Source organism: Clarias gariepinus, chromosome 2, assembly GCF_024256425.1.
Source record: "Clarias gariepinus isolate MV-2021 ecotype Netherlands chromosome 2, CGAR_prim_01v2, whole genome shotgun sequence".
NCBI lineage: Eukaryota > Metazoa > Chordata > Actinopteri > Siluriformes > Clariidae > Clarias > Clarias gariepinus.
This window is the reverse complement of record NC_071101.1, coordinates 15,448,702-15,737,059: the sequence shown is the minus strand read 5'-3', so window position 1 is coordinate 15,737,059 and position 288,358 is coordinate 15,448,702. Positions and strand designations below refer to the sequence as shown.

The following is a 288,358-nucleotide window of genomic DNA, read 5'->3' as shown; positions in this document are numbered from 1 at the left end:
CCTTAAGTTAGATGTTTTCATGCTTAAATGATTCATAGGTCATAGTGTGGCTTGTCCAAAAAACAAAAAAACAGTCCACTGAAATTGCCCCAGTACAGGTACAGATTGGACTGAAACCTGCCAAAAAATGAGAGGCAAAGACTACATTAAAAAAATACTAGAACATCTGGCTCTTTGGAAACAGTAAGGATGACTTAAGTTTTTGCACGGTATACAGTAAGCTCATTTATAAATTGTCCATACTTCTGCTGCAAGAACAGCCTTATATATTATATATAGACGCTCACAAATGATATCCACATGTGTGCAAAGTATTTCATATGTAACAATATAGCTTTTCTATGTGTGGTTAGGATCTGTTATATTATAATACTATATAGCACTGTACTAATTTGATATCTATGTATAGACTATTAGCCTATAAAGGAAAAATGGGTTTTTATCAGTCAAAATGTTTTCTGTATTTTATTTTCATGAAACATTGTTGCAGTTTACAGAAAAACAAAATAATATTGGCTTGACCTGTCTGCATTTTTTTTTTCAGTTCATTTAGTTTCAATAAAAAAATGTTCTGCCTTGTGTGTGTGTGTGTGTGTGTGTGTGAATACAAACTAAAGAAATAGGGAATGAAAAAAAGCATTTCCTATTTTTGCCCTTTTTCCATTTTTGTTTTAGGGTTAAAGAAGACAATTATTTTTCCTGGCTTGTTGCGCAACTCTGCAATTCCCTGGTGGGGCGTGTCTCAGCAGTAGCTCATTTACATAGACACTGAAATGGTGCATTTGGAAAAGGAGTAATCCACAGAGAGTTTAAGGTATAAAATAATGTATTATTTTAAGGGTATTTCATGTGGGCCGATCACACACACATTTTGTCTGAACTCTATGTCAGTTAGTTAAAGAAACTATTATAGAACATTATATAACTTTATATAACATTACATAACAAATATTTCTTTGATTTATATAATTTTTTTAAGATTGGACAACATTTTGTAATGTCAATTTTTTTTTTATTTAGCCACTTTCATAAAATATGAAGAATTTTATTCCCTGCATGAATATTAAAGTAGCTTTTGAACAGTTAACAAGAGGAAACATGGATCATAAAGTGATAGCACAATTAGACTCTCTTTCACTCAGGTAATCAGGTTTGACTTTATTGTTTATTCCTTTCTGCTAGTCTTTTGGTAGCTTTAGTCTTCTAACAGGCACTGTCAGAATTATATTATATTATATGATATTATATTATATTATATTATATTATATTATATTATATTATATTATAATGTGTATGATTTGCATTATATATAAATCCTTGATATATAGAGACATCCTTATACAGTAGTTACTACAGGTCTCCTACACTCTTCCCTCTGACCAAAGCTCAGTCAAAGTTTAATTCATCCTCTAAAGTCATTACTATCTATTCACGCAGTGTGTGAATGAGATTTCAAAGACACAGTCAGACAGCAGGATAATAAGACAGCTAAGTGCTGAATGTGAGAATCATTCTCAAAATTAAGAACACTCCCACACCGTCATTACTGCTTAATCCTGTATTCAGGGTGGCAGGGAGCCTGGAGCCTTTCCCAGAAGTCTTAGGGCATGAGCCAGGGTACACCCTGGACAGGGTGCCAATCCCTTGCAGGGCACATAGACATACACACACTATGGGCAATTTGAGAACACCAATGAACCTAACCTACATGTCTTAGGTGGGAGACTGTGGGAGGAAACCAGGGTACCCTGAGGAAACCCACCAAGCACGGACAGAACATGCAAACTCCCTGCACACAGAGACGGGAATCGAACCCAGACCCTGGAGGTGCAAGGCGACCGTGCTAACCTCTACACTACTGTGCCGCGATGTTAAGAACAAATGTACATAATTAATATCAATCAGCCTTAACATTAAAACCCCTGAAAGGTGAAGTGAATAACATTGATTATCTCGTTACACTGGGACTTGTAAAGGAGTGAGATTAATTGGGCAAGCAGTAAACAGTCAGTATACAAAGCCTACAAAAATGGTTTACTTGAAGGAATCTGAGCTACTTAGGGAAATTGTTGCTAGAAAGTGATTCAAGGAAGGACAACGAGTGAACCAGTGACAGGGTCATGTGCACCCGTCCACAATAATGAATGTAGGGAGCAAATTCTTGTCCATCTGGTCCGAATTCATAGAAAACATAATGTAGCACACATTGTTAAAAATGTTAATTCTGGCTATGATAGAAAGGTATCAGAACTCACAGTGCATTACACTATGATAATATGCCAGGTGTACTTCCTTTGACCACTGTTGGTACAGTAGGTACTAACCACTGCATACTGGGAACATTCACATACATGTGGTTTTAAAGATGTTCTGGCCCAGTTTACACACTCACCTTTTAATAAATTACACACTTTAATATTTATTCAAAGTTGCTCAGATCCTTACGCCTATACAGTGGAACCTTGGATTACGACCATAATTCGGTCTGGAAGTGGGCTCGTATTCCAAAACCCAAGTTTTCTCATAAGAAATAATGAAAACTCCAAATATTTGTTCCACAACCCAAAGAAAAAAATACATAAAAATAATTAACACAAAATATAAAGTAAAAATAAAAACAAATTAACTTGCTCTTTACCTTTAAAAAAAAGTAAAAATAAATTCCGAAAGATAAGTGTTTCCGTTTATGCGTGCAGGCGCTGTGTGTGTGTGTGTGTGTGTGTGTGTGTGTGTGTGTGAACCTAAAATAAGAGGAGACTCTTACTTTCAGTCCCTCCCATCTCCCCCTTCTCATCTTAAACAGTGAACCTTTCTCCTGACATAAATGGAAAGACTGTTTTATCGGAAAAAAATAGCAAGGAACATCGCTAATGACACACGTGTGAACGCATACTAATGGAATTACTGCTGTAAAGTAAAATAAACGAACAAATGGACTGCACTTTACCTTTGAAAAGAATCGCGATAGAGTAGTATTTCCGTGTAGAGCTGTGTGTGTTTGTGTGTTTGGGTGTGTGTGAGGCAGGGGTGCTTCGCACACAAAAACACACACTAAAAGCAAGAGAGAGAGTGTGTGAACCGGCATGGGGGCCAAATTACGTGCACGCACACACTTAACAACAGAAAGGGAATGGATTTTTAACCTTTTAATGAGACTTTCTTTTGCTTTACACACATGCACACGTTTGTTATAAAAACAGTACATGCGCACTGTACACACACGCTTACGAACACAAAATAAAAATATGTTTTACACACACATGGTCACAGTGTTATAGTAAACAGTACACGCGTGCACGGATGTTGATTATACCAGTGAGAGACGCACAATTCCGCTGCACAAGAGAGAGAGAAAACATTGGCTCAGTTGTGATCACGTGACGCTCGGCGTCAAAACAAGAAGTGCATACGTGATACATGATACTCGGTACTCCTAAAGCAAGATTGGCTCGTTTTTTTTTATCAAAATGTATTTAAAATCTTTGCTCGTCTTACGAAACTCTTGCAAACCGCGTTACGTACGATCAGAGGTTTCACTGTATACGGTATATTTGGGATAAATATTAAGTTATTTATCACATATACCTAACAGCACAGATAAAAGATTTTTTTACATATTACAGTTAGAAAGTTGGAGTTGAAGCACAAGGACAGAAAGGATAGAGAACCCCTGGAGCAGATAGGTTTAAGGGCCTTGCTTAAGGGCTTAACAATGGCAATTTGGCAGTGCTGGGGATTGAACCCCACCTACCAATCAGTATCCCAGAGCCTTAACCGATTGAGCCCCCACTGTCGCCTTACAGTGTGGTTAAATGGTCCGAAAGCACTAGTAAATAATGCCTATATCATGCATTACTTCTAACCAAACATTATAATTTCTTTTAGAAATTACACACTCATATTTTGTTGTATCTTAATTGATTATGGCACATTTATTTCAGTTGGGAGTCTAAATCCCATTGATCTCAAGATCTTGTATCAATGACGAGAGTCAACCCACTCTGTAAAGTCTTCTCCAGCACATCTCAAATACTTTTGTGAGGTTAAGCTTAGGATACTGTGTTGGCCGAGTCATGAAAATGATTCCTCATGCTCTAAGAACCACTCTTTCACAATTTGAGTCCTGTAATATGCTTGTGCCATCAAGAATGAAAAACTCCATAGATGTGATAAGCTGGTCATTCAGTAGTTTCAGGTCATCAGCTGACTTCAATTTATTGCCACACAACATTGCTGAGCCTCGACCTGACCACCTGAAGTATCCCCAGATCATAACACGGTTGTACAGATGTGATATCTTTTGATTTTTGTGATATTTTTATGATGTAATTTTCCCAAGTCTTTAAAGTAAATTGATCATGGCCAGTCATGACTTTTCTTATGCAAATGGGTCTCATTTCAGGTTTATATAATAATAATGCGTCAGACAGTTTTTAACACATTTACATTTAAACAGTTTTAGTAATCTCTTTCACTGTTTTCTTGGCATGATCCAGGCCAATAATTTAACCCTTCTGACATTTAAGAAATGAGATTTACTTGTTTCCCTTCTTTAACAAAATGTAAAAAGTGTTAAAAAAAAACAAAAAAAAAAACAATTAGCCTCTTTGACACAGTCAGTGTCACGGATCGCCAAACTCCACCCTCAATCTCCGTTCCCAATCACCCGAGTTCTGAGCACAGACCTGATTAACATTACCACCACACCTTAAATACACCTCACTTCCCAGCTCCTTCATCCCCACAGTTAAGACTTTCTGGTTTTCCTATCTTCAGTGATTTCAGTATACCACTATCTGTCAATAAACCACCTGTTCGGGTTCTGTTTAACACGATCATTGGCTGAGTCTGTGTCCCCGTAACAGTCAGACTCTTTGATGGCATCTCACACTCTGTTTAGAACAGATATAATATCCTCATGAGGTGTGTTCTTTTACATCTATAACATGAAGCTTCTCATATTTGTTTTGTATAAGCAATTAACCCCTGTGGAGTTGCACAGTAGAAGAAAAACAAGCCTGCGCTTAGTGTCAAAACCATGACAACAGTAGCCGTGGGAATGGGGTCAAAGGGCCCCTGGGAACACTGTAGCTGCTAACAGGCTAACAAGGGGATTACAAAATGATGAGTTATTTTTGTTTATACACCAAACAGAGAAAGAGAGAGAGAAAGCAGCACTTTACATTAAACTTAAACAATTTATAACAGTCAGCTCTGTTTGTTCAAAAAGCTAATGGTTTTGTAAAAGCAGCCTGAGCAAATCACAATCCTCTCTGTGTAACCATGAGGGAAACACACTGGCCTTTCTACGTTATAAAGGAAAGGCTCAGGCAATAAGCAAGTTTAATTCAATTCAGCTTTATTTATATAGTGCTTTTAACAATTGTTATTGGTGCCAAGCAGCTTTACAGAATCCAAAAGCTATTGAAATGAGCTCAAAATATGTGAGGATATTTTATTCTAAGTTATAATTATCAGACTGTCACTAATAAGTAAGCCAAGGGTGATGGTGGGAAGGAAAGACTACCTGGGATGACAATAGGAAAAAACCTTAAGAGGAACTAGACTCAACAGGGAAACCTTCGTTAACGGATAGCAGTGATTGATTTTGCAGTCATACTGTATACCATGAGGTTAATATGGAGTCTAGTTATGTTATTAGAGGCTCTGGTGAAAAAACTGTTAGTAGGAATTTTAGTCCTGAACCGCAGTCACAAGTCACCAGAGAACAACTACCTGCATCAGCTGAACCATTCCTGGTTACCACACACATCCCAAGCAGACCACACGGGAACTCCATGCGGCGAGAAAAGAACAAAAAAGAACAGTTAGGTATGCTAACAGTCCCATAATGTACAGTATGAGGTAAATGTATATAATATATAATGTATAGAGTGTAATCAGGGACTCCAGCACGGCTAACTATGACACCTTAACTAAAAGGGAGAGGCAGAAGGAAAAACAGCTATAAGGGCTCACAGGGGAGTAAAGCAACCGGTCGCTCCCTTAGCCAACATGAGTGATCAGTGAGAGTGTGGAAGACCATAACACTCTACAGTACGTCAATGAGTCGCCCAAATCTGCTCATTGACCAAATTTATCTATTCACAAAAGGATTGGCTAAATAAATAAGTTTTTCTAACCGTGTCACTTCCACCATATGGCAGCTCTTCTCTGATTGCTTCCAGTCATCCAGTGCGTGTGAAGGAATGGCTCCCTCCCCTGTGCTGTTGTCATGGTGACCGAAGGTGACAAAAAGGTTGATGGATGGCATTCACATTTGCTACATTCACAAAACCACACACAGCATGGCATTGTAGGTACACACATGGACGTTTGTGTGTGTGTGTGTGTGTGTGTGTGTGTGGTTGAAACACTATCTTAACACCTTATCAATACAGGACAAACTTTAACCAACATAGAAAACCACAGTGCTGCCACAATCTGAAGTTAAAACAGTAAATAAATGAAAATCAGAATGATCACATGTTTTCGTTACCTGTTCCCCTGTGTGTGTGCTATTACTGTTTAAATGATACAGTTTGAAAAAGGTTCATCTACAAGCACTTTTTGTTCTGTTTCAGAAGCTCAGAGATTGACTTGGTTGAGGGTGACGGGTTGGTTCACACAGGCTGAAAACAAGGAGGTAGATTCAGAGTTACAAAGCCAACTTACTGTATACTGTATGTAAGCACCGTCAGCAGCTTCCGTCCCACTGATCGACTCTACTTACACAGTGTGTTAACATACATAATAAGCAGGTTAGAGTTCATAGCAACCACATTTAAGTATTAGGTGTATTTAAGCAATATTACAAGAGAGGGAGTGCTATATTTCTATAAAGTGATGTAGTCAAACGCATCTCAGCTGTGCTAGACCTTGAGTGCAATATTGCTTTTATTCAACAGTTCTGCACACAACATTTACTGTATTATCAACAGATTATAATTTTTTTTTTTTTTTTTATGTAAGCATTCATATTGCTCGACCCACACATATCCTGCTTGGACTGGTGAAACTAACAGACTGCGACTGGCAGAGGGGCTAGTGCATAAATAAGTCTGTAAACATGTCCATAGGTACTGTAGGTGTATTTACATTTCACAGTGTGTATTTTAAACTTCAGGCGATGTAAAGAAAAAAGATGCTTGTAAGAAAAAAAAAACCTCTTTATAAATGCTATGGCATAAGTGAGGACAAAAAACCAACTTGTATTTGCAAATGTTTCACAACATGAAGCATTACATAGAAAGAATAAAAAGTACAACATCCTTCTATCCATCCATCCATCTATCCATTATCTAAACATGCTAATTCTGGGTTGTCTATAGCAGGAGACTTAAGGACACAAGAGACAGGGTACAATACGAATGGGAAGTAATCCCATCACAGGGCACAAACACACACACACAATCACACACACAGTCATACACTATGTACAATGTGGAAACGGCAATCAGTCTAAAACATATGTCTTTGTATGAGCTGTGAATGGTCCGTGCGTGTTTAAGTTAAACCTTTATTTACATTTAGGCATTTGGCAGACGCTCTTATCCCGAGCACCTTCCTTTTTTTTTTTTTTTTTTATTTCATTACACATCTGAGCAGTTGAGGGTTAAGGGCCTTGCTCAAGGGCCCAACAGTGGCAACTTGGTGGTTGTGGGGTTTGAACCTGGGATCTTCCGAACCATAGTCCAATGCCTTAACCACTGAGCTACCCCTGGCCTATTTGTCACATATACATTACAACACAGTGAAATTCCTTCTTCGCATATCCCAGCGTAACTGGGGTCAGAGCGCAGGGTCAGCCATGATACAGCGCCCCTGGAGCAAATAGGGTTAAGGGCCTTGCTCAAGGGCCCAACAGCGGCAACCTGGTGGACCTGGGGATCAAACCGCCGATCTTCCAATCAGTAACGCAGTGCCTTAGCCCTCTGAGCCACACATGTATGTGCACGTGTGTGTGTGCTTGTACGTGTATGTGCACGTGTTTGTTTGTGTGTGTGTGTGTGTGGGTGTGGGTGTGTGTGCGTGTATGTTTGTATGGGTGTGTTTGTACATGTATGTGCGTGTGTGTGTGTGTGTGTGTGTGTGTGTGTGTGTGTGTTTGTGTGTGTGCAAAGCTGACTGTTTTTGTGAGTTGGAAAGCAGAACAATAATCCCGGCCCTTTAAATATTTAACATGCAGCGAGATCGCTGGGCCCAGAGGGAGGGCGAAATCATTTTCCTCTGTCAAACATCTACACTGCAGAAGAACGAGAGAGACTAAGAGAGAAGAAAGAAGAGATAAACAGAAGAAGAATGAAGATAGTAACATCTTTTGTGCAAACTTGAGTCGCTCATCCCTTCTACTACGGTTATTTTTATGGACACTGATAAGTAACTATAAAGAGGGGAAAAAATGTGTATTGTGTTGTTCTTAAATAATAAATATAATACTGCGAATGTTCGCAAAGAAGGGATAAAACACAATGTGATGTCATACAGTAGTAAAAAAAACACACTCATAGGAGGGAAGTCTGCGCACAAGTGCAAATTTTACATACAGTCCACATATAGTAAACTACAGAGTGGACACACTTTCCATGATTCTCATTATAGCATTGACTCGATTTGCAGATTAGAGTGTAGAAAACGGCAAAGCAAAGCAGTAAAATGTCTTCCTCTTAATGAATTAACCCATAATCACCACCTACACACACCGCAGCACATACAGTATCTCACACGTTCCCTTCTTTTCTTTTTTTTCCTGTTCTTTTCTGTTTCACTCTTCATTCTGCAGTGTGTGCCTACAGAAATGAAAAGAGCAGTGTGTGGTGAGTGCACACACCAATTATACACACCTAGAGCAAGTGTCTCTTCAGTTTAGTGGGTTCTCCTCAACAAGGCAGATTTTCACAAAAAAAAGAAAGAAAAAAACGTTACCGGATCGAAGCCAGATTGCCGAATTTATAGAAAACAGCTCACTTGGGGCAATAAGAGGCCCTTTGCTGTTGTTCCACACTAACACACACACACACACACACACACACACACACACACACACACACACACACACACACAGAAGACTACTATAAAATGCTTTAATAATCAAAGGGGCTCTCTATGAGCTAAGAGGCCTGTGGGCTGTTAATTGCTCCACTACGTTCCTTCATGCACTTCAGTATTCAACAGTTCTACATCTTTAGTACTCCCACTGACCTGAAGCTTTCTTTATTTCCACAATTACGTTTGATTTTAAACTTTAAAGGGTTGATCTTAAAATAATGTCCAGATCTGACCATCAGTGAAGATTTTTGAAACCTGAAACTATTAGGATGCAACGCCATTCCACAATCTACAGTGCTGTCCAAACGTCTTTCTTGTATTTTAATGTAGTATTGAGAAATAATTTTCCAGTCCGTCTAAAGGACGTTTTGCCTCTCATTTTCAGTCCAGTTTCAGGGTGATGCTGAATGCTGAGGAGTTGGAACAGATGAGAGGGGAAATGAGGTTGCTGCTAAGGTTGTTGCATAAGCCCCTTATACACAAAAAATACAAATACATATTTTAACATATGTTCATAACATACACCTAGGAAATACATGTGCAGTGCACATAAAAATACATACACATTTTATGCACGTGTTAAAATTGGCCTAAACATCTGCAGACAGAAATCACACAGACATGAGTTCATGATCAGGATCACTGTTAATTATTCTGATGGATGTTGTCAATTCAGTGCACACATGTGATCGGTTAAGTGATGCTTTTGTCCTATTCAGACACTCATGCACAAGGTGTGACAGAGATATAAGAAAGAAGACGAGATTGAAGTTGTAACTTATTCAGCTGAGAGGAAATTCAGGGCAACAGACAGGCAGATGAAAAGACAGAGGATGACATGAACAATATTGTACAGTATATTTGTAAATAGTTTGAAATAGGTTGTTTGCAATCATGTGATTATTTTGACGCCTGGAATTCCTCTAAATGAATAAGGGGGATTCCACTAGCTGTCAATCAATCTGACATTCTCCTGTCTTTTGTGTTAACATAGATTAAAGTGAAATAGTGGTTTTGGTTAAAGTTGTTTTTAAAATCTATGCATACAGATGTGGTATTGGGTACAGACAACAACAAAACAAAGAAGAAGAAAAAACAATAATCATATAAGTTATTTAAGCCATATAGAGTACATTATGTTAAAAAGTGGTCTCTGAACACACATGAGCATTATCTGATTCAACAGAAAGTAGAGGAAGGTTTTTGTTGGCTCTTTTCAGTCAACACACACACACACACACACACACACACACACACACACACACACACACACATGCAAACATAGACACACCTTATGACCAACTACCTGTAGTGCTTCATAAAAGCTCCTTGTGGATGATCTGTTTAATCTATTTGAGCAACCGTAAACACACAAACAACTGTCATTTTAAGAGCTTGTAGTAGTGCCTCCTATGTAGGAAATCACTTCTTGATCTTCAGAAGCAGTTTGCAGCATGCAACACAGGTGAAGTGACATCATCTTCAAAACATTTATAGACATTGTCCCATAGTGTGTAAGCTGTTTTGTATACTGTATATATGAAATATTTTAACTATTGATAAAAATGTATGTAAATATATCTAATGTAAAATGGAATTAAGGGAGCACATTAACACACACACACACACACACACATAAATATATATATATATACATACATACATACATACATAAATCTTTTACATGCATTTTTATCAAAAGTAAAAATATATATATTTTTTAAACATGTCAGAAAATCTATATTGTGGTCCTGGAAAAGACACTACTGCCTTCCGGAGGGTCAAACGATTGGCCTATATCAAGCAAAGAAAAAAAATAAGAATTATTTTTCCGAAGTTACTGGATTTGGGTTAAGAACTACTCAAGGCATTATTAAAGCCTGAAAAAAAATCTGTCAAAATTGTGAAAGAAATGTCGTTGGAAAAAATCATGAACGAGTATGATTGGCGAACACTTGAACATTTGAAGTCGCATTATATAAAACAATTTACAGTAGAAATCACGACTAGTAGTAACATTTCCACAAGACTAGTGTAATGAGAACTTGGAACCATCAGGTTGGGGATTAACCAGGGGTCTGGCCAGAGTAATATTAGATTAGATTAGATTAGATTAGATTAGATTAGATTAGATGTGTTAGTACCTGTCATTGATGGTTACAAAGTTTGTAGAAAAAGTAAAAAAAAAAAATGGCGTTCCACATCACTGCATTAATTTGCACTATGGTTTCACAACATATGAGACAAACTGGTTTTAAACTTCATGCAGTAGAAAACAATAATTCTTGAAGATTCAGTTTTCAAAAGTAGTATACCTTTTTTTGGAGTAAGCCATTCTGTGTCGCAAGTTTTTTTATGTTTGTTGAGGATTTGGTCGCTTTGTAGGGGCATTACGGTCATTTCTGTGTGTTCAGCATTCTGTGTATTACGATAAGCTGAAGCGTTGATTGACTCTGTTGAGTGACGAGTATAGCCGCGCCCACTTTAAGGGAAAAGTGACTGTATTTGTCCAAAAAAGCAATGGCTGCTGTAAGGTAATCTGTTTTTTTTTTGTTTCATTAGACAGTTTTGAGTAATGTTGTGACAAAACCACTGGGCAGACATTCAGAGATATAGACACACATACGGACATGCAGTACAGACATATGTACATACAGACACAGGACTTAAAGACACAGTACAGATACTGTATATGGACATACGGAAATACAGATATAAAGTCATACAGTACAGACATATGGACATAAAGACATACGGACATAAGGACACAGTACAGATACTGTATATGGGCATACAGACATATGGACATAGACACATACAGTGCAGACATAAAGACATACAGACGTACAGATACTGTATATGGACATACGGACATACAGACATAAAGACATACAGTGCAGACAGACATACAGTACAGACAGAACAGTTTCTGAGATTGTTATGGGTCCTCCAATGTATAAAAAAACATAAAAATATCATTGAAAGATTTCTCACCAATGTACAACCCAAGCATTTCTTTTATTCATATAGATTAGATTAGATTAGATTAGATTAGATTAAATTAGATTAGACTGACCTTTATTGCCATTGTGCAAATACATGTCCAAAGCCAAATGCAGTTAGCATCCAAACAGAAATGCAAATTAACGATAACTTCATTTACAATAAATGTACAATATAACAAACAGGAATAAAGCTGGGATGTTGATGTAAACAGGTGCCTGCATGAACAGATAGATATCGTATGTACAGGATGTGCAGTAAGTATGATTAATAAAAATAAGCAGAACGTACAGTATATATGGCAAATATAGGTCTGTGCAAGCAATGATTGTGCAGTGGTGAAGACATGAAAAGTGGATAACATGCTAAACAGAATATAGATATTTTTATATTTGACAGTAAAAAGGATGTCTGTATAGTACATAATAAATTATGGATAAAATATGCAGTAATGCAAATAACACATTAGGATAAGGCAGTGCAGTATACATAGCAGTACAGTAGTGAAGTGATTATTGAACTGTGACCAGCTGTTAAACATGAAAAAAGCCTTGGGGTAAAAGCTATTTTTCTGTCTGTTTTTGCACCTGTTTTGCAGCTGTAGGTTTATGAGGGTAAACCATAAGGACTATTAGATTGCAGTTCAACTATTGTTAAATATTTTTTAAATACAACATGAAAACGTCATCAGACTTAATAGATTGCTAAACCTACATTTTTCCAAAAACATTGTTTATTCTTCAACAAGATGGGGTGGGGGTGGGGGGAAGACAAAAAATTTTTGACTCCTTGGATTTTGAAAAGCTCCTTGTGTGCTTTAAATGATCTGCCTTGCTTCGCCTGAGCCGTAAATTTTTTCTAGCCACAAATGAGTTTATGCTTGTCTTGTTCAGCGGGTCAATATTTAAATCAATATACTTCCTTCCAACAAACGAGATCATCAGAGCATCATTGCTTAAATCAGCAAATTTGTGTCATTTGCAATTTTTTTTCAATTGTATATCAATGGCCAGTGTTTTCATCGGTCCATCAGTCATGAATTGTGTAAATTATATTCACAATTGAGTGTGAGCGTGCTAAACCTGATCCATGGCTTTTGAGTCAATTCTTTTAATGATCAAGATTTCCTCCTGTCTTTAATAAATCAGTGAATTGTTTGATCCGGGCCAAGATACACATCAGTTTTCCTCATTTAGAGGGTCAGTGGAGTCAGCGAGCCACATCTGGAATATTTTTAAGCACATACAATGTTGAAGCTTGTGTTTTTTCAATGTGAAAAAAATTATTCATTTATAAAGAGACATACAGACACGGAAAAATAACACAAAATCACAAAACAGTCATTTTTCCCATGGCAGCATGGCAATCATTCAGTAGTAATTATGTATTTATTAGGATAAGGGTAATTTATAGAAAAACATTAGGAATGTAATTTTCCCAAATTATAATTAAAACATTTAAATGTTAAATATTTATACATAAAAACTTTTGCCTTTGGATACTTAAATAATAATTAATATGGACTGGATAGTGTTCAAAATATGGTATTTGTTTTGACAGCACTAAATCCCACTCTAACCTTGTTATATTATTTTGTTTTAATATCTTACAATAAACCACTGAAATTTATACTGGTAAACCCAAAATTTCTAATGACACTGATTTTTTTTTTATCAAAGAGTTATAATAATGGACCAGGTGTAAATATAACACTGTATGCAAGGTGTGGGAATTGCTTTCACCCAACATTACACTAAACCAAGCTTTAGCACCCATGCGATGACCATGCTGTTCTTTTATCAGTGTGGGAGGAAAATGGCTGTCATTAGCCTGAAAAGCTCAACATTGTCACACCATTGGCATCCAATCGATAATGCAGAGGGAGACACAGTCATTATAAACAAGCCGGGCAATCACCACTAACATTCAGCACGGAGGAATCAATAACTGTAATCTCCACCAGCAGTGTTGCTCAGAGTGAACACTGTCATTCCAGTGAGATCGCGATCTACACAGCTTCAGAGAATAAAGGCCAATCAATGGGTGATTATTACAGCTGAAGCCTTATGATTTAAGCACCAGGTGCAAGCTAGTGTGGCTTAATGATACATTTAAAACAAGGACAAATGAAAAGTAATGAATTATTTAAGTCGAGTTTACAAAAAAATTCTCTGCTGCAAATCATTCATTTCAAATGCAGCTATGTTTTAATAATTTATCATATAGAGAACAAAAACTGCACATGCACAGCGACATCTGCATACAGAGCAGTTATCAATCATTCATAACAATTGCTTGTTTATCATAAACAATTTTTGTTACAGTGCATCAATAGGTGAGCCTGAAGCAACACCTTACTGGATCTTAGGGGGGGGCAGGGAGTAACAATCTGTCCAAACAAACAGATTGTTTCCTCTTAGGCCATAGAGCAGTTCTAAATAAACCATATCTCATGTTAAAGGCTCCAAGGCAAATAACTGTCCACTGTGCATAAATCTGGCATAAAGCAAAAGGTCAAAGCAGCAGTGGATATTAAATAGACTCAATAATCACACTAGTTAGCACAGAACTTGAAGTTCATCATGCTATTTCAAATAATCAGACCACACACTGTACTATACATATAACCATAAGTAATGGCTTACACTCTGTTCCCTGCTGATTAGGCAGGGGATGTGATCCATTCATGTGAATTTGGTAAAATCAATCAGTCGCATACAGAAATTATGAAACTTTGCCATTCCAACCTCCCTCCATTTCACTCCAACAACCTGTCTCTCTCCTGAGAAAACAGCACAGCTGCTTACTGAATTATTAAAGTTATTACAAACCTACAAACACACACTCATTCACACACAAACAGTATATACACACAGTACACTCATAGACAGACATATAACTATCCCTATATCTGACGCCTTAGGTATCAGGAAATATGATGACCAATACAATCTGGCATGGTTATAGAACTAATAAATGAAAGAAAGGGGGAGCAAGCAAGAGTAAGAGAGGAGAAGAGGATAAAGGCAAGAAAAAAGATTAAGAAAGCAAAATGTCTTTGTATTTTACATGTACAGGGTGGGTTAAAATTACATTTTTAACAGCTACAGTATAGAACTTGTAGTATCACTGTATTCATAAAAACAGTCTCCTAATAGAGTATAGTAAAAAAAAAATAGATAAAAAAGTGTGCAAATAGCAAGTAAAATTAAATATTGTGCAAATATTGCAAAGAGCAGTTCAGGTAGGTAGGTATGAACAATTGAGAGATGGTTGTAGATCAGGGTGATTGTGCATGTGTGTGTTTATCAGTTCAGGCCTGATGTTATTTAGTTCGTATTAAGTGGTGTGTGTGTGTGTTTGTGTGTGTGTGTTTGTGTGTGTGTGTGTGTGTGTGTATGTGTTTATCAGTCCAGTCCCTTTGTGTTGAGGACGCGGATGTGAGTCTGGATATGAGTGCCCGAATGCTATGGTACAGAGTGAGTGTAAGGGGAGTGTCCGGTCAGCCACATGGCTGGTGGCTTTGCGGATGCAGCGCGTGGTGTAGATGTGTTTGATAGAGGGGAGAGAGAACCCGATGATCTTCTCAGCTGTCCTCACTATCCCATGTAGGGTCTTGCGTGCTGATATGTCACAAATCAGGATGCTCTCGATAGTTCCTCTATAGAAGGTGGTAAGGATAGGTGGCAGAAGCTGGGCCTTTCTTAGCCTTCTCAGGAAGAAAAAAACGTTGTTGGGCTTTCTTGTGCAAAGAGCTGGTGTTGAGGGACTAGGTGAGGTTCTCCTCCAGGTGGACACCCAAGAATTTTGTGCTCTTGACACAGAAGAGCTGTCGATGCTGAGCAGCGAGTTATCGCTCCGTGTCCTCCTGAAGTCAACAACCATCTAATTTGTCCTATCGACGTTCATAGACAGGTTGTTGTCTTTACACCAGTCTGTTAGCCTCTGCACCTCTCTGTACACTGACTCGTCATTCTTGCTGATGAGACCTACCACGGTCGTGCCATCAGCAAACTTGATGATATGATTGGAGCTGTGTGTCACTACACAATCATGAGTCAGCAGCGTGAACATCAGGGGACTGAGCACACAGCCCTGGGGGGCCCCAGTGCTTAGTGTGGTGGTGCTGGAGGCATAATTCTAGATCCGCACTCCTGGGGTCTCTAGGTCAAAAAGTCCAGGATCCAGTTACCGAGGGAGGTGTTCAGGCCCAATAGGCATACAGTAAAAGAGAGGAATGCAACACTATGCCCAGAAGAAGTAAAAAGTTATCATGCAAAGCTAAAGACCACAGGCTTAGTAAATGATGCAAGAAGAAGTTGCTGGTGCTTACATTGGCTGGTGCTTACATAGAAATCCATTCCCTTCCTTCCATTTTCCTATGTACTTAAGTACATGTCCAATTTATTTCAATTTTTTTATTTCATTAGAAATATGGACTTTATTATCAATTTTAATGCGTAGTTACTTTTCAACCACCCCATACTGTATATAAGTCAACATGGGTATGTATGTATATATGTATGTATGTATGTATGTATGTATGTATATATGTATGTATGTATGTATGTTTCATATAGGCTCTTCCATGCTTTGAGGGATCTGGACTAAACTTTCGCACACATATTTGTCATCCCCATGTTCAAAATACTCCGCTACTACTTAGAAAGACAGCAGAAACATAATTAGGTTTTTTTAGTACATTTACTCTCACTCATCTCACTCATCTTCTATACCGTTTTATCCTGAGGATGCAATTATAAAAATATAAAGCCAATTTAGTAACTTCCAGTGGCATAGTGTCTTATATGCATACAAGAACTGACCATTAAAACATAGTTAGTAACTTGTCCTCAGACACTGATACTGTATATATCGTCAAAGAGAACAAGCTTGATTTAATCTGAAAATATGTTGACAATGCAAGAACTGCAATTAACTGAAGCAGCCACTGATCCCCCTGGCGGGACTCTACAGTATTTTAACCAGATTATTAGAACATTCGTTCACTGTGTCATCGCAGGGGATCACGTTTCGCGCACAGATCGGGGCAGGGACCCATCACAGGCTGTTTGAAAGGGCTACTACTGTAATGAGAAGCTGTGTCCAAACATTGAGTGGTATTGTATATACAGTATGTGCCAATTTATACAGTACTGAAATTAAAATATTAAAACACTTTTACCTTGTTGTCATCTGTGAGTTTATTTTCTCCTGAAAGAAACTAACATACATACTATTAGCATGTTGGTTTACCATGGCATGCTTAATGTAAACATTTTAAGATTGTGTGCACCGCCTCGCTGTAGACGGTGTTCATATTACTCACGCAGATTCGCAAAAACATATCCTTGAACAAAGGTTGTTACAAACACCTTCAAAAGGAGACAATTCTCATGTAATGTTGACAGAACAGCGAAATTTCGTAACAATAGACAGCTTAACTGAGTTACTTGGTGCTGTTTTTATTACATTTCTCTCTGAATTGTTCTGCCACCTTTTTCAAACTCGCTCTTTATTCACAACCACCTCCATATGAATGGAAATAATACTCAACTATGAATACTTTTTCCTCCACGAGAGACCCATTTCCAACAACAACTGCACAACACAACTTCCTTTTCACTACTGGGAACATGTGCGGTTGGAGCTTTGCCTCATTGACAAACGCACTTCTTGTTGCACAAGTTTCAGTACTGTATATTTTGGTGTACACAGTATACACACACACACATTCTATATTTGCATTTGGTGTAGAGGTACATGCAATGCATCAGCCTCATGTTAGCAATTTCTGTCTTTGATTGCATGTAGAGATTGCTGCGTTTTTTATTAAGATGCTTTGTGTGTGTTTACAATATTTAGTCAAATCAAGCTGAAAAGTGTATGACACTGCAACAAGCCATAGTAAGCTGGGGTTTGGCTTTAGCACAGACTGACAGCAGAACAGAGCTTTCAGTCCAGAGCTTTGGAGCTTGGCTTTGTGTTTAACCGCATAGAATCCACATTGCTCTAAGCACAGCGCCTGAGGAAGGGAAAACATAAAACATGGCTCACTGCTCTGAAACTCTCTCTCTCTCCCTCCCTCTCTCAATAATGTTTTTATGAAGTAGTTATTAAATCGACAAAAATATTCATTGTATTAAGTCAATCAGAAAAATAAATAAAGGGAATTATTAAAACGGGGATTACCCACTTTGTCTCTTATGCACTGTTTAGCTTGTGGTTGGTGAAAAATCGTCTCATTTGTTGACTTTTAATTTCACAAAGAACATTAACATATGTAGATGATAAGTGTGTGTTTTGTCCTTCCTGAACTCCAACTCGTTAATGCTCATTTGATTTACGATGTGGGAAATCCACTCTAGAGAGAGGTTACAATTTCATGTTGTAACCTCGAAGATTTTCATATTTTATGTTATGACAGTCTATTAAGAGCAAGCACCGTTTTTATTACACATCAAATTTAATTGCAAAAACATCTCTCTCTTTTATATGCCTTCTCTACGAGGTATGATGCCTTTGATTCGCTTAGGGAACTCAACAATGCAGGGAAGCATCTCATTAAACTCACCATGTAAAAAATCCAGCTAAGAGTAAACACAAACACACGTGTGGTTAAAATAAGAGGCTTTAGAGAGTGGACACCCCACTAGTTCTTTCTGAAGTTGCTTTCACTGTTAAATGTACCATTACCATAACAAATCTCCCATGCTGCTTTGCAGAGCAGAAATGTCAACTCATTATCAGAGTCTTTTCAGATGCCTCAGTGCCCTGATAGAACAAATCCAATATCCTCCTCTGTCCACACACACAAAAACACACACACTCATAAATTGTATATTGCATTGCCTAAACATTTACTGTGACCTTCACTTACAGTAAATACTCTATAACAGTTGGCCACTAGGCATGCATTACATATTTATACACACATTACAGTTGGTCTAAGTTTATGTTATTTGTAGCCTGTATGTTTTTTTTTATTATTATATAATTTTATTTTTTTGAATATTTTTTTTTTTGAATTATTGAGATTTAGATTTAGATTAAATCAGTTTAGTTTGGGGCATCAAGTCAACATGGCTGGCTAATATTTAAACAAACTCATAAAAAAGTAAATAATGTCAATTCCATAAACAATTAATTATCAGAACTAAAGTAAACAAAAAAAAGATCCCCAGATCAGACAAACCTAAAATGTAAGATGCACCAAACATCATGCCATTTAACACGTATAAGATTTCTGTTGTTTTTTGGCATTCAATAAATGGTTCCAATATTTTTGCAATGTTTTATAAATCATCTCTTTCATAAAAAGGTTCACTGCACATACAGTAAAGCCAAAACAGTACCAGATATACATATAAATCACTGAATGTCCTCTCAATGGTAGGCATACTTAGCACCTAACCTTTCTCTAACACATAACGTCTGTAATGAATTGCTAAAAGAAGGTAAATACTGTACAAATGTTAGGTATAAATGTATAAAACAGTCAGTAATTGTAGTCCATTATAACTTTGCTCAAGATGAAAAATATTAAAATATGTCCATAAGCTTCAGAGCCAGGCTTCATTATTCTAATTAGTGACCTGCCCGGGTGAAAGATGAAGAAAATGAACCAGCTTTAGTTTTAAAAGGCTGTTTCAGTGAGACTAATGGCTTTACTCTCTGTGCTAGCATTGCCTTAATGAAATACCTCCAGTCAGGAGTACTCAGGCAACAAGTAACACTCTAGCAGTAACTAACAAGCAACCAGTCACTCCTGTCACTTGTAGTTGACTGGTTGCTTGTAGTTTGTCTGTTGAAATTGCAATCACAAGTCGGTATGTGCAGTCTAGCTGTTTTAGTTCTATGGCAGTAAATCATTTGATATTTACTGTATAAATATAGTTATATATGAAATATATGTGTTTCAATAAACATGTTAAATACAGTACTTTAAGGTTTTAACTAACTTGATTGGCAGATGAGCAAAACAAGTTACAAACACTCTCCTGAAGCTCAAGTGATCCCTGAGATGTATTTCCGAGCTTTATTAATGTGATTCCTCAGTAAGCAATCACACTCTAGTTCCTTGGTTTTGTCTTAACTTTTCTTCCACCTATTTTTGGCCCTGCTTCTCCTACTAATGCTTTTGCCATGTTTACACCACTCCAACTCTTAAATGTTCATTCATATCCTGCATGGTGCTGGTGTAAAAATGGTTCCAATACCCTTGCTCTTCTTTCAGTCGGGCCTTCACCAATCGTGACATCACTCGCTCTGCCAGACACCCATTACTTGGCTAATACCCTGGCTGCTGATAGCAATTTTGAACATTTCTGATGAGTAAAAGAACTTTTCACAGACCATTTAAAACTGTATTCTTCAGATGGATGCAACTACAGCATCATCTGCAGCTGTTCAATTATATATAATTGATATTATATATAACAGCTGCAGATGATGCTGTAGTTGCATATATATATAAGCAATTTCCCTCTGGGATTAATAAAGTTATTTAAATCTTGATATATATATATATATATATATATATATATATATATATATATATATAAAACAGCTGCAGATAATACTGTAGTTGCATCCATCTGAAGAATACAGTTTTAAATAGTCTGTGAAAAGTTCTTTTTAGCTGTCTCCTGCTACACGAATGATCTTATCCTAGTCTTAGATACCATCAAGGTAAAAAGTTTTTCAGCATCGAGCTGCCTGCTTTACATCTGGCCTCCCAGGAACTCCTATAATGGTCCAAACATGTGGAAATAGCTTGGCATGAGGTGATAACTATAGGCGGGTGTAGCAAAAACTCCCAGCCGAGTTCCTGCACTGTTTGTGAAACAAATTGTGAAATTGTGTGTTTTCAGTTTCCACAGACAGATGTATCTCTTCTGCGAGTTGGCAACAAGTTATCCATAGATTTTCAAGGATCAAGCATGCTACTCACTAAAGCCCAATCCCAATTCTATTTATTACCCCTTCCCCGACCCCTCGCCCCTTCCCCTTGTCCCTTGAAACAAAGTGGAAAGGGGAAGGGTTAAAATATTTCCCCTTAGAAATGGGACACCACTACAACACTGTTATACGTCATCATACGTATTCGTTCATTTACATGTACACATACAGTATGGCCGTAAGCAAAACAAACAATGCGTTATCAAATGCTCGGCAAACTGCCGTGCTACTGAACTTTCATATTTGTTTGTAGCATGCAGTAAAGTGTATATGACATAAAAATATATTTTTGTAATATCGTGCAATCGGTGCTATCCGCTAGCAAACTTTAGCGATTTTTTTTGCATAACCATAAGCACAAACACAAGACTAAAGGTAATATACATATAATGAAAACTTGTCATAAAAATCCTTATTAATGGCAAACATTAGTTACATATATGGGTCTGCTTGCTCGAGTGAGCAGCCATCTTAAAAATTTTGCTTAGCCCTTCGTTTGAAGTGAGGTCCCGAAAAATCTTCCTTTGGAGGGCTATCTGGCCCTTCCCCTTACCCCTACCCCTCCAACCAAAAGAAAAAATAAGACACCCCTACCCCTTCACGTGAACGTGCCAAACTGAGGGGTAGGGCTAAGTGTAGGGGTAAGGGGTAGAATTGGGATTGGGTTCATATCTTCACAGAAACGACTGCTGTAGGCTGCGAGCCACCTAGGCTGGGATAATCATTCACGGACATACTACTGCCTTCTGTAAAACATTTACTCCATTCAAACATTTTACTGTGGCATAATATTATCACAAGGATTTCAATTAAACTTGTGTATATAACATAATAAGGTAAAACCATTATTGCTTTAGTTAAAAAGTAAAGAGGAGCGAGCTGTCCTAGCTGGTCTTGTAATTGTATAATTTTGTCAGTAGTTAGTGTCAGCTTTGAGTTTCTTCCTAATGATTTCAAACTGTCTTTCCCAACACTGACTCAACAAACACAGCATGGATGTACTACCAAGTACCCAGACATTTTATTTGAAATAGGAAAAGCTGTGAGAGTAGTAATCCACCACATTTTATTTAAAGTATTATTGTTGTTGAATTACAACATGAAGTTTATTAGGATCACAATGGCCAGAGCTTAATATACTGTATTAAGCTCTGGACATTGTGACTCCATGCTCACACACACACAGCCCTTGAGAGTCTACAACTGATTGCTTTATAGCTGATGTTCAGGGTGTGTTGTGATCAAAGTATATGCTTTTTTTAGTGGATGTTACTTTTATTATCTATTAGTGTTCTACAAAAATCACTCTCTCACCACTCACACACAACACACACTCACATTCTTATGCAGTTTGCTTTGATAAAAATTGATTTCACTCTGTCTTACTGAAGTCTGCCGCTGAGGTGCCTGTGGCAAACAACACCCACTGCTGACATCCCATAATGATCACACAAGAAAAGCTGCCAATCATCCAACACTCATCCACTCCCACTGAGCATCAAACCAACTGGAGAACTGAATGAATGTGTTTGAGAGAGTGGAAAAGAGAGATGGGGGGACGGGGGGGAGAAAAAGAGAGAAAGAGAGAGAGAGAGAGAGAGAAAGATTTACATCTTAGAAATTCTGAAGCATGGGCAAAAACAATATACGCCCATAATTTACATATAAATCACAAATCCATAATCTACGTCATGTAGTCAAAATAAATCCATCTGTCTGTCAGATTAGATGACAATCTCTGGTGCAGAAGCCTTTGTTAGGCACAGCTCACATCCCAGTAAAGGATGCTCTTTCATTCGTATTCTTTCCATTTTCCATCCTCCACATATTCACAACACACGGCTGTGACATATGATGGGAGAGAAAGATAGAGTGAAAAAAAAACATTAAAGTAATGGAGAACATATTCGGCACACAGTCATCTTTCTCACCTTATTAATAACTCACCGCCAGTTAATAAGGAGCTTCATTATAAAAAGGATGTGTGTACAAAGCAGCATGTTACACTCTATCTGAGTGAAATCCCACATCAATTAGTAAATGCAAATACTCTGTGAATAAGTACACACACCAGGACCTTGCAAATGTAAGGTTCTATCTGAAGAGATATTGAGGTGTTGACCTTCAATATAGTAAAAGCAAAGTTTTATATATACATATTTATTTTATTTTTTTAATAATTTAATAATTTTTTTTATTAATGAGTAGTGTTATATTTTCAGTGCTTTGTAAAGAACACACTAAGAAGTCCTTTAAAACCTTTGATGCATAATAGTCAATTGTCTTGGATACTGCAAGTCAGTGCAATTTGTGAAGGCCTTTCAGCAATTTTATGTTTCTTCAGCAAGGTGTTTTTTTTTTTTAGAAATCTAAATATATGTTTACTGCAAATCTCTAAAAGGGAGAAACCTTAAGAGGAACCTGACTCCAAGGAGAATCGTTCTTGTACTTCATGATACCAGATAGTGGGATTGTTATTATACATATCATTGTATTCTACACAGAGGTGGGTATAGTAGGCCAAAAATGTACTCAAGTAAGAGTAGCTGTACTTCGAAATAATATTAGTACAGTAAGAGTAGAAAAGTATTAGGTGAAAAGATTACATATACACTCACCTAAAGGATTATTAGGAACACCTGTTCCATTTCTCATTAATGCAATTATCTAATTAACCAATTACATGGCAGTTGCTTCAGTGCATTTAGGGGTGTGGTCCTGATCAAGACAATCTCCTGAACTCCAAACTGAATGTCAGAATGGGAAAGAAACGTGATTGAGTATTGAGTCTGAGTATTTCACAATCTGCTCAGTTACTGGGATTTTCACGCACAACCATTTCTAGGGTTTACAAAGAATGGTGTGAAAAGGGAAAATCATCCAGTATGCGGCAGTCCTGTGGGCGAAAATGCCTTGTTGATGCTAGAGGTCAGAGGAGAATGGGCCGACTGATTCAAGCTGATAGATGAGCAACTTTGACTGAAATAACCACTCGTTACAAGCGAGGTATGCAGCAAAGCATTTGTGAAGCCACAACACGCACAACCTTGAGGCGGATGGGCTACAACAGCAGAAGACCCCACCGTATACCACTCATCTCCACTACAAATAGGAAAAAGGGGCTACAATTTGCACAAGCTCACCAAAATTGAACAGTTGAAGACTGGGAAATTGTTGCCTGGTCTGATGAGTCTCGATTTCTGTTGAGACATTCAAATGGTAGAGTCAGAATTTGGCGTAAACAGAATGTGAACATGGATCCATGAATGTCCATCCCTTTATGACCACCATGTACCCATCTTCTGATGGCTACTTCCATCAGGATAATGCACCATGTCACAAAGCTCGAATCATTTCAAATTGGTTTCTTGAACATGACAATGAGTTTACTGTACTAAAATGGCCCTCACAGTCACCAGATCTCAAACCAATAGAGCATCTTTGGGATGTGGTGGAACAGGAGCTTCGTGCCCTGGATGTGCATCCCACAAATCTCCATCAAATGCAAGATGCTATCCTATTAATATTGGCCAACATTTCTAAAGTATGTTTTCAGCACCTTGTTAAATCAATGCCATGTACAAATAATGCAGTTCTGAAGACGAAAGGGGGTCAAACACCTATTAGTATGGTGTTTCTAATAATCCTTTAGGTGAGTGTATATTTATATATGTCAACATTGCAACATTCAGTGAAACAGCTAAACTTACCTTGACATGTTTCCTCAGGTTAAAAGTCATGTTTTGATATGCTGAAGTGTTTGTCTGTTTTGGCAAATAGAGAAGACACCGCAGTATGAAGCTCTTCTTTCGTAAGCAAAACATGCTTTGTATACTGTATATTGCCAGGGATGCCAGCTGAATATTTTTTTTCCGCTAGTTTGAGTGTGGTCATGAAAAGACATGTGGTTATTGTTACTGTAGCTGATTGGTCAAACAGAGTCATGTGATTATTGTTGCTGCATCTTGCTTGGTAAAACAGTCATGCGGGAGATCTACTTTATGGGCGGCATGTGTAGAATAAATTATTAGAAACGAGTAATGAGTCAAGTGTTTCTGTAGCGGAGTAGGAGTAACGTTTCTTTTTCACAAATATACTCAAATAAAAGTAAAAAGTATTGTGTAGTAAAACATTAGCATAAAAATTACTCAAGTAAATGTAACGGAGTCAATGTAACTCGTTACTACCCACCACTGATTCTACAACTGTATACAATAAACCAGACATCACTACATGGTGGACTAGACCTGAACATCCAATACTAATAAGAATTTACTTGTGCCAAAAAAGGAATATCTTTTTGTAGAAGATGTTAAAAAAACTGATTTAATGGTGCTAATGCCAATCACCAAACTGGTACTATAGTAGAAACCTGACTATTATAGTAATCTATGTTTCTAACATAGTGCCAGTTTGGTGACTGGCATTAGCATTGATCATTTAGTAAAACACAATGACTCTGATATATTTTTTTAGTATCTAATTGTATAATTGTAGCATAGTGGGGAAAATTCATTCTGCTCTTTCAAGTAATGCAATCTCATGGCAGCAATGTACCTTAAAATATTGATTATTTTCAAGATCCAAGATTCAAAGAACTATTAATCCCAGAGGGAATTGCCTAGTCTTGATTACAGTTGCTTTCTGTTTTTTTTTTAAAATGAGTAATAAAAGAGTAATAAATTAGATAAGGCGGAGTAAAAATGTTGAATTAAATTAAATTCGGGAGGGGAAAATCCTACTTAAAAACAGTAAAAGAAAAAATTGCATATTGTACTAATAGTAAGGCACAGCACTTGAGTCATGACTGAATTCACATATATTGCAAAGATAGGCTATGTATTATTTTAGTAATTTGTAATAACTGTGTCTTTACTAAGAATTGCATATTATTTTTCATAATGTAGATGATGGCAAGAAATGGCATAAGGTCATAAGGACATAAAAAAGACTTAGTTCTTCTTAAAAAATGTTATTTAAATATCACATTCTTCTTGGCATGTAGTGATCTGCTGAGTATGATGTAATAAAATGTCTTCTTGCCCTTAGGCGTAATTTCTAAGTTGCTAAGTAGAATTTTAAAAATGCCTTGGTGCCTCTGCAATTTGTAGAACATTTACTGCAGTGCCCTTTTTGGACATACACTTTATATCCTGTATCTTGATTATATCTTTATTTTAACAATTTGAAAATGTCATTTAAAAAGTGAATTTCACAACTTTCTCAATATTTTTGACTACCACTGTAGATGTGTAACAGGATTTACTATGTACATTCACCATAACAAAAAGTACAGTATAATCTGTGCAAACATTATAGTTATTCCAAATATAAATACAAGGCTTTGCTGCATCCTCTGAAGTCCAGTGATCAGTTGAGGGCAGAGACATTTTTACAAATTCATTTTAAATGAAAACACACAATCGTAGTTACACTCAGAAATCTGTTTGTGTGTTATTTTGATCACTTACTGCGTGTGTGTGTGTGAAAGGGGTTAGCATTGCCTTCATGGTGTTGCCCTAGATAAATGGATTGCTCTAGGTCACATTGCCCAGCTTATTAAAGGTCAAGAGGCTTTAACAAGGCAATTGCAGGTCCACAAAGCTCTCAGTATCATCAGCATAGTGGTATTTGAGGACAGCTGAATGGCAGCCAACATTTTCTGAGTTGTTCTGTGACAAATACAGCAAATGAGGCTAAGGCAAAATGGCAGGCCTGTCTGCAAATACTGACTCATACAAGCTTGTAGCCAGCAATGTGTATAGGCACACTGACACAGTGAAATCTTACATCAACTTTTGTGCAGACAACCCTAATCTAAGAATCAAATATCATTAAGACAAATAGTGATTTAAAGCTAAACTAAGACAACTGGGTTCCTTGGGGGGAAAAACAACATACGCAGGTAGAAACAAGACCCTACAGTATATAATCAGGCAAGCATTATATGGACAAGAGACATTAGACAGCATCATGAAACAAAGCTGCTCTAGCATAAGAAGACTACTAGGAGTGCTAAAAATCAGGATATCCTCTCACACAATAAAGGTACAATCAGACAAGCGATTAGTGCTCAGCTGATAGCAATAGCAACCCTTTACAGCATGTTAGACAAAAATGATACACTGCCTAGCCACTTATAAGTCACACATACTAACATTTGGTTTGATTTAATAGAGCATTCTTTCGCAATATGAGTCCTGGAATAGGCGATATGCAACCTGGTTAGGTATATTCGGGTCAGCAGCTGACTATATTTTATTGCCACATGATGTTACTGAGACTTGACCAGCCCGAATAAAACAAGCCCAGATCATATCAGTACCTCCAGGGGCTTGTTCAGTGCCCACTATGAATGACTGATGTATCGTTTCATGCTTTTCCCTTTGCCTTCGCTCTCTAATATTATCAATCTAGACTAATCAAACCACATGACCTTTTCCACTTAGCTACCTGAAGTATTGTTTTCCAATTAGTCTCACTAGGACGTGATCCTTAAGTGGCTGTTTAGTCCCAATCATGTGAATTCTCATTAAATTCTGCAAGTGGAAATGCTCTTACAGTACTTTCACTTTTAAACATAGCTGATATTGATTTCTACTGTCCATTTTTAAATGATGCAATTCCCTCAACTATTTAATTAATCACTGATGCCATCGCAGAGTTTATTTATTTCAATTACATTTCTTCCACAAAGCTGATGGTTCTCTCACAACTTTCAGGTCATACAGAAATTAAAGCAGAAATAAGTTCAGTATATTTCGTCACTGTGGAAAACTCTTAAAATACCTTATACAGAGGGTGGAGGCAAATCTGCTAAAATGGCCAAATCAAACCCTTTACATTGAACTACTTAACATTATGGTCTAATAGATACTACACTTCATATTTAATATGGAAGCATCTAACAGGATCACAGCTTCGGGTATCCAAAATACAGGTATTCGGGTGTAAGTTACTTTGTGATAGTTTGCCATGAGTTTGGCACAATTTGTATTGGAGTGGTAGGCAATTACAACTTAATCATACTGTGCATCATTCTATTTCATATATAATGCATCACCAATTTGTGGGTGATTTAAGGCCTGTAAGTTAAAAATTACCAAGAATCATTAAGAATTTAAATTTAAGAAAATTCACCATGCTGTAGCAAAAAAAGGGAGGAAATGAGAAACGCCTTTTTTATGCTTGTGGTAGCATCATACTCTGGGGTTGCTTTTCGACAAGTGGAAATATAAATCTTGTTGTTGCCATCCAGGGTAACAGGGATGGAGCTTAATACAAGAAAATTCATCAGGAGAACCTGTAATATCAGCAAGGAATCTTTGTGTCTCAAAAACCTACATTTTAACAGTGTTAACAGAGCAAACCCATAAAGCAGAAATAAAAGCTTTGTAATAATACGTATGTTTTATAAAAAGACTACTGGAAAGTATGATACAGTGAAATCTGCAAGTGATTTTTTTTTACAGAGACAAATTAAATTAATGTAACCGTACCTGGTGAATAAAACTGGATAACAGACAGTTTTTCCTAAAGCTTTTAATGACACATCTAAGGCAGAAAGTGCAGGCACGTATCATAACTCAGACAGAGTGTGGCATTAAAGTGATTCACTCAATCTGTCCACTTTTCACTATAATCACAGTCAGTCATAGATAAGTAACTTCATCTTGTTAGTCACGGTATCTACACAGGACCATTATTGTGTTGCACTGACTAATTACCCCCTTTACACACTCTGAAAAGAGGAAGAAAAAAATCGCAGACAATGCAGAATAATTGCACCAATTATACTGAAGTTGCCCATCCATTACACTGCCTTTTTGTGAGTGTGGAAAAGGTGAGATTATAAGAGATAAGAGAATGGACCTCATTCTCTATAACAAAAAAAAAAGCACAACATATGATTCCTTTTTCATCAAGTTGAATGTCATCGCAAGTAACCTTGCACTGTATCTCAGCCGATGTGAAAAACATAATTACATAATAACTTTAGTGTTTACCACTTGGTTCATTTACAGCTGAAACAAAATGCGCAGACTTTTGTTCTGGTAAGCATTCTGTTTGAAGCATACAAACATTCAAACAAACAATTAGAGAAAAGTAACAAAAATTTTCGTATCATTATTTTAAACATGAGCAGTGTTTGTTGAGTTATCTGGGAATTTGCACATCAGCTTCTGCTTCAAACTAAAAAAAAGCGATTAGCCAACTACAGGGGACATGAGGATCAACTCTGGAATCACTTTTTAATTCTTGTCTGACAGCTTTGCAGGTTACACAACAATTGTTCAAAGTATATTAGTAGACTACCAAGTACTCCACCGATCAGCTTCGCATTGCTCTTCTCGTATCGTTGCTATCCGGGCAGGCAGCTGAGTGGGCCGCGGCAGTTCTTGAATCAGACACCGACACCGCCCATTCCTACAATGAATTCACCCGTCAGCTTAGACTCACTTTTGAACACCCTGCGGGAAGGGGGAGACCAACACCAAGCTCTACCACCTGCGGCAGGGAGGATCGTCTGTGAGCCGCGGGAAAGGTGGAGACCGACACCAAGCTCTACCACCTGTGGCAGGGAGGATCGTCTGTGAGCTGCGGGAAAGGTGGAGACCGACACCAAGCTCTACCACCTGCGGCAGGGAGGATCGTCCATGAGCCGCTACATCGCCGAATTCCGCACCCTCGCGGTACAGACATCCAGGGGAGACGCTGTGCTCCAGACATCCTACTACAAAGGACTGGCATCATGCATCAAGGACGAACCCGCCACACTGGTGGGGCTTATCCAGCTCGCCCTCCGCATCGACCAAAGTCTCCTCTCTCGTTCGAAGCCAGCCCCGAGGACCCTGCCGCCTGCTCCTACCTACACCCACCCGTCACCTCGACCACCGATCACGCCATCACTGTACATGTCGGATCTCCACCTCCTGCTGTGGTAAACACTGGATCCGGGGAACCCATGCAACTAGGGCGTGCCTCCCTGACCGTGGCCAAACGAGAACGCCGGTTTCGAGAGGGTTTGTGTGCCTACTGTCCGGCGGCCCACCACCGGGCGATCTGCCCACTACTCCCGGAAAACACACAGCCTCGGTGAGCAGGAGAAGAGACTCACCTGGCACCATCCACCTCTCCACTGCTACCAACGCCACCACCTCCACCATATTGTTCTGATATGTCGTTGTCGCACTGTCACTTTGTTGTTGCTCGTTTGCACATTTGCACGTGCACTTTATGTTGTCTGTTGTCTGTAAAACCTGTAGATAGTCTTCCTTAGTTAGTTAGTTTTAGTTAGTTTTTGTTAATTTATGTTGTAATTTATTTTAGGACTATCTGTCTTGTCTCTGCTAGCCAGCTAACTAGGCCTCTTAGTTAGCTAGTTTAGCTTCTCTGTTAATTTATGTTGTAAGTTTATGTTGCATGTAGCACCTTGGTCCTGGAGGAACGTTGTTTCGTTTCACTGTGTACTAACTGTATATGGTTGAAGTGACAATAAAGCCTACTTAAACTTCAACTTAAACCTCCCATCTCACGGTTCAGGTAACCCTCCAATTTGGCCACAAACGGGTCCGAAGTGTCGCGTTCATCGATTCTGGTGCAGCGGGTAACTTCATTGACTCCACCCATGCCAAAGAAATAGGGGTGAAGATCGAGGCGTTATCACAGCCAATTCACATCACCTCCGTCGACCCCTTTCGTCCAGCCCCATCACTTACCAGACCCAACTTCTCACCTTTACCATCGACCAACACCAGAAACAGCTGCAGTTTTACCTCACCCCCATCGCATTGCCTCCTGTAATACTCGGCTATCCCTGGCTGCTACAGCACGACCCTCTCATTTCATGGGCACAAAACCGGATCCTCCAGTGGGGGCCGACCTGCACCGAACTTTGCCTACGGGCACAGGCTGGGACGTGTTCCAAGGAGTCCGAGGCCCCCGACGTCGACACCGATGCCATTCCACCGGGTTCGAGACCTGGCTGAAGTCTTCTGCAAGAGAAAAGCCACCCACCTACCACCTCATCGCTCATACGACCTGGCAATAGAACTTCAACCGGGCTCTGTTCCCCCCCGCGGCCACCTCTATTCCCTGTCGGCCGTTGAGACACAAGCCATAGAGGAGTATGTCACCAACGCCTTGCGCCATGGCACCATCCGGCCCTCCTCCTCACCAGCGGCTGCAAGGTTTTTCTTTGTAAAGAAGAAAGGGGGTGAACATCGCCCGTGTGTCGACTATCGGGGGCTAAACAAGATCACTATAAAAAAACGACACCCACTGCCACTCACCAACTCAGCCCTGGACGCCCTCTCTGGTGCCACTGTCTTCACGAAGTTGGACCTCCGGAGCGCCTACAACTTGATGCGTATCAGAGAAAGCGATGAGTGAAAGACGGCATTCATCACACCCACCAGACACTACGAGAGCCTAGTCATACCCTTTGATCTCTGCAACGCACCCTCGGCCTTCCAACAGTTTATCAACAATGTCCTCAGAGACATGCTGGGCCGATGGGTGTTCGTCTACCTAGACGACATCCTCATACAACATCAATGAACACATCCAACACGTTCGGGCTGTTCTCAAGAGATTGCTCGTTTACCAACTGTACTGCAAGCTGGAAAAATGTGCTTTCCATAAGCACTTCACCACGTTCCTGGGTTTTGTCATCTCGCCCCAGGGTGTGGCCATGGACCCACAGAAGCTCGAAGCTGTGCGTCACTGGACCCTACCCAGGACCCTCAAACAGCTTCAACGGTTTCTTGGGTTTGCGAATTTTTATCGTCGCTTTATCCGGGGCTACAGTACAGTTGCAGCACCATTAACCGCATTGACCAGGCCCTCACCTCACCTGTTTCAACTCACACCCGCCGCCATCTCCTCTTTCCAAGAATTGTGTCATTGTTTCACCACCGCTCCTATCCTTCTTCACCCAGACGCCAACAAACCTTTCGTTGTGGAGGTGGATGCGTTGGATGATGGCGCCGGCGCCGTTCTCTCCCAAAGAGGTCCAGACCAAAAACTACACCCTTGTGATTTCTTCTCCAAGAAATTTAATCCCACTCAGCAGCAATACGGGGTAGGGGACCGCGAACTGCTGGGCATAAAGTGGGCCTTGGCGGAATGGCATCACTGGCTCCAGGGCGCCAGTGAGCCGTTCAACGTCTGGACCGACCACCAGAACCTCATCACCATCAGGAACTTAAAGCAGCTCAATCCACGACAGGCACGGTGGGCTCTATTTTTCAAACAATACGACTTCCATCTGTTGTACCGCCCGCGGTCCAAGAATACCAAGGCCGAGGCAGCACGATGAAGATCTCCCGTGGGTGGATCCCGTGCCTGTCATCTCCTCCTCCCAGATCATTGCACCCCTTCAGTGGAACTTGGAGACAAGGGTCCGCCAGGCACAGACTGCGGAGGCCGGACCGGCAGGTGTGCCACCTGGACAACTCTACGTGCCCCAGCAGGTGAGATTGGACGTCCTCCAACGGGGTCACTCTTCGCCCGTCGCTGGACATCAGGGGACCCGGAGAACCCTATCATTCATCGAACGGGCGTTTTGGTGGCCCTCTATTAGAAAGTACGCCACAGAGTTCGTTCAGGCGTGCACGGTGTGCGCCAGAGTCAAAGACAGAAATCAACCATCTCCTGGAGAGATCCAGCCACTTCCCGTTCCTCGACGGCCCTGGACGCACATCGTCCTGCATTTCATCACAGGCCTACCGGTTTCCGACGGGAAAAACACCATTCTCACCATCGTTGACCAGTGCTCCAAGGCGGTGCACCTAGTGGCCCTCACTGGACTCCCATCAGCCAAAACCACAGCTTAGCTGATACTGGAACACGTAGTCCGCCTGCATGGGTTCCCCAAAGACATCATCTCGGACAGGGGGCCACAGTTCACCGCCAAGTTCTGGCAGGCCTTCTGACGTCTGATCAATTACACCAGTAGTCTGTCATCTGGTTACCATCCCCAGACTAATGGTCAGACGGAACTGACCAACCAACAACTGGAGTGCTACCTAAGGTGTTTTGTTGCTGATCACCAGCGCTCCTGGAATCAAGCCAACCTCTCTATCCAGAATGCCAACAACCACTACATCACTCAACACCGCCGTCGACACCCTCCGGGACGTTTGTACAAAGTAGGTGACAAGGTATGGCTATCTACAAAGAACCTACATCTGCACACGGAATCCCGAAAACTTTCACCCCGCTTCATCGGACCATACCGCATCACTCTAAGAATAAACCCTGTCACCTACTGGCTCCAGCTGCCTTTGGCGCTCCGGATTCACCCCGTATTCCACACATCCCAAATCAAACCCTTCATCACCTCTCCAATGGTTAAACCCACCCCCCCTGCTCCTCCTCCCCGCATTATCGACGGTGGTCCCGCCTACACCGTGCGTCGGATCCTCGATTCATGAGGATTCATCGAGGACGGTCTTGCATTCCAGCCCAGTTCATTCTCGACCCCGAACCTATTCGAGACTACCGTCGTCAGGTATCCGCCACCCCAGGACCGTCAGGAGCCGGTCCTGGACAGGGGGGTACTGTCATGCACACTTAATCCACGACGGGCACTAGGACCCGGAAGTAGTGAGGTCGCGAACCAGGAAGTATAAGAGGAGTAAACAAACCACAGCACAACGCTCAGCCATTGAGTTCGCCGTTGTCGCCTCAGATGCGTTTACCAATTCGTGAGTACTCACTTTGTGGTTTTGCTTTCGTATTGAGTGTGTGTTTATAGGACGCAGGTTAGATTGTGTCTTTCCCTTACTCCCCAATCGTGAGAGTCCTTAGACTGAACAGCATGATTATCCTGCCTATTTGTGTCACTCCGCGTTTTACCACTTACGCTACACTGGGCTAACCGCTAAAGCTACGTCTTCTGATCTCCTCGGGTTAGTTCCTGACAAAAAGCTTAGGAGCAGGATTCAAATTGTTTTAACATGGTGTGGATAGGAAAAGAAATGGAGTAGGAGTTAATATGAAAGAGGAGTTTGTAAGGAATTTTCTAGAGGTTGAAGAGAGTATCAGATAGGGTGATGAGTCTGAAGCTGGAAATTAAAAGGGTGATGTTCAATGTTGTAAGTGGTTATGCCCCACAGGTAGGATGTGAGTGAGAAGAGAAGGAGAACTTCTGGAGTGAGTTAGATGAAGTGATGCAGAGCATCCCCAGAGGTAAGAGAGTGGTGATTGGTGCAGACTTCAATGAACATGCTGGGGAAGGGAACAGAGGTGATGATCAGTGACAGATCAGTGACTGCAAAGTGTTGGTAGGGGAGAGTGTAGCCAGACAACACAGAATGGTGGCATGCAAAATAACCCTGGTGGTGAGGAGGGTGAAGAGGACAAAGGCAGAGCAAAGGACAAAGTGGTGGAAGCTAAAAAAGAAAGAATGTTGTGTAGTCTTCAGGGAGAAGTTGAGACAGGCTATGGGTGGTCAGGAGATGCTTTCAGTTGACTGGACAACTACAGCCAATGTGATCAGGGAAACAGGTAGGAGGGTACTTGGTGTATCATCAGGTGAGGGGAAAGTGGACAAGGAGACTTGGTGGTGGAATGAGAAAGTCCAGGAGTGTATACAGGGAAAAAGGCTAGCTAAGAAGAAGTGGGACACTGAGAGGACTGAAGTGAGTATACAGGAGTAAAGGGAGATACAGCGTAAGGTGAAGTTAAAGGTGGCAACAGCCAAACAAAGAGCATATGAGGACTTGTATGCTAGGCTGGACAGTAAGCAGGAAGAGGTGGATCTGTACAGGTTGGCTAGGCAGAGACATAGAGATGGGAAGGATGTGCAGCAGGTTAGAGTGATTAAAGATAGAGATGAAAATTTACTGACAAATGCCAGGAGGGTGATGGGAAGATCGAAGGAGTACTTTGAGGAGTTGATGAATGAGGAAAACGAAAGAGAACAAAGAGAAGAAGAGGGGACTGTTGTGGAACAGGGAGTAACAAATATTAGTAAAAGTGAGGTGAGAAGGGCGATAAAGAGGATGAAGAGCAGAAAGGCTGTTGGTCCTGATGACATACCTGTGGAGGTATGATAATGCTTAGGAGAGGTGGCAGTAGAGTTTCTGACTAGTTTGTTTAACAAGATCTTGGAGAGTGAGAGGATCCCAAAGGAATGGAGGAGAAGTGTATTGCCGATTTTTAAGAACAAGGGAGATGCGCAGAGCTGTGGCAATTACAGAGGTACAGTATAAAGCTAATGAGCCATACAATGAAGCTGTGGGAAAGAGTAGTGGAAGCTAGGTTAAGGGCAGAGGTGGGCATTTGTGAGCAGCAATATGGTTTCATACCTAGAAAGAGTACAACAGATGCAGTATTTGCTTTGAGGATGCTGGTGGAGAAGTACAGAGAAGGTAATAAAGAGTTGCAATGTGTCTTTGTAGATTTAGAGAAAGCGTATGACATGGTGCCGAGAGAGGAGCTGTGGCATTGTATGAGGAAGTCCGGAGTGTCAGAGAAGTATGTTAGAGTGGTGCAGGACATGTATGAGAGCTGTAAGACAGTGGTAAGATGTGCTGTAGGTGTGACAGAAGAGTTTAAGGTGGAGGTGGGTCTGCATCAAGAATCGGCTCTGAGCCCCTTTTTGTTTGCCTGGTGATGGACAGGATGACAGATGAGGTAAGACAGAAGTCTCCATACACTATGATGTTTGCAGATGACATTTTGCTTTGTAGTGACAGCAGGGAACAGGTGGAGAAAAATTTGGAGAGGTGGAGGTACGCTCTGGAAAGCAGGGGAATGAAGTTTAGCCGCAGCAAAACGGAATACATGTGTGTAAATGAAATAGGGACCCAAGAGGAACGGTGAGGCTACAGGGAGCAGAGCTAAAGAAGGTGCAGGATTTTAAGTACTTAGGGTCAACGGTCCAGAGCAACAGAGAGTGTTTGAAGGAGGTAAAGAGGCGGGTACAGGCAGGTTGGAATGGGTGGAGAAAAGTGTCAGGTGTGTTGCGCGATAAAAGAGTATCAGCGAGAATGAAAGGAAAGATGACAGTACTGAGACCAGCAATTCTCTACGGCTTAGAGACAGTGGCGCTAAAAAAAAGACAGGAGGCAGAGTTGGAGGTAGCAGACTTGAAGATGTTGAGGTTCTCTTTGGGAGTGACAAGGATGGATAGGATCAAGAATGAGTTCATTAGAGTGACAACTTATGTTAGATGTTTTGGAGATTAAGTCAGAGAGGCCAAACTTAGGTGGTTTGGACATGTTCAGAGGAGAATCAAATTAAAAATCAAATATCAAATTAAAAAATTAAAAATAAAATATCCTTCGTATAAGTAAAGAGCGGTATTGTCATACCATCAGTGTCCCTGAGATGACCAGCAGCCGATGCGCTTCCCTGTCTCACGTGTTACTGACTGCAGTCTCTTACACACAAGTTTTTATACACAGACCATATACTGTTACATCATAGTTACATCATAGTAGAGACTGTGAGATGGCGATTCTCAGTTACAGATGGTGCTTGTATGTTGGGTCTGTACCTTTGCTCTATTAGTGACTGTGAGATGATGCATACTGTGATGTCATACTCTGATCGTGTCACAGTTGTTACTTGTCGAACGACTTCAGCTCCAGTGCTTTACAGTGTTTAAGAGCATAATAACAAGTCTGAATACTTACTGTATGTTCTGTTAAATCTTCAAACTGTATAAAAAAAATTTTTACAAAAAAACCCTAACAGTTAAGAGAGTGCTCCTTTAATTAAACAGCGCTGTTAAATAATTTAATACGATTGGTCTAAATTCTATTACAGAATTTGGCCTCAAGAAATACATATTTCTTGCACATATTTATTTTCTTTTTGTTTTTGTGGCCATAACACTGATTAAAACTATGTGTAATTGATGATATGGTGGTGTGTTCTCTAAGGAGATTTATGGAAGGAGTCTCCAGTGTCAGCACTGATTAACAATCACATAGGGTTAGTTTTTTCCCTCTTTTTTCTCTCTCTCTCTTTTTTAAGATATAAACACCCCTGTTACTCAAAGGAAACATTATAGCAAATATTCTTGTAATATACAGTATATTGTAATATCTATTGTATTTTTTTACTATAAAACATTCATTCATGCATCAGCCAACCACATGTTCATCAGTTGGCCCTTACGTTTTATATCAGTACACTTATCACATGACAATAGAAGAGATGTAACTGAGTGTCAGATTTTGATTAAAAACAGGGCGGCTATTTGTCAGGTTTTGCTTAAAATATGAAAGTTTAAAGCTTCCATAATAAGGTTACATATTGTTTAAACCTGATGTTATAGACCACTTTGTGTGTCAGAGAAAAATGATTTGCTAAAATGCACAAAAGTCTGAAAATGGTGTTTATTGCATTGCTGTCAATCTGTTTAAATTAAGTTTAAAGTTTCATTAAGTAGCATTCAGATTAACAGTTGTAAAACATTATTTCATGAATCAGATAAAACAGAATTTTTGTGTAACAAAGCAGGAAAAGTTTCTGTGATGTACAAAAAGCCCTGCGATGTAGATGATTATGTTTTTACAATTCATCTGCTGGTTCCTTCTTTTACACATACCTAACAAATTATAAAGAGATAACTTACTGCAAACCTCTTCTGTTTCCAGACATGCACGCCCCCCACCCCCCCCCCCCCCCGCACGCTTCTTTCTCTCGCTCCTCTCTCTCTCTCTCTCTCTCTCTCTCTCTCTCTCTTACTGTAAGCTGCTTGACAAAAGCTGCCTGAATGATGTCAACTCGTTTCACACACCACTTATTACTGATGAAGCTCTACCCATACAGAATGACTCCCACACACTATCTTCTCTTTTTTCTCACCCTTTCACCACAGTGTCTATCAATAAAGCATGAGCATATGTGTGAGATGACTTGACATTGGACAGGCGAGAAATCTCCTCACGTCTAAACCTCTGTCAGATCCATGGAGAAGAGGTAAGTTTTTGAAAGCTGATTATCCAGACCATAAACTCTTCATATTTCATTTCCAATCCACTTAGCCCTTTCTCTTCAGAGTGAGAATAAAATTGCCCAGTGTGTGTTGATGAATCTCTGGAATTGTGTGTGGTTGGACAGCAGAGAAGGAAATCAGCCCAAGAGCACGTCTCTGCAGACCAGCGCCTCTATCAGTGGACACATCAGCCTTGTGCCTCCGGCAGGAATGATGGAACAAACTGCCTGCTTTATGGCGACCACAGTTATTAGATTGTTGTGATGTCCTGCATTTCAGAAAGCAATGATAGAACAGAAAAAGAAAATAACAGGACAGCGAGCGGTAGGTGACATGGTGGTATTTACAATGACTTATTTGTCAATGACAAAAATGCCAATTAAATGGAGTTAAAATATGAAAAGTCTGTATTTTTTCATTGGGTTTGAATAGTGTGCAATACACAGAGCTTAATGACTGATATATCGAGATATCTAGATTTCAAATCAGCATTGGTCTGTGTCCACTGGCCAGCTCTATGGAAGATGTTTGTGCAGAAAATCATTCCCCCTCTCCAGCTGTCTACAGATGCAAAAGAACTCATCCATAGAATTCATCATTCAAATCAGAATCCATCAAAGAGATGCCCCCCCAATCCCCCCTCCCTCCTGCTCTTTGATATTGTGATCATGTGAAAGGGATTTCCCGGCAGTATGGGTTCTTAATGAATTTAACATTTGTTTTGACAACAGTGGCATATTTGTAGATTCTGGTGCCACTGATATTCTCCACCACTACAGTAAAATATTTATTGAAATGCTCATGTGGTATAAAAATGTACACAGAAAAGGCTGTTCATAGTTTATTGATTAACCTTCAACTCAACCGTGTTTCAATTCAACAGGTCAATGAATTCCAATATTTGGTATTCCTGGTTCAGGAGGGAAAAAAAGCAACATCCTCTGCTGAAATCCACATTAGAAATATTCAAACAAACTAACATTTGTATCGCCCAAGTGGTGCCACTGGATAAAGGCAAACATCTCTCTCAAGATCAAATCCAACACTTGATTGGAAACATAGACACTTCTCAAGCCTGACCTCAACAGACTCAAGGTCTTTTAAATAAGATGACTATGCCAGCTATTGGGTGCCTTTTTTAAGGCTGCATCTTAAATTAAACCATTTTAGGAAGACCAGCCAACAATTGAACATGAAGTTCATATCAAGGGTTGACCTCATTTACTGACTTTGGTCTTGGTAACATCCTTCTCATCTATCTCTCGGCTTTTTGCTGTTCCATCATAAATTCTACTAAGGAATCTGCAATGCTGCTTTGGCCTGTTTCATATTTTAAAATACTGACAGATTATATTGTATTGTAAGTAACAGGCACATTCCTATTACAATTTATCAAGGTGTCCCACAGGGTGGTGTACTGGGTCCACCTGTATTCATTACCTATACTAATAATAATGGGTTGTTTACTCATAAGTAGTATTTCTTTTGAAATATTACTTTTATGATTTTGGGAAGATTAATAGCTGACTAAAATTTAGTAGGTAATAGAATTTTGACACATTCCTGACAAAAATGTTTACAGACATAAACATTACATAACAAACATGTTAGAGCATGTGTTTTAGTCCTGACAAACTCTCAGTCTTTATGAACCAAGAGAGCAAAAATTTGCCATGCTCTAAAGGTCCCGGGGATGGCATACTGCTTTCCACTGTCAATCACAGTGACACTGGTTTCTGAAAGTTTATGTATATGTAAAAATAAATGGATCGAATAACTAAAACCTTTTCCCTGAGGGTTTTATGGGTGGGATTTAAAAGGGTTGAAGTGACCAAACAAAGTAGGAGAGGGGGAAACTTTGAATGGCAGCAGATTGTCAACTGGAACTGATTTAAAAAGAGAAGGGGTCTGTTCTACAGGACTAATGCTACAGTAGTAGAGTTTAAGGATGTTCTTACACCAGCTGTATAATTCTCTAAATGTTTAAATAACCAAAGAACACATAACGTATCTTGCAGCAATTTGACATCATATTACCAGTAGCTTCATCCACTATTGTCTATAATTACAATATCTAGCAGTTTAGTCAAGATGCAAAACTCCCAGAAAGAAAAAAAGAAAGAAAGAAAATTTACTGAGCTAAATGTTTTGGCCCCACCAAAGAATTTTGTTTTAAAAAATCCATTTCAAGTTTATATAATGCTCCTAAATTGTTTATATACCACTTTGATTGATTAATTAATTAATTTGCTTGTTCTTTCATTGTTTTGTTTTTTTCATTTATTTGTATTTCTTTATTCCTTTTTACTGTATTATGTGTGTTCTTTTTATAGAATGAGCAACATATGTAAAATTGCACTGGATTCAGGATTTTTTATTTTTTGCTAAAAAGCTTGATCACATGCAATTTACTGAAGCGCGCACACAAACACAAATACACATTATACATTGCTACTGTATTCATGTGTGATCATACAGTATAAAACATTATTTACACTTAAAGATCAGAAAAACATACAAGAATATAGTATGTACTGTATAGTATGAATATAGTATGAATACAGCATGAACATAGTATGTTTGTACATGTATACATATTTGTGGGGGGCGGTGGGGTGTATTGTTTTTTTTCATCGATAGTAAGTAAAAGAGAAGGATAGGGGAATGAGAATGGTTGCTTGAAAATAAATATGTTGCAGGGAAATATTCAACGTTGTTTTTGTGAAGACAGACTTAACAGAAAATATTATTGTTGTATTAAGACAATGATTAGCAACTACTGTATGCAGTATAACATATATGAGCATTCACGAATTTCTTTTGATAGGTTGCTACCAGAAACCGCTACCATGCATATATATTTGGCCAGGTCCCAGTTAAGTCTGATTTATGCTTCTGCATCAAGTCTATGGCAAAGATCTCACAGAGGTACCATGTAACCACATAACCTACGCCATAGCCTACATCATAGCTTGATGTGCACTTTCCCAGTAATGTAACTATACACTTCTGTGAAACAGACCTAGATATTTTAGACTTGAGAGTCACCAATAAACAGATAAGCTTTTGCAAAGAAATGAAAGGATGTTAAAGATATATAAGCATGTAACATATAGTAACGAAAAGTGTAGAGTTTTTTTCTTTGATCACATTTAGCATTTGTTATGAGATCCTGGACCCCAAGTATACTTAACTCTATTCCAAGTTACTGCAATAAAGTTAACTGAAAAGTGCAAGCAGCTATCAGGAGAGCAGACAGTTGTTCACTAACCACAGACATTTGACCCAGTGTACTTTAACAGCCATACGTGTCCATCAGTGCTCATTTAATAAACCCCCGGTGGACACTGAAGTTGAAGGGCCTCCCAAGCTTAGTTGACTCATCAAATTTATAAGTGACCTATCATCAAATTCTTTATTAGAGGTTTCGGCTGCAGCAATTTTATATCCTTCAGTTTGACTTTCAGCAACCCATTAAAAATAAAAAAGGGAAATTATTCAGCCCAACCCTGTAGCCAAATTATTAGAAATAGGATTTTAAAGAGCAATAATGTAAGGAAAGTTGGGATAATTATGTTTTTTGCCTTTTTTTATCCCGAGATCCTAATCTAATAAGCTGCTTACAGGTTTTTTTCAATACTTAATGTAATAATAAATGCTGATATTTTTAATCAGTGAAAAACTAATGGAAAATTGCTTATTATTGGTGTATTGTTGGAAAAACAGTAAACGTTGTCTAGGATTGCACCATACTATCCTTGCACTCTTAAGAGCATGCTGCATTAGGTTTAATAACTTATTTGTGCAATACTAGCCTTTGAGAGACAGCAGTGCAATGAGAAAAACCAAAAAAGCCAGAGGACTAGGGAGAGATATAAATTGACAGGCAGAAACTAGCTAGAACCACAAAGACAGACATTGAAACAGAAAGATGAAGTCCAGGAGACAGACATAGAAAAAAAGAGGCAGGACAAGGAGACAGAAAAAGAAAAAGGATGGGATAGAGATTACAATGGAGTAAAGCATTATAAGAACAGTGATGCTCAAGCAGATGCTCTGGGTTGCTGGTCCAAGGTTTAGGGGTTAAAGTCTCACCATTGCTGGGTTGCCACTGTTGGGCCACTTTATCTTTGTTCTTATATGTCCATAAAACACCCCCGATCCCTAAAGGTCAGTGAATGAAATCTTAGAGTGTGCCTTTTGTATAGTTACTATATACTAATGTGCTTTTTTACCATCTGTCGCTCATTCTCTTTGTTTTACCCAGAACATGCTTATTACCTTTGTATACTAGTAACAGGCGCTATGCTACCTGACATAATGCAAATGACTTTTTCCTTTAATTCATTAAAAAAATATCCTTTTTTAGACTGGGCTGTTTTTTTTTTTTTTTTTTTGCTGTAGTATTTGGAATCACCTGATTGACCTACAAATCACAGCTTTGTGGATGATTTGGGTCAAAAACATAAAAGCATAAAAAGAACTCCATCACACGGGGCAGTGCAGCATGTGCAAGTAAAACAACAAAACCTGATTTGCACTAACGAGCCTTTTCCTCATAATAAAGAGGGAGAATCTTATTAGTGCTTCATTCTGTGTACAGGGTCGTGGGGGCCTGAAGTCTGGGTGCCAATCCATCGCAGGGCACACACACACACATACACAAACACACACATACACACACCAACACTTATTCACACACTTTGGGAGATTTGGGAATGCCAATTAATCTAATTTGCATGTCTTTTGACTGTGGGAGATAACCATTGTACCCGGAGGAAACCCACCAAGCATAAGAAGTTACCTGCCATAATCGAAAATGAAATAAAAATCAGGATTGACCAAAGAATTAATAGTTGTGTCCATACTTTTGACTGGTTGTGTACATCCAAACAAAATGGCATGAAATAGATATTAATGCTATCATGAACACTATTCCTTCAATCTGCTTAAAATCATTCCAAATTAGAGATTCCAGCTTAACTGTTTATGTGAACACTGATCCAAAAAGGTGGGTATTTACATGCACAATGGATTTCATCACAGTCTAAAGTTTTTGACATGTGCAAAGTGGTTCTGTTTTTAATCTGCCAGAAATATATATATATAAAAAAAGTATTTGTCTCCAACTTTGTGGTTAGGTTAGGCTTCCCATCCTTTCCAATAAATTCTACCTCATACATCATGATTGGCTACAGGAATTCAGTCTCATCTATGACTGGTTAGATGCTTTATTACATGTGACATGGTGAGCCAATCAGTGCTCCTTCCACAGCCAGAAACCGAGTGGATGAAACTAAAAACAGATGGGAGAGAGTTGTTCTCACTGAGTTTACATAACAGAAACAGAAGCAAAACTTCCCTCCTGGAAACACATCAAGTCACCTAATGTTCCCAACATATGCAGAAAAAATATTTTTATTCTGACAAGAGAGAAATGATCAGATCATGTGTTTATAAGAACAGATTATCAAAGGTTCATCCCACCCATCTCATTCCATTTAAAAATAATTCTGAATGAGCTAGATCCTGTCAGATTGTTCCAATTAAGGTATTTAGATGATGCATTTTATTCTGATTGAGCTGTTTATTTGTGGTTGATTATTAGTGGAATATTAGTGCCCATGTTAACACACCTAGTGATGCAAAGTATTTACATTAGTTACCATCACAACACTGAACACTACACCATCACTCACATGTGCATGCATGTGAGAGAAAACAAAGAGAAAAAAAACGTCTACATGTTCTTGGTTTCAGAGTGGAGACAACCTGACAGGAGACATCAAGAGAGACAGAGAGAGGCAACAGATTTTGCCCAATGAGAGGAAGGCAGTTTAGCTTTGAAGACAAACAAACAATAAAGCTGAACAACAGAGAAAAAGTTGTTCCCTCTCTGAAGCATCAGAGAGGGAAAAAGACATCGACATATAGAGAGACAGAGAAAGGAGCCAAAATAAGAGACAGACAGGCAGAGGCCAAGGCAGATGGAGTTAAAGAAATGGGAATGTGATGTCAAACAAAGAGACAGACAGAGAGCGAGAGAGACAGCAGACCAAGAGGTGAAGAGAAAGACCTGAGAGATTCCAAGAAATTTTCATCAGCAGTGAGTAAGATACTGTATTTCCTCTCACACATCAGGTCTCAAGTACATAAGTAAGCACTTAAACACTCAGGGGGGAGTTTGTTGAAATTGAGTTTATTCACTAGTATGTTTTCAGTTCCTTCAGATAGCAGGAGCCATGGCTAGTGTTCACATAGCCAAGTGTACTTTATCAGTTGACTCACTTATCCTATAAGGGTCAGGGGAGGCCTGGGGCATATCCCAGGGCACTTGAGGCACAGGGGAGGGTTGACACTGGATGGGGTGCCAATTCACTCACACTACAGGGAATGTGGAAATGCCAATTAGCCTACCCTGAATGTTTTTGGTGAGAAGAAACCCGCCAAGCACAGTGAGAACATGCAAAGTGCAAGCACACAGACCCAAAAGAGGAACTGAACCCTTGACACTGGTGTTGCAAATCCACAATGCAAACCCTCAACTCTAGAGGTGCGAACCCACAATACTGAATATGTCACCATTATCATATTAGTCTTAATTTAGCTAGTTAAAGCTTAGAAAGCGGTACCTTAAAGACATATTAGATAGTCCAGCGGCATCACTGGAATGCAGCATGAATTGTTTTTGAGTATGTCATACAGCATTGGGACTGAACTGATAAACACAGTGTGCAAACACACTGATCAACAACCATCTATCGATTGTACATGCCAACCTGTAATTTTTCTTTTGCACAGTATTTATTACTTGTTATTTTAAAATTAAACTATTTTCTATCTTGCTATACAGTACAAGAAAATGTTTACTGTTTACACATTTGCATGTGTACTTTATAGTGTCTTTTTTAGTATAGGACCTAGATAGTTTTTTGGTCAATTTATAATATTAATTTGTTTTGTCCTAGCTAGTCATCTAATTAGTAGCACCTTGGTCCTGGAGGAATGTTGTTTCGTTTCACTGTTGGTTTAAATTACAATAAAAGCCTACTTGACTTGACTTGACTTGACTTGACTTGACTTGACATGATGTTCATGCTAAAAAAATGAATGTATTTCTTTTACTGTAACCCATGTAACATTTGGCTTAGAGTGGATTAGTCTTTAGCACTTGCACCTTCAGGGTCCAGGTTCAATTCCCACCACAGGGTCTGTGTGCATGGAGTTCGCATGTTCTCCCTGTGCTTGGGTTTTTTTTCTCCCACGGTTTAAAGACATTACGATTAGACTAAATGGCGTTCCCAAATTGTAATTGCCTGTAGTGTGAGAATGTTGAATGGGGATCTTACCACAGGTGTAAAATGGGAATAAATACACCACTGGCCTTCACAGTTCCTAGTTGGACTACAGAGGTTCCCAGATGGATGGATGAAACACCTGGGTTACATGAGACCTTTCTTCCTTTTCTTCTTCTTCTTCTTGGAGTTTACTGGCGGTTGGTATTCACTATGTTGCATTACTGCCACCTTTTGGTCTTGGTCTCATCTCATCTCAGCATTGCCATTTTCATTTCAGTTAAAATCCTCTTTTCTAGTCCAGTCACCCATAAGAAACCCATTGAATACGTTCTTTTCTGTTCTTTTTTTTTTTTCATTTTCTAAAATAAAATGTACCCAAACTTTCCAAATTCCCATTGCTCCTTACTAAAACTGACTCATTGTTTCTAATCTACAATGCAAAGTTCTTCTCTCTACTATTATTTGTGACTACATGTATGACTAGACAGTAACTGTACAACCAGACTTGGTAAAGTTGATGTGTTTCTGCCTTATAAATGACCATTACTGTGGGAATCCCCAGCCCCTGAGCCGCTGTGGGTTCTTCTGTTAGACTTCCCCAGCAGCCTTGATGTGCGACAAGAAAACAACTGTTACAATGCAACAGGCCAGGAGACCCATGGGAGGGAATACTATTGCCTAGGCTTGTCTGATGTTAGTCTAGGTGGTGTTACAAGTTTTTTTAAACCCCTTAAGAAGTCTTAAACCAACCACACAAATTGCACTGATAACACACAAACCTTGAAGCAGTACGATCTAATTCAATAAAAAGAATCAGTTTAAATAAATGATTCATCTGTGAGTTATTACAAAAAGTAAGTTGTGTGCAGATGCTGTAGAACTCAGAGGCTGTAGGATTTGATTTCTCTACTGTTAGGAAAATAGTTAAAAGTGATAGAAACTTAGACGAATGCTAGACTAACTCTGTTTCAGTCTCTCGCTTTTTCTCTACGTCTCTCTCCGCATTGCCTTGTTTGACAGGGTCAAACTGGGGTCAGCGTGGGTTGTGTGCTGCTGAGCAAAGGGAATGTGACGGCACTTGATTTTGCTTGCCTAACGCACTGAAATGATGAAATAGGAAAGGAAGAATCATCATGTGTAAACACACACATACACACATACCATAAGCAGGAGCATGGATCACACAGGTGGCTTGCCTTTCTTACTGAAGTGAATGTGGACAGATAGGACACCAGGTCCGAATATTTGGAGAAAAATGACCCTGTCAGCAATGTGCATGTTTTTTTTTCCTTTTCAGGGAATAAAATGATGCTAAAAAGACTTGCAAACAGATTAGGTATTACAGAATATGACCAGCTAAAATAAAAACATCCACTATTCATCCACTAACGCGCAACTGATTTCTTCTTTGAGACTTTGTAGAGAACTCACACTTACAGATACATCTGAAGTCAGCTCTACAGCATACGAAAGGTAAAACAGCAGCGTAGTTAAAGAGAAATCTGTGATTTTTATGTGTGTGTGTATTTGTGTGAGAGAGTATTTAACAACTGACAGAGTATTAATAGAGGTACAGCCAAAAGCCAAAAGATAGAGCAGCAAAACTTCAGCAAATTAGAGGGGTAAGAAAAAAAATCAAAGACTGATGCTGTGAATGGGATGAAGACATGCAGGGAGGAGACGAGAGGGCATGGAGGGTGTGTAAGGTCCTGACACTACGCTGGAGTTTAAGGACCCTTCATGGTGTTTCACTAACACGCCTCAAGGAAAGAACACAATAAAACACCAAAACAGGGAGCCAAATGTCACAGACCTTTCCTCACTGCTCATCTGCTTCTCTGGTCTCTCTCTCTCTCTCTCTCTCTCTCTCTCTCTCTCTCTCTCCCTTACTCTCGTCTCTCAGTTCCTCATTAACCAGCGTGCAAGTACAAGATGCCCAGAGGACACAACACACATACAGTAAACACAAACACACAGGGTAAAAAGAAGAACAAAACAAAGGTGAGTCACTAACAGTACACACTTCCTAATTATCAGGTGCACACATAGGTTCCTGCTGCAGCCAACACACACACACACACACACACACTTTTCTTCATTCCAGCCACTTGAAGCTTACTGTGACCAGTTACCCAGAATGCCTCATTGCTCTGATTAATAAAAGCCTTTACACACTGTTTAGTGCTCACACACAGCATATTTAACTATGTTTAAATTCATAATTATATTTAAAGCTTTAATTTCCCCAAATCTCCTGGTCCTGCTCATAACCTGAGTAATAAAGACTGAATTATTGACACAGATCTTCAACCACAGTAAACTCTTTTTTGGCTTTTCCCATGAAGATATTGGCACCCTCAAATCAGCACAGGTTTTACACCAGATGCCCTTCCTGACATAACCTTGGGCTTGGCGGTATGGGGTGGGGCAACCCACCAAAGGCAGGGCTCAAACCCAGATCCTCAGATCAACAAACCTAGGAGTTTAGCCACCTGAGCCACCACTGACCCAGATCCTTATCCCAAAACTCTAGATCATCAAATACATGCATTAATCAGTATACAGTAATAGTTACTTCTTGTTAACTATTTAGGTATACAGTGGTGTGAAAAAGTGTTCGCCCCCTTACTGATTTTATATATATATATATATATATATATATATATATATATATATATATATATATATATATATATATATATATTATAATACTATAATATATTATACTGTACGGTATATCAGATTTTTTTTTGGTATTCATTCTGTGGATGTTAGTGACATGAGGTCGTGAGCACTTATTGAAAACAGCTCTGTGCTCGCCTCTCAGACCAACGCACACCTAAAAGCTGTTAAAAGTACCATTAGTCGCAGCTCAGTGATTTTGCTATAGTATAGGCACTGGATTCACACCATGTGCTGGTCAGCATGTACACTAATGACTCTCTGAAGAGCCTTCCACACCATGAGAACTGTTTTAAAGCAGATCATTCAAGAGTGAATATTTACATAAAGGAACAGAATCCTTGTACAAAGCGGAATCACGTAAGTCAGAGGGGTGTTTAAAGAAACTATTCAGTTGTGTGTGGAATAAATAGGTAAGGACTGGGGATTTGGTTGTGTGAGAGAGATTTGTGCGAGGGTGGTGCATTTATTCATCCAAATGCAGCTTGTGTAAAGTCTAAAATCCAACATGTCTCCCTGGTGCAGCTGTGTGGAGCTTGTTACGTTCCAGAGGATTTCTCACCATCCAAGCTCTGCTCCGTATGTACACAATCTGATTACACAACAGCAGCATGCTGGCTTAAGACAAGGCCAAGTGTCTGTGTGTGTCTGTGTGTGTCTGTGTGTGTCTGTTTGCAGTCAGATTTGTTAAATCAGAATAGGTGGTGCTTGTGGTTGTTGATGTCGGCTAACACCTCCAAGTTCCTCAGGAATGCAGTGAGAGGTAACAGCATCACGCATAGAGGTAAACAGAAGACACAGACGTCTGACGGAGAACAAAGGAGCGTTTGGACACGAGGACAGAATGGAGTGTGCACACATACCAACGAAGATGCCTTTGTGCTAATATGGGTTGAGAAAGATTGTGTCTGGAATGTGTGCTGCATAGAGAGTGTGGCACTACAGAAATGCGTGCTTTTAGTGCAAATTCAAAAATTGTCTTCAGCAAAAATGAAAAAAGCAAACAAAATTGAAAAAAAATTACAAAATGATTGTGGGTTTTTTTTTCTTTCTTTTGTTTGTCTTTATATGTGGCAGGAAAATTGGGCAAAAAATCCGACAATATAAACTGAGCTGAAGGCAGTTTATGTCATCTGACAGAGTTATAACAGAGATGTCAGGGATAGTTAGGTGTGAATATTACAGCCGAGAGGATCCTAAATATCTTCTCAAAAGGAAAAGTTACAAAATGAACAAAGATGCTGTTGAAAGGGAAAAGAAAGGCAGAGGAGTTCAGTTTAACTGATCCGCTTCATGCTCAGAATTGCATACTTTTGTTCCTGAAATAGCAAAAGCATTATCAGAAACATTATATGATGGTCGCAACCCACTTCCCTGATATGTACTATGCCTGGGTATGATTACCTCCTCCCCGTTCTCTCCCGGCCTGTTTTTATTTATTAATATAGTTCGCACCCGAGTACAATAGTGTACTAGTGAAAGTCTCTGATACAGCAGGTGGTAGGACACACCTAAGTGCTTGTGAGACTCCATTAAACACAAACAGAAAAAGAGTACAATAAAGTCAACCTTTATGCTATGCCTGATACTACTGATATGTTTGATAAATTTCTACAGCGCCCGTCTCGCCTGCCTTCCTTCCTTCCTTCCTTTCTTATCGACTATGGCTATGGAGTTCAGAGGATGAAATTGGCATTTGCTGGACACAAACAGCTATCTGAAGGGACAGACTGCATTGATAATGTTGCATAAACAGAAGTCCATTTACGTTTTTATGTATGTTGAGAATAACTTCTATTATGTTTTCTGAATTGATAGGATTTGAAATAACCCTGTTTGCAGTAGTGAGATTACAGTGGTCACAGTCTACTGGCTGCATTGATCAGTTCTCAGTGTCTCGGTGTAGTCCAATGGTACATAGACCACAGTATTTTTGACTGTACCATAGTACCATTGTATCATGGGACATATTTTTGCTACAATGGTACATGTACTATAGTATGGTACATCGTTCTGTGGTATTATGGAACACGTACAGTACCAGGATACTGTCAAAAACATGTTATACAAATTCATGTACTATTTATATACTTACAGTACATCGACAATGCCATTTTAAAGGTTACTACACAACACTTTGGTGGCCATTGTAGTACTTATTGTGTAAAAAAGTGGGTACCAAAGTTCAACAGGTGTCTAACATAGTACAGTACTGATTGCACTATACCATACCTGTGGTATGTAGATACCTGCTGATGATAACCAATAAGTATCATTTTTAATAGTACAGCATATTATAAAATATTATCATTATGGTACATAAACATGTATAGCATATTTTTGATAGTATCCTGGTACATGTTCCGTAGTACCACACTACAATATGTTTTAAAAACATGTACTGTCCTATAGTACATGTACCATTGTAGCAAACTATTGCAGCCATCCATCCATTTAGGGATCTTGGTAGTCCAACCAGGTACTGTGGAGGCCAATAGTAACCATTGTATTTATTTCCATTTGTACAACTCTAGTAGGACCTTCAGTAAACATTCACACTCATTCACTCATCATCTATACCGCTTTATCCTGTATTCAGGCACAAGGGGGACAGAGTGCCAATCCATCACACATTCACACAATACGGCTAATTTAGAAGAGCCAGTTAGCCTTGGACTGTGGGTGGAAACTGGAGTACCCGGGGGAAACCCACCAAGCCCGTGGAGAAGATGCAAACTATGCACGCGGACTCGATGTGGGAATTGAACCCCGGACCTGAAGTTGCAAGGCGACAGTGCTAACCAACGTGGTACATATAACGTATATTGTAAACTTGGTATATAAACATATACAGTAAGCAGACCACCACCACATGATTTCACATGTCATCTTCTTCTCAGTTTGGTCAATTTCCACCCATCAGTCATCTCTCGTCTAGCACATCACCTACCAACCAGCGATAACGAAAGCTAAAATGATCGCGATCAGCATAGCACATCTTTCTGATCCACGTCATGTTGTGTCACACTTCACCGTTTTCACATCCATGATCTCACAGATATCCACAACTGTCTAGTGTTAGTGTGATTGACAGTGTAGAATGAGTATGGCATCCTTCCAGCACAGAGAGCACAGCCATTTCTGCTCTTTTGGCCCTCAGTCACGGATGGATCTGAACTTGTGGTCTCTTGATAATAGGGCAAATGTTTTCCCGTTGTGTTGCTCAAGAGCCTCTAGTGTTTTTTTGTTTCTGTTCGTTACTACTGGGTTTTGACTTCTTACTTCTACCCTTCATTTTCATTTTGATTGCCCTGTGTTGCTTTGTGTGCCTGACATTCGACCTCCGCCTCTTTTTGACCACAAGCTCATACTCAGTGCACTCAACAGAACAGTGTGTGCTCTTTTTCTCTTGCTGCTGCCTAGTACAGAACAGGCTGTACTGTAAATTATAAATGCTGAGTAAAAAAGCGAATTCAGATGCAGCATCTGAGTCTAGAGAGATTTGTGTTTTATTTTTATTTACATATTAAATTGAGCCCATGTTAACCCATTACATCTGGTCATGAGCTAAAGCTGTGATTCATGTGTCTCGGTGTGTTGAATCAGGCACAGATTTTTTCTTTTTTTTTTTACTGCAGGAGCTGATCTTTCAGCATCTCTCGCTTTCTCTCTCTCTCTCTCTCTCACACACACACACACACACATGCATGTCTAGAAAGACATGTCTCAATGCTGGCAAAGAGCAAAGAACAATTACAATCATAACACACATAAGAGATTCAGTACTGTAATAGCGAGTGTGTCACTAAGGCAGTCCTGTTCAAAATCTCTGTGGGATTTTGACACCAATGCTGTTTTGGTTGCTCATTAAAAGAGAAATTCACTAATCTAGTCTGCGTCTTCACTTCTTAAAGCTTGACATAAGTCATCATAGCACTAGTAGTAATAAACCGGACCATAATAATGTTTTTTTGTGGAAAAGCTGTCTGTACCTGATGGCACTTACTGAGGCATGGAAAGAAATAAGGCAGAGCCATGGCTGAGCATATCATTAATTTTGAAAAAAAATAAAATCTCCAGACTCACATTCATTATGACAGACACAATATGAAAATAGAGTGTGAGTGAGGTTTGAAAAACTGGGATAGCAAGTCCCACTGGGTTTCTGTGGCTGACGATGATTTGAAGAAGGGTTGTGAGTGAAAATGATTCCCCAGCCCTATTCTGAAGAATGGATGCAGTATTTAACAACTCTGCTGGGCCCAGTTTATTAAAATAATGGACAGGTTGAGAGGTTCCTGAAGTAGCTATTTAACAAACTTCCCTTCTCTTTTTAACCTTGTGCTATTTACTTCGAAAGTGATATCTTTAAATCTTAAATTCAAAATCCAAAATATGCATTCATTCTTGGAGTCTTTCCCACATTAGTTACCTCCTCTCCAAAATCAATGGGTTTGTTTCAATTAATGCCATTTACTGCCTATGATATTAAAAAGAAAAGTCTGATAAAGCCGCAAATACAGTAGGACTGAACTTGGTGTAACACTGAGTCAGTCATCATTCTGGAAAGCTTGTGACATCATATAAGAAAACCAAACGCATGCTACCGAGCAATGATTCCTATGCAGCGGCTCAGAAATCCATACCAAAATTCTAATGGCTAAATAATAACAAAAGGAACATAACATTTTATCCCTTAAGTTGGTGAAGAACTGCATTTGGTAACTTATCTTAAACATTATTTGTAGAAAATAAATATTTGTGTATTTTTGCACAGTGTTATGTTCTGTGCATACAACCCGAATTGCAGGAAAAGTAGATACGTTTTTTAAATGTGAATAAAATGAAAACAAAAAGATCTTTACTTCTGAGAGATTTTGCCTCTCTAAGACCCCCTCTCCCCCCTTTTATAACTAATCATTTTACAAAGCTTTCATTCTATTCACATTATAAAACGTCCCATCTTGTAAGTTGGGAAAAAGTACTACCCTAGATGGACAAGGAACCATGAATGGTAACTTTAATGACCTTGTTTGCAATGTAAAATTTACAACAGTGAAAAAAATTTAACATCACAAAGGTAAATTATATATTTTTTAAATATTGGAATTTTTTTTTTTACTTTTAAGTGCCCTATAAAGGGTTAAAACAAGATAAGAATAAGGTAGCCTTGATTGATCAGATTTGTTAATCTGATTGATGTGCTATGTTTCTTTCTCTTTTTGTCTTACTATTTTTTATTTGTTTCGTTATTTGTTTGGGCCTTTCACCATCTTAGCAGTTTGCTTTTATGTCAGTTTTAAATATTATTTGTTTTTTTGCTTATGTAAGTTATGTACATAAATCGGTTGGGACAAATAAAGAAGACATACACCAGCCATATGAATTATCAGTTATAACTTCAAAACCATTAACATTAAAACCACCTACTGTATTGTAGGTTTTAATTCCCTCTCGTGCCACCAGGGTAGCTCTGGCCTCTTATGGCATGGCTCCACAATGCCTCTGGGGTGTGTTATGGTGTCTGTTATTGGCACGTTAGTAGGGGATCCTTAGGGTGCTGTTGGTTGCAAGGTGGGGCCTCCATGGATTGGACTTGTTTATCCAGTACATCCTATGAGATGTTAACTTGGGATCTAGGTAGTTTGGAGGCTGGGTTAGTGGCCTTGGGCTCTATGGGGCACTGAGTGTTCCGACACCATTTTGTCATGGTCAGTTTTGACAGTTTTTGGCAGTTGGTTTCTGCACTGGCTTTTCTGTGGGATCAAACTGAAGAGACAGGCCTTTATAAATGGACATAGATGAGCCTTGGGTGCCAATCACCCTGTCACCAGTTTACTGGTATTTAATTTATAAACAATTCACCTGTGGTCATGTAAATGTTATGGCTGATCGGTGTATAATTAAGGATAAAACATTCCAGTACAATTAGAATTTATTATTTTCGTTATTGTACAAATACAACTAGATTAAGTACCCAGTTTCCCTTCTTCAGTTAATGCACCTACAGTACATTCAGATTAAGAGATAAAGCTTCACCGTAGTGAAGACCCACCAACCAATCAAGCAACCCCATATGATAATTACTTAACCTGATATGTGATCCTGCAGACAGGCTGAACTCTAAAGCTTACTCTCATGTCATTCTACATCATATCCTTTCGACTCGCTTGGTTTGCCTAAAGACCTACATGCATAATTAGCCTGACTTGAACAGAATTGGCCTGATGAATCATAAGCTACGCTCCACCAAACATGTCTTTCACTTAAGAGGGCATAGCAGAAAAGGAAGTGGGAGAAAACTAAACCCTTTCCCCACGGGAAGGGTGAAACCCATCCTCTTATATTATTAGTTATGTTTTTGTCTGGTGGACTGCAATGATCTTCAGAAACTCTGCTCTATTTTTCCTATTCTAATTAATGATGTGTAATATTTCATTTATTAGAGCATTTTTTTTATTCAACAATAGGTTGTGCTAAATCAACATTACTAGCGACAGGCTTTTTCAACACAATATAATTATTTGCGTCATTGGCTTTTCTGTGAAAATGATTTCCAGCCACAATTGTGTGGAATGTCACAGATGAGAAATGATGCACCTGAAAAGGAGGAACGAGCACATGGTGCTGTGGTGTCCCCTAGTGGATGAGCAGCAAACTACAAATGGGCATTGGTTGTAGACCAAAAGGTAAATATTCATTATGTATCTATGAGTGTTACGTAAAGGATGTACAGTATGTAGAACCCTATCAATATCACATACAACCATCTTTGGGAATCTAAGAAATCCCTAATTGTCTGAGGAACGCTTGAGGAAGAATTTGAAATAGAGCATGGAGAGTGCCTTTGAGAGAGGAGATAACATTTACAAAAATATTAATTTTAGCATTTTTCCCCCCTTAATTAAATACAAGGTCAAAAATAGAGGCATCCTTATGAATTAGATTCAGAGCAATCTTGTTCTCTACTTAAATTTCTTGACTAGTTCAGGGGTCGCCAATCCTGTTACTCTAGAGCCGCAGCCTTGTTTTCTAACTATCCCTGCCCTCCTCACTGCAGATTACCTAGATCTAGGGCTATGACTCTAGAGGACCAGGATTCTCCACCCCTGTATTAGTACAAAAATTATAGGTTTCTTTTCGGTCATGTAATTATGGGTAACTATACAAGAAAGCGCTATACATTAGTTCAATCGCAACACTCATAATTGGTATAGGCTGACATATTTATTTATTTATTTACTGTTGATTTATAAATAGAATTTAGTATTACTTATAAATAAAATTTTAATTAATTTGTAATCAAATGGGTGGCTGATAATAATAAACTAGAAATGCTGCATATCAGGATATGTTTATCCTTATTTATTAAAGTGAGTCAATAATGTATTTCTCCTCGTTTGTTTTCTCCCATCTCATCTCAAACCACTTGTTTTTCAGTGGGTGAAACAACTGAATGTGTGTCTTCTACACAGCGATGAGAGGCGGCGGTACCGAATCAACACTGTTTAACCACCAAGCATTGTTTAGGCAAAAAAAAAAAAAAGGTTTTAAAATAGGATTTCTAATTATGCAGTTGCATTAAGAGCTCCAATGAGATCTTTTCTTTCCTAATAATGTTCACAATACATTCTTTTATTTGCACAGTGGTTCATGGTAATGCACATAAATGATTACAGAGCACAGAAAGAAAAGACCAGGCAGAATTACAAGAAAAAAGTAAAAGGACAAGAAAAGAAAGACAAGGCCATAAGTGTTTGCATATTAAACATTGGCAGTTGCAGGACAGTCAATCCAGAGTGAAGGTCAGTTCTTCTCGCACATGTCCTCTGAGAGTTATATCACATCTGTCCACTCTGTTGCCCATCTGTAATCAATCTTAATAGCCAGTCTTTTATTTAATTCTCATTTATCGGTCACACTGACGGTCTGACACGTCACTAGTCAGGAAGCACAGCCTCTACATCACTGTAGTGTCGATAACACAGTCCAGTTTACTGCCAGTCCCATTTTTTTCACCAGCGGTTACTCTGAGCAGCCACGTCCTCGTCCATAATTCGTGGAAGGCGACCACTGGCTCCACCCTCTAGATAACCAGATTTAACTGCAGGAGCCTCAAGGACTTTCATCTTATTTTTATTCAGCTCTGGAAATAAAGAGTAGTATATGAGATATGCAAACTGGCATAGAGGTAGACAGAGGAGGAATCAAATGTCATCCCTTACAGAAAAAAGAGTGCATTTCACCATGTTATACTCTAAAATGTAAACTCATGTGGATAATATAGTAGTATACAGTAAGTGAAGATAAAATATATAATAGTGTGATTTTTCTCACATGTGAAAGACAAAACCAACTTTTTATACCAAATGTGAAAAAATGTGTGAAACATATTTTGAGAAAATATGTGAATGTCACGTTAATTGGTTATTCACACTTTTGATTTACCTGTAAGACCTACTTGAAGATGGATTGGTGGAACACAGTCATCTCAATATTTCACAAGTCATCATGTGAATCAAGCACCTGTCATTTTTGGGAGTGCGAAAATAATGGCTAATCTTGGACTAAGTGTTAAATATACTCCCATAAAATAAAATAAAACACCCATAGTTCAGTTTGGTTGGATGCTGAGGAGAAAAACCTCCAGTGCCACCCAGTGCCAACTGAATTCCAGCCTACAAATTGAATCATTTTCCAATGGTAATCGAAACAGGACAACTAAATAAAGAAATACTTTTCATCCAGATTAAGGTTATGGATAACATTATTGTATTATTAAAACTTATCATGACAAAAATTTAAATAAGTCTGTATTTTGCAGTAGGTGTCTGTTAAAGCTAATTATGATTGTATTTAATTTTGCCAAGCTATTCAGATCCTACTGAGAGATCTATGAAAAGCCCAAGCAGTGCTGCCAAATTCTTACCCGAAATAGCCATTAGCATCTTCCTCCTGGCCCCGAATGTGGATACACCCACTTCCTTCAGATCCTCTTCAGAAAGAGTGAGGAACGTCTGGTAATCAATCTGATGGAGAATTACAAAACGTAAGAGAGAGATAAATAGTGAGAAAGGCAGAGTAGCTATTATGTTTTCTGTACAAACCAATTATATAATTACAACATTTTTGTAACTCAAGCAAATTGGACGCTGTATGATGCATTGCTCAAGTTTATTTAAATGTGTAAGTTTTTTAAACATAAAATAGTGTAAATATTTGTATACTGTACTGTAACTAAACCGATTTCAAATGTTTCATATATACATTATCTAATTTGTGGCGATCAACAATTATTTAGTTTTTATGTTAAAAGCTATTTTTCCTAAGATACTAGAATATTTACTGTATACAGATAGTCCTTGGCTTACGAACTAGTTCATTTCTGTAAGCATGTTTATAAGTCAGATTTGTTCTTAAATCAGACAAAATGAGTCTTATACGTCTTTGACACAAATATACAATGTAAATCATACCAATCCATAACCGCACCTAAGAAAATTAATCTCACATGATTACAAAATCCTGGATGCCATTTTGTCTCAGAGCTGTTTTGGAATTGTTTTACTGAAATTATTATTTTTTTATTTCCTGTTTTGTTAAAGATTTTTCAAAATTAGGACTATTCACTATCAGTACAGCTTTACAGGACAGCCATTTTCTATCATCGTGCTCCTGGACTGATTTATTGAAACCGGTAAGGTTGACTAATTTTTTCCACACTCCCACACATGCACACATACAATATAGTGCACTTTAGACATTTCATACGTTCATTTACACACTGAGGATATTGCATATATTTGTAGATATTGGTATCTGATGCACTGCAGTGTCTATTTTTTTGTAAAATACACATGAGCTACTTCCACAATTTGTTTGCATTTACAAATGTTCATAGAATCGTGGTCCGTTCGTATCTCCAGAAATTCGTAACTTGAATATTCATGAGATGAAAACATGACATATATGCAACATTTCCTGGGACTAAGAGTAAATTTAAAAGAAGGTGAAAATCTCCAAAAATGTCTACTTATATATATTTATTCTTTGTATTTGTTGAGAGCTTGATACTCTTAGTATTAACAGTACAGAAACAGTACTTACATATTTGTATGTAGAAAAATATTTATTATAAATTATAATGATTGTCTTTAAAACAAAGATTTTTACACATGGACACACACACACATTATTAATGTATTTGTTTATTTATGGTTTATTTTTATAACCGTTTTATGTTGGGGTTTTTTGTCAAGGCCGTGAATAATTCTGAAATGCTGAGATATAATTTATACTCTTTTAGTAAAAGTAAGCAAATAGATGAGTAAGATGAAAGAGCTCCTTCAAGGTGGCCACACATAATTGGTTGAGATAACTGAGGAACAGATTTGATGATGTAAAGTAGAACAGCTGGAGCTGGGAATAATAAGTGTAATCATGGCTGACCTGTCCTGTGCCAGAGAAAATTAAAGTAATCAATTGAGACAGTCATAAAAAACTGCTGGAAAAAAACTGCGGTGGGAAATTAAAGATCATTAAAACAATCTCCGTTGTGTCCTACACATTTGACTGTTTTCCTGCTCTATCATCCACACTTCAATTAAGGAAAGTCTGTTTATTAGCCGATTAGTTAAATCAGGTGTGTTTTGAGCTGAAAAAACACAAACATGTCCAAGACGAGTTTTTCTCCAGGACCTGGGTTGAGAACCATCAATATAAACCTTGCCTCTTTATCTAAAAGCAATATCTCTACTTGTCAGTTTAATAAAAAAAAAAAAGACTGAAATACTTGTGATTGGACCAACATGCAGAGACAACAGTGTGAGTGTTTATATGAATGTACCTCTTGCTCCTGGAAGACAGTGGTATATTTCTCCATGCCCAGCTGAATCAGTAGCTCCAGCAAATCATCTATGGGCTGAGGAGGAGGACTTGGAGATCCACCAATCAGTGGTCTGGATATACCTTCATAGTAGCTGTTACCACTGAATCCATCAGCTGCAAAGGAAATGAGATATACAAAAAGTGAAATTTATTTACAGCTTCTTCAAGATAGGCATTTGCTTGTGCATAGTATAGAACCTTTCTTTGATAATAAATCTAATAATTAATTTAATTTACACTAACCCTACATTACTGTTGAATGCCTACTTCAGATTGTATTAATGTTTTATAAGAGGAACTTTTAAAATAATGCCAAATACATAATCACATTTTTTCATGAGATAAATTATCTTTTTTTTTTCAGATTTTTATCAGAGATAAATTATTTAATCATGTGAAAATTATTTACCATGTAAAGTCAATAGAAGACTGAGATTTGACGGTAATATAGTAACCTATCGATCCATCCATCCATTCATCTATCCATCTATCCATTTTCTCTACTGCTTATCTTGTGTAGTATCATGGGAGACCTGGTATAAGGAAGAAAACACCCTGGATGATGTGCTAACTACTGCACACCACAAACCCTCATTGCATCATTTACTATGGGCAATATGGAAACACCAATCAGCCCACACTGCATGCCTTTGGAAAGTGTAAAGAAATTGGAGTGCCTGGAAGAAACTCACTAATCGCAGAAAGATTCTACTGTATGAACTCCAAGCACACAAACCTGCAGTGAGATTTGACCCCCAGCCCTCGTGGTGAGGGTTGACATGGCTAACCACTAAGCCACTATGCTGTCCACGGACACCGATATTTTTAAACATTTTGCTATTTGCTAAAGAAACTAAAAAATAAAGGCTGATGTTGTAAAGAGTTCATATTCTGTATAAAAACCACCATTGGTAAGACTGGAGGTCAACACCTATGTATTAAAAGTTTACATTGGACTGCCCACTTTACCCAACTACACCTGTTTCAGCTTTAAGACACATGTATACCTGGGCTGTTGCTTGGCTCTGGCCTCTTGAATCATTCAGAGGTTTTACACTTCCAGAGCCCTGAGCAACCCTGAGCAAGAACATGGCAGCTTCATAAACCCATTTTGAAATCAACGTGTTTTTGTTTTCTGTTTCAATTTGTGTCTCATGAAAATTGTAGGTGGGAGCTGAGTAAAAATCAATCAGATCACTTTTGGATAAACAGTCATTGCAGTTCGATTTCTGCCTCTGGCACGGCTGCCTCCCACAGCAGGTATCAACTGATATCAACTCTGTATCCACTATATAGAGCTGATTATCTGAGTTAGGAGCAAGGGGCAGTGGCTGGTTCTAAAACATTTGGCCGACTTGGAACTGCCAAAACATGCAGTTCCTTAAATGATCACTAGGCTCCAAAAGTGAATCCACCCCCATAGAACACCATGTTAAAATGTCCAACTTTCCAGAAATAAACGTTTGCCTCCTCGTCCAAAAACGCTTTTCGTCTCCATAGCTAAAACTCCCATACATGACAAGTGTATGGGGTGAAATCTTATGTAACTCTCAGTTAAAAGCTACATAATAAAGATGCATTGGCAATTTGTGTAACAGCTGCATTGCTATGGAATTATAGTTTAATTAACCACAAGAAATGTACTGTAGTTCTGACACGGGACAACATGTAGATTATGGATGGAATTCAAGCAAACACAAAGTAATGTAAGCATATTAATTAACATTAGCTACCTTAGGATTTTATTACAGTTTTAATATACAGTATTATTTTAATACTGTAAATCTAAATCCAAATCTTGTGTACAGGCTGAATGTTTGGACCAAACTTTATGGACTAAACTTAATGTACTAATCCTAAAATTCCCGAACTTACAATGTTGTAATGAGTATAGGGTACTAGGTACAGATCTTACTTTTTTTCTCCAAAGTCAATCACCCAAAAATATCAATAATGCTATAAAGGGAAAACAACCTTAACTAAATTTTAACATTTTTAATTACCCTGTATAAAAACAGGTTTATGTGTAGTACTATAAATGGTTGGAGATGCAATTCCATACAAAATGGAGTGATATGCTTCAGGTGTGTTCAGTTCCTCCACTGTGACCTGAACATGAACATGAAAAGTCGACACTATCCAAGTATGTATGTGTTTCAGAATGTCTACTTTTCACTCAAGTGATAATATCTGTTAACATCATTTGTAAACAAACCTTATTTTCACTGTTGTGCATAGACTTTCGGACCTCTCTGTATGAGCAACAACTTTTTATTTTTAAAGAAAAAAAGTCATGGCCTAATTTTTCATTTCTCTCTCTCTCTCTCTCTCTCTCTCTCACACACACACACACACACACACACTATGTTGTTTAGACTCACATGTTTTTTCTGTGTTGGTGCGTCCTGAACAACAACTATAGACCATCATGCCTGATGATGACGATGAGGAGGAGGTGGAGGAGGTGGGCGGAGATGAAGAGCAGGAGGGCACAGATGTTGACGATGCAGACCCTCGTCTCTCTCGCCAGTTCTCTGAATCGCTGCCATTACACACTCTGTCCTTGTTACTCTGAGAGCTCCATGACTACAGTGAGAGAGAACACACAAACACACACACACACACACACACACACACACACACACGCACACAGGTCATGTGAATTCTTTCTAAATGTGACATAATTCATTGCTACTAATTTGATGCCCTTGAGGCATCACTGCCGCTGAAAGAACGCAAAAAACTGAATCTGTTGAGTAGAAGAACAGAACCCTACAATTTTAAGTGTCCTTCAAAAGTAATTTAGTGCTATTATATTATTATGTTATACATTATTATAATCATAACCATTAGAATGACAAGCTTGTATTCTAGTAGTCGTGTCATGGATAAGGTCAGGTATTTATGCTTTGGAAGGACATGATGTGCAAGAAACAGTGGAATAAATGTGACAATAATACATCTCTCTCTCTCTCTTGTTCTCTCTTAACTTGTAATTGGACTTCAGAGCAGCACAGGAGATTTGCTGCACCACATGACAGTAATCACATTTTCATTTATTATTGCTGTGGCTGAGTGTGTGTATGTGTGTGTATGCGTGTATTCAGGTCATTAACTCAAAATGGTTTCTTTCCAGGTACAGAGCCATGGCCTCTCACAAACCAAAAACAAATCACCAGTGTCTAAATCTGGGAATTTGTTCCTAAATCTCCACAAAACTAGCACCTGTTATTTTTTTGGCCCAGAAAAACATCACTACCTCCATCAAACTGTAGGCTAGTAAGTGTATAACAAGTCAAAACCAGTCCATGTGCTTTCTAAAACATCACTGACCAGCAGCACAGTTATAGAGTGCCTCACTGCAAATATCCATCATTCTGTATTTGCCAGAAGCATGGGGGAATAAAGCTATGCTAAACATGTAGAGTTGTAAAGGTGGGTTTGGTGCTGCTCAGGGTTCCATAGGTTCTGTATTACAATTCTAAACCAAAGCGTAAGTAACTCCACATACAGCAGCTGTGTTAATTTGACCCTAATCACATACAGTATCCAGCACTTCCAATTGAGCTGGCCCTTGAGCAAAACCCTTAACCCTATCTGCTCCAGGAGTGCCGTATCCTGGCTGACCCTGTGCTCTGACCCCCTTTCTAACTGGGATATGCGAAAAAAACACTTTACTGTACATGTACATGTGACAAATGATTGAATATTAGATTACTGTATCAAGGTTACACAATGATATCATTAGTAGATTTTCTAATAGAATTTCAGTTGTTGGCCTCTAGCTTTTATAAATGTGATTGTCTGCATATTTGATTAGAGTTGCTATTTGTGTGGGTTATTAAAAAAAATTAAATAAAAACTCAACCAGACTTAGGACAGAACCTTGAGGGATGCCTACTAAAACAAAAACAGTCATATGTAGGTCATCCGCTGAGTGCTTCAGCAGTTTGTAACTAGTATATTGCCAAATTGAGCTCTTTATAGTGGCACAGTGGTTTATACCCCTATCTCACCTATGCGGTTTGACTCACGGTGAGATGCGGTGTTAGGCACCGTGAGCTGCCGCGATTGCACACCGATGTTCCACTGACATTCCGCGAAGTTCTGCAAGGTCTGCAAGCTTCCGCGAGGAGCGCCAAAAAAATTACTTTTCAAAAAAAATCATGATGAACCATACTTACAGCCACCACACAAAACCTTGTAGGTGAGATAGTGGTATTAGTAATTAACAATCTTCCCTCACACCTTAAGGGTGGGGAGGGTTTCCCTAGGTACTTCGGTTTCCTCCATCCGTCCAAAGACATGCAGTCTAGTTCACTTGCATTTTGCAAATTGCCTGTAGTGTGTAACAGGGTGTTATAGGTTTTTTTTTTATAAGGATGCATGTGCTATATGATGGGTTAGCACCCCATCTAGGATGAGAGCCCTGGGATAGGCTCCAACCCCAGCAACCCTACACATGATAAGCAGTATAGATAGTTGAGGGATTAAGTTCATTCAGGGACATAAGGTGATTAATCTTAAATAAGGGGGAAAATGAACCCATGATACCATTCCAGTTAAAATATTATTCCTGATTCATTGGTTAAATATATTTCTTACAGCACTGCTGAATGGTTGATTTTAATTGGTTGGAGATAACATCACTTTTCTTACTAATACAATACTAAATAAAATCTCATAACATGAAATTTAAAAGGACTTGTACAGCAGACTTCTTCAAGATGAAATATCAATAATAATTTTCTGTTATATAATGACGAAAAAGGAGCCATTTATTTAACATTGATGGAAAGAGTCACCGGCATCTGTGCTTTATAACACTGAGTGATAACAGCATTCGACTTTTCTCCTAACATGCACTTTGTAGATATTTTCTCATATTGGATACTTAGCTGTCCTTTGGGCAGTATAGGGTTGATGTGCTCTCTGTGTTTGTGTGTGTGTGTGTGTGTGTGTGTGTGTGTGCATACCTGTTGATTATTGAGGTAGGATCTGTAGCAGCGTCGACTCACGCTGCGCAGCTCCTTAACAGCCTCAGCAGGCATCGACTTGGAGAAACCCAGACCACTCCATGTGTCAGTGGGGGTCCGAACCTCCGTCACTACCGGCTTTTTCTGCATGGCTGCCACACACACAAACACACTGTGGATTACAAACTACAATTAAATCACCTATAGTGAAGCTGATGAGTGTGTATATTGCTGTGTGTATATGTAAGTATGGGTTTGTCAGGTCTGTAACGATTCGAGCACTTTCTGTTTATATGTATTATTATAATGTACCTAATCAACATCTCAATAAAAAAAAAATTGCTGTGCTCTCTCTCTCTCTCTCGCAGATGTTAATGAATTTGTAGGTATATTGCATGTGTGTGTGTGTGTGCGCGCCCTCATGTAGCAGATGGTTCATTCAGACTCATAATTCCTTTAAGCACTTCTGTGGGAGCACTAGCACATTTGGCACACACCAGCATTTAAACGACTTAGCCAGAATCTGATTGATGGATAAACATTTATGCTCCAATAAGATGGCACATGTGTATGAGGGGGGGAGCAAGAGAGAAAGCAAATTGATTAGAAGGTGTTATTGCAGTTTATTAAAAATCTGGCAGCATGTCACTCTGAAACGTTGCCTCAATCACTCTTTAATTTGTTTTGTGGCCGAGTCATATAATAGAATGAAAACCATATTTCATCTCTAATCATAGACTTAGATGCTGCAGACAAACCAGCCACTGAATATCGATTTTACCGAGGATGAAAAATAAAACTTTTATAACTCAAGGAAAAATTAAATGCCTATGTCATGCATGTTTAAACCTAACTGGCATTGCCAGAGATGCTGTAGAAAATAATCAAATCTGATTAAAACACCCACAAATACACACACACACACACATACACACACACACACACACACACACACACACACACACACTGTACACAGGAGGCAGGAATTAAAATGTTAAATCTATAGGCTCTGAAAACTACTTTGATATCGTAATAAAGCAGCTATATGAGGAGAGAGGATATTAAACCTGGCCACACAACAGAACAGATGGATAGAAAGACAGATATGGAAGAGGAGAACTGAATGCTGAATGGGTTTGTAGCTTGTCCTGGAGCCTCAGTGTCGTTTCTTTAAAACACAGTCACCCGTGAGTCAGCAGAACTCATGTTTTATAAAGAAGTAATTTCTGTCATAATCTTACTGTTGTGAGGACAGATCTCCTGTCAGCTGGATGCTACTATTTCATCAGCTCAATATACAAAGAAAATATACTGAAATGCATTTATTGAGTAAAAATATCAGCAAGAAAAAGAAAGAAAAGAAAAGAAAGAGAAGTATATAGATGGGAAAGAAATAGTATGGAAGGCAAGGGAAACTAAAGAAAAAAGGAAAGGGAAGGCTAGGGAGAACTGAAAGAAATGAAAAAAGTGTGAGTGGAATGATATGATGAATATAAAGGAAAAAAGGAAGTAAGAAGAGTAAAGGAAATTGTGTAGGGTTGGTGTTGGATGGAAAAGAGGAGAAAAGGAAAAATGGTAGGAAGCAAAAGGAGATAAAAGAGTGCAAAGAAATCACAGAACTGTCACACACACTCGCTGTGTACGGAAGTAGTACGGTCGCAACACAGGAAGCATAAAAGGAAACAAGATGGCGCATCACATCGCTCAGTCATTGAGTTCGCCCATGTCGGACCTGATCGTTCGTCTGCCATTTCATGAGTACTCACTTTTTTTGGGTTTACTTTCTAATTCGAGTGTGTGTTTATAGGACGCGGGTTAAATTTATGTTTTTCCCTATTCTGTGAGAGTCCTTAGACTAATTTGCGTGGTTATCCTGCCTACGCGCTGGCTTCCGCGTTTAGGTTTACCATCCACGCTACAAAGGGTTAACTGTTATCGCTAAGTCTTCTGCTCATCCCGGGTTAGTTTGTGACAAGAACAAAGAAAAGAAGGAAAGAAGAAGGTAAGAAGGCAGGAAGGAAGGAGCAATAGGAGGTAGAGAAAGAAAATAAAGAGGGAGCTATAACAAAATAGGGATGAATGGGGGAATAAAAGAAAATAATGTAGAATAAAAAGAACATAAGGAATGTATAGGGAAAGGAAGAAGAAAGGAAGGCATAAGGAAAAAGATAGAATGAAAGGTCTACAGAACAAAGGAGAAGAGAGAAAGGAAGAAAAAAACAATTGGAAGAGTTGTAAGATAGACCTGAGCAGTATCAAAAAGGAGGGAAAGCAAGGAAGATGTGAAGGAAGTAAACAAAGCAGTAGAGGTAAAAAAGGAAGAAGGTGTTCTGAAACATACAGTAAGAGGTGGACAGCTGAGTCTCTGTCAATCTTTAAACGATGACTAAAGACATATCTGTTTTTTCGCTATTTGGGTTGATCTCATCTTCCCCCTCCAAAATAAAAACCCTTCCCAACAGCCTTTGACTGATGGTACTTGGTTAACTGAAGAAAAACTATAATTAGAAATAGGAGTTAATAAAAGTTATGTCAGAAGGAAGGGAAAAGGGAAAGAAAGAAGGAATGAGAGGGAGAAAACCAAAGGAGAGATATAAGGGATAGTACGAAGGAACGAATCAAGTAAAAGGAGATGGATAATGAAGAAATGACACAAACCTTGATTTGCTAGAAGTTTCTTTCTCTCATACTCTTGTTTCTGTAATAAATCCAACTTCTGTCAGTTCCAGAATTCATGGCACCCTTGGTAAAGATGTGTAATGCTCATTTTACCTCATTATTTGAGTAGGACTCATGAGATGGAAATATCCTAAGACTACAGCGTCTGTCTCTGTTAAAATGCACACCATCCACCTCCATCCTTACAGACCTATGTATACACACACACACACACACACACACACACACACACACAATATTTGCATTATAAGTTATAAAGTCAAACTATATACTGTAAAGTCAAAGACAATGCACTTAAATTAAAGTCCAGCCATAAATGAGCTGAGTCTGAATTATTCCCTAATCATTAAAGTAAGAAAACATTATAGCATACAAGTAATTCCACAAAGATTTTTCTTTCAAGAAGAAAATCCCCATGGAGAGGTTGTGATAGCAATTAATAAAGAAGGCAATTGCGGGTAAAAAGTCACAGTAAAGCCTTCCTTGTGGCCTGAGCAAAAAGTTTTCTCATGCACTTATGGGTACAAAGTTTCCTTTTGTAGATAAGAGCCAAAACATAGGGGATACAGAAATTATTCAATGTATAACAAGAATAAGATATGCATGCATTTATTGTTTGCTTTGTCATAACTCTTCCAAGAGAAAGAAGAACAAAATAAAATACGCCCTCACATTAAACTCATCTTCAGAAACTGAGTAATGTCTTCTCAACCCTGAGGTGAGAGTCAACCTCTGTATCTCAATCCCAGGGCCACATGCTTCGAAGGACGCATTTGAAGGCAAGTTACATCATAGTAACATGAGTAAGCCTGTCTCATTTTTACAACAACAGTGTATATTTTGTGGCGCAACCTATCCAAAGATTCTTTGCAAGCTAGGGAAGAGACCAGCAGAGATGATGGTGGACCCAAGGAAATTACAAAAATTACAAAAAATACATATATTAATAAAATGAAATCTATATAAATATATAAGCTGTTCTCTTGTCACAGTTAGTTAACTAGTTGCATTATTCTGGCACTATAACTGAGTGAATCTCTTTATTGCAGTGCACCTTATCACTTGCTAAAGATAAATAATGGCTCCGTAGCAGCACTAGAACTTGAACTCATGCCATACAGTCAGTAGACCAGAACCCTCTGAAAGCCCTGGTTGGATTTAAGGGTATGGTACCTCATTGCATCTGAATGACTGTTTCTCCTGACTGGTCCTGCAGTCTTTAGAGTGATCTCTTTGACCTCAGTGACCTCTAGAGCCGGCTTTCCTGAGTGCTCACTTACTAGATTCGTCGACTGATCCTCGTTCTCCGGGATCTGAAATCATGATACAGTCACTATTCTCTGCAATTAGGTGTCCAGGTATTAGACAGAATGTGCATAATGTGCATAATTATTGCTTGATTGCTCACAAAATGACCGGACTGTGAATATCCAAAAGGAATTATCTACACAATTTGGGTTTTTACAGATGGCCAAATTTTGTCCGCTGATGTATCCACATTAAATTCCAATTAAGGCTTTAGTGTAGATAAGTGTGTCGAATTATTCACACCTTCTCTAATTTAGTGTCTGTTCCTCTCAGTCCCATGCGGCTCTCTTCTGCAAGAGCAGTCAGTCCAGGTGGCGGAGAGGGGCGTGGCTTCACAGGCACAGGGTTAGAAATAGAATCTGGTGTGTTGACAGTGCCTAAGCACCAAAGGTAAAAATAAGTAAGTTTAATAGATAAAATACTGTTCTCTAACATAATATATACAAATGAACATTTAAAACACACACACACCTGTTTCGGTGACATGCAGCTGCTGCATTAGCATGTTGAGCCAGTAGTTTGTCATTCCACCATTGACCAGCAGGGAATCCATTGCAGGCTTTGGTACTATAGACACCTCACATGAGGTCTTTGTTGCCACGGACACCTCACAGGAGTCAAGGCCCAGCAGGAGTCTTCTGGCTTCATACAGATTTGCTATGTTCCTCTCCAAACCCTTTACCACCACAGACTGAGCAACACACAAATCATTTTTATGAGTAGCTGAGACTTCTTGGAACTAGAGCACCAGACAAACTTTGGTTCTAGGTTATACTTTTATCTAATGGAGAAGATGGTATTTAAAGATAATGTAGAAAAATCCACCCATCCATCCATATGGGAACCACTGTAGTCCAACTAGGGACCATGCATGGAGGGCAATGGTGACCGTTGTCTTTATTCCCATTTTTTATGACCATGGTAGAGCCTCTCGTCAACATTCATACATGCATTTAAACTCTCTGGGAAATTTCCAGGAACACAGATTAGCCTAGTCTGCATGTCTTTGGACTGTGGAAGGATAAGCACCAAGAGAAAACCCCCCTAGCATGGGGAGAACATGCGAATTCCATGCACACAGACACTGAGACAGTATTTGAACCCAGACTCAGGGGGGTGCAAGGCAACAGTGCTAACTGCTAAGCCATCAACGTAGAAAAATCTATACAGTATAATGTAGAAAAATGTGAATAGTGTTCTTTATTTTACTTCACTGAAACTGACATTTTCTTTTTAAAACTCCTTACAGAGTAAAGATATTTAGAAACTTTAGTGTTTCCTAGAGCATGAACTTCATCAATTCTCCTGTGTTTGAGATCTGAGTGTGAAATACTCAATGAGAACTTTTTTCAGCTTTTGATTAACCAACACTTTACAGTTGGGGTTATATCACCACCTGCTGGTTTGGCATGCTTTGACACTATGTTTTTGTGTTTTCCTGTTGACTTTTTTTTTTTTTTTAAAGAAGAAAGAAGGATAAACATGTTTTAAAAACTTCCCCTGTACATGTGGTCAAAGTAAATGTAAAGCAGTACTGTTTGCCTAAAATATGTTACGTTTTTTTTTGTATGGGTTAATTTTTATTCTAAATTTTAATTTCTAATGCTTTAATGCAAATTTTTTTATTATTATGGTAGATCCACTGTTATAAAAAAAACTAGTAAAAAAAAATTATATATTTTTTAACCAAACTTCACTGTGTACAGTATACGTTACATCGTGACATTTGTTAAAACTGTTCTACAAATAATCGAATTATACTAATGAATAATCTTTTGTGCAATATAATTACAGTATTAAATAAATACTAAAGTGTACAACTGAAGACCAAATCTAAGATAAAAAAAAAGATTTAACGGTTCATCAGATTGTTAACAGAACCTCTAGAGCCTCTAAATGAGGGAACTCTGGACTTGGCAAATGCTAGTAGTAGTCATCATAAATCATGTACTTTAATGTAGTGTCTTTTTTATAGATATTTATTAAGTAAAATAAGGGAAGCAGGTCCTGTATTATTAAATCAGACTGACCTACAGTATAGTACACTAAGATGGTGCAATACCTTAGCAGCTTGTTTGGCCTTTGGTTTGACGCTGATAAACACCCCAAGACTCTGCATCATCTGTGCGAGTTTGCGAGGGTCTGATTCACCCTCATCCTTCATCTCAAACATCAGACACACCGGCAGGCACTCCTACACGAACACAGAGACACATAGAGAATCAGGACAGAACCTAATGAGCGCCCAGGACAGGACTGAACTCCCACTGTTACTGTGTGCAAAAGGAGTTGATTTAAAAGGAAGCCATAATATTAAAGGCAAATTAGTCACAGAGGAATACAATATGCAAATTAGAATACACATAAGATCTAAAATGGATGACCTATTTTATTTTAGAATAATGACCTATACGGGCAAAATAAGAGAACACAATATTTCGTGGTTTTATCTCATAGCTAATTACATAAAAATCATTGCAATACTAATACTCTTCTATCTACACAAAATATTTTATTAGCAATAAAATCAGTAAGATGTACAGTATAAACACTAAACAGTCCAAATAACATATTTAAAACTTTCCAAGTTTACAATGAATGTAAAAGACAATAAACATATAATAATAGCACTACTAATCCTAAAAACAATTACACATTTATTTATAGATTTGTATCCATCCATCCATCCATCAAGGAACCTCTGTAATCCAACTAGGGACCGTGGAGGCCAATGGTGAGTGTACATTGTATTTATTCCCATTTTATGACTAACGTGTGACCTCTGGTCAACATTCATGCACACTACAGGCAATTTGAGAACGCCCTAATCTGCATGTCTTGTGGACTGTGGGAGGAAACCGGAGGTACCCGGAGGAAACCCACTTAGCACTGGAAGAACATGCACACAGACAGAGGCGTGAATCAAACCCCAACCCTGGAGGTGCAAACCACTAAGTTGCTATTAACTAAACCACCATGCTGCCATATATTTGTATATTTATTCATTACTCACTTTCTTTTTTCATTTTCTTGGATGCACAGACAGCCCAATTTCATACATCATACAGCCATATTGAGCTTTCACAAACAACACACATCACTAAAAGACAAAGCTGTTCACATCTGTTTCACACATGAAAACATACACAGATGCACACACTCACCATGAGCTGTTGTCTTGCAAGACACACTCCATCAGCGGTGCCCTGGATGAGTAGGGAGGGTGTGTGCTGTGGGGCGGTGAGGTCCGGCAGTACGATCTGTGTGTGTGTTTGGTGCATGACGTTGAGGAAGTTGGCTCCGTTCTGGCCCAACAGGAAGAGGTGCTGCTGAGACGTCACATCCAGCTGAGTGCTCACCATGACGCCCGTTACCCCGGCAACGGCTGCCGCTTCCTGACCTAGGAGCAGCTCCATGAGGAGACATGTAGCTTTCTATAGGGGTCAAAGGGAAGGGTAAAAGGTTACAATACCACAGCGGTTTATCATGTATCATGTTTGTTTGTTTAAAGCATTGCATTGTATGGGGTTTACAGTTCTGACATCTAAGTGCTTGTGTGTGTTACCTTCACAGAAGCAGAATTTCCCTGCAGGCCTCGCACCACGCAGGTGGAACAGTACAGTTTGGGTTGCGTTCTGAAAGTCACACTCACTCCAAACGCCTGTGCTACATGCTGAATCACCGGTGAGCTCGCATCTGTAACAACCCCGCCCACCAGGGTCAGAGGCAGGTCAAAGGTCAAAGCCAGAGGTTGCAGATCCTAAAGATCACAGAAAGAGAAAAGATTTGACGCAAAGACAAAAAAATGTTTTATTGGTATTTGGAACAATTTATTATTTCCATGAATGGGCAACAGAAAGGAATAAAACGTGAATTGGGAAATGCTTACTATTTCATTACTAAAAATCATTTAATATGAACAGATGTTTGATATTCTAACTGTACTGTGTAAATCTACAACTTGACACTTTAAGTGCACCTGTTGTAAAGTACGTAGTGTCTCCTGAATTTCACCGGGTAAGTCTTTACTATAAACTCTTTTCAAGTGTCAAGAGATATTCTCCTTTTTTTTTTTTTTTTTTTTTTTTTTTTGCATGTTGCACAGATGTTCCGGACATTCAGCTGACAATAAAGAGGGGCCCAAAAAAATGTAGACACACTTCAACATAAAAAATATGATAACGCGCACATGATAGCAACAACAATGGTGCGATTACTGATATCTTTAGAGGAAACATACTGTAATACTACACATTGCTGCAATAATTCAATCCGAGTTTTTTTTTTTTTAAAAAAACAGCATAGATAACAACTGTTAGTGTGTGTAAATTTTTTTTGTGTGAAAAAAAAATTTAGAAGAAAGAAATTTGTCTGCCAAAAAGTGCATGAAATCATCAATGCATGATACTAACTCTGATGTGTCTTCTAGCTGATTCCACACCCTGCACTGGTCCAGCTATTGACACCTGTTGAGAAAGATAACAGAAAGAACAAGTCACTTTACCTTAGATATACAATAGAAGTTCCCTGTAGGATTAATAAAGTACTCTATCTATCTATCTATCTATCTATCTATCTATCTATCTATCTATCTATCTATCTATCTATCTATCTATCTATCTATCCATCTATCTATTCATCTATCTATCTATCTATCTATCTATCTATCTATCTATCTATCTATCTATCTATCCATCCATCCATCTATCAAAAAGTAATCCTCTCATATCTGGTTCAATTTTTTTTCTTCTCAAAACAAGTAAAGCACTGATACCTGGTTGCTTTTCTCTCCGTTCACACTGTGGCGGTTTGAGTCAGGGAAGTGAATGTGACAGGAAGTTTCCTCCATGACTTTTTTGATATTTCCTCCGCCTTTACCGATCACGTGGGAATGCTCAGTATGAGTGACATCCATCTTCAGAGTGACTTTATTAACCTGAAGCCGATTGCAGAACAGGAAACGGTGCCATAAATCAGTGTAAAAATCATGAGAGAAAAAATAAACCTGAAAGGCACACATCTCACTTACTTTGGTCTCTAAAAGTTCCAGAATTTTCCGTTTGGCCTCCAGGACGTCATCTCTCTTTCCTTCTACTTTTACATGTGGATCTTAAAATGTAGAGAAAAGCATCAAGTCAAAATAGTGGAATTAATGACAGCTGTATTTATTCTAACATAGCTTGTGTAATAATTTTTTTAATACGTTTTTGTTCTAATATTGATTGTTTCCTAGCATGAGTAGAAGATTTATTTATTTATTTATTATTAAAACACGGTATCACTTATCCTAAAAATTTTAATATTTAGGCTGTTTATTTTCATGAAGCAACTATGCCAACATAATGTAAATCTGTTAATCTGCAGCAGATCAACAGTCAACAGTCAGCAGCAAAATGAGATAAATCCATTTAGCAGTTCAAATTAACCCAAGACTTGATTTTAAAAGGAAGTAAGAAGAATTGCAAGCTGATAGAGAATATTTTTTTTGCATTTTTTCTGCAAGTCACAAGGCAGTTAAAAAGCACAAATGCCAGAATATACCATAATATGTATATGCTATTAAGTCTGTTACATTTAAAGAGACACTTGCACTATGGGATAAATGGCATTTTTAGGATAACTTTTGTTATTTGCAACTCTATTTATAACCGATTTAGCATATTTAGTCTTTTTCTGTTGTTGTTGTTGTTGTTTTTTATTAAATTTTTTTTTTGAATGTTTTTAATTTTTTTTGCAAGGTTTATCACTTATATGTATTGTGAAACTGGAAACTGGAAAGCAGTACACTTGTATTCCATTAATGCTAGAGTACTGCAATGGCAGTAACAGAGCATAAACAGTTTTTTTTTTCTCAGCTTAAACATTCTCTAAAAATCCATTTAGTTCACTTAATACATTTATTTTAGAAAAGAAAAGATTTAATGCTTTTGATTAAATGTATAAGTTCAAAGCTTCTAAAATAAAAATATATAATTTTTCTAATTATCTTTTGTTATGAACAACCTTGTGTGCCAATAAGAAAAAGAAGAAAAAGAGAAGAAGTAGAATTTTGACTTATTATGCTTACCTAACCTACTTACTAAATCTTGGCAAGTAAAATATCCTAATTGTAGATAATTATGTACTATTTCTTAATAGAAGATTACAATAAACCAGGATAAGCTAATTGTATGTTTTACTATTTTTTAGGGTTTAAATTTTTTTGTTCTGCTGGCAGATAATTTTGCTGAAAAAAATAAGTATTGATTTCTTAAAAAAAAATTTATCTGCCAGTGGAATAAGAAACAGTAATACAAAGGCTAGAAAAGTGTTTAATAATCTTAAATTTGGCTTTATTGTATCTTATAACAAGAAACGATTTTTTTTTTTGCAGGATATCACACACCTCTTTTTTGCTGTACATTGCAAAAAATACTATGTCAGCAAGTAAAAGAATCTAGTCAAATGTATCTCATTTCATCAATCTAGTAGAATTCTTCTAAGCCAAATTGACCAAATTTATATGACTCATCTCTGAAATCCAGGTTTACACAAGAATCTTTCCTCTCACCTTTCTTTGACTTGGCTCCGATCTTCAGTTTTGATGGCCATTTCACCTGAGTGTTAGTTTCCCTCATTACCTGCCAAGATAGACGTGTGAGTGTGGCAATGTGTGTTTTTAAGTGTACTCATAAAATGACAGAGCATGTCACGAGAGAGGTGTGCGAGAAAAAGAAAGACAAAAAGACAGGTAGCTGGGAAAGGAAGACACATTGTAAATACTAACAATACCCTATTAGCATCTCAAAGCAGCACATTACACCCTGAGAAGACAAATATAGATAAAACCAGCATAGTCATTTGCACAGAATTACATGATGCAGCAAGTGGACTACTGATGCTATCTGCTCCTCTACTGGGACTCCAGATTCTCTTACCTTTTCAAAGAACTCCTCCCCTGTCAGGCCTGTTCCATCGGAAGGACCTGCAAGAAATTTAAACAAGAAAAAGACATCAGTGAGACATGCGTCATTAAATAAAAAAATTAATAAACAAATAAATACATTTTAATCAGAACAAATAAAATGGTCTTATTTTTTCAGATGAATGGTATGAGGTATTTTTACATGCAGTAGTGTAACTGAGTGTGATCATTTTTCAGCATTAACCAACTGGTTCTTTGGGAAGTATTCTTCAGCTTTCAAAGTGTGAGTTCTTGTGGGTTTCAACCACACAATTCATTATAGAACTATGGCGAAATTTCAAGGATTTTACATGATCACTAAATTATCTGAGTAATATGTACTTGCATTTAAGAAACACATGAAGCAGCATTTCAATTTCCTTAAAGTTTTACCACATATATGGTGTAATATCAATACTGTTTACTGTATAATTTTGGAATGAACAAACTTTTTTGAAGTGAAATGAAGGTGTGTTTATTAAGTAGATTTCAACTGCACACTAATAAGCGCATTTTCAAAAAATGCAGTGCTATCTGTTAAATTTTGAAATTAACTAAAAATTTTTTTTTGTTTAATTCTTTTTATGATATGAGGGTGTTTTCCATTGAAATTTTAAAGTAATAGTGATAGTGATGAAACAAAGTCTATATGTTACCTCAAGCTCTGCCAAATACACCTGTGAAAATCCCATTAAAATTTGTTAAGTCAATCTGTTCGTGATGTGGCACAAACAAACAGATAAACAGACAAAACAAACCTTCCAAAAACCATCTTGATGTCTTCCACTACTTATCTAACGTACCACCAAAATAATTTATTTTCTATATATATCTTTGATGTATAGACATGCCGACTTTACAGTTGTATATTTTACTATTTAACCTTTTTCCTAAAAACTAGATTATTTTTTGGTTAAGCATATATTAAAATAAATTTTATTTTGTCCCCATTTTGTCCCTGCAAGTTTACTTTTTTTATTGTTTTTTTTTTCTCATAATGTAAAATTGCAGTTTAAATAGTTACATTTAGCTTAACGCACATATACAAACTACATTGTTCCCGACCATCACATAATATTTTTGCCATTTCATCTATCTTTACTTGTATTAATTAAACATTATGCTTGTTTTCTCTCACTATAAAATTTAAACATAAAAACAATGAAATGGTAAGTAAAATTACTTGAATCCAATTGTTTACGATAAAAGCTTAATTTTAAAAAGAAAAAAAGGAGAAGAATTAGCTTAAAAATAACATTTAAAAAAGTTAAACATAAAATAATGTAAGTTAACATCAAATAGATTTTTTAATTATAAGCAATAAATACATAAATAAATACATTTTGGCTTGCACTGAATCTGATTGGTTTATGTTAAAGGGGTCTCAGAAAGAGTATCACCTACTGTAGGAGCTGTCTCAAGACTTTTTTTTTTCTACAAATGTGTGATCTGTGTTCTTGGATACAGTAAACTCATTTATCTAAGTTCAGGTTAGTGATGTATAGGAGGACAGAGGCAACACTCAGAGTTTAAATAGATGAACAGGCAGAACAAGTGTGTGTGTGTGTGTGTGCGTGTGTGTGTGTGTGTGTGTGTGTGTGTGTGTGTGTAGAGGTTAAACACAATGAAAGGCCATGGCTATGTGGTGACATTTAAAGGGTTAGAGTGAACATCCCTCTCTTTTCTTCTCCTCTGCTCTTATTGCCATGGGTTACGCTGCCCTGCCAGTAGGAATGGCCTGACTTCCATCTTGTGTGTGTGTGTGTGTGTTTGTGTGTGTATGTGTGTGAGCCAAAAGCCATTTCTGAGAAACAGCATCTAGCAGTGAAGGCATTTAACTCACAACACTGCTGACGCAAGCCCCCCGCCCCCCCCCCCCCCCCCTATTTCCCCCCTTCCACCCCCCCATCCCTCTTCTTCAGAAAGCACACACTCGCTCACCCAGTTTAAGAAAAAGAAAACAGCTGATAAACCACAACGTCCAGTAAAGATGCTGGTTCTCATCCCCGCCCTCCTGTCAGAGAGTCACAGCGGCCAAGATAACATTCCTCCACCGGTCCTGCTCAACATTCTGGTGATCAGCTTCACTCAGACTTTCATTGTTCTGGCAGGAACGCTGCTTTCCTCTCTGAATATCAAAGAGCAGCAGGGACGAGCGAATCACAGCACGCAAGACCGAGCACTTCTGCAAAGCAAACAGTCAGCAAGCTGCGTCTCACCGATAACATACTCTCTTTCTGAGAAAAAAAAAAGAGAAAAAGTCCTGCCATTGCTGCTTCTGCGCATGCCACGTGCTGGAGTGTGTAAACATCAGCATGAGCACTGAGCAGCCAGCAGCATGTCTGAGGAATCTCTCCTCCTCATCCTCAGCAGCGTCTCTGGCCCAGAACTTCTCTCTGACTCAGAATGTAAAACCGGTCACTCGGTTTACACACATACTGTATGGCTTTAGACTCCACTCCTTTTTCTTACTTTCACTTCTTTACTTTATGTCTCATTTTCCTCTATTTCCCTTTATTTCTTTACTTGTTTTTTTATTTACTTTTTGCTTTTCTTCTGTTTATCATTTGTTTTATTATTCCTTTATTTTACAATTTACTTTACACTATTCTCACTATTTTTGCCTTTTAATTCATTCATTATTTCTTCACTTCTTTTCAATTTTATAATTATTATTTTTATATAGTTAATAGAGTTGCTTAGTTAAAAAGCATGTAGTTTACCCTTCTTTGTTTTGTCACATGTCACATATTCTTGCTTTATATTCCTCCCTTCTTGTTTGTTTTCTTTCTTATGTCTCATTTATTTATTTTATTTTTTTACACTTTTATTTTGTTGTCATTTCTGTGCATTTATTTGGAATTTATTATTTATTTATTTCTGTCTGGCTGCCCATCAGTCTGTCTGTTTTTCTTTCTTTCTTTTTTAGAAAGTCTATTTAAAGTCATTAATTAACACAGTGCTACAGAGAAAACTTAAAACATCTCTCTCTCGCTCTCTCGCTCTCTCTCTCTCTCTCTCTCTCATACACACACACACACACACATACACACTCACCATAAAGCATGGTCTCCAGTTTCTTCCTGTCAATGCGGAATCTCTCCTCCATCCAGTCCGTGTCAGATTCCTCACAGATCTTGGTCTCTGCCTCCATCCTGGAATTTCCTCCTTCCTCCTCATCATCCTCCTCCTCATCGTCCTCCTCCTCAGTTTTGTCCTGAATCAGCACTTTCTGTTCTTGCTCAGCCTCTGAGCCCATGTTTTGATCCTGTTCAGGCCTGAAGCAGGACTCAGATTCAAGTTCCACAGGGTCCACAGAAGTGCCCTCCATGCTGTCTGCCGGGGCTGAAGTGTGTGTGCTGGAGAAACAGTGTGTGTATACGATGATGTTGCCATAGAAACAGGCAAAGGGAGGTGTCGGGGAGGGGGGGTGTCGTGGGTGCCAGAGCAGGAGAAGTGTAGACCCCTAACCCTTTAATGCATCATATACAAACTTGCCTTTTCACTGAGAGAGAAAGAGCGAGAGAGAGAGAAAGAGAGAGAGAAAGAGAGAGAGAGAGAAAGAGAGAGAGAGTGTGTGTGTACATGAGACTCCACAAGATTCCAACACAGCACCTGAGTCGAATATAATATGTCTCAGTAGACAGAGATAAGATAAGTGATAAAAATGAAAAAGTTCTGCTGACTGTGAGACTGAGACATTCTTATGCTGTATAAATATTTAATAAACAAACACATTGTGTCATAAATAAGTTCCATCTCGTTCTGAGCCAGGAGAAAGCATGAGGCTCCAAACCAAACTGTACTGTAGACTGAAACTTATTCTGCAAGCACACTCGCTTTACCTGGCCTTTTATCCACTTTTTTTATCTTTATCACTTACTCACACACACACTTCTCTTTCACCACACCGGTCTTTCATTTCTTCGCACTCCTTGACATTCCACAATTCATTTCCTTTTTCTTTATCTTTCAACTGTTAACTCAATTCTTTTTTTTTTTTTTTTTTTTACTTTTCAGTTCTATCATTTATTTATTCCCATGATTCCCCCTTCTTTGGAGTCCATATACATTTTTTTTTTCATATTTTCCCTTCCATGCTTGTCCTTGTCTTTTTTTATTCATGGCATTACTGTATTTCCACATTTTCTTTGTTGTTCCATTATTCAATGTTGCAGTTCATTATGGAAATCTTTATGATTTTTTTTTTTACCATTAACCCTATTAAACTACTTGATCTATTTTGATACTAGCCTTCTTCCTTCCTTTCTTCCTTCCATTCTGACTTTGTTTCTTCTGTAATTTGTTTCTATCTCCCTTCTGTTCATTCTTAAATTCTTTCTTCCTTTACCTCCTGCCTTCCTTTGATTTCTAACATTCCTTCTTTGTTTTTGTTTCCTTTTTTAAATTTATTTTTTCCTTTCTTGCTTCATTCCCTACATCATTTCTGTCCCTTACCATCTGTCCATCCATCCATCCATCCATCCATCTTTCCTATCTTCTTTTGTTGTCAATTTTATAACTTTTTTAATTTCCCTTCAGTTTTTTTTCAGTTCCTTCCTTCCTTCTTTTTATTCTTTCTATCATTTTAGGTCTTTCTTTTTCTGTTTTATTCTTTCTTCCTTCTGTTCATTCTTCCTTTTCTGTCTGCCTTCTGTCCTGCTTTCCTTTAATTATTAACATTCTTTCTTTGTTTTTCTTTCTTTTTTCTTTTTCCTCTTCCTTCTGTTTCTTTCCTTTTTTCCTTATTCCTTCCTTCCTACTTTCTTTTGTTAATTGGAAATTTTCTCTCTCTTTCTTTCTTTCGATGTAGACAGGGATGTCCTTGCTACTAATTTAAAATAGCCATTGAAATGGTTTTAAATGACACTGGAACACTTTTAGATGTAGATAATGCAGTGAGGAGAGTTTGGGACTTTTTGACTTTGTGGCTGTGTCAGATAGTAAGGCAGATGCACTCACTTCCCTCCACATTACTGCATTCCCGACTAAAGCAATCCAAACAAATTCCTGCACCTGCTGCTGCACTCGGAGCTGATCACAGGAATGTGCTGTTTTCATTTCTTTCCAAAAGTGAGGTGGTGAACTCAGGCTTTTAATAAAAAGAACTACCCCACACCCTCTTACAGCCCCCTCACAGCCCCTGTATAATGCCCCTCTCCACCTCCACCAGCTTTCTGCAGAAGGAGGAGAGACGCTGCGAGTTCCTAGTTGACGGGAGGGGAGGAGGAGTGGGCCTTTACACAGAGACCACTGAAATAATTACAAACTGACAATAAGAATAGGAAAGAGAGAGAGACAAACACCCCACTGTTTGCTTGTTACCTGGCAACCTGATTTAATAGCAAAAACGACAAGAAAGTCATAAAATTCAAGCACCAAAAAGGACAGAAAGTGGGAAAAACTTTCCCCTGTTACATTTGACCTTTCTTCTATCTATATGTGACAAGTTTCATTGGCATTAAGATAATGAATAAATAAATCAAACACACTAGCTATTGTTACAGGAATTTGCACTGATAATGCAATCCTTTTTATAATCTCGCTCACAGAGGGCGCTCTTATCATCATCATTATCCCAGCCTCGAAGCCTTAGCCATTTATATTGTACCTTGTCATTCAAATCATCCCACAACCTGGAGATAAAAGTTATTTCCAACAATTACTAATTACTTTTTATCTGTTTCTGGTAGTTTCATGGTAGTTCAGGTGAATGTGGTGATATTTATGGTCCAATAATCCTCTCTGCAATGTTAGTGAATAAATAATTGACTTTGGCAACTGTGTCACCTTATATTAATTCTCCAGGGAAAACAACAAAACATAAATAGAATCAAGCAGAATGGAACATGATGGGTATGTAAAAGGAACACACATTATGTGCAATTTGGGTACACCAAATAACCTGCATGTTTTTGGTAAACAGAGTACCAGGAGGAAACCCACCAAGCACAGGGAGAACATGCAAACTCCATGCAGACTGACCCAAGGTGGGAATTGAACCGGGACCCAGGAGGTGCAAGGCGACAGTGCTAACTACTAAGCCACTGTGCTGACTGGGGTGCAAGTTATTGTGAAAAAATATGTTTAGATAGGTTTTTTTGTTTTTGTTTGTTTATTTGTTTGTTATTTTTTCCCCTAAAATTTTTATAATTACTCATATTAAAAATACATTATATTAAAATGACAAACCATATATTTTTTTTTTATAACCTTCATTTCGTTTCCAGAGGATGCCAATACTTATGGACCTTACTGTATATTCCAAAAACACTTAGCGAATAAAAAAAGGGGCATCAAGGATTTTAAAGTTTTGTAGTTATGGTAAATTTCTGAACTGATAACTCTCTTTTTTTTCTATATAATCCCCTGCTATATTAATGCACGTGTCCCAGTGTTTCACAAGTCCTTGGATACCATCAAGGTAGAAAGTTGGCTCAGTACACCAGAGCCATGATCAGACTGCATGCTCTGAAATAGTGGCCTCCCTGGAACTCCTTTAATGGCAAAAACATGTGAAAATGGCTTGGAGCAAAGTCCAACCTGTATAAGGGATGTGGTACTGTAATAACTCCCAGCCAACTGTAATGCACAAGAGGTGATGGTGAATGATTGTGTGTTTAAATACCTCAGCCAAATGTGTTTCTTCAGCAGGTTGGCAAAAAGTTATCTGTTGATTTTCAAAGTTTAGGTGTTCCACTCACGAACGTCTGTGGGAACAACAGTGGGCTTCTAACCACCTTGGCTGGGTTCATCATTTTTGCATGTATGTTTTTTTTTTTTTTTTTTTAATTGTTGCACAATTCAAATTTTTACTTATTAAAAATTCGGTTATTTGGTTTTACGACTTTTTTTATATGCTTATAAGATGACAATTTCCAGTTTGACCTAAACAGATTTTGGATAGAAATTTAACAAAAAAAAATAATAATAAAAAAATAAAAAAAAAAAAAAAACAACACAATCCAATAGGAAAAACTCACATTAATTATTTTATGTAATGGACTTTAATGAGAATGAGTTTAACACATTTCATTCCAGTTCTCTAAAATGTCCATTAAAGATTATGTGATTAAAAATGTACAGTTAAACAAATAGAGTGAAGTACTGTACATGAAGTTATGCTAGATTTTATGGTCCTGAGCTGTGTGGTCAGATGAAGTAGGAAAAAAATAAAACATGGTTGTACAGAAAACTCTACACTTTACTATTAAATGCTAGACAACATCTGGGACATTATGTACTGTAAATCATGGTCCTTATCACAAGGCTCTAAGAACCATGTTATGACTGGGTCATTGTTGGAGCTTCCAGCAAGACATGTGGGTTGAAAAAGAAAGTCCACCAGAGAGAACCAAGAGCCCTTGGAGAATCTGAATTATGTATTAAGAAGCCATTTCAGATTCCAGGTGGTGGTGTTTTTTTTTTTTTCAACCATAGGTTTGTTTTAGCTGTAGCCGTGTATAGCAGTACATTTTCTGTTCCTTAACGCTTGGATTATAAACTAGTGTAAAGTTCCAAACAGTCTACAATGTCTGCATAGGTTTCCTCCCAATAAAAAAAACAAATCATGTTCTGGATTATTGACTATTCTCTATATCTCAGTGAGTTTGTGGGGCTCAGTGATGGATTGCTATCCTAGAACATTTGCTTGCACCTTTCTAGGGTACAAGCAGATGGCTTAGTGATGTTGCTTTTTACACTTCAGACAATTGAAACAACACAAAAGCTGAGATTACAGGGTGATGGAGTTTATGCACATTTTTCATTAGAGCTCAGAGAATTCGAGCAATAGTGCCATAATTATAGCAATTATTTATTCCCTACTAGCAAAAAATGATTAAGCTGTTAATTGCCTCTGTTGCAGGAAAACATGATAAATTATGAGCAGTGAGTAAAATGCCATACCAAAATTAAGAAAAACTGCATTGGGAAAAAGTGTATTTTGGTTTATAAGTTCAAGGAATATGTCTGGTCTTTTAAACAAAATGTCATGTTTATTGTAGAAATGTACAAACCATTCTTTGTACAGATGTTTAAAAACGAAGAAATGGTGTGCAGGGATAACATTTCAAAGCAGCATCAATAATGTAGAGTCAGTGTACACTTTAAAAACACTGCATGAATACTTAACACTTATTGTTTTTTACTTTTTTATTTTTTACTTTTTTTTAATCAGCTACACAAGCCAACCTGTTTACGCCAAGAACCTTTCAGCAGCCTTTCTTAGACCTGCTTTCACATTTTTATGAATTCATTTGGCAGAATAATTTATTCATATTGATGCACAAGGGAAGTAAATTTGAGTTTGGGGAAAATAAATGAAGTAATTTAGGGTTTAGATCCTTTTTAAAAGACAGAACACATTTATATTCAGAAGACAGATTGTTAATGTTGCTTCATTTACCTACAGCCTGTCACTCGAACACTGGGTGTGACCATCAAGGTGTGACCATGAAGCCTTGTCAACAATCACAATGTGGCAATATAACCCTGGATGGAACACCAATCCTTCAGAAGTCACATGGTCGCATAGTAACCAATGAATGGGGTAGCTCCTGGGATGGAGAGTTGAGAGAAATCCACAGAGCCCAGAAGAAACCCATGTGGAAGATGTGAAACTCCACAGATCTTAACCTGTGCTCTAGATTGAAGCATGGAGATGTGCGGTGACGGACACCACTCGCTGCACCCATTTAATTAATATGCATATTTAAAATTGCTCGGGATCTGCACCATTCCTGCAACTGACTGACTAAGACGTGAAAACGGGACACTATTTCGTGGTCACAACTTACTATGTCATGGCAACAACTTAGAAAGATGTGGGAACAAAATATTATAAGGCATGGCAACGAGATAATATGCTGTGGCCACAACTTAATAACACAAGAGAAGGAAATAGTGTATATACTGGCTGAGTGAAAATGAAGTAGGCGATATTTAATGGCTATAGAACTTGTAGTATCACTGGAGCACCACCCCATGGTGTATTACCCCATTTTGCTCTTACTGTGCAGGCGTGGTTAGAGCAGCCTTTTCCAGGTTGTTGGCTGGGACGACGCAGAACTCATGATTTTTTTTCTGTAGAGCTATGCAAAAGAGGAACAAAACTTCGCGCACTGGAGGACTTGGAAGCACAGATTCAGGAAATTCTCAGCAAAATATCCCGAACAACTTCTTTCAGAAGACATTCCATTGTGCATTCCATCCCTAGCTGTTTGAGGAATTTGGTTGATGCCACCAGTACCTATGTTGAAATGTAAAGATTTGCCTATATTTTCCTATGTAATAATGTATTTGTACAATTTGTTTAAAACATTTGTATTATAAATATAGACTTTATTACCAATTTTTAATGCCTAGTTACTCTTCACCCACCTAGTATAAGTGGATTAGACTATAGTTTATGTTTAGTAAGTTGTGGCCACAATAATAGTATCTCATGGCCATGCCCTGTACTATTCAGTTTCCACATCTTATAGTAAGTCATGGCCAATGATTTCCTCCCCAAATGCCACCAGAGGGACTCCATAGCGCCGTACTTAATTTTTCTACTGTCAATGCTTTTTTAAAGGAAACTGGAATCACACATCATGGCTAGACACAGAATTTCCACAAAAAACAAACAAAACTGCTCTCTCCAGTACCACTTGATTTGTGAAGATGCAAGAAAGACAAGTATCGAGGCTCTTCTCTGAGCTGTCCCCAGGTAGTGGAACAAACTTTGCTCCATAAATTTGCTCATGTTTATATATATATAAAATGTATATATATATATATATATATATAATACTAAGCTCTTCAACAAGGGTAGTCCTAATCCATGACATAGTGAACTAGAATGAGGATGTGAGGATTTTTTTATAAAGTCACACTGGATAAGAGCATCTACAGTACCAAATGCCAGAAATGTAAATGTTGTTTTGCAAGAAGAAAAAGAAGGACCAGCTGTCATTTCAACATTTTACCAAAGCCTTAAAATGAAATATTTCACGTTCTTCAAACTCTCGCCTGAGAGGAGATAGGGTAAAGTTGGAGATCAGTGCAGAACATCCCTGTTGCCACTTGAGGGCAGGACAGTCACAGATATCTATGAAGTGCCGCTTTAGATATAGCCACATACCGCAGTGAACGTTTAACAGGCATAGCCATGCTGGCATTTTGGATTGTGGGAGAGTAACGTCCCCATTTTAAGGTCCCAGTAAGAAACAGTAGGTTTTAGGCCAGGAACTCGAAATGTAAAATGAATTCATAATATATCTAACCTCCAAAATCAGCCAATCAAGCACAGAAATATTAGCTCTAAAAACCCAGGTTGTGATTGAGATTTTTGTTTTGCACCACTGTAACACAATGATGGGGCACATAGTAACGTTTCCTTCGACTCCTGAGTTTTTTGAAAATCACAGGCTTATGCTGCAGTTAAAAAAATGCCTCGTCCCATATTATAACTGAAACTATTACGCAATTCAGTGTTTAAGGAAATCTCTAAAAATTATATAAAATATTTATTCCTTCAGCTTCTGTAACTACTACAATATTATAAAGCTTAAATGAGTGAAATGATGGAGCTGAAGTCAGATCGATCAAAGTATGACATCACAGTCTGCCTCACCTCACAGTCACTAATGGAGCAAAGGTACAGACTAACATACAAGCACCATCTGTGACTGAGAATCGCCATCTCACAGTCTCTACTATGATGTAACTATGATGTAACAGTATATGGTCTGTGTATAAAAACTTGCGTGTAAGAGACTGCAGTCAGTAACACATGAGACAGGAAAGCGCATCGGCTGCTGGTCATCTCAGGGACATTCGATTTAATTGCTTGGTGCTCCTTACAAGAGAAAAGCAGTAACTTATGTTATGCTATGATTGTTGTTTAAGTGTTAGTGTTAAGGGTTAACCCTGTTTTCACAAAGAATGTAATATGATGTGTATCACATGTTTCCTAAACGGTTTATGGAATAGTATATGTTAAGCTTAGTTAAATTATTTTGTTCTATTTGTTTACAATTTATTTAACTAATATTTATTAGAAGTAGTTTAACGGCTATTTTTCTGATTTAACTGTTACTTATCAGAAATAGTGACGTACCTTTTTTGGGGGTTTTCATTTAATGTTATCGACCACCTCGTTGAATCTACCTTGAATAATTGTTGTGTAATCTGCAAAGCTGTCAAGAATTAAAAAGTGATTCAGAGTTGATCCTCATGTCCCCTGTAGTTGACTAAAGGCTTTTTTCGAGTTTAAAGCAGAAGCTGATGTGCAAATTCCCAGTGGAGGACTTAAAGAAGTTGTTACATGTCTGTGAGAGCCAGAAATCTTGCTTGTTTGTAGGTGACCAAATACTTATTTTACAGAGGAATTTACCTATTAATTCATTAAAAATCCTACAATGTGATTTTCTGGATTTTTTAAAAATATATTGTCTCTTATAGTTGAGGTATACCTATGATGAAATTACTGGCCGCTCTCCTCTTTTTAAGTAGGAGCTTGCACAATTGGTGGCTGACTAAATACTTTTTTGCCCCACTGTATTTAATTGCCACATAATGGCAATTTAATCTGCCAAGTGAACCTACCTGCATGTGCGGACTTAAAACAAATGCTGGAAAATTTGTTGGAATAAAATTAAAACTGGTTGTCCTGACCTTAAAACAATGTATCAGCTTCTGCTCAACTTGTGGAAGAGACACATCTGTCAGTGGTAACTGTACACACAATTATTCCTGCACATTACAGGAACTCGGCTGGAAGTTATTGCCACATCCCCTGTACAGGCCTGACTTCACGCCAAGTGATCACCACATGTTTAAGCCAGTAGAGGCGTTCCCAGGAGGGCTGCTGCTCAGATATATAGGAGGTCGTCAGATCATGGTTCCAGTTTTCTACCTTGATGGTATCCAAGCACTAGTGAATTTAATATAGTCTCTGGTGATGCTGTTTTAACACTAAAGACAACACTACTACACAGAAATTTGTTTTTTATTTTTGGTTTTCTTTTTTTCAATCCATTATTAAAATCAATTTTTTTTTCTTCTTATAAGCACATAATCTGTTTTAACTGGTCTTGTAACATCACTACTCAAGTAAAGTCTTGTGTAAGGTGGTAGATTTTCCCACTTTAAAACCACAAATTTAAACGATGAGTATTTGACAACTGCAGCTTAAAAAACAGGAAAAGAAAAAAAAAAGAAAAACATGTAGACCTGGACTCTAATCGGTAAAAGCTTTAAGATAAATACATAAAGACGATACAAACAGTTACAGTGATTACATAATCCCATTTATGTTGCTCTCTGTTAATTTGGGGCAGGCAGCCAAGCCATAGTGCCTGGGTTTTACAGTTCACACACACACACACACACACACACACACACACACACACTTGACTCTTATTACTTGAAATTACTTGAGTGGGTGTTTTAGAAGAAGAAGAAGAAAAAGAAAAAAGGACACTATAAATCATCTTTGGTTGCAGTTCAGTTACTGTCAACCTGAAAGGAAAAGCGGTCTAGCGGTTTTTGTACAACTGGAAACCTGTAATTACAATCTCATGTTACCATGAAACTACAAAGCTTATGAAATTATACTGGAAAACCTGCGCTTTCAACGTTGATTACAGGCCTGTGCATTGACAATAGTCATTAGTAACAGAGTGACAAAGAAAATACAGCAACGTGTTGAAGTATGGCAACAGTGAACAGTTTTTTCACCACAAGTGTTTTAGAAACTTGCATATGTATTAGTAGCACAGGTTAGAATACAGTCAAGCAAAGAGAAATTGTAAAAAAGTAACATGGTACAATACGACTTCTCTGGCTGGATCAAACATGGCAAAAAAGCAAAGTGGAAAAAAAAAACCCTGAATTAAAATTTTTCAGCCATAAAACGACCACTACTGCCAGATAAAAACACTGATGATCAATTATATATTAGTAATTAGTGACAGGATCATGGGCGTTTAACGCTTATCTACAAGTAGGTCTGTGGGGACCAATGTCCAACTGATCCAGTCTGATCCCACAGAAAAGCCAAGCACGGATTGCTGAAAAAAGTTAATGCTGACTATAAGAAGACATTAGAACGCCACACTGCACCACAGCTTGCTGTGTCTTGCTGTGTTGAAGCTGTTTTTTAAAATTCCCCAAATCTTAATCCAAATGAGAATGCATACTGTGGGATGTACTGAACAAACACGTATGATCCATGAAGACCCCACCTTGCAACTTGCAGCACTCTGCTGATTGAAGTCACACTTCAAGGGGTCAGAGCTGTTTTGGTGGCATATTTGGTGGCCTACAACCTAGGTGATTTTAATGTTAATGTTTTTAAATGTTATGGCGGATCGGTGTTGTCTAATGAATGCCTCAACCAGTCAGCACAACACAATAACAAACCAAAACCCATGATCAGCATTGCTGGAAAGGTTGCCATTGTTGTGCAACTGTGTGCATTGTATGGGATATATACAGTAAGCAGAAGGGGTTTCATGTGAATGGACAGGACAAAGAACTAATACAAATGTGATTTATGTATTTACAGCAATACATTGAAAGCCTTCATTCATTCACTCATCCATTCATCCTTACATTCCCATCACACCGAGCCACGTTCCCACTACGTCCACAAAAAAACTTTGTAGGAATGCTGTAGAACCCGGTAGGGTGTTGTATTGTCTCCCTTGACATAGAGCTGCCATGCTTTTTCTTTTTCTTTTTTTGGACAACTCTGGTGAGGATGTGGTCGAAGCAAGATGTGAGAAGAGATATGGTAGTATATAATTAATATATAATATTATTAATAAGGTAATAAGTAACAGTAGCATTTACCAGTTCACGGCATAACTAACACCTCTTAGGGACTTGATGTTTTACAAGTACGGTGCAGATGGGAAAGATTGAATGGTGGTCTGACTGAGTTGTAACTGGGATGTTGCTCCGTCAGTGGAGTTCTCACAGTGCCCTCCTTAGGCTCGACCATGGTAGGCTCATACCATGTATGTTTGTTACTTAGTAAGCAAGTTAATTAGTTAGGTAGATGGATGGATGGATGGATATACGAATGGATGGTTGGATAGATACTTTCCATTTCCAAAAAAAAATTATATTATGCTCTTCTTAGGTTATGAGCATGTCTATGCTATGTGCTATGTTCAGAGAATTTAGTATAAATACTGATCTAATTTCTCAGACCATTACTTTGTGATGAAAAGCAGTATTTATACCAACCCCCAGGCACAATGACAGTGTATTAAGTGCGTAAGAACATAGTGCAACCTGATCAATAATTCACACAATGAGAAGCTTACACGGACGTGTTTAGGAAGTAGAATTGACTTGATAAGTGCACATTTTTTATTTGGGTTCTTTAATATTTTTAGAACATAATGGTACCTTCATAGTCTTCATCACAGTGTGATCAGGGCCTACAATAAATAACTGCCTGGTCAGGTTTGTCTAACTTAAATTAGCTACTGGTTGTTTTATTTCATGCAAAATGAAACCAGATAACCTTACAAAAAACTTTCAGGAACAAAACAAACAAGAATAATGCCAATGGAAACATTTTAAACAGACATGGATACAGATGGTATTATTGCCTTAAACTCCTAACATGCATTCTAGTGATGGAAATTTTGGATAATTTTATGAACAAATCTTTTTTTGAGCAATTTAGTTCATTTCGTTCTTTCATTTCGTTCTTTTGATCAGAAATAAACAGACCCCCGACACGTCTACATACACAGATTTTGGTTCCAGTAATGAAAGTATTACAATTCAGCTAAGGACATTATGATTAACAGGATGAGTAGCTCACTTCTCATATCTTCTGGTCCGAATTGCTTGTTCTTTTGTCACGTGACTCCCATAGACGCTATGCAGTGCATTACACAGGACACAGAATTAACCGGTTCTTTTCATGGGTCTTCTAGTCTGAGTGATTCATTCTTTTGAATCTATTGCACTGCATAGCGTCTATGGGAGTCATGTGACAAGAGAACAAACAATTCAGACCAAAAGACTCGAGAGGTAACTACTCATTTCTGTTTTCTGTACATAGGTTTGCGATGCTTGCGCCCAGTAGAAAATGAACGAATCACTCTCCGAGACTACTCGTTCTTTTGAGTCTTATTAAAGACTCGTTCAAAAAGAATGAATCTTTCATGAACGACCAATCACTGCTCTCTGCATGGAATGTGCATTAAAAGCAGAACCGGTAGCAGCATAAATGCTTGGCTATTTCATGGCTCACACCGCAGAGGAAACCATCCAAATGCTGGCATTGTGGTTGATTTATTTTCTTATGTTTTGTCTAGTCAAAAAGTATAATATTATATCATGTGCATCATCCAATTAAAACCACAAACCAAGTTTAAAATAAGAAAATGTATAATTTCACTGCTGAGAAGAAGACACAAAGTGAACAATCATTTTACTTTCTTTTTTCACAAAAGGAAATTTCATTAGTGTTCTCATACATTAAGTTTCATATAAATACACGTTACATGTCTGTGGTAAGCAGCGTGTAATGTGCCACATTCACTAAAAGTTTCTGCATGGTTTTATACAGTAATAAAAAGAAAATAATATAAGAAAAGGCAAAACAAAACTAACTAATAGACGACTGGGAAACATTTCAAAAACAGAGCACATAACCCCCAACCAGAAACTGAAAAAGAGGTTAGGACACTTCTTTTTTTTTTTTATGTAGACTGTATAATACATTTCCATCCTATGAAAAACAATCCACTGGCATTTATATATTAACCTCTTAATTGTGTCCGAAAAAAAAAAAAAAAAGAAAATCATTCTGGAGTCCTGATGTCCTGAACTATAACTGTAAACATCAAGTCAAATAAGGTAAGTCACACTAAGCAATTGGTTTGACATAATGGACAGTAAAAAAGTTCAATATCCAGATGTGGTGCTTTAAAAAAAAAAAAAATAAATAAAAAAAAAATATATATATATATATATATATATATATATATATATATAAAACTGTTTTTTTAGTGTCTGCTAAAGTGTGGGCTGAAACAATTGTATTCACCAAAGTCAGGTCCACTAAAGTGAACAGATAAATCTAATACTATAGGCTTGTCATGAAGCTTCCTTCGATTGGATAAAAATCCAGGGCAGATTACACTGTGGTAAAGTATTTTAAGTGTGAGTCAACAAATTTGAAAGAGAGCTTTAAATGCCTTTTAATGGCACAGAGAATATCGACACTTCTAAGATTTATTTTATGAACGTACTGTACAGTATAGCACCAGTCAAAAGTCTGGAGACACCTTCTAATTCAATGCTTGGTTAAGTGTTTTTTTTTTCTTCATTCTAGAACAAAATTGGAGAATTCAAAGCAAGAAAAAATGTTATTTTAAGACATGCAGGTCAGCTGTTCCGGAATAGGTAAATCCATTCGCAACACCCATCGAGCCCCATGATGAAACTGAAGCTCTCATGAAGACCATCCCAAGAAAGCCAAACCAAAACCTACCTCTGCTGCAGAGGATAAGTTTCATTTAGAGTTACCAGCCTTAAAAATCGCCAAATACGAAATACAGCCGTTATAAAGGCTTTACAGAGCAGAAGTAGCTCAATATCACATCTCAGTATCAATTGTTGGACACCTTTAGCTTTGATTTACAATGTGGAAAAAAAAAATCAGGAAAAACGATGGAATTAGAAAGTTTGTCCAAACTTTTGACTGGTAGTGTAGATTGGATCCCTGATGAGATGGTTTTGGTAGGGTTTGGTTCTTAGAGCTAGGAAATGTGAGCAAGATGTTGGGATGGAGTTGTCATGAATTATGTAAGAAATGGATTGAAAAGGGGATAAAAGTTATGAAGGTGTTTGAATGTGAAATTGGGAGGGGCTTTCATGACAACCGTGAGTGGTTGGAATATATATTGGTGAAGTGATAAAGGGGTTGGGTTGCAGGCAGTAATGGCTGGCATAAAAAGCAGAAGGACTGGGACAAGTGATGTAGGTATTAGGGTGTTTGTGGGAGGATGGCTCGACCTGTGTAGGGTTTAAAATAAGTGACGTCTTAACAGAGATGGGGTTGGGATGTGAGGGGAAAGTCTGGATGAAAATTAAGAGTTTATTTTTTCAAATTTAAAAACAACAGGCTTGCAAACATTTCCAATTAACTGTACTATTCAAGATTGATTTTTTTAGAAGCTTTTTTCATTTAAAAAGTTACCTTTGGTGCCTCTTGTGACACCACATGCTGTAAATAATTCAGCTGAACTGAATAAAATTCCTCACATTCATTATTCATATGTATGGATAAATTAGCATAGCATGTCTTGTGTTAATAAATACTGTAGAAACTTTTTTGGACCTTTGTCTCATTTTCAACACATTGCAACTGAAGCACTTTAATCATCAGTGAAGCCGTGTCTCCGACAGTCTGAGGAAATGTTACCTTTTACGGCTATGTAAAGCTTGGTGACAATCCAGGAAGCAGTGTGTAGACAAACAGCAAGAAATTGGCTGTGGGAAATAATTACCTCATTAACAGTTACAAAAAAAAAACAAAAACAATACCTGCCAGACTTTGCGTTTTAATTAGGACACGTTCGTGTCGTTTAGTGTTGATGGCTGCTGTGGCACTGTGCCAGGGTCATGCTGAATAAGGGCTTTGTAATTAGTTCATATAGTAAAGAGCATAATGGTAGATACACTGTACAAAACCCCAGTGCAGCCTTTAATTACTGGCACTTTTAAAATACACATTTGTTCCTGGGGCCCCAAAACAGACAAGTCCTGAGGTGAAGAAACAGCAGTTCGTCCATACCTTCATGGTCAGTGCAATTTTCATTTTCCTGGTCTCTTGACATGGCTTATCTCAGCACATCTCATGTGTTTTAATCTTCCTCTTATCGAGGAGAAGTGAGAGAAGCCAGGGATAAATACAGTATCCAGCATGACGCATTTTTATTATGTGGTAGGAGGACGTACCGTTTCCTCTTCGGATGAGACAGTGACATAATATACAACCCCATGGGGGTTTTTAGTAAGCAGAAGTACAAATATTCTTTTTTACAAACCACTTAAAGTCATAAACGCAACAGGGGAAATCCACTAGGACATGACTTCCTCATCACTGACAATATCGAAGGTTCATTCCACTTCCGATCAACTGTATCATTCTCAGACGGGGGAAACCAACATAGCTGAAAGCTACCTAGTGTTAAGAAGTTCATCTTTAAGCCAAGTGGGTAAAGGCTGACCCATCTTGTATAGCAGCTTTGACAGCTCGATGTTATGATCCCTGTAGTACTCTCTTAAAAACAGCTGGGACTGCGAAAGATGAAGAATCAGAACAAGAAAGTGGGGTTACATTCCTGTGCACAACTGAGCATAATAAAAATAAACAATAAACTCCTTCCTACAGGCAAACTCTGATCACTACAGATGATATTACAATGATACCGTACCTCTTGCTTCATATCTGAGTATCTCTTTCCTTTACTTTTTCCCAGACACTTGGTTTTTCCTCCGTCCAAAAGCTGACACCAGAAACCCTTTTTAGGATCAAACCTACACAGATCAGAAAAACTATTTCAGTGCGCGACAACTCCAGTTTTCCTAAAGAACGATTAAGTATGTGTTGTCTGCTTTCAAGATACAAACTTTGATTCTCAGTTAACATAGTAAACAAATTTTTTTATTACTTGGTTAAATATAATTATTAAATAACGTTTAACTTACGCCAGGATCTTGTGATAGTTCACGGTATCTGCTAGTCCCAGAAACTTCTGGACTTTATCCATGACTAATGCTGGTTCAGTTTTAAGCATCTGCCCATCCACAACCATAATCTACATAATGCAATGAAGACTCCATAAGAACATATATTCTAAAATATCAATGCATACAAGGTTTTACAGGGACAAAGGAAGCACCACACACACCTGACTCTGGTGGTAGTGTGTAAGCCAGCGCTCGAGGTGAATGGCATACAATCCTGGCACCAGACACCGGCTCTGTAGGACACGCAGCTTTGCAGGAGCATCACGGGGTGCAGTGATGACATTGTGAAAAGAGTATTTCATAGCCACTGGATCACTATGTGCCCGCTGGTGCTGTGGTGAGGTACAGGAAAGAGGTGATGATTCATTTGCGCATAATGATCCATAATGATCTACACAGAATCTTCAGTTCCTACACATTCCTTCAAATCTGTCCTGTTCTTTTAGTTCCCAAGCTCAAAAATCAGCTCTTTCAGACTATAAGATCAGCTTTTTTTACCAAAACATCAAGGTTGTGGTCTGCCACTTAAATTCTCCTGACTTTAATGTTAGCATTTCCCATACTTTTGACCCTGATCTCAGTTCTTCCTAATCACCCTAATAAGTTCAGTTTTATCTTATCTGTACTGTTCCTGACCTCAAAATGAGCTCTTCCTGGCCTCGGACTGTTCCTAACTTTAAGGTCAACTCTTGATAACCGCAGTATCAGCTTTTTTGTAACCCAAAGCTCAGGTCTTCTTGATCCCAACCTTGACCCTTGGTGATCTTAGGCTAAGCTCATTACAACCACATAATAACCTTATCCTCACCTCAAGCATCGTACGACGTGACCTCAAACTCATTTTCCCTGATCAAAAGCTCTTCTGAACCTTTAGATTAGTTTTTTTTTTGTGACATTAAGCTTGTACAAGATAGTACAGTACAGTACCTGATACCAGGCATAGGCTCTTTCTGCAGGACTGATGAGCACAGTGATGATTTTAGCTTTAGGTAGGAGAGCTGCTGCTCTGGGTGCTGCTAACTCAGAGTCAAAGTAGTTAGCGCATTTCTCAAAGTAGTAATCTGAGCTGGTGTTGGAGGGGAGGGGAAAATACTCCATGTACCTGGAACAGAAAAATAAGGGCCATTGGTACAAACACGTACAACCCAGCTAGAGATATCAATATTTCTGAGTTACTCTAGACAGTGAAATCCTCTACTCTTCTCACCAGTCTATTCCTCTGTGGTAGTTATGGCCATTAAAGAACTGGATCTCCTCAAATGTCTCTTTGCTGGGATAGTTGCCGATGAGGTCAGGGTGCAATCCAAGGAACAGATACAGAGCGGTTGTGCCTGATACCAAATAAAATAGTGTAAAACTGCAGGGAAAATAAAACTGTACGGTAGCCTTGGAGGCGTTGTTAAATGAAAATAATAATAATAATAATAATAATAATAATAATTATTATTATTATTATTATTATAAAAATAATAATGAAAATAATAATAACAATAATAATAATAATAATAATAATAATAATTATTATTATTATTATTATTAAAATAATAATGTAAGAAACATTATCTCTGCAGATAATATTAGTAAACGGTTCTATAACTCATTAGTAGTCAAAATTAAAAATATTAAAGTTATTAAATCTGTATGCATTTCAAAATTATATTGTTTTCACTGCTTTCTGCTGTCAAACACAAGTATGAAATAACTATATTATAATAATAGGTACCCCTTATTTTAACTTTAAAAGTCCCAAAGTCTATTTAAAATATAAAAAAAAAACTTCTTTATAAGAAGCTGTCCCAATGAATTAATAACTACTGAATCCACTGCCTTGTCAGGGTCCAGTGCATTTACTCAGCAAGTCCAGCAAGTGGAGCTCTAGGCATTCACCTGTCTTCTGTGGCCCAATCACCAGCAGCTTTGGGAAGCGATCACATGTTTTCTCTTTTGACCAGATGTCCTTGTGTCTCTTATCCTCGCAAGGGTTCTAAAACATGACAAAGAGGGCAAAAATAACTTTAGACATTATTGAGTCATATAGGATTTAAATGATATTATAAAAACAATACAGACTAAGAACATGATCTTCCTTGTATCCTTAGGCTTAAAGTGACTAACAATGAAGTCATGAAGACTAAACAGAGCGTTCTTTTCTCAGACATAGACACTCATTCTCGCACCCTTTGGGAATTATATTCTAACTCATGATTCACTTAAGTGTAGCCACAGTCCCACTGTTCCTGAGTGAAATACAGTACAAGATTCAGGAGAAAATCTCACAGGCCATAACACCCACTCTAACTGTAACAGAAGCACAGCTTGAGCTAAAGTACAATTCACTTCCTTAATCAGCCAGTATTGGAAATCTTTTACAGTTCTGAGAAAAATAAAAGCAATATTTCTTAAAAGTGATCCTTTTTTTTTTTTTTTAAAGAAAAACAAACCTAAGTCCACTAAACCTATTTTTTTTCTAGTAAAGAAGATTTTCATGGTTAGTTTACAGTAACATGGCAAGGTTTCATCTGGGCTCTGAATGAATAAGACAGAACTTGGATATACTTCAATTTGTTTACAACTACATAAGAGTTTGGCTCTGAGTGTATACGATGTACACAATTTTATTTTATATATAGGCTATATATACACACACACACATATACATACATACAAAGTCATACACATTTTAGAAAAAGAGAAATGGTATGTATATTATATAAACTAAAGTGTGTATACATTCCTTGGCTGTGTGTGTGTGTGTGTGTCATGTTGAATGTTGATGTTGAATGTTATGGCTCGTTCACAAAACAAGGTAGTTCCTGTTATCACTTCACTGCAAAAAGTAATGTCGTACCAAGTCGAAATATCTTGAATCTGGTCAAATTAATCTGCAATTTCTTACTATAAGATTACAACAAATCAAAAATAAGAATCTTACGCCTATTTCACAATAAACGTTACTAATTTTTGTAAACTGGAAAAGTTATCCTTGTTCTATTTATAGCGATATGTTTCTATGATTCCAATAGAAATCTTTGTTCTATTAATAATTTTTCCACTTAAAAATGTAATAAAATGTGATTAAGAACAGGAGTAATAAGCTTATATTTGCATTGTTGTAATCTTTATTAAAAACAAATCTAGATATATTTGATTAAATTTAGGATACGTTCACTGACTGTGATATCAGTTTTTGCAATGTTTAAACAGTTGTTTCATACTAGACTCTCTTAAACATTTCTCTCTTGGAGGTAAAAAAAAAAAAAAAAAAGATTTTGTCATGTTGCCTGGATATCTGCACATTTTTAGGTGCAAATGTAATAACTTTTAAAACCTGTTTAAAACCAGTTTATAAAAGTCCCCACTTATAAAAGTGCCCATTGCAAAATGTTTTGTAAAAAGGTTCATGTTGGACCTCACTAATCCCCGGATGGTGTCAGACAGCCACGATACTTCTCGTCCTGGATTAACATGTTCTTCTTCAAGGTTAAAGTGAGACCATAGCCACATTAGTATACTACTGCCACCTATCAAGCGGAGTGTCTGTTACCTGTTTTATGTACAAGAGGTGTTTATTAGGTCAAACCAGGACTTTTGATTGTGTAGAATAACAGAACACAGTTATGAGAGTAAACACTCTCTTTATCCATATAAATAAAAAAAGGGTTTTTGACTGTACATTGCTCAGAACTGTATGGGGGTTCATACATTGGAGGCACCAAAACTGGTCTGAGAAAAATTGGTCAAATTCATCATAGCATCACGCAAAACTGGTTCGACAGAATTTAATGAAACTTTGATAATCCTTTGGTACTTGCCTGAAGTTAAATCTGTGCCATAAATTGGGAACGAAGTGGTCAAGGCTATACGACACGTACTCAACAGAGCCAATCAACACTATAGTTTACCAAAAATACACTAAGTATGTGGAAGACACAGAAACGACAGTAATGCCCCTACAAAGCTCATAAATCCTCACAAACACGAACGTGCGACGCAGCATGGCTTACTCCAAGAAAAAAGACATGTACTTTCTAAAAACTGAATCTTCAAAGATGAATAGACAAATCATTTTATGCTTAATCAACATTCTTCTTAAAGATTTTTGCACTGTTCAAATGTTTTACTGCAGCGAAGAATCTCATCATGTACTGCGTCTGTTAAAGTCGCCTGTTAATGTCAATCAGAGAAATTTTATTCCCAATTTGACTCGAACGCTTCTTGAACAAAAACAGATCTTGTAGATTAAGGCTACCCTCATTATAATTCAGCTCCAGATTTAATGCCCAAATTTAATGACACTTTAAGACATTTTAAGGCATTATTAGATCTTGAATATCAAAAACATCATTTTAAGACAATATAAGAGTTTTTAAGGGGATCAGCAGGAACCCAAAAACAGCACAAATGTCCTGAAAATTACACCTTTTCATCTAAATATTATGAAGCACTGACACTGGAGACTCCTTCCATAAATAATAAACTACCTTGCATTAGAAAAAGCTCCTCCACTGCAACCATTACAGTTTTTCCTTTATTAATTTTTTTTTTTTTATTTAAACATAATTTAGATAGAAAAGGTCTCAGCTGCTGTTTCAGAAAAATGAACCTGACTGATCATATAAATGAGAACATAAAAAGTATAAAATGTACAAAAGTGCATAAAGGTATACTACATAACGTCTAAAAAGTTTAGAGAATGAGTTATGTTAGGTGACTACTGCAGGGAGAACATGGTAGCTGAAATATTCATAATGTCATAATATCTCGCTTTTATATTTGCAAGTATTGTAAAAAATTTGAATATTACTTGTACGGTGAAATTCGTTTTGACAGCACCACAACAACGCACACACAAACGCGCACAGACGCACACACAGCACACTGAATTGAGACAATCGAGCACTTGTGTGCTGGGTGACAGTGAGAAAGGCTCAGCTGGAGGTGATACGTGTGCAGGCACAAACGCTTGTGCACACAAAGACTCCACAAGAACCTTAATGCGAGAGGCTTTGAGTACAAATGACATGAGCAAGAAAGGAGATCAGAGCTGGAAGAACAAAGAGCGTTCACACACACACACACACACACACACACACACACACACACACACACACACACACACACACAAAGAGCAAAGTAGAACACAGTAAGTGATGAGATGAGAACGAGGAGAACAGAAGCACACTGAACCACATTACAGTGAGTCGAGCGTGGAAAAGAAAAGCTGTGAATAACAAGCACTACATTCTCTGATGAGGAGTTGCTGACCACAGAGCCTCACCACACTGTACACTAATGCTTTTCTTCTCCTCAGTCCCTCTCTCACGCTCTCTCAATCCTCACCCGCCTGGGTCTCTTTTAACTTCTCAATCATCAGATGCCCTCAGTCCCACACTCCCTCAGGCACAACAACCTACACGCACTTGGTATACAAGAACACCACTTAACGGCAATCCTGGGAACACTCAAGAACTGTGAAAACAGAAAGGGGGGGAAAAAAAGAAAGGAACCCATGCCAAGACGACTGACTCAGCTCACTGCGGATTTTGATAATTAGCAGAATCAAATGAGTCAGAACTGAAAAAAAAAAAAAAAAAACCTACGAACATATATAGCATTCAACACACAGAGAGATTCAACGCACCTGCCAGAGCGGCTCTCTGTCCGAGGGGAAGAGGCTGAAGTATCTGTGAGCCAGCTGGACAGGGGACAGGGTCTGCAGCCTCAGGTGAGTCCAGGTCTGCAGAAAGCGCAGCAGCTTCTTAAACGTGTACAGCCCCAGACGGTCATTTCCATAATTAGAAAGATGAGTCATGAAGATACTAATCTGCAAAAACACAGACAACTATTTGTGCATTAAGATTTTCTTTTTAATTAACTCCATACATCAAAGGAACTTCCACCCTACCTCAGCCAATCCCAGCTGTCCTTTCAGGTCTCGGATTGGGAGAAACGCTTCTTGTGAATTTGCAAGCCCTAGTTTGTCAAAGTGGAGCACTTATGTCATCAAACTACTATGCATACAGTGCCATTAAAAGTATTTGCTCCCTTTCTGAGTTCCAAGGCTTTGGCACTCCAGCAAACCATGTTGAGAGCCATTATCTACAAATGAAGAAAACTTGGAACAGTGATGAACCTTCCCCAGAGTGGCCGGCCTACACAATGACGACTCAACCAAGAGCTCCCTCAGGCTTCCTCAGTCTGGTTACTGTTTCTCTTCCTACTACCTCAACTCATACCCCATCACCACAAACTGTACTGTAACGTGTTACGTTGTCTTTGTTTGCACATTTGCATATGCACCTTGTTGTTTGTTGTTGTCTCTTAGTTTAGGGTAACTTTAAAATGTAAATCTGTCCATCTGAGCCTGTCAGATAATTAGATCTTTTAGTTAGCTAGCTGGTTCCGGTACAGTTTGTTGTTAATTTAGGTTGTGTTGTTAATTTATGTTGTTGCATGTATGTAGCAACTTGGTCCTGAAGGAACGTTGTTTCCTTTCACTGTGTACTGTACTGGTTGGAATGACAATAAAAAGCCTACTTGACTTGAGCTCATAAATGAACCCAGAACAACATTTAAAAAACTGCACTTGCCTCAGTTAAGGTCAGTGTTCATGATTCAAAAATAAGAAAGAAACTGGCAATTTTTTTTTTTTTTAATGCACCCATAAGACAGTTCCCAGACGAATGCAACTGCTGACCAAAAAGAAGACAAATGCTCATCTCCCATTTGCCATAAAATATCTTGATTAACAAATAGTCTGTGGACTGATGACACTAGGGTTTTAATTTTTGGAAGGTGTATGTCCCATTACATGTGGTGTAAAACTACGCAGCATTTCATAAAAATAACATCATAACTGTCAAACATGGTGGTGGTAGCATGATGGTCAGGGGCTGCAGTTTGAGGACCTTGCCATAAACATGCCGTAATTGATGGAACCATGAATTCTGCGCTTTACCAGAAAATCCTGAAGAACAATGTCTGACCATCAGTTTGTGAGCTCAAGCACACTTGGGTTATGCAGCAAAAGAGTCCACCTCTGAATGGCTCAAAAAAATAAACAAAACAACACATTAAGGAATGGCCCAGTCTGGACTTGAATCAGATTGAGATCCTTAAACAGGTCGTTCAGGCTCAAAAACCCTTCAATGAGGCTGAATTACAACAATTCTGCAAAGAAAAGTGGGCCAAAATTCCTCAGTTATCGCAGGTGCTTGATTGCAGCTGTTGCTGCCAAGGACGGCACAAGCAGTTATTAGGTGTAGGGGCAATTATGTTTTTCCACATTGGACCAGGCAGGTTTGGACACATCCTTTTTCCCCTTAAAAAATTTAATCATCCTTTGAAAAATGCATATTCTCTATACTCTGGTTATATTTGTGTAATATTTAAATTTATTTGATTATCTGAATCTTCAAAGTGTGACAATTATGCAAAAATAATAAAATAAATAAATAAATTACAAAAAAATCTGGCACTGTATATTCTTCCATCTGTGTTTTTCACTCTGTTTAGTCACCACCTTCCAATTTCTTGCTGGAAGACGTAATGTAAAGAGAAAAGCAGGAGACTATTTTTTTTTTTATTAAGGAGAAAAATTTATAAGGCGTTCCAGCCTGGCCAGACTCGCCAAAACAACTAAATAAATAACAATAGCGACACAATCAACAGAAACACTCACTCATTCTCTATCCCGCAACAACATGAAGACTTTTTTATCGAAAATATTACATAATTCAATTCAAACCAAGACTCCACAAACAACTGAAACGGCATCATTAACACCAACAACAGCAACAACAATGGCAACTAAAACATATCATTTTTTTAAGGAAACATTTTATAATGCATTCCAAGTCCACTGAGACTCAACAAACCACTGAAACAACAATACCAACTAAAACAAGAACAAGACTTGATTTTTTTAATGAGAAATATTATACAATGCATTTTAAAAAACAACAACAAGTGAAACAGCAACAACAATGGAAGACTAATTTTGCATTTTACAGTATAATGCATTCCAAACTCATCCAGATACAATATACAAATGGAACATCATCTATAAACAACACAAATTGTAACAAAAGCAACCAAAACAACAGACTATTTTCATTTCATTGAAACATTTTCTTAAGCATTTAAGCCCTACAACAATAACAATAGTTGAAAAAAACAAACATTATATAATAAATTCTGAATCCATCAATAAACTACCTACAAGTGAAACAGCAACACCATCATTGTGAACAACAACGATGGCAACAAGAACAATAACAAAACCACTATTTTTTATTGAAAAACATTTTATTATTTATTTCAATCCCATACATATTCAACAAACAAATAAATCATAATCATTATCATCAACAAGAACAAAAATCCACGAAACAGCAACAATATGTCTATTTTTTTCCTTTAAGGCAGCATTATTTAACATTATACTTTCCAAGCCCATACAGACAAAAACAAACAACTAAAACACACAACAACAAAAAACAAGAATAACAAAAAACATAAAATGGGAAAAATTATATAATGCATTCCAACCCCATCCAGTCTCAACCTACCACCAAAACAACCAAATCAATGGCAACAACAACAACGACAACTATTTTCTTTCTTTTTTTTTTTTTTAAAGGAAACATAATAGGGCATTCCAAACCTATTCAGACCTCAATAGAAAAACAACAATGATGACGGCAGTGTCAACTACAACAGCCCATACAATCAAAGTTACAATCCCATCCAGATCTGGCACAAGAACTCCCCAAAAACACTTCAAAGGATAAGTTTTGTTACAAGAACTATAAAAAACAGCACAACTTCAATGAGCAGGCAGATGTTCTTATTAATCTGGTCACCTACTGTAACTGTTATTACATTTTATTAAAATTTCTTTAATTAGTTCCATGTATTTCTATAGTGTGTTTAACAACATGCATCGTCACAAAGTAACTTAATAGATGTTTGAATTAAAACATAGATTTTGATTCAGCCCAGAGCCGGTTGCGGCAAGGACAAAAAAACTCTCTGAAATGACTTGTGGAAGAAACCAGACTCAAAACGGATTCATCTTTTTTCCGTGTGACACGGATAGTGTAGCTATAAATCACAACTCTTCTAGAACTGTGTACTATAAAGTCAAGCAGGGCTAAGTGTGCTGGAAAGATCTCTTTGACCTTTTTTTCAAGCTCACTCCAGGACTGTACAAACACTGTCTGGTATGTCAAGCTGCTTACACTAGCTGACGGAAAATCAATATATAAAAAAACAACAGCTGGAATATCATGAAGATTTCAGTGCCTCATGCATTACATTATCATTTTGTATATAAAACATTTTTTTTCTACTATCATAGTTGGTCATGCACAGAATGATATTTAAGCTGTTTACAAACCAGTCACACACCTGCAAATGTAAAAATAAATAAATAAATAAGTGCTTCAACTAAAGAGTGCTAAATTATGGAAAAAAAACATGCTCCATGATTACTGTGTCATGTTGCTGAAAGTACAGCTACAGGGTTACAGCTACTGTAGAAGCCATGTCCTACCCGGGTGTGTGACTCGCCCTTTAAAACTTAATGACTCTAACTGTTACTCTAATCAATAGTGAGGAGCTCATTAGGAAATAGACGAACATGCAATTAGCTGACCTACTCCACAAGCGCTGCTCATTGATCAGATCCAGTCAGTCGAGCCTGAACCATGGGCTAATCACTGCATTAGATCAGGCCTGGATGGAGCACTTGAAAATGCTTTAGGGAAATTGGGTTTTATCATATGATAAAATATTACACTAGCTGAGAACCTGTCCATAATAACCAAAGCGAATTTATTGTAGTGGAAAACGAACAGGTTTGTCTTAGGGCTGCACATAGTATATAAAATTATGTTTAGTATTTTTTTTATTACTCCTCCTGTAAATGACTAAACAACTGTAACCAAGTATAAGCAATTTCCCTTTGGGATTAATATTATAGTTAAGTTTTTTTGAATCTTGAATCATGATTTCGTAAAAAAATAAAATAAATAATAATAATAATAATAATAAAATCACAATTATTTTATTTGACACTTATATTCCAAACAGATTTTAAACTACAATTTGTGACAATTAAATATACCATTTTGCATTCAAATATGCTTACCAAGGTCAATACCAAATAATGGCACAAATTATCACATTCAAAGGATGTTTGCCAATATGGATTTGTCAGCTAAAAATTATACCAAAAATCCACCTAAAATTATTGACAAACTCTACATAAATTCTCAACTATGCATATATTACCTGTAATAAATTGCAGCAATTTAAGATTAAATTTTTTTGCAATGAATTGTGCCGCACTAGTTTTTCCCACTTTAACAAAGTTGTTAATTAAACTTAATTTGTCCATATATTTCTTTTACCCAGCATTACATAAAAAATAGCTAGCTAAAAATCACAGAATTATTTAGTTAAGTGATTTGTAAAAAGTTTTTGTCTATGATAAATGGTTAGATGGTGCGCCAGTATTGCTCTGCCATGGCGAAGTAAAATATAATTCAAATTTAGTCAAATAATTTTGATTTATAATAAAAAGTAAGTATTTCTTTATTTCTTTATTTTTAATCCACAATGTCAAAGCAATGCAGTTTAACCCAAGATACAAGCTTAGGTGTACCTCACAATTTCAGTCCTGAAATGCTGAAGGTGTTGAGGGGCTGTCCTGGTTGACATACTGTACCTCTTTTACATTGCGTAGAAGTCGGGAATGCTGCCTAAGGAGTAGCAGACTAGGGTGGTGGTTTCCCGTTTTAAAAAGGAGGGCCAGAGGGAGCATGCCCACTTTAGGGACATCCTACTACTCACCATCCCTGAGACAGTGTACCCTAAAGTGCTGGATAGGAGGTTTTCCCTCACCTATGGCCATAAGCGTGGGTAGTTAAACAATTTACCAGTGGCAAAAGCCCTGGAAATTGATGAGATCCATCCGGAAATGCTGAAGGTGTTGACGGGCTGTCCCGGTTGACACGCCTCTACAACATTGCGTGGAAGTTGGGGACTAGGATAGTGGTTCCCCTCGTCAAAATGGGCCAGGGCCAGAGGGTGCATGCGAACTACTGAAAGATCAAGATCGTAAATCAAAGTGGCCAAAAAGGGTTTTCTCAGAAGGGTAGCTGGCCTTTCTCGTGGAAGGAGTCAGTTGGTGTGGTTCATGCATCTAGTAAGGATATCACCAGGACACCTCCCTAAGGAGGTGTTCTTGGAAAATCCAGTTGTGAAGAGGCCACAGGGCAGACCAAGGATGAGGTGGAGAGATTATAATCTTCACACTGGCTTGGGAACGCCTGGTGATCCCGCAGTCAGACTGCAGCTGAGGTGGCTGGGGAAGGAAAAGTTTGGGGTTCCCTGCTGGACCCAATTTCAGATAAGCGGATGAAGATGGATGGATAAATCCATTTTTAAATAATGTCAAAATTCTAACAAAATAATAAAGCTGCATTAAAAAAAAAGCACCTAACAAAATTACTTGTACAGTATGACTGGGAAGGGGCTGCACGGTGGCTAAGTGGTTTGAATCTCTCCTCCAATCTATGTGCGTGGAGTTTGCACGTTCTTACTGTGCTCGATGGGTTTCCTGTGCGTACTCTGCTCTCCACCACCAGTCCAAAGACATGCATTATATGTTGACTGACATTTCGAAATCGCTGATATATTATGATTGTGTGTGAATGTGTGATATGTGATGGGTTAGCACTTTTGCCTTGTGCCCTGAGGTTACTTAGATAGGCTCCAGGCCCCATGCGGGATAGATAATGGATGAATAGATGTTGGGGGAACGATGGTGGGGCTCAGAGGATATTGGTTAATACTGGAAAGTTCTTAACCCCTGCATGAGTGTCAATCATTTCACATGCAAGTGATGTGGATGGGACTCAGGGACTCGATTATTGCATACGATACAGATACTGTAGATCAGAATTAATAGCTAATCAATAGTGTAAAGAGCTCTTGATTCATAACGTGGTGTAAATTGAATATACGGAAAAACACTTTTTTGTTTTATTTTGAAATATGCATAGACATCAATCAGCCATAACAATAAAAGCACTCACAGCTGGAGTGAATAAAACTGATTATATTGTTACAATGGCACCTGCAATGCAGCAGTTATATTATTGATTTTAAAAGAACCTTATAGTGTTTTATAACATTGACCCTGACTACTAACTCCATAAGTGTTTTCGTGTTTTTTTTTTTTTGGTCACAGAGTGTACACATGTAGGAAACAAAATGTCAACAAGGCTGATCCATGTATTGTGAAAGTAGTGGAGGTGTACGTGTGTGCACTCACTGGGTTGAGTAATACAGTTAGGAAGAGTTCCCCTCCGTCAATAAGCTTGTCCAGCTCCTGAGGGCCTCCTGGGTAATCTTTATAAAAAATCGTGTGAGTGAACAGACCACAAGTCTGCCTCGGCAGCACCTAACAGAGGAATTGGCAATAGGTTATCTCATGAACACAAACGCACATATATATTCTCAATATTATATTCTCGCTCTCTCGCACACACGCACGCATGGTAAGGCAAGTGCCGAGATTCTCTCCTCACTTCAATAAATAGACTCAGGCTTAATGTAATATTCATAATCTCTCTTGGAGCGTTCATGAACTCGGCAGGGGTATATAAAAATCAATGAGAGGCAGGACCCACATCTGAATATAAATCTGCTCTCTCCGTAATCAGCTAACCGCTCGCTCTCCTGTCTTACTTCCCTCTCTGCTTCAAGGACAAACACACTGGGGGTCAGTGACACACAGAAACAGAGCTCGCGAAAAAGACAGATGGATGAAATCATTCAAAGAAGACATTTAAAACGAAGAGCAGCGAATGTCGATCCAGGGTAAAAACTATCTATTACGCTTATTAATTAATTGTGTTCAGGTTAAGGAGAGAGAAAAAAAAAGAATAAGAGGAGGATGAAATCGAAGAAAGAGTCATAAAGGAACAGAAATAGTATGAACATGGACAGAACGGTGTGTGTGGGTTGAGGAGGTTAAAAAATGAACAAAAAACAGAGAAAGAAGCAGTAAACACGTTTGTGTTCATATTGTTTAAATAAGAAATAAAAAAAATGATTTAATCTTGTTTTGGTTTAGTTTCAGTATTTTTATTTCCGTTGAAAAATAAAAGTGTCTAATTGTTAGTAAGGGATGCATGAACACACTGCATATTCTACATTAACAGGTTATACTGTGAAAATGGACAAAACATGAATATGACTGATTATATGACTTAAATGAATTATATTACTCAGCAACTGACGTAATGAATGTACCATTTGTTTAATAACACTTCATAAAATAATTAGTCCTTCAACTTCACCCCAGACACACACATTTGCAAACACGGACTCCACACAGTGTGATTTGATGTCACTTGAAGCAAGATATGGACCTTTTCATGTAACATAATTAACATTCTGACATTCCACGCACACGTCTTCCTCCCAGCCGGCACCTTCCACACTTGATTAGAATTGTAAATTAGAATTACATTTGATTGTATTGAATTTATTTAAATAAACTTGTATTCCAGTTTTTATTTTATGATTACCATTTTTTTAAATTTATTTTTTTGTTCGTATGGTCAGGTTAAGTGTAAATTAGGAGCACACCCCAGGAGACTGGGTGCAAGGTGGACAAATCCTGGATCAAAGAGGCAGTTTTGTAAAAGCAAATCACTTACTGCCATGATTTTAAAAGGTGGGAGGAAACCAGAGAACCAGGAGGAAATGTAGGAACAGAAAGCATGTTATATTGTGTGTGTGTGTGTGTGTGTATGTGTGGGCTCTTACGCTGATGCCACTGTGGATGAAGCCACGGCGGTAACGGGCAGGTTTGAGATGAGGATACTCCTCCGTACTGGTCACTCGGATGCCCCAGACTTTCTTCCAGGCCTCGTAGAGCTGCAGGTGAATGGGGTAGACGCCAGAGTGATGAGGAGCCACTGCGTAACCCAGGTGCGTGGGGATAGAGTGTTCCTGCATGTCAGGTTCATACAAAAGACAAGATCCATAAAGCTCACTTACTGAGGTGGCGAAAAAGACGAAAAGTATGGGCAACATATTCCAGGTTTCCCTGGGCACAAAACAGAAGATGCCACTAATTAGTTTTGGCTAGAGAGGTGTGCTAATTAACTGAAAAACTAGTGAAATGGTGTGACATGTGACTATGGTATTCAGCTTCTGGAGCCATGTCCTAGGGGTCATCTCCAGACCAAAACCCAGTAGAAAACTGTTGGGCAGTGGTGAAGAAGGCAGTAGAGTTTAACATCTTCTGTACATGATCTTCAGGAAGGAATCGAGCAGGCACGGATTGAGCGAGTGACCATGATTCTATAACGAGCCGGATCCAGCAGGTCTTGAAGAATAAACGACTTCATACTAAATATTGATTGCTGTCGAGCAAATTCATTGCATAAAATAACAAATTATTCTTATTATCTCGTCATTATTTTAAAAAATGTGAATTTTATTAAAACATTGAATTTCACTTTTGTCTTAAATTTTTATCTTCATGAAATTTATTCGCCTTCATATTCATGAATGTCCCTGACACTGAACATTCAACATGAAAGCTGAATTAAAATTCTCCCATATCGTTAAATATAAAAAAAATACTAATCTTTCTTATATATTTTATGATTTTCTCATCTTAATCATCAAAACAGCCTGAAGTTAGACTTCCTAGGCAATCTTTCGAGTTTATCATGTTGTAGAGAGTGTGAATACACACATCAGAATAAACCCATCAGATCTACTCACAGTCTTACCTGTCCTGATTGGAAAACATTAATTGGTTAATATTTATGACCTGTAGTATTGGGGTGACCTACTGACTTGTCTGTGAGCAAATTTAATCTTCAGGTCATGAGTAAATCCATCAACTAATGAAAGTGCAACTGAACTGTTGTCCACCAGGTCTGCTTAGATCGGAAGTCATTAGTGTTAATGAGATTTTGAAGGTTTGAATCTGAATACAGATACAAATCACACAAACAGTAGCTGCTCTAACATGGATGCTAGTCTTCCACTAATAATCTGTGGAATACTATAATCAGAATAAAACTTCAGTATAATAAATGCCATAAACAAAACAGACCCAATTTCCCCAAGTGTAAACATTTGGTATTCTGCTCTATAGGTCAATTTTAGCCATGTAAACACTCGAGTCTATTGTTTCTCTCTTGCCGCAAGAAATACATTATTTCTCTGAATGTTTACCCCAGGTGGTGACATGATGAGTTTCTCAGAATCTCTCGAGGGAAACCAAAATTTTGCTTCCGTTCCTGATTAGTAAACTCTGTGAGAACAAAACTCTCCCATCAGTTTTTACTTTAGACTTTTATTCTCCGGCTCCTGGTCTTTCTTTTAGGGGAAGTAAGGCACTCTGATTTACTAGTATTTCACTTTCAGAGAACCATCTAACCAGTAATGAATGAGAATCATAGGCTCTTCCGACTAATCACAATGCGGAAGGCAGGGTGGGTTAAAAAAAAAAAAATAGGGAAGGAAAACTCCTGAAGATGAAATCTTCTTCTTCTGTTATATTTCTAGCAGATTAAACACTTCACGGCAGGCTGAATCACTTTGAACATGTCTAAAATGTTACGCTCCTTCAGCACGTACAGTCCTGCTTCCTTGTAGACAGTCAAGTTGAAGGAATTTATTAGTGTTAATGAGATTTTGCAAGATTTTGCAATGATTTAGATCAGATTAAAGGAGTGTCCTCCATGTAAAAGCAGCTACTTACAGCTGGGATTTAGTCTGGTTAAACTAAATCCTGCTGGTTCTTTAAGTTACTATAGGTACGAAAACAGCAATCTGGTCCTAAATCACAATTTGATCATCTCAGGCTGCCTCCAATCAACCTCCAGTACAGTTATGATTACAGTGAAGACACAAATGTAATTTTTAAACAAAATTCCTTAGCTAAAAAAAAAGAAAGAAAAAAAGTGTTCAATAAAGTTATTTTTTCTCGATTTGTTTTAGATAAAAACAAAAATGCACTTCCTACGCTGTGGGATTCTCGTTATAACTGTTGTGGGTGAATGCACAGTAAGTACAGTACACTTCACTATAATACAAAAGTACAGTACTGGCTTTAAACACAATGTCAATATAAATGCTTAGCGCTTGGTTTAATCATAGAAAACTGCAGGCTTTAAACAGTGCAGGGTTTCTACATTTATAATAATAACTTTCATAATAAGATGCCTTAGGAGGTGTTGTGATGTGAAAGGGCTGTGGCTTTTGTTTTCCCAAAAATGAAATTCTATCCCTCCTGGACAAACTGAGCTCCTGAACGTTGACACTTTCATAAGTCGTTGAGGGACGTAAGAGCTTGTCAGCGCTTTGATTGCAAATTTGGCAAGGCTCTTACCAGTAATAACTTTCGTTTAAGGTGTATCGTATTTTAGGTGTGTGTTTGTACTCAGATGCAATATACAGTAATTATATATTTGTGTACTATTAAAGATAAAAGCTGTTGGTTGTCAGATGCTAAATTATACACGGCAGGATGCGACAGGATGACGACACTTTTTGGATGGATCTAGAGTCAAATGAATGTGTCAGTACTATGAAAAAATGAAATATGTGGTGGTGGGTCGGATTTAGGAGAAAATTACCGAATGGGATTGGTGCTGGTCTCAGCTAGTTGAAAAATTTACATTTTCAGATAGGATCATATAAAACTATTTTTATAGTACTTAATGCTTCTTTTATCTTCCGATTCATGCCTTGTTTTTCTTTTTAAACATGCATACGTATTTATATTTTTATCAGATAAAAAGAAACACATTTGCTAAATACAATTTCATGGCCTTTAATGTAGTGTCCATAACTTTTTAAATTCAAATCTTTCAATGATCTTAATTTTCATTCAGATGAAACTTGGCCAATTTAGATTTCACATAAAAAGAACCAAAACCTTTATTATTGTATTATAAGTGTATTATTGTAAATGCAAAATTGTTAAAATATTGCAACATGAATTTGACATGGTTACGGACACTACAGATGTTTGCTTTTCAAGCTTTTATCAAAAACCAGAATGTTTTAACTTAAAATGCAAATTATTCAAATTTCTTAAAGAGTATTGATAGTAAAATTGGTGTAAGCTTCTTGAATAAGTGATTGTTTGAAGCAAAACAGTATAGCACTGAAAATGGCTATTTTTGAGCCCACATATAAATAGCTCTGTAACACTCATATCTCTCCAAAACAACTCTTGTTAACTTTTAGAGAAACAAGATCGGTCACTTCCATAAACTTCAGAAGTAGCTTATTTGGTACACACATTTTTTGTATAATATGTATGACATAAAAAATTTAATCAGCACCAATACTGTGTTGTGGCTGACTATAGTGTAGTGGATTGCTTAAAAATGTAATGAAAATTCTGAGTTAATAAGTTAATTCCTTATACAAGTTTCTAAATACTTTGTTCAATTATGTAGTGTGTGATCAATTCACATACTACAGTATTAAAATTCTGAGTCTATCCTGCATAGCAGTAACTCGTCTGGGCCAGAACGCTTTTATCATCTAGGTTCAATCCTAAGCTTTGGTGAGAATACGGAGTTTGATTTCTTTAAAAAATACAAAATAAAAATCATGCTGTATGTACAAAAGCAATGAGCGTTATTTCAATTTTAAATTTTCAACTTTGTGCACTTTTTTTAGAAACCATATTGTACTATGATGATAAGAAAAGCTGATGGAGCTTCAACTCCATACCCTCTAGACACACATTACCACACACACATAATACGTCAACATGACACTAAACCCTCCAGGGCTGCTTTAGCATGGCTGAACGTGACACCTCTTGTGTCCTAACGTGTCATGTATATATTTGTGTGTGTGTGTGTGTGTGTGTGTGTGGGTTGTACTCACCTCAGCGAAGCGTCTGTTCAGGAGCATCTGCTCCGCGAGCACACTCTGGTTATGAAAGCGGTGAGGCTGCATGTGACTCCACATGTGTGGAAACCACCAGAACTCATTAACATACGATAACAACAGGTCATCGCCCAGATCCTCCTCATCTGTACCTACACGCACACACACATGACAGTCACAGGTCACGACCCAGACCATCAGCAGCACCTACATACACAGCTTGTTAACAGAGGACAATAGTAGGTCATCTTGATTATCCTCATCAGCAGCATGAGACTCACACACTCACATACACACAATCTGTCAACACAACAAGGTATTTCACCTTGAGCTTTTTTTTTCTTTTTTACCTTGAGCTTCATTTTTTTATGAAGTATTCACCTTACTATAAAGAAACCGATATGATGTGCTATATTATATGTAGTATATACTACAAATGCAGCATAACATAGCTTTGATTATAATACTGTCAAATCACTTCAGCAGCTAAATTATTGAAACTCCTGAATGGTAAAGCAAAAACAAATATACAGATCTTCATTCTAGCAAGAAAAAGAATGACTAGTCATACAGTGTGTGAGAATCAAACACATTCCTATACACACAATTCTCAAAAAATTGTTACCATCATCTCATCCACTGACCTGCGTGGTAAAATTTCCCTGAGAAGCCAAGATTAAAGGTGAAGTTTGGGATTGACTTCCGCAGCTCATTCTGCGTCTGTACCAGTGCCTGTATGTGGAACAACACACGTGTACATGACATACACACACAAACATACAGTATGAGCACACCTGGTGCATTCAGTTACACATTTAATCGGATAAACATTAAATTCGCTCCCACCTCTACATCAGCCACCTTCATCCTGGTGCCCTCTTTTCCGACAAAGATGTCGTCGATATCGACCAGCACATATCTGTCCAGGGACAGTGAGAGCCTTTTCGATGTAAGGAAGGCCACGGCATCCACAAATACCAGCTTGTGTAGCCAGAAGGCCAAGCCGTGGCCAAACAGCACGCGCTGGATGCCATCGTGGAGGCCGAGGTCCTGAACCACGGAGGTGTGGAGGATGGCACGCAGGCCCATGCTCTCCGCTGACTGGGTCTTTGCTAACAATACTGGCTCATATGTGGAGTGGTTAGATTGGAACACGGTCCAGTTATCACCAGGGAGAGGACCTCTGACCACCTGGCAGCAAGGGGTGGGTAGGTGGAGAAAGAGAGAGAGAGATCCTTTATTTATATATATATATATATATATATATATATATATATATATATAAAATATGATAGAACACAAAGATTTCCCAAAGGTCTACAATGAGTATTTGAATATTTATATACACTCAACCTTAAAAAAATTTTATGGTATTTTTAATCTTTTGCATGGTATTATCATCCAAACATATACTTAAATATGTTTAGGATTGTGACAAGCCTAATTATCCTTAAAATACAGTGGCGTAAATTCAATCCGTTCCAAAAGTAAGTTTTTACGACGAAAATACGTATTTTGAAACACATTTTTACATAGGAAATAATGTAAATGCAGATAATCTGTTCCAATCACCCAAAAATATTAACAATATTAACAATTTCCAACACTATAATATATGCCTATTTTTTTGCATATAAAAAAAACAAAATAAATTCAAATATGAAATTATTTGATATTAGACCTCATTTAATATTTGATTTCCCTTTGCACCAGCTGTGTTAAAAACTAAACTAAAAGTGGCTCCCGTTGCTTCTTGCTGCCGTACTTGCTAACGGTCTTGGAACCCTTGCTGTTATGACTTCACTAAATCACGCACCAAACGCAAACTTACTTCACTCGGTTTCTGTTCGCTAGTACACCGAAAACACTTCGTATGCCGAGGCAAATTTCTTTGTAAAATTTCAGTTCTTGGGGCAGGGCATTTGTATACCGAGGTAACACTATATACAGCACTGAATGACTCTGAGTATACTGTTTATACTAGTATTCATTTACTTACTTATTTTAATAATTCATTCATTATCTATTATGTTGTTTGAAAAATTATACACTTGTGGAAACAAAATATTTTGTTGGACCAAGTTTTTTATCCTGTGGGAACAAAATATTATAATCTTGTGGGAACAAGAAATTTATCTTGAGAAAACAAATGACTCTCTTTTGGGAACAAGATATTACTTTGTGCAGCCACAAGTTATTCAGGTTGTATTTAGAAATCTTGCCCTGTTTTATGTACAGTATAATGTATAATGTAATTTGTATACTTAAGAAAAAAACATGCCTAAAAACAAATTTAGAAGCTATTTATACAGTTTATCTTAAGTATATATATATATATATATATATATATATATATATATATATATATATATAAATTATATGAATATACATATGGCTTATACATTTCTTTACATTTTCTATAAAATGAGTGTCTATAAAATGTTATATTAACACAAGAACCAAATCAAATCAATATATGCCTTTTCATACAGAAGGGGTTTATCATCCTTAGGCACAAACATAACGAGGAAGGTGTTAAGGCTAAGGCCAGACCTCGTGTGCGCGAGTGATGTGCAGGAGGGGTGATTTGGGGTTGACGGTGCAGTCCTTTAGACCCAAATTTGAGTGCAGGAACAGAGGGAAACCTTTTAGTTGGGCACTCAGGAGACTGTTCTCATTCGCCTACACACACACACACACACACACACAAGAGAATGGGAGAGGAAGAGAGTGAAAAAATTGTGTGAGCTGGAGAGTAAAATGTTAGCCTATTTTGTATGATGAGGTCAGACTATAATAATGTAGATTATCACATTAATCATCCATGTGGACAGACAGACAGAGAGAGATAGAGTAGATCATGTGACCTTGAAGAAGCCGATAATCCCCACACCATACTCCACACAGTATTTATCCAGCAGCTCCCTGTTCCAAGCATCCATGTTGACATATTTCAGGATGTTCTCATAGATGATGAGAGCGAATCGGCCCCGGTCACGCTCCGTCAGCGTCGGCATGTCGCCCTTTCCCGGGGAGATTTCTGTGTGGTATCGAAATCGGGCTGACTCCAGAACAGCTACGATGTCTTGACCCAGCTGTGAGTACTGACTCTCAACAAACACGAGAACCACCGGGTCGGTCTGGCTGCCATCTGCTGCCGCCTCTCTTCCCGCTTCATCCTGGAGCGGCAGCAGCCGGGATGGCGTGATGTCATCATCGCAATCCTCTGGTGCGACTCCGGCAGAAGGCTCAAACTCCCTTTTGACGCCATACAGGAAGTAGGCAGAAATGAAGACGCTGAGCGTGCACAGGAGGAAGAGGAGGAGAAAGATGGTCTGGAGAGTGAGCTGGCGGAGGAGACGTCGCACGCAACCACCACCCAGCATCGTGGGGATGACCCCCCCCTCCCCTCCCAAAACAAACAAATAAACAAATAAGCAAAGGGGCAAAATCGAGTCAAATAATTTACACCATCGATTTAGTTCTGTGTATGAAAACACTCAAAGAAAGAAAGGATGTTTAAAGAGCTGGTCTCCTCCATAATAAACGCCACTATGTCACCATGTCTGTCGTCAGCTTCTTTAATTGAGATGACTTGGTCTGTACAAGGCTCCCCGAACGTGCGATAAATAGCTGATTGTGCCTGCTTTCCGTCCTTCATTTAAATTCATTCTTTATTGCTGCTTTTGAAGGCATTAAAACAGTATCACAGCAACTGGTGCAGATGTAGTCCCTCATTCCAGAAACACTGGAGCACCTGCAGAAAAAAAGAAAAAAAATTTTTTTTAATGTAATAATAATTTTAATTATATGGAAAAGAAATTTAGACTATATGGCCAAAAATATGTGGACACCTGACTGCATACAGTACATGTACATGTGCTTCTTTTATGAACTGTTCCCTTAAAGTTGGAAGAACAAAATCATTTGTTTGTATGCTTTAGCATTGCAATTTCCCTTCGCTAGAGCCCAAACCTGTTCCAGCATGACAACGTTGCTGTGCACAATGCAAGGTCCATGAAGACATGGTGTGGCATCAATAGGCTGGAAGAACTTGAGTGGCCTGAACCTAATTGTACTCCAGACCTCCTCATCAGACATAAGTGCTTAACCCCACTACTGCCCTTGTGGCTTCTTCTTCTTTCAGCTGCTCCATTTGTCTCCATCTAACTCTGTCTACCACATCTTCCCCTGTCACTCCAATCTCCTGCATGTCCTCCCTTACCACATCCATCCTCTTGGGCCTTCCTTTTCTCCTCCTGCCTGGCAGCTCCATCTCTACCATTCTCCTCCTGATATATTGCTCATGCCTCCTCTGCAGATGTCCTAGTCTTCTTAATCTGGACTCTCTAACCTTTTCCCAAACTGTCCTACCTGCACTGTTCCTTATTGTCAAAAGCAAATCGCAGCATCTACAGCTCTATCCAGTCTTCTTGTCAGCGGCAACAAAATATGATACAAATAAATACAAATAAATATTATAGTATTAGTTTATGGTACACATGATTTATTAGCTTCTCATCAATTTCATGCTTAAAACAAGCATCAGTCATGTATGTGATCTATGCAGCTCTATTTCTAATGTTAGCTAATGTTAGCTATGGCAATATAAAATACTACAAATGAATTAAAATAATATAGCAATAATAAAGATTAAACGTAATATTTCAGAAAATTCTTTAATTTGGAAGTGAAATTCCAATTCCAACAAAAGTGTGTAATTGTGATAGTCAGGTGTCCACATACTTTTGGCTATAAATGTCTAAATCAAAAACTTTGTCTGAAAATATGATATCCAACTTTATCTACGACTGATAAAAAAATCTTTTGCATTTCTTGCACGGTATCCATAGTAACAGCATGGTTGCTCGGATTTATTTAAAACCTGAACATCTACGGAAACATACTTTCATTTCAGGGAAAGACTTAATGGAGCAGAACTGACCACAATATCCACAACTGAAACTATTTCATAGTGCAAGAATTGAGAAATGACAGTATACAGTACCACTGCGCTTACTAACTGTTATACCCTGTAACACTGAGCAAAGGAGACCCATCCCACCTGGTCAGACGAGCTTAAGAAAATAGTTTGCAGGAAAGACAGAAAGAGCGAGACAATCATAATCAGGAGAAGTAGTGCGAATAAATAAATAAATAAATAAATGAATGAACGACTGCTATGACTAGGGAGATAAATACAGCATCATTTTGTTTCCTCATTAAATTGCATTCAGTTATACAGTAAATTAAAAACAACCAGGATGTATAATCCCTTTATTAGTGGCTTACAGTCACCATCTTTTTCTACATTAATTTTAAAACTAGTCCAATCATGAGCCGCAGAAAACACAGTGAAATGGCAAATGTTAACTGTTCGACCTTGACATTAGAAGTTGGAATTTGATGACCTCTAGTCAGGAGTGATGTGAGCAAGAATAATTAGTCAAGATGAACTCGGTAATTATTGCACTGTGTAGAGTCAAAATGTTCCCTCTGATAAATGTGAAATACGTCATTACAGAACCGAAATGTGAAGAAAAGTGTGATAAAAGGGAAAAAGCTTCTTGTTACCAGTCGCCTCAGTTACATCTGGCTATTAATCAGAAGTGGCAGTTCCTGGGCACCTCATCTTTCCTTGGAACAAAGTGTGATTCTAAATTATTTATCCTGGCATCTATTTCCATGTAGGAACTAATTTCCGACAGACACTTACCACTCACTTATTTCTGTTCTACTACAAGATTTGTAACACCATTATATCCTACTGAAAGCTCTACCTGAGCTCCACCATGGAGTCAAATAAATACAAATAAATATTATACTATTCGTTTATGGTACACACAATTTCAAGTACACTTTTATTGTCATTCCAACCATATACAGTTAAATACACATTGAAATGAAACACCATTCCTCCAGGACCGAGGTGCTATATACATGCAACAACATAAATTACCAACACAACATAAATTAACAACACACTTTACTGGAACCAGCTAGCTAACGGAAAGATCTAATTAGATGACTGGCTCAGATATGACAGATTTATTAGCTTCTCATCAATTCCATGCTTAAAACAAGCAACAGTGGTGTATGTGATATATGCAGCTCTATTTCTAATGTTAGCTAATGTTAACATTTGCAATATAAAAAACTATATGGCAAATTTATTAAAATAATATAGCAATAATAAAGATTAAATGTAATGTTTCAGAACATTTCACATCTTTACATTAGGAATGAAATTCTCATTTAAAATAATAATAATAAAAATAATAATAATAATAATAATATTTTTACCAGAGAAAGACAATTCCTGAAAAACTGTGAAGTAAGGAGAGAGAGAGAGAGAGAGAGAGAGAGTGTCGAGGGGGCGTGGCTTGGTCCACTTGCTGCAGCTGCCCCTCCCTCCCACATGTGAATCTCACAGGCACAAAGAATGTATCCAGCATAAACCTCGAAACCAACTGCACTTCTTATATCACAGGTAGGTGGTAGAGCTTTGATTGTTTGAGAGAGTCGGCTTTGAACTGTGTGATGTCAAGTTTCTTGTCTTGCAGTTCAATAATTGAGTGCAGAACGGCGGTGTCCGCCAACTGGCCCGGAATCTTTTTACAGTAAGTCCCCAATCTACAAACTACATTAAAGTCTATGGATTGAGTTTGCACTGATTCCAAGTTCAAGAGACCTTTCAAGGGGACATGTGCAAAATTCAGGGTGATACAGTTGCCCAGTCCCAAATGGGGAAAAAAAGAGGAATTTGGGGAAAATTGTCGGTCGAATTCCTTGGAAACGAAATAGTGAGCGATTCCCAGCAGGGAGGAGGGATTGGGCCCTCCACTGGTATAACCCACATTAATCCCAAATGTTTTCCCTTTTTTAAAAATAACAATAACAATAGTTATTATAAAATAGTAATAATAGTTATTTTTAAATAGTTATTGTTATTATTATTATTATTATTATTATTATTATATACAGTGCTGTGCAAAAGCCACAAGTACCCCATTTATGTTAATGTTAAATAAAATGATGTAGATTAAATTAAAGAAATGGGGCTAATGTTTTTCCTGTGACAAAATTAACATAAAAGACAAATGTTTCATACTCCTGACATTTAATGTGCTATAAATTATTTTATTTCTATTTTAGTTATTTTATTTTAATACGCACTTATGATAAAGTAGTGTTCAGTTGAAAATGTCATGTTTTCCTAAACAGGAAACTTTTACCTGGCTTGTCTTAGTACACCTTCAATTTGAAAGAAATAAAAATTTAAAGACATTGTTGAATGTTATTTGTTATTTCTTCAATTCATATCATTCACCAATGTACGGCACTAGATACAGGCCTTGTCAGGTCAGAAACACAGAATGTTTTATTGTAATTTCTACAAGAATGCAATTTACAAAGCAATTTTTACAATGGAAATTTAAATGCAAAAGTAATCATGCAATTTTGGTTAATTATGTATACAAATATCACTATTTGTTCATGACATATATCTTTAGATATACCACCCAGTACAATCTCAAGCTGTCGAACAAAAGACAACTTTTCAAAGAAATCATTATTGTGATATTTTGGAAAAACCAGAGGAAAAGAAGGTTAAGATAAAAATTAAGCGATTATAGTCAGATGTCCTCATCTTATATCCACTACAGTGACGTAGTTTCATGTTGTTTAATGCCCCAATTCGGTGTTTGCGTAGGAGAGTCGAAAAATAGATACAAAAAGCGCAAGACACCACAATACCACAGAAACCCTGCGTCTCTTTCTAAAAAGCCATTTTAGTCCATAAGGGGGAGGTGCGGCATTGAGGCATTGAGCGTGTGGCTGCATATCAAAAACAGGTTAACGAAGCGAGAAGACACTTCAACACACACACACACGTTTTCATTGACACAGACATGTTCAGTCCGCAAACAACAATGATGATAAGGAAAAAAAAAAAAAAACACACATCGCAAGCATCAGTGTTGTTCAGTGGGTCGAGGTGTGTGTTGAAAGTGAGTTGGAGTGTGGGTCTCGAGTATCTGGGAAAATTTGCATACATTTCATACGGCTTTATGATGGAATATGAGAAAGTGGGCCAACGTAATTGCTTCCTCTTCTGAAGGGATATAAGGCTAATGCATTAAGCAATGCCTCTAGAGCCATAATCTTATAAAACTTTCAGAGAATCAATCTATCTGGAGATTTTCAGAGTCGAATTTCAAATATGATCGGACTAGAGGGGCTTTGAATCATCTGAAATAGCAGGAGGGCTATTATAAAAATGGTTATTATAGCTGTATAAGCCTAGGATTTCGATATCAGTGGGCTGTAACATATGAGCAAAGTATGGACACTAACCCTAATGGAAATAGACCTCTATTAAAAAAAAAAAAAAAAACATATGGCCTGTTTTTATCACCTAATGCATCCAATAAAATCACGCACCATTTAAACTGTGAATTGCTATCGTATTCAAATAGATGGCTTATACAAAGCGCCATTTGCATCCAACACAGACGAAACTCAGATCTTAAGTAGTTTCAAACAACAAATCCCATCTGACGTTATAATTTAGTCCCGATGCATGCATAGGGCCAGCATCCAAAAATACTGCTCGTGGCTTGCCAGGGTGATCCTCCATCATGAGCTCTCATTCGGCAGCTGTAGCTCCCCCATCGCGTCCTATCCATCACGCTGTCTCTCTCCTAATACACCATGACTAATGTTCAACATGAGACAAGTTAATTATGGAAATTGTGGTGATCCAGACACAAGAAAAGATTCCCTTCGCGCAAACACTACAGGTGAAACTGTAACATTAACGTCTGCTCTAGGAAAAATCTCATTAATCATTGCCATGTTAGCTGGTGAAGGCTGAAGCCTAACAGAACGCTTGTGTGGAAAGCAGCTGGGTTACATTAGCTCAACTAGTCATGTTGATAATGGTGAACTCACTTCAGATTAATGTTTTGAATGAAATAATCTCTCGCTCGGAAGAAGTGATCTCTTTTTCAGAAGTAATGAAGGCATGTAGTTTGGGCAAGATGATGACATCATCTTATAAAAAAAAAGTGATAGTCACAATACGCTTTTCTAAAATATACCATACACATTGTTATTTATTATTTTAATAATAATAATAATAATAATAATATATATATATATATATATATATATATATATATATATATATATATAAAATAAATTATTAATACTCTGTTTTACACATGTTTTTTTATTAATAACTGTATAATTTTTTTAATGTCTTTAAATATTCTAATGTGATGATATTATACAGTATTAAAATTATAATTTTTATAATATTAGCCATTTAAGCACCTATGATGGCATATTAATTTGTAGTAAAGTAACGAGACGATATTATGCGATGTTAATTTCTGAAATTAGTTGTAGTATCAATAAACGCTAGCTTTAAAAATATGGTTGTTGATACATGTTGAAGTTTCCTCACTGCTCAACTCTAACTCTCATACTCACGACTATGGGTTCTCCTAGGGGTGTTCGATTGAAAAGTGGGTCATTGAGACAGACGTCTAGTATTTTATTTATTTATTTTATTTTCAGTTTTGTGGAGTCTGGATAATATTCTAATTTTACATTTACAGATTTTTGGATGTTTTTTTTCCTGTTTTAATCTTCCTTAATATTTCCTGTCTGACTGGCAATATATTTCGTGTATTATTGTTTTACAGTTGCTTTCAAATCCAACAGACATAAATCAGTGAGTCAGAACACTGTTCAGGTTTTCCAGGTGGAATTTAATCATAAAACTTCATGAGGGTTGAATGTGTAAGCCAATAAACACAGTAGCTAATTACAATAGCTGCTGATTCAAAGTTATATTTAATTTATTATTGTTGTTTCTGTACTACTCTGCCTTAAATTGCCCCCTGTGGATAAATAAAGTGTTTGTAAATTGAATTGACAGAAACACTACAAAAAATACTTTATATTGTTTATTGTTTTTTGTGTAGTGCTAACTTAAATATATTTAATTATATTCCCTTCGAACAATTAAATGGGTTAAAAAATGGTATTATTATTATTATTAATAATACTGAAATTGTAATAATAATAATAACTAGCTAGTTTTTCAATAATGTTTCAGTTATGGAAAATAGGGAAAATATCCTATCATGAATAAAATGAAATATATCATGAAAAAGTCTATCTGTGTGCATGGAGTTTTTATGTTCTCCCCATGCTTGCTGGGTTTCGTCTGGGTTCTCCGGTTTCCTTCCACAGTTCAAGGACATGCCCATTAGTAATTGCCAGTCCAAATGCCATTGAATGTTGACCGGAGATTCTACAACCCTAGTTGGATAACAGAGGTCCCTAGATGGATGAAATAGTATATTACCGGGGGGAAATTCATTTTACAAATAATAAAACAATAGGTTACTATAACTACTTTTAAGAATAATGAAAAATATCACTGTTAGTCGAACAGTCGAGCAGTGATATCAGACATTCTTCAGCATTTTCGTTGTCATTTTCTTCTGTCATTCATGCTTGTCTTTCCTTATACAGTATGAAACTGTCCGTCTTTCAATATATTTTAGACCCATGCTAGATTTAAAACTAACAATAAAAAAGGTAAAAAACTAAAACATCACTCAACCTGCTTCTTTGGGGTCATGTAAAGTCAGTAGTCTATGAGACTCTAAAGGACGGAATCATCTCTGCACGTAACGGAAATCAGTTCTGATACATTAAGAAATGGTCAGGTTTTGTTTTCCACAAGTGATACAAAGTCAGAACTTATCAATCGTCTGGAAGTTATACTTTGGAATACTTTGGTATGCTTTTATACGCACACAAGAATAAGTGTATGGTATAGTACTAAAAGGGAATACCAGCATCTCTGTGTTACAGGAAGACTGAGCAGAAAGAAAAGTTCCTTTGTAAAATGCTGCTAAAGGTCCTTGAAGTAAATTATATCAGATAGCCGAGCGCAGCATGCTGAAGGTCAAACAATAGCGCTTGAGGTGTTCGGTGACTCTTTGTTTGAGTGTGGATGTAGGGGGTCAGTTTGAATCCCTATGGCTTCTCTGTGCTCCACATTCAAGCACACCAATAGACCAACATTCACACGAAATCTCTCACTCCAGTGCCGTGGAAACCACAAGCTCTCCATGGAAACAGAGCTTGAGCTGCGTTAACTGTGATAAGCGTCCAACAACGGCTCTTTTTGTCTAATGGAGAGTCATGAAGAGAGTTTGGATTAGAGAGAGAGAAAGAGAGAGAAAGAGAGGTAGACAAGCTGAGTTCTATAAACCATCTCATGGCTCATCAACTCATCCACAATCACCCTGACAGAATCAGTTCCACACAATCAGTTTACAATTATAGAACAGTGTTTTGGTGCTATAAAGACACACATTCTTATTAGTGTTCCTTAACAGTTCTATGGCTGGTTCCATTCTGCAGGACCCACAGGCAGTTTTTCTTTCTAAATGGTTTGGAGCAAAAGAAAGTCATCATTTAATGACTTGAAATCATACAGTATGTGATACTCATGTAGCACCCCATTACCTTCACTCGTAATCATAACAGTGGTTAAAATGCCTAAAATATTTGTATTCTGTAAGACAGAAACACTAGCATATAAAAAACAAATTGTACGCAGCTACCAGGTTAAAATGCTGGGGATGGGATTGGTCAAACTGTCTGCAGCAATTGAAGGGATTGGTCAATCTATTTAATTTAATTACATTTTTTCAGAAAGCAGGTGGGATCGGTCCAACCATTATTGAATTGCACATGGAAATGTAGCGCAGGACAGATTGGTGAAACCTTCTACAGAGCAGGATGGATTAGTCAAACCTTCTTTGTAGCATGACAGATTTGTCACACCTACTAGACCAGGAGGGAATCGATGTACCTTCTGCAGAGAAGGTGGAATTGGTCAAACCTTCTGAAGAGCAGAAAGGATTGGCCTAAACACTTTGTAAGAGCAGACAGATTGAACCAACTTTCTATCACAGGGCAGGATTGAATAGACTTTCTACTAGAACAGACTGATCAAAGGATTCTTCCAATTCTCTGTGGGGGAAGTTACTATTGGTCAAATTTTCTGTTGAAGCAGTTGGGATTGGTCACAATTCTGTACAGTAGGTGCAGGCAGGTGTGTTAAAATTTCTTCCATAGAAGGTTGGATTAGAAAAAACTTTCCCCTAGAATTGGCTTTCGGTAGGAGTTAGTTGGATTGGTCAAACCTTAAATGGGAGACTCTCGCAGTCTATGGCATACTTTTGACTTTTTTGAGCTGGTGGGTCAAATTTTGTATCAAAAGTGACCAGTTTCAAAAAACGTTCTTTCAGAGCTGGGTTGGTCAAACTGTTTTTGGAAGCAGGCAGGATTGGTGATACTGAAATTGGTTATAACTCACTTTGGAATATTTAGAATTGGACAAATCTTCTGTAGGACCAATTGGGTTTAGTCAAACCTTTTGTGGGTACCGAAAAGACAAACTTTTCACCAAAGCTGGGTAAATTGGTGAAAAGTTGTGGGAGAAGAAAGGATTGGTCATACTGTCTGTAAAAGCTAAAACGATTAGTTAAACTTTGTGGAGTGGAGTGGATTGGTCAAACTTTTCCATCAGGGGCGGGTAAAATAGGGTCAAATTTTGCTTTGTGTCAAGTTTCTAATTTTCATTAATGAAAAGTGAGCCATGATCAAAAACCAACGCACACACATTTAAGGTGGTGCTATATAAGAATAAGCTACCCTTAAGGTTACATAGAGGAAGGTTTCCCTTTTGGGACATCTCAAATGCCTGCACCATTTAGTTTCAAAATAACCCTTTGCATACTATGAGCAAGAATGATGCAGTGATTAGAGCATGGTGTGGTGTGCATATCCAGGCCCCAAACACTCCATGTGTGTGAAACGGTTCCCTATGTCCTGCCAACACCAGGGTGAGCAAAGTACACAAATCCTGGGACTGAGTAAAAGAAGTGATGCTCTAGGTAAAATATTACTCAAGCAAGGCCTCTATTTACAATTCCACTATAGTTACACTCACCTGCAAATGTACTTAAATAAGCTTTTTTCTCCCTCCCCTTATTTAGTTATTTTATTGTTTATAGTATACTGTTGCCGTAATTAGGATCATAGTGATTGGTCTTGCACAAGTATAATTTTCACCACACGTCCATGCAATAGCAGTCCTTTTTTTTTGTACAAAATAAAATGCCTCAAAGCATCGTGCTCTGTTCACTGGCTAACGCTGTCTTCCATTTCCCCAGGGCGTCTTTTAGATTTCATAGCTGTACAATTTTAACAATAATCTTCTCTTTATCTCAGTGAGGGTCCATATAAACAACACTGATATATAAATGGGTCCCTATTTTCATCATCATAATGGCAGTTGTGCATGGCTGGGAGAGCAAGTAAGACACAGAGAAAACAGCACAGTCATTATTCGGCTTTGTTGCTGGATCAGACGATACCCAGCAGGAGCGCTAATGCTGGATGACTGTTGCAATACAGTTATAACAGCATTGCGATGACCTTCACTGTTGGGACAACATTGTTTTTTTTTTTATTAAGTAGGAATGACTGAAAAAAAACGCGCTTGGATCATTTAACATCATATCCGACCATATTCATGATGCCTTAAGTTTCGAACAGGGTTTAGAAATCTGATCAGAGCTTGGGATGGACACAATAGTGTCCTGCACACAGCGCATCACTCCTCTTTTAGTGCTCTAATGTAACTATCTTTGGTTTAATTTTCTTTTGAAAATATTACTGTAAGTTGCATCTTAGCGTCAAAATTAGTCAACCGTGATGCGCCATGTGTCACTCATTGCTATGTACAGTACCAGTTGAAATTTTTTATACACAGTCAAAAGTTTGGACATGTTTTTATGTTTTTTCTACATTCTAGAAAAATACTGTTTTTTTTTTTAAACCCATCAAGCACCATGATGAAACTGGCTTTCATGAAGACCATCCCAGGAAAACACAGGTCAAATCTCACCTCTGCTGCAGAGGAGAAATTCATTTAGAGTCACCAGCCTCAAAACCCCGCAATTTAGAGCCATTATGAAGGCTTTACAGACTGTAAGTAGCAAACACATATCAATATCGACCGTTCAAAGGAGATTATTGCATATTTTGGATGCCCTTAGCAGATATAAGATGTATATGTACAGCATATACATATTATATCCATCTAGAAACCTCTGTAGCCCAACTGGGGATCGTGAAGGCCAATGGTGATTACCATTGTATTTATAAGCTATTTACGACTGTGGTAGGACCTCCGGTCAACATTCACATACTACAGGCAATTGGGGAATGTGGGAGGAAACCCATACAGTACCTAGAGGATAATCATTAAGCAAAGGAAGAACATGCTGACTCCATGGGAATATATAGAAAAAAAACATTTTTACATAAAAGAAAATAAGTGATAAATACTAACGTTACCAGTTAAAAGTCAGGACAGACCTTCAAATTAAATAGTCTTTCCTAATTTATCAGTGTCTTATAATAACAACTGACTGTTGTTGTTACTTAATTACCAGAATGCAATAGGTGTTCTTTCACAGTTTTGAAATCTTCGGTATTGTTCTAGGATGTAGAAAATAAATCGCAAGAGAAAAACATTGAATTAAAAGATGTGTCCAAACTTTTTATTAGTTCTATACCTAAAAAATTATTCGGTACATGTGGAAGAAAAAAGATGCAGACATGCATTTGACAGATCTCCCACTGACCAAAGTCTAATCTGAGGCGCTGGTGAAACTACTCAAAATCACCAAACTGCGTTTCAAAAAAACTGATGCAGCTTTATTACAGACCGCTGGCAACGAGACAGAAGAAGAAATGTATCTACAGAACCTTCAGAGTAAGGCATTATGATAAAGGTGAAAGCAATTTCTCTGTCTAAAAGAGCAATAAAGTTCATCAGCAAGAAATGTCAAGGTAAATGCCATCACAAACAGCCCAGCTGGGAGTTTTCACTGAGGTCCTTTAAGTGCTGCAAATTAACCCATCTCCTCTCTTCATTTTCTTTTCTTCGCCTGCAGCGATAGCTTCTATCAGTCAATCTTCTTTCTACAAGATTTCATGCTGAATAAAATAAACATGTTGTCCTTCTATTTTCCTTTCCTCTGGTCATTATTAATTCAAAAATCAATCATACCAAGAGGAATGAGAAGGAGCGAAGAACAACCGGATTTCTAGTCTTATTTCTTCAGTATATCATAGTCGCAGTTTTCTTTCTTTCTTTTTTTTTTTCAGCCTATTTTTGGATCATTTCTTTGAGTTTCTGATTTCCAAATTGCATTTCAAAAAGTAACTCAGCCATCCCCCGGTGATGGAATTACCTTGTTACAGAAGTCTACAGACGCAGGAGGCAATCTCATCATGTGAGATGCAAGAGAGGGAGAGAAAGGAAGCACAGAGGAAAGAGGAAAAATTCAAAGCGGTGACCTTCTGCAATTAAACTGTCCTTGAGATGTTGCTCTATTATTAGAGGCTCCAAAACTGTGAGCTGTGAACTAATTTTTCAATTCCACTGTAGCACTGTGCAGTACTTACACTGAACTAAAAACATGAAAAACTGAAAAAAAATAAAATAAAATGAATAACACACACAGTGTTATGCAAAGGTTTGCGGCCAGCCCTTATTCCTTTATATTTTGCTTTAAAAGGGCCATACAGTACTTTCTTTTATATTTAACGCAGTATTGAGGAAGAGTTCTCCAGGCATCCTGAAGGACTTTTTTGTTCAAATTATTTGGCAAGTTTTCAGGTCCAGGCATTTTCGGTCCAGTCCCTGTACCGGAGAAGTTTCAGAGAAAGGTTTTTGGTTTGTTAACCCACACACTAACCAATAGATTATTCAAGCATAAAAAACATCTACTGTAACTTCAGGCATGAACCAGTGGAAACAGGTGCAGATGATTACAGATGATCAGGCTGGTAATAAGTATACTGTACTGGTGATGCTGAATGCAGGTGGGGTACATTTGGGAACACCAGTTAACCTAATCTACATGTCTTTGGCCTGTGGGAGGAAACCGAAGTCCCCGGAGGAAACCAGCCAAGTACGGGTAGAACATGCAAACTCACACTCACACACACACACACACACACACACACACACACACACACACACACACACACACACACACAGAGAGACCTGAATCGAACCATTAACTCTGAGATTCGAGGCCACAGTGCTAACCACTATGCCAAATTAATTTAATTTAATATGAAAAAAGGAGGGACGGCTCAATACTTTTTGTAACACTGTATATGTCACACATACTGATTCCTGAAATAAAATAAAACAACAGACATCAGCAAGGCGAATCCTGGTTAAAGCTTGAGTCCCTGTTAGTGATCACTGGTGTTAGTGAAGTGGCCACTTTATGTCTAGTAGTTCATAATCATGAAATAAAGGTTTAATAACTTTAACGCAATAAATATCTAATATGCATGATTTTCTTATGTTTTTGTTTGCTTAGATTTTAAAAGTTATTCAGTTAGCATAAGTATATTTTAATGTGAAATGGCTGTTTAATCAAATCTTAAATTAGGAGTTGTTCCAAACTTATTTTCTACTTGCACTACTTTTGGCATATGCACTTTATCATTTGAATAAATAATAGTTTAACATAAAAAAATATCTAATGAGCCAGGTGTAAATACCACATTTGTAAACATGCCTTAATCTTAATAATAATAATAATAATAAAGTGATTAAAGTTTAATAAAATACACATTATCTTGTCTCTCAAGACAAGTTTCTCTTAACCGTTTCGTTCAGTTCTGTCTAACAACATGGATGATGTTTTGTTTCTGGATCACAAGAGATCATTAAAACGGCCGCGTAATGCACTAGACTGTACTTTCATAAATATGGCATACGAGTGAAAGTAAAGTGCTTCTATTAATACACAGGCTAATCTCAGAGCAAGCGGGTTGTATTGAATACAATACAAACTTACAATGACACTTAAATGTGCAGTGGTTTATCACAAAGGTACAAGGACAAAACAAAATAGCCTCTATTTTACAAACATACACCGACCAGCCGTAACATTAACACCTCCACCAGGGGAATTAAATAACACTGATTATGAATTATAAACCAGTAAAAACTGGTGACTGAACCATGGGCACATCAATCTAATTTCTGCCTGTGGTGAGCGAAGGCCAGGCCATCCGGTCAGATCCCACAGTAACGCCAAAACAAAAATTCCAAAAACCATCTTGATGTTCTATTACTCATCTTACGTTCCCCCAAATTATTTTTCTCATAAATATCTTCAATGTACAGACACGGCAGCTTTACAGTTGTATAATATGTGTAGAGGATTACACAGGCGGTTTTAATGATATTTGTGATTGGGTATATACTGAGCAGAAGACTTAAGACACTGCATGTATACTGTAGATATCAGGATATCGAATGCCACTGGAACCTGAAACACTAGTTTACTGATACACCACTTAAACTGAAACAGAAACAAATCATAAAACAGGAAAGTAAAACAAAATCCTATTTCTGAGAACTCTCCGCCCGTTCAGGGTATTCCCAGAACCTTTATGCCATACTTATAAAAAGCACAATGCCGAATGAGAGGAAGATCTGCTAAAATCTTTAAGACAGTCGATCTCTCTCTCACACATATTTATCTTAGTATCTTTGTAAGTATCCTACACCTACATAAATAATAATACAGATGGATGGATGGAGTACTTTATTAATACCAAAAAGAAATTGCAATTTCTGCTAGTAAGTCTGAACTTAACCATAAGATAAGTAACAATAAGGACAATAAGTAACAATAAGGACAATATTTTTTTTAAGCTAAGAAAGCATTTTTTTTCTTATAAGAATCATCCAGATGTGTCCATTAAAACGGATACTCATCGTCATTACATTAGAATCGTCCGGTTAGGTATAATAAATTGCCATCAATAAAAGAGCTCAAATAACCCACTAAACAACCAATTAGTATGAGACCAAAGTTCATGATTCTACAAAATGTATTGACCTTTTGCAGACTTGTGACTACCATGAAATCAGTCACAAAAATGGATGGCAGAAGCCAATGTTAACCGACATTAGGCTACTATGTATTTTTGTTGATAATTAGGGTCAAGGTGTATGTCTGAGGTAAAAAAATAAGCGAAAGATTACCTGATGATTGCCTGATTACACACTGGATTACCCAGCTTTGCACAAACAGATAGAATAGTAACCTAGCAACTGATAGCTTCTGTCTGCTGATTATTTTCATATGCAGTAGGATGTGGTGGACTTTCAAAAGAGAAACAAGCTTGTGAAAGCTGGATAAAGAAGGTAATACGGATATTAATTTGCAGAAGTTTGATTTGTTATTATAACAAGTAAACAAATATGTGATTCCTCCTGGTTTTGGTAGCGTTAACTGATTCAGTGTGTATGCCTACATAATTAATACTGACATTTCGAGCTCTCATTAACTAGCTAACGAACTAACTGCTCTGGGGTTGAATTCCAAATAGTCTAAACTGAAAAGCTTGTACACTATGTAAGGTGTTACATATGTTTTTTCCACTAACATCAAGAAGTGCCCTTAACTAGGCGTTAGAGAGGGATTTGGGATCCAGCCTTGCGTTAGAAGCTACAGTGGCTACAGCTCTAAACACTACACAGACCAGTTCACAGGCCATTCGAACTGACTCTTTTTTTTTGGTAATATATTTATTAGTTAAAAGAAATGTGTGAGGAATCAATAACTGATTAATCATTAATAACTACCAAGGGATGGGAATAACCAGGGACAAGCCGATACAATATTATCATGATAACTTTTGGAGATTCATTTAAGATTGCGACTAAGTTAGTGGGTTTTTTTTTATTATAATTTTAAACATAATTACCAACTAATTCAATCTGACCACTCAGTGCTGTGTGTGTGTGATCAATTATTCTTTTAAATAAATGCTCTCACTAATCATGAATGATTAACACTCATTTAACAATGAAAAAAAATGTACACAATTGTATTTTTATGTTAGAAAATAAAACTTCAGTACAAAATTTGTGTTCGAAAATGACAAAAGTGTATTGTGACATAATGTATTACAATATGAATATATCAACATGATTGCCACCATTGCCTTCATTATCTGGCAAACACAATTTAATTTTCCTAACACCTCTAACGTAGGGCTTGTTTGAAAACTGGCTATAAAATATCCTTACAAATGGAACGAAACTAAATTTCTGCCCAATAAATACAGGAATAGCTACTTACACAATTGTCTGAGCAATCAAGCATTAGCTTATAATCTCGCGACACTTTGACTTAAAGCAACACAAATTACCCGGCTCTCATCTGGACACCAATTTGCCTCGCAGCAAAAGACACTAAGTAAATGCAGAGCAATCTGTAGAGAAGCCATGCGTGTAAAAGCCTCGCCTGAGGGCACAAAGACAGCAGCAATTACCTGCAATCAAACCCATAACCTATAGAGGCCATAACCGTGTGCGCTGACTGCTGAGGTCTGACCATCAAGAGAGAGACGTCCACTGGGGACGGTGTGACCGACTGGCCATGGAACTGTAACAGACAGGACCATGATGAGCAAATTAAATGGAACACCTCAGGCAATATATTACACGAGCCTTTTACACACACACATACACACTCAGGCACACACAAACACATTACCATGCTCAATTGCTCACCCGCTGACCCATACTTATACCCACCCCTCCTGTGGTATACATGCACACACTCTCGTGACTTATCCACCCACACACACACGATCATGCACACCATTGCTGCTGTTTACCAACAGGATATCTGGATGGGACAAATAGCTTAAATTGCCCCTGAGCCAACTACCAAGAGAGCTGAGGGGTAATTTATCATTTTTGGCAGCTCGGGGGGGGGGGGGGAATGGGGTTGGCAAAGTCTAAGCTGTCATATCTGCAGCGTGCTCTGGCTATCGACGCACTTGAGTGTGCGTTCGTGCCACTTTCGCAGGGACTCCATCCAGCACGGTCGCTAGAGGACAAATTAAATGAGAGCTACAATTCAATTTCAATCTAAACTGCTACATGAGTCAATAATGAAGCCTGCTGTTTTGAAAACGCCTTAAAGCGCCTGAAGTGCTGCTGAGGTGCGAAGACGATGTGGCTGTGTTTTTATTTGTGGACGCACGCGCAAAATGCAGAGCCACGATTTTGAATGTGCGATGATGAAGCGGTTATATGAATAAACAGTAAAAGGTGTTTTAAATGAGGACTTCTAGAACTGGAACGTAAGGACGAAAGGACAAGCAGCTGCAATGCCATTGTGTCAGCATGGACACAGGAGCTGCTCCTTTGTCTTATTAGCGGCTTGGTAAATTAGCTTGTTATGGCTGCATAGGAATAGTGAGCTGTGAATCATGACTGGACTGTTTGCAAGCTGGATAAATTCATAGAAAAAATGTTTTCCGCCATATTTCACTGTATCACTTGTAAGAAAACCATGTGATAACGTTTATAAAGCTCTATGAGTAAAGCATCAACCACACAGGTCTATGCTTTCATTAAATCGTCCTTCTGTTAAACAAGCATCTACAATAAAAAAACTGTTTAAATACCAAGAACTAGATATTCAACTACATAAAAGAAAAAATCTCTATAACCTTGCACCGTGTCCACCACCTTAACACTTCAAACATCACCTTTCAAATAATCCAGGCTTGAAAATCACCTGCAAAATACCCTAGAATTGCCCTCATAGTGCTCAGGTGTAAAGAGCGAGCGCTGAACTGGTTTTTAATTCACTGCTGCGGCAGGCGTCAGTGTATTAGAGTCTCTCTCCAGAGTTCTACCCGAGCCATTTCATCTTCCTATGCAGCCACCGGCTTCTGATTAATGCAGGAGAAAAGCTGTGTTGAAGCGAGGGGGGGGGGGGGAGAAAGACAACAAAAACAGGTCTCTGGATACCCACAAGAGAGATGCTTGAGTCATCAGAAAAAAAAGAAAAAAAAATGGTGAGGTGTGCATATCAGAGCATGGCGGCTCGTTAGATTTCACACAGATAGCCTGCTGGGTTCAGCGGGAATCGCTTTTGCACACATGAAAGCTGGATTGCCTGTGATTTACAGCCTTCTTCACTACACTCCATGCTTATTATTCCGTGGACGACTCAGTGACAAAGCAACTCTCTTACAGGTCTGACAGGTAGATTGACCAGGAACGATAGTCCAAGTCTTTGTTCCATCAGTGGAGCTTTTAAACCAGACTGACATGTGACCACTATCTAAAGTGCCATTACCAGACACCATAAATCAAATACAGAAGAGCCTGGTATTGTATGTACTGTATTCATGAGCGTGGGTAATGGCATCTGTAAACCTAATATTAGGGTTGATGTTAGGATTATGGGTAGCGTGGATATTAGAGGAAGCATCGTTTATACTGGCAGTAACATCATGAGTACTACAGTCGGGTTCATACTCAAAATTAGGAAAGTAAAAATAACAATCAGTCATAAAGATGGACAGAGAGAGAGAGAGAGAGTTGATTTATAACACCTAGCCACAATTTTCAAACCCAATCTTTTAAAGACAATAGAATGGTGGTGACAAAACAAGTAAATAAAGAAATACACTAAGAATGTGCCACCGATGATTTAGCCATTTTTGTGCAGAGGTGGACACCCCAGCTTGATGGAGCACCTTGCCATAAGGCAAAATGTAATACTAAGTGGTTCAGGAAACAAAACATCGAAATTTTGGGTTTATAACCAGTAAACTCCTTAGACCTTAATCCCAATGAAACTTGTGATGCAGATAGACAAATAAAAACCCAAAAATTCTAAACAACTTCAAGTATTGATTATGCAAGTCAGGATGTGGCCCAGGATGATTGACAGCATGCCGGGGAGAATTGAAAAACGAGGCTCAACGTTGCAAATATTGACTCTTTGCATAAACTTAATATAATGGTCAATTGAGGCCTTTGACACTTGCTCGTATGCTTGTAATTATACTGCAGTTTACCATACTAACATATGACAAAAGATCTAAAAACACTTAAGCAGCAGAATTTGTGAAAAAACATACAGAAAAGCCCAAATATATATACATACATATACATATACATATACACACACTTTAACAGTTGTTATCTATGACATTTTTATAAAAAATTCGAATTGAATTATGGCAGCAATGTGTAGTATTACGTTTCCTCTAAAGATGTCAGTAGCAGCACCATCGCTCATGCTATCATGTGACCATCACTAAAGAGGCATATATTTTTAAAGTTAAAGTGTGTATAATTTTTTTTCTCAGTGTACTGTATGTGTGTGTTGACATACAGTATATATTATACTAACTGTCAATCGCAGCATTGATGAAAGTAGGTCATGACGGTCTGCAGTACTGTATAGCGGAGGGATCAGCTGCCTGCCAAAAGACCAGCACGAGTCATGGAAGCACGCTCAGAAAGAAAACACATCTGATATCAACATGTCACAAGCTACAAAAAAGCTAACCAGCTTTTACCACGAGGCTGAATCTAAAATCCCTCCCTAAAAAAAAGCAATAATAAAAAAGGACACAAACATATCATTTTTACATCAGCACTACACAGACCAATCACTGTGATTGCTTACCTATAACAATCACAAAGTAACTAGGATGACTTAACAGAAATAAATTTATTTAATATATGCAACAAAAATAGTTCTACATATAATAAAGTGTACTTATAATAAAGTGTAATTAAAATAAGTGTACTTATAATACAACTCATTCTTAAAATAATCATTTCAATCATTTCATTTCAATTCAAATGATTCAATTAAAAATCCATATCAGGGTGTCAAACATTTTAGAATCATTTACTGTTTTTCCAGAAAAAAAAAAGAATGAAAGAAAAACCCATGTACAGATTTAATTCGTGAAAACTGTTTAAAAGTCTCAGTTAGAATTTTATTAATTTATTGGCATCTTGGTATCTGCCTTGTCCAATGCCAGAACATACTTAATCCATGTGGACATTATTTTTTAGGCTACTTGCTACTTAAAGTGATTAGTCAAGTGACTGGTGGGAGAGCCAACAAGATGACCGTTTCCCATCTAAATGTCAGTCTGTTGTTGTTTATGCTTTTACATAATTATGAATACAGTATTTTAATAAAGGCAAGTATATAAAACTGCAGTGCTTTTTGGCAGTCGGTTTATTCGGTTTTAATCAAACCTAGTCCATTTAAAGGTGATTTTACGAAAAAGGCGAAGATAATTGAGAAGATATCTGCTTACTTGACAATTGCTGCTGATAAAAGAGTTTGAAGGTTATCCCATGATATGTCATGCTGAAACCCATGCTGTCATGCTGTCATGGCTTCCACCCAAACAACAAGGACAATTTTGCACACGGATGGCTGTGGCATTGTCGGGATTTGACCTTGTGATGTCTTCGCGATATGGCAAATGCTTTTTCTGTTTCTGGCCACTCGGGAGGCAAAAGTGCTTTTTTTTTCCCTTTAATGTTTAATGAAGCATGATTTTAAAATCATGACAGAACTCCACTTTAGAGCGGCAATAGGTTGACATTCAGACTTGAAAATCGCTCCGCTATTTATTTGTCATGAAACATCATGCTGGAACCCATGGAGTCCACACTTAACTCTGTTTATAAGTGCTTGTCAGCCGGTGAAAACAGAGTTTATCGAGTCATTAGACATGTGCTAGATTTTTGACTAAGAGTTTTGTGACGGCCAACTCAAAATAGATAGATGGGTATATAAAAAAAGAAAGAAAGAAAGAACATTAGCTATTTAGGCAAAACAAAAAACTCAAGCAGGAAAGTAAATCGTTTACACTGTTAATGGGTTGGAGCGGATGACTTCGGCCTACACTAGTCCTAAACGGCATGCGGTTTAATTCATTTATTGGCTGTGGTCTATAGCTTGGTCCCACCCTGCACAGAAAGAATGTGATTACAGCAGAATGTTGGCTCTGTGCTCCGTGAAGACCAACGCAAGAAAAATAAAAGAGGCTTAATAACAGATAACAACACCCGCTGAGAATAAGTACGCTGCGCCAGAAGAGCTGCTCCTAATTGGACATATTGTCCATACATGATTGATTTTATCCTAATTAAGCTCTGTAGAGTGTATTGAGATCACACAGAGAGAGAGAGAGAGAGAGAGAGAGAGAGAGAGAGAGAGAGACTGCACTGGACAAATTTGAGGAATATGCTTTTAAGTATTCATCCCTATAATTAGACATATTGGCAAACAAGAGAGGAGCTATTAAGTTGATCAGAGAGAAAGAAAGAAGATGAGACGATAAGGGGCTGTTCAGCTGATTGTTGCTCATTGTATACTGTCATTCTTTATCTCGTTATGAACACTTCTCTTTACCACAATACACTCCTGATGAGGTCAGAAAAAATTCTGCTCGGTTTCAATTAACACACAAAAGAAATGATGGAAGTTGATTGTTGGGTAAATCAACACGATGTAGCTTAAGGAAGGAGAGGAAAAATGGGAGGGGGAGGACTGAGGGAGTAAAAAAAGGAAAGAAATAAGAAGGGAAGAAAGAAAGAAGGAAGGAAATATCTTAAAGTGATGGATAGAAAAATACCCAAAAGGAAACCCACCAAGCAAACTATGCTGTCATTATGAAAGAACAATGACCTCAAAATGATGGATGGATGGAAGGAAGATCAACGTCCTAAAATAATGGAAGGAAAGTAGAAAGTAAAAGAAGGAAAAAAGGAGGGAAGAAATGAAGGAAAATAGGAAGGATAAACAATCTAAAAGTGACCGATAGAGAAAAAGATGGAACAACAACCCAGAGGAAACCCACCAAGCAACCTCCATGCACACGGACCACAAGGTGGGAACTCACACCACCAAGGTTGAGAGTTCCCACCTTGGGGTCTGTAAAAGAGAGAGAGATCAAACAGATTTGGAGAATATGGCTTTTAAGTATTCATCCCTATAATTACACATATTGGAAATATTGCCAATAAGTTCAATATTTAGTGCTTACCATAAAACCCCGATGCTGCCTTAAAGAAAGAACAATGATCTCAAATTGATAGAGTGAAAAGAAAGGAAGAAAGGAAGGAAGAAAGAAAAAAAGAAAGAAAGAAAGAAAAATCTATCTAAAAGTGATGGGTAGAAAAAAAAAATACTCCATCCACATAGATGGGCGAGTCTCAAACCCTGCTGCCTTAAAGCACAATGATCTCAAAATACTGGAGTCAAAAGAAAGAAAGAAACAAAGAAACAAAGAAAGAACAATTACCTTAATGTTTGAAGTATAAAGAAAAAGGAAGAAAGAAAAATGACCTACAATCTAAAAGTGATGGGTAGAAAAGAAGGACTCAATTCACACAGACCCCAAATTGGGACACGAACCCTCAATCTTGGAGGTGTGGAGTCACAGAGCTCCAACCCACCAAGCTGCCTTAAAGAACAATGATCTCAAAATGACGGAGTAAAAAAAAAGAAAGAAAAAACAATGTAGCTGCATTTCAGATTCAGTTGAAAAATACACAAATGCATATTCCTGACATTTCACTTTCAGTGTTGCACTGGTAGCACATCACTCTTTTTAATAACTAATCCTATTACTGGGCCTGGCCTGTGGTGTACACTCCAGCCACCAGTTTGGATGAAAATGAACCAGCTGTGCGATTTAGTGCAGATGTGATGTGCACTGGCTGTACACTGCATTTAAAGCCCACCAGAGATAAGGAGATAAAACAATATTGTCAGGTAGGATTTATCAACTACACATTTGGAAAACAAAGAAACCTGCTGCCCCCTAAGTAGTGCACTAAAGAAGTTACCGGTCGAACGTAGACACAACACGCAGCATGATAAACAAACAACCGCTCGCAATATATACTTTATGAAAAACTAACAAGTCACAGACTTTGTGCATTGAAAAAGAAGTGAGGATGTAAAGTGAGCTGGCGTAGCGGGTGGTCATGTCGACACTTTTTTGAAATCCACGCCGAGGTTTCAGGTAAATCTCTAACTGTGCAGCAGCAACAATGAAACAAAAGAACAACCTGGTGAAATTTTAATGCGAGCCAAACAAAAATAGGAGGAGGGGAAAGACCTGCGGAGCTGGATAAGCCATGGCATGACTCTCCCAACATCTATTATTCAACTCTGGCTTTTGAGTGAGCTCAATAATACATGAAAGCTGAACAAAGCAGATACAAGCGGCATGAAATTGATGAATTATTAGTTTATTGAATGAAAAGTTAGAGAAAGTAAGTGAGAGACAAAGAGAAGGAGATTAGCCTGTTCAGGGAACTGAACTGGAAGTGCTACCGTAGTTGACCTGTACAGCAACTGATTCGCTTTCCATCCGTTTCTGATATAAATCAATGATCAAAACATATCAGCCAACATTTACCTACCAAAGAATCTACCAGTATAGAAGGAAAGCTGTGTGATTTTGTGATCTTTTGCTCGTCGATTCAATTAATTAAATCAATGTGTAATTTTTTCTTTTAGAATTGATTTTACTTTTTAAATTATTCGTATAAACTTGATTTTATTTGTGTAAATTGATCAATTCCTTATAAACAGCCTATACCACAACTTTTCCACAAAATATGAACCCCATCCATCTTCCACAAATTTTGCAAGAGTATCGCTTTTTCTTCATTTGACTTTTTGGGCAGTTGGTGCAATACTACCACCTAGTGGACCGGAGTGTGACAAAGGATCATCACTTTGTATCAGACATGACATTTAAACAATCAATGACACAAGTAATACAGAAATTTAATAACTATTAGATACTTTTATGTTTCAATACTTAAAAAACATAGCTTTTTGAAATAAATTAGACCATGAACATTAGTTCTTACAGAATCGAATCGAAAATCACAATGCCCAAAAACCGCATCGAATCAAATTGCCAATATTCACCGCTCTGATTACCGACAAAAATCTCCAGAACATCATCGCCTAATTCATGAGCTTGATTCATTCTGGAATAAAAACAAAATCATTTATACAGTGAATTTAACAATGCACAATGTCACAAAGCTGCCCTTTAGACCTAATCAGCCGGACGGAAACCAAAAGCAAAGGGAAGACTCCCTGAGAAGCAATTATGTTTCTATACTGTATGCGCGTCTTGTTGATATAATCCGTTTTATTTCAACAAGACGTACATACAGTATAACCTCGATGTTTGCATTTCTTTACATAATGTACAGAGGTCTTTTATGACGCACAGTTATTCCTGGAAGCATGATCGATATCACGTCTCGCAGTGTGAGTGTCTATGAGTGTGCTATAAACATAAAAACTGACAACGACAAGCCGTAAATCAAAATACATACGGTACACTCTTTCCACACTACACATAGGTAATAGACACAATGAATTCCTTTCTTTCAACTAATACACAGACCTGTGCTGTCTGTGATGCCTGAAAAGGAAGTCGTTACTTTCAATAAAATAATGACCTACCAGGTGCTGGCTTTGTTATGGTTCGAAATAATTAAAACGCACACCAAACATGGATTTCAGCAGTTTAGTCCAATCTTTCGTTCCATTCGATTTTGTTCTATGACACGCCTCCATCTTCATTTGCATCAGATATGTAGCATCAGCCAGTGGTAAGTGAGTAATAACCTGGCCTGTTTTACCACTCCCACTCTCTCTCACACACACACACACACAATCTCTCACTCTTTCTCTAGTACACACTTCTCTCTCATGTTCTTTCACTCGCCTTCATGGTCTCTCTCTCTCTTTCTTTCTCTCTCCCCTCGTCTCACTCTTTCTCGCTTCTCTCATGCACTTGCAGTTCATGCTGTATTGGCACGAAGGCTGGGTTGTACTATTGCCAAAACTAATAGCACTGGGGAATCTAAAAAACATTGTTAATACAGAAATTATTCATTTTAAACAGTATGGAATGAAAAGGAATAAATATATATAGGACTACACAATTCTTTTCAACTATTACTGTAAAAAATAAAATAAAATTTAGGATTCATGTCTGATGTTGCGTTCATTATTAAAGAATCTTTTAAAGAATCTTTTCCCCCCTAATCCTCTCTCCTTTAACAGAGGCTACGAAAGCTGCTAGGGACATAAAAAAAAAAGAACACAATTGTACCAAGAGTCATAAAAAATTCATAAACGGTCTCAAAAACAAACTCGAGCACAGGATTTGTTATTAATCACGCATGCTATTTTGAAGCCTGGAAGTTGCTGCATGTCTCGCGCTCCAGATGGTGAAAGGCATAAAATCTTTACTTGGCTTCAATGTGAATAAAACAGGAAGGAGCTGAATAATATTTTCTGAAAAATCCAGTTAGTAACTTGCTCGCTCAGGGTTAAGTCCTGATTTGTGGCCGAGGGCCCGGGTGGGGAAACATGGCACTGATGTATAGACGGGTCAGAGCTAAACTAGAGCAGGTCACATTAGGACAGCGCGAGCGCTGGAGAGCTCTCTGTATCAGTCATCCACACTGCCAGGTTAGATAATGAGTTCACTCTTTCCCCACGAAAGGGACGAGTGCATGAGAGTGTGTGTGTGTGTGTGTGTGTGTGTGTGTGTGTGTGAGAGAGAGGAAGTATCACATCTGTTACAGAGCAGCTCAGTGTCAGGACTGATATTATATCCTCAAGATTGATATATACAATATTGTATATATTGATATATGCAATAATATTTTAAAATTTTAAATTTTTAAATTAGCAGAAAATCTTGACTGCATTAAAACAAATCTACACACTGTTAAACACAAAATGATAAAATAACACACTACTAAACACACTAATGGATCTCTTAATATTTTTATGCTTTTTAATTATCATTGTCATGTCTTTTTATGACATCTGCAATTCTATCATGTTTATTATTATTATTATTATTAATGTAATTTCAATGTCATTTAAATATTTCTCTATTTCACGTTTTCACACACGCTCTCGCTTCATACTGGCACAAATGTCAAGTCCTTTATACAGCACATAACATGGAATAATAAAAAAGATAGAATAGAAGATGATAAAGATTAGATCCTAAGATGGTGGTGTGGCTAAATTCAGGCAACAAGTAGAGTATAGTCCTTTTTTTTCCTACACATGGTCACAGGGCATAAAGCAGGGTACACCCTGGAGAGGCTGCCCATCTATCGCAGGTAAGGAGCACACACTCAGTCACACCCACTAAGGGAAACACCAGCTGACCTGCTGTGCATGTCTATGGACTATGGGATTCACCCGAGGTACCTGGAGGGAATCCACCAAGCACAGAAAGAAAATCAAACCACACACACAAGCTCGGAATCGAACCCGTAACCCTGGAGTTGCAAGGCCAGATTGATAACCTTGCCGCCTTTGTTGTTTAACTCCATGCTAGAAATATAAACAGCCTGGACAAAAAAAGGTGCTGCTTCGGAATTATCAAATTATTAGCCTGCATCAAGTCAAGGAATAAAGGAAAAAAAAATTTTTTTTTTTTTGGTCCGTCCACACACATTGAGCGATGGATACTCCCCTCCCTGGAGATAAACCCGAGGCAGGAATCAAACCCAGACTCTGGTGGTGCGAGGTCTTAATGTTCACCACTATGCCAACGTGCTGCCTATGAAGATTCACGACTATGAAGACTGCTGAAATACTTGTAATTGGGTTAAGAAATGTCAATATTAAAATGTTTAAGGATAGTCCTGAACCATGAACTTCACAGAAAAACTGTGATTGGAAATAATGATGAATGGCGATTAAACGTAAATGCTCCGTGAACACTAGAAATCACGGCTTTGTTTAAAAGTGAAAGTAACCTTGACCCTGTTTGAATCAGTTCTGAAACCTTATCAGTTCATCCGCCTTAGAAATCCTACAAATATCCAACACTTATTTTTGAAATACTTTGCTACCAGAATTCTTGGACACACGCAGAGACTGAGCGATGACAGGAATCCTACATGGCCAGAATATGGTCCTTGAGTTCCTGACTATGAATGTGGAAGTAACATCTCTGTATGCCGACAAAAGCAAGTCTCTGGAAGAGAAACTATTTAAGATATTTGACCTTGACTCTGTGAACTTGACCATGTTGACTCCAAAAAACCAATCAGTTCATCTGCTGGTTATAACGGTCATCTCACAATAATCCTACAAATGCTTAGGGCACTGAACTAGCGAGAATCTCGTACAGAACGACTTGGGCAGACTAGCCGAAAATTTTATCAGACAGTCGTGTAGGATTTTCCCCAGGAACGTACTTTGACATACTGTTTATCACCAAATTGACATAGAAATGTTTTTCCTTTACATATTCTTTCCAAGGCTTTCTGTCGGCACGCATCATGCTGGATAAGGAGGCAGCTTAACAAACACACCCTGGCCAAATCAGTCATTCTGAAACCTTTTAAAAGATTTCCTCACACAGGGAATGTCGGGCTTTGTTCAAGTTGTTGAACGGCTACATGCCATAAAGCTTGACAAACATAAATAGAGAAAGATAAAAAGGCTCGATCATTTTATTTTGTAATCAGATACTGACTCCAAAACATCTCCGATGCCCCTGTGCTTTAGTTGGAGTGGAATAAATGCAACTTTCCTCCATTCCGTGAACAGAATTTAAAATGTTACGACTTGTAAAGGAGCTACATGAAAAACAGGGAAAAAAAAAACATGCCAAATATACTGTATATAGAAGAATTTTTCTCCTTGTGAAGGGTTGTCCCAAAGCCAACTAACATTTATTTTGGAAGATAAAAATCATGATTACGATTAATATGCATTCCTCCCCTCCACCATTCACACCCTGAGCTCTGGCACTATGCTAATGCTATTTTAATGACACTCTGTAGGCTGTAAATATCGCCTGCTCGGCATCAAAAGCATTTTTCATTTGTTTCTCTTGAAAAAAAAAAAAAGAAGGCCAAATGCACGATGGAAAAAGGAACGGGAAAGTGAGAAAGAGAGGGTGGGGGGGTGCGGATCAGCTGTTTGTATCTAAACGAGCGTGTAACGCTCTCTTCCCCGTCGTGCAAGCCGGAACAGACAGCTATTGTGTGAGCGTGACCCTCCCGTATCCCACAAGGCACTGCATGATGAATGGGCCTTCCAGAACCTACGGCCCCCGCCGGCACCTCGCCTCGCCTCGCCTCGCTTCTTCCCAGGGCTGCATGTCTCTCTCCCCCTAAACCCTGCCTCGAGCGCTCCGATTCTCTCCCTTTTGTCACTTTCGCCTTCTATTCTGTTCCTCCTTGCCCTTATAGCCGCAGAGATTAATGCGTGTTCCACTACACTTTGGACGCCATACTGTGTTCTGTCACGATAACACATTACTCTCCCCGAGTCCATCATGGCTGTAAATCACAGCTCTGATGAGGGTTTTTTTTTTTTTTTTTTGCTTTATTGAGCAAAAGTGCATTTCCAAAATAATGTTTCTTTTTCTTTTAAAAGGTTCACAATGGACACAGAAACATCATTTGCACTTCACACACCAAAGTTACAGCATCTATAAAAGGATAAACTAGAAAAAAAAGGTGATTGCAGAAGCACAGTACTTAGTCGCCACCAGAGTACATGATCAGATCCATTATTGCATATAAATTTTTATAATTAGCATGTGATCTTTAATAATGTCCGAGACTTATTTTAACATTTTAAAAAGTTTCTAATTTGCATATGCCTCAATGCTGATTGACTAACCTCCACCTCTACATAAAGAGATTAATGCAGCAGAGCTTTCACAGCTTTGTGCTCATCAGGGCAGCAACTAATGACACATTTGTTCATCTCTTACTGAAACAAATAATCGACTGTTCGGCTGCTACTTCACACACTTACTTAGCTCCCAACTTTTAAAAAGACAATAAAGATGAATACTTCTTTTAAAAGATATGGTTTTTAATTAACTTTCCTGATTATGCAAAAAGAATTATTAAATAAAATAATTCCAATATCCAATTATTTTATTTTTTTTTTTAATCAAAGTCTAAAACCAAGCATAAGCAAAGTATGAACTGTAAGGAGTTTGAGATCAGTGCTACCACACAGTCAGAAAAACTGATAACATCTGCCTGGGCAAAAAGTCAGGATCACAAACTCCAACTGATCATTGGTAAAATAAAAAGTCAGAAAAACGCGGCTTCTGATTGGTTAACAAGTTAGGCACACTGCCTCTGATTGGCCATGAAGTCAGAAACAGCCTTCATTGGGCAAAGTTGGGAATTATCCTTTAAAGCAAGAAGTCTGGGATTGGTCAGGAAGTCAGGAACACAGCCCCGGATTGGTAAGGAAGTCAGGAACACAGCCCCGGATTGGTCAGGAAGTCAGGAACACAGCCCCGGATTGGTCAGGAAGTCAGGAACACAGCCCCGGATTGGTCCTTGGTCAAAATGTCAGCAAGACAGCATCTGCTTGCTCAAAACCTTAGGCAAACTACTTCTAATTGGTCTAGAAGTCAGCAACACAGCCATTGAGTGAATGACAGAATCAACACTGATATCACAAAATTAATTAATAACATCACATTTATTTTTTGCTTGACTGAAACGACAACTGCATTCTGAACTCAGAGTTTACTTGCATTGGCCAAGCAGGCAAGCACTAACATTTAGCACTGTTAAGCTAGCTAACTAGCTACCTATCTCAACTAGACAAGACTTTATCATTGAGAGAGCCTTTCTCCTCTCCTCTTCTACAGCTCCAGGGTAACTGATGTTCTCCAGTGCCAGCCAAGGTCAGCGTTTCAAATGATTTACCTTTTTTCCATGAATTAGGAGTGAAATGCTTTGAAGATTTCAGGTATTGATGTTGTTGCAGTCATGCTATTGTTCACTCCAGTAAGCACTAATGTGCACATGTCATAAGGAGCATTACGCGTCAACGTGTAAAAGCATGTACAATATATTTCAATATAAACGTCTTGAAATGTATTCCAGGCTGTAATTTTCCCATTAACAGGTTTCATTAAAATGTCCACACCAGATGCTACAACATAACACAAATGAAATCATACAAATCAGAAACCTGAGATCTGACAGCCATGTTCTACTTTTCCGGTGAAGCAAATGTTATTAGACATAAAGATACTGTAAGTACGGGAAACTCAGGCTTCACAATCGATAACATGAACAAGAAAATTGTTGGCAAGAAATGTTTTATATTGATTAGTTAGATGCGAAACTACATATGAACGATGGTTTTGGTTATACATGAGAAAAAACAGAGGTCATCGAATATGAAGAGAACTATACATGATCGCCTGAGGAAAAAGGAAATTATATAATGAACAACGTAGTTACCGAAGCATTTTATGTTCGAAGCCACTGAAAGCCATTGGCAAGAAGACCCGCAGAAAGTCCCGGCTTAACGAGCTACTCGATTTGCAATCTTCTGGAAAAATCCAAGGCTTTAATATGGGATTCTGTGCCGGTTCACATTGTGATAAAAGTCCAGTTTAATCCATGTCATAAGCTCTCTCTGCTTATATACAGTATGCATTTGCTGTTAAAATGGTCCGGGTTAACCCAATCTGGAGTCATTTCATTCAACTGTTAATACATTCTAGTCCAGAAAGGGTAAAATAAAGAAGGAACAAAAACATTTCGGGCAGAAAAGCTTTCACCGAAGAAAACCGAGCCCTCGTTATCATATTAAAGACGCAAACTGTGATATTTAAACAGTGTGTGTAACCCATACTCATATCATTTCAAAGAAAAACACTGTGAGAAAGGACTGTGAGTCAAAAGATGATTTCTGATTACAATCCAGTCCAAAATTAATCCACAGGGTTTTTTTATTATTATTATTATTATTATTATTCCCGATTTTCAAGAAATACCAAACTTTAAATATGGTTTAAAACAATTAATTGACTTTTGGGCCATAAGTGAAATTCAGTTATTAATTAAAAATATATTTTGTTGTCCTCATTTCGACAAAATTTAATAGTTTACATTTAGGCATTTGGCAGACGCTCTTATCCAGAGCGACTTACATTTTTATCTCATTATACATCCGCCAGTTGAGGGTTAAGGGCCTTGCTCAAGGGCCCAACAGTGGCAACATGGTGGTTGTGGGGTTTGAACCTGGGATCTTCCGAACCGTAGTCCAATGCCTTAACCACTAAGCTACCTCCGGCACGGCACTAAGCTAGTTTCTCCCCTGCCATGACTGCCAAGGCTTGAAAAAAAAAGGGTTGCGTCATGAAGGGCATCCGGCGTAAAACCTGTGCCATGTTGTGTGCATGGATCGGAAGGTCCTCTGCGCGACCCCAGGAGCAGCCGTAGGGCTAACCTGTGGACCTCATTTAAATTTCAGTTATTCATTACCTTGATCTTTTCTGAAATAGCTGCATATATCAGTTATAATAAGACGGTCTTTAAAGGAAGTTCTTATGGTAGTATTTGGCAGTGATTACAGTCTAATCAGTTACCAAAAGCCATGCTCAGCCGCTACCTTGGAGAAAGCTGCAGGCACACTCAGCATGCTCTGGAGGCTTTAAAGGCAAGAATGTGTTTTACAGAAGCGAGGGTATATGATGTTACTTACAGCAAGTCTTTGTGCTAACTGAATCTCAGCACAGGAAGCTTTAGGAAGACATGACGGCACTCAGTGTGGGAAGAATCTCTCTTACTCATCTTTCTCTATAAATCTGCTCTCTCTCTCTCTCTCTCTATCTGCCTTACTTTTTTCTTTTTTGTCTTTCTCTCTGTAATTTTTTTCTGTTTCTTATTCTTTCCTTCTCTCTTCTTTCTCTCTTTTACTTGCTTCACTCCGTTTCTTTATCTCTCTTGGTCTCAGTCTATCTCTTTATTTCCCTCATCTGTCATTCTTCCTAACTCGCTCTCTCCATGTCTCTTTGTCACATCTCTTCTTTCTCTGCCAGTCTCTTAGCCTTCTGTCCTATTTTCTTTCCCTCCCTTGGTCTCCCTCTCTCTCTCTCTGTCTCTCTCTTGCTCGCTCTCACCTGCTCTATTTTTCTGTCTCTTGCTCTGCTTCTACCTTTCTCTCCCCCTCCTCTCTCTTTCTGTCTCTCACACACACCTTCATTATCCCTGACAAAACCCCCATCTTTCATTAATGAGAACTGAGGTTCAGGTCTGAAAGGAGTACTGAGTCAGGGTGAAAAATGGCCCAAGGTAAAAGGAATTTCCATTCAGAGGGAAAAGGATGATATCTTTTAAAATAATAATAATAAAAAGACAGGATATCAAGGCACAAGACATTATGTGAGATGTGAGAAGAAATAGATGTGATTCAGCACTCACAGCCACATTAGGCTACAATAAAGGCTGGCGCTGAACTAAAGGAAGTGTAGGATATCTTTAAATGAGGTGACGTCTAAAATGGTCGTAATAGAAGATACACACAGACACACAGGCTCCCATAAGGATAACCATGTCACATTGTTCTCAGAAATGTGTTAGGTGGTGCATCATGCGTTGCTCCCTAAGCATTTCCTCAGCTCTGAAGGATCTGCCTGTAACGTTACTCAGCATATTACATTACAACGTGCAGGCAGAGCAACGTATGAATAAGTTTACCCTTGTGTACTTAAAACTCGCTCTCACAGACGTGTGTGTTTCAGTGTGCGTGTTTGTATACATGTGCCAAGATTGGAACGTGACATCATAAAAAGGATATCACTCACTTAAGACATGGAAGGACCAATGTAGAAAAATTATGAATTACCCAAAATGCATCTGAGCAGGCAATTAAAAACTTAATGAAAGAAATGAAAACAGAATAAAATTTATGATTTTAGGACTTTGAAATTACAACTTCAAATGCACTTAAAAGTTACAATGTAATGAGAACGGGAATCGTTTAGATTCCTATCATAAAATAATAGTTTTTTCCTATCGGCGGCACGGTGGTTTAGTGGTTAGCACTGTCGCCTTGCACCTACAGGGTCCGGGTTCGATTCCAAGCCAGGCTTGATTCTTCTTCTCTGTGGACATGTAGTTCGCATGTTCTCTCCGTGCTTACTGGGTTTCCTCCGAGTACTCTGGTTTTCTCCCACAGTCCAAAGACATGCAGACTAGGCTAATTGCCGTTCCCAAATTGCCCGTAGTGTGTGAGTGTGTGTATGCGTGTCTCCTGTGATGGATTGGCACCCTGTCCAGGATGCCCCCGGCCTCATGCCCTAAGTCCCCGCGACTCTAAATACAGGATAAAGCATAGATATTATAGACGGCGAGAGACGAGTTTTTTTTATTGTTTAGTTTTTTTTATTTGTCTTTTTTTACAGTATGTGTATTTTTTTGGCTTCCTTACACATTCAGGAAATTATGGTGGTGGTGGCCACTGTTTACAAGTTTGTACAAGTGTCAACATGTATGTTGACAAATTTATAATTTTTATAATAAATGAAATAAAAAAAAATAAAGACATTAAAAAAAAAGATCCTGTTGATTTCTACATTTACATTTAGGCATTTGGCAGATGCTCTTATCCAGAGCGACTTACATTTTTATCTCATTGCACTAAATAAAAATTGATATTTATGAGCGTCTGCCATTTAAGTCTCTGTACACGTTATTACTGTAGAAACAATAAACAAAAAAACTTTTTTGCATAACATTATTTTTTATTCTTAAACACATTAACTATGCTCAGAATCTGAGAAGTAATCGTTTATCGTTTCTAAATGATATTTACATTCAAAATAAAACATACTACTTTCTATTTCATCTCCATATTACTGTAAGTGAACATGTTTCACCGCCATGACATCTTGACACACATGACAGCTAAGGTCAAACAGTGGGAACGGATGAGACACCTCTGAGCCTTGACTGCACTGGCAGGAGATGACAGGTGACTTTATCTCTTAAATAAAGTGAGTGATTGGCCTTCTTTCTTCTAAGCAGGGTATGACCTTTATCTTGTGACTATTGTAGCGATTTCTCCTTAACTACAAGGAAAGGTCAGCAGGCAACAACCACTGGGATGAAATGTGGAAATGTGCTGACCAACACTCAGCCCAAGGACAAGGAGTGTAAGCATTTAAGGAATGTCTTAAAAGCTTGTGTTTCTTCCAAATGGGTGTTCGTGAAAACAGAACTGAGGTCCAACTGGAACCGGACCAATAGATGAGACCCAAAAGAGGAAAATTAGAACGAGTGGAAGAAGCTCAGAGGGAATTTTAGTAAAAAACTGTACAAGAATTCATGAACATACCGAGATGCCAAAATGTGGAATTGCACAACTAACAGTTCATTACAGTAAGATTGTACCCTTTAGTAAAACTAAACATTTGCTTCAGAACAACATACAGTATAGTGTAAGTTCTCAACAGAGAACACAACTGGTTGAATTAATTATCATACATAATTATACATGTGTGATACACAGACTATGTAAAATTGTGATTCCATATTCAACTTTTTATCAGATTTTGTTATGATTCTAAACAAACACAGCATATCATTTGCTCGTATCTGTACTGTGCGTCCATATGTGTATTGTTTAAAGCACACGACCTGCAGGATTAAAGAGAAATGGTGACATTTTACCCCTTCAAACTTTCCCTACCCTAAAAAACAGCTCTCTGTGTCAAACTAAAGCAGCCATTTCTAGACAGATGGGCAAACCTGTCCCATGCTACCTGTCACCTAGGGATTTCACACCAATTCACACCTCCTGAAAGCAGTGTCATGTTAACCTCATAATGTCACGAGTGTGACTCACACAGCCTTTACAGAGCAGGGATTTTCCCACCATTCTGTAGAGTTAAATACAACTAAATAGTCCCGTCACCAAGACAAAGACCATGTAGTCCGAAAAAAGGTTCTAGTTCTGGCATGGATAGTGTCAAATGTGGTGAAACTTAGCGTTGGTATAGTAACAATAACACTGATCAATAAACAGGGAGGGGAAAAAACTTATATATATACATCACATCACAGTTTATTTTATTATTTTTATATATATATATTTTTTTTTTAGATTAAAACCTTTAGCTATAGTATTTTAAAGTTGTGGCATATGCTTTGCACTTTGGCCTTGCACTCTGTGTGTGTGTATGCGTGTGCGTGTGTGTGCATGTGTGTGTGTGTCCTGCGTTCTGGCCATGACTTTCCTTTCGTTTGAATTCTTTCATTCTTCTCCTGTTTTTGTTTATTCTTTTCTATCATTCTATCTTTATTCTTTGTTCTTTTCACATTCAGCTTTGTCTCAGGCTTTTGTTCGTCCTTCTCTTCTGTGCAGAGATCTTTGTTCTTTGTAGTTTAAAGCTGTGTCTTGTTCTGGTTTTGTCAGGTCCAGTAATGTCAAACAAATTATTGTTTTGCTGCTTGGGACTCCAGGTGCAGGTGCATTTTTGTAGTTTACTGAACAATGCTACGATAAGTGGTGTCAGAATAAAAAGACTAAACATGAATCACATATTTTACAAATATTACATAAAACGTGAACCAATTCGGGCAACAGCTTCGGTATTAATAAAAATGTAAATACTCGCTTGCTTCCCAGTCCCCTTTCCGTTTAGTGGAGGAGGTGCAGTTTTTATTTAACATTTTTCGAATGCTCTCTTCATGCTTTACAGTCGTCACTTCTAACATTTAATCCATTCACTCATGCTCTATACCACTTATTCTGTACAGGGTGGTGGGAAGCCATGAGCCTATCCCAGGATACTGCAGGCACGAGGCGAGGTACATCCTGGACAGGGTGCCAATCCATCGCAGGACACACACACACACACACACACACACACACACACACACACACACACACACACGCTACTACAGGGGAAACCACTATAGAGCAAACATCAACTACTGAGATGCAAAAAAAAAAAAAAAACGAATAAGCCAAAGAGTAAGAAGAAAGGAGGCTTTGAGAGCAGCCTGTAATTTTCTGCTGACCCATTTACACAGTACTCGTTCACTGTCAACTTTTGTCATCCCATCCATATGTAAGTATGCGCAGGATGATTAATCTTCTCTTATGTCCTTGAAAATCCATCAAATCTGCCCACCCAAGCATGCATTATGTGCAGTAGGGGTTGTTCTTTTGACAAAAATTTAAACAAATGCCAATACTGTGGCCTTCACCTTGAATATGAAACTACACAAGGTCTATTTCTGCATTATGGCCAATTAGTCTCACTTTCACTAATACCTGTGTGCCCCAGGATCAGTAACACCGCCAGCTAATGAAGTGGAAGGATAGAAATCTAAAGGAAAGCACTGAACAACACACAATAACCCTAAAATATTGTACACACGTGTATATCTTACTATATCCTTTTTTTTGGAATATTAAGTTACAGGTAACCGTTACCTAAACTTTATATTTTTATATTTAATGCATTATATAAGTTAATAAGTTGTTATTAATAGGATAATGAAGATAAATTCAGTTTACTTTTGGTTTGTTGGAGATAGAAATAAAATTTAGGTTATATGACATACACAAAACCATAGATTTTTATATAGTTTATATACAAAATATCCCCATAAAAAAATGAGCATAATTATAAAATCTGAACAACAACTAAACATCAAGTATAATCGGATTTAGTATGGAAACGTTTACAGTATCATTTTTGATAAAGGTTCCATTTGTTTAGGATCAGATCTGATTTACACTTTTTTTCTACAATTTTCCATCCATTTGTTTATTTCTGTTATCAGCCTAATACCAATCCTGGGTGTTAAATGCTATCCCTAATAAAAAGAAAATGCATAAAAGTTTAAGAACGGCCCTTTATACACTTTTTAAGTTAAGAAGATTTATGTAATATTGCCTTAACAAATTTTAACACAAAACTGAATTTGCACTCTTTATGCATTATGCTTTCTAAGCTGTTTGAGTCTTAATTTCTGTATACATAACACACAACTTTTTATTCATTAAAAAATGTTTTATTTTTAAAATTGACATTTTATTTTTTTATTATTAAAGTACATTTCACCACATTTTATTTAGATAAGCACTATATTGTTATTTTTTATAAAAAAAAAACATATCTGTAAAAAAAAGTATATTTTACCATATTTAAGTACAATTTTGTTGTTAAAAATAACATTTTGCTATATGTGTATTATTTAAAAAAATACCCTTTATGTTTATTGTTAAACAAAATTTCATTGATTATTTTACATATAATTCAAGATGCTTGTATTGTAAAAGTATTTTATTGTTAAATAATTCATTTAGTCATTTATTTATATTTTTATTAATTACATTTTACTACGTTATTGGTAAACATTATATTTCAGTACTATTTTTTTGGTTAATTCCGCAATATATTCTTCACAAATTACATTTTGCTATGCTTTTATTAGTTTTTTAATTATACTTTATTTTTATTAAAAAAAAACAATTTTATTATTAAAAAATTTCGTTTAGCTATATTTTAATGTTACAAATATATATTTATTATAAATTTATTATACTTTAAGTGTTAAAAGGGATATCTCACTAATATATTGTTAAAAAAGTCCCATATTTTCAAGGTCATACAGTGTATGGAGAGAAGGTATATAATGGACACACTAACACACTGGCCTGAGGAGAGTCATGAGTTTTAAATTTAAAAAGGTTTGTGTCTCCAGTACACCCTACATGCTATCTACCTTTTGTCTAACAATGTTATTACGTTTCATAAGCGCACTGATCCAGTACTAATTGTCCAATGGTTCAGATTTGATAGACACAATGTCAAGCTAACTAACGAAGTGGAAAGTGTGTAGCAAGTCATTTACAATGAGAAGTGGATCAACAGGAGTGACAAACAAAAATGACAAACAAAAACCTCCTGTGTGCTGCAGCACTAGCTATATTGTTTTGCAAAGCTTCCTTCCCCTTCACCTAATGACTTGAGTATTCGTTACTACGGTTACACTCGTGTGTCATCCTTAAAAAAAAAAGTGATTTCATATATTGAATCTGTTGTGTAGAAGTTGTGACAAGTCTAAGAGTAGAGCCAGTCCTGCTACATATTTAGTACCCGGCACTGATTTCAGGTACAAACATGTAAACTAGCAGATATAACTGGTAAATAATAATTCGACTTCCCAGTCAGATTTTTTTCCCCACTGTAATAATGTGATATTAGATTTTTTTTTGCTTTTCAAGTGGATTAAATCTAAAGGTAGAAGAATATATAATTGAAATGCCTTAAAATGCAATAACATGTGAAAACATAAATAAGACTAACACCATATATGCTAGTCCTATGTGCACACATGTTTTATGCAAAATTAAGTAGCAAACAATAACACATTCAAATAAAAATAAGACATATAAATTTTTTTACAGCTATTACTGTAGTTGCGTTTTGTTCCGTTTTATTCACTTTTATATTGTCTAAGGCGTAAATAAGCCCATTAGATTTTTTCCCCCTTCTTTCATAAGAAGATATCCTTCCACCAGCCCTGGCTTGTTCTGCTGCTCTCTGGTGGGGTGTGGCTCAATAGTTGCTCCGTTACGTAAACACTGAAACAGTGCATTTGGAAGAGGAGTGAAATAAAGGAAGTTTAAAGTGCATTAAAACACACACACACGAGTTAACTAAAGAAACATATGCAAATATTTACAACAGTAAAATATGGACCTCTTTAAAGAAATCGTTTTCTCTCTAACTGTTACAAAGCACTAACACAAAACAGAAGAATGACATAAAACCTTATATCACGAATTACACACATTAATATATACGTATATTTTTTTATGCGTGTAATTGTTGATAACTGACATAGTGCTACCTGCTTATATGACTGATAGTAAGTTATAATATGAGGTAGTGTCAGTATTTATTCTTCAATAAAACCCCTATCTGTACAATTCTAGAAACTGGACATCATCTCTATGATTTTATTATTTTTATTCCATACTGTAACCACTGTTCAATCTCAGACGTGTTTAACAGATGCTTTTCCACATGGCTCATTAAGGGGAAAAAAAACAGCCAGAAGACAAAAAGAGCGAGAAAAAGAGGAAGGCAGTGAAGGGTAAGCCGACCATCTGCTAACGAATGAGGTCAAAAACATTCAGAGCCAGAGGCACAGGTAGCTCTAGTGCATGATGTCTGAGGCTCATCCATCATCACAGACCTCATTAAAGGACTAAAAAACAAACAGCATGACATTTTAAAATGGGTGTATATGTTGGGAGGGGGGAGGTCAGGACTATTTAGAAGGGCGTTTTTATACACAAGGGGTTAAAACAGCACAACAATACAATGGGACATTCTGACTACATTAGAACTAATGCAAATTAGAGTTACACTGCCTATTAATGTCAAGGATAATATTACAATAACACCTCTAGCTGATTCTGATTGCTGTTTTGCTCAGTGATTTTTACCACCTCGGAAATTATAAGTAGGCATGTGCTGGCATGAAATGTTCATCTGATCATCATATAACAATATGATCACGCTCAAGAGTTTGTCAGTACCTGTCTCCAAAAGTAACCAAAATGTCACCCTGGCAGCAGTTTGTGTGAGAATTAGCCTCTAATTTTAAGCACAGATTTTTAGAGTAAGATCAAGCAAGTTATGAATCGCGATGCTTTTGTGTGGCGATTCACATATCGCCATACTGCCTTAATCAATCAAAAAAACTTTTTATATTTATTATAGAGATAAACCAGTCAATCAACCACCGACCAGAATTGGCGGTTTTTAGTTTGACTGGCCGTGACCAGCCGATCAGCCCCAGATATAACAATTCTGTACCAAGCGAAGCTCAAAAGTTGAGTTTTGGGACTTTGGAGGCATTTGAGGAAGTAAAACATCACTGTTTCTTTATAATCCTGCAGGTGACACACTCTGAACTATCTACGTATTTTCATCCCCTGTGATGAGAGTCAATTATTTGCCAAGTTTGTTTAGAAATAGTAATATGGCAGATGAGAGATACATGCTGCTCAGTAAACATGTATTTTTTTTTTTTTTACATTTTATTTTAGTTAAATGGTAAACTTTTGCATTTACAATTTTTGTAATTTAATTTAGGTTAAATGTTAAACTTTTGTAGTTAGTTTGTATTGTTTAAATTCTGTGCTTGGTTTTAAGTAGAAAACTTATGTTATAAGGACAGACAACATTTAATTAATCATTAAACTTTTTTTAAGCTTTAAAATCTAAACAAAATCAAGGAAAAATTTTATATTGAATCGTGTTATTTAAAAAAAATAGTGAAAATAGTGTACAATCGCAATTTTAATCCACTCGGCACCTGGGAATCAAGCATTGCAAGAAGCATTGGACTGGGTCCTGAAGGTGCCGCACTTTATAAGGATGGAAATCACCAGCGACCAGATGACTCGATACGATTACAATACCAAGGTGCTGATTCTGCAATTCTGTTAGTATTATGACCCTGTTAATATCTACAGTATATCTTCTATAGCGCTTATTCTGTACAGGATCGAGGGGGCCCTGGAGCCTATCCAGGGCACAAGGTGGGGTACACCCTGATCAGGGTACCAATCCATCGCAGGACACACACACACAATTTGGGAATTGCAATTAGCTTAATCTGTAGGTCATTGAAGTGTGGACGAAAATTAAAGTACTCAGAGGAAACCAACCAAGCACGGGGAGAACATGCAAACTCCACTTAAACTAATGTGTGAATAGTTTAGAGTGCACCACCTTTAAATTTATAGAAGAATTAAATAAATCGTTTTGAGTCGATGTGCCGATACATGAACTGCCACACAAATCAGCGCGTAAACAAATAGATTTTTCTGCCTTCTCTTTTACTTTACTTCATTATATTGCAACACTTCAAGACTACCATTTAGAGCTAATGTCAAGTTGTCGATTTCTTCCTTGCAGAACCTGTTCTGTGCTAATGAATAGTGTTTTCAGCCCTAAAGCTGTACCGGTAGCCCTAGGCATCATGGCGTAATGCTAAAAAGCTGGTAATGATTTAAAGGCATCTGACACCTTCTAATTAACTGTTACAGTCAACACTTATTGACAGCATTTAACAACATTATGCATTGCAAACTCTGTGGCAACACAACACACACACACACACTTTTATATACACACTCAGTAATTTCGAAAACACTCTCATCCAAAAGCTCACAAACATACAAAAAAAGAAAAACAAAATCACACTATATTGCTTACTGTATGTACATTAATACGAAAAAAAAAATACATACATGTGAAGTTGGTTCCTTTTTTGCTCTTATAATACCTGGAATCTTCTCAGGAGGCTTTCACTAAATTTTGAAGTGCGACTACAGGGATTTGTGATCGTTTAGCCAGAACAGTAGATTTACGTAACAGCACAGGTACAACAGATTATGTACCATAACAAGTGAAAGAAGAAGTACCATAAGAAGTAAGAAGTCAATACATTTTGGCACATATTGTATATTCTATAAAAGTAAATTAGAGAATGCACTATATGTCTATCAAAGTAGAAATATGTATGAGGAGCGTTCAAGTCAAACCAGGACTTTTGATTGTGCAGAATAACACCACAGTTATGAGAATAAAAACTATCTTTATTTTTTAATTATTCCTTCAATATCCCTGCTGCACCACTGATGCACTTATCCCAGTGTTTCACTGGTGCTTAGACATAGAAAGATTTCTCAGAATACCTGAGGCACAATCAGTCTACCTGATTCACGTCTAAAACTTTGGCCTCCCAGGAACTCCTTAATCGCCCAATCATGTGGAAATGTCTTGGAGCAAGTTCAGGACTGTACTGGGGGGGGGGTTCACACACACAAAAACACACGATCCATCAGCCACAACATTACCACTACTGCCAGGTAAACTAAATAAATGATATACCAGTCAACTGGTGACGGGATTATGGGCGGTGCACCAAAGGCACATCTATGCCTGTGGGGTCCAAAGGCCAGTCTGTCTGGCCTGATCCCACAGAAAAGCAAATGCAGTACAAACCACTGGAAAAGGTCAACACTGGCCATGACAGAAAGGTATCAGAACAATCGCAGCATTAAATCCAGTCATGTATAAGCATAGCAAGCAAAGAGTTCAAGGTTGTTGGCCTGGCCTCCAGATGTCAATCCGATCATGCATCCATGGGATGCGCTGGACAAACAAACTTGATCCATGGAGGCCCCAGCCTACAACGCACAGCACGCACAGGATCTGCCGCTAACGTCTCAGTGGCAGACACCACAGCACACCCACAGAGGTCCTGTCGAGCCACGCCTGAGGAGCCAGAGCTGCCCAAGCGGCACATGGGGAACTGATCACCTGTTAGCCATTAACTACTTTTAAAATATAACCTAATGTAAGAGTTTTTCCACATGGTCAGTATAAACATATGTGTACAACTGAACAAACAGGAGAGGATAAGGATTGGTTTCTTTCCTTTTATCACATCAAAAGATCGTGATTTATTATTTTTACTGCTTGCTGAAAGCAAATTAATTTTTCAACACAATTAAATTTATCACAGATTTAAATTAATTAGCATACTGATGTTCCCTTCGAACCAAACACAAGCAAAACACAAGTACCACTGCCAACACCTCGCAACATCCCACACCCAGGCTTTTTCTCCACCACCTCTGACCACATTCTGCATCAGATCTAAGAATAGCCAATGTTTTATTTTCCACAGACAGACAGACAGACGGAAAACAGGTTGCAAAGAGAATCTGAGAGCATCGCTTTCTTTTAATCTCTTTCCTTGGCATCACTGGATGAAAAACGGAAGTGACTGATATGGACACTTTAGAGCAGATCAGAGTCAGACAGTTCTACCCTTGCCGCCTGCAGTTCCTAACCCTGTACAGCCGGTCTAACTAATCAAGGTCTTTGGGAACATCTATGAAAGGGAGATCAGCAGGAGCACAGACGCATGCAATTTCTCCGAAATCTTCCAAAGCACATCAGGTGCTCACGAGCTGGGAGTGTAGTGTCATTGGGAAGGTGATTCAAGTAATCCAGCATCTGTGCTGATCGCCTGGGGGTGACTGTTGATTTGCACTTTGTCAGTTAATTCAAGGTGATAAAGTCATTTGGTTAGTCGATAAAACCCAAGAACGAAAATGCATTTTGAAAACCAAACCAAAAAAAGGACATGAATTAAATAATAAATGAATGAATGAATCTGGGTTATTTATGGGAACTATAGGTACACTTATGCAATCTTTTTCATACACGAGCGCTGTGTTTCGAGTCTACACACATCCTCTCCACACAGAGAGCACATTCTGTAAGACAAACCTAAACCAATCCACACTACACAAAACTGCATGACCTAAAATAAGATACCACAAATCCTACATTATAACCTACCATTTAGTTCTTAGTGTTCTTCTGGACACAGAGAGAGAGAGAGAGAGAGAGAGAGAGAGAGAGAGAGAGAAAAGGAGAGTCAATAAAGATGCACACTCTAAAAACAGTTTAGACACTTCCTGATAGCGACATGCAGCTGCTATGCTGGAAAACGGAGTGAAACAGGTGAAGAGCTCCGCGATGCCTGCAGCTTGGTTTCACACTCCCTCCATTCAGACAGCGTTTCCCAAGCCTTCTTAGCCTCGGAATGGTCTCGGAATGTGACGGTCATTTAATCGAGTCCCAGCCAAAAATGGCATGAGAAAGAAACCGCTGCTGCTCCTGCTGCCTTGTTTTAACAAAAAAACAACAAAGTTGTCTTTCTTTAAAATGACTATTTTATTTAAATACCACAGTTCTGTTGAATTCTTAAACATGATTGGTTAGAGGGTGTTGATTAATTTTGTCGCTGTAATTCAAATCACAGCGTGATATTAATGCATCGGTTCAGCTTATACACAGCGATTCGTAATGCAGATGCTCTAATTGATGTAAGGCTAAAAATAACCTGATTGATAAACATCGTGTCTCGGGTCTATGCCCATGGAGTTTGCTTGTTTACCTTCTACATTTAGGCATTTGGCAGACACTCTTATCCAGAGCGACTTACAAACATGCTTTGAAGTTTCCGTCATTGGATAGATCCTTACACTGGGTTACTGGGTTACTAACATGTTCTCCCCTTGCTTGTTGAGTTTCCTCTGGGTATCTGTTTACATCCCACAGTCATAAGGCATGCAGGCTAGGCTAACTGACATTTCCAAAATGCCCACAGTGTGTGTGTGTGTGTGTGTGTGTGTGTGTGTGTGTGTAGTTGTGTGCCCTGCAATGGACTGGAACCAAATCTAGGGTGTATCCCGTCTAGTGCCCTAAGTCTTCTGGGATAGGCTCCAGGCCTCGGGTGACCCTGTACAGGATAGGTGGTATAAAAAGAAAGAGTAAGTAAGTGAGTAAAAAACATTGTGATTTCTTACAAATAAAATGAATAATCCTTGAGATGTTGGTGTTTATGAAGCATTTACAAAAAGAATCTTGAGTGTCAGCACTTTGTAATGATCAGTATGCTCTCTGCCACAGGAAAGTCTTCAGGACAGAGGATCATCCAGATTCCCATTAATGCGACATGCTGCATTTTATTGTCTTATTTAAAAAAAAAAAAAAGAAGATGATGGAACAAATGTTTATAGCTGCTGTAAGCTAAGGAAATAACATTTGTTGACGTTCCACAACATTAAATGCAACTTTTTTTTTAAAGTATAATGTGTTGTTTATTAATAAATTCAAAGTTGCAATAGTTGACAAACTGCTAAGGCATAAGACCAATAAAGCACAATGAGGTGTGCTGTTTTTAAAGCTGTTGAGCTCAGAAATTAGTTCCTTTTTTTTTTTATGGAAACGCAGATAACATCGTTCACTTTTATAATGGCTAAACTTATCGACAGACACTTGTAGAAAAGTGTAATGATGTATAAAATAACAGTACGATATGACACAAGGCCTTGATTTGATCCGTTTGTGTATAGTATATTGCATTCAACAGATTGCATAATAAAGTGGTTTCTATTCTTCATAAAACGATAACACAAACACACACACACACAGAATCCCCCCTCTCTGTCTCTCATTCATTCAATCTTACTCTTATTCTCACTCTCTCTCTCAATGCGTGTCAGCTGAGGCTAACAAGTTTTTGGCAAATAAATTTTATATGCATCCTACATCTAAAAAGAAATTTTAGGAAGCAAAAGATGCTTCCTAAAAAGAGGCAAAAAATGATTTTTTTTTATTTGAGCAGGAATAGAGAAGGCGAATGAGAAGAAGGATTATGAAATCTCCTACAATGCAGCACATATAAAGTTTTCTAAAATACAGTATGATCTGAATAAATTCTAAGTTTATATACACTATATGGACAATAGTATTCAGCCAAACCTGTTAATTATTGAATTTAGGTTTCAATCAGTAAAGGGCAATCTTTTGACATCTTGGGCATCTTTGGCAATGCTATGCTTCCAACATTGTGGCAACAATTTAGGGTAGATCCTTTTTAATTACAACATGACTGTGTCCCAGTGCACAAAGCAAGGACTATAAAGACATGGTTTGATTTGATGAGTTCAATGTGGAAGAACTTACTGGCCCGCACAAAGCTCAGACCTCAACCCCATCAAGCACCGTGGGGATGAACTGGAACGGAGACTGCGAGCCAGGCTGAAAAATAGCTGGAAAAGGGGGACCAACTACATATTGAAGTTTATGTATTTTAAAACAAAAACACTTTTGTCCATATAGTGTACATTTATGCATCATAATGGACAAGTCTGCAGACCGGTATCTAAAAGAAACTGTAGTAGCTGGTGATTTAGGATCTGTGCACCCAGAAGGTTGAGAGTTCAAATCCCAGAAATCAGAGAGCCAGTGGTCGGTCTTAGACACAATCAGATTCTGTACACACTGGACTGATTTCTCTCCTGGAAGTTTCAGCCAAATATTACTGGCTAGGTACATTATTGCTACAAGGTAGGCATTCCGCTTCTGTTTCATATATTAAAAAAAGATTAAGAGTTTCGCTATAATTAAATTAAATGAGCCATTACACAGCTATTTACAGAATTTAAAAGATGCAGGCCAAGGTTGTTTTTTTTCCCCGTTAGTAATTAAACACAGACAGAATCTGGCTAGACTAGGTGATGACAGAGTTTAAGATGTTAAATAGGCAATGGTGTGTTTAAAGAAAGTTAATGATTAAGGTTTTGCAGTGTATGAAGGCAAACACAATATCCTTGCCGTGGTATGTTTAAGTGGCTACAGCACTGTGAACACTGTTGCTATGGAACTAGGACTGAGTGAGCTAATGGCTAATTCCTCATGGCTCATAATTTAGCTGAAAAACACATAAGCTTTAATTACTTTTGCAAACCAAACAAAACTGTCAAAAACATCCATTTTTTCCCCTCAAACAAGTTGCCAAATTCCTAAGACTAAAATTGGGCTGTAAGTACACTTAACATCAACCGCTAACTTGATGAAGAGACATGAAGAGACATCAACATTCTGTCACCTCAGTCAGTAAATAAAAGTAAACCAGAGGGAGTCATTCATGTGGAATCTTCTTGTAAACATGGTGGACAAACGACCCCAGCTTGTTTTTCCAAGTCAATGAGGAGATACAAACAGCATCAGTTTACCTATAAATAACTTTTATACTGCACGACAGCTGTGGACTGACTGGCCCTCGTGTCTGCCATGTCTTTCTGTAAATGTCTCTAGCAAAGACAGCAGTGTCCCCTTCAGCCCTTCCTGGCAACAATACCGGAAGTCTCTGAAAGAACATGTTTGTCACTTCCATGTGATGACTGAGATATAAATGGTACAGAACAAACTGTGGTAGAACCTCCAGAAATGGCAAAGTCATAGAATTCAGCAGACAACAATAATTAAGCTAATTAAACTCTGTCTAATGCTAATTCAACACTAATTAAACACTTGATAGCACTATGTGTCAGCACAGTTAAAGGCGTTAGGGATCTAGGATCGTTAGGGAAACGGCAGATTCAGCTGGAAATTGTGAATTTGTTCTTTCGAAGATGGAACACCCCCAAATAGCATGTTCACAGCTTAAGTGGAAAAAAAAACCCTGATACTTCAGAGAAATGTGTGATTTTGTAAGTATTTACCCCCCCAAAAGTACAACAACAACTACATGGAAAAACTGTCATATACAGTATGATCAAAGACAAAGAATAATATGTTTATTAGCACACTAAATCAGGAAAACTAATTCTATAATAAATATTTTAACAAAAAGCATTCCACGAGCGGTGATAATACAGCATAACAGCACTGCGATGTTTAAATATATGTGCCTTCCAAAAGTCACATTGAAAAGCAGTTAAGGAAGCACTTTTAGCGAAACATCTGATAACATTATCCTAAACAACACAAGGCTGAATTCCACATCCCTCTCTAATCCCTGACCAAGGGCACTATTTAGTGTGTGGAACAAGGGATTGTACAACCTAGCGCACTAATTTCCATTTGGGATTCAACCCAGAACCCGAAAGTTAGCTGATGTTCTGAAGTAGAACTAAATCTCGTAAATTTCTCAGGACGGTCCACCACCACCATGTTTTATTCTCCTCAACTTCCGGGCTACAAAGTGAGAATTTAAAACTACTTTCACCCCTGTCAAGAAAGGATATGTGTTGGCTAGTAACACAACATACCTACATGGAATTTAATACTCCAGAACATATACAGTCATAAGTTTTTGGACACCAGATTATCACACTCACAACAACCTATTCCAGATTGCCAGTCATGTCTCTACATACTTTTGGACATTCTGTGTTGAACTCTGTTTAGCTCCAGAACAGAACTTAGACTGCATATAAAACATACCTATTACACAAAAACACTGAGAGTACATGGTGGAGCTACACCTTGAACTTTACCACTCTTAATAAACAAATTGCCTACCTAGATTTCTAGGTAGGATCTATTGATCCACAGTGAGACAAAATACATCCCAAGCTGTTAAAGGAGGCCATGCTGTTATACAAGCATACTGGGAATTTTCAATCATGAGTTAAAAAACCCACACGCAGAAGAATGCAGAAGCATAGAACACATGCAAAGTGAAGATACTGCACTGCACGTTTCAGATCATTATAATAAGTACTATATTTACATATTATTCTTTGCTTTGGCTTTTGATGCAGAACAGCACACCTTTTCATGTCATATTGCTTAAATGTGAACTAATTTAAGCCCAGTCAGTTTTCAGGGCACTCAAAGGCACAGCTGAGTTTCAGCCTCCTAAGTGCAATAGCTAATTACATCATAACTTGTCCAATTCTTTGAATTTTAAAACTATTTTTGTATATCCTGGTTGGGGATTTTTTATTAAACTGCAACTGTGACAAATGTGTTTTTCAGGGCAGTAGATATGTTGATGTTAAATTAGAATTGCTGTGCAAGATCAGATTGGGTCTGATCGCTGTCTGCTGAGAAACTTATCTTAACATGAGATCATGGCAAAACACCAGCACAGAATAACACACAACACACTTACAGAGGCACTGAAGCATAGAAATGTCAAGCTTCAGCATTTAACAAAAAAGAGCAAAAACAGCAAGTGATAACTGTTAAAAGGGATAGTCCCCCCGCCCCCACACACAAGTCTAAAAGTCATATAATTTTTGATTTAAGACAGACCTGAAAAAACCCAAACTATCCCTTTTCAAGCTTTCCAAACAGAACTCGGGGCTGGGTGATATAACCTCAAATCAATATCACTATTAACTGGACAACCTCGAATATAATTACTCACTTATTGTCTATACTGCTTTATCCTGTACAGGGTCACTGGGGCCTGGAGCCTGTCCTAGGAGACTTGTGCACTAGGTGCGGTACACCCTGGATGGGGTGCCAAATCATTGCTGATGGATGATGAACTGTCCTTAGTAACACAATCTTCTGAAAGTGAACTCTCCTAAGTAACATAACATTTCACAACACAACATTTCATATCTGCTAATTTCTCTGCAGACTGACCTGTCCTTAGTAACCAGACATTCCCAGACTGACCTCTCTCCAGTAACACAACATACCAAGGCTGAACTGTCCTCAGTAAGAGAATACATCAAGACCAAATTCTCTTCAGTAACAGAATATGATAAGAAAGGTCCCCTCTAAGTAACAGAACACATCGCTGAACTCTTCTCAGTAACAGAACATACTGTACATACATGGAATTTACATACACAGCCAAAAGTTTGTGGACACCTGAGCGTCACACTCACTGTGCTTGTTTAACATCCTATTCCAGATTGCCAGTTACGTCTCCACATACTTTTGGACATTCTGTGTTGAACTCTGTTTAGCTCCAGAACAGAACGTAGACTGCATATAAAACATCCCGATTACACAAAAACACTCTGAGAGTACATGGCGGAGCTACACCTTAAACTTTACCACTCTTAATAAACAAATTGAGTACCTGGATTTCTATTTATTGATCCACCATGAGACAGGGTACGTCCCAAGCTCTTAAAGAAGGGCATGTTGTTATACAAGCATACTGGGAATTTTCAATCATGAGTTAAAAATCTCACACGCACACACACACACACACACATTATGGATTATTATAATAAGTATTATATTTGAGCATTATTAGTTGCTTTGGCTTTTAATGTTGCACAATTTCTCTTGAATAAATAGGCAGGCAATCTTCTGTGGTAATCAGCTAGCAGTACATTGCATTATGCATAGAATAGGCATATAAGAATTTAAGATATACATGTATATAAAAATACAGGGTGACTAAAATATTTGAACATGCACAATATAAATGCTATTGCAGTTTGTTTTGGTCAATAGTTTAATTAACAGTTTATTAAAAACCCAAGGTGCGCCAATCCAATACCAGTCTATCTTGGATTCTGAAGTCTCTCTCAGTTTATTATTTGATGCAGTGATTGACACTGTACACATGTCTTATAGAATGATGCCATCACATCTCCAACATTATATATAACTCAGACACAAAAGCTTACAGAGCATCAGATCAGTTACTGAGCAGACATCGGTGTCACGTAACAGCTGATACCGAGAGCTCCGTTTTTACAGGATCGTATAGAAAATGATGGGAAAGACACCTACAGTACAGCAATGACATTTCGGTATCATCAATCATTCCATAACCAGATAAAGGAAAGGAACCAAGCGGGGCATTTTTTTTTCTTTCTCCCACATACTGTATACTCAATCAGCCAAAACATATCTGGTCCAAAGTTGGACTTTATACAAAGCTCAAAAAAAATCAAAGACAGTTAAGTCTGTCTCTTTATCCTCGTGCATGCTGCAGGCATACATCATTGCTTTTAACCAAGTAATTGCAAAGAGACCAACTTATGTGCCTTGTTACACACTATGACACACTCGTAGTTATTCTACATTTGGGCAAAGGCAGAGATTGCCTAATTTTCATTTTTTTTTTCATTTTCTTTAAAGAAGGGAGATCAGCCACAACTGAAATTACACTAGACATCCAGGATCTATAAATCCTCCCAAAAGACAAACTGCATTTTAGACCTCCTTGGCAATTTTGGTTAACCTGAAGCTTTTTTTAAAGCTGGTTAGAGTGGAAGCAACATTTTTGTCAAATAGAGAAAAGAATGTGTTACTCTGAAATGACCATCAGTGTCACATCAGGTCACAGCTTTCCTTTCTTTATTCCTTTGTTCCTTTCTTTATTCATTTATACCTTTTAAGGAGCCACTTTACCCCTATCAGGGTCAAAGTGAAGCTCACAGCAATACTGGGCTTAAGGACGAAATACACCCTGGATAAGAATCCAGCACTAAACACACACTCACACAGTCACTAGTTGCAGTGTGTTTGAATGGATGATATTTCTTTAATAACAATAGGACAGCGTTTTCTTTAGCTTTGAGGTTCATCTAGGCTTCTCATCTTTTCCGATGAATCCTTTCTTCTGTGTGATTGGGTGGATGCTTTACTATGTATGAATTGGTGAACCAACCTGTGCTCCTTCCTCAGCTAGAGGCCCAGGGGAAAAAGTCTGAAGTAAAGATAGGTAGGAGAGATCTGTTCGCACCGAGTTTACAGATCGGGAATGCAAGTTAAACATCCACCCCCACACGCAAAAAAATAACTGAATAAAACCCCTACATGGGGCAAACAAATGCAAAAGATATATCTATTCATGTTAGTGAGAAACATTCAGATCAAGTGTTTACATGGCTAATATTTACCTATTGAAAGGATTATCAAAGATTTACACCACCCTGATTTAAAATTTTCGTAGATGCCCATAATTCAGAGCATACATTTTTATCTCATTATACTCTGAGCAGGTTTGAACCTGGGATCTTTTGATTAACAGTTCAACACCTTGAGCACTGAGCTACCCCTGCCCTATTTCTTAAAACTCGATCCAGTCAAGTCGGATCAGGTCAGACTTCACATGCAATTTAATTCCATTTGAACTTTAATTCCTATTTAAATGATTAGTGGAAAATTAGTCTCTGTGTAAACCCACGTACTAATTCACACTTACGGGCAATTCTGAGTCGACAGTCCATTTACTGCCATGTTTTTTTTTTTTTTTTAGGAAGTGGGAGGAAACTGGAGATCCTGGACAAAAAAAATCTATAAGAACAGACAGTAACCCGAGCTCAGGATCGAATCAGGGACCCTCAGTTCCCAGTTTCACACACTATTCTGTCTGTTCTTTTTTTTTTTCACCGTCCACCAAGAAGCAATGATTTAAAAAAAACTGTGCATTACGGAGATGACTATCAGTGTCAAGTCATATCTTTATGTAAGAAGGAATTTCAAAAGGAATAAACAGAGAGAGAGAGAGAGAGAGAGAGAGGAGAATCTGAACAGATGTGAGGATTGTCCCTTAGGATTCTGATTTATAAGTGGTACAGTGAGTAAAGTCTGACCATAATTAAATACCCTAAATGTAGTTGGGTCTAGTTAGACACACTGTTAAGCAATGCAATACCCACATAACCTGTGAGCGTTATTATAACTCTTAATAAATCTTCTGCAGCACTGCCTCTGACTGGACATCCATTATGCATTCATGCATATGCATTTCTGTCTCCTGAAATAGCTCTATTTACTGTGCAATCTCCTGAAAGTTCCCTGTGTGTGTGTGTGTGTGTGTGTCTACTTGCTGAGATTCCAGCCTGACACATATACAGTACACATACGCACGCGCACACAGTCACAGTCACATTCACATTCACTCTCGCGCACACAAACACGCGCACTCTGCTAGCTTAACACCAGTGCACGCGCTAACCGTAACACAGCGGCTCAGAATTAAACAGCGGTTTTTCGCTTTAAATGTCCTCCACTGACCTGCTCGCCAGAATGTCCCGTGTGTAGCCCGGACCCGCTGTCAGACTCCATGCAGGCAGCTCATTCAGCCCCAGTGCCCCGGCTCACACTCACGGAGTCGCTCGCGCCTCCTCCGTTCTGCCACAAAGTCACAAACACACAGAGAAGACGCTCGTCTTATTTAAGCCGCAGTTACCTATGATAACCACTAGAGGGCGTCCCGCAACACGCGGTGAAATACAATCAGCTCACAGGCACCACCTACCGGCCAAAACCTTTTAGAATTAGAATCAGAGAAAGCTTTATTAATGTAAGTAGGTTTGCACATACAGTACAAGGAATGTGTTTTGGTGACAAAAGCTTCGAGAGACGACAACACACACACACACACACACACACACAAAAACATCAATTAACAATAAATGGCTGTGGATTATTGTCAATTAAACATCACTTGGGTATTTCACATAATAATATAGCACATATTTCTTTTTCGTTTTAATCAAATAAATAAAATATGTTTATGAGAAAAAGATCAATAAAATAAATTAAAATCCAAAGTAATTTTAAATATGCTTACATGCATAAAAGCAAAATCAATTATATGAGGTTGATAATACTCACTCACTCATTGTCTAAACCACTTTATCCTGTATACAGGGCTGTGGGCGGCAGCAGGGTACGTCCTGGACGGGGTGCCAATCTATCACAGTGCACAAACACACATATACATCATCATCGTCATCTTCTTCTTCTTCATCTTCATTATCATCATCATCATTATAATTTAACAGCCTTTAAGCTTCACTTCTTATTTATAGGTAGGCCTACATGTGTTAATTTATTAGTCTGTGTCTCAAATAAATGAACATTATTTATTGAAGTTTTTAAGTTATTGATTTTCATTAATACAGGATGATAGCTTACTGGTCAGCACAAATATGTTGTAACTCCATGGTTGCAGATTTGCAACTCGCCTCTAGTCTGTGTGCCAGCATGTTCTCCGCAAGTACTCTTGTTTGCTCACAAAGGCAAGTGGTGTAGGCTGATTTTTGTTGTTGTTTGTTTTTGTAGCATGTAAGTGTGTTTCCTGTGTCATCCTACACATTACAAACAGTATGGAAATAGACGGATGAATGCTTTAAACAATATTGAATAAAACAATAAGTAATTATTGTAATATGTAATATGTTTTAAAATAAATAAGAAGAAAAAACTCACTAACTCACTCACTTATCTTCTATACCGTTTTATCCTGTGTACAGGGTGGCGGGGGACCTGGAGCCCATCCCAGGAGACTTAGGGCACGAGGCAGGGTACACCCTGGACAGGGTGCCAATCCATCACAGGGCACACACACACACATACACACACTCATAGATTCATTTACACACTACAGACAATTTGGGAACGCCAATTAGCCTAATCTAATCTGCATGTTGTTGGACCGTGAAAAGAAACCCAGAGAAAACCCACCAAGCATGGGGAGAACATGCAAACTCCACACAGAGACAGGAATCAAACCTGGTCAGGAATTACTGTTGATAGCACAGTCACTTAGTGGTTCACAAATCAGCCTTATACAATCAAAAGAATTATTTAAGTTTGTATGAAATGTAAATATGAATGAATCAAAATGATCAGATTGTCCCTGATGAGCAAGCTGAGAATGACGGCGACAGTGGCAAGGAAAAACTCCCTGAGATGGCAATAGGAAGAAACCTTGAGGGAACCAGACTCAACAGGGAACCCATCCTCATTTGGGTGTGATGGATAGCAGGGATTGATCTGCATCATACTGTGTGAGACTGGAAGTTCAGTATAACAGGAGATGTGTTTAAGTTAAAAAATCCAGTTCATCATTGGAGGCTCAGATAGACTATAGGAAACTCCAGTCCTGAACTATCGAACAACTGCAGTCATGAGTCCTCAGAGAACAGCTGTCTGCATCAGCTGAGGCCAGGACCGTCTTTGTGGAAAAGTGGAACCATCCCCAGTCTCCACACGCATACCAGGCAGACCACGCGGGGCATCCATGCATCGAGATCTCCAACCAGAAGCAGGACACCAGGTCGAGTCAGGTCCAGAGGACAGAAGGGGTCTAAATCACTGGCAGATCAGGAGCGACAGAGAGGGAAAGCGAGAGAGGGAGAGAGAGAGGAGAAAAGAGAGAAGATGAGAGAGCAGAAGAGAAGAAGAGATGGCAGAGCTATTGCCAGAGGTATGGGAGAGGTATTTTGGAGAATAATACAATTACAGTGACAGTGATACAGTAGTTATGTGTATATATAAATACAAAATTTATGTTTCGTTAAGTGTTATGTACTTTCTTATGTATAGAACAAGTTCATCAAAAGGGTATGGGATACCACTCATCTCATGTACCCCTAAAACCGTCACTTTAATTATATTATTTAACAATATTATTTAATTAGATGATTTCTTTTAATTTATTCTAAAATCCCTTTCTTCTCAGTTAGTGCTTCAGATCAGATGAATAATTTCTTTGACATGTTAGTTTTTGTTTTATACCACAGCGCTGTACCATATGTAACATCATAATCTCTTAATCAACAACTAATTTACACTAACTCCAAAAAAAAAACGAAGACTAATAACATACAGATTAACAAAGCACTCCACTGTAGCTTTGGGTAAGTACATTTTGACGCTTTCAATGTCAGGTTTTTATAACACTTAATAAGCATTTTGTACAGGTATGATTTCAGGACAGGGACTGAAAGAGGCGTTGAGGAGATGACTGATTAGTGAAGAGCTTCATTCTAGCCATGTAAGGGCACAGAAGTACAAAGAAATAATCTTGTTCATGGCCTTGGTGAAAAATATTACTTTAACTTTAAAAAGTGACAACTGTGAAACACATTTACCAGGCATGCAGTGTGGTGACAGAATACAAGGCAATAAAATAGACAAACACTGTGCAAGTAGTAAAGTCAAATAAAATAAGGGACGGTGCAATAAATTTAACACAACACTATAAACACAAAACAACAACAATAAGTAAAACACGACCATTATGACTAATATATCAGCGTGAGACATAAAGAACACAGAGAAATCAAAAGCACGGCGACTAGTAATGAGTTGTAAAGTTTAATGATGAGTATCTATGAAGGTACTGTAAGAAATAACATGAACTAACTTGTTTCACAGACATTCCAGAAAAATATGTAACAGTAATCTGACTTTAAAAAATAATTACATTTAATTCTGTGATAAATAAGAAAAATGATGCAGTATGGGAAGAATAAAGGACTTTGGGACATGCTGTAATAAGGACATAATTGCTTTTAGCCTCCCACTGCTTCACATCATGGTGCTGGTTACTTTCTTAACAGCATATCCTATCCTTGTTAAATGTTACAAGCTGGCATGCACTTTTTCATCCTGTATGTACACTTTGTATAATTAAGGTGCTAGGAGTGGACATGTGAAAACGCAGGCAGACTTCTGATTTCCAGTTGGCACACTGACTCAGCAGTTTGCACTGTTGCCTTGTACCAGTTTAAATCTCATCTCTAGTCCATATGCATGGAGTTTGCATTTTGTCCCTGTGCTCAGTGGGTTTTCTCCAGGTACTCTGGTGTTTTTCAAAAGTTCGTAGTGGGTGAGTGTGTTTGCGTATGGGTTGGAGTCCTAAGCAATTTAACTTCCCCTACAGAAGTGACCGCTGGTGTAAAGTTATAGGCCATTGCATCCAATCACCACTTAGTAGTGTCGGCTTAGATGTATGGACAGATAGATGGATAGCAATATTCCATTTAAAAAAGTTAACTGTTAACCGCTCATAGTGACTGAATTGGAAATAGAGGACAAAACCTTTCCTTGGCTGGGACAGGCTTGCTAGTCTCAGGGTTGGCCGGCCGGGCTTTAATCACGATTTCCATCTTTTCTTCAACAATCTGTCTTAAAAATGGCTTTGTACTGTAAGCATTTCTGTCACCATATAAATTTCTTCTCCTCTGTCAACCACTGTGGGAGGAAAAAACAACTATTAAATATACAAGAATACATTTTAGCTTGTGCAGTTCACTACAAATGTGGTTTGCTAGCTCTGATTAGTATGCTCTCTGACCAAATCAAAGGATGCGAAAACGCCAACTTTATTGTACGCCTGCTAGACGGCCCTGGTGTCAATAACTTAAAATTGGCATTTATTTTAAGCTACAGGCGCCCACACTGTTGATTCTGAAGGCCTCAGGCAGATTTCTTTGACCCTGGCAACACATGATGCCTGAAATGTGACTGGATAGAAGCTCTAACATAAACATACAGGACTGAAAGCAGTGCAACTAAGAGGAAAGCTATGAAATAAAGAGATTGGGAATCATTTTATACACATTGGTTGAAACAATATATTAAAACAAACGTCTGTGTTTAGGCCAACAGAGAAGGCCTTGTTCGCTCAGACGGGCCACCACGCTCTACGTAATGTACTGTATACTCTAGACTTATAGACGCCACAAGGTTACTATAATGTTTAGGAATCTAAAGGAGGATTACAGGTGGTTCTATCAGAACCATCTCTCACCCGATTCCAAGAAAGTTGGGACACTGTACAAATTGTGAATAAAAACAGAATGCAACGATGTGAAAGTTTCAAATTTCAATATTTTATTCAGAATACAAAATAGATGACATATCAAATGTTTAAACTGAGAAAATTTATTATTTTAAGGGAAAAATAAGTTGATTTTAAAGTTCATGGCATTAACACATCTCAAAAAAGTTGGGACAAGGCCATGTTTACCACTGTGTGGAATCTCCCTGATTCATTGTCATGTTGGAAAATGCAAGGTCACTGAAAGTTCAATGTAAGCTTTTCCCTGAAAGAGACGACATCTGGATGGGAGCATATGTTGTTAACTTGGATATACCTTTCAGCATTGATGGTGCCTTTCCAGATGTGTAAGCTTCCCATGCCACACGCACTCATACAACCCCGTACCATCAGAGATGCAGGCTTCTGAACTGAACGCTGATAACTTGGGTTGTCCTTGTCTTTTTTAGTCCGGATGACATGGCATGCCAGTTTGCCAAAAAGAACTTTAAATTTTGATTAGTCTAACGACAGAAAATTTTTCCACTTTGCCACAGTCCATTTTAAATGAGGCTTGGCCTAGAGAAAACGCCTGCGCTTCTGGATCATGTTTAGATATGGCTTCTTTTTTGATCTATGAAGTTTTAGTCGGCAACGGTGAATGGCACCGTTGCATTGTGTTCACTGACAATTTTTTGTGAAAGTATTGCAAAATCCATGTCATGATTTCCATTACAGCAGCATTTCTGTATGTGATGCAGTGCCGTCTAAGGGCTTGAAGATCACAAGCATCCAGTATGGTCTTCCGGCCTCGACCCTTACGCACAGAGATTGTTCCAAATTTTCTGAATCTTTGTATGATATTATGCACTGTAGATGATGGTAACTTCAAACTCTTTCTTTTCTCTAAGAAATTCCTTTCTGATATTGTGCCAATATTTTTCATCACAGCATTGGGGGGAATTGGTGATCTTTTGCCCATCATGACTTCTTAAAGACACCCTGAGAGGCTCTTTTTATACCCAATCATGTTGCCAATCTACCTAATGAGTTGCAAATTGGTCTTCCAGCTGATTCTTATATGTACATTTAACTTCATTGCATTGTGTTTTTAATCACAATTTGTACAGTGTCCCAACTTTTTTTGGAATCGTGTTTGTAAAATCAAGAAATGAATTAGAAAAAAAATACCAGGTTTTTTGGGATAAATGTATTTAGCTCTTAAATTATATTATATTATATAATATTATATTATATTATATTATATTATATTAGATTAGATTAGATTAGATTAGATAAAATATTATTGTACAAGGACCAATTTAATAATGCAAACTTTAAACTTTAAGGAAGATTATTTCAGGAAACAATTTTATTTTAAATAGATTAACAACTTAACCACACTTTCACAAAAAAATGATAAAGGAAGTGAGAAGATTTGAGATGTAGATCAGTTAACTGTTCATAACAAACTCCCGTGACACAGATACACACACGCACACACACACACACGCACACAAGCACACTAACACACAACCCTTTTATTTCTGTCCACGTTCACTGAAACACATTATTTTTTTTATGCTTTTTTTGTCAAACATAAATTGTCACAATTTTATTACGATTTTATTATTTTAGTGTTGCAGAGCTTTATACTGGTGTGATTAAACTGTAAATTGTTTTATTTTTGTTCTGCGAGCTGCTATACACCTCAGGAGCTGTACTGTTCCTCAAGCCATTAACAGGCATTTGCAAATAAAATGTTTTTCACAGTGTTTAGTTCCTCTGTTTACTGAAAACCTTGTATCATTTTCAGTTCCATTCCCACTGGTACTTGATTAGTATAAATCAAACACATGTACATGTGCGGGAAAGCGACACCTGAATCTCCATCATGCAAGTCTGGAGAGTTAAACTGTATGTTGTTGTATGTGTGAATGAAACCCTTTGTGCTAGTTACGTTACAAAACTGTATTGCATGTTAATAATATAGCCATTAAGGTTTAATTTAGCTATTAAACTACTGACAGTAAAAATTTTATACTCATAAATGTTTTAAGATTATTCATGTATTTGGTTGGGTTAGATAGTTGACAACCAACCCACAAGCTCCATCAATTAAACGATTAATCTTAAAACACTTGCTATGAACGTTTGCTAAAAATGTTAAACTATATTCACCCCTGCTTATAAGTAACCAGTTTGGTTTCAAGGTGTAGTTTAATAAAGAATATAAACATACAGTATATTTTATAAGTAACAGGCAAAACACTATGTTTCAATTTCTCTTTGAAACAAAGGTTGTGTATAGTCTACACAAATACTTTTATGTTCACTTGAATCAAACATTTACCTCTTATTAGCTTGACATACATACAGAGACACAGAGACAAAGACATACTAATGCAAACTTAAAGGGCTTCAGAAACCAAACGCCAACTATAACTAAACAAACTTAAACAGACCATAATCAGAGACCAAAACCCACTTAACAGAACTCACACTAATGCTCGCCCCAGTTTCCCAGAACAACCAGCTATTTAATTAGCTACCTCGTTTAGGTGAGCACCCGCATCACCTGACCGAGGTGCCTTCTGGGAAACTGAGTCTACCAACAAAAAATACAAAATAAACAGTGCCCTCTAGTGGGCAACCCTTACAGTTAATTCAACACTTATTTGAAAATCAATAAATTATTGATTTTATATTTATTTGACAATTTTATATACAGTTGGATCTTTGTGAATATATTCACAAAACATACTGTGCTCGAAAAAAACATCATCTATTTATTTAGACTATTTGTCAAACTAACAAATTTGAAGTGAGTTAGGGAAATTAAACATATTGTGTCAGATGTACTAATAACTATTATGTTATGGGATATCACTGTACTAAAAGTATTGAGTAAAAGCTATTTCTGATAAAAGCTATTTTTGTTTTAAGCAAATTTATAATAGCAAAATATTGTATAGCATTTGATGGCTTTCAATCTTTAACTTTCAATCTTTCTGTATGGAAAAATCGCTTATTTCTAAAAAAATATTGGTTGACATTAGATACTAATGAATATTACTAAACATATTACAAAGTTACTAAACTTGATTTATAAATAAAACTATTTTTTAATTTGTACTTTTTTTTTCTAATCCTAGTTTCTATACCAATAGGTCAATAACTGTGACTAAAATTGTACACGTTCTTTACGCTTTCTTTTGACAAAAAATAATGAATTTATTTTGTAAAATGTTTACATAAGACCAAGAAAAAGAAGTAATGAGGTGGTTCAACATCTACAGATATTTATCAGTCGAGAATGTACCTTCGATGTTAGGTTTCAGGTTTCCTCAGTAAGCCACATAGCAGCCACAGCAGCAGCTACATGTTACACATTTCATTAAACTAACTTTTTGTTTTCCATTAAACCCCTTTACAAAAATATAAGCATACTAACACTTTTACTGTAATACTTACAACACTACTTTAATCTCATGTTTTGTTTCTATTCAGAAATCTCTGGCAGATATCAATTACATGATTAAGTGTTGGAGTCGTCGGATAACAAAAAAAGGTTAGCTGTCGTATTAGTAGAAATTAAAATTTAAAAAATGAGGAACTATAAATGGAACAGAGAAATGAGCTATCGGTGATTTCCCAGTGAAATGGGTAATGTAAAGAACAGGATGTTTGAGATGAATGTAATTAATGCAAACTACTGTAATACATTAGGTCTGTATTTATCAGCTGTTCAATAAAATGTCAACCTTATTTATATTGGTTGGTTGGGTTTTTTTTTAGTTTGAACACATCTAACAGATGAGGAATTTGCAAGCACGTAATTATTAATTCTTATGTTATTATCCTAAGAAATTACTGGAATTCCAACATGCTCATGAATAAGATAAGGAATAAGCTATGAATGTTTGCTAAAAATCTAAAACTATATTCACCCCTGCTTATAACCAGTTTGGTGTTGGTTTCAAAAGTGTGGTTTAAAAAAAAAAAATAAGCATACAGCATACAGGCAATACACTGTATATTTCAACTCCTCTTTGAAACAAAGCTTTTCTGTATAATCTACACAAATATTTTCACTTGAATCAAACATTTACCGCTTATCAGCCTGACATACATTTTATAAAGATTTTAAGTCACATTAATACATGTTAATTTAACACTATAATAAAAATTATATTGTAGATTTTTTTTTTTTTTAAACTCAAGTACCACTGAGATAATCAGTTAGCCTACACATTAAATTTTTTCACAGAAAATTTCTGTAAAATAAATGCTGGGTGTATACTGTAAAATTACAGTATTGCTGGTGTCTGTGCTGCCAGTATTCTACTGTAAATTGTAAAAAATACAGAAATATACTGTGTTTTATGTTTACATTAATAAACTGTAAGGTAATTTAAGAGTACTGCCAGTAATGCACTGTCTGAGTTTCTCGGGGACATTGTAACTAGTCATGATAGAATCTTAATTTTGGGAGATTTTATTATTCATGTATGCTGTGATTCTAAGCCATATTCTAAATAGTTTAAAAGTCTTATTGACTCTTTTGATTTTGTTCAGTGGGTGTCGGGGCCCACCGATATTCAGGGGCATACCTTGGATTTAATTCTATTACGTGTATTACCTGTACTGGTTATTAGTATCATTGATACAGGCCTGTCGGATCATTTGCCAATTTTGTTCTCTCTACCTTCTGCTGGAAATACACACAAGCATCAACCCCGTCCAAGGCTGACTCGTGTTTTTACTGACTGCTCAATCGAGGATTTTACTGCTTTATATGCTGATCTGTCCATGGACTCATGTTTAAGCCATCTTGATGCGGACAAACATCTAGACCTTTTTAATTTTACCTGTTCTAACATTTTAAATGCTGTTGCTCCTCTCAAGGTGAAAAAACATAAGCATGTCTTAAAGCCTTGGCTAAATGATACTGCTCGCTCACTCAGACAGGTCTGTAGAAGGGCTGAACGTAAATGGAAAACAGATAGACTGCAAGTCTCCTATGAAATTCTAAAGGATTCTCTTTCAGCATTTCAGTGCGCTGCTGCCGCTGCTAAGCAAAAATATCTCTCAGAGTTGATTTTATCTAATAGCACCAGGCCTAAAGCCTTATTTTCAATAATTGATTCTGCACTCAATCCTACTAATAATCACTTTTCTGAGACATCAATCTCTCTTTGTGAGGATTTTGCGAGATATTTTAATGATAAGATTTCACTGATTAAATCTCTAATGCCCCTGTCATCCTTTACATTATGTGATGTTTCCCTTTGCTCTCCTACATGGTATGTCTTTGAGCCTATCACCTTGTCTTCCCTTAATGAGATTGTAGCATTGTTAAAACCTACTAATTGTCCTCAGGATGTGATTCCCACACATTTTCTTAAGCAAGTTTTTCAAGTTATTGGCCCTGATTTGTTGTCTTTCATCAACAAAAGTCTGCAAACTGGGACCGTACCTGATTGTCTTAAACATGCCTTTGTTTTCCCTCAACTTAAAAAAACTCATCTGGATCCTACGCTCATGAGTAATTTTTGTCCAATCTCAAAATTACCTTTTCTTTCGAAAATTTTAGAAAAAGTGGTTCTAGGTCAACTTTAAAGCTTTTTAAATGAAAACGATTTACATGAAAACTTTCAGTCTGGTTTTAAAGCCTATCACAGTACTGAATCCGCACTTTTAAGAGTTATGAATAATGTAATGCTGACTACTGATTTTGGGCAGTCTGTGGCTTTGGTCTTGTTAGACCTTAGCTCGGCATTTGACTTGGTAGGTCATAATATTCTTTTATCACGTCTTGAGACATGTGTGGGCCTTCGGGGTACGGTGCTACAATGGTTCCGATCATATTTAACTAATAGGAGCTACTCTTTTTGCCTTGACTCCAATTTCTCTTCTGATATACTTTTAAGTTCTGGTGTCCCTTAGGGCTTTATTCTTGGTCCGGTACTGTTTAACCTCTATATGCTGCCTTCGGGTACTATTTTATCTAGATATGGCATATCCTATCATCTGCTGCTGACGACACACAAATATATTTGCCTTTAAAGCGTGACAACAGGTTTGCCTTAAAGCCTGTATTAGATTCCTTGGATGAATTAAAACTCTGGCTTGCTAGTAATTTCTTAAGTCTTAATGAAAACAAGACTGAAATTATTTTGTTTGGCTCAAATGATCATACCATTCATGACCTCGATTTTGACAGTACTAATTGTGTTCGGAATCTAAGGATTTTACTTGATAATAGCCTTAAATTTGACAAGCAGATATGTGCTGTGGTGAAGTCTTGCTTTTACCATCTTCGTCTATTAGCAAAGGTTAAGACTTTTTTGTCTGTTAAGGAATTTGAAATTGTCATGCATGCTTTCGTAACGTCACGACTAGATTATTGTAACTCTTTGTATATTGGTTCTCCCCAGATATGTGTCGCACGATTGCAGTTAGTTCAAAATGCTGCAGCCCGACTCCTTAAAGAGAAGCGTAAGTGTGAACATATTACACCGGTTTTAATTTCACTGCATTGGTTACCGGTCAAATATAAAATTGATTTTAAAGTTTTGTTATTTGTTTTTAAGTCCTTACGGAATCAGGCTCCACGGTATTTAGCGGACTTACTACATTCATCCACACAGTCAAGATTACTCAGATCAAGTAACTCTGATTTACTCTATGTTCCTAGAACTAGACTTAAAAATAGAGGTAATCGCGCTTTTTTGGTAACCGGTCCTAGGCTATGGAATAGCCTTCAGATTTATATTAAATCTACTCAGACATTGTCAGTTTTTAAATCTGCTTTGAAAACTTACCTTTTCTCCAAGGTGTTCAATATTCCTTAACTTAAATTTCACTTCTTTATTATTTACAAAATTATTATTTAAATGCCTTCGTATGTGTATTCTCTTTTTATTTTTTGCTTTTGTGAAGCACTTTGGTCAACACTGGTTGTTTTTAAATGTGCTATAAATAAATTTGTATTGTATTGTATTGTACCTGTAATCACTCCTTGGCTCATTGTTTCTCTCTAGAATTATTCCAGAGTACCACTGCAAAAAAGCAGTAAGCAGTAATTTAGAAACATTCTCTAAAATTGTCAAGTAACAATAACTCAGACAGTACGGTGATATTCACACAGCATTGTCTAACATAAACATGTCTCAACCCATTCCTAACGTTAACAAAGTTTGCTGAACAACTTTTATGAAATTTTAAGGTAAGCCCAAAGAGAAATCAAATATAATTAAAAATTAAATCAAATCAGCAAAATTTATAAAAATATCAATCCTCGAGTTACCCACATGTCAGCACTGAAGTACGTTCTAGACACATTTTCACAAACTCGCCAGCTTGCTAAGCATGGACATCATGCATTGCTTCTGGTAGTACAATCTTTATGAATAAAATACAGTGGAACCTTGGATTACGAACATAATTTGTTCCAGAAGTGGGCTCATATTCCAAAACACTGTAAACAAATTTTTTTTTTCTTATAAGACATAATGTAAACCCAAATTATTCGTTCCGCAATACATATTTAATACATAAAAATAATTAATACAAAATATAAGGTAAAAATGAAACAAATTAACTGAACTTTACCTTTAAAAAAAAGTAAAATAAATCCTGACAGTAAGTGTTTCCTTTGATGCGCGCAAGGGCTGTGTGTGTTTGTGTAATGTGGGTGCACACAAACACATATTAACGGAAAGACTGTTTTTTTGGAAAAATTAGCAAGCAACATCGCTAATGACACTCATGTGAGCGCATACTAACGGAATCACAGCTGTAAAAGAAAACCAAAAACAAAAGAACCTGCACTTTACCTTTGAAAAAAATTTCAACAGAGCAGAGTTTCTGTGTAAGGCAGAGAGTGTGTGTCTGTATGTGTGTGGGAATCCGAGAGGAGGAGGGGGTGGGAGGGCTCCTTAAAGGCAAGAGAGTGTGTGTGTTGGTGTGTGTAAAGGATAGTAATGGGAAGTTTAAATCATTTTAGTGACTTGGTTCTTTGAATCTCATTCATCAAAATGAACGAATCTTTTTTGAGTCATTTAGTTCATTTCGTTTTTATGATCAGATATGAAATAAAATGTTGCATTTTCAATTAAAAGACCCTCAACACGTCTACATAAACAAATTTTGGCTATAGTTTCAGTAATGAAAATATTACAATGCAGCTAAGGACATATTATGATAAACAGAATGAGCAGCTCACCTCTCATATCTTCCAGTCTAAGTCGTTTGTTCTTTTGAGGGGTCATGTGACAAAAGAACAAACGACTCGGGACTTGAAGATTCGTTGAGAATCGTTCAGTTTTGTTTCTTGTGTACTGCACTGTATACTGTACTGTCTTTGGGAGTCACGTAACAAAAGGGACGCGAAGACTTACTAGCAGAACCGTTTAATTCTGTTTCCTGTGTACTGCACTGCATAGCGTCCATGAGTGTCATGTGACAAAAGAATAAACGACAAGGACCGAAAAGACCCAAAAGTTACTACTCATTTCTTTCCTTTATATAACATACGGTGGTTTTGCGATGCTTTGCGCATGCACGCTTAATAAAAAATGAATTTCGTTCATGCATTCGTTCATGAATGACCATCACTAGTGAAGGAGCACAGTGTCAAATTACGTGCGCACACACACATAATGACTAACTACAGAGAGGAAGAAAAAAAATTATCTTTACCCTCTAATGAGACTTGCTTTTGTTTTATACGCGCGCACACACATGTGTTATAAGAAACAGTACACGCATGATGTACACAGATGCTTACAAACACCGAATAAAATATGTTTTACGCACACACACATGCTTAAAGTGTTATAGTAAACAGTACGCACACAGATGTTGTTTATACCAGTAATGGACGAGCACTAAGGCTTAAGGACACATACAGGCTCTAATACCTGTTACACTAAACATAAGCCCTATGATGAAACACAAGCTTAAGGACACATACAGTACAGGCTCTAATACCTGTTACACTAAACATAAGCCCTATGGCGAAACACAGGCTTAAGGACACATATCAACACTAAGTAGGGAGCTGACATGGGACCAGACAAGACTGGAAACACTAAGTAGGGAGCTGACACGGGACCAGACAAGACTAGAAACACGGAGGGACTAAAGATAGGACCAGAGACACGTAGAGACTAGAGACACGGAGAACCCAGATACGGAACTAAAGACGAGACACAGGGAGACTAGGGAGACCAGAGACACAGGGAGACTGAGGAGACCAGAGACACAAAGGGACTAGAGACATGAATTTAAATTCAATTTCAAACTAAAATTTTATTTGTCACATACACAGTACGATATGCAGTGAAATGCTTGTACGACCGCCGGTGACCTTAAAAAGAAAATAAAAACCATATATAAGGAATGAATATTAATAAAAAGACATCCGAAAGAAAATAAATGTAACTAGTAAAATAAACAAACTGTACAAATAAGGGCATAATAAAAATATTACAAAATATAGAAATATAGGAATATGGGGGGGGGGGGGGGGGAAATATATATAAAAATTTAAAAGTGGCAATGGCTGTGCAAATATCCATGAAAAGTGACTTATGAAAATGAAGGGACTATGGCTAGGGGCTTGACAATCAGTTAGGCATGGCAGTTAGCTAACCATGATAATTAGCTAAATATAGCAATTAGCTCCTTATGGCAATTAGCTAAGCCTGCTCATAGCTCAACATGCACCTATTCAAACAGTCGCATCACCTGACCGAAGTGCCTTCTGGGAAACTGAGTCTGCAAACAAAAACTACAAAAAACAAAACAGTGACCTCTAGTGGTGGTCCCTTACAGGTTTAAATTGATGTTCAGTTTGTTGGTACAGATGCCAATAATCGCAGAGTTGAGGACAAAGGATTTTCTGGTGCGTCATCTTCAAAATAAAAGCTTTATAAATGAGTAATGATGTTTGCAGCAAGTTCACATATACTAAAAAACATCTTTTAAATTGCTGCTTCTAAAAGGTATGTTTAAGATAATAACACAAAACTAATTACTTCAATGGAACAGTAATGAGATTTAATCAGCTTTGCACTTATACACTCCAATCCAGTATTACTGAAATGTACCGTTATTGAAAACATTAGCAAATAGGACTAGACCACAATGCATTGTAAGATACAGAAGATAACTGTATTAAATAAATACAGAAGACATTTAAAAGAAGACTGTTAAAAAGTGCAAAATATTTCCCAGGATACATTGTTTTCTACAGCACATTACTGCTTTAATGGAAAACAGTACATTACTGTCGGATTGTGGCTGTTTGTTAACAGGATTTTTTTTACAGTGTACATTGTGTCGGATGTACTAATAACTATTATGTTATGGAACATCACTGTAGTAAAAGTATTAAGTGAAAGCTGTTTTCGATAAAAGTAGATTGAGAAAATTTGTGCATAATCATAGCAAAATATTGTATAGCATTTGATGGCTATCGATCTTTAACTTTTAATCTTTCTATATAGAAAATTGCTTATTTCTAATAAATATTGTTTTTTTTTCTAATCCCAGTTTCTCTACCAATAGTTCAATAACTGTGACTAAAATTGTACACATTCCTTATGCTTTCTTCGATCAGTCGAGAATGTACCTTCTATGTTAGGTTTCAGGTTTCCTCAGTAAGCCACATAGCAGCCACAGCAGCAGCTACATGTTACACATAACATTAAACTAACTTTTTGTTTTCCATTAAACCTCTTTACAAAAATATAAGCATAATAACACTTACAAAACAACACTTACAGCATACACACCACTTACAACACTGCTTTAATCTCATGTTTTGTTTCTATTCAGAAATGCCTGGCAGGGATCAATTACATGATTAATAAGTGTTGAAGTCATCAGATAACATAAATGAAAATCAAATGCGCTAAAAAAGGTTAGTTGTATGCAGTCGTATTAGTAGAAATTAAAATAAAAAAAAATGAGGAAGTGTAAATGGAACAGAGAAATGAGTTATCGGTGATTTCCCAGTAAAATGGTTGATGTAAAGAAGAGGATGTTTGAGATTAATTTAATTAATGCAAAGTAATACATTAGGTCTGTATTTATCAGCTGTTATAAAATAAAATGTCAACCTTATTTATATTGGTTGGTTGGTTGGTTGTTTTTTTAGTTTGCATTTTTGGAATAACAATACTATAATATGTGTATTCAGAGCAGCACAATTTCACAGATTTGTTTCTACATAATATTATTGTGAACACATCTAACAGATGAGGAATTTGCAAGTGTGTAAATATTAATTCTTATTATCCTAAGAAATCACTGGAATTCCAACATGTTCATGAATAAGATAAGGAATAAGCCTGACAATTCAGTAATACTCACAGGTGTTCTAAAAGTTTTATCTTGTGTCTAAAATAAAAATAAATATATCAAATTTTATATAGGAAAAATTCTTATGGTTCCAGGCTTTTGGGTCAATCTGTACAGCCATTATTTATGCATTATTGTTACAAATCTAATGAAAATAAAATGAATGTAAAACATGTTGAATGTAATACACTAAACACCTTTTTCTACATTTAATTAAACATTTTATTAATTAACATTTCATTGTCTCTTTTTTTTCTTTTTCATATTAAACCTAAGGGGGAAAAAAGGGGAAAATACTTAAATATTATTCCTAGCACACCTAACTTGTAACCAGGATTGTTCTACAACCAACATAATCAGATACTCCATATGAATTAACATGCATCTACATATTACAAAGTTGAAACTTCACTTTCACTTTGCCATAACAATGGGCAAATATTCATCTGTGTTGTGTTTAGTTTAACAGTCAGAAACAAAAAAGCCTCTTTACCCCCCCAAAAAAAATATATTAAACATTTAAAAAGTAAGTTTAGTTTAATAGTATTGTTAATAATAATAGTATGTTTATCAGAACTGTTTAAAAAGGAACAATTTAATATTGATCATCTCAGAGTGGATTCTTGGGGGTATTAAAGATGTGTAACTGTAATAAATAAATAATTATATAATAAATAACACATGCATATTCAATCAACTGTTAGAATAGATGTGCATAACCTAGTCAAGTGTTACTTTTATCCACACAGTAACGTTTTAGGGTCTCTTTAATATTCTTTACCTTTGGTTGTGTTACTGCAGTGTGCAGTATACTTTGTGTTGTGTGTTAGTCAGAAGAAAGTGTTTTTGTGTGAGGTTTTCACTACCCTTTTCCATGAGCTTTGGATCATCACTCACACAAAAAACAAACTTGAACAAAAAAGGAACTTTCCAGAAGCAAAAGGAAACTTTCTAGGCTTCCTAATGCTTTGGATTGAAAACCACAAAAACATGAATAAAATTGTATATTAACAGAAATACAGCAACTGACTTAATTATGAAATTGATAAAAAGTAAAAGAACTTACTATTATATTACTACCTATTAAAGGTGGTATAGTTTGTTGTTTAGAACTGTCACCCTGTTGCTTTATATGTTAAGATATTTACATGTTAATATATTTTGAATGTAAAGCACAGGCATGGATCTTGTGAATTTTAACACATTCTATCTGTCATCTGTGTTTTAAAGTTTGCTCCTCATGACATTATGAAAGAAAATTAGTTCATCTTTCTCTTTCGAAGGTATTTTATAGTTCCTTTTTTTGTAGAAAAAACTCAGTTGTCTGCCCTGGCTAAAATTGAGATTTATTCTCAAATCAGGATGGAAATCAGGGAAGAGACTCACTTGTATCTGGGGAAAGCAAAGCTGCAATAAAAACAAATGAGAACCATAAAATATGAGTTACACTTAATGTGTTAATAAAGCCTTTCATTTTATTTATTTTTTTATTGTGAATTAAAAAAACAAAACAAGCAAATAAGTAATAAAGCCTGAATTTTCTATTTTGCAAATTAAAAAATGTGCCTTAGATGCAGATTATAGCATTTGAAATAATAAAAATTTCAAATAATCTTGAGTTTATACCCCAAATGTGGGTTGAATTATGTTTTGTTAAAAAGGGAAAAAGTTTAATTGAATAACTTTCAAGAAATATATTCAAGATTCTGAGTGATCAATTTTCACTTTTCACAGCTGTTCCTATTCAGGCTTCTATCTAGCTGTCAACTGATGATGCAGCACACGTCAGCCAATGAGAATTAAAGAGAGGATAAAGAAAGAAGAGAACTGAATCACTGGGTACGTTCCACATGGAAGGATACTACAGTACTAAATAGTATGTGACACTGATTCAAAAAATGAATCGATTTTACATTGAACAACTCCTTTCGACTCTCTCCTTCTATATTTGTTTATTATTTAAAATCAGTTGATTAATTTACTGGGGGAATGCATGACCAATCTTCTTACTGATTTTCTGATGTAATTGAATAATAATTTACTAAACTAAATATTTAAATTCTAAAGGAAGCATTTAAAGGTTTTTAAAAAAATATTAGCATTCACAAAAAGTGAAACTGTGTTTAATTCGTTAATACAAACCATTCTACAAAAATAATAACTTATTTTTACTTTATTCATATAAATTGCACTGAAATTAACACTGTTCTGTGTACAGGGTCGCAGGGGGCCTAAAATCTATTCCAGGAAACTTAGGGGACAAGGCAGGGTACAACTAGTCCATCACAGGGCACACACAAACGCACACTGACATGCTTAATTACACACTACGGGCAATTTGGGAACGCCAATTAGCCTAATCTAATAGTATTTGGACTGTGGGAGGAAACCGAAGTACTTGGAGGAAGCCCACCCAGCAGCGAAAACATGAAAGCTCCAAATCAAACCTGACATTGGAGGTTCACAGCATCTGTGATAACCACTGAGCAACCACTAATTATTAGATTTGGCATAAATGAATTTGTTAATTATAATTAACTAATGAATCAATATTCAATTAACCAACTAAATAAATAAATATGTAAAAAAATAAATAAATACCAATGTGAGAAAGCTAATAAAATTGTAGACGATCTGTAAGCAAGGTTATTTTGTGCCTTAAAGTAAATCGATGGTTATGGGACCGCTTATTAACCGTAGACTGCACATTTATATTGTTTCACTTCCACAACCACTCTTTTTTTATTTAAACACTAATGAATCGATTCACTCATTCAGGCCTTAAACATTTTGAATAGTAGTGCCACTTGAGCCTACTATACTTTGACCATATAGCATACTAGTTCACTTAAGGAAGTAGGCTAGTTGGTGTGTTCACTGCTCCTCCTCCTCACATTCAGCATCTGGGACTTTCCATCAGTCTAGGATTAAAAAAAAAAAGGAAAACAGTGCCGTCCCACCAGTTTAAAACAGATTTTAGGGCTGCAGTGCGTTCATTTAAGTTTTAGTCTTTATCAGAGAGAAATAAATCAAGCGCAGGGAGAGATATACACACACACTCATACACTAGAGGATGGACTCCCGCCAGGACGATGCTCTGCTGGAGAGAGCCTCCAGCTCAGAGACTATGACTGAGCCAAGACGGTGAGACCAACAATGACAATGTTTTTTTATTATTATTATTATTATTATTATTATTGTTGTGTTGTATATTATTGTTGTTGTTGTTGTAATAAAAAAACTGAATTCACATTATGTTATGGTTTGTTTGTTTGTTGTTGTAATTTATAAAATTATCAGAATTCATATTATGCATTTTTTTCCCATATAAACCAGCCTAAGTATTCCTGAGTAAAATTAATCATAATAATCATATAATTTATTTAATTTTTACCACCACAGCTTACAACGACTGTTTACTCAGGTTTTGGTACAAAAACATATAAGCGTTTATCATTTATAGCCTTATTTGAAGTGTGTTGAGTTGTACAGTATATAGATGTAAAAGTTTTGCTGCATGACTGTAACTAATAGATTTCCAGTTCTACCTAGCGACCTATGACGTCAGCGACGGGAAAATTTGTGATTGGTCAGGTTCATGCAAACGAACTAAACAATGCAAACGGCTATTCAAAAATGTCATCACGTTTATTTCCGTGGATGTCTTTAAAAAAAAAAAACTAAATCAACTTGTTTACAACAATTAAAAAAAATATTATATGTAAATTTATTTATTTATTTATTATTATGGTTATATATAAAAATTTGAAACTTTATCCAGGTGTCCTTGTAAATAAATCCTTCAAGTCTGTTAATTTGCTTGCTGAGTTTTTATGCTTTATTAAAAAATCTATTTACATAGTTCTTGTTGGTGTTAATTAAATAATAATAAAAAAGCCTAATAATTATTTGTGTCAAATTTGGTGAATTAAAATATGTAATCATTATGCAACATGACAACTAATAGATATTGTTATTTAATATTAATAATCATTATTGTTTTTATTTATTTAGTTTGTTTTTATTTATTATTCAGAAACTTGTTTTAGCTAATAAACATATTCTATATTCAAACCAAATTGCCATTCTTTAAAACTTTATATTTAAGTTATGATCATTATAGATTTATTTTAATTGCATATGTGGGTGATATTATTATTTGATAAATGTCACATTTTCCACTCATTAGTCTCTTGTTCTCTAAGCAGCAGCCCGAATGGTAAAGCACTGAAGGTGGCCGGTCTGACCGTGCTGGCATGTCTCCTGCTGGCTGGTCAGGCTTTCACAACCTACTACGTTGTGAGCCAGAAGGATCATCTCCAGGCTCTGGAGAAGGGTCAGGACACCTTGAAGAGGGAGCTCACACGCATGCTAACAGGTATAACAGAAATTGATAAACCTATAAGAGAATAAGGAAGTGAAAGAGCAGGACTAAACTACACAGATTAAAATGCATTTAGAAATTAGAAAGATCAAAACAAGTTATGAAATAACAGGAAAACAAGATATCTGGTAGGAAGGTAGAGCGGGAGTTGATTATATTATTAAATGTCAAAAACAGTGGGCTGGGAAAAAGTTTCTTTGACTCTAATTATTCAAATGCACTGCTATTGTCCCTGTAGTGGCTCCTAAAATGATGCGCACCCCCATGAGCAAAATGCCGATGATGGTGGCCCTTGATGAGGACAGCTCGAAACAGCACGTACCACTCACGGTGAGATCTGAGCTACAGAAACACACTAATATGAACTTCAGAAACCTCTCAAATTTGGGTTTATAATGACCAGTGTAATGGTCACTATTATGTTTTATTGTATTACACCGTCCTGTTGATTGCAATTAATTGACCGTGTTGTTGATTTTTTTTTAGAGACTGCAGCCATCCAGCTTTTCAACCCAGAAGGAGGGAAGTGGCCTTGTGGATGGTACAGTACAAAATACTTATTATAATAATTATAAAAGGAACAATTATTTATCAAATGATAAGCAAATGTTAAATCACTAACCTAAATATAAAATCAGAATTTTATCAGAAATTCCAGTGTGCTTAAAATATATCTCAAACGTTTCACAGTGTTCTATAAAAAAATCCCCATAATATTTTACTCATTTAAAAGAAAGAACAAGAGTCAGGCGAGAGTGATGTCACTATAAGATCAAGCAGAAGTGAAACGTTGTATATAACAGGCCTAACAATGGAACAGTTTTTAATATAAAAGAAAAAAAGTGTTTAAGTTTGTATGAGCAATATGTAAATTATAAGCACATTAACTAAGCATTGTTTTTGTTTTGTTTTTAGAAGGGCCCAGAATGATTCCTAGGAGGATGGCTGTTCCCATGAACCATATGCCTTTGCTCTTGAAGGAGGAGGCCGGGGGCACTGAGCTTCCTGGTAGGAAACAAAATTTACTCACTTTAGGGGCCACAAATCTAAGTTCACAGTCGCGGTCTATTTTAATTCATCGAATGTAACAGATCAAAAATAATTAATCAAATAAAGACAATATTTGGTGACATCAGGCCTTTAGATCATAATGTATATGTAGCAGAACTTGAATTTTTTTATACTGAGTCACAATACCAGTGCTGGTGCTAGATGTTTTATAGCCATAATGGCATCTTGAGAAAAATGTCTTATATTAAAATATTACATTATACCCAGGTCTCTTTGTTTATCTTTGCTTTCCTTCTTCCCTCTGTAGCTGCCAAGGTGGAGAGAAAGTGTAAGATCGAGGCTGGAGAGGTCAAACCAGGCTTCTATAAGCCACAGTGCGATGAGGAGGGCAACTACAAGCCCAAGCAGTGCTGGCACAGCACTGGCTATTGCTGGTGTGTGGATAAGAATGGCAAGGAGCTCCCTAATACTCGGACACGCGGCGAACTGGACTGTGGCAATGGTGGGCTTCATACATAATTATTAAGTATCAGCAATGTCATTTAGTATAACATGAGTAGACGACGATAATAGTAATAGTAATATTATTACACGATGTGTAATAATAGTGGCCTCTTTCTTGGCAAAGGAAATTGTTAAAACCTGTCATCTGAGAGACATAATCAGCTCGAAAAACTAATGCAAAACGATTTTACAATCTCATAGCTCTACTACATACAGTATGGATTCAATAAAAAATATTCAAGTTCATATGCATGTGAATGACGGCATGTGAGCAAATACTTTAGGCAACATAGTGTGTATTCAGAAGCTCTGTTTTTAATGTTGTAGTGTGAACAAGAACATCAGCTTTTGGGGGTATAAAAAAAATTCACATAAGCTGAATTTCCTGTGTTTTACGGCAGAACATGACATTCTCACCGATAACTTTATTATAGGCATCTGATTAGCCAACATGGACAGTTAGAGTTTCATCATCGTCTGCTGGTTTGGCTTGCTTAGGCAGCATTGTTTTGCATTTTCATGTGGGCTAAGACTTTTTTCTTTTTTACAAATGACAGTGGAAAGCCCCATAAAAAAAATACATGCGTACATGAGGACTTATATATAGTAAGCCAGAAAAGGTCAGGGTAAAAATTAATTGAAAAGAAACGTAGTGTCTGATTTTAGTCATGATATCTATACAAAACAAGTAATTTAACATTTAGTCCATTTTTACAGCAAAATACTATGTTTTTATAAATTCATTTTTTACCAAAAGTGTTTGGTTAATTACTAATGTGCTCTATTTCTCTTCTTCTCCTGATCCGTCTACCTGATATTGGAATCACACCAGTCAACTAAAAGCTTGGTGAGAGTTATTTACATAATTGTTTTAACAGTTAATTTAATTGTTTAATTCCATACGGTGTAAGGACTTTGATGTTAGCGATTCTAACCCACTTTATTGTCTCTTTCTTATCCCAGGCCAAAGTCAGCAGAGTGGAAGAATGGAAGTTGAAATCTCACATACTGAATCAAACAGAATCTGTCATTAAAAATCAGATACTATTAGCTTTTCTGTCTAGTATCTATCTGTTATCTGACTCTTTCGCAGCAGATTTGAGTAAAATGATTAATTCTTGATTATTACAAATAAATTCATTTAGCATCTCATACTGTTTCTTCTATTTAGATTAGATAATTAATGTTACCTTTATAACAGTTGCTAAAACCTGACTCATCTGACTGTATTAGTTTTTACTTTATTTTATTATTAATTTACCTTTTATTTTTATTATTTTTTTTTTACTTAAGGCATGTTTGGAGATGGCAAAAGACTGTAGGATGTGGCTCTTTAAATAAAAAGTTCTGTATTGTAAATAAGTGGCCTTCGAATAAACCATGCCTACCTATTCTAAACAGGTCTGATTACTTTTTTAACTAAATCTACAGTCAATTTATCAGAACAGATGGAAGAAACATTGGGCATCATTTCATCTTTCATGAAAGTTCTGTGTAATTGGTTTTGAGGCCCAAACAAACAAAAAACAACAAGAAAAAAGAAAGGTTAATTTTAATTTTTTACATGTGACTGTGTGTATATGTACACTATGAGTCAAAAGTTTGTAAACACCTTCTAATTCCATGGTCTTTCCTCATGTTTATTTTTCTGCATTGTGTTTTTGCAGATGCACTTAACAATACCGATCTTATAAATAACTGATACTGTTACTTAATTACTAAATGCCATATGTAAAAATCCAGTACTTTTCTAGAATGTAGAAAACTAAATCCAAACTTGTGTCCAAACTTTTGACTGGTACAGCACCTGGTTGCAACTTACCCCCCTAAATCCTGTGGAAGCAGTAAGGGGTACTTAGTATTGCCCACATGTTTTTTTTTTTTTTTGTCCTTTTTCTTTTGGCTTAATTTTTGTTAAATAAATATTGCCACAGTTAAAAAAAAGGTACAGTATATGTTGTTAAGTCATGTGATAAGTCTTATTTACTGTAAAACCACGGCTGCAATGGCACTACGTATATAGTCTCATTTCAATGACTCATATTTAAAGCCATGATTGTCTTTGGACCCCAATCTCTAGCAATCAATGTAGGTCTGGAAGGCCCCACTGCCCTGCACATTTTACTGTTTTCCCTGCTCTAACACACCCACTTTTATTCACGAATAACTGTTAATTAGCTAATTAATAAAATAATGAGTGTTCATAGTAGTGTGTCCTCCAGGACCAGGGTTAAGAATCACTGGCATAGGCGACAATTATTACTGTAATGGTATATGTACCATTAGTGAGAGAGAGAGAGAGAGAGAGAGAGAACGCAGAGATTAAAAAAAAAAAAAAAAAGAGACCATGGCAATTTACTCCAGAAACCTTCTGGAATGTCATCAAGAGGAAGATGGATGGTCACAAAGCTGAGCTGTTTGCTTTGGTGCAAAAAGAGTGGTATAAAGTTACCCAACAGCAATGTGAAAAACTGGTGGAGAGCCAAAAGACATGAAAGCTGTAATTGCAAATCGGGATTATTATTCCACCAAATACTGATTTCTTAATGTTATTTAGCTAAAGCATTAACACAATTTATTTACAAATTATTTGTATTTTTGTTTTATTGGGGTTATTTAAGCTCTGCGAATACTGCATGACTGAAGATGTGAAACTGATTATTTTCCAGTGGTATATAAAATCTTGAATACTGTATACATCTAGACGCACACTGAGTTTTGCTAATATAATTCATATATTTTTTATAAATTAACCCTACTTTTTTAATTACAATCCGCCTGCAAATGGATGGGAGCTTTTTACATGGACCAAAGTAAACATAACAGAAAAGTGCAAAATTTAACACACTGTACTTCACAAAATAAAAAAAAAAGTTTATTCATTTATTCATTCATGAGCACAAGGTGGAGTAATCAATTTCAGGACACACACAAACACTACAGGAACACCGATTAATCTAATCTGCATGTACATATACCGTGGGAGGAAACCATACCTGAGGAAACTCACCAAGGACAGGGAAACCATGAAATCTCCACACACACACAGACCCGATGCGAAAATTGAACTCTCAACCCTGGAGGTACGAAAACACAGTGCTAACCACTACGACTTCATGTCACTAGCACAAGCATATGGCATATTTAATTAATAGGAAATAATAATTTAATAAAATAAAAAAACTAGTGTATGATATCTAGTAAACGATTGCCTCCCTAAAATATTGCACCCACCATCTAATTTAAAGGGAACACAAGTACACCTGCTCGATTAGACATTTTTCCAGTCGCTCCATTACTGTATGTGGCACTAGCACGGTGCATAAATCTATGTAGATGCAAGTGAATGAGAATGAGAGATTAAATTCAGGTAATGTTCACATTAAATATTCGAATGGGGTAAACGTTTGATCTCTGTGACATGGTGCCATGAGAACAAGAAAATTAAGTTATAAGCTTAGCATCTACTTAAATTAACACTCAGTGGTGAATTAACACTGTACAGTGTAAATGGTATATACAGTAAGTCCAGATGCAATCAAATGAACTCTGAAAGTGTTGAATCAACAGTGAGGATTTCGCTGCATACAGATTTTTGTCAGCCTACAGTTCACATCAACTACCTTGTGGTAGGTTTCTGTTCGGTTCTTACTCTTACTCTTTTTCCCCCAGTAAACCACATAGCAGCACCTGTATATTATTTATTTCCTTCCTAGTGACTACTGCCAAGGCTTGAGATTAATGTTGGCACAAGAGAGAAACATGCAGTAACATGGCAAACTTATATATTTAGCAGGATGTGAATTAAAAACCACCTGACAAATGCACACTGATAAGATTTTTTGTCCATGTGTCATTATCAGTGTATATCAATGTGTATGGATTTAGGGTCAACGGTCCAGAGCAACAGAGAGAATGGAAAGGAGGTGAAGAGGCAGGTACAGTACAGGCAGGTTGGAACGGGTGGAGAAACGTGTCGGGTGTGTTAAGTTATAAAAGAGTATCAGTGAAAATGAAAGGAAAGGTGTTCAAGACAGTGGTGAGACCAGCGATGCTCTACGGCTTAGAGACAGTGGCACTGAAGAAAAGACAGAGTTGGAGGTAGCAGAGCTGAAGATGCTGAGGTTCTCTTTGAGAGTGACAAGGATGAGTTCATCAGAACGACAACCCATGTTAGATGTTTTGGAGATAAAGTCAGAGAGGCCAGATTGAGGTGGTTTGGACATGTTCAGAGGAGAGATTGTGGGCATATTGGTAGGGGATGCTGAGGTTTGAACTGCCAGACAGGAGGTCTAGAGGAAGACCAAAGAGGAGATTTACAGTATGGATGCAGTGAGAGAGGACATAAAGTTAGTTGGTGTGAGACAAGAGAAAGCAGAGGATAGGGTTAGATGGAGGCAAATGATTCGCTGTGGTGACCCCTGAAAGGGATTGGCCGAAAGACAAAGAAGAAGATAAATGTGTATGGAAAGTGATCCAGGTTCTTTTTAAGCACAATTTGCAGTTAATTTCTTGTGCATTCTGCTGTATAAAAAACCTGTAAAATAACTATATTTTCCAGGTTTATTTTTAAAGATAAACGTAAGCGGCAATAATATTTTATGTCTGACAGAAAATGATGTGTACCTTGTATGGTGATCACAGGTTTTGATTAAATTACTTGGTAAAGGCAGCAGACATTATGCAGTGTATTCATACCTTGGGGAAACATTTTTTTGAAAAAATTAACAACCACAACCTCCAAAGTTTAAACATCATTTATTGAAACTAAACTGATTAATAGCCGATATTGAATAAATCATGTAAAGTAAATATTTATAAAAAATATTTAAACAAATCTTTAAACACACACACACACACACACACACACACACACACACAACTACACATTGAGATATAAGCAACATGGACATTTTAACACTTTGTCATGACAATTATACTTCTGCTATCACCCAACCTTATAAATCTACCTGCATCATACAATATTTCTTTCAATACATTATTGTAAAATTTAATTCTATGTAAACTTTATTTTCAAAAGCATTTTACAAGCACACCTCTGTATGCTTGTGTGACAATTAAAATAAAAATTTTAACTTAAGGTTAAGATAGGATTTAATTTTACATTTTACATTTTTTATTGAATCCAATTTTTTTTAGGTTCTTTCGAATTAGAACAAACCCAAGCTGTTACAATTTGTTATCTTGTCTGTAATTTTGTAATTCTGTAATTTTTTTTTAATAAATGGCCCCTTTTTGATTTTAGTAAAATACTGATCCATGCAGCATGGCAGTATATTGGTTAGCAGTGTGACTGTGACATCGCAGCTTTATACTGTAGTTGGGTTTTTGATTGTTGCCTTCACTTTGCGTGCGTGTAATGTGCAAGTTCTCCCCCTCTCGGTGGTCTTTTTTTTTCTGTGTGTGTATGAGAGTAGTTTTGTTTCCTCCCACAGTCAGACATGTGCGGTTTATAAGTTAATTTTAATTTCTAAATTTCCCATAGTGTTTGTATGCTTGTGCCCTGCAATGCGTTGACATCCAGAGTTTCTCCTGTCTTGTGCCTAAAGTTCTATGGAAAAGGATTTCAGGTATCCAGGGAAAGTGGTACTGTATAGGTAATGGCTGAACGGATTTTTTTTCTCAGGCTTCATATGGAAAAAGAATATGTTATAAAACCATTTAACCCGTAACACAATTATCATCTCATTACATTAAATTCCTTTTCAGAACTTTAACAATAATTAATATAAAATAACCAATAAACATAACTACTTACATTAAAATCAGTAATAAAAGCATAAATATCTTGAAAAGGAGGCTATTTTGCATCTAATCTTATTTAAATGAATTAATCTTAAGGACCCTTTTTTTGCTTTTGAATATAAAGTATATGCCCTATATTATTTTACCTGTACAGCACACCTTGCTTTGAAAGTGTTATTAAAAAAAAACACTAAGGAACTGATTCACTAACCAGTAAATTTGGTTTGCAACACATTTTGAATAGCACATCATTTCAGGTTTCTAAACACATTAGCAAAATACTGCAAACCCTGTTAAGCATATAAATGTGCTTAATAGGACTGAAGTGGCACTTGTTTCTCGCTTCAAGATCTTAAGTGTCCACATCTCCAAGGATCTGTCCTGGAACCATAACACTTCACTTCTAGTTAGAGAAGTGCAATGGAACCTTTACTTCCTGTGGAGACCGAAGAAAGGTCATCTGTCTCCCCAGAAACTGGAAAGTTTTACTTTACTTTTATCATTGCACCATTGAGGGCATCTTGACAAACTCTATCACTATCTGATATGGGAGCTAAACGCTGTCAGGAAGAAAAAACCTGCAAAGGGTGGCGAAAACCACCAGAACATTATTGGGACCCAACTACAAGCCATTGAACACCTTTACGACAGGAGACAGGAGACACACAGCATCATCGGGGACTCCTCCCACCCAGGTCACAAACTTTTAAATTTCTTTCCGTCCAAGATAGAGAACAGGAATATCCTCACCAGGTTCAGGTTTGCACAATCATCGCCCTGCTAAACTCTACACTACACTTCACTTTTAAACCACTTAAACCACTTATTACATTATACTGTATATATATATATATATACATACAGTGGTGTGAAAAACTATTTGCCCCCTTCCTGATTTCTTATTCTTTTGCATGTTTGTCACACTTAAATGTTTCTGATCATCAAACACATTTAACTATTAGTCAAAGATAACACAAGTAAACACAAAATGCAGTTTTTAAATGATGGTTTTTATTATTTAGGGTGAAAAAAAATCCAAACTTACATGGCCCTGTGTGAAAAAGTAATTGCCCCCTGAACCTAATAACTGATTGGGCCACCCTTAGCAGCAATAACTGCAATCAAGCGTTTGCGATAACTTGCAACGAGTCTTTTACAGAGCTCTGGAGGAATTTTGGCCCACTCATCTTTGCAGAATTGTTGTAATTCAGCTTTATTTGAGAGTTTTCTAGCATGAACCGCCTTGCCACAACATCTCAATAGGATTCAGGTCAGGACTTTGACTGGGCCACTCCAAAGTCTTCATTTTGTTTTTCTTCAGCCATTCAGAGGTGGATTTGCTGGTGTGTTTTGGGTCAATGTCCTGCTGCAGCACCCAAGATCGCTTCAGCTTGAGTTGACGAACAGATGGCTGGACATTCTCCTTCAGGATTTTTTGGTAGACAGTAGAATTCATGGTTCCATCTATCACAGCAAGCCATCCAGGTCCTGAAGCAGCAAAACAACCCCAGACCATCACACTACCACCCCCATATTTTACTGTTGGTATGGTGTTCTTTTTCTGAAATGCTGTGTTACTTTTACGCCAGATGTAAAGGGACACGCACCTTCCAAAAAGTTAAACTTTTGTCTCGTCGGTACACAAGGTATTTTCCCAAAAGTCTTGGCAATCATTGAGATGTTTTTTAGCAAAATTGAGACGAGCCTTGATGTTCTTTTTGCTTAAGTGGTTTGCGCCTTGGAAATCTGCCATGCAGGCCGTTTTTGCCCAGTCTCTTTCTTTTGGTGGAGTCGTGAACACTGACCTTAATTGAGGCAAGTGAGGCCTGCAGTTCTTTAGTTGTTGTCCTGGGGTCTTTTGTGGCCTCTCGGATGAGTTGTCTCTGCGCTCTTGGGGTAATTTTGGTCGGCTGGCCACTCCTGGGAAGGTTCACCACTGTTCCATGTTTTTGCCATTTGTGGATAATGGCTCTTACTGTGGTTCGCTGGAGTCCCAAGGCTTTGGAAATGGCTTTATAACCTTTACCAGCCTGATAGATCTCAATTACTTTTGTTCTAATTTTTTTCTGAATTTCTTTGGATCTTGGCATAATGTCTAGCTTTTGAGGTGCTTTTGGTCTACTTCTCTGTGTCAGGTAGCTCCTATTTAAGTGATTTTTTGATTGAAACAGGTGTGGCAGTAATCAGGCCTGGGGGTGACTACAGAAATTGAACTTTTAACTGTGATAAACCACAGTTAAGTTATTTTTTAACAAGGGGGGGCAATTACTTTTTCACACAGGGCCATGTAGATTTGGAGTTTTTTTTCTCCCTTAATAACATAATCTTCATTTAAAAACTGCATTTTGTGTTCAATTATGTTATCTTTGACTAATAGTTAACGGTTTTTGATGAGCAGAAACATTTAAGTGTGACAAACATGCAAAAGAATAAGAAATCAGGAAGGGGGCAAATAGTTTTTCACACCACTGTATATAGTGCTAAAAAGATGTTATATTAGAATTCAAACCCACACATCTTTGCTTCCTTCCTTCCCTCTGTAGCTGCCATGGTGGAGACTAAGTGCAAGATTGATGCTGGACAGGTCAGAACAGGCTTCTGTCACCCACAGTAGGATGACGATGGCAACTACAATGCAAAGCAGTGCTTGCACAGTGCTGGTGTGTGGATAAGAATGGCAAAGAGATCCCTAGCACTCTGACGCGCGAGCACATGTACTGAAGAAATGGTGGGTTTCCAAATGTCTGAACACATAAACATAAATAGCATCAGATAAGTCACTGCAGTATAACATAATTATAAAATGATAAGGAGCTTTAATGATGTACTGTATATGCGTATGAACTACTTTCAGTATGCAGTTCATATGTAATAATAGTGGCCTCTTTCTCTTTCTCTTTATTGTTATAACCTGTCATCTGAGAGGCATCTTCAGCTCCAACAACTGATGTGAAACAGTTTCACAATGTCATAATTGTATTACACGGAGACACAAACCCCACCAGTCACTAAAACTGATATCTAATTTTCCACAATTTCCCATCATTTGTAAAAATTTGAATCTACAATTCTCCCACCATTCACCATGAAGCTGAGCCCACTATTCTAGCTTTTACTAACCGTTCATTAAAATTGTAAGGTGCATTTTCAATATTCTCCCATTAGCCACTACAACCAGGGTCCACATTACACTACAACAGGAACACACCATTTTGTTCCTTCCATTCACAGGAACCAAGCCTGTCATACACAGTGTTTCCTTAACATGTAACATATCAGTGTTAAAAAACGTTCTCTAATAAGGCCTTTCCCACACATGGATGTTTATAAAAAAGAGGGGTTGGAGGGGTTCTAGGCATTTTGGCTTTTTTCGACACTTAAACTTCATTTTAGGTCACTGAACACAGACCTTTGTGAAAAACCCCATTTATTACAGCCGTCTGATTAGCCAACATGACCTTACAGTTAGGGTCATATCACCACCTGCTTGTTTGGCATACTGAGACAGATTTTTGCATTTTCTAGTCATTTATAAATCACAAAATATAAAAATTTCATTACATTCATGAGCAAAATGACATGTAGATTTGACAAATAGACATACTGCATACGCTAATTAACCATAACATTACCCATATATAAGATTAACTCATTAATATTGATTAGCAATTATATGCCAGTAAGCTGGTGACAGGGTTAATGGGACCCAAAGCCTTCCCATGCGCCCGGGGACCAAAAGCCAGCTTATCTGGTCTGATCCCATAGAAAAGCCAATGCAGCACGAATTGCAGAAAAAAATGTTAATGCTGACCATAATAGAAAGGCACCGGAACATCCAGTACACCCACAACCCACTGCGGCTAAGAACCCAAGGCCTCCAAACTCCCTAGATCCCAATCCAATCGGTCACCTATTTGATACACCAGAGAAAATAAACCCAATTCATGGAGGCTCCGTAATAGCACAAGAGGAACTTTTTTTGTTGCAATGTTATGGCTTTAAAAATTTGTTCCAATTACATGTATATGCTTTGAAAAATATGAAACAAAATTTGTTTCAATTGTATCGCAGATATGAGATGAAAACAATTACCATTCAATTTTAAATATTCTATATCCATATTATGTATCCAGATTGTATAGTATACTGTACATATTATACTGTTAGTATTCTTTTTTATCTTTTTTTTTTCAATTTTATTTTACTTTATTCTGTTGTTACTTAATTTTTAACTTTGTACTGTCCACTTGATGCTGTGGCAAAACAAATTTCCCACTTGTGGGACTAATAAAGGTTTATCTTATCTTATCTTATCCTATCTTATCTTATCTTATGCTAATTTAAATTATTTAAGTTTAAAGAAAGCCTACATATACACTTTAAATATACTGTTATATATTTTTTTAAAAGGAACAACAAAAGCCTTATGAATACTAATTAGAAAGTGGTGCTTTTTTTAAAAAAAAAAACATGAAAACATGAATACTTAAAAACATAAAACCCCCAAGCTACTCTGAAATACCATGATAAACCTGGAATGGTAATTCAGTCAGTGGGATCATTTAGACCACGTCAGAGTGGAGAAAGTGGATACCTGCTAATGAATATTTTACTGCAATTTAGCACAGTAACCTGTTTTACTGTTGAAGAGGGACATTGAAGCAGTTTTTCCACTTTATATACTGTACAGTATGGATACATCTGTAAGTACTGATAACCATGCTCAACCAGTCATTATTATTATTAGTAGTAGTAGTAGGAGTAGCAGTAGTAGTAGCAGTGGTATTTGTATTAGTACTTGATATACAACTTGGAACATCCTGGAGGAAGACTGCAGGGCTACAAGGTCTGTCTGTTTTTGAGCTCAGGAGGAAATCGGCAGTGAATCTCTGATGGGTTGGGCTCCGTCTGATCCAGCAGAGAGAAAGAACAACTTGCAACATCTTCTGAGAGAAGAGATGGAAATGCACCTCAAAGGTCTGTATGTACATGGAGTGCTGTGCAAAAGTCTTGAGCCATGCCTCATTTCTTCATAATCTGCTTCCACAGAGCCAGACTTTCTTGTATTTTTTATGTATTCTTGAGGAATATTTCTCCAGACTTTCTGAAGGACTTTTTTGCCTCACATTTTTGGCAAGTTTTGGCTCTCATTTCCAGTCCAATTCTGTACCTGAGCACTTTTAGAGAAAAGTTTTTGCTTGTTAAGTCTCACAGTGACCTATTAATCAATGTAAAGCATAAAAAAGCTATTTAACTTAAGACATGAACCAGTGGGAAACAGGTGCAGATGAAGACAGATGATTAGGATTAATATACTGTATACTGGTGATGCTGAATGCTGAGTGGTTATAAAAGACAAGAGGGGAAATGAGGTTGCTGCTAAGATTTTTATATAAATAACCAGATTTTAAATTTTATAATTCATCATTTGAAGTTGGGGGTGCACAGTAATGTAATTGGGCTACATTTTCATCTTGGCCTGAAAAAATGTGTCTTTGGCATAAAATAAAAAATGGGCTTATTTTAATGAAAGTATGTTCAACCCTGGCGAACACAGAGCAGGAGTCAGAGAGAGTTTGAGCAAGCAAAAATTATTATTATTTTTTTTTGTGCGAGAGAAAGCTTGAGCAAGTAAAAAATCAGGAGTGCATTTCACACTATTTCTTAATGGATTATTTAATTACTTAAATCTCAATGTTAACGTTTCAACTGATGATGCAACATGATAATGATGATGTTGATAAATTAATGTCTGTAATAATGATGGTAACTAATGATGCCAGAGGGCAGGACCAGTGTGGAAAGGAACGAGGCGAGGGTCAAGCGCATAAAACAGCTCAAAGAGGAGCTACACAAAGAGGAGAAAACACAAAAGGATTTAACTGAAGAATCAGAACAACTAGGACAGCACTCTAGTTCAGTAAGTGGCATGATTCAAAAATGGCTTTTATATTAAAAAACTGGTAATCTATGTTTAATTTTTAATGAGGAGTTAGTAAGGAATAAACACAGTGGTGTGTGGAAATAATCAACAAGGTGTGATGTGATCTATCTTTATCTATTTCTTTTTTTCTTACATCACACTAATTTATGCGATATTATAACTATATATATAAAAACAACAACAAAAATATTAAAATAAACTTAATTATATAATATAATAATTCCTTGCAATTAGAGCTACTTCCAAATCACCATAGAATATTAATTTACATCTTTTAACCAATCAGGCTCAACAATTATATAGCACTGTGATATAAAGTAAATGTGCATAAACACTAATGTCATTTTTTTTCTTTTTGAATAATAGCCACATATTTCCAGTGATGTACAGTATGACCAAGCATGACAAAAATTATGAATATAATAATGATAACAGGTATTTAAAGATGTAAATAACACTCGGATTTGCTGACATTGCACCAGGAGGAATACTCCAAACTACAGGAGCAGAGGAGAAGGATGAAAGAAGAACACGAGAAAGTGATACAGGAGGAACTGCTAAAGATGGAGCATGAACTGCAAGAACAGCAGGTACTGTAGGAACATTAACTCCGGGATACCCCAAAAAAAAGTTCACCTGGTCCAAAACTGAAATCTGTCTCATGGACACATTAACATTGCTCTTTCTCCCAAACAACAAAATCTGAATTTTTGCTTCACCCAAAAGGCGTTATCAACGCCCAGTGTAAAATAAACAATATAATCAAGTTTTAGATTGTTTATCACTATCCAAGTGTATACTAAGACTGTATACTTGTACTGTATATTTACATTACAGACCTTATCTGAACTTTAGTCCTGCAGTAGCTAATGCATACATTCATATTTTTTTACTCTGTACTCATTCACCAATATGGGAAATTGGTGGTTGAGCGGTAGGTTTCCCGCCTACCATATAGAAGACGTGGGTTCAGTTCCCACCCAATGTCAAAACCCCAGCCACTGGATGCAGTGCCGGTCCCAAGCCATTTCTTGCCTTCCGTTAAACTGTATATGCATGGTTGCATCACAGCATTAGAACTGAATTTATCAAATGGTCACCCCGTCCACGTGTAGCCAGAGGGGCTGGAGGATGAAGTGATGTATCTGAGAAGAGAGAGGCAGATCCTGGTGCTGCAGATCGAGGCCCTGCGCAGAGAGAATCAGCAGGCTGAGGCAGACCTGGCAGCTCAGTATAAACTCCACCAGCAGGAAATGCATTCTCTCAGAGAGGAGAGCCTACAGGTAACTGCATTAAACCTTTTCTTTAACCCTAATTTGATTTTATTTGCACATTCAAATAACCCATTGAATTTTTTAGCACATTATTACAATGAAAACACTCTCAAGGGGCATCATTTGGGAACTCTAAATAGGGGACATTAAGGGAGTAAACTTTTAAAACTCATTCAAGTCCCATATGGCTACTGCTTTGATGGTTTAAATATTTAAAAAATGTAACAAGCGGTTGTTTATATACAGTATATACAGTATACTGTATATACTGTATATAAAGACCCGCTTGTTACATTTTACATTCTTCAGGTAAGGTTGGCTTCTATAAATATATATTTCTAATAATTAAAACAACGGTCAGATACTGTACTCTGCAAAGAATTAAAAAATTATAAGAAATTATTTCAAACATTATTACTTTTTTTTAGCACATTTAATATTTTGCAGCGGAGATAACAGGGAATAAAGACCTTGATATTATAATTAAATGCACCAAATGTCAAAATCACTTAACTTGCTTGTTTTTATCCAGGTGTTTCGGACATTTCGTCAGGTGCTGGAGGAGCAGAAGCAGCAATCAGAAGGCAGGTACAGGACTCTGCTGCTGGAAGCCATTCAAGACGCCGTGTTTCTGTCCTCTCAAAACCAGCAGCTTCACGCTGACAACATGCAGCTCCTTAAAGGTGACTGTTTCTCTTTTCAAATCTTCGAAATCAAAAAAATGCTAGCACAGATAAACAACAATAAAATGTATAAGAAACTATAATTTTTTTTTATTTTTAGTAGGGAACGTATCAGAGTAATGATGGGGTAAAATGTTTATAATGAGATATGGATGATAGTATAATGAAGTTTTATCCAGAAATTCAGACTCTACTGCAATTGCTTGAAATGGCAGCATCTGGTTCCGGAATTGGAATTTTAATTTATATACTGGCAGTTGAAAAAAATTTGCTCTTCGGCTGTGGAGGACTGGAGCAACATCTGGGACTAAACTCATGATCTCTGGATGATAGGATGATAAAACTTGACTGCCCTTTACTAATTTTTTTTTCTCCCATATTTATATTTGTGCAGTATTAATTAGCAAATTTCCCCAAATCATATAAACGATTATAGTTTTAGTTGAAATTTGTCACCAAAAAGCTCCTGTACAATTATAATTTTATGTCCTAAAGAATAATAATGGTTTTTAGGGTCAAATCATGTACTGTAGGTTTATTGCATTTTACTACATATACAGGTGGGCAAAAAAGTATTTAGTCAGCCACCAATTGTGCAAGTTCTCCCACTTAAAAAGATGAGAGTCCTGTAATTTTTATCATAGATATACCTCAACTACGAGAGACAAAATAAAATAAAAAAATTACACTGAAAATTACATTGTAGGACATTAAACGAATTTATTTGCAAATTATGGTGGAAAATAAGTATTCGATCACCTACAAACAAGCAAGATTTCTGGCTACCATCAGTAACACACTGCGCCGCCAGGGACTCAAATCCTGCAGTGCCAGATGTGTCCCCCTGAGTAAGCCAGTACATGTCCAGGCCCGTTTGAAGTTTGCTAGAGAGTATTTGGATGATCCAGAAGAGGATTGGGAGAATGTCATAGGATCAGATGAAACCAAAATAAAACTTTTTGGTAAAAACTTAACTTGTTGAGTTACATCCAGAAAGCACCATATCTACTGTGAAGCATGGGGGGGAAACATCATGGTTTGAGGCTGTGTTTCTGCAAAGGGCCCAGGACGAAAGAATGAATGGGGCCATGTATCGTGCGATTTTGAGTGAAAACCTCCTTCCATTAGCAAGGGCATTGAAGATGAAACGTGGCTGGGTCTTTCAGCATGACAATGATCCTAAACACACCGCCCGGGCAACAAATGAGTGGCTTCGTAAGAAGCATTTCAAGGTCCTGGAATGGCCTAGCCAGTCTCCAGATCTCAACCCTATAGAAAATCTTTGGAGGAAGTTAAAAGTCTGTGTTGCCCAGTGACAGCCCCAAAACATCACTGCTCTAGAGGAGATCTGCATTGGGGGAATGTCAAAATACCAGCAACAGTGTATGAAAACCTTGTGAAGACTAACAGAAAACGTTTGACCTCTGTCATTGCCAAATAAAAAGTATATAACAAAGAATTGCGATGAAATTTTGTTATTAAACAAATACTTATTTCCCACTATAATTTGCAAATAAATTCTTTAAAAATCCTACAATGTGATACCAATAATAAAAAATTACAGGCCTCTCTCATCTTTTTAAGTGGGAGAACTTGCACTGTTGGTGGCTGACTAAATACTTTTTTGCCCCACTGTATCATAATATCAGTTACATTAACTAAGAGATAAAAGGGTACATGATGTTATCACCCCAGTGACAACTGATTTTATTATGTGTGCATCTTTTAACTGATATTTTTCCTTTTCTTTTACTGTAGATTTGGCTGAGCTAAAGGCTGTTTGTGGCAAAACCAAGATCCATGAGTGAAGGAGTCACACAACCTGAGTTAAACTATTACACTATGAATATAAACTAAAACCAATATAAACTTTTAATGGTAACACTACAAACACCCAACACATACATTACATAGACATAAGCCATGGTAGATATTTGTAAGATTTACTTCCATTATTAAATTCATAAAATCTTTTAGTCTCTGCACTACAACTTTGCACTGTTTGGGATCATGAAAATAAATCTCCAACAAACAAACATTAAAATGAAAAACAAACCACCCAGATGCACCATGACCATGAGAAAAAAAGGGAGAAAAAACTGTAGGCTTGCACAATGTTAATACTTCAGTATTAAAATGATAATTATTTATCTAATTAACTTTAGCTATTTAAAATAAAGAAGATGAGTAAATGAAATGGATTATTATTTCATCTTTATTATTATTAAGCATTATTAGTCGAGTAATTGTGCAAGTCACTGAAATTATAGAATATTTGTTATATTCCTTGGTAATTGTACAGAAACAAACCCAAAATATAATTATTTTATTTAAAATCCATGTATGTCTTTATTTCTAATTCCCTATTATTTTTAAGGAAAAGGCAATATATGACATGATATCAATACTGAATATATCAATATTAATATCTGAATGCATGTTTCTGAGATATCACTGGCATTATGACTTTATAAAGCACTGTTTACACAGCTTATTAACATAGCTGATTTCTTTCTTTCTTTTTACATTATAACTAAATCTTTTAAATGTAATTTAACAGAATATTTTCTGCTTTTTGGTGTTTTATTATTTAATAAATATTCTCAATTGGATGTCGTCCCTTTAACCTTCTGTTTTTGTGGGATATTTGCTATTATATATCATATAATACCAGCAGGTTGGGGGTGCAAAAAAAAAAAAAACACACAACAAAAAAAAAATCACTTTCAAGAAATGTTTAATGAATTCTGGAGTCAATTCTGTTTGATTTATTGTTAAAACACAAGCCCTGCTTTCGGATCATTCACCTGTAATAGAGGTACACAGCCACTGCGATCATCAGCACAGGCAAAAGAAAGAAAGTAGTGAGCTGCAATCCCAGCAGCCCCCAGGAGAGCACGCTGTTCACCAGCATGGCTGAAGAAATGATGAAGAGTCTCGTTATTCCAGTTCCATGTTTCATTACTACAGACATTAGCAGGCCGTTAGCTGCCTGTCCTGCTACGATGATCCACACCAGTGCTGAATATCCATCTAGGAATGCCTGCTGTGTCCCGCTGCTGTAGAAATATGATATCAGGTTGATCCCCACGCCGAATATATACAGGAACAGATTCTGTAAGCTCAGCGGCAAACGCTGGCTTTTTAAAACTTTCTCGGTGTAGACTGCAGCGAGTCCAGACACAAAGCAGTAAAGGAGCACAAGCAGTAGCCCCCAGGCTGTGATATGAAGCCCGGCTCTCGCGGTTTTCCCTCCCAGGGCTGGGATTTCCCAATCCAGGCTGGAGTAGCTGTGAAGTGCCCCAGCCACCATGAGGAACGCCAGGGCAGCCCACTGAGCGCGGCGCAGCCTCCTCTTCAGGCAGGTGGTGTAGAGCAATGCGGTGAAGGCGATCTTAAGGTTGCTAAGCACCTGAAATGAACTGGGGTCCATGTAGGCCTGCATGAAAACCACCAGGTTGTTGTTGAACGCATAAAGCAGAGCGGGGAGCGCATACGGCAAAATTGCAGCCCAGGATATGGAAACCCTGATGGTGTGGATGTTTCCCGAAGCAAACAGAGCACCGAGAGAGATGAGCAGCTTGGTGAGCTCAATCAGGACGACGCAGGATGACGGGCTGAAAGGGACACGACCGTTTGATTTAGTGAGAGCGATGAGAGGTGCGTGAGAGCCGTAGATCAGGACTGAGATGATTAAGAGTAAGATCCAGCGATTATCAAGGAGCCACCGCTTAGTGCCGGGATGGTCTTCTTGACTAGAGCCAACATTCTTAATGATGATCATCTTCTATATCCAGTCTCAATTTGTACCGTTTTTTTATTTTTCTATCTGCGCTGAATATGATAAATAGTAAAAGATTGAAATGATTAAATCTTGGTTTTAAGGCAAGCATGCAACAAACCAAAAATTTATAATTAACTAAATACTAACTCTTTTGTAGTGCAATATAAAAACAAACAAACTGTCACTTTAACTAGTCACAGGTTTTCACATTTCGTGTTCAGACTCTTAGCCCTGCTTTGTCCAGACAGCTACAGCTAATCAAATAAAAAATTAAACCACAAGTTCATATTTCTTTGATTATAATTGATGCTGCTTCATGATCCCTTCTCTCTTTCACTGTTAATTATTAGGACCTTTCTTCAAGGAGTTTAGATAGTCCTTTATGGTCTGCTCAATGTTTGGAACCTGATAGGTCTGTGCAGCGTAGATGCCTGTAAGGGTTCCCACAGCGACCCCCAACACGGCTGAGGCGCGGAGTTTGGCCACCACATAGCCAGCCAGGAAACCCTTTAGGAACGGAGAGGCTAACAGCGAGCCACCCTGCAGGAGCGGGAGAGAGGACACACAGAAATGTCAAATACGGGAGAAATGTTAAGCACAGTAGGTGATGTTATCACATCCTAAATTCTTCTTAAACACAAAATATGGAACACTCATACTTTATGCTAGGTATGGGAAACACCTAATACAATATCACGATACCCGATTTGTATTAGAATATTCTGTTAATATCACAAATTATAAATATACAAATTCTATATTAATACACGGTGCCTCAAAAAATTTTGACATTATTTGGTAGTCTAACAACATAGCCAATTCTCGATCAAATTATCTCAAATTTTAACAAGATGTGTAAAAACTAAGTTTAATGTTTTACATTTTTTTCAGTAATAATGACAATGTGCCATCACTTTCACCTGACTTAACACCTTGTGATTTTTTTTTTTCCTATGAGGCTACAGTATGCAAAAGGACTGGTCTTTATCCCGCCTCTTCCTACAAGCCTAGAAGATCTTAAGCACAGAATCATTGAGGCGCTGAAGAATGTTACATGAGATATGCCACAGCATGTTTGTCAGGAGCTGGACTACCAACTTGACGTCTTTCATGTCACAGGCGGTGCTCATATTGATCATTTGTCTAGCTTTGTGAAACCGATTATAAAATCTATATCCTCTTGAATAGGCTGTTAGAATTTAGATAAATAAATTGTTTAGTTCTCAACATAAAGCCTAGTTAATTTAATTTGCCTAGGACATATAGTTACTTAGATATTCATATTTTAAATGACGTTAAATTTTTTGGGACAACCTGTATTTTCTTAAATTTCTCTGAAAAATATTTATGAATAAACTAATTTTTAATAAAAATGCAATACACAAGTTTGCCTTTATAAAGCTATAAAACTAAAAATAGCTACAACGTGAGATTTAATATCGTAAACAAAATGCATTACAGATTGACTATGTCTTAAAAATAAAACATATGTAATAAATTGAAAAGCAGAAACGTAATGAGCTCCATAACAGAAATAGAGCTCCGAAGTCGGCTAAAACGACCGATGTTATGCAGCAACTGCTGCTGTAAACCTTTGTAACGTCTCAGGTGTTTATATGTAAACCAATTACATAAGAATGGCATGACTCAATAAATTCATAAACTAAACAAGGGTTTACTGGATATTAGGTCAGGACTTTAGCAGTACCTGTGGTATCCCGAGCTGCACTTCGTTCTCTACTCTTTGCTGAATATTTGTGAGCTGATCTTTGAGATGTGCCAGGTCCTTCAGCTGACTCAGGGGATCCTGCACACACAAAACACAAAGAATACTGAGAACATGACATAGTGACTCAGTCAGACTACTGTAACTAGAACTTTCTTAAAATAGGTGTAGAAGCAACTGTGCATGAAGCTATATTATGCCCACTGCATTTGGGCCTGTAAACATTTAGCAAGAGGAACAACCAGTCCTTAAATATTGATGGATAATTCGACGCCAAATTGCGGAAGAGACGTATCTGTCTATGGAAACTGTACACACAATCATTTACCAACACCACTTGCACACTACAGGAACCCAGCTGGGAATTATTGCCCATTCCCCTTGTACAGTCCTGACCTCGCTCCAAACCAGGAGTTCCTGGGGGGGCCAGTGTTTTAGACGTGAAGCAGACAGTCAGGACATAGGTCCTGTGTACTGAGAAACTTTATATCCAAGCACTAGTAAAACACTGGAATAAGTGCATTAGTGTAGAAGAGGATTATATAAAAAAAATAAAGTGAGTTTTTCCTCTTATAACTGTGTTCTGTTATTCTGCAGAACACTCGAATCAAAAGTCCCAGTTTGACTTGAACAGCCTTCGTAAATGCCATTTACCTTAACAGCATTTAACAGGTGCCCTTATCAAGAGCGACCTATTTTATACATATGAGAGGTTTAGGGTCAACAGAAGCAGCTTGGTGGTGCTAGGGTTTGAACCCATGACCTTTAGATTAGTAGTCCCATGTCATAACCATAAAGCTACTCCTGTCCTTTTACTTAAAGTGCACTTTTACAGGTAAGCATAATTTAAAAAGCTAGAACTTTAAACTACATGTCATTGTGGTTTCCATACATGGTAAAAAAAAAAAAAAAAAGACATTTCAGTTATGGCAACTACAGTGGGGCAAAAAAGTAATTAGTCAGCCACAAATTGTGCAAGTGCTCCCACTTAAAAAGATGGGACAGGCCTGTAATTTTCATCATAGGTATACCTCAACTATGGAAAAATCCAGAAAATCACATTGTAGGATTTTTTTAAAGAATTTATTTGCAAATTGTGGTGGAAAATTAGTATTTGGTCAAGAACAAAATTTTATCTCAATACTTTATCCATTTGTTGGCAATGACAGAGGTCAAATGTTTGGATCATAGTTTTGCAACATGCCTACAGAGGCCAAAACAAGGCTGCATGCACAATCACAGAGAGCACTAAACTTCATAAGTCAGTGTGCCAAAAGACATCATCCTGTGTACATCGAAAGCTGTGGAACTGGTGCTATTTTGACCACTTGGGTTACCACGTCTGTTATTTCATGATAAACAGCTAGTTAGAATTAAGAGTAAATGAGAAAATCTGCATGAAACTGGGCTGCAGAGACATTTGACATGAATCGGCAAGTTTAAGGAGTTAGTGATGCTGCAGTGAGTTGTCTGAGGTGTTTTGAAGAAGATCACTGGAAGATGACAAGAGATCAGGAAGACCTTCAATGAGCTCAGCCCCCCCCCCAAAAATGTCAAAACAATTCGACAACTAGTGCATGATGATCATCATCGGAGAAAAATCCACAACATTGTTACCATTGTCAGTGTGCCATACGGAACAGTGTTAAGAACAGAAACTTAAGTGTATGGGTACAACCCTGAGCAACCTTTTTCACAGTGGAAGAGCCCATCATCTCGACTAACAATAATAGGAAGAGGAATGTCTGCAGCTCGACTTGTGCTTGTTTATTATCTTTTTTGACATTCGTGGCATCGTGCATCGAGAAATGGTCCCAAGGAGCCAGACCGGCAATAACGAATTCTACTGCCAGGTTTTAAGTTGTCTGAGGAACGACATACGGTGAAAACGACCATATCCGTGGCATGTGAATCTTGAAACTTGATTCCCACTCGATGATGATGCGTTTATAAAAGTTAAGCAAGTTAAGCAATGATTGGTAGCTTTTTTCCATGAAAGAAAACTTTACATTTGTTAATATCCAATTAAATAAGTAATTTTAATGTAATAGACATTTAAAGTAACTCCAATCAGTACTGGACAAAGTACCCAGGCAGTTCACAGACACAGAAAGCTAGCATAACAAACTGAGACAGAGCAAGTACTTTGGTTTAGTAGCTGATTAAAGGTGAAGGATCATGACACGTATGATTATTGCTGTGGATAATCTTACCGTCGCTATCAATTACCAAACCATTTTAACCTGCAAACTAGAAGATTTTTATTTGTCGAAAGCAAACTGCAAAGTCGCACTCCACTCTCACCTTGTCATTTGCCATAGTTCGTCCTCGTGTGAATCACGTTCGATAACATCTGTGCTCGACTCGTCTAGTTTGGGAAAAACATGCATAATTACTCCACTGCTTCTGCCTGATTAGATACAGTATAGGAGTTTCTTATAATTTTTTTTTTACTCGTTTTTGTTTTTCTTATAAATATTTTATTGGACACCTGCACATATTAAATAACAATAATAGTAATAACTATTAGTATTATTTTGCAGTTACTTTGATAAGAAACGTAAAAATGAATAAATCAAATGTTTAGAAATGGTAAAACAAGATAATGTAAATATTTTTATTTTTTGTAATAAATAAATGTTAAAAATAAATTAAAATAAAATTACGTTTACTTGTTACTTTTTCTGTCATACAACTAACAAAACATCCACGTGTTTAAAAGCTTTCTTCTGATTGGCTATTATTTATTCATCGCGTCATTGGATTGGTCGCCCCACTTAGCAACACTGCGCCATTTTTAATGAAACCTGGGAGACGGAAAGATCTGTAAATGCGTCTTTCTTTGTATTTAAAAGCCTGCTTATTTTCGCATTACCGCGTTTATTGTGGTATACAGCATGTTTCCAGAGATGATTAAATATCATAAGAGGATTTCTACGTGATATGAAACATTTGGAAAGAATTCTCGGCTCGACAGAGGTAAGGTTGCAACAAGACAGTCGCTCATTGGACAACTCGTGTTGCACAAAGTCAGTATGGAGGTTCGCTGGGGCTGAATGCCGAATAGCTTCCTCATGGAGGCGTAGTGCACTAGGTAGTGACTTTAGTTTACACCGTGTGTAGTGCGGTGGTGTAAGAAGTGGGCTGTTGTTTGGGTTGGGGCCGTTCTCTCTCGGGTGGGGTTATAGCAGCGCACAGACGCTTTGCCTGCAAGCCAGGTTGATACACAGTGTGTAGAGAAGAACACACGTTGAGGTGTGTTTATACATATAGTTAGGAAATAATGTTGTAAAGCTTACTTTAAATACTATATTTTTCTTAATTGCAATAGATTATCTGTATCACTTTGCCCAAAAGCAGACACTGGCTGTTAGTATGATGAAGTCAGTAAACCTGCAATGGTGACAGTCATCCCAGATGTTCTCAACTCCACTCCAGAGATACAGACAGTTTTCTTGGTTTCCATAATAAACTTGATAGTTAGGTCAAGAATTCGGAAAAGCAGAGATGTTGTAAAGTGGCCTTCAAGACTGGAGTTAAAAATCTATGTTGTTCACCCGGATAAAATGCTCCTAAAATAAAATAGAAATAGTCAGAATTAATTATAAGAAAACTAAATTAAATTACACACTGTGTCACTTTTGGCAGCCTGTGTGCATGGAGTCAGCCCGCTTGGTGGTTTTCCTCTGGCTACTTTGGTTTCCCCCCAGGTTAGGTTTACTGGCGTTCCTATATTTATCATAGTGTGGCCAGATTAGCACCCTGTCCAGGCTGTACCCCAGTGGGCCTAAGTCTCCTGGCATTGGCTCCAGGAACATTTACATTTACGCTTATCCAGAGCGACTTACAATTTTTTTTTTGTTTGTTTTTTATCTCATTACACATCTGAGCAGTTAAGGGTTAAGGGCCTTGCTTAAGGGCCCAACAGTGGCAACTTGGTGGTTGTGGGGTTTGAACCTGGGATCTTCCAAACCGTAGTCCAATGCCTTAACCACTGATCTACCTCTGCCCCCAGGAACAACAATAGCCTACCTAGTAGCAACTTCAGGAAAGATCCAATAGCTTGTACTGTACTCTAATACCACTCAAAACAGCCCCATCTGACCTGACATTCTAACATGGCATGGTCTAGGGAGTGAGAAAGAGCCATGATCCTGTACTTTGCAAAAAGTTTATTGTGGAGTACCATGGAGTGTCTATTTTTCTGGACACACAGTTTATATATATATATTGCCACAGGCGATATATACAGTATATATATACAGTATATATATATCGCCACAGGCGATGGTAACATGTAGGCGTCAGGACAGGCGGAGCCTCGAGTTACCCAGAAAGGAGCATGAACAAGACCGGCTATTAATTACTGTACAGTACATGCATCATTTATTATTTTCAAGGACTACATAATATTAACATTACATATAATTTTCAAGAAATGCACATACAGAGGCAGCCAAAGTAATGTACACACTTCAGGAAAAGGAAAATAGTATGATATATAGTAGGGGAAATAATAGTTTGATTCTTAACTGATTTTCTAAGTTGCCCACTTACAAAGGATTGAAGGGTCTATAATTTTTATCATAGGTTTATGGTAAAGGATTGAGACAGAATCAACCAAAAATCCAGGAAAAGCACATGATACAAATGTTATGAATTAAGTTGCATTTCAATAAGAGGAAATAAGTATTTGATCCCCTACCAACCAACAATAATTCTGCCTCTCACAGACTGGTTATGTGCTCTTGTGGTACACATTAATTTAAGAAGGTGCTCCTAACAATAATGTGGTATGTGTATAAAAGCCACCTTTCCACAAAATCTCTATCTTCCATTCAAACCTCACCACCATCGACAAGACCAAAGAGCTGTCAAAGCAAGTCAGGAACAAAATTTTAGACTTGCACAAGGCTGGAATGGGCTACAAGACCATCAGCTAGAAGCTTGGTGAGAAGGAGACAACTGCTGGAGCAATTATTTACAAATGGGAGAAATACAAAGTAACCATTAATTGCCCTATATGCAAGATTTCACCTCATGGACTAAGAATAATCATGAGAAAAATGAGAGACCAGCCCAGGACTACACGAGAGGAGCTTGTGAATGATCTCAAGGCAGTTGGGAGTGCAGTCACCAAACAAACCATTGGTAACACAATACACCTGCATGGATTTGAATCCTTCAGCACAGCAAGGCCTCTCCTCTTTAAAAAGAAACAAGTACAGACCCCTCTGAGGTTTGCCAATGAACAGAAAAAAAATTGGGATAAACTGCTTTGGTCAGATGAGAACAAAATTGAGCTCTTTGACATCAACTCGACTTGCTGTTTTAAGAGAAAGAAAAATGCTGACTATGAGACTAAGAACACCACAGTCCCTACAGTCAAGCACGGAGGTGGAAACATTATGCTTTGGTGCTGTTTCTCTGCTAAAGGTACAGATTGACTTTGCTGCACTGAGGGGCCAATGGATGAGGCCATGTGTTGTAAAATTTTGGATGAGAACCTCCTGAAGATGGGTTGTGGATGGGTCTTCCAGCATGAAAATAACCCCAAACATACTGCCAAGGCAACTAAGGAGTGGCTCAAGAATTCAATTCAATTCAATTCAATTTTATTTGTATAGCGCTTTTAGCAATTTTCATTGCCGCAAAGCAGCTTTACACAGTCAAAAAAATTATTTAAGTTTGTATGAAATGTGAATTTGTATGAATCAAAATGGTCAGTTTGTCCCTGGTGAGCAAGCCGAGGGCGACAGTGGCAAGGAAAAACTCCCTGAGATGGTAATAGGAAGAAACCTTGAGAGGAACCGGACTCAACCTCAATCCTCATTTGGGTGAAACAGAAAGCAGTAAATGATCTGCATTTATACAGTGTGTAGGGTGGGAGGCAGTTCAGCTATAATAGCTGATGTTAATTGATGTTAATATGAAGTCCAGGTAGTTGTTGAAGACCCAGGTAGACTTGTAAGAAGTTCCAGTCATGAACTATCTAACTGTCAAGTCCCCAGAGAAACAGTTGCCAACACCAGTCAAGGCCAGAACCGTCTTCTAGGTAGAGACGCATCCCAAGAATAAGCACATTAAGGTCATGGAGTGGTCTAGACAGGCTTTAGACCTTAATCCAATAGAAACATTTAGAGAAAATCTTTAAAGAATAGTGGATCAAGATGCATCCCAAGATGTATGCAAATCTGGTAAACAACTACAAGAAACTTCTTTCCACTGTGCTGTGCAGCAAGGGTTTCTCTACCAAGTACTAAGCCATGTTTTGCTTGGGGATCAAATACTTAAAATATTCAGAAATTTCTATTTTATATGACTTTCTTTTTCTGTGAGAAACTTATGTGGTATTTGTAGAGAAATCTTTCACTGATGGAGCCTATATATGAGGAAACGGATGTGAAGGTGACTGAGGAGGTGGAGAGCTGTTGTACGCTAGTGGCGCTCACTTCATCCAAGAAGAAGAGAAGGACCAAAGGCACCACAGAACATGCAGAGAAACCCAAAAAACCCAGGTAAAGCATGACATCTTACCCCTGGAGTAAGCCTGTGTATCTTGAAAAATCCTATATCTATTACTAGTATGTTAACGGTACACTCCAGTGGTTTAGTGCAGTTTTAGGGCAGTTACTGAATCAGTAAATGTTTAACCTGTTTATCTGTAGCACTAATAATCCAAAAAAGTCCAAAATGAATATCTTACAAAAAAATATTTATCAAAGACGTGAGCAACACAGGCACAGTGATTAGCACTGTCGCCTTGCACCTCCAGGGTCTGGGTTCGATTCCCGGCCAGGCTTAATTCCCGTCTCTGTGTGCATGGAGTTTGCATGTTCTTTCCATGCTTGGTGGGTTTCCTCCGGGTACTCCGGTTTCCTTCATCTATCCAAAGATAGGCAGGTTAGGCTAATTGGCGTTCCCAAATTGCCCTGTGTGAATGAGTGTGTGAGTGTGTCTATGTGTGTGTGCCCCTGCGATGGATTGCCACCCTGTCCAGGGTGTACGCTGCCTCGTGCCTTAAGTCTCCTGGGATAGGCTCCAGGTCCCCGCGACCATGAATACAGGATAAAGCGGTATATACGATGAGAGCGAGTGAGTATGAGCAACACAAGGAAAACAGTCCTTAGTTACTAATTAGAAGATTCAGTGCGGTCCACACTCCATACAAATCTATCCATCTAATAAATTAGTTCAGTTCCTTGAATGGAAGAGCGATACATATTTAAACCTTAAGTTTTGAGGAATGTGTTCTACAAAATTTGTAGAACTGCCCATAGAATTCCATTACAAGTTTCAGAGTAATGGAGATACTGAAAACTGCTGGAGTATCTTTTATAAGGTGACTGGAAAACATCTAGCTGCTCACCTACTACTGGACTACTTATCGGTCACCTGTAGGTCTGCCTACCTGCTGTATTACTTTGACGTGCATCAGAGGTTGCAGCAAGAGAATCCTGACATGCCCCAGTCTGAGATCAACAAGCGCATCAGCGACAGCTGGAAGAGGCTCAATGTAGCTGATAAAGGATATTACCTGGAGAGGGCCAAGATGGAGAAAGATGGCGTAGACCCAGTAAGTCATGAAAATTGTTGACGTGAACTTACCTGATTGATGAAATGGCACCTGAATGCATGTTTTCTGTCTTTTAACAGACCACACAGTCATCAGCTTCTCAGGATGTCCCAGGCTTCCGTAGAATTCTGCCAAGAACTGACTACGTTCTCCTTTCAAAGACCTCAGTGGCGGAGGAGAGGACCGGGACTTCCATGGACCTTTGTATGGATGGTGATTCTCCTTTGGCTCTGGGTAGTGAGGTAGAACTGGTGGAGCAGTGTGTCACCATGGAGCCTCTCGCTGACGACACGGTTTTAAGTAGATCTGGAGCGCTCCAAGGCATGGTGCCACAGTGTTCCACCTCAACTGGGCGACTTCTGACTTTCCCACAGCATAGTCACCAGTCTACCAGTCTGGTGGTGAAGGAGGATGGAGGTGGGGCATCAGGCAGGGCTTTTGGCAGAGCATATGACATGGAAGTGGAGGAGGGGTTTGAGGGTGTGACTGCAATTTCACAGGTCAAAGCGGATGCTACACATCTGGTAGCCATCATACCCAGTAATGTAAGACTCAACATGGCATTCCTTTTAATCCAGTATTGAGATGTTTTGGCATGGACAACTAGCTCAATGTTGGTTGAAGAAAATGAATGAATGAATGAATCAATCAATAAATCAATTAATAAATCAGTTATTTCATGTTTATCACTTCAGTCGCTTTATAATTATGATTTGTTTTGTTACATGTGCAAAATAAATGATAATATTATGCAGTAATTTCTGCCAGCTTTGTTTTCCATGCTGTGGCACCATATGGTCACAGAACCAGGACCATACAGGGATAAAATATAATATTAAGAAATTTAATTATTAATACAATAAATTGAACATCTGTAGCAAATACATGCAGTTTTATTGTCATTACATTGACATTGGGCAAAAACATTATGCTTTTTGCTGACAGACGGAGAAAAAAAAATTGCATAAATCATGTATGTTATTAGATGCATTGGATACATTTACAGCATGGCTATTGAAGAATATTAAAAAAGTAAATGTTATCATGTAAATGTTTTTTTGCAGGGTATTGCAATGTTTCTCTGGGGTTTTAGTAAACCATTTTTATACTGTATGCATTTCTAAAAAAAAAAAAAAAAAAAACTTTAGTTTTGGTCAGACTCCTCTATACAAACAACAATTTGATTTATGTGTTATCTTTATATTTACATTATAATCAAGGCATGATGTGTGTCATATTTTTAGGAGCTGGTAGAAAACAAAGTCCTTCCTGCAGTCAGTCCTGTAGTGATGCTCCCCTTGGTAAACCAGGCCAAACCAGAGCCCAAACCCTCCTTTAAACTGGTCAGTAGTATCTCTTGATGATTCTTGCTGTATGCTTTTATTAGTTTAGTTATTTCAATCATGCACATACTGATTATTACAATACTATTGTTGTGTTGTATTTAGTATAATTGTATGCTTTATACTGTTTAAAATCACTGGACTCTGTGGTAATATCTGAATTACTGTAAATAGTAACATTTGCTAAAGATATTAATAACTACTAGTAATAACAGTTTGACCGTGAACTCTGTTTGCAGTCCATAAAGTACACTAGGAGGGGTCGAGGCTATTGTAGCACTCCTGGATGCTCTTTCACCTACGTGACTCGCCATAAACCTCCTCGATGCCCTGACTGTGGACAGCACCTCGGTGGAAAGTGGGTTCCATCTGTGAGTCAATCTATCTCCTCTTCTGTATGTTACTTATTTGTCTTTAGATTAAATGAATTAATTTAATCTGTCTTTCTTTTTAACATATGAGGCATAAAACATGACGAAGCCTTAATGTGAAGTAGAATTACCATCATTCTGATTTATAAAACGCAGACATGGCATACTGTATTTTTCTCACTGAAATCATTAGACCTTGTTCTTCTTCATCTTCTTCTTTTCTAAAGGTTGAGAGTTTATAGACCTTACATTCTTGAAACTTTTCGATTTATTGGCCCCACAAATTCCTAGCTTAGCATTTAACATATTCATAGACAAAAAAAAATATACTGTTAGTCTTAACTATCTGAGCATCTACTATCCAAATCAGTGTGAATTAGTAACAAAAATAAACAATGATATAACTGAACATTATCCCTTTAACGTTTTAGGTAGAGCACATTCTATTATTTACAAATATGCCAAACTTGACCTGATTGAGCCATCTCTGCCAATCGGTTGAGGTATGCTATGCTAAAAAAAAAAATCACTAGATGCTACTTCGCCTTAAGCTAGTATACCTTTTCCATTTCTTACTTCCATACCACATGAATATGGTTTTTACAATTTTTTTTAATGTACTTTTTAATACTTTTACCATAAAGCGACATCTAAACAATTTGGAAGAGGCCTATGCTGGGGTCTTTTAAAAAGTTGTTGTTGTTGTTAATATTGAGGAAATGTTTTAAAGGTTAATATAATATAAACCTAAGATGTGCTCTACTGTCAAAGATGCTGTTGAAATAATTCAACCACATGCCGACTAATCAGAATTGAGAATTCACTATAAAATCTTTTGGTTGTGGCTGTATGAGATCTTAATCAGACTGTCTGTTTCCACATACTGTATAATATTCTATCCTGATTTCCCTTTTGAATGTCAGTTTTGCTGAGGGATTTCATGAGTCTCCATTTCATTTCAGGCCGCCAAAAAAGCAGGAGCTGGTTCCAGCTCATCTCCACAAAAACTGAAAGGTCAGGTTGATGGTTCCAGGTCCATGGCAGTGTCCTCCAAAGTGGCTATTCAGAGCACTGTTAAGCCCTCTGACACGGTCACAGGACAAACACAAGCACCCAAGAGCAAAAAAAGTGACAAAACTGTGCTTCATCCTAAAGTTAAGACTGATGTTTCTGCACTCACAAATGCCCCCGGATCCTGGAGGAGAGAAAAGATGGGTGTAGTTACAGTTTATCAACCAGCCGGGGGCGACAAAGACTTAGAAAGCATTCAGCTGTCAGGATCAACGACTGTCATGTGAGCATACTGGTTAGATTGGAAATTGAATTTGGTATATAAAGAAAGAATTGTGCTGCAAATCTTTATTTCATCTTTCATTCAATTTGTGCAGTGGGTTAAGTGGTGGCTGTGTTCGCGTCATTAGCAAAGAGACAGGACAGAAACGGCGCATACGGGCTATTCTTCCTGCTCCTGCCACCCCAAGTAAGCATTGTATTAAATGTATGATTAAGTTTTTATCCCTTATATACTGTAGATGGAGTTACTGGTGATTGGTACTAGATGCAGCTGTTGTAATGGCTGTTTTTTATCTTTACCAGGTATTTCATCTCAACCTGCTGTTGTTCAGTGGATTGCAGTGCCTCCAAGTAAGATTAATGGAGACACAAAAATCACGACTAGAACAGGTAATAAAAACTAATTGGTTTGATAAATATTAATTATGAGAAAAAATTTATACAAATTCCTTATGTTAGTATTAAAAACGGTTATTTATTTACACATAAAACACCTTTAAGCTAATAATTCATATTATCTAATTTTTACTTGATATATATTCAGAGTGATACCAAACTTCATGCCGAGGGGGAAAATTAGGTTGTTTTTAGTGAACAGTATCAGTTTTAAAGATGGTTGTGCAATTCGGAGACAAACCCGCACTACTCTATATGCATTTACTGAACAACACATGGCAAGTGTGTGATTTCATACTAAATAAAACTAAGTAAGTCATGTGCGATGCTACAGTAAATATTTACTTCCTTTATGTTACACACTTTCTTTGTAAAATAAAGTATTGCGTAAATCCTATGTATTAAAGAATTGCTTTTTTTTTAATAAATTGGTAGTAATCTTTAAAATATTAGCTTTATGGTTGCAATCTTTGTTTTTTTTTTTTATATTATTATTCTTTTTTTCCAGTAAAGCCACAAAATGAGAGGATTTTGAGCTTGAAACCCAGCACACTGAAGCAGCTGGGTCACTCTGTACCTCCCAGTGCCTTAGAACAGGTGAGAGAAGCTTGGCACTAATAATGTGGCTTCCTGTATCCCTCAAGTCTTTGATAAAAATGTGGGTGCTTTATTAACATTTATAACCACAAAACATACCATAAAGTCGATTGGATAGGCTATGTTAAATGACCCCTAGGTGTGACTGAGTGCATAAATGTGTGGTGCCATGTAATGAACAGGTACCGCATCCACCACAATCCTAACCTTGCTGAAAAAGAACTAGTTATTATATTTTCAGATTTAAATGTCTGTACATTTTTTATATTACTTAAATATATTGCTCTCACAGCTGCTTTATTCGGCATGTTGTGAATGCACATTAGAGTTTTACAATTTCAAGAATTTTGATTTTTTTTTTTACACTTGTAGTTTTTGTAAAAAAAAAATAATAAAAAACCTGATGAACAATATAGAGCAAGTTGTTTTTTAAAAAAAAGAAAGAAAAGGTGGTTGAGTTAGGAGTGAGAGTATGGGCTAATTGGTCACTAATAATGCATCCTCCAATCAGTCATAACATTAAAACCATTAATCTTATGCTCACCTAGATTTAGGGTTCACCTTGAGCCACCGGATTTTGGGTTCACCTTGAGACATTGGCAGCAGATCCTTTGGATGCTGTGGGGTTGTGGGGTAAGGCATCAGTGGATCGTACTTGTTCGTTCAGCACATTCCATTGGTGCTTAGATCGGATTAGGATCTGGGGAGTTTGGGGGCCCGTGTTGGTGGCCTGGGGCTTTATTCCTGCTGGACCTTGTATGCAGCAGGCTTTGGTGCACTGGGTGTTCTGGTGCCTTTCTACCTCTGGTTGATTCTTGTGGGCATGGGTGAGACTTGGGTGCTCATGGTTCTGTCACCAGTTTACTGGTCTATGGTTTGTTCAGTGTTGTTCCCCTAGCGATGGCGTTAATATTATGGTTGATTGGTGTATACAGTACTTAAATTGGAGAAACACATCAATGTTCTTTGACTTATTGTTTGTTAGGATTATATTGATTGCACAAACCAATTTTGATCACATTTCCTTTTATATATGCAGTGCAGTGTTTTCCTTATGTATATGTTTGTCTTGCATGTTAGAAACCACTTGCAGTCAACAGCAGCCAGTATGTAGTGACTGAACGGGGAGTGAAGATCCTCTCTATGGTGCCTTTGAAGAAAAACTCAAGCTCTTCACTGGTATGCATTTAAAAATTATTTAATATGCATAAAAAAATATTTATTTGTTGATTTATTTTTATTCTTATGCTTCGGCAGGCTCTAGGCTTGTCTACAGCGCGGGGCAGGGGAAGATGTAAAAACCCCTCCTGTAATTACGTCTATAAGAACAGGCACAAGCCGCAGTACTGTCCGATTTGCGGCTGTGAACTCGCCACCAAAGCTACCAAGAAAGCCAAAGCAGTGAGTTGCTGCCTTAAATAGGCATTTTATCAAGGCAAAGATATTCTGTTTTATTCTGATATGTTATTTTTATTTGTATTTTGTGAGGCTATACATCAGTAAATGTGACAATGTCTGCTTTATGCAGTCGTCTCTTGAGCCAGCAGATATGTCCACACGTCTGTTGGACCCATCTCAACCTTTCACCCCAGGCCAGAGGGAGCTACAGCGTCAGTCCACTGTGACCCTGCTCAAACACAGCCTCCAGTTCCCCGAGAACGAAGCTGAGCTCCAGGACATCCTGACGCACATACACAACCTCAACCAAGCGCACAGTAAGACAGATAAAGAGGACAGTGAAAAGGATGAGGAGACGGACGGAGTGACGGAGGAGCACTGCGGTTCCCCACAGGATGGCTGGCCGAGCTCGTACGAGCCGACAGCCACTCACTGCAGTCTGTGCAACTGTCCGCTTTACAGAGGAGGAGAGAGGTGAGTGTTTGTGAGCAATGCACTGAACCAGTATCTGCGTATATACTGTACAGTACAGTCAATAAAATGAAAGCAAACATTGAGCGAAACACTAAATTGTTTGAATTGTTGAATTGTTAAAAAGACCCTGAGAATTGTTGTTTGGAATGCATAAATAAAGTGATAAAGTTGTTAATCTAGCTACATAAATAATAATAATGGTAGCTTTTTCCTTTTAAATCAAATGACTATTTATTTATATATTTTTTAAGTTAATATAAAGTTTTATTTCTTTTTATAAAAAAAGTGATGTACACTGCCTGACCAAAAAAAAAAAAAGAAAAAAAACATTTTTTGGACTGTATTACAACTGTGACATCATTTTGATAAGCTTATGCAATGTCTTCTTTTCACATGTGCCGTCTTCAGTACATCCCAAACATTCTCAGTAGGTTTAGGGTCTAGACTCTGTAGTGGCCAATCCAGTTGTGAAATCGATGTCTCATTCTCCCTAAACCACTCTTTCACAATACAAGCCTGATGAATCCGGGTATTGTAATCTTGGAATATACTTTTCTCATCAGGAAAGAAAAAAAATCAATTATTTCGAAAAACCTGTTCATTCAATATATTAAGGTTCTCAGCTGCGCTTTCTTTTTTGTGGACCCATAGCGATGTTGAACTGAGCCCGGACCAACATAAGCAACCCCGGATTATAACACTGTTGTCACAGGCTTGTACAATAGACACTAGTCATGATGGGTGCATCACTTCCTCCGTCTCTCTTCTATCCGTGATGCGCCCATTACACTGGAACAGGGTAAATCTGAACACATCAGACCACATGACCCTTTTATAATGTTCCTCAGTCCATTTTTCATGCTCCCAAGCAAATTGAAGGCTTTTTTTTCCCGATAAGTCTCACTGATAAGTGGCTATTTAGCTTTCGGTTAGGATTAAATAACTCCTTGCAAGATGAAACATAATAATCACTGCAATAATTATCTAATGGAAGGCTCTTAATTATTTGCTTAGTTAAATCAAGCTTATGGCTTCTTTTTTTTTTTTTTGGCAGGAGGTCAGTGTATTCCTTGTTGGTTTGGCAGGACCGTTCACTTTATTTATAATTACAACAGAGCTGGTCTTTATAGTCAGTGTTTTTTTTTAGGTTTAGTTAATTGAATAAATTTATCTTCAGTAAGTGCTTTATTCTGGTCACTCTATCCTATATGGTGTGTGTGTGTGTGTGTAGTTGTTCTATAGCAGGTCAGCAGCAGTGTTGGTTAGTAACACAGGTTCTATTGAAGCCAGTGTCTCTGCAGCTGAAGACGTGTCTGAACTCACAGTGTCTGGCTCTACACAGCTTCACCAGCCTCTACCCAGGTACCCTCACATGCTCACAGAATGATACACTTACACATAGATCCCATCATAGCTAAAAACACACCATCTCATATTGTTTAACAGTAAGAAACACATTTGACTTGGCATTTGTCCTGGCATTTGCCCTCTGTACACCACCACACTGAATTTGAAATGAAACACTCAAAACAGTCAAGAGTTTCTGTTTCAATTCAAGGGGTTTGACAAAAGTGTGGCATCAACCATCAAGGAAATAAATCCATTTTCATACCTACACACATTTTTGGGGCTCATAAATAATGGAACAAAAGGCAGATATGTAGTTGAATGGCCTGGTGCGATCTGTTGCCTTTTTTTCCCCTCCATGACTAATCAAGCATATTAATGGCATGGAGGTGGTTCTGAGTGTTACACTTGCATTCAACCTTTAACATGAGGCCCAAAGAGGTTTCTATGCAACTGAAAGTGGCCATTATTAGACCGAAAAATAATCAGTCATCAAAAAGATGCCAATACAATACAAAATTAACTAGCAAGCTCAACAACAGCAAAAACCCTGGAAGCCCACAGAAGACAACTTACTGTAAGTGGATGATCGCAGAATTCTGTCCATGTTGAAGAAGAACCCTTTTTCTAGCCATGTAAGGAACACTCTTGGGGATTGTGACAGTCTACAGTAATGTATGATGTTTATTGATGACCTGACTGCATAAAGACCCACAAACCAGCAGCAGCTAAAAGCCTGGCAAAGCTTCTCAAGAAAGGAAACTCAGCATTTGGTCATGTCCATGGGTTCCAGACTTCAAGCAGTCATTGACTGCTAAAGATTTTCGTCCAAGTATTAAAAGCAATCCGTGCAGTTTGTTCCATTATTTATAAGCTGCCCAAATTGGGTGGGTGAGTGAAAATGACTGTAATTCCAGAATGGTTAATGCCACAATTTTGTCAAACCTCTTTAATTAAAGCTAATAATCTTGACTTTCCTTCCATCTTGAGTGTTTCATTTTAAGCTTAGTGTGGTGGTGTACAGAGGCCAAATGGCAAAAAAAAGTATCTTTGTTCCAAAACCTAGGGGCCTGACTGTATATTCAGTACTCTGAAAAAAGTCTTGAGCAACCCCTCATTTCTATATATTAAATGAAGTTAAATTAAGGAAATGGAACAGATGTTTTACTGCGGCAGGCTGCGAAGCGGCTTAAGATGCAATTAAAAAATTGGTTGGCTATGTACGGTAACAACCTCAGCAGCAACCTCGTTTTCCCTCTCGTCTGTTCCAACCACTCACCATTCAGCATCACAGTATAGTAATCACCGGCCTGATCATCTGTCATCATCTGCACCTGTTTCTCACTGGTTCATGTCTTAAGTTAAACAAAAAAATATTCCTCTGAAGCTGCTCAGGTACAGGACTGAAAACGAGAGCCACGAATGCCCTTCAGGAAAACTACTCCTTAAGTCTACATTAAAAATATGATAAACTATGGCTCATGGAATGAAAATATAAAGAAATGAGGGGTGCCTCGTGACTTTTGCAAGATACTGTATAATAATCCAGAAGAATTTATTTCATCTGACATGTAAATATAAAGGGTAACACATTATTTTTTACCAAAACATGTGTGTCTCAGGTTTGTTTAATGTGGGAAACCAGCTGCTGGTAAGTTTGGACTTGTTCTTTAAAATCCGGAGTCAGATCAAACAGGGTCAGGATCCTTCGCTCGCAGCCCTCGACATAATCAACAACACACACTGTCCACCAGGTAAGTGTACTTTGTATTTATATATATGAAAGGTAAAAAAGTTTAATTTACCTTCAAATTCCTGTGAAGGTAATATCAGCTGAAATATGAAACATTTTAGTATGATTGTCAATTTAAGCACCAGAAACTTAACAGAATTAAATACCAAAACAATTATCACTATTTCCAGAAAAATAAACCCTCTTCTTCATTCCGTACCTGATATTCCCCCCCCCCCCCCCTCCTCTCCTCAGGTTGTGTGTTAAGTCCAGATGAACACACGCGTGTGCAGGAGCTGTTGTGCAGTGGTTACTGGGCATTCGAGTGTCTGACGGTGCGCGATTTTAACGACATGATCTGCGGAATCTGCGGCATCGCACCTAAACTGGAAATCGCACAACGCAATACGAACGTCGTTCTCCAGCTGAAAAACGTGGAGGTAAAGGAATATTCTCTATCATCGTAGTACTGTAAAGTAAAATTGTAACAAGAAGCACTTGACTAAATTGGATGGAGGTTCGAACACGGTTTCTGTCCTCTCGCTGAAGTTCACATGGCCGGAGTTCCAGGCGTCTGACGAGGTGCAGGTGGAGGAGTTCTGGCTGGCGATGGAGAGCGAGGCTCTGGAGCAGGCAATCTTTCCTTCCAGTGTCTCCATCACACGCTTTGATGCCTCCATTATTGCTCCCTTCTTTCCTGCACTGATGAGGAGCTCCGTGGTCATAAATACAGAGAAGGACAAGATCACCACCAACATGGAACACACAGGTGGAGTTATTTTCAAACCAAGATCATCCATAATTGTACACTTCTTTTGATTGCTACACACATTATGACTGAAAAAATGAGTTTGAAACGTTTTTGTTTAGAATTTTATGATAATAAAATGATGAACGTACAATATGTTATATATAATATATAGCTGATTATAGCATTATAATGGTGTATGTGTGTGCTGGCTGCACAGGAGACTTGTCCATGTTGATACGTTTAATCCATGACGGTCATCTAAGACCAGAGCAGATGGAGCAGCACACTGAGGAAGAGCTACGGTCTATATTGGAGCAATGTGGTGTACCTCCAGTGCCACACAGCACCAAGGTATATACACACATTCTTTTACTACATGTGCACACACTGCACATGTACTGTAAATATATGTGCTTGTTTTACTGCACTGCCTGTCTGTGGGTTTATGCTGAGGAGTTTTCTATTCCGCTGGCAGGATGAGTTGATGGTGTCCGTGTGTTTGCTTTACACACAAGTACAAAATGGGCTTTCGACAGCCCCCGAGCCTGCTGAACACCTCACTGCAGGAAAACTCAGCAAGGTGTGCCCTCACCAGGTACATATCTTCTCTGCTCTCCTTACAAGGATTACACTCTGTGTAGGAATGAAAATATTTTTATATTTTTATACTTCTTATAAAATCTTCCTATAAATCTTGCTTATTTTTATAAAAACGACATTACAATAAAATCAAGTGTTTCATGAATCCTTTCATTTATTATGTATGATATGTTAAATAAACACTCATTCAGAAACATCATTTAACAGTAAAATATGGCTAATAAGCAAGTTAATGGAATATACTTTCATGGACAACATTAAAAAAATATATATTTAAACAGGTGGTGTGTGGATCTAAGTACCTGGTGCGTGGGGAGAGCGCTCGCGATCATGTGGACCTGCTTGTGTCCACTCGTTTCTGGCCACCCGTGTACATAGCGGAATGTGCTCAAAAGGTGGCGCTGTGCGCAGAAGCGCTGTACCCCGAGCTGGCGTCACAGATGTGGGGGAGGAACCAGGGCTGCTTCTCTGATCCCACGAGTCCTGTAGAGGTCAGTACGATGTTTGTGTAACATTTTTTTTTTTTTTTTCACCAGTCATGTGTATGTTTTTGACTGAGTCAAGCAATTAGATTAAAACAACATCCAAATATTGGAATGGTTTGCTTTGGGCTTTGTGTTCTTTCATGCCTTAAACCAAGTTGTTTAAGTTTGTCTGCACTTGGTTTATATGCTGATATATTTTCTTGCTTAAATTTAATTTGTAAGTGCTTATTGTCATGGCCGTGTTCAAAATAAAATATTTTAAATAAAAGAGAGTAAGGGAAATCAAAAACTAAATAAGCAAAAGTGACTTGTATCTTAAATAGCAAATATGTCATTTATATGTACATTTCATATATCGTAGGTGTATATTTTAACTTACAGTAATAAATATTTTATATTAGATGCCACTCTCAAGTTCTAGGTCCGTTTGCATAATCTTTTCCTAGTACAAGGCAGAGGTTTTTGATTGCGCAGAATAACAGAACACTGTTAAAACTACTTTTATTTCTCTATACAATCCTCTGCTACACTAATGCACTTACCCCAGCGTTTCACTGGTGTTTAAGTACCATCAAGGTAGAAAGGTTTTCTTTTTCCCTTTTTTTTTTTTAGTACGCAGAAGCCATGATTGTACTGCCTGCATCACATCTAAAATGCTGGTCCCCCAGGAACTGCTTTAAAGCCCAAACGTGTAGATAATATAAATTACAATAACTCCCAGTCGAGTTCCTGTAATGTGCAGGTGGTCTCCATGAATGGTTGTTTGATTTTCAAGGACCAGGCATCATTTGCCTCTTTCATAATGTTTGCACCGTTCACATGATTCACTGCGGCTACGAATTTTATCATCAACACTTTTATGATTTCTTTAGCAAAACGTTTTAGTTTTACTTGACTGTCTCAAATTTACAACAAAATATGGGCAAGTCAAATATTACAAATGCGTATGAGATATAAAGTATTCACGATTAAGAATGAACAACTAACAGAATCAGGACAAATCAAGAAACAAAATAAAGGACAGAAACATAATGACAGAGAGCATGCAAGGGCAAAACTAAAGGTCATAGGAAACATAATCAGAAGTAACTATATAATAAGAGGAAGACGATCCCTACAGCGTGGGACATCAGATACAAATGAACTGGAATAGCACTGGGTGGGATGTGTTTTTTGACATCCTCAGTCTTAAATTCTGAAATCCAGGAGAGGTCACAGTCTTTGAGGAAGTAAATTTTAAACTTTGGGAGCTATAAGCTTAAGCCAAGACTGATAACAGAGTTATCAGATAATAGTTTGTACTAGAGTTTTGGGTCAGCAATGAGAATTGGCATAAGATCATCATAGGTCTTGTAGGTTTTGGTGCACCTCTTTTGTTTGTAAGGTTAATTATATTACATATTAAGTACAGGGTACTCAATGCAGAAAGAGGCAGGATATGTTTTCCAGAAAATCGTATGTCTCACTTCCTCTATTGCATCCCATGCTTTGAGTTCGTGACAGAGAGGCTGTTTTGACAAGTTCTGCTTTTTAAATGTCCAGCAGGCACACTATTGCTTCACAGCTGTGGCTAAACATTTAGTTAGAAATGAAAACCAAGAGTAGGTTAGAGATATGTAGGAAAGTTTTAAATAAACTACTCTTTTTCTTTCTCAGTATGTCTCCTGTCCTGAGCTCCAGGACCAGCAGTACAGCATGGACCTCTCATCTGTGGACTCCAACTCCCATGTTCACCCTTACACCAAGTCCTCCTCGCGCTATATACTGCACCCTGGTGATCCTTCCCTCTCCTCATCCTCGTCTTCTTCATCATACCCCCACCGTGCCCTGACTCTTTGTAAGGAGCTGCAGTCTTACTCCAATCTGGTTGCATCCATGAGCAACAGTTTAGAAGAGAACGAGAAAAAGTCTGGGGAAAAAGCGAAGCAAAGGACGCTCGTGTTCAACAACGCAGCACATTACTACCTCTACAACCGGCTAGTCGACTTTTTAAGCAGCCGGGACGTGGTGAGCCAGCAGATGGCCGAGGTGCTCAGGGTGTGCCAGCAGGGCGAGGTGGTGATGATCCGAGATGCCCTTTACAGGCTTGGAGTTGCGCAGCTTAACAGAGAAGATGAGGAGAGGGAGCACATGGGAGAGGAAGAAGAGGCAGAGGCAGAGGGAGACGCAGACGCTGTAGCTGTGGACGATGTGGTGCTAGAATAGAATAGATATAGAGGCATTTGTACTCAAACACTGTGAGATTTTCAAGAAGAGGATCTTCAAGAATAAGTTATAATATGAAAATCTGAAACAGTAATATTTATTGTCAGTATGTGTGTAAACTCAGAAACTGTGGTCATTTTCATATTAAAGATAACCACTCAGAGTAAGAATTAACAACTTTTATTGTAACCCTGATTGTTCAAATTTTTACATATTTATAACATTGTAGATCATTTAAGTGTAAAACCCAGTGTTTTTTTTTTCAGTTTTTCCTTTTAACATGCTGCCTTAAATGTACAGATAATCAAGTAACCGATTACTAGCCAACACTAATTTAACAAACATTAATGATCATTACTAAAGCATTATATTCAGCCTCATTTGCTCAATTTCTTTAATTAAAAAAAGTTGTCTTTTAAACAATGCCATCATGACAATCATATCAACGAGCTTGTCAATAGCTCTTAAAATGAATAAAAAGTAAACATGCAACAACGCATTTAACCGGTGAATTGCAGCTCTAGTAAATAGAAAAACCTTCAAAGCTTTGCAATGTTTTCTTGACTTTTTTTTTTTTTTGAATAGCTTATGACAAACTTGCACATAAATACAGACAAAAATGTCTCTTCTGCCAGGGAATGAGATATAATAATAAGACATTCAGCAAAACAGTTACATAGCACTTTTTTTAAAAAAGACATTTAAAATAGTTAAGTGTAACAGACCACCTTTGACTAAACCGAGAGTGCTTATGAGGACAAACACATTATTTACACATGGCAGTGTTTGCTTGGCAGTGCTACATCAAATACACAAACATAATATACAGGTAAATTGATAAGGCATACAGACAATAAGAAATATCTTATATAAAAAAATAAACAAAACTGAGGAATCATCTTATAAACAAATTGATTTAAAAAAAAGATGAGTTATTTATTTTTTTTTGCTTTTTAGTTTTGTTGAATCACAGCTCAAACATTTTGTTAAATAGTGTTATTGATTGTATTATCCAAATATACAAAGCAATTATTGGATTAAATGGATTTGCATAATGTAATATTATAAGTAACACATATAAACATAAATTAAACCTGTTTCACTGTTTTCTACTTTTAAAAGCCAAGACTGAGAATAATGTGGAAGTAAACTTCGCAAGCTTGCTTCTAAACTGGAAGATGGAAACGCTGAATTAGCTTTTCTTCCATACATTCAATGAGGAACTGCTATTTAACACACAAACAAGTCAGACAAGGGTTGTGACTTCTACAAACCTGCCACGAAACATGGTTGCAGGCAATTATAAATATAGGCCTTACTTTAAATCTAAAATAAGCTCAAATTACTGAGGGGTGGATGTGTTTCCTGTTAGTATAAGGCTTTCAATGTAACTTTTTCATAGATCATAGTTCATTCTGGCCCCTTAGCAGAACTGGTAGTTGTTGGGCTTCACCAGGGGCTGCTCTTCTTCCACCTGTTCACATGATTCCTCATCACGTTTGGTGGTATCACAGGCCTCCAGCTGCTCTTCATCCAGTTCTTCCATCTGCACATTCTGATACGGAGTCTGTGGGCAGAGACAGAAACTTTAAACTAAAAGCTCTAATTAACTTCAATCCTAAATAAAACCACTAATTTTGTGCATGTAATGTTGAAAAATGACTGGCATTGTTTTGTAACAAAGAATCATTGAGTAAACTACAGTAAATCATCAATCAAATCATGTAAGAGTGTACTGTTTCCTTAGTAAGCTAAGGAAACAGTACACTCTCCTTCATTTCTTTTCCGTCCCTGCAGCACAGAGAAACAGGGTTCTACAAATATAAAGTTCCGGCCCTTTAGTTGTAGAAATGCACAAAACTAGTATAGCCTGGAGCCTTTCCCAGGAGACTTTGGGCACGAGACCGGGTACACCCTAAACAGCGGGCCAATCCATCGCCGGGCACACACGTATACACACACTCATTCACATACTATGGGCAATTTGGGGACGCCAACTAGCCTAATCTGCTTGTTTTGGGACTTTGGGAGGAAATCGGAGTACCTGAAGGGGAAACCCATCAAGCACGGGGAGAACATGCAAACTCCATGCACACAGAGACGGAAATCGAACCTGTATTAATTAAGTATTTGTATGATTTTTCTGACAGCAGGGTAGCTCACATGCTTTGTATGATTTTACATAAAAAAATTAAAAAAAACTCGCCCTTGTTGCAGGTAAAATTTAAAGAAAGGCTTAAAAAAAAAATATCATAATAATCTAATTAAATTGTGCACCATTTTTCATAAGTGTTTTGCTGAGATTGCATGTGAGCCACTGAACCATTCCACATTTCCGCTACTTACCTTATCTGGTATTTCTTCCAGCAGCCTCTCGATAAGCTGGGTGATCTTGCTGAAAGTTGGCCGCTCTGTGGGTTCGAGGTTCCAGCACATTTTCATGATGTTGTACCTAAAAACAGAAATGATTGAAATCTGAATTAACAAACTGACAAAAAAAATCAAGTAGGATATTTATTGAATCAAGGTATTCTTCGTGAACTCACAACAGCCAGAACTGTTGTGAACGTGAGATTCTCTTAATGTTTGAATTCTGAGTAAAGTAGGATGTCATGTAGGATAAAAAAGAAAATCTGTAGGACGTTTGCAGTAATTTTCGGATTATGATAGGATTAGCAAGAGATGTGACTGTACGAAACATATTCATCTCTCTTTCTCACTGATGGGGAGGTTGTATCTGTGCTTTTGTAGTAGGCATACTGTAATGGTAATAATTGCAACAACAACAAAAAAAAATAAAAATAGGACTTTAAATGTAAACTCATTCAAGACTGAGCTATCGAACCAGCATTTTTAATACATGCCAACCAAATCTAGATTTATTAGGGATTCCAGGCATTCTTATCATACACATGTACTGTAACTGCTACTTAAAGCATGTTTCATATCGGGTTCAGTGTTGCTGCTGATAAATAAAGCTGAGAGTTTCAGGAATAAAACCTGTAATCTACAAAGGTGCAGGTGTGTGTGGAGGACCAGGAAAGTTAAATGCAGTTCATCCAAATCTGGATTTGTCTTATTGGCCTTCAAGATACATGCTGTCTGTGAGCATGTTTGTATAGAGGAAATTCTTAACTGTTTAGTTCTTCAACATAAGGTTAAAAAAAATTGCAGAACTAATTCAGGCAAGGAAAAGATAAAGAGATGCCAAGCCGCCGAGCTCCAATGAGTCAGCCGTGCTAATACATTACTCATATAAGTGGTTTCAGGAAGCAAATGGACTGTGTTCGCCAAGCTTAGCCATAGATAATTCAGACGCACTATTACTTCTTTTACTCCACTATTAGTCATGCTATCGTTTCTTCTTTTTAACCTACAGGTTTTCTGGTGTGTCTTACAAAATTATAAGCTGTATATGTCTGTGGGTGGATGTGTTATACAGTACATATAACTTTAAGTACTGGTACACAGCACAAACACTTAGCCCTTAATGAGTTTGAAAAGACACTTACATCTCGGGTGGGGCGAAGTCAGGACGGGACATCTGATAGCCAGACTTTATCATCTTATAGAATTTAGAGTCCACCAGGATGTTTGGATATGGGCTTTTACCTGCAAAACAATACGCAGAGGAGATTACAAGAATACAAGAGTCAAGAATACATTTAAGTAGAGGCAACATGCTGTCTGGGTGTTAGGAGAAGTGCGGAAAGTGACAAAACAGTTCATTCATCTACAATGCCTTGAGAAAGTATTCACCCCTCTGTGAACTTTTTCGATATTTTATATGTTGCACGCTAGGGATTAAAATGCAATTAATCGAGTGGATTGTTACCTTTTGATTTATGCAGAATGCATAGCATTTAAAAAATAAAAAAGTACATAAATGTTATTTAAACACAAAAGTAAATGTGTTGGTTGGATTACTATTTATCCACTTCGGTCAAAACTTGGCAGTACGACCTTTGTTTGCAAGTACAACATGACGCTTTAATACTCTGTAATCTGAGACATTGTGTACTATTATGTTGATTTCAGCAGTTTATGGAGTTATATTAAATACTTTGTACATTGTTATGAATTTCAGCAATGAGCCACCCAGCAAAACCAGTGTATAGTCCTCACTCATCGTCCATACAACTTTATTCTGCAGTCAGGGTCACGGGGGGTCTGGAGCCTATCACAGGAGACTTAGGGCATGGGGCCAGGTACACCCTGGACAGGGTGGAAACCAATCACCAAGCACACACATACACACTCACACGCTCATTCACAACTCTTGGGCAATTTTGGGAAGGCCAATTCTGCAGAAAATCTGAATTCCGTGAACTTGTTCTTCAATAAGCCTCCATAAAAGTGCAACCACAGCTGAGGAAACTTCTAGAAAAGGTTTAAATTCTTGCTCCAAAGCATGTTCTTCCGAAACAGGAAATATGTGGTTCTAACTATGTGGAACTAACTGGCGTGCTGAACGTCACTGACTTGACCGAGGCAATGTTAGCACAATGACCATCTCTCAGACCTGTTCAAGTTGAATTGTTGTGGTGTAATTTTTGTTGACGCATCAGTTTAAACAGGTGGTGGTACATTTTAGTGTTATGTTAGTAAGTAATTGTAATGAAATTATATAATTTCTGTACAGTGGGGCAAAAAAGTATTTAGTCAGCCACCAATTGTGCAAGTTTTCCCACTTAAAAAGATATGAGAGGCCTGTAATTTTCATCATCACCTCAACTATGAGAGACAAAATAAGAAGAAAATAAAATCTAGAAAATCACATTGTAGGATTTGTAAATAACTTTTTTGCAAATTATGGTGGAAAATAAGTATTTGGTCAATAACAAAATTTCATCTCAATACTTTGCTATATTCCCTTTGTTGGCAATGACAGAGGTCAAACAGAGGTTTGGGATCATTGTCATGCTGAAAGACCCAGCCACGTTTTATCTTCAATGCCCTTACTGATGGAAGAAGGTTTTCACTCAAAATCTCACGATACATGGCCCCATTCATTCTTTCCTTTACACAGATCAGTCATCCTGTCAGTCCCAAAGCATGATGTTTCCACCCCCATGCTTCACAGTAGGTACAGTGTTTTTTGGATGCAACTGCAGCAGTCTTTCACCTCCAAACACAAATTCATATTTTGGCTCTTATAGTTGAGGTATACCTTTGATGAAAATTACAGGCCTCTCTTATGTTTTTAAGTGAGAGAACTTGCACAATTGGTGGCTGACTAAATACTTTTTTGCCCCACTGTATGTTTCTTCCTGTTGTGTGTTGTCTTACCCAGAGAGAAGATCTCCCACAGCAGAATACCATACGACCAAACATCACTCTGTACGGTATACACACACTCAAAGATACTCTCTGGAGCCATCCACTTCACTGGCAAACGAGCCTAACGCCAACACACACCCATATGTTAGAACTTATATTACTGTATTGAAATAATCTGTAATTAATTTATTTTCAATATTTTTTTTAAATCAGCTTTTTAGGACAATCATAGAGAAAACGTAATATTGAGAACAAAACAATAGACCTAATTTTTGCTTAAAAGACCTAAAAAGGTGTAATTCTGCTTGAAGTCAGAAATTAAAAATTGTATAATTATTTAACATGCGTCTTTTTTATTGAACTCACATTCCCTTTGACCACATAGTTAGCATCGTTCATGATATCACGAGCCAGTCCAAAGTCGCAGATTTTGGCCACACACCCATCTGTTAAAAGAACGTTCCTGGCTGCGACATCTCTGTGAATGCACTTAAGAGAGACAAAACAGCATCCACACATCACATCAACATCCAAGTTTTCTGATCATCAATGAAACTTTAATTTCAATAGTTATAAATAGCAATAATTTCATTTGTTGCTTCCATTTGTCATTTATTTTTATCCTTTTATGGATGCTCAGATATACTCACATTTTTAGATGCAAGGAAGTCAAGTCCGTGAGCCACCTGGTAGGAGAATTTGATCAAGTCATCCAAATCCAATGAGTTTTCTTCTTTTTCTTGGTTGCAGGAAGGAACTGCATGAGAACAGGAACTTGTTACAAAATCTTTTTTAAATGATAAGGTCGGAGTTCTCATTTTCACATGGGTAAGAATAAGTAATTATAGATAGCATACTGCGTGACAAGTGAGATCTGGGCACTAGAGGCTTCATGTCCAGGTAACTGTCTGAACAAGTGCTGGAAACCCCACTGTCACTGTGAAATTATCGAAATCAATATTATGATCAACAAGTCATATTGTTGCAAAAATTTTTTTTTTACATTTACATTTCATCAGTAATAATACCTTCTATAAAACATCTTGTGAACGTTTTTGTAGTTGCTAGTCTCTTCTGGGATTGAAATCACACACTGTAAGAAGGTCTCCGCTTTATTGCGCAGGAAGTTCAGAAGATCACCATGACAGCAATATTCAGTGATGACCAGCACAGGACCTGAGGGGACGATGAAGATTAATGAATTTGAAAATCCATATAACTACACTGTTACACCACATATAAAAGAGTTTAAAAGTTCATAGTCTCTGCTTAGATCAGCTAAACTGTCAGCAACCCTGAATCTTTAACCTCTCAGCTGTCATGTACGCATTTCAAAATTAATTTCCCTACTTTTTCTTTCTAATTCTGTAAAGCTGCTTCACGACAAAGACCATTGTTAAAAGCACTATATAAATAAAATTGAATAGAATTTAGTTACTACACTCTAACCACCGGTCTAGCTATTTATTTATTCATCCATCATTTATTCATTCATACACCCTTTCATGTATTTCTTCCTTCCAGTTTAAATAAAATAAATAATTAAATAATTTATTGATTCACCCATTCAATTATTCACCCATTAATCTAATAACCAATTAATTAATTAATTCACCAAAAGATCAATTAACTAATCAATTAAATCCTTTACCCAGTCACCCATTCACTCAGTCTGTCCTTACCCTATGTCTTACCTCCATGTGTGCAGGCTCCAAGCAGGTTGACAATATTCTTGTGTTGTCCTAGATGACTTAGAATCTTCAGTTCGGACATTAGAGCCTCTTTCTCGTCTGAATGGGCACTAGCTGTGATACAGGATATTCTTTCAAATAATTATGTACAGAGAAGTAGTTCTTGATCAGATCTCACATATTTCTTCATTAGCCAAAACAAGAGCTTTTATAGGTCTAAGGAGTAAAATCTAAAATAATATTTAAGAACCAAGTTATCATATTTGGATACTGTATTGTAATAATAAAAGAAGTAACACCTCTTACTGTATTTTATTTTGTCATGTTCACTTGCTTATGAAACCTACACTAAAGTAAAGCTTTTAGAAAACCTTGTATTGCCGTCTAACATTTTTCTTATTTTGACAACCAAAATTAAATTATTTAACTGATAGTACATACCTTTTTTAATTAAAATGCTTGAAGTAAATGCTACATACGAGGTACTCTGTATGGTTTAAAAACTGTTTTACTAAAAAAAATGTTCTTTTTAGGCTTCTGGTTGGACAGGATTACACACCCTGACCAAAGTCTTCTAGATGACTTAAGTTATTTATAGTCTTTGTCGAGACACATGGATGCAGCCCTCCAAGCTCATGGGAGTCATACACAATATAATTTTTTTTTTCCACTGCACCATGACTATGTTCTGTACTGTATATTATTTCTGTTAAGTTAAGTGACAAGACATTTGTCTAAGCAAAGTCTGACTTTTCTGTCCTAATTAAATAGTTAAAAATCACGGCATGATAAGATTTTAAATAACTGTAATCTAGAGGCCTTTGCCTTTCATATAAGACACTTCTGATTTCAAATGAACAACTAGAAGTCAATTTATTAATATTTGTTGTTCCTACAACTTGGATAGGCGACAAGACTTTTGTCAGGGTGTGTACAGTATGTTTCCACACAGCTAATGTCAAACATTCAATTAAAAAGCACATGATTTAACATTGCTGATGGGTTCATGAATCAGACCCAGACCTTGTGCGTCATTTCAAGGCGTAAATTCTCTTTTTTTGCGCAATGTTGATGAATAAGTGTGAAAGCATTTTTTTTTTCATACAGCAGTTACAATATCAAATGTGAATTAAAAAATTAAAAAAAAAATTCATTTAAAACACAATTTAAATAAAATAAAAATGTTACTCGGTATGATGCCTACAGAACATAATTTACTAAAAGCATATGTTAGATTTCATAATAGTTCTGTGTTTTTCCTAAATTGCTTAAGAGTTAAATTAGACACGCCCTTGATTTAATTTGTAATAATTTTATATATATAAAAAACAACACTGACCTTTAAGCATTTTTACAGCCACACGAGTCACATTGTCGTCCTTTCCTAGACCATACGCTGTCGCCTCCACCACTTTCCCGAATGCTCCTGAGCCCAAAATCTTCCCTGCAATTCCAGAATGAATTGCTAATTTCAATCACAGGATTGATTTATATTTGGGATTGACAATATCTATACCACTAGACACAGTCCTTATTTTATTAATAACTGTTAAAAATTGTCATCCTGTGAAACAAATCTATTAATTGCAGATATATAAAGCACAAACCCAATTTGAGTTTGTCTCTTGGAAATTCCCATTTTTCATTATAAGGAAGTTGTGTGGGGTCGATAAATGTGTAGTTGTTCCCATCTGTGGCTTCAATAATCTTCCATCGGATCTCATATTTGGGTTTCTATTAAAAGCACAACAGAAGTTCCATGTATTATTACACAGTTGTGGTTATTATAACTTACTGGAAAGATAAGAATTTAATGGTTCCTCTTTACAATTTCAAGATGACAGAAATATCAGCGATCAGAGTATTACCTGAAGAATGATGTTTTACTGCTAAATTAGAAGACTCACCTGTTTATACTTGTAAATGAGGATGATAAGGAGTAGAAGGAGGAAAACCATTACACTTATGGCGCCAATCAATGTTGCAGTAAAGAGTTTCTCTGTAGTAATATATAACAGTGTGAAAATGTTATTAAATGAATATAGGCCAACAAAATCATTTAACTTGTCCATTAAAATAAAGTTAATAAGATAATCTGAAAAATCATGATTACATAATGTTACTTGTATTTTTATTATTATTATAATTATAATTATTATTATTATTATTATTATTATTATGTTTGGTATTTACTAGATAATATATTTATTGGAGCGTTTGCTTAAATGAAATAGACCAAGCTTTCTTCTAGTTTTTACAATATTTCAGTTAGATTAATTATTTTAATTATTAATATTGTAATAGACAACATTTTTTATTGTTATGGTATATCCACTAACCCAAGCCTAAGATTATTGCAGTAAATTGTATTTGAAACAACTTTCTCTTACCAGACTGGTCAATAGGGAAAACATCACGGGCTTCCCCAACGCGATTTCGGGCTATACACTCTATAGTCATCTTCTGATAGGATGGTGTGATTGTTAAAACACTTTCCACTTCAACTGGTTGAAACTCATTGTTCTTCATCTCCACTGTCTCAGCTGTGAATAACTGGTGAACCTCCACATCAGTGGAATTCTCTCTGCACCTGTAATGATTAAAAAGTCATGATCCAAGAACTGTTTGACAGACAGACAGACAGACAAACAGACAGACAAACAGACAAATTGGTAAATAACATACATCGGTCTGGTTCCTTGACACTGGAACCAGAAGATTTGGGGAGCTGGGAACCCAGATGCTTTGCATACTAAGAAGCTCTCATTCCTTCTTTTATCAACGATAATTGGTGTTTCTGTTCAACAACAAAAAAAAAATGCAATTAAAATAAATTAAAAAACTGTATGACTGACTAAGTCAGTTAAATGCTTTTTTTTCCAGAAGTTTTTTTTTGGAAAAGTCAGACAATCAAGATAGAATACTGTTATTTTATGCAATAAAATTGCTGTTTAACAATCTGAATCATGTCATTTACTCTTCAAAACCTGCTGGCTTTTCTATTGGCTTTAGGGCTGGAGGTGACCCAATCTTTTGCTCCAGAAGCTGAATACCATTGATACATAGTCACATTGTTTTTCACTAGCTTTTCTCTTTTTAGCACAACTCTTCAGCCAGATAGGCTTAGTGTCATCACCTACTTTGTGCACTGGGAGAACTATAATACATGGACTTTGTTGTATTTAAACTTTCGGTCAGCACTCTAGATTTTTCCCAATTTATTAAACTTGTGAATAATAATAAAACATAATGGCAATCGTAGGCAATTGTGTACTGTAGTACAAATGTAGGACTGGATGGTTTTATACCTTCATTTGTTAAAGAACCCATCACAGTGAAAAAAACATAACATAAAGGTTTATAAATGGGAAAGTGGATTACAATATTGCCTTTTTGTATTGCTTGTTTACCGTAAACATGAATGCTAAATGTTATGGAGGCATTAGTCTTGCTGCTGTTGGCATAGAAGGTGTATCTGCCCTGTTCCTTGGAATTCAGTCTCTTCAGAAGCAGCACTGCTTCATACCTACAGGTACAAATTCAAATCCAAAACTTAATAACAATGTAACCACTTTAAACATTTACATTTACATTTACATTTAGGCATTTGGCAGACGCTCTTATCCAGAGCGACTTACATTTTTCTCTCATTACACATCTGAGCAGTTGAGGGTTAAGGGCCTTGCTCAAGGGCCCAACAGTGGCAACTTGGTGGTTGTGGGGTTTGAACCTGGGATCTTCCGAACCGTAGTCCAATGCCTTAACCACTGAGCTACCCCTGACCCACAGTGTCAATAATACAGTAATACAGTGTGATGTAAATGATTTTCTACTTAATTAATAGATGTTTTGAAATTTTAAAGCAGATGCTTGTACAGCTTTAAAGACTGACCTGTAATCATTGCCGGAGAAATGAATGTCATGCTGTGAGTTGTTAAGAAATGTCGGTCCCTTCCACTTTTTGAATGTGATTTGTGGGTATGCTTCTATGCTCACCCTTAGTTCAACATTCTCTGCCTCACTGATATTAATAGACAAACCCTCATGGATCAGATGAGGGGACAGCTTGGGGGTCAGTCTAATGTATGGCTTATCTGTGGAGGAAAAAACAATGTCCCATTTTTATTACTTTTTTCTGCAATATTATTGCATTTGCAAATTTTAAAATGTTCAAATGTGGTCGACATTTTCTTAAAAGACCCGAGATTGAAGATTTAATCCAACCCACTGTAATTATGATGCAGGACACTGAAAGCACTGGTGTATATAAAATAAGATTGAATCATTGTATATATTGTTTAAGACTTTTATTGTGAGTTCTTGAGTTTTAGCAATTAGTACTTTTATATGATATAAAGTATTGTAGTGAAGAGAGTTTTTTGAACTCAAAGAGCATTTTCTTGAGATTCCTTCAACTTATGGGATATATTAATAAATAGAAGAAAAAAAAACAGACTTCTTGTATACCCTAAGTATACCGTAAAGCACATCTGTACAATATTACTGCCGTTGCTTAGTTGTGGAATGCTTATGTTAATCTAGTTAAAACTACTGTATAAGCAAAAATCCATGAAGAAAATATCCATTTACTTTATAAATTGTATTATTTATAAACATCCTAATTTATTATTGATTAACTTATTCAATCTGTCTGTGTTTCTTACCAATAACCAGAAGGTGTGCTGTGGAGCTGTTGACTCCAGCCTCATTAGCTCCGATACAGGTGATATTACCAGAGTCAGACATGGTAACAGCAGGCAGGATCACAGTACTCTTGATTTTCAAGTTTCCAGATTCCCAGGCGGCTGAGGTCTCTGGTTTTGGAAGCTGTAAAAATATATATATACATTTAGGCATTTGTATATATGTATATATGGTATATATATATATATATATATATATATATATATATATATATATACCATATATACATATATACAAATGCCTAAATGTATATATATATATATATATATATATATATATATATATATATATATATATATATATATATATATATGTATATATATATATATATATACTGTATATACACACACACACACACACACACACACACACAATTTATTTATTTATTTCAGTATTTCTATATCTAACTAAAAATGTATAAATAAATAACATTACAGGACGATATATGCATGGCTGTAAAGAAAAAGATATATAGTACAAGAAAGACCACAGAAACAAAAAACCTAATGTACGCTCTTGGGTATTGCAAAAAAATATAAATGAGCGAGCATGACAAAGTTACCAGAAGAACTCATTCTCCAGCAAGCTCAGTTTTACTTATAGTACTGTGCAAAAGTGTTGGGCACATACAAAAATATGGCATAAGCAAAAGATGCTTTTGAAAACATTTTTGAAAAAGAAACTTCTATAAAGAGCAAAAAGAGTCAATAAACAGTCAATATTTAATATATATATATATATATATATATATATATATATATATAAGAAAACAGCTGTTTTTACAGGTTTTACTGAGCTTGTTGAAGAATATGAGTTCTTCTGGTAACTTTGTCACACTCGCTACTTGTAACTCATCTCATGTAACTCATTCTAAAGGTATCTCTTGTGTATTGCCCATATCTGAAAATGATCTGAAATGCATCACCCAGTTAAGGGAGTCTTCATTACTGCTATAGCTGTATTGCAGTGTAATAACATTACAATGCAAAGCATATTGCCCAGTATTGTGTAGGTTTCCCTTGTGTCACCTGAGCCCCTTGCTAAACGACTTCACAAGACTTGTGCTGATGTGTCTGCATCAGGACATTTATGGGTGGGTTGGATGTTGTTGGTTTGTGGGGTCAGACTGGTTTGTGGATCAGACTGGTTTCTGTGGCACATCTCATTGGTACCTGATCAGATTGGGTTTTAGGGGAGTTCTAGATTATTAGTCTTGGCTCCTTTGCCCTGAACCTGGGGGAGATCTTATGGGAGACTGTGTTAATGGGAACGTTGCGGGTAGAAAGCATTAAGCTTTGCCCAACACTGTAGTTTGGGGTAGTAGAGCGTTAGCGATCCACATGAAGTTTAAAAAGGGATACTGAGTGGCGAAGTCTGGTACTACCCCGCAACGCAGACGGCACTGGAATGGTGAGAGCCCTGTGGAGCCTGTAGGTAATAAGTTGTGTGCATACTTGATCCATTGCAACATTTGACTCGAGGAGCGTGGATCGTGGGAGGTCATGCAGCGAATGGTCGTTTCAAGATCTTGGTTGGCAATATTGGTTTGACCATTGACTGGGGGTGGTAGCCAGAAAAGCTGGAAGTGGCCCTGATAAGTCTACAGAATGATCTCCAGAACTGGGAAGAGAACTACGGACCGTGATCAGAGGTGATGTCTGTGGGCAGGCCATGTACGCGAAATACATGGTGGATAAGCAACTCAGGCGTCTCTTTGGCTGAGGGGAGCTTGGACATGGGAACAAAGTAAGCAGCCTTAGAGAAGCGATCAACAACAGTTAGAACGCAGGTGTGACCCTCGGGAAATGGCATGGATGGGGGTTATGACCTGAAAGTACTAGGGTGATCAGGCTGGCTTGTGACACTAGTGCGTTATTAACATGACCAGTATTGATTTGTGCTGCATTGAATTTTCTGTGGAATTGGATTTTGGTCCCACAGGCATGGGTGAGCCTTGGGTTGCCATGAACCTGTCACCAGTTGCTGATGGTGTCATTAATAATCAATTTTAATGTGCCTATCTTATGTGGTGTTCATTTTATAGCTGATCGGTGTATGTATATACCTGTGTGATGTTTTTCTTCACTGTTACAGTACATAAGTATGAATCAATGCAATTCTGCCATAATTGTGAATAAAATAGATTTTGACACATGAATACCAAGTTTGTAAGCCTTAAAATACCTTTATACTCTTCAAGGCAAAAAACAGAAAGAGGAGGAACTATTTTAGCGTTTCATACACTTTAGGAGCTGTCAGAGTAAATGTATGAAGTTACCAAATGTGATGAGTGCTTCCAGGTGATGTTGTAGTTAAAGTTACGATTGCTGGCAGAACAGATGAGTTCTAGTCTCTCTCCAACAAGTCGAATATGCTCCTTCTTCTGAAGAAACACATAGGGTGGAAAACGGACTCCTGGAAGCAAATAAATAAAAAAAGTCAAAATTTTGTTGCAGATCTATCCATATATGATATGATAGCTTGTGTATTTACGAAAACATAAATATATACAGTCACTTTTTTGGTAATCTCAGTTACGGTTTTAAACATGCGCAATAAAATGCTACACAAACACTTACTATCAGTGACTTTTAGATTGAAGGCTGAAGACTTTTTTTCTTCTCCTCCTATCCTTGCACTGCAGACATACTCTGAACTGAACCAAGGCTTGAGGTCCCGAATTAGCATCCCTTTCTTGGGGTCAAAAGTTACGTTCATGTTAGAGGGTAGTGCAGACCCATTTTTCATGCCCAACTGGACATCAGTGGCCGCCGGGTCAGTAAGAAGGCAGGGGATGAGGGCATTCTCTCCTTCTTTCATTATAATATGAGTAGTCAGCGGGGTGTCAAAGAGAATCTTTGGATCTGAAGATTATATAAGTAACAGCCCATTACATAAACAAGTAAATAAATGAATAAATAAATAAAAATAATAAATTGTTACACGATCAACTTCTCAAGTCCATGTGTAAACTCTATACTCACCTCTTACAAATATGTACACAGATGAGAAGATATAGGAATTTTTGTCAGTGTACACACACTTAAAAGTGCCTGTTAATTTGTAGGTAGCTTTTTGAACATTAAAGGTGCAGCTGTTCCCATTAGGCTTGCTGTGTGATTTATATTTAGCTAACCGAGGTTCAATATTCACTGGAGCATCACCATCACAGGTCAGTTTGAGACGCGAACCAGAGTCGATAACCACGTCAGTTTCAGCCGGATCTTCTCCGTTTACCTTTATTCTCGGATGAGACAAGGCTGTCAAAAAGAACAATAGAAATTATAAGCATACATTTATTTACTCACTTATTCACTTTCAGTACCCACTTTAACCTGATCTGGGCCATGATGAATCCCAAAACACCGGGCATTAACACTGGGCGGGCACTTTAATACTCTCACTTACACAATACACCTGTTTTTCAGTGGTGGAAGGATACTAGAGAACTTTACATAAGCTATAATCAGAGCTAGCGACTTAACCAGAGTCACTGAAACTGTAAAAAAATTGGATATATTTTTTACTAGGCCTTTATTTATTTATTTATTTATTTATTTATTTGTGAAATCAATGACCTTAACCCATAGCTATAACATAACAGATTTGTGTTAATGGGATCTGACCTGACAATTATTCAATCAGAAGTCCAAAAGTGTAACCACTGGGTGACCAATGTTCTTGTTACTGCTTGATCATGTAGTTGAGATTTACTGATTTGGGCAATTAAAGGACTCAGAACCCAGTTTTGCTAGACCATCTCCATTATCATGATATCAACCCTACCAAAAACATAAAGATAAAATATTCTTCAGCACTAACATTCTCAAGTGCACTAATAGGGAATTTGGTTGTGCTTTTTTTACCCAGAGAGGACAACCTTTGCCATCATAGAAAATCAAGCTATCAATTTTCTATTTGGTTAATGAAATAGTAGAGTGTTTCCCAAAGTGGGAAAATGTGGGTCATGAGGTCATTTATAACAGTGGATGAATAACTACTGAAAATAAATAAACAAACAACTGTCCAATTTAAAATTCTTAGATAATAATTCGAGGTATTTACATCTAAAACGTAACCAGGACTAATACAAAAAACACTGACAAAGCTGAGCAAAATAAAGTCCTGTGCAAAGCTTTCAAGTAACACATTTGCTTATTACACTCGGTCACACACAGTCACAGTTTTAGCACTTTACTACTTAACAAGTTTACCACATGCTACCTTAACAAATACCAATCCTTAACACATTTTATCGTCAAATAGGCTTCTATGAAACCAAAACGTGATTTCTTGCTTTGACTTGGTTTTAGTTTGGCTAGTTAAGACATGCCTAATTGTCCCACAGACATCTCTAGTTCTACGATGTGTGGTAATGACATGGCTGCAGGGCCTGAGGAGAAATGAAAGTGACGAGTTAATAGCATGTGCAGAAGTACTGGAGAGGACAGAACAATTTTACCGATGTTGCAGAATCAGGCAAAAAACCCAACATCCTACTCCTTCTCTCACTTCTCCCTCTCTCTCATTATCTTTCTTACTTTGAGTCATATCTATCTATTTATCTATCTATTTATCTATCTCTTGCTATAAAGGCGCAAGCTAAAACTGGGCTTAATCTTTTTTTTTTTTTTCTTGTAAACTACAGTATGAGTCACACATAATGATCTCTGTTAGGTTTATTGGTCTACAAGTGCCTTAATTCATGTATGCATCTTAATTGATTGCTTTATCCAGGTCAAGATAACAGGGAATAAAATATAGCTTGAATGGTATTTACATTAATTATGTAAGAAGTAAAGGTCAATACAAAGCGGGAAAAAAAAAATCAAAAAATTTACATTGCAGAATATGATTTTCAAACACAAGAACACATTTCTGGTTCATAAAAACCAGAAGTGAGATTAGGCGTTACACAAACTGAGCAGTTTAATTCTGACCAGAAACCTCATAACATACAAATAATTAGGACTCAGCAAATTATGTTCAAAGCTTCCCGTTATCTGTTATTATGCTGGACAGTGGTGTAAAAACAGATTTGGGGGAAATAAGGATTAATAAGGACTTGATGAGAAAATGTGTACATGCATGTATTTTTAGCTTGTGTCCAGTTTGTAATTTTGTTGGTAGTACTGACTACCATGATCATATGTTCACAGAGTGATCACTGTAGTCTCACACTACACAAATTAATTAAATGTACAAAACAAAATGCACCTAAAAAAAAAACAAAAAAAAAACAGCCACATGAAACAACAGTGGTACATTCACTTCACACAGTTATTACCATAGTTCAATATAAATTAATGGGATCCACAAGTGTATAAAATTAATAATACTCTACTTAAGTGTAACAAGCATATAGCGAATGTAATAAGCTTGTATTAACCAATCATGGAAAGAGATCTCAGTTCTCTCAGGGATTAAGAGAAATTCTGAAGAAATTTGTCAATGGAAACTGCAGTAACTCTCACCTTGAACCTGACAGGACAGCAGCCCCACAATAAAGGTGAAGAGGATCATCTCGGACCGCTGACGGCCAGAGGCCTGAGTACACTGTATGTCTTCTCTGTTGTATATCTGCCCTGGAAATGAAGAGTAACCATTCCTTCAAGGCACTTCAAGACACTTAGAACTTCCACTTCTTCATTTTACAGTGACCGCCTAGAACATGAGTTAACTACAGTCTGAATCAGCTACAGACTGACCCTAGAAATAACATGAAGTGCTTTCTGAGACAGTGAAACAAGTACATTTTTAGGCTTGAAGTAAAGCAATTATTATCTTTGGTCTTAGATTCCAATTTACTACTACTACTACTACTACTACTACTACTACTACTACACAGAGGCTTAGTTTATAGCACTGTTGCCTCACACCTCCAGGGAAGAGAGTTCAAATCCCACCTCGAGTCTGTGTGCATAAAGTTAGCATGTGTAGTGGGTTCCTTCTCACAGTCCAAATACATACAGATTATGTGTGGTGTGTGCATGTGTGCCCTGTGATGAATCGACTAAACATATTTAACGTTTAGGGTTACAATTCTATAAATTTGTAAAAACCTCAATAATTATTGCTCTTTTGCCTCTTACTCAAGTATACTTTTGACAACTTACATTCACTTATACATATAAGCAAACCATAGCGTGTATAATATTTCCTTATAAAATAGAATTATATTGTGACAATAAATATGTAAAAAAAAAAAAAGGAACTTATGTGACAAAAAATATATAGAAGAATAATCATTGAATGTAAAGTACTAAATTTTTCTCATAGCAAATGGCTGTTTTTCAAAGCATGTATAGAGTGGGCCACTGCTATTGTTTCACTGTTACTCAGATGATTGTATTAAATAAGGTTGATGATACCTTGGTGAGAAAAAGACCCTATTATGCAAGGCTCGATATTATACTTCCATATGAACGTGAAGACATAACTTGTGTTGCTTTACTAATGATTCAGTTTACAGTGATGAATATACATCATGACAAATTTATTGTTTGCACAGCATCCCAGGACATACTATTGTGTATGCACTGAAATGTGTTTTGGTATTTAAATTGTGGCAACTGTTGTATGTTGAAAATGAGACCATCGGAATCGACTTTTACTTTAGTCTTGAAATTGCATAAATACATACTGGAATCACATATATTTGTGGCAGGGATTGTGGCAAGTCACATTATTGAACAGTAAAAATCTGTTATACTTGCTGCCAAACAATTAACTGTAGGGAATCTAAGACATTACATATAAGGTCCTGACCCAAAAATAATAGCTCATGGTCATGAGGTATACAATATGGACAAAATGTTGTGAACGTTTGACCATCACACCTATATGTGATTCTTCCCAAAGCTGTTGTCACAAATTTGGAAGCACTATAGGATTAGGTTGGTAATGCTGTAGCATTGCATCTTCCCTTCACCGGAACTACAAACCCAAACATATTCTAGCATGGCAATATATTAATAAATAAATCAATATCCATGAAGCCATGGTTTGAAAAGCCATGATTAAAGTAAAATAGGTCAACAAGCCTGCACATGGTCCTGGCTTCAAACCTACCAATCATTTTTGCGATAACCTGGAAAACCAACTGCTCCCCAAACTTGGTTTGCTCTTGTGGGCACATCCCTATAGCCATCCTGTAAAACCAGCTCAAGGGTCCACAAACCTTTTGGTCATATAGTGTTCCTTGTTTCTGAACACAATATAGTATCAAGTCATCTCAACATTGTATTTTGTTGTTATAACCATCTACCATGTCACCCCACAGGCTCTGTATTAACTGTGTCTGCTTTTTATTTGTATGTCAGTTGCAGATTTTCAACAGTGTAAGAGGAAAATACTGTACATGTTGTTTCTGTGTCAGGATTGTTGTTGTTCTTTTTGTTTGATCATTGTGTTTTTGTTCTGCTCTAGGACCCTCATTTTTTTTCGTATTGTTTTTTGCATCAGAACTCCAATGAGAATCATATACTGTTAATATAAAATAAATTGATACAGTATTTGACAGTCACCCATAACAAGAGCAACTTACATTTTTGTCTTGTTATACTGTAAATCTAGCAGATGAGGGTTAAGGGCCTTGCTCAAGGGCCCAACAAAGGTAACTTGTCATGCTGGGATTTGAACCTGGGACCTTCCAATCAGTAATCCAATGCCTTAATAACAGAGCTACACTCAAACAACTTAGGTAACATTCTGGCACAGGTTTGTGCAAATAGTTTGGATATCATCATGGTTCAAACCAAACTAATTTTTGTTTAGTGTTTAAACAAAAATGACAACAAAAATACAACAATAGACTGTTCTCTCTGTTGCGGTCTGGGAAGCGATTCCGCTCCCTGAAGGCCAACACAGAGAGACTGAGAAGGAGCTTCTTCCCCCAGGCGATAAGGTCTCTCAACCACTTCACAACACAGGACTAACTACCATCTTTTTGTAACTCCACTGCACAAATCACTTTAAATAAGATACTTTACAAAGTCACTTTTTATGCATACTTGCACACCACAGCCATTTAAAAGTTCTAAATTTGTTTTTGACAAATTTCTATTTCTATTTTCTTTTCTATATTTTTATATTTAATATATTGATATTTTGCTTTTACAAATATATCTTATTTGTAAAGTATATTTTACTTTGTACAGTACATTGCACTAGTTAATTTTATTTTTCTAACGTATTTCTCTTATTACAGCATATTTTACTTTGTACAGCATATTTTACTAGTTAATTTTATTTTTTAAAGTATTTCTTTCATTCCTATTATTTCTTATGTATAAGCTTTTACTATTTTTTTAAGGTCACTGGCAGGCGTATAAGCATTTCACTGCATATCGTACTGTGTATGTGACAAATAAAATTTGAATTTGAATTTAAAACAGTTTGGAATTATCAATATATTACAAGATATTATTATGAAAGAGAATTACAGCATGAATTATTTTTGTTAAAATAGGAACAAACAAGCCACATTTGGGCATAGTGCATCATCTAGTAAAATTCTAGGAAATGCAACCATCCATCTATTGTGTAGCATACTATGCAAAAGTCTTATACAGTACACTATATTATCTTTAGTACAAATTTTGCACCACATGTTTCTTATGTCCACATTTTTATGTTCAAAATCATTACTTATTTCCAAACATAACTTAAAGATTAGTAAATATATGTCATTATAGAAGAGTATTTGCATATTCAGAAAGCAACATATTTGTTACAGACCTGTTTTAGGTGAAACCATGAAACCTAATGTAGTCTCTAGTAGTTTTAAAAGAAACTAAAAAGGACCAGGTGTGACAAAGTTACCAAGAAGATTCATATTCTCCAGCATGCTCAGTAAAATGGCCATTTTACATACAGTACTGTGCAAAAGTCTTGGAAGCATTCAAAAATAAATAATATATTTATAACAAAATTTGTACTAAAGATAGTATGGTGTCTAAGACTGATTGTTTAAAGTAATAAATTTTTTTCAAAAAAGCATATTTTTACAAGGAAAAAAAAATCTTTATGTAGAAATGTTTTATGTGCCCAAGACTTTTGCACAATAAAAGTAGTAAAAGTAAAGTAAGAATATGATTTCTTCAGCTCCTTTCGATTTTCATTCTAAATTCAGAAGCCTACATTGGGTGTTTTTGTTTCCATCTAAAAACTGTACTGTCATACAATATGTTGCTTTCTTCACAGGCATGCAAATAGTCTACTTAAATGTGATTTATTTATCACTTTATAAATTATGTTTCAAATTAGTGAATGATTTTGTATATACTAATCCAGAGATGATAAAAATAAAAATTGTGAACTAAATAGAAAAAAGGATTATAATAATTTGCTCAGTACTTTATACAATTTATTCTGTGTAGGGCCTGAAGCCCATTATTGGGAACTTTGGACACAAGGTGACCCATCATTGGGAACTTGGGACACAACACGTTGGTATAAGATGCCAACGCAATGCAGAACATGAGCAAACATGACCTACTCAATGACTGAAATGACATACTGACCTCTCAACTGAGAGTCAATGACTGAAAACTTAATCAGCCTACATTGGATGACTTTGGACTGTGGGAATACCAGGAGGAAACCCACCATGCATGCAAAGAATATCCAAAGTCTATCAAGCTCCACTTACAAAGCCTAGTGCTTTAACACAATACATTATGAACGGATATTATCCACATTCATTAGTCCTTTATTTTTGTCATTTTTATCTGAAAACCAGAAGTGAGCTTATATGAGTAATCTCTCCGCATGAGGAACCAGAGCATCATCTTTCCTGTGCCTTCTAAGGCTTAATCTTTTTCTATGTAATTGTCTTGGACAGGAAGCTATTTCCTCTCATGAGGGGCTTTCTGTTGCCATACTTACTTTCTGTCGTTCCTTGAATCGGACTGATAACTATAACTGTTATCGATTGCTGGAGCGAAGTCTTTACCAGGTTAGGGGTGGAGGGTGGGAGAAAAAAGGTAACACGATAATAACTAGAATGAAGAGAATGCCCTTAACTGGCTGTGTACAATGACTAAATTATAACACTCTGCATCAAGCGCTCACTGAGCTTGGTGTAATGAAAAGTTAAAAAGGTTCCAATTTAGGAACACCAATTAGCCTAACCTGCGTATCTTTGAACTGTGGGAGGAAACCGGAGTACCCGGAGGAAACCCACCAAGCACGGGAAGAACATGCAAACTCCATGCACACAGAGACGGGAATCGAGCCTGGCCGGGAATCGAACCCGGACCCTGGAGGTGCAAGGGGACAGTGCTAGAAAAGTTCCAATTGAGGCAATTTTGAATGGTTGTGTCATTATTTTGACTAGGTTTGAATAATGTTGTCTCTCTAAATTCCGCCATCCAGCTCATTACACTTATCACGTTCATTTCATAAATTTGTTGTGTAAGACAGTAAAAAAATTTATATCTCTAGATGTGCCTTTCGGGAGTCTTGCAGTCATGCTTAAGACAAGATTAGTCTACAGTCTACATCTGATGAGTAACATGAGGATGGAAGTTTTTTGTAATGTTGTGAAATCTAAGGAAACAGAAAAAAGAGTGTCGGAAACCTTTTTATAGTCGACTGTGAGCATGTTCCCCATCTCCTGCACCAGATAGGAGAACTCTGGCTTCTTTTCAAACTTCTTTTCTGAGCACTTCCTCATTACCTCATAACTGCAAGGAATAGAAATGTGTTTGGATCTCATGTAAAACATTTAATAACATTACAAGTTATTGTAAATGTTGGACTTAACCGACATGAAATTTCTATATAGTTCCTATAATTTAAGGTACAAAATCCTGTATGTACTGTACCGTCAAATATAAAAAAATCTTTGGATACATATGGATACATGTTAGCTTTCGAGAGACATTGTACTTGCAAATGAAATTATAATTGGGTTAGTTAACCTACCACATATAAAGGAAATAACATTCATTTAAACAGAATGAACAAATCAGATAAGACATGCATTTCTTCTGAGCCCTGCATGGGTTTCTCCTTCCAGTTTGTCAATTGTTAAGGTCTGGTAATGGGGTCCTACTGTAAACATTTTTTTTTAGAAAAACTCTTATTAATATAATGTTACATTCAGTGAAATTTATTCAGTTAAACTAATATTTATCATAGATAGACAGACATGATAATTATAACAGTATATTTTGTATGTAGGCTAGATAATTTTACTAAATTAATTTGGATTTCAAAATAAAGAAGTGATGTGATGTGATGCAGTCTGATGTGATGCGGATTTTGGCTATAACAGCATGATCATAAATTTTTTTTGTTTATTCTAAACAACAAAAACTTGCCCCCCATGCATGTTATCATTAACTGAAGAACTACATATTATAATACTATTTATTAAAATAAAATTCAAAAAGTCTTCAAACAGGAACTTTCTCTGTAGGGAGAATGAAAACATTTTAGCAAATGTACAACTTGTTTTTACAAAACATCTTCTATACAAATGCTACTTTTTTGTAAAAGTACTTTTCAACTTGTCTCCCCTGCTTATGATAAATTTGTGTTAACACAAATTATTGGTATTATGCATGTAATCAGACTTCCATTGCAACCTTGCAGCAGCTTTCCAGCTGTGAGAATGATTACAATATGTTCTTGTAAATATGACAAATTTGGAAAGTCTTTTCCCTGTATATGCACACTATTGTATTGGATGGCTTTGTATATTGTAATATTGAAATTTCCTTTTATATGAATAAAGAGACCCAACCTGTTACAACATGACAATATCCCTTGGAATAAATTAATGACCATGATGCAATGTGCATACCCTACCAGTCAAAAGTTTGGACACATGTTTTCCTTCAGTTTTTTTTTCTTTCATTTTTATTATTTTCAACATTGTACATTCATATATTGTAAAAGACATCCAAACTATGAAAGAACACTGTCATGATCGGGGTGTTGTGGCAGGTGTTGTACGCCGTGGGCGGAAGGAGCAGGCATAGAGGCAGAGGGGTGGTGTTAAAAAAAAAAAAAAAAAAAAAAAAAAAAAAAAAGAGTCTTTTAATAAAGGTTAAACAAAGTATAAATAAAGAGACAAACTAAGGAACAAACAAACTCAAACCATACTTAACTTTGGGCTAACAGGGGCTCTCTGGCAAGACACAGACAGGGGAACAAACACGCCCTGTGGCGAGACACAGGCAAAGGGAGACACGTAACACGCCCTGTGGCGAGACACAGGCAAAGGGAGACACGCAACACGCCCTGTGGCGAGACACAGGCAAAGGGAGACACGCAACACGCCCTGTGACGAGACACAGGCAGGAGGAGACACAAAACACGTCCTGTGACGAGACACAGGCAGGGGGACAAACATAACAGGACATAAACGAGGCGTGGAGCTGAAACTAGACACTAGAGACAACGGGAGACACTAGAGACAACGGGAGACACTAGAGAGAACGGGAGACACTAGAGAGAACGGGAGACACTAGAGAGGGACTGGACGAGGGCTAAAGACATGGCAATCAGCTAGGCATGGCTTTTAGCTAAACATGGTTAAGCTAAGCTTAACCATGGCAGTCAGCTACACATACACCTAGCTAAGCATGTCTTTAGCCCCAACATGCACTAAGCTATACTTACCTAATAGCTTAAACACACTAGGGAATAGGGGCACAGAAACACAGACAAAGGATACCCAGTGGCTAGGCGAGGCAGCCCTCCAAGACTAAGCGAGGCGGCACTCACAAGCTAGTCGTTACTCCCCAGTCAGGAGGGACAGCACTCTAAAACTAGGCGCACTGGGACAATAGGGGGAGAGGAAACACAGGACAAGGGATACCCAGTGGCTAGGCTGAGGACACATCAGTGGCTAGGCTGAGGACACATCAGTGGCTAGGCTGAGGACACATCAGTGGCTAGGCTGAGGACACATCAGTGGCTAGGCTGAGGACACATCAGTGGCTAGGCTGAGGACACATCAGTGGCTAGGCTGAGGACACATCAGTGGCTAGGCTGAGGACACATCAGTGGCTAGGCTGAGGACACATCAGTGGCTAGGCTGAGGACACATCAGTGGCTAGGCTGAGGACACATCAGTGGCTAGGCTGAGGACACATCAGTGGCTAGGCTGAGGACACATCAGTGGCTAGGCTGAGGACACATCAGTGGCTAGGCTGAGGACACATCAGTGGCTAGGCTGAGGACACATCAGTGGCTAGGCTGAGGACACATCAGTGGCTAGGCTGAGGACACATCAGTGGCTAGGCTGAGGACACATCAGTGGCTAGGCTGAGGACACATCAGTGGCTAGGCTGAGGACACATCAGTGGCTAGGCTGAGGACACATCAGTGGCTAGGCTGAGGACACATCAGTGGCTAGGCTGAGGACACATCAGTGGCTAGGCTGAGGACACATCAGTGGCTAGGCTGAGGACACATCAGTGGCTAGGCTGAGGACACATCAGTGGCTAGGCTGAGGACACATCAGTGGCTAGGCTGAGGACACATCAGTGGCTAGGCTGAGGACACATCAGTGGCTAGGCTGAGGACACATCAGTGGCTAGGCTGAGGACACATCAGTGGCTAGGCTGAGGACACATCAGTGGCTAGGCTGAGGACACATCAGTGGCTAGGCTGAGGACACATCAGTGGCTAGGCTGAGGACACATCAGTGGCTAGGCTGAGGACACATCAGTGGCTAGGCTGAGGACACATCAGTGGCTAGGCTGAGGACACATCAGTGGCTAGGCTGAGGACACATCAGTGGCTAGGCTGAGGACACATCAGTGGCTAGGCTGAGGACACATCAGTGGCTAGGCTGAGGACACATCAGTGGCTAGGCTGAGGACACATCAGTGGCTAGGCTGAGGACACATCAGTGGCTAGGCTGAGGACACATCAGTGGCTAGGCTGAGGACACATCAGTGGCTAGGCTGAGGACACATCAGTGGCTAGGCTGAGGACACATCAGTGGCTAGGCTGAGGACACATCAGTGGCTAGGCTGAGGACACATCAGTGGCTAGGCTGAGGACACATCAGTGGCTAGGCTGAGGACACATCAGTGGCTAGGCTGAGGACACATCAGTGGCTAGGCTGAGGACACATCAGTGGCTAGGCTGAGGACACATCAGTGGCTAGGCTGAGGACACATCAGTGGCTAGGCTGAGGACACATCAGTGGCTAGGCTGAGGACACATCAGTGGCTAGGCTGAGGACACATCAGTGGCTAGGCTGAGGACACATCAGTGGCTAGGCTGAGGACACATCAGTGGCTAGGCTGAGGACACATCAGTGGCTAGGCTGAGGACACATCAGTGGCTAGGCTGAGGACACATCAGTGGCTAGGCTGAGGACACATCAGTGGCTAGGCTGAGGACACATCAGTGGCTAGGCTGAGGACACATCAGTGGCTAGGCTGAGGACACATCAGTGGCTAGGCTGAGGACACATCAGTGGCTAGGCTGAGGACACATCAGTGGCTAGGCTGAGGACACATCAGTGGCTAGGCTGAGGACACATCAGTGGCTAGGCTGAGGACACATCAGTGGCTAGGCTGAGGACACATCAGTGGCTAGGCTGAGGACACATCAGTGGCTAGGCTGAGGACACATCAGTGGCTAGGCTGAGGACACATCAGTGGCTAGGCTGAGGACACATCAGTGGCTAGGCTGAGGACACATCAGTGGCTAGGCTGAGGACACATCAGTGGCTAGGCTGAGGACACATCAGTGGCTAGGCTGAGGACACATCAGTGGCTAGGCTGAGGACACATCAGTGGCTAGGCTGAGGACACATCAGTGGCTAGGCTGAGGACACATCAGTGGCTAGGCTGAGGACACATCAGTGGCTAGGCTGAGGACACATCAGTGGCTAGGCTGAGGACACATCAGTGGCTAGGCTGAGGACACATCAGTGGCTAGGCTGAGGACACATCAGTGGCTAGGCTGAGGACACATCAGTGGCTAGGCTGAGGACACATCAGTGGCTAGGCTGAGGACACATCAGTGGCTAGGCTGAGGACACATCAGTGGCTAGGCTGAGGACACATCAGTGGCTAGGCTGAGGACACATCAGTGGCTAGGCTGAGGACACATCAGTGGCTAGGCTGAGGACACATCAAAGACTAGGCTGAGGACACATCAAAGGTTAGGCACACTGGGACACTAGGGGGAGAGGGAACACAGGACAGCTAGAGACACAGAGGGGCTATGGCTAGAAGCATGCTAGTACTGTAACTGTACTATAAACTCAACATAGCATTTAGCTAATCATGCTCCTAGCCACACATACACCTAACTGCTTACCTGCTCTAGCTAACCACAAGAACACAGGAGGACAGGACTGAATCAGCTCCACAAACACAGACACACAAAACATATACAGAGACATTGCCAATAAGAGAGCCCAAATCAACACAACTAAAATCAAAGTACAAATTAAACAGATAACAAAACAAACCAAAATGCCCACATAACTGACAGTGGTTTTACCAAAAACGCTCGACCCAGTTTCCCAGTCTAAACAGCTATTTATAGATTGGTTGATGGCTACCTCGGTTCAGGTGTGCACTGCATCACCTGACCGAGGTGCCTGCTGGGAAACTGAGTCGGCCAACAAAAACTACAAAATAAAAACAGTGACCTCTAGTGGAGGACCCTTACAAACACATATTAAATTATATAGTGAACAAAAAAGTGATAAACAGCCCAGAATTTGTTTTATATTTTAAAATGCCCAAAGCAGTTTAGCTTTGATGACAGCTTGGCACAGTCATGGCATTCTCTCATCAGATTCATAAAGCAGTCACCTGAAATGGTTTTCAATTTACAGGTGTGGCATGTGAAGAGTTCATTTGTGACATTTCTTGTCTTCTTAATGTGCTTTAGATCATCAGTTGTGTACTTGGTCCAGAGTCAATAGCTCCATTAGTGCAACTAAAGCTACTGTACAAATCTATATTATGGCAAGAAACACTTAAGTAAAGAAAAAAGACAGACCATCATTCAATAAAGAACTGAAGGTCAGTCATATGAGACCCATGAGACTGTCTGAAAGAATGCCATGGGTGTCATCTAAGCAAAAGGTGGCTACTCTTACTAATGCAAAATATACAACATATATATATATATATATATATATTTATATATATATATATATATATATATATATATATATATATATATATATTCATTATGAAAACCATCTCATCGCAGTATTGGGGTTTTAGTGATTATTTGTTTTTTTTTGTTTTTTTTGGGGGGGGAGCAAGCTTTAATTTCACACACACACACACACACATAAACACGTACATACACACAGTACAATGGGAAGATCCAAGGAGCTTTGTATAGATCTGAAAATGAGAATAATAAATTTACACAATTTAGAAATGTCTTTTGGAGCCATTTCTAAAAAAAAAATTCCAAGATTAGTTAAGACAACTTTATGTAAGTAGGCGTTGTGGCCACTTTGCCAAGGCATGAACATCATAGCTGAGAGGTAATTGGTTTGAGTGTCATAAATAACTCAAGAACCACCAATCCAGATGACTGCAATGACATACTGTAGACGCTGCTAGAACACCAGCGTCACTGACTACAGTCAAGCAAGTTTTATACCACCTAGACTGTGCTGTAAAGAACAGTCTCTGTTCCCTTCAAGGTCGAATAAAATTTTAAGCTGACCATACAAACTAAGAAAAAGTGTTTTTAGGCAAGGTTTTGCCCAGAGGTATGTTTGGAGTAAAAAATGTAAGGCATTTATCCCAAGAACACTAAAACAACTGTTAATCATAGTGATGGTTAAACACCAGATGCTGTTTTTCTGCTACTTTTTTTTTTTTTTTTTTTTTTTGGCAAAACATTTTTGGCTAGATGGACACTGCTTCTTTTTTTTTTTAGCAAAACATTTTTGGCTAGATGGACAGAAGTGAGCGTATAAGCTTTAGGAGCATTTTTACAATTACAGAAACAAACAAAGCAAACAATCAAACAAAAAGACAATTACAAACTTGTTGTTTTCTTTCTATTAATGATTCCTTTGAAGAATGCATATAAATTCTTGACCTTTACCCAGAACTGTACAGAACTGTATCTGTCACACAAAATTCACTAAAGTTGTTGTAAATAAAGCTCATGAATTTCAGAAGTGTTTGCATGCTCACTTAATGCTCAGCAAGAGGAGGAACTCTTCATCATGATCTAAGACACATTCAAGACCAATGATAATGAATCTGCATATACCATGTCATTTTAAAACACATTAGTGGTCATAAAGATTGTAGGGTAACAAAACATTGTGTGAAAGCCCAGCTTAGTCTTGACAGTTGAAGTGATTATTAATGAATGGGAGCCACCCAAAGGTGAAATCATGTACCAAAATATAGTTTGGAGTGAGCAACTGACAGCAGATTGCCCTCATCTAAATGATGTATGGCCAGCATCTATACAGCGATTGGGCCCTACAATCTAAAGATATAGGTATAAATGTCATATTTTAATTTAGATAAAAACTGATGTTGTGAAACATTCACAGATCAAGTAAGTTCACTGTATTAATTAAATTATATCTAGAGTATAATTTATATCTATACTATATAGAAGAATAAACTCTATCAAAATTCTAGCTCTAATTAAATTAAACTGAAACTAGTAGGATAAAGGGGCTGGTGATGCTGTAAACCAAATGTTTTGTATTTTTTATGTTTTACATGATCTTTAACAACCTTTGATATTTAAAAAAGTTTTTTTGTTTTGAATAAAAGTTAATAAGTAATAGAAATTGCTGCCATAACAATACAAAATTAAAAATGTCTATTATCAGCTATTATCGTTAGAAAATTGCAGATTTACATTGCCACTACAAATCCTACAAAACTGTAGGTTGATTTATCCATTGAGTTAAGAATGTGACAGGAGAATGTACTGTATAGTGTTTTGCGTAATCCTAAAAAAATAAACCCTTACAAAATATTGCAAAGCTTGGGTCTTCTGAATGAAGTATTGTTTCTGATGAATAATCAATGAGTTGAGTTCTTGCTCTAAAGGAGCTCAACATATTCAGCAACATGTTAATAAATGTATTAAAAGCTAGACCTTATTTGAACAACAAATTGGTGTATACATTTTATTAAAGAACTAAAGGTGACTATAAATAAGGATGAAATAAGGATGAAACGTGGGTTTGAAAACAATATAAATTACAATTTAAAAAATGTTCATATCTAGAGAAAAAAACAAGTCTTAAGGTCCTATGAAGTTCTAATCACTCTTGTAAAACTGTTGCTACCTAGAAAAATCTGTAGGTGAAGAGTCATCTTGGCCTTGTGGCATCACTAGATGGAGACAAAGAATAACCAAGACATTGTCAGACGAGCTGCTTCCACCAGAGGGAGCCAGAGAGCACAATTTAATTAGGATCAGAGACAATTAGAACCACCTGTGCTGGTCTATGGAGAGAAAAAGAGAAAGAGAAAGAAAGAGTGCCTTCCCTTAGTGTTTAGATCTCTGGTAATCTTCTTGGGTACATGTTGATAATTTAATATTGTCTTACTTTAAGAGAAACATGCTTTACTATTATTAAATTTTAATACACTATTATAAATGTTAACAAATACAGTCGACGTACTGCTTGCCATACTCCAGAGCAAAATCCCAAGCATGTTTTTGCTAAAATTACATCCGTTGTTTGAAGCCAGTGAGTGGTTCCACAAATATGATGTATCCATGTGGGAATATGTTCTATTTTAGAGGACAGATGTGTCCAAATTAGAATCAGATAAAAGTTACTTCGAATCTTCTCTATGAGGGGACAGTTGGTGTGTAGGGCATTTTTACCCCACCTGGAGGGGTGACCTATTCATTCCTAGCATATGTCAGGTGCTTCAGGGGTTTTTCTGCAGGCAATGATCTCCTGCAGTTAGAGCCACTGGTTTAGGGCTCCTAAAGGTGTCTCCTGTGGATTTAAGAGCTATAAGAAGGTTTAATTTACTGTCTTAGCAGAAGCACTAAAAATTCCACCTCATACCCTAGAGCAGTCGTTCTCAACCCTGGTCCTATAGGATCCCCTCTGCTGCCATTTTAGGGTTTTCCCCACACTACCACACCCACTTCTATTCAGAGAAGACTGTTCATTATTTGACTTGTTAGATCAGGTCAACTGGGAGCTGAGAAAACAATTAAATGTGCAGGGCAGGGGTCTTCTAAGACCAGGGTTGAGAAGTGTCTGCCCTGGAGTGTTCCATCTCAGCCTTAGTCATAGATAGCTATTCCACTGGCTTTGGTTTATACTCACCACACAGCCCTAGTTAATTTACACAAAGATCAACAAATGGAGCACATGCATCTGTAATTAATAAATGCTGCTAAACTGCAACTCATTTTGAAATTGGCTTGAACTTTACATCCCCCGGAAACTTACCCAGACACTCTGCAACTTGGCATACCTCATTTCAATGTGTCCTTCATTACCAAGAAGAAGAAGAAGAAGCATATTAGAAAGAGTATTGTTTTCTCCCTTTTCTTTATTTTAGGTTTCCTTTACATATAGAACATTCAGTACGATAAAGTACAATATACAAAATATTTATACAAAAATACAATTGTAAACATACATAATGTAGAAGCTTTGGTACCATAGCGTGTATAATATTTCCTCATAAAGTGTGAATTATGGTGTGGCACTAAATAAGGTTTGGCTCATATACAAAAAAAAAAGGCTACAATAAAATCTAAAAAAGTGAAAAGAAAGCAAAGCAATATACTTTCTGAGTCGTGTACAAAATGTATGGCTTCTTTAGTAGGTATGTAATGTGGGTCATTGCTACCATTCTGAGGTTAAATGTTTTATTGTTTCTGGTAAAATTATGACATTTCAAACATTTAAAAAAATGGAATTGTCCCTTTATTGGTTTATAAAAGGACTCTTACTACAGCCGAAAGGCTGTCATTCTGTAATAACATGAAGAAATTAAAGATACAGTCACTTTAAGTAAACGTAAGTAACACAAAAGATGAAGTTTCACACATAAAGAGTTGACCTGTATCTAGTACCTTAACCTGTGCTGTTTCACTAGTGTTTCAGTCAGAAAGTTACATTGCTAAAGAACAAAAAGCAGTCTATGTAATACTGCATCAACAGTTCATAATACCGCTATTCATTTAATGTACCTTCATTTCAGTCATCAAAGTAAAAAAGAAAGGAAAAATACCCCAAAATATATAATCTAGATCAAAGTTTCCCATTTAACTTTAAAGTGCAAACTTGCTACAAGGCTGTAAGAAATCCTTTCTCTAAAACAGAAAATATAGGAAAATTATATAAAAACTGAAAAAACAAACATTTGTAGTTCTCTTGCATAAGGCTCTGATCAACAGTTGTAAAATAGAAATCACTTTTATAAACGTGTCCTCAAAAAAAATGTCAGTCCCTGTTATATAACTGAAATAACATACAATTTACAAAACAACAGTTTTCTAAAAATGATGCTAAGCACTTTTGGCAATGCTAATGCCACTTACTGCACATAATCTCATTTGACACTAATGATGTACTGTTTAGATTCTCATAAATATACTGTAGTGTACCGTTCTCCATTCATATTCTTGGAAATAAATCAACCTGATTTTCTCTTCCTGTCTTTAACTACATATAGCTTTACTCATGCTTGTGGCAAGTTTTCAACAGTCTCATACTGGTAAAAATCACTTGACTCTATTAGCATAAAATTTTAGAATTGTTCAGAAGGGTATTTTGCTGTCTATCAAAATGCATACTTTGTCACTTATTTTAATAAAGGCAGCACTCACTGAAGCAGAGAAAATGCATTAACTAAAGCCGATTGTGGCACAATCTCCTGTGACATAGCCATGTATGATCCAATAGGAGATCTCAGGCAAAGTTCAGCTGATACAGAGAAAGATCACCTTAAATAGTTGTACAATTCAGTGCTAAAAAGCATATAAAGACAGCTCATGGCAAGCCTCAACTTGGTCCACTGTCAATGTGTGCACAGGTCTATTTGTATTATAGCACAAAACATGTATATATATATATTCACTGAAAAGCACTGACCAACCAGTAATATGAATAAAGGTGTTTTTTGACAGATCCTCAAAACTCTGATTAAGGCCCCTTCCACATGTATACAAGTAATTTGTTGCAGTCAACTAACTAGAAAACTTCCCCTCATCTGTTAGGTGAAAATCAGACTAATGTATGAGAATGTCTTACATTTTTACAGTTGTATACAGTTTTGATGCCTCAAGTGAAACTGGTTGAAAGACACCATCTTGGATGAGTTTGGAGCCAGTGTCTGTGGCGTAGACATCTTGGACCCAGAACATGTGCAGAGTTTTGAGTCATGGCTGACTTAACTACCATTTCCTCAATTTTAAGATGGCGTTTTAAAAGAGTTACAAGTCAAATTCAGCATTACAAAGACTGTTTTCCACTTGATATCTATTTTTCTTAAATGCCAATTCCAACTAAAAAAGAAACAAGGTAGAAAAACTGATACAAGTTTTCTGTAGTAATCCTAATATTTGTTAATTATACAGAATAACATTTACAAAAATCATTGTTTTTTAAAGAACTTTTAGATGTTCAGCCAAGAAATAATATATTAAGCACATCAGTTAAGTTTCTAAAGATCTATTATATAATTTATGGAAAATTATGTATTTAAAATTAAGCATTTTCCTGTAATGTACTAAGGCATGGTCAATTTGTGACCACAAAAATTCATGAAACTTGGAATTTAGACCAGTCCTACCAGTCACATGATAAAGTGCAAAGGAATTCAAAGGCATTCAAAGAATTTCCAAGTCAGGAACTCAAACAGCTAAATTGCCTTGTATTCTCATTGCATTATTTTCTACTTTATAATATTTGAGGCTTATTAACAGATTTAAGTTCAGTTTCATTTAATCAGCTATTTTAAGGCTTGTGGGCAAAGATGATCAAGATATGACAGACATTTTACATAATTTCTTCTTTTTTTTTTTGGCTCACATCTCTCCGACCCAAAACACTAAAACGCTTTTCGATTGAAGGAAAAAAAAAATTTTTTTAAATCAACTTGGAATTTTCTAGGATTTGCTAGGATTTCTGGATTGCAACACTAGCTTGTCATCTTGAAATATTAACTTGTGGCCTAAGTAAATTAAATAGTGGTCGTAAATAACCACCATGTCACCCCATAGGACCTGTATTAACCAGATTCTATGTCTGCTTTTTGTTTGAATGTCAGTCGCAGATTTTGTTCAGTGCGAGAGGAAACTTCTTTCTGTTACAGGAAGCTCTCCTCTATGTCAGGAGTGATGGATCGTTCCTTCAATTGATCATCAGACTCCTGTTCTGCACTGGGAGACTCCAATGATGCTGTCTCAGCCTCAGAACCTGCAATGCTGGAGATGAAAAATGAAACTGTAAGATTCCAAAAAATCTCTTGACAACTCTTGATTAAAAAAAAGTTTCTTATTTACATCAGATGTGCTGATTTTTAAGGATTAAGGTCTCAGATACTCTTAGATTCTCTTATAGAAGAATTACAGTAAGTAATAACATTTGTTGTTATGTCTACTGTATGGCTTATAATGCTTTCGTAATGAAACTTTGGTCACTGTTATTAATGGTTACTAACAATGACCAAAGTCTGTAATCACCCATGTATGAACCATGCCCATATGAGTAATTTCTGAACATAAGGAACTAGTGCATCATCTTTCCTGTGCCTTTTGTGGTTTAACCTTTCTGTGTATTTGTGCTAGACAGGAAGCTGGTCCTACCTTGAGGGACTGTCTATTGGCATACTGACTTCCTGACACTCTTCCTCAGGCTTGGGGTCAGGAATTGGGATGATGTAACCATTATAAGGTGTCTCCTGACCATCCTCTAGGCAACGGTTAGGTGAGGAGGATAGAGGAAAAATGGTGGAAGGGGAAGAAGGAGGGAATGTGCCCGGGAATGGAGATGGGGTCCTGGGCTTGCTGCGTACAACAGCTGGATGATCACTCTTGTGAAAGCTCTCGTTGACCTGGGAGTATCGCTAGAGGCAAAGAGAGGGAAAGAGTCAGGTAGTCTAGTTGACATTAGACATCTGATGAGTAACATGGAAACCGAAATGTTTGTGTATAATTTTGAAACTCATGGAAACAAAGAGTGAAAAAAAGTATGACAGAAACCTTTTTATATCCATCTGTGAGCATGTTTCCCATCTCCTGTACCAGATAGGAGAACTCTGGCCTCTTCTCAAACTTCTCTTCCCAGCACTTCCTCATTACCTCATAACTGCATGGAACAGAAATGTTTAAAGAATTTAAATGGAACATTAAACACATTAGAATAAAGCTACTTGTACAGGTATTTTACAAATAAGACCGATTTGCCATATGTCTGGTACAAGAAATGGTACAAAAGCTGTTATATACTGGTTTCTTTTACATAGATGAGGATTCTCAGAATACTAAATGGGTTATTTTTGAAAACCCTTTATATTGTTACCATTTTGGCAAACCATAAACTTTTCATAGGGCTGGATTTTACTAGGGTTTGGTACTAATTTCTTTAAAAAAAATGGACAACAATGGTCATTTAAAGAGAATGAAAAGAAATGATGAAACATACACTTCCTCTGAAGCATGCATGGGTTTGGCCATCCGATAACCTCTCTTAAGAGCGTTATAGAAGAGCTCATTCATAGGGAGATCTGGGTATGGAGTTCCTCCTGTTGGAATAGGTTTTTTTTGTTGTTTTTTTAAGAAAGAAAATCTCATATTAATAGAATATATTATTTTACATATATTAAAACAACATCTTGTTTGAATCCAGATTTAATTGTACTTATGATTTATAACTCACCCAGAGTAAATATCTCCCATAGCAAAATACCATAAGACCAAACATCACTCAGTGTAGTGTACAGGTTATGAAAGATGCTTTCTGGGGCCATCCATTTTAGAGGGAGGAATGTCTGGGGACACAAAAGCATAACAATATACAACATGAACGAGATAGTTTCTGTGGAGGAATACTTTACTTTTGACTGTTTATTCATTGTTTGTAAATTACAAAGTTTTATCATTAAATATCAGCAAACTTTATTAATTATTAGACAGATTGTCACATGCAAGTCATACAAGTCTCTGCGTAAAGTGTTTCTATATGTATACTCTACATAATAATGAAAAAAATACTAATCTTAGAGGGAAAGTTTCATGAGGTCACATTTTTTTTTCACCAAATCAATTGGAGAGTCTTGTTTAGGGTTGTACTCACACTTCCTTTGGAGATGTAATTGTTATCATGCATAATGTCTCTGGCCAGCCCAAAGTCACAGATTTTCACCAGTTTTCCTTCACATATTAAGACGTTCCTAGCCGCCAGGTCCCGATGAACACACTGGAAGTTTAAGGGGAAAAAAAATGATTACAGTGTTAAAAAGTTTACAATTTTAAAAAGTAAATACATAAAATGACTATAATATTTATGCATAGACATTAAAGAAACGAGTATATAATACTTTATAAGCATGCAGTTTGCATGATATTAAACTGCTACAGTAGCTAAACTTTTTCTTACATTACTTACAGGATCAACTTTATTCTATCTATCTTTAAAGCCACTAGAAAACTATAGAAGCACATTTTGTGCGAATTTCATTTTAGACCATTGCATTACACATTTAAGATATGTGGTAAAGAATTGCAAAACTTTGATAAGACATCTGTCTGATCCCATACATTTTTAGAGGCCAGAAACTCCATGCCTTTTGCCACCTGGAAACTGAAGCCCACCAGATCACAATAGCTCAGAGCGGGAGAATCGCTGATGACCAGTGAGAGGTCCACTCTGTGACCTGAGACGCACACAAAGACACACAAGCACACACAGTATTAATTAAATGTTATGTACAAGTGCGATTATTAAATAAACAGAAAATGAATTTGTTCCCAGTTGCACCAGAGGATTGTATTTGTCTAAAGTGTTCTCTAAAACGGCACATCTGGTAAACAGCTGGCTGGCATGTCCAGGCATTTAGCAGTACAGTACAGTATCTAACTGCCAAAATACATATATCATACTAAACCACGTCTTTATTTTTACTATTTTTAGCCTTTGTTTTAACATTGTGAATAGTTTATTTAGTGAACATCCTCTTAAATCATTTAGTTTAGAAAAGCAGAAAAACTATCCTTATACATTTGTTTTTATCATGCATGTTAACTATAAATTATACAATAAGGGGTGTCTAAACTTACTTACAATCTGCTAACCCTGAATAGTTATATTATGAATGAATACTAACTATTGGAGATAGCTTACTGCACTATATTTGATATTTTTTTGTAAACTTTTTTTTTTAATAATGTCATATTTTCCTTAGATGGCTCAGCTTTTAATGCACTATATCTACCTTGTTCTTGGTAGATGTCCTGCTGATATGGTGACTCGTATGGAGATGGCTGGATTTCAGCATATTTAATGGTGTCTTTTAGCTCTTGCATGGCCACATATTCAGTCATATCTTCTTTCCTCATGTCCATATAACCACCATCACTTTCAGAGCCAAATGACACATAGCTACAGGACAGAGATCATAATATAGCATAACACCACAAAAGAGCTCATAACGTATGGCTAAACACTCTTTACACAATTACAGTAAATAAAAAAAAAAAAAAAACTTTTACTACTACTTCAATATTTTACATACTTAATTCAGATTTTGGGATGTTTTTGGGATGCTGGAATAAACCAATATGAACATGAGAGAAACTCATATTAAATTATCTTTTCCAATGTAATGTAGTTTAGATTATTTTATATACTCCCAACTCCAAATCAATACAATTTTTATCCAGACACTGTTATTAGCAAGATAATTAGAAATTGTTTTCATTTACATAAGTATAATATTAAATGTAAGTGTCCAAATATTTAAAAACATATGTAAAGCTTTATTTGACCTGTGGACTAACAGGGTAAAGACTTATTCCTGAAAATGCTTAATCAAAATTTTTATGACATCAACTAACGACATTATAAGCTTTATCAATTGCAAGCAAGTGGATGCTTTAAAATATAGGAAATTCATCATGACTATTGTTAATCTAATTGTGAAATTTTAGGAAAGTGCACTTCTATTTTTTTAATAGACCTTGAAACATAAAAAAAAAAAAAAAAATTGGTATGGTTTTGTTTCAACTATTTGTATATATATATATATATATATATATATATATATATATATATATATATATTATTATTATTTTTTTTTTTTAAACCAAGCTGTTTATACTATATTTCTCTGCAGTGGCATGGTGACATAAGGGTTAATAATGTCACCCTGCACCTCCAGTGTTGGGGGTTCAAATCTTACTTCTAGTCCATGTGTATGGATTTTGCATGTTCGCCCCTTGCTTGGTTTCCTTTGAGTATTTCAGTTTCTTTCCATAATCTACTGTAAAGACATGTGGTCTAGACATTTCAATTTGCCTATAGTGTATGATTAGGTGTGTGAGTATCTGTGTGCTTATGCCCTGCTTGGTGACCTAAGTTTCCTGGGTCAGTCTCCAGGCCTCATGTGACCCTATGGATGGATTTCTCTGCATATAAAAATGTCCAAAAAGTAGTGTGGAAAGGTAGTTTCAATGACTTACCCTTTCTCAGAAGGCATATCAGAGTCAATACAGATGTGGCTGTCGTTCCCATTGGCGAGGTGGCTCTTGTTAGCATAGTTCTGCAGAAAGGTCTGCTTGTTCCTGTGCAGGTAATCCACCAGGTCCCCGTATCGACAGAACTCCGTCACCAGGTACAGAGGACCTTCACAAGTGATGCAATAAGCATGTCTTAATTCTCCACAAAGCATGTTGTTTCATTCCTGTGAGTGACCATGTTTGGAACATGTGTGTGACTTTACAGTACATTACCCTGTTTGGTGCAGGCTCCCAGCAGGTTGACGATGTTGAGGTGAGGACCCAAGTGACTCATGATCTTTAGCTCGGACATCAGAGCCTGAGTCTCGCTCCTACGTGCTGTTGCTGGAGGACACCACAAGATCCAATTAACAACAATCACCCCACAGCATTAATTCATAGAGCATGTAGTAATGAAGAGGGTTTAGATACAGGTCACAGGGTTTAGTGCATTACATTTAAGCATTTTTACAGCCACTTTAGTAGAAGATTGGGCATTGGTGAGTCCATAAGCAGTTGCCTCCACCACTCTGCCAAACGCTCCTGATCCCAGTATGCGACCTAAAGAGTTAAACATGACAGTCACTTTCATTTTAGATCTAAACATGGTAGTAAGGTCTTTATTTGGAGTTAATCAGAATCACTTAATTGGTGATGTGTATAATAATTACTTTTAAATCTGACTTTGAATGTGATCACTTATTTCTAAACACATACAAAGCATCATTATAAAGGGGTGTGCACACCTACACACTTTTTCCAGTTAAGATGTTTCCATTAGTTTTTACTTAAATGTGGTTTTATTAAGGAGGAGGAAAAAACATCTGCCATAATTTAGGAATAATTCTGGTCTGCAATATATTACTACAAAAAACAACAAAAGTATTTTAAGTTTTGAATTTTTAGGTCCCGACATGTACCGAGAACCAGACTGTCTCGAGGCATTTCCCAGGCCAGGTCATAAGGGAGATGAACAGGGTCCACATAGATGTACTCGTGACCGTCCTGACTTACAGACTCAATCACCTTCCATCTAATTTCATAACGTGGTTTCTGCAGAGATCACACACAAAAGCAAACACATTTTTTGTCTTATAATTTTGTCTTGTGATTTCTCTAGTAAACAATTACAGTTAATAGGCTACAAAAATTTTTTTTTACTATAACTTGGTGCTTTGTTTATGACTACTGTAATTTAATTGCAAAAAGAGTCAAAAGAGCATCAAGTAGGTTAAAAAAAGGATACACTGATGTATGAGCATTGTAAATTGCCAATTTGAAAAATCCATGTGCAAGTAGAAAAATAAAACATTCCTTACCTTCCTACACACTGCAATGAGAATGATAATAAAAATGATGGTTATGACGAATAGAGCCACAACAGCAGCTGGAACAGCCACTTGAGAGAACAGACCTGAAAAGACAAAGACACAGAATATTTATCAAAGTTGTACATGGGCAAATTTGGCCTCCAATTAGGCATAGAAAAAAATCCAGCATGAATTTGTCCATCCAGCAATTACATTTTTTGGCATACATCACAAACATTAATAAATCTTAATTATATTAGAATATAGCTAACAGGGTTTAGTGACATGCTGTAACTGGTAAATAAGCATCAATACACCCAAACATAAATATTTATTTTTAATTTTATCACTTTTTTTTTTTTTTTGTTAAGATCCATGCATTTGGGTTAAATAGGCACTGCTAGTATACACACTGAGGCCATTTAAACATGTCATTGCACTTTTTTGAAGCCATTACCTTGTTTTATTACACCTATTTCCTACCATTATTACTACCCTATTACCTACTCTTATTACTTTTTGTGGTCTTTCTGACAAAGGTGAACTAATTTTTGCATGCTATTTTCATATTTTTGCTTATTTCAAATGAACATCTATCTGTTTTAGTGCTCTCATGTTATTGCCTTTGCAAAGCTTGGTAACCATATTATTCTTCATCCTGTCTCTTTCAGCTGTACCAACTGCAGTTTCAGAATGGAAACTTGTTTATATTTATATATGAGGCTTTAATTAGATTTGTCTTAGGAAAAAATAAAAGTGATCTAGTCCAAAGAAGAAGAATGAGGAATTTGAGTTTGGACCCAAAGTGCATTTGTACCAGCATCTACAGTACAAAAGGGCGTTTTCTCAATGGGGTCCGGGAACTGTTTCCAAGCACACTTGGACGAGTTGAGCATGCAATCATTTCAAGCTCGGGAACCGAGGTGGTCTCGGGATCGATTCATGCGTTCCCAAGCACGAAAGGCAGGACATGTGTACACACTCATGCTCAAAAGAGGAAGTGACGCAACTGCTGTTTCTGTAAACAAACAAACGTGGCTGCTAAAGAATCTTTGTGAAATAATGCCAAATAAACATCCAATGTGATCGAGTCAGAACCCCTTTGTCCCACGTCACCATCTGCCTTTATCATCCGACCCGGACAGCGTGAAGCCTGGTCCTGCCAGCGAACGGTATGTTAATATTAAATACTAACGTTATTAACGCTGTTAACGAGAGTCTCATGTTATCATGGCATCTCTTGGTAATTGTACAGTATGTGAATCTTGTGGTGACATTTTAAATGCATATAATAAGATATACAGGATGATCCTTTTACAATAGATCACAACAAAGTTATCTTTGCTCCTCATGTCTGCTTACGTTAAGGCCCTAGATCATTTCCCTGTTAAAAAGAGTAGAATGTGATGAACTATACTTATGTAGCTATTAGAGTCACAGGTACTTTACTCTTTACTTAGTATTTTGGGTAGGCCTATAACCTTTATGTACAGTATATACTCCAACACATCTAAGAGACACTTTGAAAAATTCAGATGCTGAGGATCCACATAAGCTCAGGTTATCTGTGATTGCTGTGACAAAATTTGAGTATTGGAAGAATTTAATTTGTACAAGCTGTTTGCATCCTTCAGCTAATTTCTCGCTTCTTGCTTTTATACTTTCTTGCAGACAGGAATTGGAGGAAACACAGACTGAGACATCTGACAGTGGCACAAGACCAGCTAACAACAGAAGAAAAAGGGGAAAATGTGATAAGCAAGAGCAGGAGACTCTTGATGCCTGAATGAAATTTAGATGGAGGAGCACTGACTACAGATACAGAGAAAGGAAGATCAAGAGATCGAATAGGATGTCGATGCAGGCGATGGACAGACTGTTTAAATTTATAGCGCCATTGTCTTAATTTCAGTAACACACACCCTCTTGCTATGCAAGTACAAGTAAATATAGAAATACACTACATTTTAATGTTTACATTTTCCCGTATGACAGCTACTTTTCTGTCACAACACTTACTTGAATTATATTTTACTTGAATTATATTTAATAAAACATTTTTGCACTCTAACAAGTATTTTGTCTCTGTTCCAAATCACCCACAGTTATCTTGGATTGTACAGTATACATTTATTATTTTTTTAAAAAACAATGTAAACACACTGCACACAAAACATGTTAAAGACAAAACATTGATTGATGCATGGTGAGTTTTCAAGTTTAATAGTTTCAGCACCTCAGCTAAGTTTGAAAAGCTTTACTTAACAAAATAAGGGGGAAAAAAAGCACAAGCGTCTCTCTCATAGGAATGTTGTCTTATTAATAGGAAAATTTGATTTCTCCAGGACACAAGCACATGCTGCTATCACACACCAGACCTCTCTTGAACCAAAATGAACCTGGGGAGAACAGAAAATAAATGTATTATTATACGTATCTATACTATTCATTAAAATGTATTATATATAGCAGGTATCATATTTAGGTGTAGCATTTCTCGTATTTCACTGTACTTAACTGTATTTTTGCATTTAAATATTTGTTGTTTACATCTGTATGATTAAATTCAGTGTACATAAAAACTTTATTTTTGCGATAAAAAAAGTTCATATTTAATAGAATAAATAAATAACGCTCATGTGCTATGACCAAAAAAAAAAATGTTTAATGAACACTTTTTTTTTTATTTGAAAAAAATTCCTCACCTTACAGAGTAGATTTGCAAAGTCATTCCTCAGTGCCTCGCGCTGTAACTGCGCAGCACGCGCTCATTTCACTCTCTGAGCCGCGCGATAGTTGTGGCAGTTGGCGTGTTGTTCAGAGCGTCGTTGTTTTTGTCACAAAAATAAAAACATCCACACGGAGCATTAACAGGTGTCTCACAGTTCATGACCCGCAGTTATGAACCGCAGCCAATAATTTGCCTCAGACCCATGTGCTCGTTAATATCCAATAAAATGTTTTTATTGGCATATTTGTCAGGTAAGTCATGAACCTTTAATAAGCCGTGTTAGTTATGAGAAAATAAATAATCAGATTTTGGGTTTCAGTTTAGGTTTTTGACTTTACAGCACACTTTCTAAATGTTAACATTGAATATAAAAAATCATTTTAGCAGCCATTTAGCAATTTAAACAAATGCAGAATGTCTTCCTTTTACAAACACATGATGAATATTGCATGATATTGCTTTATAGTACAGTAACACATCAAAGCAGGACACTCACTGCTAGAGATGAGTCTGATGTCCCGTGCACGAGCTCCTCTCTCATTCTTGGCCTGGCAGCGAACAGTGATCTGCTGAGGTTGGAGAAACATCACCTGGCTGTGGACCTGATGGATTTTCCGGCTCTCGTTATAGGTGACATTAGTCACAATGTGGATGTTCTCTGTATCTGCCACTAGGGGGGTCCACACAGCAGTTTTGTTGCTGCACCTGAACAGGATAAAGAGAAACAAACACATTAATATAACAATAATTTCGCCATACTGAAGTTCTTGCTGTGCACTAAAATTACAGCTTGTAAATAAATCATGCTCACTTAATGCTTACTAAGAGCATAAATGCTTCAGCATGATATAAGACATATTCCAGGTCAGATATGGTGTAACTGCTTTTCCAGATTGATGCACATTAATGGGCCATAAATGTTGTAGGTTTACAAAACAATGTGCAGAAAGTTTTTAACAGACAAGAGACTGTGGGAACTGTACACACAACTATTCACCAACACCACTTGCACATTACAGGAATTATGCTGGGAGTTATTGCCACATCCTCTATTCAGTCCTGAACTCACTCAAAGCCTTTCCAAATGTTTGTGTTAGAGCAAGTTAAAGGTTAAAGGAGTTCCTGGGAGGCCAGCATTTCAAACATGAAGCAGGCAGTCTAATCATAGATCCAGCGTACTGAGATAACTTACTACCTTGATGATATCCAAGCATTAGTGTAACACTGGGATAAGTGCATTAGTGTAACTACTGTATAAAGAAAAATAAAGGAAGTATTTACTCTTATAACTATGTTCTGTTATTCTGCAAGTCTTATTTTAACTTGAATGTTTGTCAGGTTTACTAAACAATGACACATCATACTTCCAAATATGGTTAAGTTTACCTTTTATGGAGTGTCTTATGAAATAAGCAATTTTTTTTTTGTAAATAATACTGTATGTTTCTGTATATAGCAGCTATACGTAGGCATATCTTAAGGTTTGTGCCTCTAAAAGTCAAGAGGATAAAAACCTGTTATCTCTCTGGAAATTGATCCAGTTTATCTATGGCAGAAAACTTAACAGAAAATTCAAAACTCTTCACCATATCAACCTTCAGTTATTCTCTACATCACATAACCTGTAAAGGGTTGCCTATCCCATGGAACTTTGGGCATATTGCAGGATACACCATGTGGTGCCAACTAATTACAGGGCACACATGCGCACACACACTACAGGCAATTTGAGAGCATGAGTTAGCCTATCTTGCATGTCTTTTGACTGTGGGAGGAGTACCTGAAGGTGTGAAGCCACAGTGCTAACTGCTGTGCCAACATGCTGCCACCATATCAACAATTACACTTCTTTTTTTTGGTAGAGAAATGACTAGAGAAATGGATTAGCACATTAAAATAAGCACATTAATCTTTACATGTATTTAATCTTCACATTAATTAATCAATCATTAATCTTTTAGGCTACTTACTGAAATTTTACATTTGAAAGTATTTTTTAATAGAAATTGACAACTGCCCCAACATTATTTTTGTGTTTTTAGTAATTAACTATCTACCTTCTTTTCTAAGAGCTGTAAATTTCATTGAAGCTATTATCCATGGTCATTGAACATATACTACACAAACACTGCAGTAAACATGAGAAAAAACTCAGTTAATAATGAGTGTGTTCTCACTTGTGCATGCTATTACAGCTAAGCCACTGGACACTGGGAGACGGGACTCCTTCTGCCACGCAGGTGACTGCATGCTTCTCTTCCGGCAGGTGATGATCTGAAAGTTCAGTTATCTGAGGGGGAACTAAACACAGATGCAACATAACCTTTTCAGATAGATTTTTTTACACAATTAAAAAATAAAATAAATGGCCTCAGCTTTGTATAGACAAGAGTTAAGGATTTCAGATGGGTGGCCAACTTTCTTACCTTTAACCACTAGATCAAAGGTCATCTTCTTGGAATCGTCCCCATTGGAAACATAAACAGTGTAATATCCTCTCTGCTCTAGGCGGATCCTCACTAGAGTTAATGTGCTGATGTATCTAGGGAAGCGAGATGTACACATAGTAAAATACTTTTAAATAAAATGCCATTTTTTTTTCTGTCATTTTTCTGGCGCATTTTGTTACCTGGTTTCCTGTTCCTGTCTCGTATTGATGACCTTGTCTCCGTTAATCATGGCTCCATCTTTGCTCCAGTGTATCCGAGGTGTGGGATACGCCTCCACCTCCACCCTCAGCTCCACATTCTCATGCAGTAAGGCCGAGACATTAGTGCTTTGAAATGAGCTCAGCTTGACAAAACCTTTCTCTAAAGAACAAGACACAACTCATCAGTTTTCCCCTCATGCTGTGCGCAGCATTAACATCTCAGACTTCAAACATGTTTTCAGACTTACAGTCCTCGCTCTCAGTCTCTTTTCCTATTATTTTAACTATAGCTACTTATCAGATTTTTGTTAATGAATAATATGCTTTAAGATGAATGACTAAGTAGTAAGTTAAGACTTGAGGGATTTATAAAAGGGGGATAAAAAACAGATTTTTTGCAGCTTTTGTCAACTTTTTCATATATTTTTCTTTTATTTGTTTTAAGTTTTATATAATAAGTAGGAAAAAAGTGAAGTTTTTTATTATTATTATTGTTTTGTCTTTATATTAAAGAAAAAAGGTGCTGTGTCCGAGTTTTATAACCCAGTGTTACTGTTTTGTCTGTACTTTATCTTGTATTTTCTATTACTGTATCTACTTGTTATAAAATAATGCTTTTTAGTTAAACAACAGATAAACAATTTGCAACTGTAACTTGTAACATGTAATATTAGTAAATAAAATCAGTGATGTTTCATTTTGTCACAATGACAACTCAAACAACTATAGTAAAATTGTATACATGCAACAAAAAAATACAGGGCTTGTTAAAGAATGAGCTTGGGATTACTATTACAGTGATTAACGGTTCATAGAAGAAATACATCAACACTGTCATTACAAGACATCCTATGAGCTGTTTTAAGAATTGATCAAGAAATCGACTGTATCATTCATGCTTTTAATCATTGTCTGTAACTGTAAATTATAGTGCTTTTAACATAGAAAAAAATAGGGGGAAAATCTGTTTTGTTAAAATTGCACACAAAACCAAAAAGTTGTGACATTCTTTCAGTGCTGAATTATCACAATTTTTATTATTATTATTATTATTAGTAGTATATATATATATATATAAGTTAAGTTAAGTTAAGTAATGTTAAGCCTTTATTCGTCACACATACATTACTGCACAGTGAAATTCTTTATTCTTCGCATATTCCAGCTTCTTGTTACCAATGGTGCCCCTGGAGCAGACAGGGTTAAGGGCTTCACTCAAAGGGCCAACTGCGGCAACCTGACGGAGCTGGGGCTCTAACCACCGATCTTCCAATCCGTAACTCAGAGCCTTAACACAATGAGCCACCACTGCCCCTATCTATATATATATATATATATATATATATATATATATATATATATATATTTAGCATTTTAGCTTTATATTGTTTTGCTATTTGGACTATATGCCAAATCAACAGCCTGTTCAGCTACAAGTGTTTAGGTCTGGAAACAAACTTTTTTTTTTTTTTTTTTTTTTAGAGGGGGCTTTGGGTGCTAGAATGGATAGTCATCTTGTTGGGAACAAAAAAAAGTAGAGCAATGCATAAATCAAGAGATTTTAGTTTGACTTAAATAAATACATGAGTGCTTTAAAAAAAAGCCAGAAGTAAATTAATGCTTCAGAATACATCAACAGCGGAGGTGGAACACAGCTTTCTGTGAATCCCTGACATGTGTTCCAATTTATGAACACCAAATCAATCATGAAGAACATTCAGTATACGAGGTTTAAAAAGATTTTCCCATAGAAATAAGAATGCAAGTTCATATAATGACTTCATATAAAAATCATATAATGACTTACACTACCAGTCAAACATGCTTTAAGTGTTAATATCAATATACAGTATATGGGTATTTTTTACAAAAAGTATATAGTATTAGCACTTAAAGTAGATTAGTAACAGGACCACTTTATCTTATTTTTTAGGCACCTAACAAATACTTGAATTATGCATTGTGTGTGTGTGTGTGTGTGTGTGTGTGTGTGTGTGTGTGTGTGTGTGTGTGTGTGTGTGTTCCATGCATAATTCACACCTAAAAGCAGCCAAGTTCATTATCACTTTTAGCAGATGACTATAATGCACTTTCCAAAGCACATTAGGGCCACGTAAAAGCTGCATGTGTGCTGCAGAAGCACTCGGGCTCTCACAAAGCCTCCTATTCAGCTGCGTTGGGTTCCAGTCAGCTCTTTCCTTCCTCACATAGACACTTAGTGTGTTCCAATGAGGGGTGTACAGGGATAGAGAGAAGGAGCTAAAGGCACCACCACAGTGTGTGTAGCAGTCCGGCTTGTGTGGTTTGAAATGGTGGTTGCTTAAAAATAACAAACCTCATTTTAAAAGAATGTCAACATTCACGTCTGAGATTTGCTCAACAGCTGAATCTTTGAGTAAAGGGTATGCTGTGAAAGCCAACATTCGTGAAAAAAAAAAAACTGAGAGCTGATTCAACTTGCCATTTAAATGAAACTGTTTATGTAGGTTTAACTTAATTGGAATCATAAGTTACAAACATTTATATTGAGTTAGCAAATAAATGAATACAGTTACTGTGCTGAAATATACCTAACAATTTGGATATAAAGTCAACCTTAATCTTTCTGGTAAGAAATCATTTTACCTACCATTTTCAAATTTATTTATTTTTTGTTATTATTTCCCCACACTTTTTAGATTACTCCACAATTAACTCATTACGACAACAGTAATAATAACTAGTATACATTCTTTTAAAAAAATTATAATGAATAATTAATAAGAAATAATTAATTACTTTTAATTCAAACTAAATGTTGGTAATAAATATAATGGTCACCACTGGCCTCCACGATCCCTATTTGGACTACAGAGATTTCTTGATGGATGAATGGATAAATGCTGTTACTTGCTGGGTTTGGGGTGGAAATATTTTCAGTGAGAAAAAAATGAAAATAAGTAAAAAAAATAAACCTTTATATTACTTGGAAGGGACAGATGTGAAAACATTTAGTTTCAACCAAAAAAAAAAATATACAGGATAAACTGAGGATAAAAAAAAAAGTTGTGCTACATAATTTATTTTCTTAGTTTTTTCAATTCTTAAAAAAAAATTATTTTATCAAAAAGTGTACAAAAGTTTCAGGATTGACATTTTAGAAGAGCTGACTTGAAGGCATTTGGCAGTTTTGTATTTTGGGAAAGTATTTTTACCTTTTAACATTAATTGTCTTTATGATCCTGAAATATGCTAGCTGGCTAAATGTCAATCTAGCTGATAAGTATACAGTATATCTAAACTAGTAGTAGTAGATAAACCAGCCGTGCTATGTTGAAAATCTGCTTGAAGTGATTGAATGGGTTTCATTTCTTTAAATTAAAATAGTTAAACGTGTTTATTGTTTAAATATCTTGAGAAAAATCTTCCCATGTTAGTTAACTGACTTGTGTTAGCTGAGATTAAGATAGGTCAATATTTTGCTAGTTCTACATTCATACAGCAAACTTAATAAAGTAATATATATATATATATATATATATATATATATATATATATATATATATATATACTAATGATTCTGAATGGATTTTTAAGTTAGATTAAGTATCTGCTTTATGCTTTACTACTGTACCTGCATCCCTACTAAGTTTCATAAGTTTTACTGAGTTAGCTAAAATTACCAAGCTAATGACTAGTTCGTATTGTATAACTATTTTATCGTAGCGCTGTATATCTAAGTTTTTTTTTTATCTGGAAAGGTATTTTATCTGCATTTTGTAAATAAATTGGCAATAATAAAAAGATGATATAAATAAACAGAAAATGCCTTTTCCTTTACAGGGATATTGAAAGTTATAATATGTTTTTATTAATAGTTTTAGTAATTATGAAGTAGAACATAAAGTGCTGGATTCTTTTTTACAAACAAATATTTAACTATGAATACTGCATTGTTTTACATTAATTTTAATATTTTTGTGAACATTATTAATTAATTAGTTCTTTTTTCTGAAACATTAAAATATATCTCCTGTGTTTTTTTTGTTTTTTTTATTTTACTTTATCTTTATGGCTGTTTTACATGGATTTGTGTGTTTTGCATGTGCTAATTTAACACAACTTAATAAAGCCTTTACATACATCATTTTTTTTCTTTATCATAGTAACATATTACATGTTAAAAAAATAGCAGTGAATTATTATGTATGAAAGACATTGTTGTCTCTTACCCAGCACAGTGATGTTGATGCTAAGAGATGTACGTTGGTTGCTCACGCTCTCTTGTGCATAGCAGATGTACTGCCCAGAGTGTTCCAGAGTGGTTTGGGAATAGTTCAGAAAAGAGCGCATACTCATGGTTGCTGAGATTATGTCTGTCAGAACTTCCACATTTCCAGCCTGAGGTAACCAACATGTCAAAAGGATTCAACAGGTCAGAAGTCTGCCAATAGTTATGCATAGCTAAGCATTATAGGAAGTTGTTTACATTGGTTTTCTATAAATCATTTATCTAATAACTAATAAATCCTACTTTATTGTTGTTGAGTTCATAATAAGTAATTTTTATGAGTAAATATTTTTCAAAAAAAGTGTTTCAAGTATTGTTTGCTATAGTAAATAATGTTGTTTAGTCAGTGGTCTGTCTGTGAAAAAAAAAAGGCAAAATACCACCAATAGCTTCATGCAGTATAAAAATAAGAAATAATTAAAAAACATTCTATTATTATTTTTAATAAGTAAAAAGTGCATTACTTATTTAGTACAATTGTAACAGTTTATTAATGCATTACTAACAAGGCTTAAGGTAAATACAATGCACTTTCTTAAATAATTATAACAGCTTAATGAGTGCCTTATGAAAGTATTATGCTGCATATATAATTTTTTTTTTTATATAGTTTATTAGACAGTTGGCCTTTACAGAAAGTTTAAGATGATATGCAGTGTGACCTGGTGTGTAAATATTTTTTATAATAGGGTGAGATGTGTGATTTTTAATTAAGGGTGTGCCACCACCTTTAAGACTTTAATCTAAAGACTTAAAGATTACACATCTTATGTACTGAGTTAAAAGTAAATAAAAGTCTAAAACAGATGTCTTTGGTGTATGATTAAAAATAGCAAGTGGACAATATCTGGTATTCCTAAAGTCTGAACACTAAATTGGCTTGACAAAACAACAGGAATCTACTTAAACACAATTCTCAAGGCACTTTCTGCTAAATTTTAGAGCTACATAATATATACATTCTTGTAATAGACGCTGCAAACTAAGTGGCTCAGCGCTTTGATCATACATGAAATATGGCTGTTTTACGATAAACATCAAAGACCCACATTATCACAATACATGCTGTGTTAATGGCCTGACAGCTTCCTGTTTGCAAGAGCGATGTTAATAATGTTGACCAGTTTAAATCCTAGCAAGGCTTTCAGCATTTAGCTGTTTCCTTCTCAGCATCCTCCTCCTCTTCTCTGTCTTTCATTTCTCCCTCAGCAGATTTAAATTTTTTATAAAAATGTGTTATCCATAAAAGATTCTCAGGGATTAGGTGTGGCAGAACATCTTGAGGTAATTTGGGCTGTTGAATTTTTTTCTTGAGGGGTCGTGAAGTTAGAAGAAAACTAGATGGGGCAGTTTATTTTTCGGCCCACTCACTTCTTTGTTCGGGAACTCCCAGTTGAAAAAGACGAGCTCGACTCCGTGGGCCGTGCAGTTAATGCTGAGTGGCTCGCCTTGTTTCAACACCGTCTTTGAGGCATTGATGTGGGCGTCCAGCGCCTCAGGAACTGTGGCCATGTGAACAAGAGATACAGAATCACATAATGCAATCATTGTTTATAAACTGTGTTCTACAACTTGTGTGTTTATGAACGGAAGGGGAACATTGATACAAAAGAAATGACAGGAAACAAAGTGGACAGATGTTCTACACATGTGGAGATGTCTGCAACTCTTTTTTTTTTTCCACCCATGATAGAAAGTATTCATTTGGAAGAACTAAAAAGCTGATTTACTAAAATATTGTAGTGTGTACTTTTCGTTAAATATCATTATTGGGCTCATTTTCAGAGGAGATCTCAAATATGAGTCATTAATCAACATCAACTTAAACTTTAAATACGTGACCTTTATTCTTGCATACTTGTCATTGTAAACAAGAAATATTATTTATATCCTACATACAGTATGTATGATGTTGGAGATATTTTCCAATGATCTAAAAGTTTATTTAATAAACACGCTCTGACTGAAGTGTTCCATACATTCTTATAAAGAACTGTACCCTTAAACACATAAATAAGATAATAAGTTATGAAGGTGCTGATAACAACATTTTATTTGATTTGAAAATCAACCAGGGAACACTTACGTAAATACCAGTGTTTACATTTACATTTTACATTTAGGCATTTGGCAGACGCTCTTATCCAGAGCGACTTACATTTTTATCTCATTACACATTTGAGCAGTTGAGGGTTAAGGGCCTTGCTCACGGGCCCAACAGTGGCAACGTGGTGGTTGTGAGGTTTGAACCTGGGACCTTCCGAACCGTAGTCCAATGCCTTAACCACTGAGCTACCCCTGGCCCACCAGAGAAGCCCTGTATAACAACTGAACAATACTACATGCAGATCAAAGCTTATTTCAATAGTGTTCAGTTGTCATTGTTATTATTTTTTTAGTCTCTAAGTTGAATTGACATAAAAATCAAATTAAATATAAGGGCTGTAACGAAAATATTTTTTAAAAGTATCTTTTTTTCCTCCTTTTTTTTCATTTTTGTATTACCAGTGGTTTAAACAAGTCTATTAGATTTTTCGTAATGTGACCTCATATAAGAAGAGACCCTTTCCTGGCTTGTTACTCAACTCTACTGTTTTGTGTTGGGTCATAGCGCCAGCAGTACAGTAGGTCATTTGCTTAGACACTGAAACTGTGCATTTAGGGAAGGGGGTAAATAAAGTGAGTTTGAGATATGAAAAAAGTGCATTATCTAAGGGGTAGTTTAGCTGGAGCATTAACACAGACTTTAAGGAACTCTTTCACCACTTGTTAAGGAACTTGTTAAGGAAATAGTAAAAAACGGGACCTTTTGTTCCCATAATGCTTGACATGTCATTTTGCCATCATGTGACTCTTAGTCAATGTGAAAATTTTAATTGATAAAACCAAACAAAACCAAAAAAAAATCAGTTAGCATAGGACTAAGCCTTTGTAACTATTTGTGTAAAAACCTACCCTGTCATGCTCTTCCGTAGACACCTACCTATAATGCTGAAGACGTAGAATAAATTGGACCACTGTTCCTTTCCATTGCGTTCTCCTCTGCATTTGTAAATTTTGTCTTCCAGTATTGCTGTAAAGCCAGTGGTGGGTATGTATTTGCCCATCACTTGGATATCAGTATCTTTTTCATGAAGGGTCACATTGATCTTTGGGTCTGTCACCAGACAGGGAATTGTCCCTTCATCAGTTGTCTTAGTGACTGCATGAAAGTCATTCTCCAGAAACCACTCCTCTGGGTCTGAAAAAATAAATACATAAATAAAATTCTAGTATCGTATACTGCAAAGGTTTCCAGCAAACTGAACATTGTCAAACTTTAAAAACAGGGTAATAAACACTTAATTAAACTCTCAATTCTTCAAATAAGATCAAGTCCTTGAACAGCCTGAAGGTGCAAAATGACAGGAAGTAAAACAGAAGACAAAGCAAAAATGCAGGGACAAGGCTGAATTCAAAGATGTGTCATTGAAGACATGTTATCTATTCTTCTGAACACAAGCAACTATGCCTGGATTTAGGAACTGAACACTAAGTTGTCATAAGCACACATAAAGCACACAAACTTTGAGGAACAGAGAAGTGTTTATGAGATCCCAGCAATGCAAATGCCATTCATGACCGCCAAGGGAAGTAAATTGGCCTTGTGCTCTGGGTGCAAGGAATTGCATGCTTTCTTTTCACCTTGTTAATCACAGCAATACTAGCCAATCACAGACATTTGTGAGCTCATATCACATCATAGGAGAGAGTTGGCTAGTTGATTGGAAAACAATTGATTAAAAATGGAAATAAACATGAGCACAACCCCCAAATTATTAAATATGCTTCAGAAAAGAATGCAAGCAAGTCTCTGGAAAGACGAAGCTGCAGAGATCTACAGTGCATCATCTTTGCATTTTCCTAAGATAATAATTAAACCTTTTAATAAACCTTCTTTACTCTATTCCATTCTCTTATCCTTGGAAAGATTAAAATATCTTGTCCTTTTTTAAATAACTTGTTTTATCCATCTTTGCTTCTTCAAATTATCAATTAAATTAATATAAACTTATATTGCTACCCATAAAATCAAGACCTGGTTAATATGCCATGTATTAAAGGCTGCAATAAATCATGGATAGCAAGTTAGACATTGGGTCTTAAGTATAGTGGGTGCGGCATAATTTTGTTCTAGGTTACTTAAGTTGCAAAACACTTCTAATTTTAATAGTTTTAATGGTTAAAAAAATATGAAGGAGTCTTCAGAACATGCCAAGTACTTTATATGTAACCATACATAATCCCAAAGTATCTGCTTATATGGAAATATATTGTTGGGAAAAAAATTATATAAATTTTTTTGTATTTATGTAATATTGTGTCTGGATTGTCAGTGTATGTGCAAATGTTTTGCTTCTCACCAGGCACAAAGACAGCCACCTCCCTGGTTTCCTCAGAACCATTCTCAGAGCACACATACACTCCTGTGTGTCTCCATGTCACATTCTCTAGGTGGAGAACACTAGAGGTGCGAGATCGATTTTCTGTTCTGAACTCAGGTACGTTTTCATCTCTTTTGTAGCGCCAGGAGACAGGAGCCCACCCGGAACAGGTGATGGAGATAGAGGCATTAGCGGACAGAGTGGTTTCTTTTATAATGGGACTCAACTCAAGAAAAGAACCAGCTGAGCACAGCAGGAAGATCAGGAGGGCTTTGGAATATAAACAATGACAAGAGTTTTATTAGTTCATACAGATTTGGTGAAATATATGCATCTTCATCCTAAACAATACAAACCTGATCTATCGAATTATGCTTGAGCATGTAAGGGACAAAATCTGTTTTGATTCCTGCATATTGTGTATTAAGTAATACTTCATTTCATTTACCAATCCCATTTTTATAAGGGTTATTTTAATAGTGGCTCATTTGTTTCCTAACTAAGAATTAACAATTACACACACACAAACAAACAAAATGTGTTTAAACAGTATCGATTCCAATAGCATAATGAAAAACGAATGATTTATTTGAAACATATATTTAAATAAATATACTTTTAATCTAAAATTTGACTACGAGCTTGTATTCACAGTCACCTCAGCAGTCACAATTTAAGTGAAAATAAATAAAAGCATGAGAGAAAAGTAAAAAAAAATAAAGAAAATTTAAATAATTAGCTTCTTCCAATGATTAAGAAATTTAAATAATGAAACTTACTCAAACTATTTCACAGGAATTAATGTGTTTAGGGTAACAGGGTTAAGTAATTGTTGTGAATGACCAAAATGTAAATTTTTCATGTCCTATAATAGAAAACTGTTTTAGAATAACTCTTTTGTTTTTAGCATTGAAAATCAAGGAGACATAAAATAATAAAGTGAATCTAGAATAAATAAATAAATAAATAAATAAATAAATATATAAAGGTTGTTTCAGAGCATAATTAAAACAGGAATTACCTTTAAACTGATAATAAATTACATTTAATTATATCAAATTAATCAAGAATTTTAAAGAGTAATCAATTTTCTGTGCTTATGTTGTTGATTTTTTTTATGCACCAGATGACATTTGCAACAAATTAATGATGATTGGGAACCCTTTGATGTGACATAAATGAAGAGGTGTAAGAATCAAAAGCATCTGTCCAAGATTTCCATTTGTTTTCATTTGCAGATATTGGGATTCATTAACTCTCCCACACATTCGTCTAAGCATCTGAGATTTATTGAAATACCAACAGGACACAATAAAACATTTGGGATTTGTAAGAGGGTTATTTATTCAATATTGCCATGAGAACTAAACAATACTGTAAAACCATAATTTATCATAAACTCTTTGGAATTAACAATATAGTGAAGGCATAAAATAGGATTACAACATTATTTCTAACTATTTGAGCACATGTGGGATTTGCTCTTGATTTCAATCTGTAATCCTTTAAAATGTTTCCTTATATTTTAAGCTTTGGACTTATTTTATTTATTTCTGTGTGTGTGTGTGTGTGTGTGTGTGTGTGTGTGCGCGTGCGTGCGTGCGTATATGTATATAAAACATTCCTCCATTAGGCCAAAATAAGGGAAACAAAAACTTTCTACCTTTCCGCATATTCATCAATCTTGCTATCTTATTATCTACACAACCTATATATTTATGTACAATACAGTATGAGGAATATATTTGATAATACAGTTAGTTGTTTATTTGTCTACATGAAATAAAATCTCAAAACTTATTTTAGTTTAATTTTTTTTCAGTTTAGGCTACCTCTGATAGCATTTTTGTGATATTACTATTTAAGTTTGTCATCAAAGCCAAGTAAACATTGATATAAAATCGGTTGTCATGCTTAAAGCATTGAGACCCATATGCAGATAATGACTTTTTCTTTTCTTTTACTTCCTTTTCTTGAACCTGATTAAATTCATAGTTATCCTTTGCTAATACTTGAGGAGAGATTACTGTGTACATAGTTGAGTCTAGGTCTCTTGGGAATAATTGTTTGTCTAAACGTCTTCAGAAAATTGTTACCAAAAATGGTAGTATAAACCATGCCTTGTTTCTGAGCTATGTAGGAAAAAAAGGTTTATGAAGAATACTTTGGTTGGATCATGGCTTTAAAATTGGGCATACTGTAACATAGAAGCTTTTTTTTATTATTTTTTTAATTCTAGAAGGTTATTACCCTGGGTCTTGTTATATGAGAATGTGTTTAGTCTCTTACCTGTTATCAAGGGTGTCGAGGGGAAAGGGCTGCCATGGACTCCCTGCATAGTAGCTGATTTGTGTTGTCTTTTTCTGCAGATAGAGAGAGAATAATATTCAGCCTTTACAGGCAAAAAGAACCACAAAAAAACCTTAACAAACAGCATTTCTGGAACAGTTCAGATAGTGTCATCTTTCCTAAAGGAAATTGACTTATTATTAATAGCACAAAAATATTCTAACAGCATTAAATTAAACATCAACAAAAAAACAAAAAGAAATGTGAACTTAATGGTTATAAACTGTTATTGCTGATTCAAGCAGTGATATGAGCACGTAATGAATCAAGTTGGTCCAATTAAATTTTTACTGCACACATGGGCCTGTGCTTCACTTTGTTAGTTATTGTCACGTTGTCTTTAATCTCTCTGGTATGAACGTGTGGTATTGTGTCCTGATCAACAATGTCACCGCCAAAAATGTCCTGAAAGTTATTTTTAACAGACATTAAATTAATGACGTAAAGAAACGATGGAAGTCAAACAGATTTACATCAACACAGGACACCGACTGAATGACCCGCCTTGCTTGTGTAGAGTAAAGCTGGCACCGGCTATCTTCAAAAAGCTTGGGTACATCCCTCATCACCTCTTTAAAGAAATAAACACTCATGTTTTGTGGAAACGAATGATTAGAATGACACCAATGATCCTGCTCTTGTTTAGATTAATTTAAAGGTTACTGATAGGGAGGGGTCAAAGGTGACAAAGGTCAGGATTTGTGTCAGCAAGTAAACCTGGCATTAAAGAGAAAGAAAGAGAGACAACATGTGAGAGAGAGAGCAGCATTTGCTGCAGTGAGATTTAACCCATGTGTATCTAATGAGAGCAATGCAAAGGGAATTTAGTCATTTTGTTCTGGCCTGTGCTATCACCTCCTCTCAGAGATCAGCTTCCAAATCTTTCAAAATTTCATACATAAACTCCCATCGGCACATCATGCTTATCACACATAGGTCACTCGCAAGCTGAGCCAAGTCTTTGGTAACTCAGCGCAACTGGTTAAACTCAGTTGTAATGTTCCAGCAATGCTCTCGTGTGACATCAGCATGGCACACCCCACTAACTTCTCACATGGTTGAAAATACAGTATAAAACCAACCAAAACTCATATTTCATATGTAATATGCTTTAGAGGTTGCAGTTTGCCTTCAATCCTTAGAGACTTGAGTTTACAAGTGTGTGAGTTGTAAGGGAATAATCAGAAAAAGAGAGGTACAATTGCTGTGGGTGGAAAGAGATGAAGCAATAAAGGGTGTGGGATTGATGAGGTCTGGAAATAGTTAGCACCGTATCACAGGCTTGGATGAGGGTGGGAAAACTAGCGAGGGCGGAAGAACTGGAGGAGGTGAAGGAGAAAAAAGTGGAGGAGAAATCATACAGAAAGAAGGTCAAAGAAAAAAAGCCAAGTATTACATCACGAAAAATGTTCTTAACTTGTAACAGATACCGCAGTTCTTAAACTGCTATTTTTATATCAGTTGGCGATAAAGAGTAAAAAAAAAAAAGACCTACAACTACTGACTCTTGGGCTAGTTTTTTTCAACGCATAAACGACAAGATACAGTATGAGCAAAATAAAGGTCCTGTGCTAAGCTCCTCCGACGACTGAAGTGCTGTAGTAAAGAGTTCCGCACATTATTTCCTCATGTGCATGTCTCAATGGCAATGTATCATCTATTATAGCAGCTCTGATGATAACAGTCTTAAATATACTAAATACACCCCATGGAACATATTTTGAAATATATCACATGGGATTTTCCATATTTTCTTGATGTGTTTTTTAGCAAACTGTTCACAAAATTCTGTCAGAACAGGTTACACATGAGATGTTGTTAAAACATTAGAATTGTTAAAAGGGATGAAACATGCTCTCAGTAACAGAAAAGAAAAAAAAAGTTTATTTAAAATGAGCTAGTTCTGTCACATGTGTTTCCCGGACACCACTCTTTTAGAAATGATGTCATGGGTACAAACATTCAGAGATGACTGCACCAGGATGTACATTAGACGTCACCTAGGGACTTCATGTTTTAACGTCAAGGATAAAGCTGAATAAGGGACTGTCTAGAACATTTTAAAGTGGTTTATGACATTTGTGTCATCATGATTGGTAGATTTTTACTTTATTCTGGAGAACGTAATTCATATACTAGAAAGGGATGCCATGCATGTGCACAAAATTTGGCATGTGATCATGTCCAGTTGACATGTCTTGGTATTAAAATGAAGGAACACACTATGATTGTGAGAGGGCCTTCATATAGTATTGCTTCAACTTGGTGCACAGCAAGCAGACATCACTAGATGATTTGGAGTTGCCAGGAATATCATTTCCAAGCTATGGAAAAGATTTTAAATAACCGGTCCACCCTAGGTCTTGAAAGCCAACTGGAGTGACAATGCCATTGTTGACTCTACTCTATTGTCAACTTTGATTGAATTTTGAATTTCTAGAGCTAATGGACACAGATTTGTACATAATATTGATTTTTCTTATTTATTAGACAAAAATATTTGTAAAGAAATGTATATGCTCAGTGTTTCTTTTAACATTTAAATATTTTGGACCATTCTTCGTTAAAACCTTGAATAATTTCTTTAACAACTTTGCGCATTCACTTATCCACAGCTCTGTTAATGTCTCCCCCACAGCATTTCAATTAGGTTTAGGTCCGGACTTAGCTTTTGGACTAAACCATTCCAAAACCTTTTCTGATTCTTTTATTTTTCAGCCATTCTGATGTATATTTACTATATATATTTACTTTATGCTTCAAATCATTGTCCTGTTGCATAACCCAATTTCACCCAAACTTTAGTGGTCAGACAGATGCCCTCACATTTGCCTGTAGTATATTCTGATGTACAGACTGTTAAGTTCATGGTCAGCTCAATGACTACAAGGTGCCCTGGTCCTGTGGCTGTAAAACAAGCACAAATCATCACCACTCGCTTGACAAGTGGGTATAAGGTATTTCTTCTAAAATGCTGTTTGGTTTTCACAAAAAATGATGCTGGGCATTAATGTCAAACAACTCCATTTTGGTTTTATTTGTCCATAGGACGTTGTTCCAGCAGTCTTGTGGTCCAGATGCAGTTTTGTGAAACTGAGTTCCTTGTTCCTTCTAGAGAGATGAAACTTTCTCCTGGCAACCCTCCCAAACAAAGTGTGCTTGTTCAGGCTTCTTATTATTGTACCGTCATGGCCTGCAGGGTCTGAGATGTCGCTCTTGGGTTTTTGTGTATTTCTCTTAGCATTGCACAGTCTGACCTTGGGGTGAATGTCCTGGGACATCCATTCCTGAAAAGATTGGCAACCATATTAAATGCTTTCCATTTGTGAATAAGCTTACACTGTAGAATGTGGAACTCCAAATTATATTAAAATAGTTTTATATTGCTTTCCAGAGATGTGCAGCAATAATAATTGCTTCTGCAAGACAATTGCTTATATCTTTCCCTCTTGGCATTGTGTTAACACACATCCGAATGCTCCAGACCTGCAAACTGCCAAAACGTCTGCTTTATAAAGTTCAGCACACCTGTTGTTAATCAATTAATCAAGAGCTAATGATTAGCAGCACCTGGCTGCTATAAGCAATAAGTGAGTACTGCATAGAATTAAAAGAGGGGGTACTTACTTTGGAACATGACTGTATATTTGTAGATTAGATAATTAGCTCAATAAAGAGTCTCTACTTAGTGTAGAACAGTTCTGCATAAAAACATTCAAGTTTCCCCCACTCAACAAAAAACACTGGTAAGTTAAGTGTTTAAGTGTACTGATAAAATCATACAATGTGCATAAAATATGATCTACTGTCACACCTCTTAAATGTACTGTCATATACTAGTAGTGGGAAAACTTGTGTTTCTTTGCAAATAAACATGTGGATGCAAACATATTGGATTTGTTTGCCTAGTGGTTTAACTAATAAATTCACAATATATTTTCCCATCATTTAACCATCAAACCATGAAATATACAGGAAGTATTATGGCTTTTTAATAGCTTTTAAAAATGAAGTGAGACTGCATTAAGTC

The 288,358-nt window shown here is 37.2% G+C and overlaps 8 protein-coding genes across 11 annotated transcripts in view; 2 read left to right on the top strand and 6 right to left on the bottom strand.

Annotated features, from left to right (window-relative positions):
* Positions 1-55,563: 55,563 nt before the first annotated feature.
* On the bottom strand, positions 55,564-78,073 carry bicc2 (bicaudal C homolog 2). The gene is made up of 19 exons (XM_053486957.1): positions 77,800-78,073; positions 74,717-74,763; positions 74,350-74,419; positions 72,829-72,908; positions 72,574-72,735; positions 72,212-72,265; positions 71,365-71,559; positions 70,964-71,233; positions 69,862-69,993; positions 68,271-68,490; positions 68,043-68,176; positions 67,665-67,804; positions 66,585-66,681; positions 66,471-66,510; positions 63,813-63,964; positions 61,218-61,422; positions 58,796-58,950; positions 56,879-56,978; positions 55,564-56,095 (listed from the first exon to the last, which is right to left on the bottom strand). Exons 1-19 carry the CDS (start codon positions 78,071-78,073, stop codon positions 55,965-55,967), a joined length of 2,658 nt encoding a protein of 885 aa, XP_053342932.1. The 3' UTR covers positions 55,564-55,964.
* A 14,231-nt stretch (positions 78,074-92,304) lies between these two features.
* On the bottom strand, positions 92,305-166,785 carry ndst1a (N-deacetylase/N-sulfotransferase (heparan glucosaminyl) 1a). 2 transcript variants are annotated; one of them, XM_053489457.1, is made up of 16 exons: positions 166,675-166,785; positions 114,336-115,225; positions 114,022-114,150; positions 112,315-112,659; positions 112,113-112,200; positions 111,466-111,620; positions 107,362-107,547; positions 105,860-105,988; positions 99,158-99,340; positions 95,404-95,500; positions 94,724-94,847; positions 94,444-94,618; positions 93,678-93,848; positions 93,475-93,584; positions 93,201-93,303; positions 92,305-93,063 (listed from the first exon to the last, which is right to left on the bottom strand). In XM_053489457.1, the coding sequence occupies exons 2-16, from the start codon at positions 114,852-114,854 to the stop codon at positions 92,944-92,946; spliced, it is 2,634 nt and encodes an 877-aa protein (XP_053345432.1). In that variant the 5' UTR covers positions 114,855-115,225; positions 166,675-166,785; the 3' UTR covers positions 92,305-92,943. The 2 variants fall into 2 exon arrangements, with proteins under 2 accessions (XP_053345432.1, XP_053345442.1); XM_053489467.1 differs by lacking the exon at positions 166,675-166,785 and adding an exon at positions 138,966-139,044.
* Positions 166,786-185,542: 18,757 nt separating this feature from the next.
* cd74a (CD74 molecule, major histocompatibility complex, class II invariant chain a) lies at positions 185,543-189,884 on the top strand. Of its 2 annotated transcripts, none has more exons than XM_053487523.1 (8): positions 185,543-185,731; positions 186,796-186,965; positions 187,210-187,301; positions 187,458-187,512; positions 187,890-187,979; positions 188,290-188,484; positions 189,319-189,333; positions 189,450-189,884. In XM_053487523.1, the coding sequence occupies exons 1-7, from the start codon at positions 185,661-185,663 to the stop codon at positions 189,324-189,326; spliced, it is 681 nt and encodes a 226-aa protein (XP_053343498.1). In that variant the 5' UTR covers positions 185,543-185,660; the 3' UTR covers positions 189,327-189,333; positions 189,450-189,884. The 2 variants fall into 2 exon arrangements, with proteins under 2 accessions (XP_053343498.1, XP_053343490.1); XM_053487515.1 differs by having other exon boundaries at positions 187,887-187,979.
* A 14,977-nt stretch (positions 189,885-204,861) lies between these two features.
* On the bottom strand, positions 204,862-205,946 carry slc35a4 (solute carrier family 35 member A4). Its single transcript, XM_053515059.1, has one exon. It carries the CDS (start codon positions 205,935-205,937, stop codon positions 204,957-204,959), a length of 981 nt encoding a protein of 326 aa, XP_053371034.1. The 5' UTR covers positions 205,938-205,946; the 3' UTR covers positions 204,862-204,956.
* Positions 205,947-206,248: 302 nt separating this feature from the next.
* On the bottom strand, positions 206,249-210,032 carry LOC128544796 (SLC35A4 upstream open reading frame protein-like). Its single transcript, XM_053515070.1, has 3 exons — positions 209,968-210,032; positions 207,646-207,744; positions 206,249-206,477 (listed from the first exon to the last, which is right to left on the bottom strand). The coding sequence occupies exons 1-3, from the start codon at positions 209,980-209,982 to the stop codon at positions 206,277-206,279; spliced, it is 315 nt and encodes a 104-aa protein (XP_053371045.1). The 5' UTR covers positions 209,983-210,032; the 3' UTR covers positions 206,249-206,276.
* A 428-nt stretch (positions 210,033-210,460) lies between these two features.
* On the top strand, positions 210,461-228,394 carry hmgxb3 (HMG box domain containing 3). The gene is made up of 21 exons (XM_053515228.1): positions 210,461-210,642; positions 214,024-214,181; positions 215,065-215,239; positions 215,320-215,784; positions 216,484-216,582; positions 216,822-216,953; positions 217,916-218,247; positions 218,342-218,433; positions 218,550-218,636; positions 219,151-219,239; positions 220,320-220,418; positions 220,497-220,640; positions 220,768-221,111; positions 222,343-222,473; positions 224,081-224,212; positions 224,446-224,630; positions 224,740-224,959; positions 225,159-225,292; positions 225,417-225,536; positions 225,823-226,032; positions 227,683-228,394. Exons 1-21 carry the CDS (start codon positions 210,607-210,609, stop codon positions 228,229-228,231), a joined length of 3,933 nt encoding a protein of 1,310 aa, XP_053371203.1. The 5' UTR covers positions 210,461-210,606; the 3' UTR covers positions 228,232-228,394.
* Position 228,395: 1 nt separating this feature from the next.
* Positions 228,396-245,534, bottom strand: LOC128544922 (macrophage colony-stimulating factor 1 receptor-like). Its single transcript, XM_053515238.1, has 21 exons — positions 245,381-245,534; positions 242,891-243,166; positions 242,486-242,770; positions 242,185-242,321; positions 239,867-240,029; positions 239,095-239,296; positions 238,613-238,728; positions 237,888-237,999; positions 237,593-237,792; positions 237,110-237,201; positions 236,810-236,936; positions 236,542-236,646; positions 235,206-235,316; positions 234,540-234,687; positions 234,369-234,448; positions 234,162-234,268; positions 233,878-234,000; positions 233,521-233,632; positions 231,744-231,843; positions 230,578-230,683; positions 228,396-229,798 (listed from the first exon to the last, which is right to left on the bottom strand). The coding sequence occupies exons 1-21, from the start codon at positions 245,427-245,429 to the stop codon at positions 229,655-229,657; spliced, it is 2,895 nt and encodes a 964-aa protein (XP_053371213.1). The 5' UTR covers positions 245,430-245,534; the 3' UTR covers positions 228,396-229,654.
* A 13,868-nt stretch (positions 245,535-259,402) lies between these two features.
* Positions 259,403-288,358, bottom strand: part of pdgfrb (platelet-derived growth factor receptor, beta polypeptide) — a 47,175-nt gene continuing 18,219 nt past the window's right edge. For both annotated transcript variants that reach the window (XM_053516288.1, XM_053516278.1), the window contains exons 2-23: positions 284,269-284,342; positions 281,959-282,249; positions 280,539-280,796; positions 278,927-279,057; positions 277,497-277,665; positions 273,265-273,445; positions 273,062-273,177; positions 272,813-272,936; positions 271,132-271,340; positions 267,914-268,008; positions 267,515-267,647; positions 267,051-267,155; positions 266,829-266,939; positions 266,559-266,721; positions 265,313-265,479; positions 264,639-264,754; positions 264,175-264,297; positions 263,758-263,869; positions 263,524-263,623; positions 263,082-263,187; positions 262,686-262,945; positions 259,403-262,304 (exon numbers count right to left, since the gene is read on the bottom strand). In XM_053516288.1, the coding sequence (XP_053372263.1) occupies positions 262,187-262,304; positions 262,686-262,945; positions 263,082-263,187; positions 263,524-263,623; positions 263,758-263,869; positions 264,175-264,297; positions 264,639-264,754; positions 265,313-265,479; positions 266,559-266,721; positions 266,829-266,939; positions 267,051-267,155; positions 267,515-267,647; positions 267,914-268,008; positions 271,132-271,340; positions 272,813-272,936; positions 273,062-273,177; positions 273,265-273,445; positions 277,497-277,665; positions 278,927-279,057; positions 280,539-280,796; positions 281,959-282,249; positions 284,269-284,317 (3,237 nt within the window). In that variant the 5' untranslated portion in view covers positions 284,318-284,342 and the 3' untranslated portion in view covers positions 259,403-262,186. The remainder of the gene's footprint in view (positions 262,305-262,685; positions 262,946-263,081; positions 263,188-263,523; positions 263,624-263,757; positions 263,870-264,174; positions 264,298-264,638; positions 264,755-265,312; positions 265,480-266,558; positions 266,722-266,828; positions 266,940-267,050; positions 267,156-267,514; positions 267,648-267,913; positions 268,009-271,131; positions 271,341-272,812; positions 272,937-273,061; positions 273,178-273,264; positions 273,446-277,496; positions 277,666-278,926; positions 279,058-280,538; positions 280,797-281,958; positions 282,250-284,268; positions 284,343-288,358) is intronic.

Coding starts and splice junctions, on each gene's coding strand:
- ndst1a (XM_053489457.1), bottom strand. CDS start 114,854: ATGCTGGGTGGTGGTTGCGTGCGACGTCTCCTCCGCCAGCTCACTCTC. Junction 94,848..95,403: donor GATTGGGCCACAGAAGACAG/GTGAATGCCTAG, acceptor ATTTGGTATCAG/GCACAACCGCTCTGTATCTG. Junction 93,585..93,677: donor CACACTACCACCAGAGTCAG/GTGTGTGTGGTG, acceptor TGCATTATGTAG/ATTATGGTTGTGGATGGGCA.
- cd74a (XM_053487515.1), top strand. CDS start 185,661: ATGGACTCCCGCCAGGACGATGCTCTGCTGGAGAGAGCCTCCAGCTCA. Junction 187,302..187,457: donor AACAGCACGTACCACTCACG/GTGAGATCTGAG, acceptor ATTTTTTTTTAG/AGACTGCAGCCATCCAGCTT. Junction 187,980..188,289: donor CGGGGGCACTGAGCTTCCTG/GTAGGAAACAAA, acceptor TTCCCTCTGTAG/CTGCCAAGGTGGAGAGAAAG.
- hmgxb3 (XM_053515228.1), top strand. CDS start 210,607: ATGAAACATTTGGAAAGAATTCTCGGCTCGACAGAG. Junction 216,583..216,821: donor CCAAACCCTCCTTTAAACTG/GTCAGTAGTATC, acceptor CTCTGTTTGCAG/TCCATAAAGTACACTAGGAG. Junction 218,637..219,150: donor AAAAATCACGACTAGAACAG/GTAATAAAAACT, acceptor CTTTTTTTCCAG/TAAAGCCACAAAATGAGAGG.
- LOC128544796 (XM_053515070.1), bottom strand. Junction 206,478..207,645: donor TGCAGCTCGGGATACCACAG/GTACTGCTAAAG, acceptor CCGCTCCTGCAG/GGTGGCTCGCTGTTAGCCTC.
- bicc2 (XM_053486957.1), bottom strand. CDS start 78,073: ATGGAGGGCACTTCTGTGGACCCTGTGGAACTTGAATCTGAGTCCTGC. Junction 68,177..68,270: donor GCTGCATGTCACCGAAACAG/GTGTGTGTGTGT, acceptor TTTGGTGCTTAG/GCACTGTCAACACACCAGAT. Junction 61,423..63,812: donor CCTACCTCAATAATCAACAG/GTATGCACACAC, acceptor CTCTCACTGTAG/TCATGGAGCTCTCAGAGTAA.
- slc35a4 (XM_053515059.1), bottom strand. CDS start 205,937: ATGATCATCATTAAGAATGTTGGCTCTAGTCAAGAAGACCATCCCGGC.
- LOC128544922 (XM_053515238.1), bottom strand. CDS start 245,429: ATGATCCTCTTCACCTTTATTGTGGGGCTGCTGTCCTGTCAGGTTCAA. Junction 237,202..237,592: donor TTTCCCTATTGACCAGTCTG/GTAAGAGAAAGT, acceptor ATATTACTACAG/AGAAACTCTTTACTGCAACA. Junction 231,844..233,520: donor GTGGGAGATCTTCTCTCTGG/GTAAGACAACAC, acceptor ATTGTTTTGCAG/GTAAAAGCCCATATCCAAAC.